At 40.0% G+C, this 273,580-nt stretch overlaps 2 protein-coding genes, 1 long non-coding RNA gene and 1 pseudogene across 4 annotated transcripts; 2 read left to right on the top strand and 2 right to left on the bottom strand.

The window, feature by feature from the left end:
- Positions 1-41,027: 41,027 nt before the first annotated feature.
- FBXL4 (F-box and leucine rich repeat protein 4) lies at positions 41,028-104,164 on the top strand. Its single transcript, XM_072965644.1, has 9 exons — positions 41,028-41,162; positions 55,211-55,331; positions 55,995-56,578; positions 64,379-64,724; positions 71,149-71,393; positions 78,555-78,768; positions 95,244-95,315; positions 98,754-99,066; positions 103,613-104,164. Exons 3-9 carry the CDS (start codon positions 56,067-56,069, stop codon positions 103,774-103,776), a joined length of 1,866 nt encoding a protein of 621 aa, XP_072821745.1. The 5' UTR covers positions 41,028-41,162; positions 55,211-55,331; positions 55,995-56,066; the 3' UTR covers positions 103,777-104,164.
- A 28,397-nt stretch (positions 104,165-132,561) lies between these two features.
- POU3F2 (POU class 3 homeobox 2) lies at positions 132,562-136,772 on the bottom strand. The gene has a single exon (XM_072966289.1). The coding sequence runs from the start codon at positions 136,472-136,474 to the stop codon at positions 135,143-135,145; it is 1,332 nt and encodes a 443-aa protein (XP_072822390.1). The 5' UTR covers positions 136,475-136,772; the 3' UTR covers positions 132,562-135,142.
- A 2,047-nt stretch (positions 136,773-138,819) lies between these two features.
- On the top strand, positions 138,820-142,113 carry LOC140697850 (uncharacterized). Of its 2 annotated transcripts, XR_012075222.1 has the most exons (3): positions 138,820-139,583; positions 140,194-140,781; positions 141,739-142,113. It is a non-coding gene; the product is annotated as an uncharacterized lncRNA (long non-coding RNA). The 2 variants fall into 2 exon arrangements; XR_012075223.1 differs by lacking the exon at positions 141,739-142,113 and having other exon boundaries at positions 140,194-140,796.
- Positions 142,114-250,195: 108,082 nt separating this feature from the next.
- Positions 250,196-250,399, bottom strand: LOC116281414 (stress-associated endoplasmic reticulum protein 1 pseudogene; annotated as a pseudogene).
- Between the last annotated feature and the right edge of the window lie 23,181 nt (positions 250,400-273,580).

Here is a 273,580-nt window from a genome sequence, read left to right as displayed (position 1 = left end):
CACTTCAGGGAAAACAGATCTGGATTGAAACGAATCATTGGCTCACGTTTAAGCCCTGTTGACATGATGACAAATAAATATTTAGGCAAGTTATAAACTGATGTGTGAAGGCCACAGCAGTATCTTAAGTTCCCCATCTCCTCTCCCTGCTTCACTCAGAAATGTTTTGTGAAAATGTTTCAGACTGCTGTAGTATACTGTCACATTAAAGGCAGGTTTCCAGGAAAAAAAAAAAAAAAGTGGCAGCAGCTTCTCTGCCACCGCAGAGATGAATGTTTTCCGGTTATTTATATGCCAGAGCATGTGACTTCATGGCATGCCTGAAGGTGTCAGAGCAGGAAAGAGGAGTGAAACACGTGAGAGGGGTACTGAAACATATGACTAGAAAAAGGAGACACGAAGGTGGAAGGAGATGAAATGTATGCGGTTTTTATTACGGGGTTCAATGAGGAGGCGTATTAATCAAATCAACCTCAGCGGCTAAACTGACATCCCATAGGTGATATGTCTTAAGGGCTGTTATCATGGGAGGCTGACTCTTCCTAAGCTTATAGTCATTCGTCAGTGAGTCTTTATTGACTCCCTTTGTCCTGCGTGGCACAGAGAGATTCAAAGGAACAGACATCCAATGAGGATGTGAGAATTTTCTTTTGACTCCACCTCTCTTGTTCCAACAGTGGTTGGGAGGAGTTACGGGCTGCTGGGTTGAGGGCACTGATGCCTTGGAAGATGCTCGGGGTCAGATCCCCTTTCCCTGTGGCTTCCCTAGTGCAATTCTGGGACCTCCTCATGTTGGCCAAACCCTAAGAGAGTTGAAAAGTCATTTTTTCAATGAGGCTGCAGATGCTATGATATGGGAACTTTTTTCTTTCTCCTGGGGGCTCATCTGGCCAAAAAGAAGTACTGGGAAAACATTTTATAGAATTGAAAGTGCATTTGGGCAACATTCCCAAACCTGGCTGTCCCTCAGAATCACTGTGGGAGCTTTTGAAAATATGCATTTGTGGCCCAGTACTGAACCTTCTGAGTGACTCAGAACCTTCAGAGTACCAGAATCCTATATTTTCAAAATCTTTCAGGGTGAGTCGTAGGTAACATGTCTTTGAACCTGCTGGGAGAAAACTAAGTAGTAACTCGTACCATGACTATGTTGTTTGACTCTAAACAGTTTCCCTTCTGAATTTTGATTCAATTCAACAATGCTAATGCAAATATCTACCAAATTTTCTTTGGGAGCCACTAATAAACATGATTAAAATTTATTTTTCTTAATGTAGGTTAACTATTATAATCATTTATCTGTGGAGCCCTTTACAACCACTGCCTTAATTAATGGTTACTGCAGACAGCCTTAGAAGGCAGGTACTATTATTATCCCATTTTATGGATGGAAACATTGAGGGTTAGGCAGCTTAAATATCTTGATGAGGTCACTTTAGGATTTGAATCCCAGGTCAGTGAAACTAAACAGTCTGAGTTTCTAACTGCTCAGCCTACTGACTCTTTCTGTGCATTTAATAGAGATGAGGCTTAGAAGGAAATACTGTTCAATGCTGTGCAGTGCATTGTTTAAACAACTGGAAAAAATGATTACTTTTCTGGGTAAAATGCTTTCAGTAGACGAATTGCCTAAAGATTTTTTTAAGTTAAATTAGTCAGTAAGCAATGTGTAAGCTCCATTCAAAGGTAAGGATCCAAATTTAAAATATTGCTGAATTAAATATTCATGAGTATGAGTAGACAGTTATTTACATAGGTAGATGTGAACACAGCCAAAAATAGACGTCTATATTTTTTCCCTCAATCAAACTTTTCCTAGAATTCCTACTTTGATATATTTTAAGTGATTTATATTTACATCAATGGTGTGGTGATTATGCAATTCAAGGCTGGCAGATTTTAAGGTATCTTCTAAATTTGCATGTGTCCAATAAAAGCGAATAACAAAACGACCTTGATGCAAATGACATGTTTTATTGAATTATGGGAGAAAACGTATGTGATCACAGAAGAGGTTCCCTTGATTACTTGATTGTACTTTTTAAAATGATCTATTTTCAGTACATAACTATATAAGATAAGTGTTTTCATCTAAGATGGTGTTGTTTGCTAACAATTCTTGTTTTGGCCAGAAAAGAGTGTGTTAAAAGATCAGAAAGCATTTACAAAAAACCCATCGGAAACCAGTAATATGTGTCATGATCTGGGAGCCTCCTTAACTTGTTTTCACCACTTTAATCACAGTGTGACTCTGAGCAAGTGACTTAACCTTTCTGTGCTTCAGCTCCCTTACATAAATTAGGGTTGATGGGAATGCCCTCTCCTTAGGGTGACTGAAGGAAGAAATGAAGTGATAAATGTAAAGCAGTTTCAAGAGTACTTGGCACATAGTGAACACCCCATACCATTGGCTCTTGTTATTAATTCAATTCAGCAAATATTTACTGAATGCTAATCTTGATAACAGCTGACCATCGTGGATAATATCTCTGTCAGGCCCTAAGCCACACGTTTCACATGTGGTATTACATTTGATCTTCACAGTAACCCTCTGGGGTCAATATCCTTTTTATCCTATTTTACAGATGAGGAGACTGAGGCTTAGAGAAGTGACATGGATGGAAGACGCTGAGACCAGTGTTCTAACGAGCAGTCCAACCCCAGAGCCGACCCTCCTGACCAGCAGGCCACAGCTCCACGCCAGGCACCGTGCCAGGCACTGGAAGGCAACAGTGAGCCCAAGAGCCAGGCCCCTTGTGCTTGGGAGGGCTGCAGTCTGGAGGGGAAGACAGCCATTAATCAAGCCTTATGAAAATAACTGTGGTCTGGTGCTTCTCTGAGGAGTTGACGTTTGGACTAAGAGCCAAGGGGAGTCAGCCTGGTGAAGGAAGGGTGGCAGTTCCCGGGAGAGTATTCCAGGCCAGGGACATGGCATAAGCAAAGGCCCTGAGGTAGGAAGGCTCATACTAGTGAGTGTTGTATTAGTCTGAAACAGCAGGATATCCAGGCAAGAGAACAGAACACCATAAAATCAGATGATACTGGGGAATTGTCCACAGAGAAAGAACTGAATAAGAGGAGAGTGTTTCATCCAAATCATGGTCAACCCAGAAAATATGTAAAATCTAAAGCCGAGAGAGTTAGAAATCTCCTCTCATCCTGGATACTACAGACGTTCATGGACAAGAAAAACTCAGACTCTAGCAAGAAGGAGACATTTTGTAGGAAGCATTTGCAAATGAATTTGCATATAAAGATCACATCCCTAGCCATAGGGGTCAGCAGATTATAGTTTGTGGGCCAGATCCGACCACCTACCTGTTCTTTTACAGCCCACAAGCTAAGGATGGTTTGCACCTTTTTTAATGGTTGAAAAATAAATCCAAAGCAGAACACTATTTCATGACACATGGAAACTCATGTGAGATTTACATTTCAGTGTCCATAAGTAGAATTTTAGTGGAACACACCACACCCAGTTCTTTATGTATTGTCTCTGGCTGCCCTCGTGCTATGTAGGCAGAACTGAGTGGTTGTGACAGGAACGGTATGGGCTAAGGTATTTACTATTTAGCCCTTCCCCGGAAAAGTTTACCGAACCCTACTCTACTCTGTCATCATTGGTGGAAAGTTGCAAGAAAGAATTTAAAAATAACATAGATGCCCTGATTCTTAGAAGGCAGAAGCTCTGTGTTTTAAAACCTGGACTTTGAACCATTGCAGACTTCAGGAGGGTGCGCTCGGTGCAAACAGTGTCTAATCTTCTGTCTGAGGGAACGACCAGCCCAGCATGTTCCAGTGTGGATTTGAGATGCAAAGCACAGACTGCGACTATCTTGCTCCTTTGTCTGTCGGGTGGCTGGCACAGGACCTGGTTCATAGTGGGATAGGTTCAATAAGTGTTTGTTGAATGAATCATTGAAATGTCAAACAGATGAAGGAGAATCAGGATAATGAAAGACAAGGCTATCTGGCCAGCATTAGAATAGCATCATCAACCTACCTTGTAGTTTGAGGATCTCCTGGATTCTCCAGTGAGGAAAGACCATGATTATACCTATAATCAATAGTCTGGTGTTGATGGAGTAGAAACATAATCTTTTTTCCCCCAAATCATAGCCTTTAACTATATTCTGCCAAGTCCTCCTTTTTCATCATAGCATAGCAACTTCTTCAGTAGTCACTTTCAGTTAAATAGAAAGTCCATTCTAATTAAAAGTTTCATATCCAAGTTAGTGTTCATCTGCTCTTTCCTCCCAGCACTGGCCTTTGATAGAGGGGTTTGGCTCCTTCTCCCACTGGATCTTGTCCTTCTCCCAAGGACTGGCACAGGGAGGGGGACGATGGAAAAGGACAAGCACCTCTGATTTACCATGGTCTTCTCATGGCTGCCTCTGCTTCAGCGGCCAAGAAGGACTGGCCATGAGGTCCTCTGGGTGGCAGGTATCCCCACGCCCTCTCTCTCCTGGGATGAAGGTGTTCCAGGTCTCCTCCATGGTGGGTCTTGCTGTTTGGGGAGGCCCTGCAAGGATGTCACCTCATCCCCTGCACAGTGCCCTGCCCTGGCAGCCCACTGGCCTCAATCTCCTTGAACCCTCCCACCTTCATCTCTAGGAAATGGCTCCACACCTCCTGCTTCTGGTGTCCTCTCAGTCTGGACTTCAGCTCAGCCGCCGGCTGTTCCTCTGTTTGATCCGTGGGGAGCTCAGCCATCCTTGTCACACCTTAAAAGTTGGGAGTCAGGCCACTTGTCTTTAGTCCTCTCCCTCCACTCTGCTGTCCCTTTCTTTTCATGTAGTAGGCTGCATGGTACATGTTCAGCCAGAGAATGAGAGGCCAGTCTCTTCATACAAACAACTTCGGGGTCTCTACAAGTCATTTTCTTAAAGCCTTCCTCCTAACTTAGCAGAGGAGTTGAGGGCTGGTAGGGAGGATGAAAGAGAAAGAAAACCCATAGAGCGCTCCCCACGGAGCTGATGCCCTTTGACTCCAGTGATCCCTGTGAATCCCCTCCCTGCAACAATAGAACCAAACTGGTCAACTCTTAATAAGCTCCAATGGGGTGTGTGTTTGTTTTCTGCTTTCTTTGTAATATAGGGTAATTGATTCTTCTTTAGTCCTGGGTACTCGATGCCAATTCCAGGATGATGAAAAATGTTTTTTGTAATTAATATCTTGTCTTCTACACATTTTTCACTGTTTACTATTTACAGATGTATGTATGCTACTAGCTGATATTGGGAGGGGGCATTTCCTCAAATCCCACCTTCTGGAACACAGGCCTCCCTGCTAGTTCTATAAATCATCCATCACATACTTTCATATATCCTTTCTGCTGATATTTTTTATGTGCTTCCTAGTGCCCTGTGCTCTTTGCAGGGCAATGAACAAAACAGACGAATTGGCTGCCTCCGTGGAACTTGCACTCTGGTGATGGAGCAAACATTCTGTATGTAGGTGGATTACTACAGATAAGAACCTGAGAGGAGTTAGGTCTCACTGAATGCCTTGAGTTGTTCCAGATTCTGATTCTTTTGTTAAGAAACTTCTGCCTCTCTCTTTCTCTCTCTCCCCCATGGATGAATCTTTAGTCTTTCTGAGCTATAATCCTTTAGCCACCGACAAGACCCTTTCTAAAACTGCCCTTTGCCTCTTGACCCAATGCAAGGGGCTTAATTTTGATCTCTTATATCCTGAGACGAGAACCACCGGGTTCCTCCTCATCTTCACCATCTGTTAGAGTGGACGTCTCCTGCCTCTTGGCTCCCACAGCCTATCTGTGCCTCCCTTAGAGCATTTCCACACTTGAGGGCAGGGACTACGTCAGTCCCCCTTGTAACTCTCTCCCCCTCACAAACACACACACACCATCGCCTCCACCTCCATCACCACCACCGCGGCTGCCCGTGCAGCAGCTCCCAACACTACCATCTTTGTGCTTGGTACAAAGTAGGAAGTCAATAGAAATTGTTTAAGCTGAATTGTTTATCCATTAGCAATTAACCTTTCACAATGCCGGTGTGGTCTTTTACTAACTCCGCCTGGCCTGGCCATTTAAGAGCTCCTCCACTTTCAAGCTGGCAATGGGGACAATTCACCACAGATAATTCTACAGGAAGTGACTGACCCTCGCCGCCCCACTGTTCGTTGGCTGTGGCTATTGTAAGAATAACCAGAGGCCTTCAAATTCCATGTCCTCTCATGATCCATGAACTCCCAGAAAGATAGATACATAAAGGAGAGGTCTGTTTCAAAAAGGTTTGCAGTGTTAGCCAGCCTTTAAAACCTTATTTATTGTGTTCATAATACGTCAATTTAGGACTCATGTTTGGTCAACTCTGCTGAAAATGTTAGAACTGCAATCTGAGTTTCCTTTGTTGGTTTGAATTTTCCATAAAAGAATTTCTCCAATAATGAAAATAACCAAAAGGGCTTTCATTCATGAAAATATTTGAGGCATTCGAAAGCCTAGTACATGTAGGAGTGCTTTTGTACTGGTCTTTTTGAAGCAAATTTCTTTTAACTCTTTTTTAACTGTATCAGAAATGTTATGACAGATCTCTCGGCAATTGCTTCTTCACAAACGACCATAAAATAGATACTAATTTTTTAAAAAGGTATCTTCATTGGGAGTGAACTAAAGTGGAGGGTAGATCAAGGTTAGTCTCAGTCAAAGAAAATCAAGATCAAAATGTCTCCTGGGGTAATGAGTTGGAAAAAAAAACAACAATGAATTTTCCAAGGCCAGTTTAGGGCAAATTTTCTGTGGCAATTGCTGATAAAACAAAAGAATAAATAGAGGCTTTGCATGTCATTTGTTCTCCATCTGGCCTGGAGAAATTGTGAACCACATTTTCCCTAATTTTATTCCTTGCTAACTTTGAAACTCAGCTAAAGACTTGGTCACTGTGTGAGAGCATTAGAAAAGCAATACCTTGAAGCTTTGGTCACTCAATAATTTCTAGGATGATGGTCTTTCAGGAGAGCTTGGAAGAAAGAGAGTAAATGGAAGAAAAAAAGTAAAATTTATCATTACAGAGGAGAATGTAAAGGGGGGTTGCACTGGGGCTAGGAATGGATAGGATTATAGGTATTAAAGTGGTTTAGAATAGAATTAGACTTCATTTGCTTCTATTTGAAACAAGAAAATAGTAGATGATTCCCCTCTTCATTCATTCAATTATCTAACAAATATTTATTTTGCTTGTACTATGTGCCGTAACGGAGAGTAAGAGTGGATAATTAATGCTCATAAGAGAAAACACCCAGATAATAAAAGTAAACTTACTTATTTTTGAAGATCCTAGTATCATATTACCAGCATATCATTTACCTTGAAGCATTTCATAATCCTTTGTATTAAGAATTCCTAGAAGTTTTTTTTTAAGGCTAATTCATATTTAAATTCTAGCTTTTATAAAACCTATAAAAATTCCATGTTTCTGTGGTTTTCTGAGAATTATGAAAGGCAAAGCAGTGAAATTGTGCAAATGGTGTTGGAAACTGCAGGACTGGTGATTATAGGAAGCATATTCTACATGTGATAAAGTGTATGTCATCAAACAAAGCATCCAAAATATTGAAAAATTAAGATTTTAATAATAAAGTTATTAACTGCAATAATATATGTGAAGAGAGACATTTCTTTTCTAACCCTAAAGAATAAACCCAAAATAAACATAATTCATTAGTTTAGTAATTAAGAATACCCATTAAAATAATGATGAGATATCTTTTTGCCTTCAAATCAACAAATATCCTTTAACAATGACTGACTATTTTAGGTGGAAGTTCCTGAAAATAGGCAACCTCAAATAACTGTCAATGGGAGTGTAATTTGATTGTGTTTCTGGAGGACATTTTAATACATATACCAAAAACTTTAAAAATATTTATTCTTTCTGATTAATTGTGTGTTGAGGAATGAAAGCTACACAAAAAGATAAATCTAGATATTAATTAGTGCATTACTTATAATAATAAAAAATGGAAAACCATCAAAATGTCCAACAATAGAGGATTGTTAAGTTTAGCTTGTGTCTATGTTTTGTCATATTTTAAAACCATTAAACATCACATTGTAGAATAGTTCATGCAGGGAGAAATGTTCATTCTACACTGGGTGGAAAAAGCACACAAATGATATCGCAGTGATTAGCACACATGTATATTAGTCTGTTCAGGCTAGCATGACAGAAAACCATGGACTGAGTGGCTTAAACAACAGAATTTATTTTCCACAGTTCTGGAGGCTGAGAAGTCCAAGATCAAGGTACCAGCCGATTTAGTTCCTGGGGAGAATTTTTTTCCCGGCTTGCAGAAGGCGATTGCCTTCTCTCTGTGTCCTAAAGAGGGAGAGAGAGAAAAAAGAGAGAAGAAACTCTCTGGTGCCTCTTATGAGAGTACTAATCCTATTAGATCAGGGCACCATCCTTATGACATCATTTAACCTCAGTTATCTCCTAAAGGCCCTATATCCAAAAACAGTCACACTGACAGTTAAGGTTTCAACATACGAATGGTGGGGGGAGGCGTTGAGGGGGGTCACAAACATCCAGTCCGTAGCCACATGGTTATTGACAAACACACATCATGTATTGCTTATACATGGAAAGGGGCCTGAAGGCTGTATCAAAATATTAGCAATGTTTGCGTTTAGGTAGTAGGGTAGGAGGTAATTTACAGTTTTTTTTCTTTGTGACTTCCTATCATTTCAAAATGTTCTATTAAGAATGTGCATTACTTTTGTAATTAGAAAAGCACTATAAATTGTGTATGTGTTTTTAATCTCATTACCATAGCGCCGATCCTCTTCGATCTGACCATGCGCGGAGCGGGCGGTCCAGCGCTAAGGCAGGTCCTGGAATGGCTCTGGGCAACGTATGCACAGCGCAGTGGGGAACAGACACTTGCTGAACTTCCAAGGGAACCCTTAAGAGAGAATACAAAGACAGAGCTTTCATGGGATTTCAAGAAACAGCTACTTTTCCGGGAGAGCCTTATTATAAGTGGGGTTTTCAAAGAATATGAAAGCCAAATAAGAATGACCAATGCTAGGGGGCACTTTTAACTTTTCCAAAGCACTCGCACATTTATTAGTTCATCTGATCCTCATAAAAACTATGCAGGCAGGGCAGCTGTTACTATTCCAGTTTCAACAATGAAGACACAAAGGGAGACAGCGATTAAGAGACAAACCCAAATCACACAATTGGCGCAGCAGGGCTGCACCTGGGACCCCGATCTCAGGCTCTGGAGCAGAACCCTCTCTCCCGCCCGTGCACCCTCACTCACAGGACTCTTTCCACAGCAGAGCCTTGTGGAAACTCTAGAATCTTTCTAGTATTATTAAAAGAAAAATCACTTATCTCTCTTGTGAAAAGACTGTAAGAAAAGAAAGTGAGGCTGTGAGAAATAATATAATTCAGAAGGCAAAATACAGCCTGCTTGCACCCAGGCTGGAGACTCTGCTCCTGCAATGTGTTACATGACTGTTTCTGGGCTTAAGAAGGGGTCACTTTTTCCACTGATTCTGTACTGTTTCTCATTTGCTCTGAGACCTGGATAGGTAACAACTCTTTAGAAATTAAATGTAGCGAATGTTCCCCTAGTAAAGTGCTTAGGGACAATGCTTATTTAATTCTAGGTTGAGCGACTAAATATAAAATTATACGGTCCTGACCTCTATCTTAATTAAGAAAGGATTCCCTATCTAAGGACACTATTTTGTATACCAGATGACTTCACAGTTCTACCCAAATGCAGTGTAAGAATATGATTTAATCATTTTTGCTTTAAACGCTCAAATATGGCAGTTTGGGAGATGGTTTACAACTCTATTTTTAATGAACTGATTTAACTATAGATATTATAACTGCAAATAAAACACATTTACAAAAAGCTGTTGTCTTTAGAATTGTAAATCTGGCAAGGTTTTTAGCAGTAGAGGCTCAGATAAATAAAAAAGTTGCATCTTTTTAAACTGCGGGTGTTAATTGGGCTTTTCTTATCGTCAAGAGGAGTAAAAGCAGATGTGGATCTGAAACAACCACTTACCGTGTGAAGTGGTCCTAAGAGATGGCATTTTCTTTGATGCCCTTATTTGTTCTGATTTATTATCAACCAGATTTACCTGCTGGTCACATACTTATTCTGACTTGGAAATATCAACCAACAATAAGTAATTCAGGAGACAGCTATTACTAGAGAGAAAGTAGGCACCAAGAATGTCACAAACCTGTTTTGTCTATGGACTATAGCCGTGTCAAGGTGAGATAAACTAATCGTTTCACCTTGACGTGCTAAATTAAGTAGTGTGAAGAAATCAGAAGACAATGGTGAATAAAATGAGCTGAGTGAATAACTTGCTATTTCTTTGCATAAATAAATTTTTTTTGTGATGATTAAAGCTGAGTGAATAAGTTCAGGGGTGGGAGTGGGAGAGGCAATTATTCTGCCTAAGAGGAGAAAGCGTCTGTAATTATTTCATGGTAACTATTTAGAGTCAAACAGGAGGAGTTATCAGAGGTTTGTGACTGAATATTTATCTAGTAAGCCAGGAAAGGCAGAATTTGTCATTCTTTTTTTAAATTTTTAATTGACATGTAGTTGATGTACAATGTTGTGTTGGTTTCTGGTGCACAGCATAGTGATTGGGTTATATATATATAAATATGTATATATATTCTTTTTCAGATTCTTTTCCATTACAGTTTATTACAGGGTGTTGAATGTACATCCCTGTGCTATACAGTTGGACACTGTTGTCTATCTATTCTGTGTATAGTAGTTTGTATCTGCTAAGAATTTGTCATTCGAACTCAGAAAACTTGGGTTCAAATCCATCCCTTTCAAAACAATGGAGAAATATAAATGTGGTTATTTACAAGAGGTTGGAGTATGAAAAGGATGAATGCAAATCCTGGAGGATGTTGGGTTTGAGTCAAGGTGCAGAGGGATGAGCAAGAATGAAAAAGTTGGCTCTCCAGTCCTGTCTCTCCCATCTTTGCTTTTTTTCTCTTTCACTTGGTTTCTTCCACTTCAAGGACAGTGTTTATTGGGCATTATTCAAAGTTCAGGTCCTGTGCCCATGGGCACTGAGGATGCCATGGAAGCATTCCTGCTCTGGAGGAACTTTAGGGAAGGGTGGTGGTTCCATTAGGTGAATTTCTTGCTTTAGTTAAGTGTCACCCAATCGGAAGACTTTCCACATCAGACTGGACATGAAAAGCAGCCTCATAGAAGCAAATAAAGGCTAAACAGGAAAAGTACACATTGTTAGGTAAAGTGTTAATGTGTTAATCCCCCACTTTCCTTCTGGGAATGTCCTGTTTGCCTCTCCCTGAAATGCATGTGCACATGTGTGTGTGCATGCACATGCATACATGTAGCCCAGGTGTGGAAGTGTGAGCACATGTGCATGCATAGGTGTGTGCCTATATGCACACGTGTGTCTCCAATAGACCAGTGGTCAACAAAGCACAGGATTTTGCACATCTGAGGGCCTAAGTCCGGGCTTTAACAGTCTTACTTCTACCTGACTATTCTATACTTCAAGTTGGTGATTTCCCTTCCGTAACACAACGCATTTTTCTATTAAAACTGGGCAAAGTAGTATCAAATGCCAAAATTAGTAGCCCTTGGCTGCTGCTTACAAGAATTCGAAGTCATGTGTCTTCCTTAGTGCCATCTGATGTGTCCTGATGCTCTACTGGACCTGAAAGAGGGGTGTGGACCAGGGCTGCAGAGAAGCAAGTCCTCCTGGAGGAGATTTTGTCTAAGCCAAGAACTGAAGGATGAGCAGGAGTTAGGCAGGGAAAAGACAGAAGGAAGGAAATGCATTTGGTAGAGGTGGAGGTCGAAGTAGAAGACGTGTTGAGGGCTATTTTAGAGGTTGAAGAAAATATACATTCAAGGAAGTTGCATTCGTTTGCTAGGGCTGCCATACCAAAATACTACAGATGAATATTACAACAGAAATGTATTTTCTCACAGTTCTGGAGGCTATAAGTCCAAGATCAAGGTGCTGGCAAGGTTGCCTTCCTCTGAGGCCTCTCTCCTTGACTTGCACATGGCTGCCTTCTTCCTGCCTCTTCAGGCGGTCTTTTCTCTGTATGGGCGCATCCCTCCTGTCTCTTTTTTTGCCCAAACTTCCTCTTCTTATAAGGATACCAGTCAGATTGGATTAGGACCGCCCTAAAAGCCTCATTTTAACATAATCACCTTGTCACGGCCCTATCTCCAAATACAATCCCACTCTGAGTTACTGAGGGTTAGGGCCTCAACATATGAATGTTGGGGCCACACAGCTCAGCCCAGCTTAAAGCAAAATTTAATATCATCAGAGCATTTATTAAAGAAGAAATACTTGCCTGAATTCTACAACCAAACCACAATGACAAATACTTCAGTATTTTGGGACAACTCAAGAGACTGCATTATTTGTCTCAAAAGGCCTTATGGGGCTTTCTCTTCTCTCCTCCAAATGGAACTCAAAACAATCCTTTGCTCACATGAGTTGGAGACCTGGGCTTAAAAACATCTCAGCAATTTGATAGTAGCAGTGTCAGGAAGATTTTGTTAAACAAACAAACGAAAATCCCATTTCAAAAAGAGCATCTTCCCCTTACTCTATCAGCACAATACCAGACAATCCTTCCTGTCACTGGGGGGCAGCTGACAACACCGGGGTGACTGATTCTCGTCCTGGCACCTGGAGTGACGTTATCACTGAAAGACTGGTTGACCACGGGTAGCGCTGTGTGGAATCATTGTTACTACCATGAAAGAAATTTCGTGCATGTTTAGGGCACGCGCTTCTGTAAATTTGTTGTGAGAAAGGTCCTCACAAGTAAAGTTCAAGACTTAGGGGTGCATCACGCTGGTCCAACTCTGAGAAGGACCTGTGCCTTTGCTGTCAAGAGCCCTGGATTCGAGGACAAGTCATGCTGCTTACTGGGCTTCAGACGTCCCTCCTGGCACTGACATTCTAAGACTCTACGGCCCTCCTAAATCAAGTCAGGTCTGAAAGGGGTCACCGCCCAAGAGTTAAGGCTGCACTTACTCTGTGTCCACATCTCCAATCGTAAATGATGAGCTGATGTCAGGAAGCTGTCTTCATGCGCCCCAGCCCTGCGATCGGGAGGATGGTGCTGTTAATGGGAGGATGCCCGCGTTTCTTCTCTGGGCCTCTAGGCACTCGGCAGTGAAACTTGGAAAGCTCTGTGGCTGCGTGATTTATGGCTCTGGCCAGTTCTTTATTCCCTCACTTTCATAAGCACCAAGTTCCGTTAGGAAACTTGGGGGGAAGTCTGCCAATCCTGGGCTATTTTGGGGTTTCTCCATCATCTCTTGACCTTTGATTTGACAAGCTAAATAACAAAATGAAAAATGGGCTCTGTCGTCTTGACCACGATCGCAACCAGCGCAGGCAGCACGAGGGAGGCGGAATAGAAAGCCACGCCATTTGGAGCAAAAGGCTCCGAGCTTGTGGCAGAGGAGAAACTTGAGAATTTGGACACAAAGTCCCAATAAAGTAAATTATTTTAAGTATGATGAATTATGCTTCTAATTTGCACCTATCTTTGTGGGATAGAAATGGAAGCTTAAGGAATTGCATGCTGCTTTAAGTGGCTGTCTATGTCAGGCACATCTCGAAGGATAATTTTGATGACCTTGACTTCTATGAAAGCGTGGCTATAGCATCTGTAAAATCCACTTGGTATTATTAATATGCTTAAGCTATTCTACAAAGCTAACATTAAAAAATTTTGCTTACCAATGTTCACAATTTTCCTGTATCGAGTTGTAATTTTGTATGAACATCAAGGTATTTCAGTATTGTTGACGGTTTTCCATTCTTGCTATACATAAAATGTCTAAATTTGAAAGTGAAAGCAAAGTAATGAGGAAATTTGCAAAGCACAGAAATATATTCCACTCGTTCCCTTCCTGACTTTTTTTTCTTGCAGGTAAGAAAGAAGGTGCAATGTGTAAGTTAATCTATTTAAATGAAACCATAGCTTTTTAAGCTTAGAGGGAAAATATTTTTCAGACATTTACATGCATAAACAATTGCACTATGAAAGCTAAACTTAGTCATACAATCTACCTAGATCTTGAGAACATGCGCATACATTAAACCAGCTCAAAATTAATAAAACTCTCTAAATTATGCATGGAGCAGAGGGTGAAAAAAGTTGATAACAGGAACTGCTGTCTGCCTGGTGCTATGAATTTGGTACCGCACCGAGAGGGACCCTATGGCTATGCACTGAAGAAGATCATAATAAGGTATAATTGTTGCTTGCTCATTTGTTTGAACTCCAAAACTATATCAAATAACACTTAATTATACGCAGAGAATACCATTACGGCGAAGAACTTGCACTTGACTGGCTCCCTGTAAGTGAGGACATTTCATATTATTTGGCTCCAATAGGTGCAAAAAAAGATACAGGGTAACAGCTGCTAATTAATCTGGAGTTCTAGGTTTGCAACCTCAAAAGAAAATCTAAAGAATATTTCCTGGAGTTTGAATATGTTAAGTTTTAACAGCTCCATCTGGTACATGCCCTCTGATTACCCAGAATGTTGGCTGGCAGTTGGAGGGACGCATTTGATAGCCGGCCAAGTTTAAAGGTCTATTGGAGGTAAAACAATGCCCACCCTTTAACAAGAGCGCCATTGTTCCTTAACAATGAAGCTCTCTGGCTTATTTGAATGTCAACAATTCAGAAAAGTTGATGTTTGGAGCCATCAAATAAAATGTTTTTGTGAAACAGTTTATTATTTCAGTGGTAATTATTTGAATCATTCATGGTAAAGGATGTTTGCTAATGAGAGCTTGGCTGCGGTAAATTCCAGAGAGACTGAATGCTCTTTGTGCTGACAAAGAGACCCAAATCACTGGAGAGCGACTGACTGGACAAATCATTCATCTATGCAAATGCCAGCCGAAATGGTCAGATGCATTTATTACCCTCCTCATTATAGTAAACAAGGCAGGAATCGTGACTGGCAGTTATCAACTTGCCCTGAAGTATGATTTGTTCTCCTACCACTATTTAAATGAGAGGAAAAAAGGCATGCCACCGGGGACTTTGTTGGTTTATAAAAGAGTAAATGTCACATAGCCCAGTGCTTAAAGACTTTTGATTGACAAATGTTTTATTTGACATATCAAACAATGATGGTTTTCATATCAAATAGTCCATATTTGTTAGCAAAAAACCTTAACCCCTTGAAGTTTGGCCAATGCTTTTAGCTCACTCCTGCCAAAGCTTGGAAACTAGAACACAGATGGCAAGTTACATTAAAGGCAATACCAAATATCTCTACACATAATGTGCAAAGACCTAAAAATACTCTGCATTGGGTGACAGAAATGACACAGTGTTTTATCACAACACGTATAGTGTAAAATGTTCTTCTGAACTGATAATGCAAATTAAAGTGATGTTGACCTACTTGCACTTACTAAGTATTCTTCTGCTGTTTAGTGCAAGATAAGCTAAACATTAAAGAATTTATACAGCATATGTCACAGTGAAATCTAAATTGTCTGGTGTAACTCTTCTTAAATGTCACAACAGTGTCACAACATGCTCAGGGTTTCAGGGCTTACAGTTAAAGCCGCAGTACCCTCATATAACCTCTCTTTCTCGTGTTCAAAACTTTTCCAGTCTTGTTTCCTGGGACTTAAAGTTTTGTGTGCATTTCAGCCCAATGGATATTTACAAGTATACCTCAAAATACAGAAGCCTGCCAGGCAGACGTGTGAGTTTATGGAATCTGTAGTTTTATTCAGGTGAGATGACATATTTTTAGGCACGTGTATTCGTATCCTAAAGATAAAAATAAATTTAGTCAGTTTCATTGATATAATTTGAGCATCCCAATGGGCATTTTATCCAAAGAGATCATAGTATTCCTCCTTGAAATGTATGATCATAAAAGTGATGGTTCTCAAGTAAAATCATTCATGTTATCGTGAATCAAAATTTTCTGTATAGAAACACTTCCACTTTTGTAAGCTGCAGTCACAACAGAGAACACGATGATCAGGGGAGAACACTTAACTCCCAGTGCTGCTGTTCCCTTCTATGTGGACGGCCATCCATGAAAAAAACTCTTGGGCTATATCTTCCCCATCACTCAGTGGTCTCTCTGGCTGATGCCCTGGGGGAAAAGCTGAGCTCCTTTCTGTCACTTTGGGGTGCATCTACCTGGCTGCCTGGAGGCTGCATGAGTTTTGATCTGCCCCTGGAGTGGGCAGGTTGGATCGCCAGCACCTCCTGAGACTGAGTGAGTAAATCTGCCCCCTGATTCTGGCTGCAGCATTAGGAAGTGCACTGCTGAATGTCATAGACTTCAGTAGTTTTACCAGAAGTTCAATCACCTTCCTCTGCCTCCTTGATTTCTCTGTCAGTTCAGAACTTGGGTAAGCAGGGGAAATACATTAATATTAATATAAATTAAATCTGTTTCATCAGTAAGATTTGGGGAACACATTTCTTCTGAAGGAAACAGTACAAACACATTAAGAAAGCCTGGGACTCAGCTGGCTCTGGTAAGTTCAGAGATGTCTCGGTTGAACAAAGACAGGGCCACGAGAGGCACTGACATTTACTGAGAGGTGGGTGCTTGGACAGGGTTTCGAGACAGGGAAGCTCCTCCCAGCAGGAGACCTTCCAGAGACAGCACCTAAAGGGGACGAGGGCCCAAGGGGAAGCCGGAAGGAGGCTTTGTGTGCAGATGCTGATGCTCAGCTGCAAGGTGGGGAGTTTCTGGGTCAGAGAGCTCTGAAGGGCAGCAGGGGTTTCATGTCTTTTATAGCCACGGACTTTGTCTTATCCATGGTTAGCAGGTACTGGGTGCCGTTTGTGGGGTGTGTAAAGTAGGTACGCGCCAAATAACTAAAAATACATTTATCTGGACTCTATTAAAAGCAATTGGACATGTGAGAATTTGAGTTTGGCACCGGCCAGCTTTGGGCTGATGGTCAGAGCCTGCTGAAGTCAGTGATGCTAGGGCATTTTAGGCAAATACACAGGGGCTGTCTCCAGCCGATTTACAGAAGTCCGGCGCAGTTAGTTTTTGCTTCTTTTAGGGGTAAAAAGTGTTGCTTTAGGACTAATGCACCAGGCTTTGTTCTCCAACGTACAGAAACATCTCGGGGAGTGGGAGTTTTGGGCTCAGGCAGGAGTGCATGGGAAAGGCCCAAAGTGAAGGCACTTTTCTGATCAAATGAAGACCTGCAGTCCTGAAATCACACTAAGTGTGGATCTCACTTCCCGCAGGGGCTCAGAAGCACGCTTCTTGATGGAAAGCTTCCTGAGGACGGGGAAGCCTTAGGGACGTCGAAACAGATACTCCCCTTCAGGGCTGTGATTTTTGCTTTGGCTTCGGTTAATGAATTTGGAGTTTTTCTTTGCCACTGTGATTTCCTGGGTGAATCTGTCTCATCAAACCCAGGTCAGTCAAACCCTGCTTTTTGCTCTGGGGCTATAGTTGCTGCTTGCGAGAAAGGCGTCCTTGCCACAGGCCTCCGCCCGGGAAACTATTCCGTCCTGCGTGGCAGTGGCTGCTGATGGCCTGGCGAGAAGTGCTGTGTGATGTTGAGGTTCCGGTTTGCTCCCCTAATACATCCATCGTCTTCTAGCTCCGAGCTTGTCTTCATCCAGCAGACGCTGCCTGTTAAAATTCTGCCCTCTGAAATGTCAGCATGCTCATCTCTAGATGGTAAGGTTATGGGCAGCGGGATTATTTACTTCTTTAGCCTTGTTTGTGCTGATTTTATGCTTTGCCGTGTTGGTTTTATAGTTAGAAGATTATTAAGTTATAAACAGAAAATTCTCAGATCCCAACGCAATCATCAGTTGCTTTCTGGTTTCCCTCTCCTTACTGCTGGACCATTTTTTATTTCTGTTGATCTTATTCTCCAGTTTGCACCCTTCTTGTGGTTGCAAGAAGGCTGCAAGCTGCCCTTGGGCTACAGGCTTTCTGACTCACGATCACCTGGAAAGTGTATGTGTTCCAGCATTCCCCTTTAAATCCAGATATTTATTTTGATTGGACTGGTTTAGGTCACAGGCCCATCTTTGAACCAATCACAGTGGTCATGAAATTTTACATGTTGATTGACTTACATCTGGGTCTACCCCTGAGGGCTAGGACAGCAGCCTCAGGTAACTGCTGACAGTGAGAGCTGGAGGTGGAGAAGGGGTGTATCACTAATTGAAAATTATCCAGGCAGGCAAACAACAAATGTCCACTCTGTCTTTCTGGCCACCTTCAAGGGAAGCGACCAGTTACTAAAGCCACAATGTTGATTGTAGTCTACAACCACTCTCTCAGCGTATATCGGAATTACCTTTGTTGTGTTGGCTGAAAAGATTTTTGTCATGGAGAGTTTTGAAACTCCAGAAGTTTCATATTGTTTAGTGTATAGTGCCTTGACTTCCAGTTATAGTCATTTATTTCTTGTTAACCTTTGAAGTATATGCACACATATGTGATCAGCCTAACTTTTTTCGAGGGCTCATTAACAATGATAATGGTAATAAACTCCTTAGAGTCGAGCAATGGCTATTCCACCCTACATATACTTTCTAATAAATCATGATAGAAATTTTAGCTCATATTTGGAATATTTAGCTAAAAGTTTTGACAAGAGAAGGAAGCACTCAACATATTACATATTGAATTTAATGAGATTAAGTCTTAGAAAAATTGGTACATGTATTCTAGGTGATTCTGGAACTCAATTTAAAAATAGCAATTTATTAAAACACATACAAAAGTTCTGTAAATCATAGAGGTCTGATAAATCAACTGTTGATAGATCTACAGTGAAAGACTGAATGTACAATAAGGCAATGGCCAGGTTACATATAAAAATAAAACTCTGACCCACAATTGCAGCAACCAGACCAGGAAACCAATCCGTTATCTGCAGTATCTCATCCAGGGAGCCATCCTGCTGTAAGCCAGAGCTGTAGTCAGACCCCTATCTCTAGCAACCGACCCATAAAGCGAAACAATAACCTCTAAAACAAAGGGCCGGGACTTGCTTAATATCGACAGGTTCCCTAATTGTAATCTCTGCTTCCAACTGGGGACCAATCAGAGAAAGCCAAATATATACTCTTAACCAATCACATTGGATGCCCCACTTCTAGGTAACCTGCCTACAGCTTCCCCAAGCTGACAGCCTGTAGTTAGAGCATACACGAAGGTTTCCTTTTTTCCTACTATAAAGCTTTCCCACTCCTCTGCCTGTCTTTGAGTTTCTTCCAAAATGTAAATGATGGTGGCTGACTCCCTTGCTATTCAGCAAGTTATGAATAAATATCCTCTGTTTGTTCTCATTTAAATGGTCTTAGTTCTCCCCACTCCCCCATAAGTTATTTGAGAAGTCACATAATTGTCTCAGGCATGCATCCTTTAATCTTTTTGCATGTGAGGAAACTTAAGTAACATTTTTTGGTTGCATAGTATCAGATGTTTTAAAAATATTAATTAATTCTACCAGGGTCCTTATCTTGGTATCTCTATTTTACAGGTGGAGTGGCCCAAAACGGCTAAATTGGGTAACCTATAATAAATAAAAGACAGTGTTAGAATTCATACTTGACATTTTCGTTTCACAACTGATCTTTAAACAAACATATAATAGGGATTGTAAGAGAAAAGTATAGCTAGAACTAGATTTCATTTTTTTTAAATCAAAGTCTGAGGAGAGACAAGATTGAAGTTTGTAAAATAAAGAGAAGTATGTTTGCCATGGCATCCTCTGATATTTGAGAGGCAACATAAGGCAAATGAAAGAAATCGCTATTTTATTTGGCTGGTATAAAACATATTTCTTAGTTGCTGTGTTCTTTGAACTGGTAGAGGATAATAGGTAAGTGGAAGAATTGCGTACTTCAATGAAAATCAGAGGCTTAGTTCCTGTCCCAGGACCGATCATATCTACCTGAGTAACCATGGGCAGGAAACTTCACCTCTCTGGACCTCAATTTCCTCATCTTCTAAAACGAGGTTTATAACCTTTATCCGCCAGACTACTGCAGGAATTAAGTGAGATAATGTGAGGCCTCTAATACATACCAGTTCCCCTTTCCCCCTCTGTTCAGAATCACAGCTGCACATTGATGGTCTAGTATCATCCTTATCGACTTGCCAGTCATTTTCTCTCCAGTTTTGAGCTCCTCCGGGATGGGGATGGAATCCTACTCGTCTCTGTACCCCCCAGTGCCAGACATGATATAAACCCTCTGCTAGTCAAGGGCTAGTCAAATATAGATGAAGTATGCCATATGATCAGGGGCTTCAGGAAGTATCTACTTTATAAGAAAAGAGTAACATGCATGATGTAATAAAGAAATGACACAAGACAGCAAATACTTCGGGGTAAAATGTGTGGCACTGAGTCAATGAAAAAAAAGGGTAAGTGAAGTTATAGAAAACATCACTGAGAATGAGTGAGCCATGTGGCAGACCTTAGCAAAGAAGAAGATTTTTTTGGGCCAGATTTAAAAAAATTGAAGTATAGTATTATGTGTTACAGATGTACAATGTAGTGATTCACAATTTTTAAAGGTTACACTCCATTTATAGTTATTATAAAATATTGGCTGTATTCCCCATGTTGTACAATACATCCTTGCAGCTTATTTTATATAAAGTAATTTGTACCTCTTATTCCCTATCCCTACCTCACCCTTCCTCCATCCCCTCTTCCCACAGGTAACCTTTAGTTTGTTCTCTGTATCTGTGAGTCTGCTTCTTTTTAAAATTTTTTTGTTGTTGTATTTTTTAGATTCCACATATAAGCAATATCATCCAGTATTTGTCTTTCTCTGTCTGACTTATTTCACTTAGCATAATGCCCTCCAAGTTTAACCCTGTTGCTGCAGAAAGAAGAGGACTTTTTTACTGAGAAAGGTACAAAATGTAGTGCAAGAGGAATGTGCACAGGCAGAGAGGTGGAAATAGACACAAATGCCTTGGTGGAGCGGTGAAAATACGAGCTTAACAAGCTGAAAATTCATTTGAGGCTGAAAAAAGGATTGCATACTACTGGCCAGATCCAATGAGGCCTTGAGTTTGTCACAAGTATTTCTGAGCACCTGTGCATGCCTATGCTTGCAACAGCCTACATCCTCGCTAACCCCCAAAACCCCTAGTTCCTTGCTGTTTCTCAAACATTCTAGGCACCGTCTCGCCTCTGGGTCTTTACTTGTGCTGTTTCCTCTGCCTGAAATGCTCTTTCCCCAGATATCTTTCTGGCTATTTCCCTCGCATCCTTCAGGTTTATGCTCCTGGAGGAGGTGATCTCTGTATCTGAAACAGCAGCTCCTCCACCCCACCTCCCTCACCTGCTCTACATTTTCTTGTTCTCAGAGCACTAATCACCTCCTCACACACATAGATTTACTTATTTATTATGCTTATTGTTTTGTATCCTTACTCAAATGTAAGCTTTATGAGTGAAAAATCCTCATTTTGTTCATGGATGTATCCCAAGTGTCTGGCACACAGTACACCCTCAATCAAGAGTTAGTGAAACAAGTAGAGAATATCCAATTTTACTAAAATGGAAACAAAACTGAGGATTCAAATTTAAGTAAATCCTCTGCCAGCCATTGTTAGGATTATTGATGTTTTTGTTTCCCAGTTCAGTACTCTGACCACCTTCGTAATACATACTCAGACCTAAATGGAATCTGGGCCTTACTGAGAGTCACTTGAACTTTATCGAGTTTAGGGGAAAAGAGAGAAAGTAATGGATGGAGAGCCACAGGTTTCACACTGACGTTAGGGGAAGCCAGGAAGACAAATGCAGAACAAAAAGCGCTCAATAAATGAACTTTGTTTCCAATGTGTACTAAGAAAGCCTGAAGTCTTCATTCTTTTTTTCTCAGAAATATAGAAAGGCCAGGAACCTCCTTGACAGAAATTTTTGATCTTCCAGGGGAAGTTTCCAAAGATTTTTCAGATGCTTGAATGTTAATTAAAAATCAAACATATCGAACTAAAATTTACAATCAGGCTTTAAAACTTGGTGTGTTAAACAGTTAAACTAAGTCACCATCATCAGGGAGCAAGAGTAACGAAGAAATCAGCACAAACGGTAATTTGGAAATCAGCTTAATTCTGGGCAAGAGAACTTCTTTTCCCAATGATAATGGTTGTAAGTATGACGAGACTTTTGTGCCAAATGGAAAAATAATTATGCATACAATAAAAACTGAATTATCCATACAGTATTAGAATGAATAATACTATTTATCCATGGTATTCTGGTCATATAACATTGGTACTTTAGCCAGGAATTAAAAGTTGGAAGACAGGAATCATCTTTACTTTTTCCCTGTCATACATTGTATTCTATTAACCAATCATCAGAGTTTACGATTTTTTCTGTTGTTTGTTTTTTTAGAATCCACATATAAGTGAGAGCATACAGTATTAGTCTTTCTCTGTCTGACTTATTTCGTTTGGTCCATCTGTGTTGTTGCAAATGGCAAGATTTCATTCTTGTTTATGGCTGAGTAGTATGCGTATTTATACTATACACACACACACTCACACACACATACATACACATATAAAATCACATTTGCTCTATTCATTCATCCATACCTGATGGACATTTAGTTTGATTCCGTGTCTTGGCTATTATATATAATGCTGCAGTGAACATGGTGGTGCAAATATTTTTTTCAAGTTAGTGTTTTTTCCTTCAGATAACCCAGAAGTTGAGTTGCTGGATCATATGGAAGTTCTATTTTTAAGTTTTGAGAAGCCTCCGTACTGTTTTCCATGGTGGCTCCACCAATTTGCATTTCCACCAACAGTGCATAAGGATTCCCTTTTATCCACATCCTCCCCAACACTTGTTCTTTGTAGACTTTTTGATAATATTCTAACAGGTGTGAGGTGATATCTCATTGTCATTTTGGTTAGCATTTCCCTGATCATTAGTGATGCTGAGCACCTACTCATGGACCTGTTGGCCATCTTGTACATTGTCTTCGGAAAAATGTCTATTGACACCATCTGCTCACTTTTTAATCACATTTTTTTTGCTATTAAGTTGTATGAGTACTTTATATATTTTGGATACTAACCCCTTACCAGATATATGATTTGCAAATAGTTTCTCCCATTGGGCAGGTTGCTTTTTGATTTTGTTGATGGTTTCCTTTGCTGTGCAGAAGCTTTTTAGTTTGATGTAGCCCCACTTGTTTATTTCTGCTTTTGTTGCCTTTGCTTTTGGTGTTAAATCCAAAAAATCACTGCCAAGACTGATACCAAGGAGCGTCCCACCAGTGTATTCTTCTAGGAGTCTTAGAGTTTCAAGTTACGGATTTTTCTTGTGAAAAGTCACTAATGCTTATTCCTTTCCTATTCTCACTGTCATACCCTAATTAAAGTCTCTCTGGCTCTTGTTTCTCCCTTAATCAGGGCCTGTGACTTACTGCTTTCAGAATGATTTTCCTAAAATTCCTCTTCCAACATGCAACTTAATAAAGCTGTATCAACCCCTTCTGAGTGAAGTCCGTGATGCTAGGTGTTACTCCTTCCTCTGTATTTCCTACTGGAGGTCCTGTACTAATGGGTTCTCCATCCTTCTCTCATCCAACCTAGAATAGGGCATCATGCCAGCATCTCTCCAGCACATGTCAGTTTTCTCTGAATATCTCTTTTCCAAAATCCTTTCCATTCTCACTGATACTGTCTTAATCCATTCAGTTTTGCCTTAATTAATGCACTAATCTCCTAAATTGGCATCCATTCTTGTTTCCCTCAGTCCTCATTGTGTTCAGAGCAATATTTAAAAATACAAATTTTAGTCTGCCCTGGCCCATGTAAATTCCTTCAATAGCTTTCCATTACCTCCAGGACAAATCAAGCGTTCTTAACATGCATGCATTATTTTTCTCAGTCTAGCCTTGTCTAACCCAAAATGTTGAGAGCGGGTCCTTAGGTGTCATTATGAGGAGCATCATCTCATCTCATTTTTGTGCCGGAGACCCAAACTTTCTGTCTATGAAAGAGATGGAACTTACCATTCCAGATCACATGCTTCATTATGTAGGGTCGCATCCCAGCCTTGGAAAGAATGGTCTCTACTGTAGTCAAGTTAAAGCTTACTATTTTGCTGAATTCCAAAGAAGGAACCGATAGCGGGTTCTTTTCCTTTAACCAGATGGATTCTTTCCCCAGAACTCGGACTCACCAGTTCCAGATCAAACCTAGGCAAGTGTCAGTGCTTCCTTCCAGCCTCCCTTGGACCACACTGGATAGGGAGGAGTTGCATTTGCAACCCAGAGTAGAGTAGAGGGCTTTGTTCCTCATCTCTCTAGGCAAGATACAGAGCTAGCTAGAAGTAAAGGTGAGAACTGGGGGTTGGAGTAGTATCACCCTAGGAATGATGAAAACAACCCAGTCTGAGCAGAGGATTGGCATTACAGCCAGTGAGTGTTTTCCGTTACCCCAGGCTGCCAGGGAGAAAATCAGAGTGTCCTCCCTCTCCTCCTGCTAACTGAGTGTAGACCAGGTTCTAATTAAGAGCAGCTGGGCTCTCAGGACCTCGGCTGTAGGGGCAGGAAAGTGTTAACTCAGCAGGCATTGGTTTTTCAACTTCAGCCCATTCCAAAGAAAGGTGTGTCTTTAGGTTCAGGCTTTGGCCAGTTCCTGGGAGATAACTTCTGAGACCTTGGAACATTCTGCCAGCTAAGAGTCTTTTGTTTGCCTGAGGTCTTGGGCCAGGGTACCCCTGTTTGACCAGATTGGCTTACCCTAAAAAAATGATTTATGTGTGGAGCAACAGAAACTCTCATTCACTGCCAGTGAGAATGGAAGATGGTGTGGCCATTTGGGGAGATAGCATGGTGGTTTCTTGCAAAACTAAACATACTCTTTATCATTCTATTTAGGAATAGTGCTCCTTGGTATTTACCCAAATGAGCTGAAAAGTTATGTCTATACAAAATCCTGCCAACGAATGTTTATAGCTGCTCTATTAATTTCCCAAACTTGGAAGCAACCAAGATGTCCTTCAGTAGGTGAATGGATAAATATATGTGGTATATCCAGGCAATGGAATATTATTTAGTGCTAAAAAGAACTGATTTCAGCACACATTCAGACCTTCCTGAGTGCCCTGCTTCTTGCCTCCAGCACTCTTGAACCTAATTACACGCACAACCCTGTAGGTAAGGACCCCAGAGGGGATGTGTGCTTTCTGTTAAAACTGCTCTGGTCCTCATCTTTTCTTACCAGATTCCAAACTTTGTTTTCAAGGGAAGGGTTTAAAAATGGGATCTGTAAACAAAAGTAGGCAGTTTCATCTTGGAATAGGTTGTCTGCATGTGTCCTAATGTTCTGTAGAACACTTGTGCCTGTTTAATTGTATTGATGTGGACACTATTAAATATCTTAATTATTTAAATAAAAAAATCAGGCCATGTCTAACAAGCCATGAAAAGACATGGAGGAAACTTAAATGCATATTACTAAGTGAAAAAGGCCAATCTGAAAGTCTACATACTGTAGGATTCCAACTATATGACGTCTGGAAGAGACAAAACTATGGAGACAGTATAAAGATGAGTGGTTTCCAAGAGTTAGGGGTGAGCGAAGGATGAATAGATTGAACACAGAAAACATTTATGGCAGTAAAGCTACTCTGTGTGATAATGGTGGATACATGTTATTATAAACTTATCCAAACCCATAGAATGTACGATACCAAGAATGAACCCTGATGTAAACTATGGAGTTTGGGTGATTATGATTTATCAATGTAGGTTCATCAATTATAGGAAATGTACCTACTCTGGTGGGTGATGTTGATAACAAGGAAACTGTGCATGTGCGGGGACAGGAAGTATATGGGAAATCTCTGTACCATCTGCTCAATATTGCTGTGAAACTAAAAATGCTCTGAAAATGACATATATTTTTAAAAAATAAAATGTGACGTATATTGAATGCCTGTTTTTGCTCTGGGCAGATGGGTACTCTCTGTGTACCTGAGGTCATTTATACAGACCTGCATGCCTGTATAACTGACCTCCAGTATAAATCATGGACACCAAGACTCAGTTGAGTTGCTTTTTTGGGGGAACACTTTGTAGGCGTTGTCAAATTCATCACTGGGAGAATTAGGTGTGTCCCTGTGCAATTCCACTGGAACGGGACACTTGGAAGTTTGTGCCTGGTGTTTCCTGGACTTCATCCTCTGTACCTTTACCCTTTCCTTATCTTCATCTGTATCTTGTTCCTTTACCCTTGTTCCTTATCTTATCTGTAATAAATCATACCCATGAGTCCAACAGCCTTCCTGAGTGCTGTGAGTCCTTTCAGCAGATCATTCAGCCTGATAGTGGTCTTGCAACCCTTGGCATAGCTGCCTATGCCTACAAACCACCAAAGTATATTTTAAAGAATTAATCATGTACTTAGAATTCAAACATCACCTTTTCACTTAAATTTAAATTTGTTGCATTGTAAGCAATTTTCACCATTTCTTGTTAGTTTAATGCCTAGTTTGTGGATTCCACTATAAGGCTGCCTTTGCTTCCTATACCAATCTCTTTCCCAGTCAGCAGTGGCTGTAGAGACAGGTTGTTTTCACTTGAAGCTGGAGGCATATCTCATTCCAGCTTTGAAAGGGAGGAAAAAAAACAAAGCAAAACAAAGCAATTTAAGAGACTCTTCTTAGAAAGGGGCAGGTCTTCATGGGCTTGTGTGAAATGATCAGTACATCCCTCTTTCTTCATCCTAAAAGTTGTATGATGAATTCAACTATAAATAAATATCCCAAACTATAACATAGCCCCAGTTTGGTTCCAGGTGTGACTAAGGTAACAGTTTCTATCTTGCCCAGTTTGGATGCTCTTCTTATATTGAGCTGGGTCACTGACTTTTTTTCTCTGTTCCCCACCGATCAGGTCTTTGATCATCTATGTTAAATGATCACTCCTCATACAGGATCTGTGATGTCGACTCCGGAGAACGAACAGCCTTTGCATTAGCAGTTGCTTCATCAGTTGTAGTTCTCCCTGACCACGTGCCATTGAAATGCCTGCAGTGACTGCTGCTTTTCTAGGAGTGGGGCTTCTGTACCCGTGCAGTGCTCTCTGCTCCCTGCCTTGTCTCCCTGTGCTCTGTCTATACCAGTCTGCTCCAGGGCAGTGCTGTGGGAAGCACTTTGCATTTCACCCTCCATTTCTGGAAGGAGAGAGCAGACAGAATTGGACTGAAACAGGCTCTTCCACTGCACAGAATGTATGGAGTTGATGATACCTTGTGCAATCTCAGGGTTTTATTGTTTAACCATTTTATATCCATTTTAAGAGTAGATGACAGTTATGCCAAAGATAGACTGTCTGCATTTTCCTAGTTCAAGTTTATCAAAATAAGTTAAATGTCTTTTTTTCTTTTGCACTACAGGATGGTAATATGGTTTTCCTCTTTTGGTCTATTAATACATTTTCCACAATTGAATTATCCTTGCATTTTTGAAATTAACTTTGCTAGGTCATTCTTTAACATTTAAAAATATTCAAAGTAAATGAGCTCATCTTTTACTTAAAGAGTTTTGTGTCAGTTCTTTTAAGGGCAATTGGTTTGAAGTTTGTATTCTCCTTGTTAGAATGGCTGCTAACTTCATATAAGGAAGAGAAACAGTTTCTTTCTTTATCTGTGTTCTGGACCAGTTTATATAACATAGAAACAATTTGTTCCTGGAAAGTTTGAAATAATTCATCTGTAAAACCATCTGGGTCCGGCACATTTTTGAGGAGTAGTTCTGTGACAACTTTATTTTTTCCATGAAAATTGATTTATTTAGATTTTCTACCTCTTCAAGGGCCAATTTTGGTAATTTATATTTTCTTAGACTACTGTTCATTTCTTTCTGATTTTATTATTATAGAGATGTGCAGAGCATTTTCTTAGAGTTCTTTTAATATCCTCTGTTCTCTTTTTCATTTCTATCTTTGGGTACAGGGCACTTCTGACAGCATAACTGCTTCTTGTATGATTGTTAAAAAGTCAAGTCATTATGAGACACGTTTTTAGACAAAGTCCTATAGATACAGTGTTACAAATTAGAGTTCTGGTCCTATTCATACTACAAAAATACGAATGTTTATCGTAACAGTAAAAGGCAAGGAAATTACAAAGAATAGTTAATTAATGGCAAATGTTTATAAATTCATAAAAAATATTTAAAATAAAATATAGATTGCAACTATCCCTTGTGGAGGATTTTTCTCTGTGGAATTACACTAGATAAGCATTCTTAAAATGAATTCAGAAAGTTTGAATTGAGATTATTTTCCCTGTTACTTGAAAGATTTCTTGAAGCGAATACAGAGTCTCTTCATTGATCAAAGTAGTATCTTCTGCCTTGAGAATTCCATTGTGCATTTTTTGAATGGCAAATTCTGGGAGGTGGGGTTATTTTTGTGATAATTCTATGTTCATCTAGAGGTTAATTCATCTAGAGATGAATCTGGAAAGAGAGGCACAGTGCAGATTACCATGCGTCCTGTATGTTACGTACCATCTATAGAATTTTGGGCCATAGAATTCTTCTCCATTCTTCTTGCCCCTTCCCTAGACCCCTAGTATCACCCACCTGGCAAAAGCCCCCAGACATAAAATGCTCTCATGTGAGATCACTGGGACCAATGGCTTGTCAGTGTTGTTTTTAAGTCTAAGCGGGGAATTATGAAAACTATGACACTCACATACCTTATGAACATATAAATGTACATTCATTCTTTCATCTTCTGATGTAGCCATAACAGTTGTCTATTGATCCATTTATTGCTGTTCCACATTGTCCTCTTAAAAACCATATCCATCGTGAATAAGAATAAGAATAAGAAAACAATAGTCCATCTTTAACACTTGCAATGTAATGTATACTTTTTTATGCACTTAAAAAAATTTAAACTGTACTAATCCTTACTGCAAACTATGAGGTAGGTCCTATTAGTAACCCCATTTTGCAGATAAGGAAACCGAGGCACATAAAGATTAGGTAAATTACTCAAAGTCACGTAGACAGCACATGGTCGACTTGAAACTGGGTTCATTAAGTTTAGCTCCATAGGCTCTTAACCGCTGTGCTACACTCTGAAAGTGCAAAAGTCTTAAAAAGTTCCCTGACTATAGAATCTTTCTAGATTTTCATGCCCCCCCATCCTTTACCCTTGTCTCACCCACCCTTCATCCCACAGCAACGATTAAACTCTTATTTAGCCATCCCCAAAGCAGGTAGTTTGGCTTTCACAGAAACAACCACCTTCTTTCCTTTTGTGCTCAATAACGAACTCTGTCTTCAAATATTTAATTAAATTATGCAATTGCAGCAAAAGTTCACATGCAGATTTGGGGACAAACATTCTGGCTGTTGGTCAGCAAGCAGCTCTTCTGGAAGGAGGAGGAGTCCACGGGAGTGGCAGAGTGGATCTTCCTGGTCTCAGCACCCAGAGATCGGAGAGGCAGCACTGAGAGCAGACGATAACGAGGCATTTCAGTTAAGAGGGGGTCGGTGAAGAGAACTGCTTTCTCTCAGTTTCCAGTCTCTTTCCATTCTGATCCATTCTGCCCAGAGCCTTCAGAGTGAGTCATTTTCCTAAATGATTATGTCACTCACCTGATCAAAACCACGCAGCCGATTTCTCCATTGCCAAAGAACAAAGTCCTGAGTCCAGCAGAAAATCCTAAATTCTCAGCATGCCTTTTCCAGTCCTTGCTGATTTATCCCAAACCACCCCTCTAAATACATTTTTCCTTCCCGTGCTCCAGGAAGATTAATCTATACTGAGTTGGAATTTTGAAAACCCATAAGAAACTTTATTAATAATTCCCTTAAGCAGAGCCCAGGCTTCTTGTTAAGTCCTCTGCTTCTCTTTTTATTCTAGAAACTGCAACAGCTACAAAGGGTATATAGGAAAGGGAAGGAGAGAAGCAGAAACAGAGCGAGCACAGGATTGTTCCATGAGTACCCTAAGGCCCGGTGACAGATTCAGCTGGTGTGGCTACAGCAATATTTCTGGATCAACATTTTTTTCAGAACCTTGCCATTCTTCCTGCCACAGTGGGGACTCTGTTTTCTAACCTTGATTTTGGGCAGGAGCTTGTAACCACTTCCACAAATAGAACATGACAGAAGTAATGTATCATTTCGAAAGCCAGGGCGTAGAAACTTATGGCCTGCATGTGGCTCTGTCCTTTAGGATGCTTGCCCTTTGAACTCTGCCGCCATGTTCTAATAAATTTAAACCAGCTTTTTGCCGAGAAGCCCAAGTGGAGAGGAAGTCCAGTCCCCAGGTGAGAGCCAGTGTTAACTGCTGGACATATGAGTGACTGAGCCTCCAGATGACTCCAGCTCTCAGCTTTGAAGCCCTCCAGCCGAGGCCCAGAAAGCATGGCACAGAGGCAAGCTGACCCCACTAGGCTCTGTTCAAAAACCTGACCCACAGAGTCTGTGAGCATAATACATTGTTGTTTTTCTTCACTAAGTTTTGGAGTAATTGGTTATGCAGTCAGAGTAAGTGGAACAGGCCCTTTGTGCAGATGAGTAGATGAGTAGTATGTTTAGGGGTCCTCTTCCCAGAATTTTGAAGTGGAAATAGCTGGAGAAGCCCTTCCATTTTAGGACTACTTGCTCAATGTTTTTATCCCCAACTCCAGCTCTCCTTTACGACCCGGGTTTCTGCTGGAGTAGGATGTGGTTCTGGGGCCTGGACTTGCAGTCGCAGCCGGCGGCCTCTCACCCCAGGAGCCGGCTGTGCGCATCCCTGCCATTTGCCCCGTGCGCTGGCTTGTCAGACGGTTGCCAATGCAGTCTCACTGGATGATTCTTTCCTCCTTTTGGGCACCCTTAAGCCCCTGGTCAGTGTTTACAGTGTCAGTTAAGGCCAACCTCAGTTATCCTGGGTGACGTGAAGCAGTGAAATTACTGTCTGTGTGCTCCCTAGAAAATCGCTTCCGTTTTAGAATTTCTTCACATATCAATTTGTGCTCAAAACCAGTATTTTCGCAGTGTTGGTGTAAGGGGGGTAAAATGATCACAATGTGCTGTGGGTAGAAGAAAGCTAGGAGAGAGACCTTGCTGCTCTTGGCAACTCTTTCCCATCACCAGTCCCAAAACTCTTCCTGCCTTTTGTCCCCTGCAGGCTTTTCTTCGTGGCCTTGCCTTTGCCTGGAAATCCCTGAAATTGTACCTGGAATTGTATCTTTTTAGCTCAGTTAAACATGTCAGCTCCTTTAAGCAGCCGTGCTTGGTGGCATCCTATCCAACTTCATGCCTTCGCAGAATTGTGTTTATAATACTTTTAAATCCTCTTTTTGTGATTAAGACATTTGTTCACATGGATTATGTCCTTGGCTAGACAGTGGTGTCTTTGTTAGTGTTCATTTCCTCCACATTTAGCAGAACGCCTTTCACATAAAAGATCCTCAATACAAGTTTGCTGAGTTAAATTTCCAAGTGATAAGAAATGGTGAAATATTATAATAAGGTTAGAATATTACAATAAGGCTTACATGATATATATTTATTATATAGTATAATACACTTTAGGAATTTAAAACTGGTTAGAGGCCTTGACTTGTGTCTGGTATATGTGTATGTGTGTGTATAGATATATACATATGTATAAATACATATATATATATATATTTCCATGCAGTGTAAATTAGTGTCTCATTTCCTTCAGCATTTCTATAAATTATTGTTCCCACTATTTGGGCTTAATTTTGCCATTAATTTCAGAAAAGGCTCCAAGGGACTTACCTGGGAGAATCAAGGAATTTTAGTGATGACAAGCTATCACACACACCTAGTGTTTAATCTGGATAGTTGGTAGAAGTGTACCCTAATTATTCAGTTCTGATTAAAAATGGACAAACTCTTACAGCAGCTGAATGTGAAAATCTGAACATGGAAAGCGATAGAAAATACGACAAGAAGGAGCAAGAAAAAATTTTCAGTGTTTTAACATAGCTTTACTTTAACTTAAAAAATGTCTGAGCATATTTCTATTTCAAAATATTTGCAAGATATATTGAATAGCTTCTACTTTGAAAGTGAGATAAACTACATAAAATAATTGTTTAGAACAAGTACACATGAATGAATTGTTCTTTAGTAACAATATAATATACATCTTCCATTCAAAGATATTAATATCAATCCTTTCATTATGCAAGATTTTTTTCCAGCAACGGCATTTCAATTAACATACTCATCTATTTCCATATGAACAGGGATCTGTGCTAATTTTATACTAATTCCTAAGATGAATAATTGAGATATTGGATGCAACACCTCAAAAAACTGAATCTTGTTTGGTGCTCAAAGTAACAAGTCCTGAGCCATGAGTTAATCAAGAAAACTATACATAGGTCTTCATTAACATACCAAGAATCAGCCCACCAATAACGAAATCACTGAGCATGCACATTTAATGGTGCAAAATTCAATCACACTTAACTCAGCCTGAAAATATCAGTATCTTAATAATTCCTTGTGTTTATATAGACTAGAACCTCTCCTGTGGAGAGAGCAACGTTCTTTTGCATATCTTTGATTAACCACATTTAGGAGCAGATGCCATTATCCACACTTGACAAAATATCAAAAAGGTGAAGTAACTTAGCCAAGGTCACACTGGCAGGGAGAGATCTAAATCAGCCCTAGACGTCTTGACGGCAATTAACACTCTCCTGAATCCAGAAATAAACAGGACAAAATATATTTCTATACTTGGATGCTTTTAAGATATTATAAGGTCTCAAATGGTGCTGTCACCAACCTCTGCCTCCCTCTCGATGCCATATGCAATGAATGAGGAAGTGTGAAAAGAGAGGGAGGTGCCTGACAGCGGTGTTGAGGCCTCGATCCTGGAAGAGGATATAAATGGAAGCCAGAGGCACATTTATGTACCCAACTATGATGAGCTGTGGCTTGGCCACATGCATTCTATAGTACCATTCAAGGGATGCTGTAACGTGATCATCTGTGACCATGGACTCAGATTCAAAGCACTCAGTCATAATATGGACCCCTTTAAAAATGCTAGAGGGAGAAGGTTGCCACGGATGTGGTTCTGGGGAGCTCCAGGTGTGGGTTAGTCATGGAATAAGGGGTAGAGGAAGTTTGAAGGGGAGATAAACTTGATGGAGTTGTCCTAGGTCCTTTGGTAAGTCCCTAACCCTTCCTCAGCTGTAATTTTGAGGACTGGTTGGTACGTGTATCTGGATAGAGGGTGTCAGATAATAAAAAGAGAGAGAGAGGGCAGGGGTAGAGAGAGAGAGAAAGGGAAGGAAAAGAAAGAAAAAAAGAAAAGAAAAGAAAAGATTAGAAGTTAGAGTTGATACTAAATCTGGATGGGAAAATAAAAGACACACCTGCCTTCATACCTCTGTCCTATGGCTCTGGAAGTAAAAACCTATTTGTCCTCCTGGACTAGATGCTCTTCAGAAATCCTTCTGGTTATATCATTATCTTATCCTGCTTAAGTAAAGAGCTTTGAAAATTATACAACAATAACATTTATTTCCCAAATGCTCTAGATTGTTAACTGTCTTCCCTGAATGCATGAAAATGTGGGTGTTTTTTTAAAGGGATAACTTAAGGCAAGTAAGGCACTACAAGGTCATCTCAACAGCAACAGGTAGAGAGCAAGATGTCCTCTGCTTAGATATGTCAACAGCAAAGCTCACCGAGAACGTGAACTGACTGATTCAACACATTTCCAGAAGACGAAGGTATATTGGAATCCTACAGAAAACAAGGCTGAGAAAACTTTGCCCATAAATCAGCAATTACTGGTAGTTAGTCAATATCCCCGGTTTGATAAAGTGCCAGAGCCCACTAATGGTATGAGAACATTAAGTCTTTGGTCACAAGGTCATAGCAAGACCTTGCTCAGATTCACTTGGGAGCTGTCTGGGCTTGGAGCTGGTGCTGTGAATAACAAATCTGATATTTTTCTCATGCCTTCATTTCTGTGCTGTACTCGCACTTGGTGAAAAACAAAAGCAGACCAGAGCAGAACAGCTGGGGACAGGGCATTGCTGGTTGAGAACTTTGACACACAGAAAGCTAAAGTCATCCAGCTCATGTAGTCTTGCACGTGCCTGAACTCTGTCTCCAAAACCTGCTAATACTGACTGTTGGCATCCTCAAGTACCTTGCAAGGTGGGCCAGCTGTAGTCTTCTGAGGCTAAAAGGATGCTCACTTGTGCCATCACCTCATAGATTTTTCTCTTGCACCTGCCTTTTCAATAAAATGACAATAGAATCTAGATTACCTCCCCTTATTCCCAAGGAAATTTAAAGACATCTAAAGGAGTCACATACATGTGTAGCAAGATTTTATCCATGGACTACCTTGTTCAAGACTCCAGTTAAAGTTGAGATACTGGTACTTGGCCATGCTAAATCTTCAGGATTCAGATACAATAGTCATGAGTGAAATGGAGCTTTCTACTCAAAGTGGGGTTCAAGGCTCAGTAGCACCCATATCCCCTGAGAGCTTGTTGTAAGTTCAGAACTCAAGCTCCACCCTAAATCAGAATCTGTATTTTAAGACGACTCCGAGGAGATTCATAGGCACATTAAAGTTTGGGAAGTTTTGGCATATGCAACTTTTACTGTTGTTACTACAAATGGCATTTGTCAGTCATTCCCTGTAAAAGAATGCCTGCTTAGATTCCTACTTACAGTCGGAGGCACAGACAAAACTGGAATAAAATAAACCACCAAACACGATTTGTATGTGAGGTCCAACTCTCAGTCTAAATGAACATAAATTCTGATTAGTGGGAGAATAAATACTGATATTGTCCTTACCGAAGAAGTGGCCCCTCCCATCCTCAAAATATGACCTTCACAGAAAGTAGCTCAAAAACCCACTCTTCTGAATTTCAAATGCTTGTGTTGTTTCCCTAAAGAGGTACTCTTGAGTGATTGCCTCGAGCTTGCTTTCTAGCCGCACTAAAGGCTATGGAAAAATATTCATTATTAGGGAAATAGGACATACAAATAAGAAATTAGCTCAAGACCTCTCATCCTATAAAATAGTCTAATGCTACACGAATAGCAATCTACTTAGGAAATAGTAAATAAAGTGCCTGGTTCCATAACAGATCAATTCCAGCTGACCATTGTTAAATCTTGTTTGGCGCATCTCCAAGATGTTGGTGCTGTCTGGGAAGCCGCAGGCGTTCTCAGGGGGCAGGAGGCCAAGAGGTGGGTGGAAGGGGGAATGCAGCCAGAGCCCATCCCAGCTTCTCACCCTCTTCTTTTAGTGACTTGCTTTGTGAGTCATTTGATTTGGAGGAAAGACCCCCCACCCCCACTTTAAAGCAATCAGTCACCGTTAAAGGCTGAAATGGTAAGCAAGAGGAAAAAAATAGCAAAAGGATAGTGTATAATAGGGAACTTTATCCTTGGTAACATTTTGAGAAATCCATTAAAGAGGAAAGTCAATTTCTCCTCAACACTTGGAAACCTTCTACCAATTCATAACCAGAAGAAAGAGAGAGAGAAAAAAGAAAGCTACTTTTAATTTTATTGTCTATATTTCTTTGACAGGGAGGAATTTTTTCCAATAAGGCATTGAGGAGTCTAAACAAAAAATCCCAAACAGTTACAATATCACAAATAATGATATTTAAAGATGCACTTTTAAGGAGCTTCTTGCCAGATTACCTTGGTCCTTTCATACACTATCCACGAGAAATACAAAACTGCGGGATGAAGGAAGTGCATCATCAAAGGGTACTGGGTTCAGAGGAAGCTTTGTTATAAAGGTTCATCGATTTCTGTAAATTTCATTTTAAGACACGCTTAAATTATTCTTGAGTCATTTGTATTTACTATGTATGTTACATTATTTATATGAACTAGATGGGGAAAATATGGCTCAATAACAAAAGTAGGATACACTTCTTTATGTTCCAGTGGATATAGGTATCCCAGGAAATCATATTTTCTTATTTTTCCTTTAAATAAATACACATATAATGTCACAGTGGGGATGGGATATTAACACTTGTGCAAGGGCACAAATAATGAATGAATACAGAGTATTTATCCCAATAATCCAGTCCCCTCAAGTCTTCCACTGAAGACAATAATTGTGAGGGATTAAAGGCTTTGAATTATATGAAACATAACTATTGAAACTCTCTGATAGTCACTTATCGCTTTTGCTTTACCTGTATGGACAGAGTATCTTTGCTTTTTTTTCTATCAATTACCATGCCACTCGGTGAATAGATCACAGGGATCTGCCTAATGCAGATACACAGGAGCTCTTTCAAAAGCATCTCTACTTAAAACAGGAAAAAGGAGGAAGGAGAAGGACGGTAGCCTCATTGGGCTGGCTGGAGGTCTTGCTCACAAGCTTCATTTTCCCAGCAGTGTGTTCCATCCATCACAGAGAACCCCAGGCGTGGAGTCACCTCAGGATTATTCTTGACCACTGACAATCTTTTTATTTTTTATTTATTTTTTTATTGAGGTTTAGTCAGTTTAAAATGTTGTATCAATTTCTGGTGTACAATACAATGCTTCAGTCATACATGAATATACATATATTCATTTTCATATTCTTTTTCACTGTGAGCTACTACAAGATATTGACTATATTTCTCTGTGCTATACAGTATAAACTTGTTTATCTATTTTATATATACCAGTCAGTATCTGCAAATCTCAAACTCCCAGTTTATTTCTTCCCACCCCCCTCCCTAGACAATCTCTTATTAATGCTAAATTTTTAAGGAAATGATCCATGCTAAGGAAGTAAGAATAGTACATGTCAAAACAGCACAAACAGTGAGTTAGGGAAGATGTTTTAAAAATATATTTTAAAAGTATTTCAAGATATCCCTTCTAGGCCTATTATAAATTGTCTAAAATTTTATCACGTTATTTTAGACCATCTTACCTGTTTGTAATTAGCATTCACTTAACCAAAGATATTAAAGTTGTAAGTTAGGGACCTATATTCAAATTTTGGCTTTGCCAGAAACTTACCATAAGTCTTTGGGTAAATTACCCACTTTTTCTAGGCTTTTCTTTCCTCTGGTGACAATGGAAAGGATTAGACTAGCATGAATTTGAAGGTTCTGTTCTGACATTTTGTGCTGAAAGGACTCAATTTCTGATATTCAAACACGTTTTAATAAATATTAATAATTTTAATACATTTGCATATTACTTTATAGCTCACAAAGTGCTTCCACAGATATGATTTCTTTTAAATCTCTCCAGCGCCTGTGAGTTAGGCATGCTTCACAGAAGTGAGAGCAAGCTCAGGGAGGTTGTAACTTACCCAAGATCATAGAGTCACTTACACAGCAGAGCGGGATAGAAAGGCTTCCTACTCCCAAGTTCAATCTTCCTTCTATTGTATTCAACTTCATCAAGGTTATGTTAATATAAAATCATGATTAGTTAAGTTTTTGTTAATCATAAAATGAAAATGTGCTATCACTAAAAAAAAACCTCTGGATTTAAAGTCAGAGAACTAGGTTTTACAGGGAGTTATGACACATTGATTTGGGGAAGTCACTTAACCTCTCTAAGCCTCAGTTTTCTCATCTGTAAAAAAAGGGGTTTAGACTACATGACTTTTGGGCTTACTTCTTGTTTTGAATTCTTATTTTCTTCTCATTGGCTGTGCCTATTTCTAGACTAATTTTGTGATAGATTAATATTAAAGTGAATCTTCTTATAGATTGTAAGAGGTTTAAACAAAGTACAAGATCACTCCTACTGCCTATTATTCATGCTCTTTGACCACTAGCATATTAAAAACCTTGGACTAATGTTACTGACCATATGCCACTTTCCACCAAATTAGTCAACTTAAGATTTTACAGGGGGGTAAATTACTGGAGCTGAGTTATATAGGAAATGTAAGGAGTTGCATCTTCTGAGAGGTCTTGACAGAAGAACTTATTTGGGAACCAATGACAAATAAGGGAGCTCATTGTAAAGACATTTTTGGGTCCTCTCAGCAGCGTGTGGAATGATGTCTCTGCCTCTCTGATATAGTATTTATTGCCTGCTTATTCCTTGCCTTGAAATTTTATGATTGGTAGACATTTCCTTTTAAGATAAAGAAACTGGGAGTTCAAGATTTGCAGATACTAACTAATATACATAAAACAGATAAACAACAAGTTTATACTGTATAGCACAGGGAACTATATTCAATATCTTGCAGTAAATTATGGTGAAAAATGAATATGAAAACGAATATATGTATGTTCCTATATGACTGAAGTATTGTGCTGTACAACAGAAATTGACACAACATTGTAAACTGAATATACTTCAATAAAAATATTTTAAAACTGTAAAAAAAAGAAAAATCACTTGAAAATAGCAGAGGGTATGATGGTGACTGTTTCCAGAGTTACAGACAAAGAAGAGTTTTGAACCTGTGGTTTCTCTATCCGCCTCCCTGTTTGAGTAGAACATTGTAACTTTTGAAGCTAACATAGAATGGGTCATAACCAGCTTGCTGAGCTGGTGACTTTATGCACAATTAAGCTTTGTTGGGACTTTCTTTATTTGTAATAGCGCTGTTATGGCGTGGGATGCTATTCAGCTCCAAACAACATTCCATTTAATAGCGAGGCATTAGTTCACCCATTAAATCAGCGCCGTCACAAACTGATAAGTATCACCCTTTTCCTTGGCCTCCCTTGGCTCTTCTGCCCAGCAAACAAAGCATGGCAAAGGCATGGCCCTTGAGAAGAGAAGGTTGGAAGAAGGATGGATTGAACAATGATCATCAAAATTTCATCTAGGCACAGAAAGGGAGCTTTGCCCTACTCTTCCTTTCCTTAAATATAAACTTATATACTTTCCATGCAGCCCTTCAAGTGTCTTTAAAAAATAAAACTAAACAAAAACACTGAATGAAACAAATAATGGCACCAACTACTACATCTCTTACACACCAAAAAGATGGAAAGTTATGGGAGGGCATGCAAAAGATAGGTACCAAAAGATATGAGTAAGAATGTTCACAGCAGCATCACTTGTAATAATCAAAAGAGCTCAATGTCCATCAGGAGCAGAATAGATAAATAAATTATGGATTGTTTATACAACAGAAACTCAAGAAACTACCCCTATACTCAATGACATGAATAACTATCCCAAACCAAATGTTGAGAGAAAGAAGCCAGATTCAAAAGAGTGTATGATGTATGAATCCATCTACATAAGGGCAAAAGTTAGCAAAATCCATGTCTGGTATTAGAAGTCAGGATAATAGTTACCTTTGGGGAGTAGTAAAGTGTAGATTTAGGAGAGCAAGTGGTAGGTTTCTGAGTGCTAGTAATTACTTTTTATCTGAGTGGTGAATACACGGGTGTGTTCATTTTTCATCAAACTCTGCACTCATATTTGGTGCCTTTTTCTGAATAAATGTTACACTGCAATGAATAGTTTATTTAGAAATTTTATTAGAAATGAGAAACTATTTTAGTAAGACTGAGTTTGAGTGCTCTACAGACATCAAGACAATTAAGTCTCACTGGCAACCATAGAAGAGTTTATTTACTTATTAATAAATTAATTCATTATTTATAATGCACTCTTTATTTTAGAATAGATTGAGATTGACAGAAAAGTCACAATGATGGTACAGAGAGTTCCCTTATACCACTCAACCGTTTTCCCTTTATTGTTAACATTTTATGTTACAACAGTACATTTATTACAACTAAGAAACCAACACTGATACATCACTATTAATTTATTCCACTCTTTATTCCAGTATCACTAGTCTTCCCACTAACGTCCTTTTCACGCTCCAGGATCCCATTCAAAACACCATGTTACATTTAGTGGTCCTGTCTTCTAAGGGAAGGGGCTCTGGTCTGTGACAATTTCTCAGTTTTTCCTTGTTTGTTTGTTTTTCTTTTCGTTAAGCTGGCAATTTCTTCAGGTTTTTTTTTCTTTTTTAATAGGATACTTGGGATTTCTAGTGTTTTCTCAAGGTTAGACTGTGTTTAAGGGTTTTGAGGAAGAATATCACAGAGATGAAGTACCCTTCTTATCACATCATATCATGCTATCAACTTGGCTTATCATTAATGGTGTTAACTTCCATCTGGCCAAGGTTGTGTTTCCCAGGTTTCTCCACAATAAAGCTACTTCTCCCTCCTTCCCATGTTCTTTGGAAGCAAGTCACCAAGTGCTGGCCACACTCAGGGGGAGTTGAGGGTGGGATGGGGATTAAGCTTCAATTCCTTTAAATTTTTTTCATTTTTGTATACAATTTATACTGCACATCATACATTAGCTCACTTCATGTAGGTAATTTATAATCACCCATATTATTTTGCTTTTTAGGCAATTAAATAGCAAGTAATGTGTAGTTCAACATTTCTTCATTATTGAATATTTTCCATCTTAATGAAAACCTTGTGATGAGATAACATGCAAACTAAAAAAAGGTAATATTGTTATCTACTGAAAATAATTAAAAAATGATTAAGGGAGACTGTGAGAGCATCTTCTTCAACAGAGGTAATGATCACGGGCTTCGGAATGTTGGGAGGGAGATGAACCTGCAGAAATATTTGTATCTGGGGCAGAAGAGGTTCGCAAACTCGGTAAATTAAGCCTTTAGAGCGCCTCTAACTTCTTTCACTTTTCCTCTGAGAATCTTACCACCCGTAATCCCTATGCATCCCCTGATCCATCAACTCTGACTGAAGAAGCCTAGCAGGACTACACTACAGATGGCAGGCCAAAGAGAGGCAGGGGTTATTTCCACAGTAGATTTGCAACCACTGCCGGCTGGGGAGTAACTGGCAATTTATAGGGTACGACTGGGGCTCGGAAGACAGCAGGAAGCCCCTCCCCTCGGCCTAGGAGAGGGCGGTCCAGACGCCGCCGTAGCCCCGCCCCAACCTTGGCCCCGCCCCGCCTCGCGGCCTGTGCGTCTTCCTTCCGGGTCGCGCTGGGCCGGGCTTGCCGCAGTCGCGCCGCAGCGCGGGAGCCTGGGATCCGCCCACGAGCCCCGGCGTCCCGGCGCCGCCTGGTCGCTGGTGAAGCCCACGGCGCGCGCCTCTCCTGCAGGGTACGGCCCTTCCTTTGCTTCTCCCTCCTGCGGGTCTCCGTCTTCCTTTTTCGGCGCTGGGGCTGGGCCAGGCCCGGGCGGGGCGCCGCGCTTCGGGGAGCCCGGGCGTCCGGCAGAGGCCCCCGCCCCGGCCTTCCCTTCCCCGCCGCCTGCGCTGCGCTTGTGGGGCTTGCTGGGGACCCTGCAGACAGTTCAGCTACCTCGGGCCCTGCTTCTCTGCGCCAGCCTGTCTGCGGGGCGTGAGACGTCGGCCCTTGCGCGCGGCGCAGGGTTGTTTACACCGCGGGGTTGGCGGGTAGTGCTGACCCTGCAGCTTTGAGTCGGCCACCTGCCCGCCTGTGTACTTGTTGCTCCTGCGCGTGCTGCCCTGATTTCTCTCTGGCACCCAATGGTTTTTGCCTAACCAGGCCCATGTCCTTATTCAGGACTGCCACAAGATAGCCGGCAGCAGCCCTGTGTCTATGTTTAGGCTATCCTTGGAGTACAGTGTGATGATGAGCATCCACTTGGCCTCCTTGTGAACATGTTTGCAGTGGGAGTGGTTTTGGGTTTCCTTGAGGTTTCCCAAAAGCTCATTGCCAGGAAGGCTCGGATGCATTCACTAATTAAAATATACAAATAATTAGAAAGTCAAGATGATAAAAACCTGTGATCAGGTTGTTGCGTTGGTAGGATACCCTGTCTGGCGTTATGCCCTGGAGGTCTCAGTCACACCGGTTGCGAGGATCTTGCTTCTGGTCTGTTAGAGGACACACACTGTCTTTACTGTTTATTGGCCTGCACTCCTCAGTTTCTTAAGTTCATAATATAGGTACATTTCTTTTTTTTTTCCTAAAAGATCACTCCATGCCTCTGTTGTCCTATATTACATATTGTACCTGATGGTTGAGTAGAGGGGGATTTTCCTGATACATCAACGCTTCCGTGGTCGTTTATTAGATACTAAGTTCTTGGGGGAAGGGACAGTGTTCTTGTCTTTCTAGTGACAGTATGCATCACCCCATAGTAGGCACTCTGTGTTCATTTGAATTGTTCGTTGAATTGGATTCTTTCCACAATTCTTTCTAAGTTCCATTGTTTTTCTTTTCTTTTCTTTTTTTTAACTGCAGTCCCAAATGTTACTTTTCTGAGCCCTGCATTTTCATGCTCGTCCCTTCTGTTATGGACTTGAAAATCAGAGAGGTCAGCTCAGTGTAAGATGTTTAGTCCTTTTTACTAACTCCATGGTCCAGTAATGCAATTTTACTCCTCTGTACAATGGCATCTTAAAATGTTGCTGTTTTTCTTTTATTTCTAAATGTGGCCAGTTAATAAAAACTGTCCCTTCTTTCTTTACTGGGTTAGTCTCATTGCCTCATCCTCTTAAATTCTGCTGTGATCAGCATGGATCCAACTCTGATATCCTCTTAAGAAAGACCTTTTGCCACATGAATTGTGTATAAATATCCACCTCTATTTTCTTCTAGTACTTTTAGTGATCTTATTCTTCATGTTTAAATATTTAACTGACCACAACTATATTTTAGTGTAAGAAAGGAAGTAAGACTCTTTTTATTCTCATAGTTGTTAGCCAGAGTCCCCATTTGTTGAATTCTGTTTTTCCCTGCTGATGACAAATACTATATTTATTTTAGGCCCTGCCTGATTTTTATATACTGTTGTTTTTCTAAACTGTTGTTTTCTAAACTACTGATCTCTAGCTTCCTATGCTGCTACCATGCTTCTCTTATTACTGTAGCTTTATAATGTGTTTTGATGTCTGGTAATTCAAATAGTGGGCATAAGTTGATTTTTTTTTTTTGCTCCTTCCTCCCCATGCCACCCTCACCTTGAAGTTTCTTGCCTCTTCTTGCAAGTATTATTTTAGCTTGCCTTTCTCTTGTTGCTTCTCCTTCCAGACATTGAAAATACATGTGTGTAAGTCTATGTGTGTTTCACAAGTGGTAGTGTACTATATATAATTTTCAGTAACTTCCAGTTAGTAATAATTGATGAACATCTTTCAGTGTCAGTGCATATAACCTTATCTCTTTAAAGTGTTTTTGATATTTCATTGTAGGAATAGTCCAGAATTTATTTAACCAATCCACTGTTGGTATTTAGGCCATTCCAAATTTATTTCTATTAGAAACAAAGTCTCAGGGGTCATTTTTTGTGTGTATTTGTGTGTGTGTGTGTGTGTGTGTGTATTATATATATATGTATATGTACATATGCACATTCGTTAATTCCTTAGTGTGAATGCTTAGACGTGGAATTGCTGGGTCAAAGGATAAATATGTTTTAAATTATGATAGATTGTTCTATGTTTCTCTTAAAAAGATTATTGTAAGAGTAAATTTATACAGTTTATCAGAAAGCTGCTGCTGTTGCTGTATCATTGCCAGGAATTGTCAAGGCTGAGTTTTACCCTACTTTCTAGCTAACAATCTCATGGATGGTGGCAGAAGACATGAGACTCCTGGTTCAGAGACAAAGCACAGCAGTAACAGTAGGCAGAGGATCATCCTTTTCTTGTGTTACTACCTTGAAGCCTGATTTCCATGGGGTGATGTGACGAGGGCCAGGTGATTCTAGCACATACAGTAGATTGCATTACAGGAGAGGAACCTTGAGCTTAAGGAACCTGACCCTTTCATAATAGGTTGCAGGTAGCCCTATCTAACCTTTGCCCTAGAAAGAGGCATTATCTTTATTATGTTGGATAGTAAACAAACCTGCCCTTTACTCCAGAGGGAGACCTCTCTATCTGCTAACCATGTTTGCTGTATAAATACCCTTGAAAAGATAGTCTGGAACAGAGATTATCAGTGCCCCTGCTTTTAAGATGTGCAGAAATGTGAGAGACCTATGGAGAATTGTCCCCAAATAATCTCTGCTAAGATGATCTGATCATTTTCTACATTTTAGTAATTTTATGGATAAAAGGTAATATTTTTTACTGTTTCAGTTTTGCATTTCTTTACTTATTGGAGTTGAATATCTAAATGTTTATTAGACATTTGTATTCTTTTGTTACTCACCTTTTCATATTCTTTGCTTAGTTTTCTAATGAAGTAATCTTTTTCTTATTGATTTGTAATAGCTCTTTATGTGTCGTGGCTATCAATGACTTGGTACACCATTTGCTAGTATTTTTTCATCTATTCTTTACATGCTGATTCTGGGAGCTTTTGCCATATAGAAATCTTTTAATATATATGTTGTCAGTTTTGTTTTCTCTTTCTTTACGGGATCTTGAGTTTCCACTCCAAGATCATTAAAGTACTCTGTATGTATTCTCTTATTGGCTATTTTCTGTTATATATTTTTATTGAAAAAAAATTGGTTGCTTTGATAATACATTTGACGCTTGAATAACATGGTTTTGAACTGTAAGAGTCCACATATATGTGGATTTTTTCCAACAGTAAATGCTCAGTACTGCACAATCCACTACTGATTGACTGCAGATGTGGAACTGAGGATAAGGAAGAACCATGTATATATGCAGGGCCAACTATAGGTTATACATGGATTTTCAACTGCACAGAGGGTCAGTGCTTCTAAACCCCATGTTGTTCAAGGACCAACTGTATTCTAAATTTACTGTTCTAAATGTATGGACATTTTCCCAAAGCATGTTTGGTAAACTATTCTTTCCTTGTTTTTTGGTGTGACACATTTATTGTACTAGACCCTTATTACTTTCTCAAAACTGCCAAATCATTAATCAAAATATGTTAGTCTCCTACTGTGTCTATGAATTTGATTGGATTCGTCCTTATAGATTGCTGTGTTTGTTCTTAGTGGATTTTAATCTTACAAAATATACAATTTTTTGCTCTGTTTAATTATTGCTGCCTTGAAGTCTATGTTGTCTGATACTACTGTTGCCATCTCTGACAGTTTTGTGTGCTCTAGATAGATCTTGATTGCCCATATATTTCAGTTATTCTATATCATTTTGCTTTACTTGTCTCTCTTATAAATATCAAACATCATTTAGCTAGTATTTTATTTTTCCTTCCGGCCATTCCCCACTCCCAATTTGCAAGTTTGCGTTTGTTTATTTATTTTTGGCATTGTTAAAAAACTTAAAAAAAAAGATAATTACAGATTAACATTATTTAAAAGAAATAAAACAAAGAAATCCTGTGTATACTTCACGCAGTTTCTTTGTGTGGCTACATCTTGCCTAACTATAGCACAATATTACACCCAGGATATTGACATTGCTACAGTCTACGCATATTACTCAGATTTCTTCAGTTTTACATGCATTTGTGTGTGTGTGTGTGTGTGTGTTTCCTGAAATTTTTATGTATATAGTCACCAGTCAAGATTCAGAATCACTCCATTACCAGGATCCCTGTGCAAAAGGGCTTATTTTTAAATTGGAAAATTTAACCTCTTCATATTTACTTTTTTCTCCCCTGCAAGTTTGGAAATTCTAAAACCATCTAGAATGGACTTTCTGTTGCCCTCATACCTCCTTGACTCCTTGCCTTCCTCATATTCTTGGTTCTGTTGATTTGATTTCCTTTTTACATCACTTGTCTTCTGTTTTTCTCCCTACCCATACTTTTCAACTTTACCAGTACTGCAACTATAAGGTCACTGGTTACTTGTATATTATGTCTTCCCCTTTTAAAAATTACTTACTTTAATTCATTTGTTTTTGACTGGAATACTTTCTTGAGTAATATTTTTAAGAAGAACTATGGGAACTATACTTGCGTGTCCTTCAGTCTCTTCTTGAATTCACTTTATGTAGATAGGTCTCTTGCGTCTGTGTTACAGGTTACTTATTCTTTTCATTTACGTTTTAAATTTATTTTGACCACCATGATTTTAATTTCCAATAACTTTAAAATTTTTTAAAAATTAGCTTTTACTTATTTTTGGGAACTATATCCTATTAATTCACATTGAAGAGAAAAGTTATTATTTTAAAACTGTTCTGTTTTTTGCATTAACTTTTATTGGCGACCATTTGCTCTAATTGCCCAAGTTGTTCCTCTGTCTTTAAAATGGCTAATTTGACTTGTATATATAAATGCAGATCTGTAATGACTAATTTGTTTCGGGTTGGGAATCTCTCTAAAGTCATGAAGGTCACTTCTGGACAGGTGGTTCCCTAAGGCCAGGTGAGTGGCTGGAGCTCTGAGATCTGGCTTTGCCCTGGGCATGATGAATGGGCAGGACATGCCAACTAGTAGATAATTGTCCTTTCAGGATTTGTTGGTCAAGAACAGACTAATAAGCTAGTATGCCCATAAACGGGCCAGTTCTGGGGTATCAAATCTCCAACTTGACTGTCTTGGTCCAAAACAAAGACTGATAACAGAAGCATATAGAACTGTTCCATTGCCCTAAGAATTCCTTTGTGTGGACCCTGTATAGCCATTGGAGTCAACCCCATCTTCTCCCCTAACTCCCTGGTAACCACTGATCTGTTTTCCTTACCTATGATGTTCCTCTTCCAGAATATCATATACATAAAGTTAAACAATATGTAGCCTTTGTGTCTTCTTTCACTTAGAAAATGCATAGTGAGAGTCGTCTCTACTAATGCCTGAATGAGTGATTTATTCCTTGTTATTACTGAGTAGTATTTCATTGGATAGATGCACCACTGTTTATCCATTTGCCTGTTGTAGGACATCTTGGATCCTTCCAGATTGGAATGACTATGAATAAATCTGTTACAAACATTTGTGTACAGGTTTTTGTTTGAATATAGGTTTTCAGTACACTTGGGTAAATACTAGGAGTGGTATTGCTGGATGGTTTGGTAAGGGTATGTTAAACTTTTTAATAAATTGCCAAACTATCCCAAAGTAGCTATACCATTTTGTATTCCCCCTGGAAGTATTTGTAGCATCCAATTTGACATCATCTTAAAATTTGATTAATCTGTATTAAACTGTTCCCAGATTTAAGATATTAAATACTATCTGTCTTAGGGTTTATTCTTTTGAAAGTACTGTTAAAATGTTTGCTAAGACACACAAAAGTATATCATGAAAGGAAAAAATAATAGATTGGTTTTAAAAATTGAAAACTTTTCTCTTTAAAAGATACTATCAAATAGATAAAAAGGCAAGTGACAGACTGGGAGAAAATATTTGCATATATAGAATAGATAAACAAGATTATACTGTATAGCACAGGGAAATATATATAAGATCTTGTGGTAGCTCACAGCGAAAAAAATGTAACAATGAATATATGTATATTCATGTATAACTGAAAAATTGTGCTCTACACTGGAAATTGACACAACATTGTAAAATGACTATAACTCAATAAAAAAAGTTTAAAAAAAAAAGCAAAGCATATCTCTGATAAAGATTGTGTCTAGAATGTTATAAAGAACTCTTACAACTCAATAAATAATAAGAAGGCAAAAAAATTATTTGGTTAAAAAAAGACGTTTCACTAAAGAAGATACAAATGGCAAATAATGACATGGAAAGATGCTCGTGTCATTACTAGTTAATTGAGAAATGCAAACTAAAACCATAGAATATCGCCACCTGCTCACTGGAACGGCTACATACTGACAATATTAACTATTGGTGAAGATGTGGAGCCACTAGAACTGTCATATATTGCTGGTGGAAATGTAAAATGCTATAGCTATTTTGGAAACATTTTGGCCCTAGAAATAACCCAGATGTCTATCAACAGGTGAATGAATATGTCCATTTAATACAGATGATTCAGCAATAAAGGAACAAATTACTGATACACATAACAACAGGAATAAATCTCAGTGATGCTAAGCAAAATAAATTAGACACAAAAGTAATACATATTTCGCTTATATGTAACTCTAGAATAAAGAACAGTATGATTTATAATGACAGCAAGCAGATCAGTTTTTCCCTGGTACAGGGAATGAGTGGGTGATTGGGAGGACAGAAATATTCTATATCTTGCTCCTGGTAGTGGTTGCATTGGTATGTCTTTGTGAAAACTCATTGAACGGTACACTTAAAATGGAGTACATATTTAGAAATGTAAAGCATACTCCAAAGTTAATTTAACAGTATTATGCCATTTTAGTTAATTGCTCTTTTAGCTTGAATGGCTAGCAGTGACATACCTATGATCTTGTACTTGGATTTTTGTTAGGAAAGCTAACTAAATTCAAAATATTTTTATTAGGTAAAATGGTCTTTATTTTAATGTACAAATGTATAGCTAGTATTTGGCTAAAATAAATTCACATTTACTTTATGGTTTTAATAGCTACAAAGAGATTTTTTTCTCTCTTCTATGAGTCCATTAAAATTATCCTCAACCAGATATTTCTAATTTTTAATACTCTTAAGTTTTAGTTAAATACACATTGTGTGTCTGTCTGCTAAAGGTTTAGGGTTATTCTAATTTATAGTTCTTCCCATTCACCATCTTTATTCTTCACCATCATTAAACAATTAAGAAAAACGTAAAATAGAGATAATACAGCATGTTTGGCATTTGTAAGTAAGGTACTTTGTAGTATCATACCTGTGTAATTAGAAACATGTCCTTCTTTGTCACTTGTGAGAGTATCTTGAGTAGGAAGTTTTCCAGATCTGCTGTGTCAGAAAGTCACCATTCACTTATCCTCTAGTTCCTACAGTTTTTTTTTTCAACATTGGCTCCTTAATTCTGTTTTCTTGCTACTAAAGATTGTTTATGCAATTTTTTATAAGTTTAGATATGCTTGTTAAAGTCCAGGAAAGAAAGAGAAGAAATAAAATGTTCTGCAGAATTAACCATTGTCAGTTCCTGGGTTAAATTGGTTCTAAATCTCATCCTTCATTTTCTGACAAGTTCATTCCTACTTTGACTTGTTAGGCACTTCTTGCTCAGTCCTCGCCATTTGCTCATTAACTCAGGAGATGTTTTGAACAGCCCGCCACTTTCCGTACTTTTTATATTTTTGAGGCCTACTTTGATTTCCAGAAGAGATAGGGGTCTGGTTTACCTCTTTGGTTTCAAAATTTTCCCCTGGACTTTAGGTTTTTCTTCCTGGTTGGTTCCCATACCTTTTCCTGCTTCATTTGCCTGGATTTTCCGAAAGCCTTGAGGCTGGAGAGGAGGCTCTGCTCTCCCTCTTCATGCACTTGGTTCAGTTAAGAACTCCACCTGTTTATTCTGTATTGGGGCCTCGTTGATTAAAATTTATAATCATTATAAAAATGTTTTAACTGGAGGAGAATTTATTTGAGGAGAGAGTGGCAGGTAAGTCATAATATTCCATCCCCAATAGTCTCTGTACTGACACTTACATTTTTTTCAATATAGTACATTGTGAATAATTATGAAGGAAAAGGGATGCTGTTGCTAAGACTCAGGCTCTGCTCCTCCCTAGCAGATCTAATACCAGAACAATATTAACCTGTCATTTTATCCTGACTCATATTATTGGCCTGTCTCTTCTCTTTTGCTCTGAGGTTATCCCCCGCCCTTTTCCTTTTCTTTTTTTTTAAAGAACTTCTTTTTCATCCACAGTTTTTCCAGTCCTTCATAGTCACTGTATGCTCTTAACACAGATTTGAAGTGTTAAAAAAAATCATCATATTTGAGAAAAGGGAGCTTTCTTTTACTTCTCCAGTCATCTCTTTCATGAGTTTTTCTTTAATTTCAATCAGAGTTTCTTTGTGGTCAAGGTCAGGTCTCTTTTATGTATTTAAGGCTGCTTTTGTACTAACAGAAGTTACCACTTTTTTACATTCTCTCTGAACAGTAAATTTCAATATGTGTACCAATATTCCTTATTGGCTGGCTTCAGGGAAGTTCATACATTTAATTCTTACCTATTGTGTTTCCATGATTATTTTCCATTTTTGTCCTCTTTTCCTTGATATCAAGATATAGAACTTTGTTTTGCTTTGTTTTTCAGTCTACATGTGCCTTATCTTGAAGGGTCACTGGTTTTATTTAATTCTCTTCTTGTCGTCTATTCTGCCCCAGACTCAAAAAAAGAAAAAAAAAAAGACCACATGTTTATTGAGCATATACTGGCATGTGCTAAGCACTAAGTACATAGTTACAATTAAGACATATTCTTTGAACTTGAGGAACTCGTCGTTGTCTCTTAGGGTAGAACAGTATCTCAGCATATAAGAAATGGCACACAAGATATAAGAGCAAAGAGAAAGTGGGTGGTGGATACGATCTGAGCCTTAAAGGTGAATAAGAGGATGCCAAGCATCCCAGAGGGGGTGGTCTTGGGGTCCCAGAGCCACCTGGCTTCGATGGGAGATGCTGAGGTGGGAAAGCACAAGTGCAGGTGAGGCCGCGGTGGATGTTCTGGTGAGTCTACAGGAAGGGTGGTGGGTGTGTGGAGCGGGAGGGACAGGTAGAAGACTGCTTCAAGGTGGGTGGAAGGTGCATCATGTGATCAAAGAGACAGCCTTCCTTTACTGGTGCCTCTGTTTTAGAAGAATGGGAAGGAAGAGGACCCAGGGAGGAGACTGAGAAGTTACGGTAGAGGTGGGAGGAGATACTGGAAGCCTATAGGAGGCAGGCCCGGAAAGAGGGCTGGTTCTAAGTGTCTCCTGCTGCAGCAAATTCAAATACAGTTCCATTCTTTTCTTGATTATTATTTTCCTCCTTTCCCCCATGTCTTGATTTCTAGACTCAATCAGAAAAGTCCTCTCCTCAAAGTAGTGTCCTTGATTAGTTTCGGTGGGATTCAGAAACAGCAGCATTTAAAGTTTGCCCTTTTTTTCTGGATTTGGTACCACATTACACCGTCTATGACATTCTGGTGACATGATGCAAAGCTGCTGAAACCCTTGTTTTTTCCTGTCACTTCATGGACATGTCTCTGTCATTTTGCAAGTAAGTTTTGCATCATGACTTGTCTTCAATGAGTACCTTACCTTTTGGCCTGGCCTTTTTATCTTTCCCATATCTTTTCACTTTAATATAAGTTGAGAACCCTCTTTTGAGTTTCCAACTTTTCTTCCGGGTTCTTCCATCACACTATGAACAGAGCCTTTGCGTTGTCCTGGCTTGAGCTCATCTGAATTGCCTCCTTTTGTTTATTTCGTGAAAAACGCTTTCCTTCCTCCCTGTCTGCCTACCGAAGCGCAGGCGGTCCTCTCCGCAGTTCCTGCCATCCTGCTTCTCTCCGCCTCATCGACTCCCCATCTCACTTCAAATCTCAGTAGGAAACATATGTTCTCCCTTGTCTGTACTTCTTAATTTCTCTTTTCCACTGTTATTGCTTTCTCTGTAATTGTATTATTTAACTTTGTTAAGCCTTTTATAATGTGAAAGATGTGGATGAAAATAAAGTTGTATTATAATAAAATCATGTCGTATAATGCAAGTTGTTTCCCAGGGAGTATGAAGGTCTCTTGATAACAAGTTAAAATGGCTGTTGTTCTGTATTCCTTGACTGTGCTAGTATGAAAGTTCAGTGTGTTGCGGAGAATTTCTTACTTCATAATCATTGTTGACAAGTGATTGGATTGAACAACATAAAATAAAGATCACCCTGTTTCTAGTTCATACTTTTTGTTATATGGAAAATAGTATTTTGATGTATTGTCCAAATCTTTAAAATTAATGTAGCTTTTTGAATGAACTGGAAAAGAAAATGTCTCCCAAAAGGTATATTTTAAAGCCACCCTCTTGGACAAATTTAATATAGCACACTACTGTTTATTTGCGCTAGGTGGGAAAAATCATTTTGTCTTTGAATTCCATCCTCCTCATAAAGGGGAATTATTGTATCTTTTGCATTTGGTTCATTGCCCATTGGGCTATTCGTTGGTTATCACAAAAATTGCCTCCATGTGTTGGCAGAAGTCCAGACAGTACATGGACAATTTGAACTATGCCCTGGTCATTGCTGCCCACGTGAGTCCTGAGACTGTGGGTCTGTTCCCTTCGCAGCTTCATTTCCCAGGGAACAGTAGCGTGAAGTAGCCTTTCTTCTCCATGTGCTTTTCCTGCCTCCCCGCACCAAACACTTTTACGTGTCATCTTTGTTGATCTGAAAGGAGTTTAGAATCAATGAAGAGTGTAAACAATGGGTTTACATGTTTCCCTTTTTTATTTCTATGCTGTATTTATTTTCAAAAAGAGGTTTTAACTTCATCACACTTTTCCAAATAGTATGGCTGGAAAAAGAATACCTGTATTTGCTTTTTCAGTGCTTTTTTTTTTTTTTTAACACTGCTTTTCCTTTTTTAAAAAATTTTTAGTCATTTTAGCTTTATCTCACAAAAAGTTAACTCTAAGGGTTGTTATCTATAGTTGGAAAGAATAAAGCATCTATTTACATTTTCCTTCTATGCTGAAGAAGTTTGAACATACAAAACATATATTTACAGTTTGTAACTCACTTTTACGTATGTTGCCTCAATGCAAAATTTTACTTAACAGCTTAAAAATGATATTGAGCATATTGACGGTCTTGCCGCTTTTGATATTATCCCATAATCTATGGTAGTAAAAGCTAGCTGGGAAATAGTTATAAAGTTTGTGGCTTTGCAGGTCAAGTAGAAATTGTCTTTCACAGTTTGTCTCAATTTTTTTTCTGTTTTTTTTTTTTTCGTCAAGAATGATTGTGAAAGTTCACTTGAATGATATCTTACTTTGCAGATGCTTCTTTGGTTTTATAAAACTATTACTTTCTGATAAACGCAGTCTTATAAAGAAAGTAAAAGGAGCTTAGTTGCAACAATTTATAGACTGTGGAGTGAGAAGTGGTGTCCATAGATTTAGATTATACAGTCAAACCCATCCATCCACCTTGACAGATGGTTTTCTGTCCTTCCTTTGAAGATTTCCGGGAGTAAAACATCCAGTCTTCCAAATTAGCTGATTTGTCAGTTGAGTTGGATACTTGCACATTTTCTTTATTTCCTACATTTCATTTTTGCAGTTTACATTTATTTCATTAATTCTTTTTCTTTTAAGAAGGAGAAGGGCCAAGTAACTTCCTTGGAAAATTACCCTTCATAATTTACCTCAGGGTCTATTTTGAAACAAAGTGTATTTGGTAAAAGAAAGAAGTGTATCATTTCAAGTTTTGGCATTAAAAATTTGATATTTGTGCATTTGTAAATTTTTTTTTATTTGACAGATTTATACCTGTGGTAGGTGAAACGTTTGAATAAAGAAGTGATATTCTAGATAACCGCTGTTTTTCCTACATTTATAACATGTCCTACACTTCAGCACTGGGTGTTACATGTCCTGAGGGGAATCTGATTCGTTGATTCATGATGTCTCAGCACTAAAGCATATGCTGCAGAAACACCTTATTTATTTTACTACATGCCTTGTTACTCTTTTCCAGAAAAAGTCTTGTTCAGAGTGTTCTATTCCTGTTCTTAGGGTGCAAGTTCCTCCATTTAGTGAGTGTACCTACTGACTGCCCATCCCTGCGGTTTGTTCTCTCTTGCGATCTGTAAGTTTTTACTGGGTTTAGTTAGTAAGGTTTAGTCAGTCCTGTGCTGTGGGAGCTTCCCTGCAATGAGGCTTTGCATCTGTCCCTGCCAGTTCAGGATTACTCTTTCTTTTTAGATTTTTTGGCTTGGGGATGGTGTAGGGATTCTTACCCATGAAGGCAGTGTGACTTCACACCCACACTCTGCATGGTACGTGCCTAACAGGGTGCTGATTTCCCTCTGGTGCCCTTCCCCCATCGTGTAGGTTGGTGTCAAGTAGGCTGGGCTTCCTGACCAGTGAGCCAAGTTTTCGTCTTCCTGGTTTCACAGACAGGGTGCTCTGTCCTGAATTTTGGCTTTATGAAGGTTCTTCCAGATATGACCTGTTGCTTGAAATGACCTCTCTGCAAGGGTGTTAGAAGGTCCTCTTGCTATAACCACTAAGGCCGTAACTGGTCCCTGGAGTCCTACTAGCTTCAGCTCCGCTCTCTGCTTTTTCACTTGCCTCTGTGCTTCTCACAACCGTGCTTTCCCTCCTTGTTTCAAACGCAGCTCTTTATTGACTGTTTTACTGGTCATATTTTGTCAAGTATTTCAGTGGGTTTTGATTGGGCTGAGATGGAGAGGCAGAGGATGCTGTTACAAAATTTTAAATTATTTTAGACTTCTGGAATTTTTTTTGTTTGCTTGTCACCTTTCTGTCAACATATCAGATATTTTGTGCCTACTTTGAACTGAGTATGTTGAGAAATGAAATCTTTGGCTAGATTCCTTCTTTCAAGAAACTTAGCCCTAATGTAGGGTGAACATGTGATACAAAGGTGGTCCCGGAGAGTAAGCCTATTTATGGGATTAAGTAGTTGGGTGAGGAATGGTGAGATTTAAAGTACAATATGAATCCTGTTTAGAAGTTGTCAGAGTTTCTTGCTTGGACAGAAAGAGATGGTTCTAGCTTGAGGAGAGCCTTGAAATGTAAAACCAGGGGATTTCGATTATATCTTGTGGTTAAGAACAAAAAAACCATTAGAAGTTTTGGGTGGGAAAGACATCTAATGTTTTATCATCTTAACATTCAAGTTTTGAAAGGCTAGCACATTGCTCTACTAAAGAAAAGTTGGTATGTTTTCCTTTTTTGACTTAGGAGAATTTAAACTCAAGACTTTACGGGTAGAAAAATGAGTATGTTTGATTTCCTTGTTTGTGTAGGCAAGAGATGAGCTAGTCTGTGCGGACAGGGGCCAGGCCTGTGTTGTAAACTGGTGGAGCTGGCGGGGAACAGTAGCAGCCACCACAGCAGCTCAGGCCTCTCCTCACAGGGGTCCTCTTGATAGTGAAAGGTGGCAGACTCCTCCAAATTTTACAAGTCACTGTTTGGTCCCAATACAATATATCTGCTGGCACAGTTTGACCCATAAGCTGTGAGTTTACTACCTCTATATGAAAAGGGTTCATTAATGTATTTTTATTATGTTCTGTCATAACATTTGAAAACTATATTAATTATTCAAAATTATCCACAAAATTCAGAAAAATGTGACCTGTTCAGTTTGAACGTTCAGTATCTAGTAAATAGCTGTTTATCTAAAATGATAATCTTGTTGGGATCTTTGACTTCCTAAGTTAGAAATAAAAATATTTTCTCAAACTCTTGTATTACAGGTGAGAGAATGGCATGTTTCAGCACCACTTGCACCTGAAATCGGTGTATAATTTTCAGGCCACATGGATGAGTGCCAGCCTTTGCATTTCCAGTGTGTATCCTGTGACCATTCTCTCTGGGGTGAGTGATTTCTAAGAGTAGCTGGCAGCAAACCAGATGCCAGCCAGCCATGGACTGCCCTACCAAATAATGCTAAGAGTTATAAATTAAACTCTGTCTGGTGATCTGTGATGTGTAAGGCAGTTAATTTAGTTGGTCTGGATTAACTGTCAGCTCCAGAAAACTATACTCTCATAATGTGAAATCTATACTGAGCATGTTTGGAAGTGAGTAATAATTAAAAGTAGGAAGTCATTTATTAAAATGTGAAGTTATACAATGCCGAAGATCCTTTTGGATTTACAGCAGTATTTTAGTGGTTCACCATATATTTTAAATAATTTTAATTTTGAAAGTTCAAGGACTTAATATTTCTTGAAGGATAGTTATAATTTTGTATAAAATAGGGTTTTTTTTTAGGGGGGGTCATACATCTTCCATTGCCTTATAATGTCAGTTTTGCTTCCCATATAGCATAAAATTGTATACAGTTCAATATTTAGATTTCTTAAAAGTACATAAAATAAGTTATATCAGAGATTCACATTTACAGTAAATGTTGGTTTTCTCAGTTTCACTCTGGGGAATTACCCAGAGTGAAAAAAAGTCTGTTTATTACCGTATCCATGCATTTTTCTGCTTATTTAAATTATTTTATTTCACCAAGCCATTCATTTCTTTTAGAACATCCTTCAAAGAGTTCATGCGTCTTACCGAGGACACCTGACCTTTTGAAGCTTCATAATTCACATCTAGATGTCACCGGTCTTTCCCATGTTAACAGTTCTGACTATGTTTTATTATATATGCCTTCGGCGCCGAGCCAGGACAGCTCCGAGAGGAGAAATGATGAACAGCCATAGAACTGTAGAACCACACAGCCGGACTTCCCCTCTCAATGCAGAGGTGATCCAGTATGCCAAAGAGGTAGTGGATTTCAGCTCCCATTATGGGAGTGAGAATAGCATGTCCTACACCATGTGGAACTTGGCAGGTGTACCAAACGTGTTCCCAAGTTCCGGTGACTTCACTCAGACAGCTGTGTTTCGAACTTACGGAACCTGGTGGGATCAGTGCCCTAGTGCTTCCGTGCCATTCAAGAGGACGCCACCTAATTTTCAGAGCCAGGACTATGTGGAACTTGCTTTTGAACAACAGGTGTACCCTACAGCTGTTCATGTTCTGGAAACTTATCATCCTGGAGCAGTCATTAGAATTCTAGCTTGTTCTGCAAATCCCTATTCCCCAAGTCCACCAGCGGAAGTCAGGTAAGACTCATTTTTTAATGACCGTGTTCTATGGCTGAAAGGTTTTGGTTGTTTTAATATTGAAAGTCCTTTTTTTGGGGAAGCATCCTCTTAAGTAGTTTAAACAACTTTGGTTTTTTATAATTTTTCTTAGGGAAAGAAAGATCACACATATGAAATTCAGTGCATTCTTTCTACCTATAAAACCTCACACTATAATTTTCATAGATTGTGAGATTTGTGTGTGTGAACTTACTATAAATGAAAAGCATGATTTGAGCTAATTGGGACATGGGCCAATCTGACAAGTTAGTTGGAAATATGATTTCTAACATATTTGCAAACAGGCATCATGCTATTGCTTTTAAATACTTTGAGTAACTCAAAGTCAGTGATACTTTAGAGGAGGTCTTTGGGGGATTAACTTTAGTGTTAGGTGGATGTTTTTGTAACCAGGATCTTCATTTAAAAATAAATGTTGCTTTAAGTATTCATGCATTCTCCCTAAAAGCCTATTTATTTACATCATTGATTTGCACAGCAGTGTCTCTCTCTCCCTCTCTCTCTTGTTTTTGTAGTTCAGCCTCCTGATTTTTTAAAATATAATTATTTGTCTAGGTAATATATTCACATGGTTCAATAATCTAAAAAGCACGTAACGCAGTCTTGCGTGTTCCCTGTTCTCCATGTGCCTGGGATCCACGCCTCCCTCAAAGAAACCGCTTTTATCCATTTCCTTTGCATTGGTTCAGTTTCTTTTTGCAGATATAAGCAAATACAAATATATTTTAATTTTCTTTATACACAGAAATAAGCACACTATTCACACTGTTCTGTACCTTATTTGTTCCACTTAGTAGTATACATTGGCTCTTTCCGTATAAGTGCAAAGAGGAGCTTCCTTACTCTTCTACAGTTGCAAGTAACGAAAAGTGTATGTGTACCCCAACTTATTAACCACTCCTGTATTGATGGGTGCTTGGTTGTTTTCATACTTTTGCTATTATTAATATTAATGCAGTGAATGATCTTGCCATGAGTCACTTCACATGTGTGGAAGCATATCTGTGGAGTAAGTTGCCAGAAGGTTTGCTGGGCCAAGGGTTCTTGTATTTGTAATTTTAATATTAGCGCCGAATTTCCCTCCAAAGAGGCTCTACCTATTTTGATTCCCACCAGCAGTGTAGTGCATGCATGTTTTGCCAAAGCCTCACCTATAGAATATATTAATAAATTTTAGCATTTTTGTCAATTTTAGGTGAAAAATTTTACCTTGGTTAAAATTCTTTTATTATCTCTGAGATTGAATATCTTTTCATGTTTAAGAGCCATTTATATTTCCATCTTGAACTGTCTGTTATGTTATTTGCCCATTTTTCTATTCCTTATTGATCTTATCAGTTTTTAGATTTTATATATTGCTTGATTCATTCATTCATTCATTAAATACTTGAGTGTCTGCCATGTGCTAAGCATTGTTCTAGGTGTTGGGGATACATCAGTAAACAAATGAACAAAATAGACAAAAATCTCTGCCCTTATGAGCTTATTCTAGCCTGAGGGCAGTTTATGGGCACCTGTTAAACTGTAGGACCACAGCTGCCAGTGGAGGAGGAGTAGGGGCAGGGATTAGGGGCCGCCCAACACACTACTTCCTTGAAGTCCCTGTCTCCTCAACTCCGAGGGAACCCCTCCCAGGCTGCCAGGAAGCAAATGCAGAGTACCACTCAACTCCAGCTGGAGACTGCTGGTGTCATCTTCACTTGTTTTTATCAGAATGATTTTGATAATTCATTGTGAACAATATTATTAATGAGTCAATTTTTTTAAAACAGAAAACCAGCACCCTTTAATATGTAGTTTTTTTTCTGAAAGCAAAAAAGTACTTTGGGTAAGATCTTTTCTTATGTGAGAATTGTTTTATTGAATTCTGTTATTCTTTGCCTCTTCCCTACAAAGTTATCTACTTTTTTTCTAAAAAAATGAACAAATAGGGGACAAGATCTATAAAACATGTAATGTCTCTCCTCTGATCTAAAACTTAATGTCTGCATAACTGATTTTGAGTATGAATCATGCTCTCAGATTCCTAGCTGAGAGTTGTAGTGTGTGATTGTGATTGAAGTGACAGGTTTATTTACAGATGAATCTCTGCTTTGCCTAACTGATCACTAACTTTATTCCACAAAAAATACCATTAACTTTTAAGAGAAAATGAATCTAACCAATATGTATTATTACAAAATAAAAAAGGGCCTTTTTAACTTTGCTAGTGATTAAACAATAGATGTCATTGTTTAGAAGAACTTGTTAGAAAATACTAAAAAAGAAAATATACAGGAAAAAAGCCCCTGAGAATTCTGCCCAGATTCAGTAACTGATGACATTTTGGTGAATTTCTTTAGATGGTCAGAAACATTGATTGAACACCTTCTCTGCTCACTGACTGCTGGGAACAAAACAGAGCAGGACAGACAGGGCTCTTGTTCTCAGTTTCACAGGCCCTCCTGAAAGGACCACGAGAGAGCAGGGCACAGGCAATGGCAGAGGGAAACACCTGAGACCTGTGGGTTGAGGGAGGTTTAGTTTGGGTGGGAAAGGTGGGGAGAGAAGAGCACATGCAATGGTGAAGTCATGAGGTGAGTTCTGCAGTGCTCCAAGAAGTGAGAAGAGGCCCAGAGTGGAGCGGACCAGGCACTGAAGGGCTGCACGCTCAGGAGGGCCATCCTTAAGTCTCCAGATGCTGGGATGTCATAGGGCTCTCGGATCCAGTTTCCCAGAAGCAGACCTTGAGAGGACTATTCCTCTGCCAGTGAGTTTCTTAAGAAAGTGCTCCTGGAGAAACCAGGAAGAGGGTGGGGAGGCTAAGGGAGTGAGGAAGTGCTGTAGGGACAGGAAGAAGTCAGGCAGGGATGCAACTTCCTGTGAAGTCCCAGTCAGCCCGGAGGCAGTCGCCAGGGAGCAGGGCTCTGACACTCCTGTCTGACTTGGGCTGTGGGCTGAGGGTTTGGGAGGGGGATGGAAGTCTTCCAGGCACCAGCCACTCTCTGGATGAAGAGGCTGCAGGAGCCCAGGTAGCTCTCTGTAGAAGGCTGTCGGTGGGAGCCCTTGGGAGCAAGCCAGCAGATCTGGGGGATGGACACCAGAAATGAGCGGGAGATCTAAGCAGAGCACAGGGAGGGAAAATCAGCACCAATAAACTAGGAAACATAATGGTATTGATAATAAAATTTAGAGAACTGATCTAGGGTTATCAGCTTACTTACTTTGCTAAATAAGCGCACATTGAAAAGACAAGTAAACGAAATACCAACATCATTTATCGTCACTATCATTTCATAGTTTATGCTGAGGAATTAGCATGATCAGAATCTGGAATAAAGAGTGGTTGGAAGTTTTACATGTTTATGTGTGCATGTCTTTATATATACTGATGTATTGCTTACTTTTCACATTTAATCATGGAAAGCTCTGTCACACACTGTTGTTTGGGAACCTCTGGACTGTACTGCTTACTGTTTTCATTAATAGCACATGATTTTATGCCCACCTTAGGGGTTAGCAAATAAGAGAGTGTGTTGGAGTAGCTTAGGCATTTGTTTATGGGAAATGAGCTTGTCCCAGAACATTTAGATTTTAAAAGCAGTCTTTCCCCGTTTTGTCTGGTGGCATTTCTTTGTTCAGTGAGTGAAGTAGGAAAGCTCCAGATAGTTCTATAAGATCTCAAAGTCTGCTGACTTCTTGCCTACTGCTCTATTAAGAGAAAAGAAAAAAAGGGAGTCTAAAGTGTCCTGGTCCTGAGGAGAAGCTCTTAATGGGGGCTTGTGTAGGAGTCAGGAAATAGGCTAGCGCAGGGATGCACACTGGAAGAGAGAGAACAGAACACAGGAGGAAGAAAATAGCACACTGAAGTCATGTTAGAGAAACTGATTGGAATAAAGCAATAAAATTTAGCGGTGTGTATTTTTTTTTTGAGTGTTGAAAACAGTTTTGCTATATAATATTGAAATTAAGAAAGCGGGGAGAAAGAAAGTGGCTGTCACAGAAAGAATTTGCTGCCAAAGGAAGTTGCTTAAGCAATGATTTCCATCAGTCACAGAGACAGCTTGGTTTGTTTCTGTGTTTCCAAGCACTAGACACATAGTAGGCATTCAGGACAATCAACAGCACATTCAGGACAGTCAACAGCAGGAGAAATAAGTAGGCTGGTGAAGAGAATGCTGACTACCATCCCAAAACTAAGTTCTCTAGCTGTGCAGAGGAAGCACAGCCTGACAGGGATTCCACACTGAATTTTGTGTGTGATACTGTAGATTCAGAATACTTTCATAGGACATAAGTGTTTCTCAGATTTGTCCAGTAGATGAATACAGTGTGGGGGCATATATAAAGTCAGCACATAAATGTACAGACTGCCGAGGCCAGGACTTAAAGTAGTTTAATCACATCAGCACTGCTCTGGGTCTAGAAGATTACAAGAGTTGGGGCTATCTCGCAGAAAAGTGTGTGTGTGTGTACATGTGTGCATATGTGCATTTGCTTGTATTTGCTTGCTTGTTTTCACTGACTAGTTTTTACAATTCTGGCTTTAGATTTCCAGAATAAAAAGTTATTGGCATAGGAAATAAAGCCATTATTTTGTAATAACTTTAAGTGAGGTATAACCTATAAAAATATTGAATCACTATGTTATAAACTAATATAATATTGTAAATCAACTAGACTATAACTTAAAAAAAAGATAATTGGCATATTCTCTTGTTAGGTAAAATAGGTATCTTTTTCTCCTAACTTTAAAATAATATATTCTAGTTCTATTAGGATTTTAAACAAAAATCTAAGCAAAAATCTACTTTAACACAGATACCTCAAAATCAATTTGTATTGGTCTCACAGTTAAAGTTTTTTTTTTATTGAGTTATTTTCTCATAGTTAATGTTAACTTAATTCAAAAGGCCATAAACCTTTAAAATAATTTTTCTGTCTTTTTATCATTTTTCTTTGTTGCTTCTTAGGTTATCAAAAAAAATGAAAATATAAATAAACTATGATACTTGAATGTTTTTTATATTTAGACATTTGAAAGTACTTTTAAAAACTGATAAGATACTGATATTGTCCTTTTTAAGTATGCTATTATATATAAACTTATGATATATATTTAACTAAATATATAATGTTCATGCTATGTAGAAAGAAGTCTGTAGGAAAAAATGATTCTAGAATAGCATTACCCATTATAGGTTTAAACATACTAGAAATGTTAAGGGGATCAATTTAAAGCATCATCTTAACCTTGTCCATTCTGCAAGGTAGAGAGAAGACTTTAGGAGATTAATACATTATTACAATAGAACATTTCTCCTCTAATCAATGCTAGTTTTTAAGCTTGTATTTGTAATTTTACAGTGTAATTTGCATTGTAATTCAAGGCAAGCTATACGTGAAGAACATGTTTTGTCGGTGTCTTTATTTATTGCAAAGGACCTGGCGGAGGTGATTTCTGTATTACATTTTCAGTGTTTCTGTTAAGCCTCATAAAAACTTCTCATTGAAGCTAAACAATAAAATAGGCTGGTTTAGTCCACATGTGTTATGAACCAGTACAGGCAGTTATTTCACAGGGCCCTGAGTGGTCCTTGTTTCTTGGACATGAGACATTCCTCCATCATCTGATGTCATTTTTCCAGTAGCAACAAAAGGATGAGCAAAACCGAAGTTTTGAGTTTTCTCATACAGTCCACCATTTTACCCCATGATTCTTGGAAACGTACTGTCCAAAATTAAGAATGCTTTTTCCCACTAACGTGGTTTAAAATGCTTCATACTTCTGTTCCCGAATGGCTGCCTCTGTTTAACTGTGTGGATTTTCAATAGAGTGTTCAAACCAATTCTGTTGTTGGGAACCCTCAAGGTTTTTGCATTTAAACTCTAGGAGCACTTCTTAGGTCTAGACTGGCATTCCAGATTTGCTTTTCTGCCTTGTCACAGGAGGTGAGAAGGTGCCCAGCCTGCTTTCCTTCCTCCTTAAGTCTGCCACGACCCACTCTGTTCCTTAGAACTCTCCCCTGCCTCCCGGGATTGGTTAGAGGGTGGGACCAGTCTCTCTATTCCTACTTTCACGTGGTCTCCTAATACAAATACTCATGGGCTCTTTATGTCTGATGTAGCTTTTTATTCCTAGTTTTGGGGAGAGAAGTAGCAAATCTAGCAAATGTGGGGTAACTGTAAGGGTTCCATTAACTGCAAATGCTTCTACTGTTAGGGTTAGTGATAAGTTTACTAGAATCCCCATTGAGTTGCTGCCTTATGTTTTTGTTCCTAAAGGTAGAAATGGCCATACTTCCCTTCTCCATTCTCCTGAGACTGGGGCTGTGTACCGTTCTTGCTCCCATGTTAGCCTAAAGACGGCTCTGGTACTTGTATGTTGATGACTTCTATGGTCTTGGCTCAGATTTCTCCCCTGAATTTCACACGCTGTTGTCTATTTCAGTTTCCTAAATGCCTTGCTGTAATCAGTTTTTATTTAGCTCTCAATAGGCCATTGGACCAAGGAAATGAACTGATAATATATCAGAGGGGAAAAAAAACAACCCTTGATATGATTAATAAGCACATGACAACACTTTAAGTGATGGTAGTCAGTGAATGATAAACTATGTCACACAGAGGAATGGCTCACCATGAGATTATAGAGATTATTTTTAAAAATAAAGAGTGCTTTCAGTGGTCTTTCTTATATACTATTGGCATAAGCGTCTTTGAAAAGTTTGTAGTATGTATTGGGAAACTCAAAAATGTCCTTAGTCTTTGACAGAAAATTTTTATTAAAAAATTCTGCTATCTAAAGTAAACAGAAATAGAGGAAAGATGTTTATTGAAGTATTTTTGTCTGATCTAATTTTCTCTGATATATTAGGAAACAATATTAGAGAAATGGTTATTTAAGCTACATAGGTGAGATATTATACATCTAATGATGCTGTGTTATGAAGAATTTTTTAATAGTTTTGGAAAATAATTTTATCTATATAGAGATGGAGTATAAGTTAGGCCTTGAAGAATAGGCGGGCAGATAATTGTAGGTTAGGCATTTCACTGCATGGACACAACGTAAGGAAGCACCCTGGTGTGGAAGTAAGTTTATTGTCTGGAAAGTAATGATTAACCTGATTGAAAAGTGGAAATTGACTTTGGAGGAATAGGAGAAAATGCTGTTCATCTGTTGTGTTAGGTACTGGCTAGGTGCGGAGGATACAGGGATGACTAAAGAGGACAATGCTGGAAATTTAGGAGGAGAGCATATAGGAGAGAATGTCATGAAAAATTTGATACAACTTAATGACTGGGTAAAAAAAAATCAAAGATAATGAAAGTTTTGAGTTTGTGTGATGCCAGTAACAGAAATGGAAGAGGAGACCTTCGGGAGGCAAGGTGATAATGTAGTTTCCACAGTTGGCTTAGGGCATGCACACAGGAGAGCTTTCTACTGTGTGCTTGAGTACTTCGGTTTACTTTTTCTGTAAAACTGAATGTTGTTCATGTACTTCTAAGTACCCATCCCAGTTCTTAACCAACCAGTGTGAAATCTGCCAAAAAGGACTTTCTAGGGAGTTGTAAAAATAATTTAAGTAATAAAAATATTTTAAGTAATAAGGTTTTTTTTTCATGTCCTGGAAACAATACTTGTGTTTGATTCTGTCCACTTTTAATTAATGCTTTCTCTTCATCCTGTAATGTTCTGGGCGAGGGCCCCACACCTTAAAGTAACAGTAAATCTCATTCTAAACGGTGTTATAGGAAAGTTTCTTTCTTTGGCAGATGGGAGACTCTTTGGTCAGAGAGACCTACGAAGGTGAATGGTTCCCAGGCTCGCCAGTTTAAACCTTGTATTAAGCAGATACATTTTCCCACAAACCTTATACGGCTGGAAGTGAATAGTTCTCTTCTGGATTATTACACTGAATTAGATGCAGTTGTGCTGCATGGTATGAAGGACAAGCCGGGGCTTTCTCTCAAGACTTCACTTATTGACATGAATGATCTGGAAGATGATGACTATGAAGAAAAGGATGGCTGTGGAATGGACACTCTTAACAAAAAGTTTAGCAGTACTGCCCTCAGGGACAGGCCAAGTAATGGATATTTTGACAAACTACCTTATGAGGTAAGCCAAAGGTATTCAGTAGCAATATTGGACATACTATAATTTTTAAATGTTTATATATTAATGTTTATTTTTCTAGATGTCAGAGAAATAGCATTAGCAAGATGTACATAATCTGATATATATTTTGATTTTGAAAAAAGTAGACAAAATTGTGTTAAATAGCCACCACTTCTGCTTTAGATTGACTTCAGTGATTCTGGATAAACTATTAAATATATGCTATTTGATCACTGATTAACAATAAACAAAATACATAAACCAATAATAAATTACACTCCACCTTAATTCATAATTACGCTGTGTAAATACGGGCAATGTGTGCTTAACTTGATACCAGTAATGTTGAAGGTGATTTGCTATTAAAAATAAGAGTGCTAATAATATTGTGACAGGAATGCTTATTCTGTTTAATAGTGCACAGTCTCTTCAAGTGTCATTTACTCTTCTGTAGTAACTCTATTCTATATACTTCTAACTAGCTGTGATTTTTGGTCTAGGCAGGTACAGAGTGCCTTTCCCTGAAGTCTGGTTTTCAGTGTGTTTCTACAGGGTGTTTCTAGGATATACTTAGCACCCTGGCTCCCAAGCATCAAATGCCAATAGCACACCCCCTGGGTGGGCCAGGCATTTCTGTCCCTGGCTGAGAAGAGTTGTGTGTGGTTAAAAATAATATAATCAGATCTTTAAAATAAGACTTTAGAAATTCAAAAATTTTAACCAATTCTACTATCTCCCTTCCAAATCGGTGGGATTTTCAGGTTTCACTGTAATAATACAAATAGCTTAACTTGCATGGAAATAGTAAGACAACGTCTTAAATGCCTCACAGTAACTATAATGTCTGTTTAACATTTCACAGTTCAAATGCTTTGGTACATCCTGTGAAGTAGCTAAAGCTGCCACATTAAGATGAATCTAAGGATCCATGGTAACTCAGTCAGTAAACCACAGGATCAGGATCCAACCCAGGCCTTCTAGGTCAAGTCTTGTGTTGTGGAAGGAAGCATCATAGATTGGGCAAGACCCTCTGGCCCTTAGTGGGAGGAGAAGGGGAGATGGAGGAGTTGAGCTGGGAGGAAGAGGAGCATGGGCTGCTGACTGCGTTGTCCCCAGGGCTCCAAGCAGGATCTGTTTTGGCAGCAGAGGGAGCAGATGATCTGGAGGAAATTAACTCACTTCTTTGATTCTTAACCCATTTCCTAAAACTACAATACAATCTAAATTCAGCAAGTAGATCTTAAACAGTTTGTTATGTTTTATCCAGACCTGATAAAATGCTTGACACATCACATTCAAGTGAATAACTAAGGGGAACCTCAGGCAGAGGGACATCCACAGGCAAGAAGTGAATCTCTGTGATCCATTTGAGAACTCCAGTATTTCAGTGTGGCTGGAATAGGATTTGATAGCAGAAGCTGCAAGAGGTGAAACTAGACAGAGGCTCAGGGCTGCCTCAAAGTGTTGTAGAGAATAGATTCTTGCTCTGTGCAGGAAAAGAATTCATAAGTGAGGCACAGTAAAGTGAAAGTAAGTTGATTTAGAGAGATACACACTCCACAGCAGAGTGTGGTTCATCTCACTCTGAGAGTGTAGGAGATACACACTCCATAGGCAGAATGCTGGCCATCTCAAAAGGGGATCGGGAGAGAGGCCAAGTTGTGTGGGAGTGTTTAGTTTAAAGTAAAGGTAGATACACACTCCATAGACAGAGTGAGGGCTGTCTCAGAAGGCAAGAGAGACAGCGATCACGAGGTGTGGGTGGTTAGTTTTTGTGGTCTGGGTAACTTCTCATGCTAGAAGTAGGAAGATTATTCCAGCTATTTTGGGGAAGGGGCAGGGTGTCAGGAATTGGGACCCTGCCCACTTTTTGAGCTTTTAAGGCCAACTTGGGAACTGTCATGGCGCCTGTGGGTGTGCCACGAGGCTCAAAGTCTACTGGAAGTTGAATCTTCTGCCATCTTGGTTCTAACCAGTTTATGGCCTGTCCTCAGTTGCTGTGTCCTTCCTTCAGTGGTTGTATCCTGCCCCTTTCCCTCCTGTCTCAAGAGCATCACTCCACAGGACACCATCCACCCAGATGTCAGTGATTGGGACATCCAGCATTGGCAGTGCACATATAAAAACATGTCTTGACAGATACTAGATACTAGATGAGTAGTGATTAATGGGTATTGTCTTGTAGGCCTAAAACCTGTTATCTTTTATTTAATCAAAATCCAAAAGTGCTTTTTCACATGTCAATGTCATTGTCTCAGTGATTTTTTTTATTCTTCTTTTTCTATTTTGGTATTTGCTTAAAGTATAATATTAAGTATCATAAAATGTTTCACACAGTATACATCTTTTAATATTGGTGACTTCTGTTTGAAATAATGCCAGAAATGCTGGGAGTTATTTAAATTACAAATCATCTGGGAAAAGTAAATTATTTATCCTCTGACACAGGGATATATTTAACTTTTAATGCCTCTTTGCACAAACTGCTTAAAAATTTTACTGAAATAACTTTTAATATTGTAGTTAAAACAACAGATTTTTTTAATTCATTCTACAAATATTTAAGGTCCTACTGCTGCCAGGCCCAGATGGCTCCTAGGTTCTTTCAGACATTTAAGAAATGGTCAAATCTTGTATTATTTAAACTTTTTCATAGCATAAAGAAAAAGGAAGATTTTCAACTTTTTAATGAAACCAATGTGACACTATAGCACATAAAAATAAAATTATAGACTAATTTTACTTCTGCAAATAAAAAATGATAAATACAATTATTTAAAGACATAATACAAAAAATCATTCAGGAAGTACTCCTAGAATTCAAGGGTGTTTAGGTATTAGAGAATTTATATAATAATATTACAATACTATAAAATAATAACAGTCAAGGGGGAAAAATCCTATGATCATCTTAATAGATGTGCAAAATTGGTTCACAAATGGCAGCTAGATATTCAAATTTTTATCAGTATCTGTTAAAAAGCAAATACCTTATTAAGCTATCTATGAATTATCTGCCAAATATTAGTAACCCAAAGCTAACATCATATCTAATTATCAAACACTAGAAATTCATTGTCCAGTATAGTAGCCACTAGCCACAGGTACTGTTGAGCACTATATGTCTAGTCTGACTTGAGATGTGCTGAAAGTATGAAATACACACTGAATTTCAAAAGACTTGATATGCAAAAAAGATTTAATATCTCTAATGATTTTTATATTGAACACATGAGATGATAATTTTAAAATATCTTATAAAATATATGATTTTGTTTTATTTTTTAAGTTCATTGAGGAATAATTGACAAATAGAATTGTATGTATTTAAAGTGTATATACTTTGATATATGTATAGATTGTGGAGTGATTACCAAGATCAGGATAGTTGGCATACATCCTCTCACACTGTTAACTCTTTTGTGTTTGTATAGTAAGAATGCTTGAGATCTATTCTCAGCAGCATTCAGGCATACAGTGCTGTATTATTAACGTTAGTCTTTTGACTTTTAAAAAAACTGTAGTTACTAAAAATTTTTAAATTCTATACGTGCCTCACATACAAATTAAAGTCAGGAATAAGACAACAATGTTACTTAACTTAACATTGTTCTGGAAGAACTATCCAGTGCTAGAAAATGCAGAAAAGAAATGAAGCATGATTTTTAGAAAGAAGGCTGTAAAATTATCATCATTTGCAGACAATGTGATTACGTATTAGAATACTCAGAAGAATAGACCCAAAACTGCTAAGAACGATAAGTAAGTTGGCAGGTTACAAAGTTAAGAGACAAAAATCAATAGCTCTAGGAACTCTAGCATCAAAAAAGATCATTAAATGACAAATCATGCCATGCCCTTGAGCAGGGAAACACAATGAAGTAAAGGTGTCAGTTCTCCTTACACTAACCTGTATATTCAATGAAGTCCCAGGTAAAATGCAAACAGAATTTGTTGTTTGTTTTTTAAATGGAAAAGTTCACCTAAAAAACATGCAAATACTCAGGAAGATTCCGGAAAAGAAGAATGGTGGAGGGAGAACTCGTCCCACCAGATAATAAAGCATCTTAGTAGTGGGTCTGATATTTGTGGGTCAACAATGAAGACAAATTCTCATTTGCAACCAGACAATCCAGTGCATTCCCACACATAAATTTGAAAAAAAAATTAAGGACAAAACTTATTTATTTAACCCAGAGGGCTGCAGATATGGGAGCAATAAATGGAACAGAATAGAAACCAGAAACATACCAACAGGAAAGAAGGAGACACTGGCAACTCCCTTGGCAAACAAAGGATTACATTTCTGTAGTTAAAAACAGAACAAACAAAACCCCAAAACGACAAATGCACACTATTTAAAAAAAATTTTTTTTCCTTGTCCTGCCTTTCAGAATGACAGCATTTAAAGTACTGATACCAGTGCTGTGTGGGATATGAGTGAATGGGTATTTTATACACTGTTTGTGGTAAATTGATGTAAACATTCTGAAGGGCAATTTTGTGTTTATATCAAAACTTTTCAAATGCATGAAATTTACCGTAAGATATGCTTGCAAAATTTGCCAAGCTATATATACATACATACACAGACTAATATTGCCGTGGTATTTGCAATAGGGAAAAAAGCAGGAAATACATCAATGAGAAATTAGTTGAATTAGTGTGCATGTATAGAGTGGAATGGGGTGGATTTGTATGTGCAGATACAGAAATATCTACATGATACATCATTCAATGAGAAAAACAAGGTGAAGACTAGTGTGCAAAGTACCATTCTTTCAGTGCAAATCCAAGAATAGTTTCCTACATACGTATCTGGAGGAGAACAGAAAAACTGTTAACACTGTTTATAAAGAGGAAGAGGGATAACTAGATTTGAGGATGGACAGAGAGGAACTTTTCATTTTCTACCTGCTTTCAACGTTTGGATTTTCTAATGTTTTACCTGAATTTTCTTCTGTTATTTGTATAATATTTTGTTTGTCAACAATTTGCATGTTATCTGGATGATGAAATTTTAGACTACTTTAAAATTTCCCTGTGTTTATAACACACACCCACATTCACACACCTTAATGTTATTTTTCAAAAGCCCAGAGCAAATGTTAAAATGAAATAGCAAAAACACTACAAGCCTTCTTATACTCAATATATGTATTAGTCAGTAATGTCCATATATTATATGTACTCTTTAAGCTTATTTTAAATATGTTGTTGTCACTCTTTACTTTGTCATATTTTGGCCTCAAACAGTAATATTCTGACCGGAAACTAATACTGGGCCTACATAGTTAAATAAGTTGATGAAGAGCATTTAGGTTAAAGGGCATGATTGCAAAACAAAGAGTATAGGCAGGTAAATACACTGTATTCAGTAAAAAACTTGACCGCCTCTCTCATCTAAAGAGTTTTACCATTTAGCAAAATACTTGATTTTTTTTTCTTTGTGTTTCTTGGTTCAGAATATGCTGTTTAGCAGTAATTCTTTGAAAATTAGTTTAGAAGCTTCCAACTGTTTACCATTAAGAAAAAGCAAATCTTGGACTAGTTTAAAACTATTTTAATTAGAAATAAAAATCTTTTTGATTCCTTCTTGGTACTCTTCTGTATCTGTTCGCTGCTCCGTTATCTCTGCCAGTTGCCTTAAGCAGACCCTGGTTCCTTTTCCCTGGAATTCTACAGTAGCCCCCTCCCTGGTTTCCCTTCCCGCCTCCCTGCCTCTAGTAGTGCCCCCTGCAATGATCTTTCTAACGCACAAATCTCATTCGGTCACTCTGCAGTTTACCTTTATTCAAGACTCCTCATTGCTTTCAGAATAAACCCAGGCTTCTCTGTGAGGCTCTTTGTGACCCTGTCCTTACCACCAACTGGACTTTGCTCTCTCCTATTTTGCTCTCCCTCTTTAAAGCTGAGCCTTCCTGGCACAAGTAGGCCTGAGCACAGCGAAGGGTCCCGTGTCAGGCTCTGGGAGCAGCCTCTGCTCCTAGCAGAGCTATTGAAACATGTCACTGTACTGACCAATCCCCCCTGGACTCCGAAAGCCCCGTAAGTGGGAGCTCTGCTCTCTATCACCAGTGTTGTTTGATGTCTCGTCGATGTTCAGTAGATGTTAAGTTTGTGAAAAGTCATACTATTCAATAGATTCCCAAAATAACTTTACACTGTAAAAAAAAAAAAGTGAGTAGTCAACATGAATTGAGTATACTTTGAACAGTCTTAAAATGTAATATAGATAGCCTTATGCATGTCTAGTTTCTACTGATTGGATAGTTCTGTTGAATGTTGATATATTTTGTATGTGAAAATGTTGTTATAAAATATATGATACTGTTGTTCTTTATGAGACCATATCATGTGCTTCATAAAGTGATACTATTTTTTTTTTCTGTCTTGACGATCTTGGTTTCTCTGTTTCATGTAGCTCATTCAGCTGATTCTGAATCATCTTACACTACCCGACCTGTGTAGATTAGCACAGACTTGCAAACTACTGAACCAGCATTGCTGCGATCCCCTGCAGTACCTGCACCTCAATCTGCAGCCGTACTGGGCAAAACTGAATGATACCTCTCTGGAATTTCTGCAGGCTCGCTGCACTCTTGTCCAGTGGCTTAACTTATCTTGGACCGGCAATAGGGGCTTCATCTCTGTTGCAGGATTTAGCAGGTTAGTGCCGAGCCTTGTTGAAGTTATTTCACCAGCAGGCTGTTCTTACTATGTAATAGTTTCTGTAATAAAGGTTTGAAACTCTATACTATGTACTTAACAGAAATAAAGGGAAACACCTTTTCTGCATCATGTTCAGAATGCTTCTGCTTATAAAGGTAGATGAGTTTCACCATGCTCATCAGCTAGACCTCATAATCTGGAGGGAAATTATGCCCTTTACCTCGTATTTTTTAAACATCAAGTAACTTTCAGCAGAGCTCCTTTTTTTTTTCCCTTTCTCATATTTTCAGCACAGATGATTAACACATTTTAAAAACTATTTCCAAATCAAAATCTACCTCTCTAATGTGATTTGTCAGAAATGGAAAACAATTTATTATAGAACATTTTTAATTAAATCTTAATTACATGTGCAATACATCACCCAAATTTAGAAGCTCATTTAAACTAATTATGTTGAAAATGCAATTGCATGTTAAATAGGCGACCACACTTGCAGACCTGCCCAGGTGTTTCTACTCCTTTCTATTTAAGCATTTAGTTTCCTTACTACTAAATGTCACCTGTTAAACATTTGAAAGCTTGCACAAGTGCATATTCATTTAGTAATGCCATAGTCATTTTTCTTGATACAAACAGGTGTTTTTCTCTTAACCTTGATGATGGTTATTCTCATTGTATGTTACAGTATAATCCCTTCATTTCATTAAGTTAAATAACAAAGAAGTAGACACTTTGGGGAAATTACCTGTTATTTTTGATTAACAAATAATCTATCCTGTTTTTAGAAGTTAAAAACAAACTACAGCTTTCCCTATACACATCCTCAGCGGATACATTCTTGAGCACCGGTTTATGAATTAGAAATTTGTATACTGAGCTTTCTTTCCCCTTGACTTATATTATAAAGATGCAGTTCCAGAAATAAATACTTGATACCATTAGATTCAGATGAAATCATTTTCAAAATAGTAACAATGCGTTCAAAATGTTAATACTGATAGTGTATGCATCAAAGAAAGAAACAAACACGAGCAGTCATGGCTTGTAGCACATGCTGAAACCATGGATGCACTGCCTTTCTTTTCTGCTAGAAATAGAGCCGGAGGAAGGGGTTCTTAGATAAAACATGATAGGATTGTAGGTCAGAGATTAAAGAGTTAAAGATTTTTTAACATGCTATGTATACAGAATTCTTTTTTATTTTGTAAATTTGCTTAAGAGGGGATATATATATATAGTGGAAAAATAAGGCATTTCTTTTTGGCAGTGTGATTTTGGTGAATTTTCACAGAATCCGCATTTTGAAAATTGCAAGACCTTTGACAGCTATCCAGTGGAACACAGCTTAGTTCTTTCTACTTCCTTTTGCTGCAAACACACACACTTCATTGGCAAATTTTCTTCTCTGCTAACAGGACCAAGAAGAACCAAAGCTAATGATGGCTGTGGGTATTCAGAGCATGCACGATGGATCATAAACCAAGACTAACTGACTCTGAGAGTAGATAGAACAATTGGCATCAATAAGCATTATTTCACATTATAAGGGCTTTGGGTTTATTTTAATTACCCTCACAGCTCTTTTTTTAGTGTTTCCCACTATTAGGAACTTATTAGATGTTTGTTTTCACCCTTGGTGTGTAAGGCATTGTGGAGAGTGTTGTGGACCATGTAAAGAGATATATAATACAGTTCCTGCTTCAGCAAAGATAAAGGTGTAAGGATAAACATTTAAACATATCCTTCCTATATTTTTATAAATAAAATAACAGGGAGGCAACTAATGTCTTTAATAGACATTAAAGAAAACATTGGTAATGAATGGCTGAAGTCCAGCTTCTTTGGCAAAGTATTGCATATAACCATGTTATAAGGGGTAAAATGTAAAGATAATATTTAAATCAGTTTTTTAAAACTCTCTGTAGCTTATTTTGGTGCATGAGCAGAAACATACATTGTGAGAAGAAAACTTAGCAATGCTCTTTTAAAAATCTTCAGCCTGTAATGGATAAAAAGATCTTTTGCAAGGTTAAAGCCCCTAGTCTACGTTCTCACCAGCAGTTTCTCTTCCACTTTCACTTCAGCCATTTAGTTACCATGGGGCTGTTCGAATAATCACCAAAGTACATACGTAAATTTAAGTTTTCCATATTTCACAGGAGTGTTTCAGCCAGTAAAACCATAAATCTTGATAGCATTCCTTTGAGCGTAGTCATTGTTCCCACTGAGAAAAGGTAAAGTTTAGATACCAAGGCGAGAGCATCTGTTTCTGGGTGGGAGGTACTGGAGTTTTGCCTCCTGATTGCTGTTGGCCCCCTTGACTTGACTTGTAGGCAGCATTCCCAGAGTAAACAATACATATTCATGGCTTGATTATTAATGAATAATCTATGAATACGTATGGTCTGTTTATGCTCATTACTGTGAAGAATAAAGACTTATTTATAATACTTTAAAGGAAAAAAAAGTACATTTTTAAACTAGAGACCGATGATGAGGAGCTGCTTTTTGAGCAAGTCTCGGGGAAAAGTTTGATATAGTTTATTTTTATTACCTAAAACCCTTATCCTCACAAGCTGGAAGTGTTTCACTGGATTTTAGAGAACTTAGGAATTTATGTTGTTCAAAATAGCAGGGAAATAGGTGAAACTGGAGTAACAAGAACTTAAAAATTTTAATCAGTTATTAAAATCCTATTCTATCTACAGATTTGTGATTTGCAACTTCAGGGACTGCTGATGCATGTCATTACTCATTAAAGCCACATCAATTCTGATTCTGCTTTTCTTTTATAATACACTTCCCTTGGATGTCTTGGGTATTCCTTTGCCTCCCTGGCTGTTTGTGCTCTGAGGCTTAACCATCCTTCTGATGTTCAGAAAGCCTTAGGTTCATTTTTCCACTATCGTTTTTCTTCAGGTGGTTGCTCAAACTCATCAGCTTGATCTCCACCTCGGTTATGCAGAAATTTCTACCCCTATCCCCTCCACTTACTCCCTTCCGAAACATTGTTGGGTGCTTTCTAGATTCAGGACTTCATGTTTTGATACAGAGCAGTAGTTTTAAGGAATAGAGAGCTTTTTGTCTATTCATATATTTGTTTATTCAGTTGCCATCTATGTTTTATACAGTTGTCTCTTTTAGTTGGTCAATTCCTAGAGATGAAAGACAACTTAAGACTTTCTCTCTTCTTCCTTCTGCCATTGCCAGATAGTACCGTACACAGTTAAGCAGGAAGTTTTGTTTTTAGTAGCTTTATTTTAGATCGGATATGGTAAATAATGTTCCAGCTATCTGGGATCAAAATTATCTTAAATACACTGTTCTATAAAACTCAGTGAGGGTCAGCTAACAAAACATGAGATTAGGAGTCAGAAGCCATGGATATTTACACGTAATTCTCCTCTTACCTTTATACTTCAGGCAGGTTGTAAGGATTAGTCCCTTTTATTTTGTGATGAGTAAACTCAGATTAAATCATTCATTCATATGATGTTAATTATTTTAAGGTGCAAGTTACCATTTAGTAAATGACTTCTTATGTACTTATATTACTCTGGACAAATTAATTCACCTCATGAAGGTAAGCAATTTATTTCTCTCTCCAGCGATTCCTTTTCTCCTAGCAGGAGGCCTAGTTTGGGATTGTTTATCTGAACTTGGGTCTTCTCTTAATACCCTCAGTGTCGAGAAATACTTGATGAGAATTCATGCATGGAATGTACAGGCTGCAGGAGATAAAGAAGCTGTAGTTCTTTTCAAGTGACCAGTATCACAATTGAGATGAATAAGTAGATGACCAAGACAAAAACATGTATGTAATTATGCATTAAAATAAAACTTTATGAGGAGCATTAAGGAAAGAAACAAGAGTTGCATTCAGCTAATTAATTGATTCTGCTGCTACTTCTGCCTTCTTGGAGTGGGGATATTATGAAAAAGTAGGTGGTGTAGATCTTGTTTAGGAAGAGAGACTGTGGGGATTTGACTACATAATCTACTCAGAGTCAAAATATGCAACACAGAAAAATAAGGAGAGTCATAAAGATAGTGTAAGCATGATCATTATCTTTATTGTGCTTCCATATTCTGTCAGTCATTAAATTCATTTGGGAAGTGTTCTAGTCTGTTAACTGCAGGCTTTCTGGTGATTGGCTTGACATCTTAAGAAGGGAAAAGTTCAATAATGAGAGCAAAGGGGAAAGGGATGTCAAAGTATTCCAAGTCCAGTACCAGAAAAAGTTGTGGAGCAGAGTGCTTTGTCGAATAATGAAGACCTTCGAGAGATAAGATGCCTAAAGATTTTAATTTTAAGAGTGTTAATATACTCATTTAACTTTTGTAATCTGCAAATAATTTTAGAAGTATTGGATCAAAATGGGATACTCTAGTTCTCTGACACCCTACATTCATTTCTAGATTGCTAGCTTATACATAACGAAGAGCTACTCATAACTGCTATGCATACTCAAAGTAAGGTAAAATGTTAATTTTGTCATATTTCTTGGGAATAGTTTGACCCTCTTAAGGGAAAAATACTCTGAGTCTGTAGAACTTAGTCTGTCCCAGAATAGAAGAAACTTAAATTTTTGAAATGAATTTTCATAATTGGAAGATTTGTTCAACCAACTCATCGAATGATTTTTACACACCTGATGTTGTTCAGTACTGGGTACACCAGGAATTCGTTTCAATTGCTGAGGGATTTGAGGCAGCTTATAAAACTCAATATAAACCAGTCAGTATGTAAGGAAATTGTGGTTAACAGAAAAATAGTGGTTGAGAAACAGATGAGCCTGAGTTCAGTTAGTATGTGGGAGGTAGTCATAACATAGGACACACTGCCTTCCTTTGAAATAGACCTGAGTCTGCACGTTGAGCACCACATACATTCAGTGCTACCACCTGATCCAGGGCACTATCCTCTCCTCCCTCAATGTTGCCATGGTGTCCTGACAGTCCTCTGTTCTACCCCTGTCCCCGTTCAGTCTGTTCTCCACACAGAGACCAGAGTGCTCCTGTTAAAAGGCAAGCAGGTTGTACCACACCTGTGCTCAAAACCCTTTGAGGATTGAGAATCCTGTCTCCCTCAAAGTAAAAGCCAGAGACTTTACAGGACACACACTCTAGAACTGCCCCTCACCTCTCTGATCTACTCCTCATCTCCCTTTCACTTGGTGCTTCCTTACTGTTCCACACTCTAGGTGTTACCCCTGATACCCTCCTCTGAGCTGTCACGCTTGCCCTTCCCTTTTCCTGGATTACTGTTCCTCAGATAACTCACCCCTTCACTTCCTTTGGGTCTTGATTTCCTTCTAAACGGGCCTTCTCTGATCATCCTATCAACCCTCGATACTTCCTGTTGCCCTTCCCTGCTTTTATTTTTTCCTTGACGCTTTTCACTCTCATATGCTATTCATTTTACTAGTTTAATCTATTTATGGTCTACCTCTTTACCAAAATGTAAGTAAGCTCTATGAGAGCAAGGACTTTGCTTTGCTCACTGCCAGCTCCTCAGTGCCCAGAGTAGTGCTTGGGTCATAGCCGGAGCTCAGTAAATATTTGTTGAATGAATGAATGAACATGCTTGAGGCAAACTGCCATTTGGCTACTACAGCTAGCAAAGGACACGGTAGTGAGACAGGTTGGAGGACATCAGGGAGGGGGAGAAGCTTGAGGAGTGTTGAGAATTTTAAGGAAGGGGTGGGTGGTTGTGTGAAATGCCACAATAAATCAAGTAATGTGAGGACTGAAAAGAAAGGCTATTGAATTTGGCATTTAAAAGGGAAGGATGAATTTAGGGAGAGCAGAACTTATGTTGCAGTGGATTAAGAATAAACAGACGTTCAAGTGTAAATAAGATGTGTGGACTACAGGGTAATTTGCAATACTTAATGTGTAGCAATGAAATTTTTAAATTGTTGTTTGAATATGAGTTGGCCAAGATTTAACTTTTATTTTAATGTTCATAGGTTGCTTTGGCCTTTGCAACCTGCTTTCTCATATTGTTGGATGTTCAAAACTGTGAGGTAGTGTGGTGAGGCAGTGTGCTGTTACCTATGGTCATCTGCCTTCGACAGCTGAGGAAATGCTGAGACTTCTGTCAATGCCTTTTCCAAGGTCACATGCTAGGAAGTAATGGAACAGGGCAGAACGTCCATCTTTTGACTGAGAAGTCCAGTGTTCCTTCGTTTATTTACATAAGTGATTGATTTATTCAGTTTTTATTTCGCGTGTGTATTTGTGAGCTAATTAATTCATGTAGAAAAAAGATGTGGCATAAATAAACTTGCAGCACATGACTGTTGTGCCACTGAGACGGGCAAGAAAATGTCAAGACCTGGACAGAGGTGAGTGGGGCACTTGTTAAAGGGTTTGCTTTGCTGAGTTGATAAAGTTTCAGGGATTCAAATACTCCTAGCCTCACATTTACTTTGATTATCAGATGGTGATTGTGGACAGGTCTGTTTCCCCCAGCCCCTGGAATGTAACAAAGATAAATATTGTCATTCCTACTCTGATAAGGGATTTCGTGTCCTCTACATTGAATTATTTCTGTGTATTTTATGTGAGGCTGCAACTGAGTATCTTGTAATAATTTCAACATCAGTCTAGGTGCTAAACAGTAACAGTTACAAGGACTATATCACAACAGTACAGTGAAACTAACCCCGAAACGTTCTGAGTTGAGAGGAGGCTAGTCTGATTTGTTTTGAGGTCATTTATTTAAAGCTGTCACTTTGTGTGCCATGTTCAAAATAAATTATCCAGTACTGAATGGGTGCTGTTTAGCGGGAAATATGTTCCAGGAGTTAAGAGTTTTGTTATGTTTTGTTTATTGGCTCTCCCAACTTGGATGTGAATTACAGGTAAATAGAAGAAATATACCCTCTGCTTTCTTAATTTTCCACTTAGCATTAGCTGACTTTTTATGTGATATGGATCCATTTTATCTTCTCAGGTTGATTTATTTTAGCGTAACCATGCCTATTTCAGCATGCAGTAAATGAGAATTTAAGTGAAACGAGGTTTATATTTTCCCTAATAGAAATCTATTCTTCGGAAGGTGTCTGCTTAGAGTTAATATAATTCCAAAGTACTTGCAAAAAATATCTTTGAATTTTATGAAATTCACACAGAACATTGTTTTTACAGGTTTCTGAAGGTTTGTGGATCTGAATTAGTGCGCCTTGAATTATCTTGCAGCCACTTCCTTAATGAAACTTGCTTGGAGATTATTTCTGAGATGTGTCCAAATCTCCAGGACTTAAATCTCTCATCCTGTGATAAACTGCCACCTCAGGCTTTCAACCACGTTGCCAAATTATGTGGCCTTAAACGACTCGTTCTCTATCGAACAAAAGTAGAGGTAAGATTTACACCTTTTGCTAGTGTAATAGCCAGCTGAATATTTAGTTGCCTATAACTTTTCCTAATAATGTGATTTCTGATTTCTAAATAGATGAAGTGTATCATGCCTGACTATTCTAAAATCATTAGATCTGATTCAGTCATTTCAGAATTAGTCTATTGTGGTTTTTTTTTTTTTCATTTTAAGAAAATGTTATTCTCTGCTCTTAAAATGTTTGTTAACACTGTTCATAGTTCTAGGGAAGGAAACAGGCAGTGGGCTGAGTGAGGTGTGCTGAAATGTTGGCGGAGAAGGAGTCAGAGAAGGAGGGATGAGGAAAACACGCAGGAGGACCTTTGCTGGGAGCGGGAGGAAGCAAAGTGGAATTTCTCCAGGACCAGGCTTGCGAGTTAAAATTCCTAACACCACAATTTAGGAGTCTCATTAAAGAAAAATGGAATCATGTAATATTTATTCATCTCCTTTTTGTCAGTCATCTCCAGGACATCTCACCAGGTCATTACATGTGCCACCTAACTCTTCATTAATTGTGTAGATTATGTTTTACCATAATCTACTCAATTGTTCTCCAGATGATCAACATTTAGGGTTTTTAGCAGTTTTTCTTTTACAGACAGTCAAGCAAAGCTTTCTTTTGCACAGTTGTACGTGTGCATGCTTTTACGGCTGTAGGACAGAGTTTGTAGGTGGTGCTGCTGGGCCAAGGAGTAGTGCCTGGGCGCCTGCAGTGCATGTCTACCTCTTGTCCCGTACCTGTCTCCTCTGCTCCAGCCGTGCTGGCCTTCTTTCTGTTCCTTGAACATTCTGATCCGGTCCCAGCTCACAGCTTTTTCACCTCTGCTTGTCTGGAATCTCCTGCCTGCTCCTTACATGGCTGCCCTCTTGTCAGCTCAACATCCAACTTAAATATTTCTTTTTTTCAGAGATGGCTTCTTAGACATTTATAAAAGGTAACCCCTGTTCTAGTTCGTTTCTGTCATATCACTCATTGTATTTTCTCAACAACTTTTGTTCCTTTGAAATCATCTTACTTGTTTTCTTGCTATCATCTGTCTCCTTACACTGGGATATGAATTTCATGAAGGTGGGAGCCTTGTCCATCTTTCTCATTGCCATGTTCCCAGTATCTAGTATAGTGCTTGGTAAAGACTGGCCATTCAATAAGTATTTGAATAAATGAATAAGATGGCCAAGTTACTTTTTCCAAATGGTGGACCAGTTGCTTCCCTACTTTAGTGAACCCTTGCCTGTTCTGAATGTTGCCTTGGTCAAGTATCCAACCTCCCAGTATTTCTGTCTCCTCATATCTAAAATGCAGATAATAAAAATACAGATCTCATAGGGTCATTGTGAGAATTAATTGCAAATGAAGTGCTTAGAGCGTGCCTAATTCATAGTAAACGCTCAATAAATGTTGGCTGCTAATAGCACTAGTGGTAGTAATAATATCATCATTGCAGGTTTGTGGTGTGTTTCACAATGTGATATGGAAGTCTCCCCTCTATTCTTTTTAAACTTAAAAAAAAAATCCTTGTGTATTACTCTTCCAGATGTACTTTTCAGCAAGGATTTTGTTGGAAGTGCCTTTATTATATTTAATTTTGCTCTTTAGTAAGGCTTCCCATCTATTCATGCAGGTCTTGTCTTACATCCCAAAGCATGTTATAATTTTCTTCACATAGGTTTTATATTTTTCTGGTTAAATTTATCCCTTGCATTTTATGGTCTCAAGTACTATATTCTTGTATTTAATTTTAATTGGTTACTGTTGGTATAAAGGAAAGTTAGGTTTTTGTATATTTATACTGTATCTGCTCACCTTACTGAATGCTTATAATTATTGTAATAATTTTGCTTATGTCTTTTGGGTTTGCTAATAATATAATTATTATGTAATCTGGAAATGAACATACTTTTTCATTTTTAATATTTAAAGTATTGCTATGTTAAGTAGAACTTCATAAATAATGTAGAATAAGAGAGTCACAATAGGCACACCAGGCTGATTTCTAACATAGAGGGGATGTTTTTAATGTTTCATTTGATAAATATTTATATGACATATATTTGCATGTGTATTATGTGCCAGGCTCTGTTCTAGGCAGTGGGGCTTCATTAGTGGACTAAACACACAGCTCGTCATGTTGTTTGATGTTTCTTTCTGGCAAGTAGTCTTTATCATTCTCATTTGGTTAAGAATATTTTATCAAAAATGTATATTGTATTTAAAAATTTTTAAACCTTCATTACCACACTGATCTTTTGTCTTCTTTTATTTATTAATATAATGACTTATGTTGAATTGTCCTTTCACTCCTGGGGTAATCCTTACATGTTTTAACTTAATACATAGCTAGGTTAATTTCCTAATATTTTGGAGCCAAATTGCCTGAATTTGGATTCTAGCTTTATGACTTACTAATTATGTTACCTTGAGGAAGTTTCTTGACCCCCTGTGCTTCACTTTTTCCTTATATCAATTGGAGATAATGATAGTTTGTTTTTCAAAGAGTAGTTGTGAGGATTAAATGATTTAATATACATAAAGTACCTACAACAGTGCCTGGTTCAAGTAAATATTCTTTAAGGCTTTATACTTATCAGTACTTTTTACATCTACTTTCTTAAATGAAATTGAACTACGTTTTTCTTTTTGATGCCATTGTATCAGGTTTGGGACTAGGATGATGACATTTTTGCAAAATGATTGGGAAATTCACATCTTTTTGTTTGATCTGAATTAACTTTAATATATGGGATTTATCTGTTGGATAGAATTTACCTATCAAACCATCTGGGTGAATAGCCTCTTTTTACTGATACATCACGGTAGATACCTTTTTCTCAATATAGCTTTTTTACTAATCTGTGGAAACCTGAACATAGTGTTCCTGATTTGGGGCAAAATTTTTAGCTAGAGTTTAACTGGTATCCTGCTTTGGTGGAAAGAAGACTTTGATTTTAGTTGTGGCCCTACCACTGACAAGCTTAGTGACCTAAGTTAAGTCACTCAAGTTTCCAGATTCTTTATTTGTAAAGTAAGAGGACTTGTGTCCCTGAATGCCAGTTTAAAGATAGTATTAGCCTGTGTTTTCATTGGTCTGTGGTGAAATGACTCATCACTTGTGTAGGTATAAAATTGTCAGCTCTCCTTTCTTGGGTAAACCTGCCCATTTCTGAGATTATGCCACACCTGCTTTTTACTGGTGTATTTACTGATTTATTTCCCTGTGTGCCATAAAGTCTAATGTCCTTTGTGCAAGGGATAAGGCCTCCTTAAAAATTTTTCTCATTGAATTTAAGAAGAAAGTTAGCGTAGTTAATAAGTGAACCTGTAGGAAGAAAAATAGGGTAAAAACCAAGAGATTATATTAACTCGGTGGGCATCTTACATCTGTGATGATTTGTAAAAATAGTTCCCATGGGATGCTTTTGAAATGTTATATCTTAACATGATCTAAGTGCCAGGGAATGATTAAATAGTCCACAATTTTCTTCAGTTTACCTCAAGAAACTGATAGAATATGACTGTATGTTTTGTAAAAAGTGTGATTTATAGAGATTGAGAGGTTTCATATCTTGAGCATAGACATCTGTGCATATGTCTCCAGGTTTGGATGGCATCAGCCTCAGCTTCCCTCAGTTACTTAAGTGTAAATGTAAAATCATTGATTGTAGTAAATAAAATTCGCTTTTTTTGGACTGTATCTTACTACCTATTAAAGTTTGTTTTTATTAGTCCATCTGCTAAAATACCATAAAATCATTTATACATTTATCCTACACAATGTTTCTGACATTTAGTACATAGAAAATACTATGAAATTGATTTTCATTGATCTACAGTGACTTACAACAAAATAAAAAATAATGTCATTTTAGTGATGCAAACGGCCAAATTCAAAATTGAGAAAAACCTGCCCAGGCAGTGTTTACTTTTACAGCTTCCCAACTCTGAATTCAGAGCTCTTGGCCTATACCTTATTCACTTCTGGTATCTTCTCATTCTCGGGATCTGCCTGAGACTCGCACATGAGCACTGAGTAACGCAGAGGAAGAAAGGGAGAAGGCAGCACACGCACCTGGTCTCTTTGAAGACAAACAGTACCCGTGTCAATCTGTGAACACCTCCCATCTCTCCTAAGCAAAGAATTGTCACTCTCTTCTCCCTTCCATACACGCACCGTTTCAGTCCTGCACTCGATGATGCTGGTGGATGAGAGAAAACAAAATAAGACAAGATTTAGTGGATTGGCTTCTGTCTAAACCTTCCACGTAATCACCAGCAGTACATTTGGATGTTATGAACTGTTTTGAACAGCAGTTGATTTCAGATGCCTCTGCCCTAAGGAAATACATGAGGAGGAAAAAAAAAGCTACAAATTTGAACTTCCTGGGAGAGGTTTTTCTTTTTTAAAGGAATACAGATTATTCAGTGCCCCTTTTACTCTCTGTTTTTCTAAGCTCTACAAAGTTCCAAAATAAGCAAACGTTAGTATTACAAAAATATTATCTCTCTTATAGCATATTATCTTCAGAAAGTTTAGATTAATGATATGATAGAGTTACATTTTAGGTGCCTGTATATAATTTACATTAATAAACATGATACACCTATGCCATTTTATAAGCGTTAACGCAAATCTGTGTAGAGAGTGAATAAAGCTTTAGAGGATATTGGAGACCTGGGTTTTCGTCCCAAAGTTTGGGAAAACTTACTGAATATATTGTTTGTTGTCCTAGACATTTTGCATATTATTTAATTCTTTATACTAATTCAGTGAGAGTAGGTCTTACTCTCACCTTAGAGATGTTGAAATGAAGGTCCCAAAAAGATTAATAAGTTTCCAAGTGGCACAGAGTGATAAATTAGAGTCAGAATTTGAACCCAGTTTTGGTGGCCTCCGTGTTATAGTGAAAATTGTAAGATATATAAGAGCTTAGAAAGGTAGTTATTCTAATAGCTTGGCTGGGCTGCCTCTATCTAAAATAGAGCTTTTTCTTTACCACTTAATCCTTTTCTAGTCTACAGTTGGTAAGGAAATATAACATTGTAACTAAGATACACAATATTTTCATCCAGTGTAAAAGATAAATTATTAAGTTATAGTCTGTAAATATTTTCTAGTCTCTAAAAGATCTATAGGGAAATGGGCTTTTGTCTTTTATTTTTATTACAAACAAACTTAGTTGAAGTCTTAGTTCTGAATTTGTAAGAACAGTTATTCAAATTACATTTAGAGACATTTAAGTAATAGTTTGTAGAATCAATATATAATGAAGTGCCTCAAGGGAAAGGATTATATAAACAGACCAGCTCTCAATATTGTACCATAATGGAGAGCAGCATTGGGACATATAATCCCCCAAATATTTTAGCACGTGAAGAGATATTGTTGATGTCTAGGTGGTGTGCTCTTGAGTGGTTAGGCATAGCCAGGCTTGTTGCAGGTCTGATAACTCAATAAGAATGAGAACCTAGGAGAGCGAAACTATAATAGGATCAGAATTGCCTGAAAGGCTGGAAGGTGGATCTTGGCATGCTGATATGGCACCTCCCTGAGCCAGTGGTGAAGCAGGCTGTGGGCCTAGGGCACTGGGCTTCCCTCTGCCTGGTAGATTGCACCAACAAGGCTTGTTGCATTGACCACTGAGCCTCATGAGTACCCTTGTCAGGACTGGTTCCCAGTGTATACCATTTGTATTGCTTGCTTGCTGCTTCGGTAGTCAACTAAAATGAGAGCAGCCTTAAAACAAGCCCCAGGTGTCATTGTCACCAATATTTGAGGCCAGTCTTTTATGATCTGGTCTAGCTCATTAAGATTTTTCTCCCCAGCTCCACTGCCATGGCTAATACTATGGCTGGCACCCTCCAGTGAGAGAAAGCAGCAGTAGGATCTTTCAGACTTTAGCTCTGGTTAAAACTGCTTGGCAGTGAGGTTTGGGTGTCTGATTCAGATATTATTTGATAATTTAAAAACTGGGAAGATACTTGTTATTTAGTCTGTATCAGAGAACCAAGTTATAAAACTCAGTCCTCCTCTTGGCTTTCTGACTTGAAAAATTTATGTGCCTGGGTAAGTCACTTACACGAAGCTAAAAGTTCATCTGTTTAAAAAAAAAAAACTTACCCTATCACATAGTCTATTGAGAAGGCCAAATCAGGTCACACATGTGAAAAACAACAACAACAACACACTTTATAAATTGGATGGACTTGTGTAAATGTGAAAATGATAGTATAGATTTACTCAGTAAAGTCCTACACAGTTATTCCCAACTTGTTGAAATATTCTTACAGATCTTCCTAAATAGGAATATCTTTTCTATCGTGTGCTAAGAGAGATTTAGGTTGAATTATTTCTCTCACCCTTATGTTTTGTTTCTGTAAAAAGGAATGTTGATTCCTAAATTGTAAATTTCCTAATGGAAGGGACCATATTTGACCATTTACTTCTTTATAATTAGTATGTAGAACAGTGTCTGGTATTCACTAGAGTGAACATATATAGTAGATATTCAGTAAACTTGTGTTGAATGAATGAGTGATAGCTCTCTCACTAGTTCAGTTTTTCATTATTAGGTAAGTTAGTAAGCATAAGGTAAGTTTGTCTTGCTACAGAATAACCACGTCCACCGAGTAGATGGATGGGTGGATCTCAACCTAAAGAATTCCTAAGAAAATGTTTGAACTCTATTTGTCCAGAATTTTTAGCTCTGAAAGATAGTGAAATATAATTCTATTTGTTTTGTTAACTTATTTCATGAGATCTTTTTCTTTCTTTAGATGTTTTTAGGATTGTGATGAGAAAATCGCTTTATCAGAGAGAAATAACAAATGTCTTCTTATAACATTAACCAAAAAATCACTAAATAATATTGGTTGAATTTCGGTAGATGCAGAGCCATAAATATATGCCTGTTTTTTGAGGAGCAGGAGAGCACTATGGGATGGAGAGACAGAGAGGACTGCTACTTCAGTAAGCCCACATGGGTGCTGACAATGTCGCATGTTTGTGCTTGGTTGGAGGATGGTCTATATGGGGAAACCTTTCTAGAAGAGATGACCCTCAAGCTGAAATTTAGACCTGTTTACTGCGTGATCCTGGAATAACTAGTGATATGAGCTGTTAAGTGAAGTAATTTTCTTTTTACTGAATTTGGTAGATCTTTCAGGGTTGTATAGGCAAAACTTTAGGCAAAAGATGGGAAATTAGAACAAACAGGAAGGAGACTTCAGTTGTACCTGGTGTCTTCTACTGCTTTTGACAAGGAAGTAATTATAATAGAGTGAGATATATGCCCTGATTGGAAAGACTGTTTCAATCCTTTTGGTCCTTTTTATCTCTATTCACAAGATTCTTATTATATATGATAAACATTAATTGCAAGCATTTCTTTAGCCATATGTGATGATGTATTTTCATGAGAGGAGGGCTGTAGAAATTTAACTCATTAAGTAGACTTTTAAATACTTACAAGGAGAAACCTTTTATTTTGAAGTAATTTTAGACTTATAGAAAAGTTGCATAAAAAGTAGATTCCCCTACTACATGCATGTTTTTTCCTGAACCATTTGAAAGTAAATAGAAGACATAATTCTCCTTTACCCACAAAGGGGCATATATCTGCAACCTACTCTTAAATACTGTCTCCCCAGAATTTATGTGTTGAAGTCCTAACCCCCAGTACCTCATAATGTGACTGAATTTGGAGATGGGGGTCTTTAAAGAGATAGCCAAGGTTACATGAGGTCATTAGGGTGGATCCTAATCCAGTGATTGGTGTCCTTGTACTAAGAGGAGATTAGGACACAGACACACAGAGGTAAGACCATATGAAAACACCAGAAGAAGATGGCCAGTTTCAAGCCAACAGGAGAGGTCTTAGAAGAAACCAACCCTGCTGACACCTTGCTCTCAGACTTCTGGCCTCCAGGGCTGTGAGACAGTGAATTTCTGTTGTTTAAGCCCCCTAGTGCCTGGTACTCAGTCATGGCAGTTCTGGCAAACTAACACAACTTACAAAGGATGGCATGAGGATAACTTTTTAACATATTACATAAAAGGTGGCTTTAAAAGAAGTTCCATGCATTGAGTAAAACAACCCGGATTTGTGTTAGAAGTTTGAATCTGTTTACCTTTTCTTTGGGAAAAAAATATCTGGAGTAGGGGGGTGCGTTGGGGCCTGGTAGGTAGTAGCTCAGTAAGAGTGTCATTCGGTTGCTTAGCAGCAGACCAGAAAACCAAGAGTGTTTTTTAAAAGTTGGAGTTATAAATGGAACACCTGCATCCAGTTTTGATTGCCTCACTTCAAGAATGATAGAGCATAAATTGAAAGAATCTGAAGAAGTGAAAAAACTGATTATAGGTATTGTAGGGGACTAGTATATGACAGTAATCTGTAAGCGTGGTTCGGCAACTGTTTGCTTGGCCTACTAGGCTGGGACGACAGTTTCAAGGACCCCACTGCCTTCAGCTTCGTGAAGCAGAAGACAGCAAAAGTGTTGATCTTTACTTCTGTCGGATATCAACACTGTCCTCCTATTTTTCTTTTTCCTGTGCCAGCTTATCCAGCAGAGTGGATATATATAAGTAAAAATGCATGCCACCCTGTCTGTTGATGAAAGCACCTGTGCTTTCCTACAAAAGATACATAAGCTGTCTTTTGAAAATAGTATGATTTGATTTAGTGCCATAAAGCTGCTTTCTGACAGAGATAATGGTGTTCCCCTGATGGCATTCTTGCTTGATTTAAAGAACACATTACTGTATATTGGTAAGTAGAAACAGGGATGGCCTTTCTCTTAGGGGAGTCAGTGTAGCCAACAAACTCAATGAAAGGGACAGTCTCTCACCAGACCCAGGGCTGATTACTAACTAAGACCAAGGAGAAAAATTGAAGTAGGAAGAACCTACTTTGGTCGCTTAAGTTGACTAATGCAGGCTGTGCTTAGCTGTCACCTAAAATGCAGTCCATTTCAGGCAGATTAATTTACCTGGATAACATATAAAAGATAATAATGACTTTGTTCTTAAACAGAATCAAGAGTAAAGATTTTAAGAACTTTTAATACATTAACTTATATACTAAAGCTAGCGAACTTTTAGAAGTCTTTAATATATATCTCCAGGCAAGAATATATCTGTACTTCTTTTGATCCTGAATGGTTTAATAGAAGTTCCAGTGGGAGTATGAGGCTTATGGCAGGTTAAGTGTGTGTAACCTGAGTGGAGGGCTATGGTTTAGTCACAGCTGAGAAGCCTCTTGGGGGTCAGTCTCGTTATCATTCACATTCATAACGGTAACCGGTATGCCAAGTATAAGAAATCTACCTGGAAAGGACAAATTCATTAGAGACAGCTGATAATACATTCTCTCACTGTTAGCATGTCACAAGGGAAACCAAATTACAGTTATAAGACCTATTTGGTGAGCTTAGAATGAGAGCAGTGAGCATTAGTTACATAACTTAAATGCTTCAAGGCATCAGCACAAAACAGATTGACACCATCTTAACAGGAAGGAAAGAAGTGCTTTTGGAAGAAGATAAAGGCTTTGGACCAGTGCACCCTCTTCAGCTGAACATCATTTAGATGAACAGTGTCAACCAACATATGCCTCAGACTCCTCTTACATGCTCTCTTAGTGGTCCAACCCTTACCCCTCTGATCAAAACATTCTTTTATATAGTCAGTAAAGTTTCAGTCAAGTGCAGCTGGTATGCAACTGCCATGACTTTTTGACTGCAGATCTCTGCTATCATCCATTATGGGTTGATATGGAAATTGATCAGTTTAGTCAACCATGAGCAGAGATGTATTCAACTGTATAATCATAGGATAGATCCACTACCATGGTAAAAACAGGTACTGAAATGAGACTAGAGGGTGAGGCAAATGTGTGGATTTAGCCTTAGGTTTTGTTCTTTCACACACATGGATTTTTGGAATTTAACACATTATTTGAACCTTATGCTAAAATTTCTGAATTTGTGTTCTAGGGTAGGTATACAGTTAAGTTTAGGGAACTTTCTTTTTTTTCCCTCAAAAGCATGTGTAAGAGCTTTATTAATTTATGTCATTTATGATCCTTACCATTCTCTTTTTAGAGCTCACTCAGAAGTCTAACTTTTCCACCACAATGCTGATCTTCAAGTTTAACCTATAAGGAAAATACTGTTTTCAAGCTGTGATTATGTATCAGTATATAAACTATACCCTGTTGTATATTTAAACTGTATGAAGGAGAACAATTTGTAGTAGATGGTTCATAGCAAATACCTATAAACTAATTGAATTTAAATTTTCTGGAATAATGATTGTTTATTTCTCAATATAGTAGTTTCAGTTACTTTAAATAGTTAAAATCCTTCAACTTTTACTCTATACTTCCCTTCCCCAAGTTTTTTGTTATTGAACGCTGGGGCAAAAAAAATAAAATTAGAGAAAAAATTTGTATGTATATGTGTATATTAAATTCCAATAATTCAGTGATTGTATTCTTAGGAATTTTTTTTGGTGATATTTGTTATGTAAAGTTGTAAATTTTCATTTAGTGAATATACTTTTATAAAATTCCATCTCATTACTTGTAGATGTTGCTCTGATGTTTTTGAAATGTATCATGATCAGTGAAAGTACATTTGTGATCAGGTGATGTCCCTAGTCTCTGTATTTTAGCTAGTGTATGTCTGGGGTGTATAAACTTGTTCTTTGTTTCCTTAATATGCTTTCTAGGAATCATGTTTTGGAGTAGAGAATATTGATTTTGAATCCTACCTTCCTATATTAACAGTGTGATAATTAAGGGTTATATTCTTTATTGAAGATAAACAATAATTTTTAACTGAAAAAATTTAATTGCAAAAATTATTAACTAGTTATAACAACTATAAACCTGTATTAATGTAAAATAGTAAACACAGTATTACATATGTTGATTGTATTACATCTCAATTATTAGATGTACATGGTATACATAAATGTAACTCTAAACTATAGATCTGGATTATCTAAAACTTATGTGAGTATACTAACCATCAGTTATCATTTTATTAAGTACTTTTGCTTAACACTTTAGAAATCTGGAGGACAGGAAATTATGAACTTTATGGATAGCATCTCTTAAAAAACTGTCAAAATTTGAATTCTTGCCATCTTTTACCTCTTAATAAATTTCTTTGTAACAAGTAGAGACCATATTAATCCTCTATAACTTATAGTTATCCATTGGATTTTGAAGCTGCTGAACAGGGTTAGTAGGTAGATTTTAGGTGGAATGCAAAAGGATTCTTTTTTAACATTTTTTTTATTGAGTTATAGGCAGTTTACAATGTTGTGTCAAATTCCAGTGTAGAGCACAATTTTTCAGTTATACATGAACATACATATATTTATTGTCACATTCTTTTTCACTGTGAGCTACCACAAGATCTTGTATATATTTCCCTGTGCTATGCAGTATAATCTTGTTTATCTGTTCTATATATGCCTGTCAGTATCTACAAATTTCAAACTCACAGTCTGTCCTTTCCCACCTCCCGCCCCCTTGGCAGCCACAAGTGTGTATTCTACATCTGTGAGTCTGTTTCTGTTTTGTATTTGTTTGTTTGTTTTTTAAGATTCCACATATGAGCTATCTCATAGGGTATTTTTCTTTCTCTTTCTGGCTTCACTTAGAATGACATTCTCCAGGGACATCCATGTTGCTGTAAATGGCGCTATGTTGTTGTTTTTATGGCTGAGTAGTATTCCATTGTATAAATGTACCACATCTTCTTTATCCAGTCATCTGTTGATGGACATTTAGGCTGTTTCCATGTCTTGGCTATTGTAAATAGTGCTGCTATGAACATTGGGGTGCAGGTGTCATTCTGAAGTAGGATTTCTTCTGGATATATGCCCAGGAGCAGGATTCCTGGGTCATATGGTAAGTCTATTCCTAGTGTTTTGAGGAATCTCCATACTGTTTTCCATAGTGGCTGCACCAACCTGCATTCCCATCAGCAGTGTAGGAGGGTTCCCTTTTCTCTACAGCCTCTCCAGTGTTTGTCATTTGTGAACTTTTGAATGATGGCCATTCTGGCTGGTGTGAGGTGATAACCTCATTGTAGTTTTGATTTACATTTCTCTGATAATTAGTGATATTGAGCATTTTTTCATGTGCCTATTGATCATTTGTATTTCTTCCTTGGAGAATTGCTTGTTTAGGTCTTATGCCCATTTTTGGATTGGGTAGTTTGTTTTTTTCTTATTAAGTCAAAAGGATTCTTTTTTTATGAACATGAATTCTACTCCCAGATGCCATCATTCACCTAGGGTATGTTTTGATAATTCTGGAAAAGAAATTAACATGAATCCAGTCACTCTTTAGTGAATCCCTTTCCACACAGCTTTAAATAAGGTTGACCTTTGTTTAAAAATTACAAACTCATTTGAAAATGAATCTGCTACCTTATATTATTAAAACTGCCAACTATTTCAATTGTGTTTTAATTTTATAGAGCTACTCTTGTGCCTCTATTGAATTTTGCAGGACTAACCAGCAGAATTTGTTGGGGAACGTAAACAGTATCTTCAGTCTTAAATAAGAAGTTAATTAAATTGTTCAGTTTTTATGTCCAAATACCTTTTCTGTAGTGCACTTAATGTAGCTTTAATCCATCTGTTTGTGTGTTCTATACTTGTCCTCTTAAGTAGGGGCAGGCAAATTCTTTCCATGAAGGGCAGGATAGTAAATATTTTTGGCTTTGTCCACATATGGTCTCTGTCATAACTGCTGAGCCCTGCTGCTGTAGTGTGAAAACAGCTATTGACAGTACATAAATGAACAGGTGTGCCTTTGTTCCAATAAAACTTTATTTACAAAAACAGCTAGTGGGCTGAATTTGGTCTGTGGGCAGTCTTTTGTCCACTCCTGCTCTAAATTGTCGAGTCTGCGGTCTCTCCAAAATCAGGTCATTTTATGTCTGTAAGTGAAGAATTAACTTTTTTTTGCTTTAGTATCAATAGTAGTACTTTGATTCTGAATAGTAACAGCATAGAGAAAGAGTATACTAAAGATGTTCTCAGAGGAAATTGGTTAACTGAATTTAGACTGCAAGCTGATCTATATAGATTTGTGCTCTAAGCCTGGGCACTCCCACAGTCTTTGCCTTATCAGGAGCTCTGCTGGAGAAAGTCAGGAAACTGTGAACTTGCACTTGCTCACCTCAGTGCTCCCCGTCAACCCCTTTATTTATCTCTATTTGAGTCCTTGTTACATTCCTCACAGCATCTCTTCCAAGGTCATTCTTGCCCCCTCATAGCATGGTCTCAGCATTTGATCTCACATCTCTTATTTAGCAAAGATGTGTGATGTTGTTCACAATGAATCTCTTACATTCTATGTTAGTTCCTTTTTTAAGGTGGGGATGAAAAATGATAATTCTTTCCACTATTAAATGAATTTTTAATTCTCCATTTAATGTGCAGACTGTGTAAGTTATTGTAAAATATTTGCCTGAGTAAGTTAAGTTGGCCATGGATTCCTCTTTATAACTTGAAATTCCTCCAGAATGCATCTACTCTGACACCAGTGTTTTCTAAATATATAATTATGAGAATGTTAATTCAAAAGTGAGTTAAGTCTGTCTTAAAGTTGTGATCTTTAAAATAGTAAGCAATAGACACAGCTCCTCTAAAGAACAGTCCAGTTTATTGTGGTGCTCTTGACAATAAGTATTTTCTGCCTTAGTATTGTTTTTAATTAGAAGAACTTACTCAACAGGGAGTTCATCTCAAACTATATCAAGAGAATCTTATTGTCCCAGCATGGAAGTCAGTTAAAGCTAGGTGATATCATGTTAGATGGCTGTCCAAGCCACCCAGGGGTTGGATGGAAATCTTTGAGAAAGGAGGAAATTGGGCCTGAGCAGATATACCATACAGTATACAGTGAGATGACATTGGCTGTGCCTCATGGTCAGAACAAGCCAAGCCTCCCCCTGGTTCTGAAATATCCCCAGGACCACTGCACTTTAAATAGAAGCCCTGGTTCTGGATGGGGGCAATCTGTAAGACCCTTAGACAGGGAAGAATGAAAGTGAGGTCAAGGAAATGGAAGATTAAAAAAGTAACGGAAAGCATCTTTTTAAATAGAACCAGAAATTATGGGACATGGATAGGCTAAAACAGCAAGAACAAGTAGTTGTGGGGAAAAAAAAGATTAGAAATCTAGGAAACAGACATATGAAAAGATCTTCAACCTCACTAGGAATCATACTAGTGCAAATGATACCATTCCATACTCATCCGATAGACAGACATTAAAAAGGATGAAAATACCTGTTGGCAAAGCAGTGGGACCCAACTCTTATACTGCTGGTGGGAGCATCAGTTGATACAAGCACTCAGGAGAGCTATTTAGCAAAATTCAATAAAATTGAGGCATACTCTGGTATGTGCTTTAGGGAAATATTCTTCTATAAATGCACATGGAAGCACATTTAAGAATGTTTATTATAACATTCTTTGTTATGGTAGAACTTGTAAACTAAATATTCATCAAATGGGATTGTATATTGCAGTAAACTTGTATAATGGAACAATACACAACAGTGAAAAAGTCGGTGAACTAAACTGTATCAGTGTGGACACATCTCTCACCTTGTTTAGGAAAATGCCGAGGTAGATGCACATTATAATAGCATTTATATAAAAACAATAATGGGCTATTTATGGTCCAGAATATGTAGAAAAATTATATAATTTTCAAGCGCATTTTAAACCCTGAGTCATGATAGAGATCACCTCTGAGAAGGGATGTGAATGGATGGAGGGATACACATATAGAACACAATGAGCCAAGAAGGCGAAATGTTGATTTGATAAATCTGAGTTGTGGCCACATGAGTATTCATTATCTTGGACTCTATACTTGTCTGCATATTTGAGATTCTTCATTGTAAGTAATTTAAAAATAAATTACCCAAACAAGTTCCATGAATCATGAATGAATGCATGAGTATGTGTATTTTTTTAAATTTAAAATGTATTATCTATAAGAATATACAAAAATTTTCTAAAATCTTCTGGATTTTGCTCTGGGAAAATCTTATAAAACAACCTTGTTATAAGATATGGTACTTTAATTTAAAAAAGAAAAAAACCTAATGTCATTTTTCCTATCAGTAAGTTAAAATAGCTAAGTATTATGGAGAATCTGAAAATCAACTTATCTTCATATACCTCTTCTGATATCAGCATTCTGAGATCTACATGGCATTGTCTAGTAAATGTTATTAAGTTGTGTTGAAACTTAAGCATAAAATCAATATGAACATTTTTTGCTTAAATTTTTAAAAATGCACAACAGTGAAGCAATTAGTCTTAAGTCTGGTATCACTCTAGCATCTATTATAACTATTATTTTATTTTTGCCTTCACTAAGTTTATTTTATTTGAAATACTTGGTTACTTTATTTTCTCAATGAGAATCTTATCGGGGGTTTGAATAAATGTTTTGTATTGTCACTGACGCATTCTTCATCTTCTCCCCAACTGCTTTTTTTCAATTTCTGAACACTTGGAATAGATTAAACAAAGGTTGTATAATATCATCTTAATTGTGATAGATAAGATTTAGCTAAAAAGTTAAGAAAGAAATTTTGCCACGTAAGTCTAAGTAGTATATTTTTTTCATTTATAAAAGAAAAACTAGAAATTTGAATGTCTTTACAGTTTTTCATGGCAGGCGTGTTGTCAAGTGACATTATGACTGTTTGGGAATAGTTTAGGAACCGTGATCAGGCAGCAGTCTAGGACACCTCTGGACTTCTTTAGTGGTGAAACCGTTTTCATTGCACAGGATAGGTGGGCTTAAATGGCAGGAACATGACTAGAAAGCACACACTATATACGTTTCAGTCAGCATGTTACCCATGACAGGTGCTCAATGGTTGTTGGTATCCTTGTCAGAAAAGAGAATCCTTTGACATTAAAGTCACCAGCTCAATCCTGATTTGGGGTGACTATTGGCAGTTCCATCAGGCTGCAGCTGATCAGTGAATGTCAGAGCCGCCGCTGTTCAATGAGTGTCACCGCCCTCTGTGGGTTTTTTTTTTTTTTTTTTTTGAGAGAGGGATTGTTTAACCTGTTTTGTTGTTCAGTATTAACCAGACTCCCGAACTGCTTACCTTTGGGAAATGAACCAGGGGGTCATAGGGAATGTAGGTATCTTTGGGGCCTGTGAAATCATATACAAAGCGATGACTTAACGTGGAGATGAGTAATGATTACCTTGACTCCAAGCTAGTCAATGGCGGGAGCACCTGGGGACTCATTAAATGGCATTTGTGGTTTCTGTAACCTAGATTTTGAGCTCTATTTCAGGAAAAGCAGTGACAGCCTTTAATGTCTAATTGACCCCTTCTCTTTGTTTCACTTCCTTTCACTTTCCTTATTTGCCTCTGATGTGGTTCCTGATGGCAGCAAACAGCCCTGCTCAGCATTTTGAACTTCTGTTCAGAGCTTCAGCACCTCAGCTTGGGTAGTTGTGTAATGGTAAGTATTTGAAAATTCTTTATGCTCAGTTATCTTCCCATGGGTGAATTTTATCCTGATCGACCTCACCCACAGCTTTTCAGATTTATGGTTAATTACTGTGTACCCCACTTTCAAATATTTTTCTTCAATCGGAGAGTTTGTCTTTGAAACACTGACATTATTTATCTGTGAGAACAAGGAAAGAAGTTATCGTGTGTTGGAAAGAGTTTGGTTCTGCCTCAAGCCAGGTGTTATCTCAGACCAGCTATTTACCTCTCTGGGCTGCTTTACAAAATAACATACCAATCATACCCAAGGGCCAGGAGTTTGGCAAGTTTTGCACAAAGCTAATTTTAGTTTTTGAATTCTGAGATGATTTTCTGGACATGCTGATAGGTTCATTTTGTTTTTGTGTTTGTTTTACTATCATTACTGGGTAAGGTAAAAAGATGGACACCCTATATTGGAACTCAAGATTTTTTGAAATGTTACTGGTTCATGAAATCCCAAAGCCTAGGGACTATTTAAATAATCTTTAATGTCCTTTCAGATTTAAAATTATAATTTCTTATGTTACTGAAAGAGCTCATGGGATAAATGAAATGGTTTTCAATTAAATTATGTGGTTTATAAATACTGAGATTAAAAGGACAATAGAGCTCTTGGTGTTTGTGTGTGCACTCCCAGAAAATGCATCTCCCACCCAGTATAACTGACCATGGAGCAGTCCTTTCCTCTTCACTGCTTTACCCTGCACCCACCCCTCCACCCAAAGCAGATTCAGGAGATCCTAGACCATTCCAGTTTAGCCTCCACTTGTTAGGAAAACCTGAATAGGCAGGATGGTTGCAAGATCAGAGAAGTTCGTTGGGCCTTATTAAACCCATGTGTGGGCTCAGGCCCATCCTAGTCTCTGGAAGCCATCTTGGGAGCCCACTAGCTCAGCATTAGGTTTTCTTTACTTCTAGTCAACTTTTTTCTTAGTAAGCTATTTCATGGACTTCTGTTGGGTCCTTCTAGTGGCTCTTCTAGATGGGTTCAGTAATATTCAATGGCACTTTCTGTGACAACACACCAGCCAGTTTCTTCCACTTGGATCTTTGCTTATTGCTAGACCGCCTTTAGATTGATAAGGACCCTGTTTTAACTTTGGCTCAAGGTACCTTATTCTGCCTGTCAATTACCTCCCCATAAACTAGAGCAGCATTCTCTAGAAAAGAAGGCCTCTGATCACAGACACTTTACAGTTGTAATTATGATGTATATTTATAGTCAGCATTTTCCAGGGTTGGCCCACGGAACATTAGTGCTAAAAGATACTCAATTTAAAAACATCTGTATTGTAGGGGGGAGGGAGGGGGAGTAGGAATTCTAGGTCAAAATTAGGAAACAGTATTATTATGTCCTTCTCCTGGAGTTTTCAGTGGCATGTCCAACAATAAAGAAGCAAGTTGCCTTTGCTTAAATCAATGTTTTCCAACTTCACCTGATGACTGAACCCATTTTTCTGTATTACATCTATTATTATGTGATATATTATGGGAAATGCTACTTTAGATAAATAGGCTATTTTTAAATTAAAGTTTGTAGTTACCAATATTGTTACCATTGATATTTGTTTGCCAGGAAATGAAGTTTCAGGGGCTTGACATTTGAAATTCAGAAATACTGCTGATATTGCTGATACCGCTGCTAACATGATGGTTGAAACCTTTCATACTTGTCATAGAAATGCTGTTCTTTCCTCCCAGCAGGTCTGGGTCCAGCAGGACAGTAACACAGACGGCTCTTGGTTGATATTTTAATAGCATGTTTATTTCATTTTCCTTCCTGTCAGTTGACCAAAAGGCAGGATGATCAAAGTATCATTTGATATTTTATTTTTGACTATCAAAATAAGAGCAATCAGAATCGTGAATTTTGGAAATATTTTAAACTGCTTCTTTCTAAAGAAGCTAATTGGCTGCACTAATGATCAAAGCTACACTTTTGTGTTGTTCAGGTCCACTCACTTAAGTAGATAATTATATTTCCCCACGTCAATTTTTCCTGATTCTGCCATATACAGTTACTAAGGACCTTCAGAAATTGTCACCACTGTATCTAATCTATCAGCTATTTGGTTCTGACTCAAAATACAATCCACTTCTCCGATTCCACACTCCACCTTAATCCAAGCCATCTCTCCTCTAGCCCAGTGCAGGCCTCTTCACTGGGCTTCCTACTCTTACACACCCAAGACCATCCTCCAGACAGAAGCCAGAGGGATTTTTATTTTTGTTTTAGTGTAAATCATATTTGCTTCAAACCCTCCATTGATTTCCTTAGCATTTAAAATAAAAATTCAAAGTCCTTCATGGCCTAACGGCCTGGCCCCTGCAGAGCTCTCTGGCTCCCCAGCCTGTCCTCTCCCCCACTCCCCTTGGGCCGTGCCCATTCTCACTTCTGTTCCTTGGAGGCACCAGTTTCTGTCCCAGGGATCCCAGTGGCCCCTCCTCCCTTCCTTGACCCCTCACCTTCTGATCATTCTCACATCTCTCAGTTTTGGTTTTATTATTTTCACTTAACACTTTCTGAATTTACTTTGCTCATTTAGTCACCTATATATCTTTCCCAAAAATGTGAACACAGTCTTTTTTTTTTTCTTTTTAATTCGTTGTTGTTCCTAGTATCTGGAGTGCCAGTGCTGGCACAAGGTAGATGAAACTATGAATGAACAAATGAGCAAAAGGAAGTAATCATTGCAAATGTTTGCTGTTTTGTTTCCCTTTGACTTCTAGTGGTAATTCTGATACCTGATCTTAACAAAATCAAATGAAGCTCTTAAAAGAATCTGTTTAAAGAAACAGTATTAAAGCAGGCAAAGCCCATGAACTAAAATGTTTAATCCTTGATTAGTAGAAGCTTATCTGGTGAACATGAGGTAAATCATTGGACACCTCCAGTAACTGACAACAGTGAATGTATCACAATCTAAATTATTTTTGTGTTGTATATTCAGTCCCCAAATGCCTTGTTTAACCCAAAACTAGTATCCTTATTAGTACTATCAGTTTATTCCCTTACTATTTTAGAGCCTGGCAAAGAGCACCCCTTTATCCAGAAGCTCTTATCGGAGTAGCAACAGTATGGTCAAAATGCAAGGTATACAAGAACAATACATCATCCTCAAATTCTTTATGAGAGACAGGATTTCAGACTGCTTTGGGATTTAACTCATTAACATCCTCTGTCTGGAATTCTGTTAAATGGATTTTTAAGTAAGTGATGACTCTTGCTGTTTTATGAAACAGTGGCAGATCTGTGAGATGAGTGGGCAGATTTGTATTAATCACAACGTGGGTATGTTTACATGGGAGGAAACAAGAGGAGATGATTAGGCATGTTTTAACGTGCTCAAAAGAGTTTGCATTTCTGAGCATCATATGGAAAAGATTGAAATGATTTGATTTCCAGATTGAAGACTATGATGTGATAGCGAGCATGATAGGAGCCAAGTGTAAAAAACTCCGTACCCTGGACCTGTGGCGATGTAAGAATATTACTGAGAATGGGATAGCAGAGCTGGCTTCTGGGTGCCCGCTTCTGGAGGAACTTGACCTCGGCTGGTGCCCTACTCTGCAGAGCAGCACCGGGTGCTTCGCCAGACTGGCACGCCAGCTTCCAAACTTGCAGAAACTCTTTCTAACAGCTAACAGGTCTGTGTGTGACACAGACATTGAGGAGCTGGCGGGTAATTGTACCAGATTACGCCAACTGGACATATTAGGTAAGGATACAATATATAAACTTCTTTTAAAGCCTTGACATAAAAGGTAGTCTCATACTTTTTGCACAGAAAAAAAAATTCTTGGATACAATAAAAAAAATTTTGTCCTGATAATTATAACTGTACTTAAAAAAGAGTGAGGGCAATAACAGAATTTTATAGTTGTACCTCTCAGAAAGCTCTAAGTAACCATTCATTCTTGATCTAGTATGAAGAGTGAGAATTTATATGAGCTATTTTCTCCATTTTTATTAAGGACAGATGAGAAATTAATCCATTTGTATAATGAATTCAAGATGCACACACACATATAGATGGCTTCTTGATGTTGAGCTCTTGCTTAAGGAATATTGTGACATCTCCATCCCTGGTAATTCTAGTCTTTAGAAATAGTTCTACCCTAAGGCAGAGCTACTGGAAAGCCTTTCCAGTTCCGGGGTTCCTTGTGTTCTTATTGCAATTTACAGCAAGGAACCCTGTGAAATTTTGTTATTTCTTACGTTGGCCACAGGTAAAATTGCCCCCACAGTTGTGAACTCCAATAGCATTTGCACTGTGTTGCTGGTAACCTGTTAATACTAACAGATTAGTCCTTAAAGTGCTAGTTATATTGTTTCCTATTTATTCAACATTCAGCAAAAGGAAAACCTGAAGATTTTCAACACCTGTGTTTGTCATTTCAGTTAAAATCTCTCCACAGTCCAGGTTTATGAGTCATTTGTAGATGTTGCCCATATAGTTGCATGTTACTTACTCAAGTTACTTTTAGGCAGAAATTCTTGCTTAAAAACAGGAAGGGAAAATTTAGGAGTATGAGATTAACGGATACCAACTACCACATATGAAACAGAGAAGCCACAAGGATATACCGTATAGCACAGGGAATCATATCCCGTATCTTATAATAACCTATAATGGAATACAACCTGCAAAAATTACTGAATCACTATGCTTTACACTTGAAATGAACACAATATTATAAATCAACTTTATTTCAATAAAAATAAATGAAAAATCAATACAAACAGTTGACTCAAAAAAAAAAAAAAACTTAGGGCAAAATTCTTGCCCGTTACATGCACACTTAGGGCTAGATACCTCATCTCTGCTATATTCTCCTTCCCATCTTCACAGCTGGGGAAGGTGGGTATCACTGTCTTTTCATAGATGAGGGAGGGCGCTGGAGCCAGCAGTTACTGTGTGGAAGAGCAAGGGTTCAAGCAAGGGGTTTGGCCCCACGGTCAGTACTTTTTTCAAAACAGCACACCCACTTACTTTGCTTGTTCCTTTTCAAAACTTCCTATCCAGCCTCCCCTTTGAATTAGCCTAGACATTTTGTGAGGGAAATATTTTGAAAAGTTTAAGAGAAAGTCATGGATTCACAGGGAGACTCAGGTAAGGAAGCCAAGGATCTGTTAAAATGAATCACACATTTCATCAGGCTTCTCGTCAGAGGATGGTGCTACTGTTGCCGAAAACCTGTTTTACAAGCCCCTAAAACATACACTGGAGATAGGGAGCCAGCATCTAGAAGAGATGCTACCGAACCGCAAAGGAGTCGGTATCGCAACACTGAGCCCAAAACAGCAGCACGGTTGTAATGAACGGTGGGGTCGGTTGTCAAGTGGCCTAAGTTTGGCCTTTAAATGTATGAATTACTTGACAGAGACATAAAAGAAAAACAGGTAAGAAGTATAATGACTTATTTTTTGAAAACATTTGTGACTTTCAGGAGTGTAGGAGCAAGGATGTTTTATTATCTCTTATGCCAAATCTAGGTATACGTAGAGACAGTCATCAGGCAAATATATGGGAATATCTTATTTCAAATATAAAGAGCACAGTAAAAAAATAATATCAATAATAGTCAGTAATAGCAACACGTAGTTTGTATCTTGTATGCTTTATACCGTTCTGAGCACGTATTAAGAGATTTGATCATCACACCAACCTTATGAGGTGGATATTATTATTAGCCACAGAGGAGGAAACCGGCTGAAACAGGTTACGTGATTTGCCCAGGGCTCATGGCTAGAAGGGAATCTGGATTTGAACCAGAGTCTCTGCTTCTAACTACTATGCTATGTTTTCTTTATTTTTACTGTTGTGTTTTGGTTCCCGTCATCCTTTACTGTTAGAATCCTTTTTTTTTAATTCTTAATTAAACCAAACCAATAGTGATTATTTTGTCACTTTGTGATTAGCATATGTGAATGTTAAGTGGCATATCTTCTTCACACTAAAAATACTTACTGATCAGTACAGAGCTGAGTGAGATACAGTCCCTAGCTTCAGAGAGTTGATGATCTAGCAGGAAGGCGTAAAACAGGCATGTAAATAACTGTAATGCAAGCCAGAAGCAAGTCCATTTTGATAGGGCTCCAAGAAAAGGGAGTATTAGGATCAGAGAAGTAAGGAAAAGCTTGATTTAAAAGGTTAATAGGTATCTGAAAAGTGAACAGGAAATAGGGGAAGGAGGGCATTTTATGCAGAGTTAATAGCGTGAAACAAAAGGATGGGCATTATAGGTACAGAGTGTCTTCAGAGAACAGGCAATCTTATTTGATTCAGAATGTTGGTATAATGGAGGGTATCGTGGAGAGTTTTGAACACCAGGATGAGGAATCTGCACAAAATTAAACAAGGAAGAGCTTTTCCTGGGTTTTAATTAGGGATATGAGTGAGATAGCTAGAGCTGTGTTTTAGGAATACTTATCTGGAAACGAGTAGTAGGTGAACTGGAGAAGGAAGAGCTCAAACTCAGAGCGATTAGCTGCAGTAATCCATCTAAGGAGGGTCTAAGCCAGGGTAACGATTGGGAAATTAACCACCATCCCTTCGTTCTTTCATCCATTACACACATAGCGAGCATACACTCTGTTTGGCATTGTTTTAAACCAGGGGGGTAATGACATAGATGTGGCTGTGCCCTGAAGGAGCAAGCTGACTGAAAACAAAACTATGTCCTAAACTGATAACAAAACAACACAGAGTGCCCTGGAGGCAGAGGATGGGGGTGGGGGAGCCCTAGACTAGTTAAATGTTCAGCCTCTGATTTCCTCCCCTGGCATTCTCTTGGGCTTTAGGAACTCCTACTTTATCAGGAAACTCAGTTTCTGTTGATCAAGACAGACAAATAGAAAGCAGTCACACCCTGGGTGAGAAGCACCAGGGAGCCGAGAGGCTTAGATGAGGTTCTCTGATCTTACATAACAGAGATCCACTCAAGATAAGTGAAGCATAAGGAAAAGACAGTCATGATGAATGAAGATGAAGGTGTCTCTCTCAGATCCTGTGGGTAAATGCTAGTTATGGTCAGACCTCAGGTGGGACTGGAAAACCATCAAAAAGGCAAGGAAGCTTTTCTCTTTTTCCTTATATTTCTTACGCTGTGTGCTCAGGCACCTGTCCTCGCCCTGCCCTCTGCCCCCATAACACTCACAGACTTACACTTCTGCTTCTCCCTTTGCTTTTGCTTGTTCTTTTCTTGTCACGCTGGCCATCTCTGCATCTCTGGGCACCCATGGCCAAGTATAGCAGCCCTGACCGCATTTCCCAGGTCTTCAGTTCAAGGGGTAGGTGCGCATTGGAGGCTTTACTGAATTCCACTTCTAAATGCCCGGGAGAATCTGCATGGATCTGTCGTGGGGCCAGTCACAGCCAGGGCAGCAGTACACTTACAGCTTCTGGAGCCCATGGCAGGAGGGGAGAAAGGATTTCTCAGAGGAAATGGCATAGACTAGTGTTTCAGGAACTTTAATCCCCATCCCAGTAGATATGTATATGCAATACAATTATAATTTTTCCCCTATAAAAGCTGTAGTTAAAACAAGGTATGTTTCACAGCAGGTGACATCCTAGAGCCTAGTGATATTGGTGTTTATTGAGTGCCTGCCACGTATCGGTGCTTTACAAAATTTATGTGATTTACATTCCATCAAAATATCCCATAATCACTTCAGATTTGTGGGCTACATAGTACTCACCATCCATCATTTGTCTTCCAGTAATGCCATTTTGTACCTACTGCTTACTGTAAAACTTATCAGATTGTATTGTGCTTATTTGCTTTCTGGTCAGTGGGTTCCTTGAGACACATGTCTTACTCATCTTTGCATCTCTAGTGCCTGAAACAGAAGTTTCTACAGAGTAGTTGCTCAGTAATTATACTGCATAGAATTAGAGGTTGAACCATTATTAAGTATTGCTGTCTGATTTGATTCATGGGTTTTGGAAAATGGGCAGTTTTGAACTGGGATGAACAGAAATAGGGAAGTCTGGAGGAACGCATTGGAAAGGGTGGGAAGTAGGAATGAAGACAGAATGGGTAGAGTATTGACAAAATTCAGGTCCTAGATGCCAAATTGGCTGGGAAAATTTATTTTGTATTTTTTTTTTTTACAGGACTATTTCAATACAAAGTCTTTTGTTTTGAGAAATGTTTTTAATTTTTAGGCTATTTTTTTAAGTGTATTTTAAATAACTAACAATAAAGGAACTTTTTATTGGGGAATGTATCTAATGTTTGTTTGTTTTTTTTAAACAGGAACAAGAATGGTAAGTCCGGCATCCTTAAGAAAACTCCTGGAATCATGTAAAGATCTTTCCTTACTTGATGTGTCCTTCTGTTCACAGATTGATAATAGAGCTGTGCTAGAACTCAATGTGAGCTTTCCGAAAGTGTTCATAAAAAAGAGCTTTACTCAGTGACTTAATATATGTTCTATAATAAAATTCATGTGTTTTTGTAGGGTTTTGTTCTGGGGTTGGTTTTGTTTCATTTTTATAATGGCAACAATGTCTTAATATCCCATTTAGACATTTGTGGATTTTAAAGAAAAATATGGAATTGTCCATTAAATCATTAAATCAATGACGTAAGAAATGTTTTCACAAAATGTTGTAAGCACTTTTCTTCAAGAATATGTGAATGGTTCATTTATTTTTATCTATGTTAATCAGTGATATTACGCTTTAGTGAATAATTATACATTTAATGAAAGAATAATATGGAAACATTTTAACTTATTTTGAAAGGAACACTTTGAACAATAAAGTATCATGATATTTATGCAAAAAATAAAATTAATTTTTCACACCTCCATGTAAGGATGCCTTATTAATAATAAACCTATGACCTGGCCAGTATTCTGTTTGATATGTACAAAATTGCCAGAGTTAGTTGGAGAAAGAATCTAATTTTTTTCAGCTGTTAAGATTATTTTGTAAGCTGATGTATTAGCTCTTCAGCTTAAACATTTTTTAGTTTTTCCACTTTTATTCTGATATATTTCTCTATTTTACTACTGGATAACAACAGTATAAAACTATGAGCGTGATCAAGAACAAGAGGTAAACTACTAAATGAAATAGCTTTCCAGCTGTTAAGCAGATGCCTTAAAAGTTTGCCAGAGGGGAAGGTTTAAGACTTCTGAGTTGTATGTGGATTTTGTTTATTTATTTATTTCTGTGCCCCAGCACTTTAAATATTTAGAAATTAGCTATAGTGGAGAAAACAGAGCAGACAAACATTGTCTTATTAAACAGTAAATTGATGTAGTTCTCCTGCTAAGATAGTAGACAGAAAATATTTTGTAGAATGAAAAGGCAGGGCTGTTTTGAATAGTAAACTAACATTAAATGTATAGTGTAACAAAATTTGTTTTCCCACACAGGGTAAACTGTTAACTTCCAATCCTGCACATCCTAGGGTGATCCTGTAGAACTCTGCTGTCCAGTACGGCAGCCACTAGCCCTATGTGGCTCTTTTATTTAATTTTAGTGAAATTTAGTGAAAATTCTGTCCCTCAGTTGTGCTGGCCACATTTTAAAGTGTTCAGTAGTGCTTTGAGGCTAGTGGTTATCATACTGGACAGCACTACTCTAGAATTTCTTGTGTTATAAGATGTAGTTATTTAAGAAAAAGCATAATTAGTTTCCGAATTAGCACAGTGAATATATGTCTCTAGGAAATTCTTGGGGATACTCTCAACAGGACATATCTGAAAGCATTTTCCCCACAAAGTTCTTAAGCTAGTGAATTTATATGTATGGAAAATAGTAGGCATTCAGTAAATAATTATTGATTGAATTAGAATATACCATTGAATTAAACCATAGAATATGTCAAATTTTTAAATTGTGTTATAAATTACTAGGAGTACTGCGTTTATCCTTTTATAGAATATGAAGAATGTAATAAGTGGCATTTAAAATATTAATGCAGTGTCCTGCATATAAGAAACCACTGTATGAGAGCTGCTGTCCTGTTGGCATGCCGCACAACAGCTTCTATTTAGTGGCAGAAGCAAGGGGCAGTTGGAAAGGGCTTGGTTGTGTGTCCTCCCTTATTATCTTCATGCACTTGGATGTTTTTTTTTTTCACTGAGGAATGTATGTAAACATCTTAAGTGGTTTATTCAGTTTACCTTTTGGGTGGGTGAGATTTATAATCTGACTACCAACTGTGTGAAGTAGTACTTTTATCTTGAGCTGAAAGCTGCCATTGAATTAATTCTTACTTTGTGCCAGGCAGTCTCTCCTGGGTTTTGCCTTTACTAACTCACTTAATCCTCATAACAACCCTGTAATACAGATACCATTACTTACTCCCATTCACAGATGAGGAAACTGAGGCAAAGAAAGATTGAAAACCTTTCTCATGATCACATAGCTGCTCGTGGCAGAGCCAGTGTACACACCCACACCATCAGGCTTTGGAGACAGTGTGTTCAGTCTGTGCTTAAAAGTGTCCAGGTGGCATCTGGTTCTAGAGCAGAGGGCAGCAAACATTTTCTGTAAAGGGCCAGATAGTAAATACTTTAGAGTTTGTGGGCTAAGGGTAAAAATTGAGATTATTTTGTAAGGTTAAGAGTGAAAATTGAGATTATTTTGTAAGTACTTATATAACTAAAGAGAAAATGAATTTCCACAATATTTTTATTGACAGAATTTGAAAGATAAGAATAATTGAGAGCAGTTTGTTTTGTAATACAATTCAAATGAGAATGTAATACGTTTTGGGGAGGATAACATCTCACTTAACTGAGATTCAAAATTAGTATTTCCTGTCATCAAAATTGATTGTAAGTATACATCTGTTAATGTTGATCTATAGTAAGATTTTATATATTTTGTCTTTCAAAATGTCTTTCTATACAGATAGGTATTGCCAAATACTTAGATTAATCCATGTTCCATGACTTTCATGGAGCACATTTATCACTTGGATGGCATTGATAGACTTCTATTAGGGTCTTCCTTCTCTTGATATTTTCCTCTTAAGATACTATAACATTGCAGATTACTCCCTTACAGCGGAAGGTTAGGTGGAAGTTCCTGAACTGCACAATTGAATGAATATCTCCTTTACACTTGTATCGAGATCCAAAAAACGCTGCTGGACCTGTTGTTTGAGCTCAGAAAATATATCTACTTTAAATTCGTGTGAGAATGGAGCTTTTGCTGCTTGTCTTACCTTTAGATCTCTCAGAAAGTATATAAAGCACCTTGACGTTAGTTTATGATTCACTGTTAGTTGCCATCAGAATTGTTTTACTGTGGTATGTTTCACATGTAAGCACTGTTTTGCAGGCTTCGCCTCCAGAGCTTCTGATTCACTAGAATTTGCATTTGTAATGATAGTCAGGTGATGCTGGTGCAGGAGTGAGGGCCACCCTTTGAGAAGTATTGCTTTACAGCTCTCCTTGAGTCTGGAGCTTTCCCGTGAATCCCAGTGAATGAATTCCACATACAGCAGGAATAACTATTTTCAATTTTCTGCATTGTTTCAATTTTGGGTTGAATTTCATTACAAAACCTTATCAAGCCTGCAACAAAAGTTAAATTCCAGAGCCATTCAGTACTCTGTAATAGTGATTGAGGGCATTTCTTCTCATTCAGAAAAATCTCAATATCAGCTTTGATCTCAAAAACTCACAATAAAACTACCACTGCTTAGCCAACAAACTGTTGTGTGAGAGGGCAAATCAGAATATTCACCTTCTATATCTGACAAAAAGGAACAGAACTGATGATGTTAGATGAAGTTCGCCCTTGACACTGCTAGTTCAATAACAGAAGATTGAATCATATGTATTCCACAAAGTACCTGCTGATGAATAATGCAGTAAATAACCATAGATTTTAAACACTTCATTTTCACAAGCTTTGTAAATTTGACTTTCTTTTTGCTCCACACATAGTTTTACCACCACCTGCTGTAATACATCTTAGCAGATTCTACTTCAGGTTTCCCTGAATTCATGTTTTCTTAACTTCTTAGAAAATAACCTTGTCTGTTCCATGCAGACTACTCATAGAAACCAACTCTTCAATCACTTCAACGTTGGCATTGACTCATCAAATAAATAACAATAACTAGGCAGTAACATCTGTTGACTCATCAAGAGCCAAGGAAAACCACTCAGAATCATTTGCCTTGGTTTTTTTATTGACTAATGATGTTGCTCCCAATATTCTCAATTCTTTGAGCAACTGTTCTTGCCAAAAAGCTAATATAATAGTCTTAAGCAAGTTTACTTTGGACACATTTCTTCAGCTGATGAGTCAAAAACAATTTAATTAACTCAACATTGGTAAAAGGCTTTCCTTGCTTGACTAACGAATGAGCCACTCAGAAACTTACTTTGGCTGCAGCTTTATTTTCATTTTTTTATTTCTGTAAAGAAATTCTGCTGTGATGAGATACTTTGTTTTAAATTTTCTCATTTTTCTGGCCACTTCATTCGTATGATTTGAGAATACTATGATGAATGCTTAGTCTGGTAATTCCAACATATGTAATATTCTTTCCGAGCAGTGATGGTGTCATTGCATGTTAAACTCAATGCTTCACCATTTAATTCAATAACAAAATAATCCATATGCCTCTGTACCTTAAACACATCACACTTGAAGTCCACTTTTCTCTTGTTTTGTTCCAACATTATGGATATGTAATGTACTGGTAATAATTTAAAAAGATTTTTAAAAAATAAATTTAAAAAATTTTTTAAATATTTTAAATATTTTAAAATATTGAGTATGACAACATGTGTGGCATTCAAAGTGCTGGTAGCAATAACTGTACCACTGCAATTTGTAATGTGCCAAGCAGCAGTGCAAAATGTGGAGAGCATCACGTAGGTCTTTGTTGCTACTATTCAACTCTTCCACTCGTGTCGAAGCCACCATAGGCATATAAGTGAATGTGTGTGGCCACATTCCAATAAAACTCTATTTCTGGACACTGAAATTTAAATTTGTAATTTTAAACATGTAATTTTCATGTGCCACAAAATATTCTTCTTTTGGTTTATTTATTATTGGCTGTTAGAAAATGTAAAAACCATTTTTAAGTTGCAGTTTGGATTTGGTTTGTGGACCGAATTTCAGTTCGTTAACCCAGGTTTGTTTATTCCTAATTTTGTAAGCCACATTCAAACTTGTTCTGAGCTTTAGTCTTTCTCATTTTACCATTTAGATGTTAAAAGTAAGAGCAGTATTTTATTGACTTAGAGAAAGCGAAACTTTTTACCGTAACAAGAATTTTAGATTTTTTTCTTTTTATTGACAATTAAGAATTGTATATATTTAAGGTACACAATTTGGTGATTTGATGTACATACACATTGTGAGAAAAATCACTACATCCAACCTAATTAGCATATCTGTCTCTTTGGAGAGTTAACATTTTTCTTTTGATGGTGACACTTAAGATCTACCCTCTTAGCAAATTTCAAGTATACAGGAGAGTATTGTTAATTACAGTCACATCGTTGTACGTTAGCTCTCCAGAACTTATTCATCATGCATAACTGAAACTTTGTACTTTTTGACAAACATCTCCCCATTCCCTGGTAACCACCATTATACTCTCTACTTCTATGAATTTGACTATTTTAGATTCCACCTAGAAGTGAAATCATGCAGTATTTGTGTTTCTGTGTGGTTTATTTCACTTAACACAATGTCCTCCAGGTTCACCCATATTGCAAATGGCAGGATTTCCTTCTTTTTAAGGCGGCTAAATAACATTCCATTTTACACACACGCACGCACGCACGCACACATTTTCTTTGTCCATTCATCTCTTGCATAGGTTCTTTCCATATCTTGGCTATTGGGAATTTTGAATAATGCTGAAATGAATGTGGGAGTGCAGATATCTCTATGAGATCCTGATTTCGTTTCCTTTGGATGTATAACCAGAAATGGGATTGCTGGATCATATGCTATTTCTATTTTTAACTTTTTGAGGAAACTCCATGCTGTTTTTCATAAAGACCATACCAATTTATATTCTTAACAGCAGCATACAAGGGTCCCCTTAATAAGGGAAAATATGTAGATTATCCATTAAAATTTGTAACCAAATGATCCGTTGTTACTAGCATTATCAACTGACTTAAATTTTTTAATAATTATTTATCTTAGAATTTTAGTAAGACAAATTATCTTCCCAGTGGCTAGTATTAAAGATATGTCCCTGACTCTGAGCATAATTAAAGGATCCTCTCTATTTATATTGCTCTGAAATAAGACCCTAAACAACAACACATTTAGCAACATATTTAGACGGTTAATATTCTTCCTTTCCTTTGGAGTGATGAATTTTGAGCTAATATGTAGCAAAGAAAAACTGGTTTCTTTGCAGAAATATTTTTTTAATTGAATACAATTCCCTGTGCTATACAGTAAGTCCTTGTTGTTTATCTGTTTCATATATAATGGTGTGTTTATGCTAATCCCTCCCCCCACCTTCCCCTTTGGTAACCATAAATTTGTTTTCTCTATCTGTGAGTCTATTTCTGTTTTGTATATAAGTTTATTTCTGTCATTTTTTTGGATTCCACATATAAGTGATATCATATGATATTTGTCTTTTTCTGTCTGACTTCACTTAATATGATAATATCTAGGTCCACCCATATTGCTGCAAAGGGCATAATTTCATTCTTTTTTTCTGGCTGAGTAATATTCCACTGTATATGTATATACCATAACTTCTTTATCCATTCATCTGTTGATGGACGTTTAGATTGCTCCCATGTCTTATTATTGTAAATAGTGCTGTTATGAACATTGGGGTGCATGTATCTTTTCAAATTACAGTTTTCTATGGGTATAGGCCCAGGAGTGGGATTGCTGGATCACATGGTAAGTCTATTTTTAGTTTTTTAAGGTACCTTCATACTGTTCTCCATAGTGGCTGCACCAGTTTACATTCCCACCAGCAGTGTAGGAGGGTTCCTTTTTTTCCATAACCTCTCCAGTATTTATTATTTGTAGACTTCTGAATGATGCCCATTCTGACTGGTGTGAAGTGATACCTCATTGTAGTTTCAACTTGTGTTACAGAAGGATTTTTATTTTGTGGTGTTTCCCAGGAATTAACTTAGGGACTGAAAACTCGTATTTGCAAGTGTAATAATACCAACCAAGGAGAGTCAATAATAATTACATTTGATTACCATGAATATTATTAATGAGTGTTTGCCTTTTCATTTTTCACTTTAAGGTATTAAAGGCTGCCTATTGCTGACAGAGTAATTTTCATTTTCAAAGTCATATATCACACATTTATCAGTGTTGCATCCTAGTTGCCCCCCATTTAGCACATTTAATATCAATACTTCAGAAGAACTTCTTTTCTTTTAGCGACTCCAAAAATTTTGTCAGTGACCCTTGGCAGAACATGTGCCTCTGCCAAAACACTGTTCTAGCAGCTCTGTTTTTATAGGTGCAGCCTGGTTCTCCAGTAGCACATTAATGTCAATAAGCAAATGAGGTGATGATTGGCAGCCATAGCTACAAGTCAGAAGAGAAGAGATAAATTACTTTAATCAGAGATGATTTATTATATATTTTTATATACCTTTTATAAATGTAGAGAGAGGCCAAGACTTTCCCTTTGGCACAGCACAGTGTACTTAACATTTTTGCCTTTAAGTCTGAATTTTGGCTTAAATTTTTGAGCATGTGTATACCATTGAGGGCTTATTTGATTTTGAACGGAACAAGGCTATTATGACAAAAACGACATTTTCAGAGGAAAGGACGATATTTTTATTAATGTATTTGGTAACGTAAATTCGTGCAGTCTTAAGTATAAAATTTTCAAGAAAAAAATTTTAAATCGAAGCAGTCTTGTATGATCAGATAAATTACCCCAAAGATAAAATAGCTCTGTTACAAATGAGAATCTGTACAGACAACTGACTGAGATGTTTTAAATTTTATTTGTATAAAAGTGCTATTCAATATCTAATGATTTTTATTGTTCATATTACTCTGCACTTTAGAATAATAAGATAAGCTTGAGTATCTCATTAGCTCACTTTCAAAACTGATCATTTCAGGACACTGCTGAATATAATGGAAGGTTTGGGTAAATAGGTTTGTGTCACAGTCTCTATGAAATTAGATGAGAATAAGCCTGGAAGATAAGCTGTCATCTACGTGCTGAACACTAACAAGCCATCCTCATGCTATGAAATGACATCACCTCGGGTGCATTTTAAACTCTGAAATTACATGAGTCTGCAATTAAACTGTAAATTGCATTCACACTGTTATTTACTTCCTTATACTTTCTCAGTAATTACCCCAAATAATATTTCTTTACTTAAGGTTTGTTTAGTTTATTTAAAACAAACCAAAGTCTGATACAGGATTCTCCTACTTTGATTAATAAGGTATCCTGGACTATGGTATTTGCTTTTTGCAGAAGCCAATTCCTTCATTACGAGTTAGCTCCGAAGTTGTCCCACAGTTCTTAGTCACACCTGAACTACTTTCAGTGAGCTAGAATGGAATGAAGGACACAGGATAAAACACATTCATCCATCCATTTAGTCAACAGTATTTACTGACAACAAAAATATATTGACATCTGTGTGCCAGGCAAAGACTGGGGAGGGGCACTGGCTTTACAGAATGTATATAAATAACCACAGGGTAGTCTTCAAAAATGGTTCTGTGCCAAGAAAAAATGTATGATGAACATAAGCATAGGATACAATGGATACAAAACTTCGGACGTTTAATAGCTAATGGACACTGTGAAGGTGGGATAGAGTTAAGGTTTGTAGTGGTTGCCAGTTTTCTGCAGAGTACCTGTGAATATTTCTTGGAAACTTTAGTTTTTCAGAGCACAGTTTGGAAAATGCTGCTAAGCAGCATTACATGGTGTATTATAAAAAGTATTCACATGGTGCGGGAGGGGATAGCTCCGGTGGTGGAGTGCATTTCCTGGGTTCAAGTCAGATTCAGCCATCTATTTTTTAATGTTTGGAACACTAAAGTACCAAATTTTAAAAAGGTGAAAATTTAAGCCTACATTGATAAATATTTAAACATCAACTCTCTAGTGGAAGGGGAAACGCCTTGATTTGTAGTGCTTTCCAATTTTCGTTTTGTAAATTCTCCCCCGTGACTGATCTCAGTCTATCAGTGTGAAGTCCCTCAGTGCTGAGTTGGGATGAGATGCACACACTGTGCTCTTCTGAGTTGATGTGAACCGGCTGCAGTTTACCACTGCAGGATGACATTATTAAACACTGATCTCATAATTTCTGAGAAATAGGCATTATAAGCTATAGCTAGTTTTCCCACAGAGGTGGTGTTACCTGTAGTCAAGTGGTCCTTCAAAATCTATGAAATTCTTCCTCAACATTGAATACATTGAAAGAATAAAATTTTAAAATACTTTTTGAAACTAATATCCAGTAATCATTAGTAGGAGAATTAAGGATATTAAGAAGAAAAACTTCGAAAAAACTCACAAGGAGAAGCAAGTTGCTTTTGTTAATGTAAAACCAACACTGGTCATGTAAATTGATAGAACGTTGTGTTTGTGGGATTATAATTTTAAAAAACATTCCTCTGTATTTCTATGGGCTTTGAAAATTATATCCCCAGATAAATTGTGACATTTCCTTTCTGCATGTTGGTGCAATTTTACATTACGAAATTGTCATGTAGATTAATTACACCTATTTTCCAAACACAAATGACCATAACTCAAGTGCCTACCTATCATATACTGACCTCTGAACTATGTGAAAAACATTCTGTCACTAATGTATATGCAGGCACATTGATAAGATATTTACACATTTTTTATAACAAAGATTCTTGGCTTGGGAACCTCAGAATTTTTACTTTTGATGTTTTTCTGCCTCAGGTACCAGATTTTTGTTCCGGATATGGAAGCATTTGTGTGCAAGCTTTTGTCAGGCTACAATGAATAACAACCTCAAAAATGTCGATGGCTTTCAGTAACAGATATTTCTTACTCATGTGGCAAGTTGGCCTCTGTGGGTTGGTTGCTGTGGCTGTCCTCCAGGATGCAGTTCATGTTCAGGTCTGCCCCACCAGGACCCAGGCTGAAAGAGAAGGCCCTGCCTGGGATATGCCCTTGTAGTGGCAGAGGGCACTGATGCAGGAGAACTGGCAGCAACATGAAGTGCATCCAAAAGTGTCTAAGTAGGGGAGGGTATGACTCAGTGGTAGAGTGCATGCCTAGCATGCACAAGGTCCTGGGTTCAATCCCCAGTACCTCCATTAAATAAATAAAAAATAAATAAACCTAATTACTCCCCCGCAAAAACAAACAAGCTAAAAGTGTGTAAGTAGATATACTGCTCATCAAATCTGTTCATATTCTGTTGGTCAAAGCAAGTCCTGTGGCCAAGCCCAGTCACTGGGCAACAAGGCTATTTATCCTGGAGGGAGCCATGATGAGTCATAGCCAACAGTGTTGGGAGCAAATAATTCTGAACAATGATACCACAATGTACCACAAATATTGGAGCTCACTGTGAGCAGCCAAAGTATGCCAAAGTCACATGAAAGGAAATAATATCTTGACTTTCAAAAAAGGAATTTATTACTGATTTCGCTGGTTTAGGGTCAGGATTTTTAGAAAGAGCCTCACAATTTGTATTTCATTTTTTTTTAATAAAAAGATTTTACCAAATACCATTATCACCTAATTCTGTAGGAAATAAAAAATAATTGTAAACTAATAGAAATGTTCCTAGATAAGTGATGGTGTAGTAACGGAAACAATAAAGGGGAAACAGGAGTCACGAGGAGTTCATGATCTGGACTGTGCTACTGTGAGGCTGTTAATGTAATTTTTCTGAGTCAATTTTCTCACCTGTAATGTAAGAAAGTTGTTCCACAAGCTTCCAAAGGTCATTCTTACTATAAAGCTCTCATTCTAATGCTATCTTATTGTCATCTCATTAACAAAGCATATCATTCTGAATTTTTATTATAGTTTGACTCATTGTTTTTCTTAGAATTATGACAGAGCAATGGAATTTTAATTTTCTTTTATTCATATAGAGCCCTATTTAAAGATGGATTTGAGATAAAGTAATAGAATGCAATCCTCCTTGTTTTTATCTTAATATTTAAACTAATACTATTCTGTTACTCTGAGATTTGCTGGTATAAATATCATATATAGAAGAATCATCTGGGAGCTTGTTTAAAATGTAAATTTCCAATCCCCAAACCCCTGGAGATTCTGAGACTAGAGAGAACCCAGAAAACTACATTTTTAACAAGCACCCCTGTTGTCCAAACCAGTCTAAGCAGTACAGACCTTATAAATTATTTTGGTAATAGTAATTTTTTAAAAACCCACATACTGGGATACTATATACTTAGCATAATAGTTTAAAATTAGTTCTTAATACCATACTTATGTTCTTTATTTGCTGTTTGTATTTTTGTCTTCGTGAATTTAATTTTTTTTTGTTACCACCTTTAGTGTGTGAGACTTCTGTAAGTGATAGAATTATATTCATACATAAATTTTAGAAATGCACAAACCAAAATATCTTAATATTCCTTTGAAGTAGAAGTGCTTTGATAAGCATGAGCCTTCTGCAAGTGCGTACAGGGTTGATCCAGCTCAGAAAGAAATAGTACCACAAAATGAAATACTCCAATATTAAGACTACTGGTGCATCTTTATATCCAGTCTCCCTGCTTCTTCCTGTTTCCTTTCAACCTAATCTCCACATCCATATACTTCTTTTAAAATGTACTCATGTCATGTCATTTCTCTGCTTAAAATCCTCCGGAATAAAACCCAAAGCCCTCATCCTATGGAATCTTTTCTCCTTAGCTGCCCGCCTCCCCCTCTCCCCCAGCATCTTGCTCCTTGATGCTCTTCCCTATATATCTCACTTTCCCGAGATCTCTGCTCAAATTTTGCCACAGTGAGGTCCTTACTGACCACCCAAAATAAAGCAGCACCTTCTCTCCCACCCGCCAGTCCCTAGCCTGTCTGCCTTGCTGTATGTTTGTTTATAGTCCTATTATGACTATAGCACTTCTGACTATTTGACAGACTGTGGAGTGACTTATATCCACCCCTCTATCATTCTTAGCTCTATAAGCACAAAGACTGCTTTGTTCACTGCTAAGTCTCCAGGGCTTAGAATAATACCTGACACACAGTAGGTCTTCAATAAATATTTGTTGCAAAAATATTGGAGATTATCCAGTTTGGCTGCTATCTAGTACAAGGCAAGACCATTAAGACCCAAGTTTTATAAAATAGGCAATGGTTTTAAAGGCAGTTTTATTTTCTCTTAATTTCCCATCTATTGTGAAAGTCATTTTAATTTATGACTTTCAGATTTATCATCTCTTTTGCAAACTCTCTTCTTTCCATCTTTTTCTAGTCTATTTTTTAATTATGTGTGATACTTTAGTTAGAATGGTAGCAATTTAAAGTTGATATTTCATTTCAACAAGTTTTAATTACTTAATTGAAATATGAAACTCCAACTATGAATTCAGTGTTGGTGAAAGGCACCCGATTTACATTCCCATAAAACTGAGCACTTAGCTTCCTGTGATGCATAACCAGGATAGGTATGTGAATGGGTAATAGCATTCAGAATTTCCTCTGAAAACTAGAAACCTTCTTGATTAAAAAACAAAGACGGTAATTTATTCTTCAGCATCTTCTGATACATGCCCTTTAAAACCAGCACGTATATTGGTAGAGGTTTTTATGCCATAAAAATAGGCTGATTGGAAAAGAAATGACATTACATAAACCATAGGTCCAAAGCACTTTGAACACTGACAGGAAAAAACATGTTGAAATGTTTACAGAATTGTAATTAATTAAATTTTTTACAACATTTTTAGTAAAGTAAGATTAAAACAGTCCACTTATTTGGATGTTGTCCCCCTCCCTGGCCTGGTCACTTACTGCCTGGTCTGGCACCCAGAAATGCCCTGTGTGCCAGGACACTGTCAGCTAGGAAGGTCTGGGTCACCTTACCAGCTAAAAGAACCTGGCGCAGCCAGAGGTGCATGCTAAAGGCTGAGGGAAGACAAAAGGGCGGTGGAAGGAAGTTGTCGTGACCACCCTCTGCAACCACGTGACCAGTTATAGAAACTAGGACTGAAGTTGTCATGCTTACTTTCTTCTTATTTTGTTACGAATGTGGTTGTGTGTGTGTCTGTATAGCAGATATCTTTGTTTTCTTTCTTCTCTTATCTCCTTGTCAGATAGTATAAGATGTCCTGTCTTTATATCATAGAAATATCACCAACTTTATATCACAGTGTTTAAGTTACAGGATATCAGGAAGAGTAAACATCGTCTAAGCACTTTGTGTTCTCTTCTGGAGAAAGGTTTAGTGCGTTTTTGGCTGTTTGCAGAATAGGTGTATCATATCAAGCGGAACTGTGACCTTCTTATTATCTTTTTTTGGAGATGAAGTATCATTTCAGGAGAATAAGTATGGATGCCAAGTTGACAAGCAGTGCACTTGTGTTGGTTAATTTTATGTCAGCTTGGCACTAGGGAGTGCCCAGATTTTTGGTCAAACGTTATTCCGAGTGTATTCTTTGTGTTTAGATAAGATTAACATTTAAATCAGTAGAGATCCAGTAAAGCATAATGCCCTCCCTAATGTAGGTGGGCCTTAGCCAGTCAGTTCGAGGTCTGAATAGAACAAAAATTTCTCCAGCACACTGCCTTCAGATTTTCTCTGCGGCGCCAGCTCTTCCGTGTTCTCCAGAAGACTGCCTTTGGGCTCGAACTGGAGCACTGGTTCTCCTGGGTCTCCAGCCTGTCAGCCCACCTTACAGATTTTGGACTTTCCTGCCTCCACAATCCTGTGAGCCAATTCCTTATAATATTGTATAAATACATACATACATATAGACATACATATCCTTCCTCTGGAGAACCCCGACTAATCTAAAAAAGCTTACAACCTACGTATTACATATAAGAAAATAGAGACTTTTTTAACTGGTTTCAAAACGTTGTGTATGTACTGATAAAATGTCATATGATCACTCAAAGCTAACAGAAGTTTGCATTACATATACTTTTCTATTACCATGTTCTTGCCTCCCGTACAAACATGTACTTTATTTTTTAATAAATATCATTTTGGTAGCACATTTGCTTCTTTATGAACTTGAGACCCAGAATATTTAAATTCCTTTCTCACAGACATTTTTTTATAAATTCTGTACATTAACATAACACTGATGCACAATTAAACCTATATTCAACTTTGTATGTTACCAATAATAGTAACATAATTTATTTCTTATAAAATAGTAGAAAATGTTTTTGTTGTATATGGTGCTACCTAATACCTGTAGACTGAACACAAGTTAGGAGGAAAAATAAAAATCAGATTTAAATATTTTGGCTTCTATAGACATTAAATCAATTGCATATGAAATTGGGCCACAGAAAAAAAGTACAAAATTATGAAATATATCTTCAGAATCATTTCAGAAACTTATGTGAATTATTGGGGCTTTGCAGAACAGTTTATAAAACAACATACAAGAAATTAGAGTATAGCATTAGTAGTCTTCTTATAAGGAAAAAAAAGCAATTTTTGAAGTTCCTTCAAGGACAAAAGATAATGGATGTTTTTATAGTTTGCATCTGGACTAAATCTATTAGCATCATTAGTAGTAATGTATTCCAGAAGCCATTTAATGTAATTATGCAGATAATATTTTTTCGTTAAGAATGTTGTGGAATTTCAAATAAGTACATTTTTTAGATGAAATCTTTTAATCTTCTAAGAGTAGTTTCCTAGAAAGGTCTATTACCTCTATAGTAAGAAATAGGGAAACTGTAGGGTGAGACAACCTTCTCTTCTGTAACTCACTTAAATATTGATATAACCTATTTCTTTAAGTTGCTAAGTCATGATAGAAGAGAAAAAGAGCTCTCCAAGTCGCCTTACTTTTAGGTCATAGCCAAGAGATTATTAAAATATAAGTATTACTGTACTCAAAATATACTGATTATAGTAGACATTTTTAATTTTATTTCTTTGGCTTATTCAAGCCACATTTTAACCCTTCCTAAACCACCACCTTGACTTTCTTTGGGAAAACTCGGACTTTCAGGACATATGATTTGGATGCAGCTCATTCCTTGGTTTTAGAAGTTGGCATATGAACTCAGAACTGACCGGAGCATTGCAACCCCTCCTTTATGCACACGCGCATGCACACAAACACCCCCCCACACACATACACACGGATACATTGTTTAAAAGATGGACAGTGAAACTAATTCTGGGCCTCAGGTGGAACTCTCCAAGCTGGGGCTCCTTGTAGTACAGAATACAAACATAACTTACATCATCAAGCCAGAACTTCCGGTCACCTGGCCAGGCTCAGTGCCAGGAGATGAAGAGAGCCCAACTCCATCCTGAGGATGCCTTCTGCCCTGCCCCGGAATTGAATCATTTCAGAGATGTTATGTTGCTTGATCCAATAAATTCCCTTTTCTTGGTTTATCTTTGTTTTTGTTATGATTTTGAGGCTGTTAAAAGCTGGTTAGTTAGTTGCAAATGGAACAGTCCTAATCATCCTATCCTACTATTTTGAAGAAAGTATTCTTATAAGCAACCCCTCCTCCCACCCATTTCCTATAAAGAGCAAGTTCCCTTTGTCTTTTCCATTTGTTCCCTCCGTAAAGTACCATCCCACTTCTTCCTGCCAGATCACATCTTCTCACTTTATTAAACACTGCTCAATCATTTTCTTATCTTACTCTTTCTAGCTTTGAATTCTCCTCCAACTTAGAATTCTAACTGAGCCAGCTTACACATACCATCCATCTGTTTTTGTTGTTCCGGAAATTGTATGTATTTCTGTACTTGGATTATAAACTCCTCATGGCAAATATAAATAATACTGATATCAGAGGAGTTCAGGGTCCCCCACATATTTAGCAGTAAGTACATGTCATTGGGACTAGCTGTGTGAAATTTTTCAGCAGTATGAAGTCTCCATTCACATTAGACTTACCTTGGAGGACTGTGAGTTGGGCAGGCATGGCACCCCAAGAACTTTCAAATATTTAGTTTTACTGTGATGCAGAACTGCGAAGACTTCCCTTTGTGGACATTTTCTAATGATTTCACCTTACTGTGCAAATGTGCCTGACCTATAGCACAAACCCATTCTCAGCTGACTTTCTTTCAGATATTTATTGCTGCCTTGTAACCACCCCAAAATGTCTGGCTTAAAACAACAATGATTTCTCATTTCTCGTGATTCTGTGGGTTGTTTGGGCAATTCTTCTGTTCTTGTGTGAGCTCACTTGTGGCTGCATTCCACTAACTAACTGGCGGGGCTTGAGTCCAGCCAGGACTTGACGAGAGGAGTGGCAAAACCTTATAGCAGAAAGGGTGCGGGATGGGGGCTCTTGTGTGACCATCTTTGGAAATAATCTACTTCACTCTTGTTTTTATTTATAATGGAGAAAGAAACCAGTGCACTTTTAATTTCCAAATCCTCTTGATATATTCAATAGACTCCTTCCTGAATCATGTTAACACTTATAAAAGTACTCAAAGTGAAAAATGATGCTTTTTATTGGGAAGAAAGTATTTCTGAAGGGGCAAGTACTAGGACACAGAATTATTTATAAGTACACATATATGCTAGTCTATTTTCTTTGGCTTATATATACAGCTAAGCTGACCATTTGTAAAATATGTAAGTTTTGCTCTTATTGAAAAAGGCAAAACATAAGTATTGTCATTACTACCCATTCTGCCTTTTACTGTCCTCTATAGAGCTTTATTTTTTGAAAACGTAACTGGTTTAGAAGAGCCATACAGGGCTTTGCACCAATATATTACAGTATGTAAGTCTGGGAAGTGTAGCAGTGTTACCTGAGATACCTTTTGCATTGGAGATATTTAATATTTTTCTATGAAATGTGATGTATTTAAAAGTTTTATATCATTTATACAAAGTTTTAAAACATGAAAAACTGAAAAATAAAAATACATGTGTAAAAATAAGTAGAAAAATATTTAAAAATTAAATGGATGGCAAAACTAAATTCAAGATGGCGGTTACCTCTGGTGGAGAAGCAAGGACGAAGCCATCAGGGAGCCGTAATGGAGGGGAGGGGAGAATAACATATTGGCAACGTTTTCTTCCTTAAGTGGTATGATGGGTTTAAAGGCATTTGTTATATTTTTCCTTAGATATTTCTATATGAAATACTGCAAAATAATAAAGAGAATGTTATCCTTTACAGTTATCATCTGATTAAGATAGTACTCAAATCTATGCTACTTGAAACTCTCTGAGAAATTTTTTAATTGGTTTCCGAAATGTTGCCTCTCTATACATGATTCAGATAATTCAGCTCCTGTGCATTATCACTTCATAATACCTTTTTCTCTTTTTTCCAAATTAATTACTAGCAGAGAGGAGATAGCACCCAGAAGCTCCTCCACTGTCCACATACATCTTCTGACTCAGAGCCAATAGCCTACCAGTCCACTTAGTTGCCCCTGAGAGGTTTTTTATATGGTATATTTTGTAAAATATTGCAGGGATTGAGGTGGGCTGTGAATAGTATGTCTGCATCTGAAAAAAAAAAAAAACAAATGGGAAAGGACTCCAGAAAACTTTAATTCTTGTAACATATTAGGGCTACATCTGATTCTGACAAACGTTGCATAAATAGCTTCTCATTCCCCCACCCCCACAAGATTCCCAAAATATTAATCTCTAACAAACATTTTGATGTGAAAAGTTCTTTTCGGAATACTACTTACGGAGCATCCAAGAAAAATCAAGGTCCTCTGGTGAGCTTGGTTTTAAATGAGAAGTGGAAAATAGAAGCATGGTAGGTTGACCGCGGTGCACAAAGACGAAGAGAAGTGGCATGGAAGGCAGTTCATACGCAGCCCTTTCAGCCAGGCAGTCTCAGTTCCTTTATACTATATTCAAGACAGTATCTATATATTTTATTCCAGTGGCCTCTATTCAAATTGCCTGCCTTTCCTCCTACCTCAAAGTCATCCGCTATACCATTCCTATCATTGGAAGCCTAGGAAATCTTACAAAGGGGTTTCTGCACTTTAATTGGGAAGCAGTATTAAATGTAAACAAATATATTATCCGAAATCTAACCTCCTATAGTTTCAGCTGACTTGACATGTTGAATAAGGAAAGTTTAATGTATCTCTAAATTTCTTTAAAATAGACTCCTTTCTTTAACTCCCTTGGAAGCAGATAAAGATGTGGATGAAAATACGTGGTAGAAGAGACATGAAAAAAAGAAGCGATATGGCCCAAGCTGGCCTCCTTCTGGAAAGTTACAGGAAGCCTGGCTGTGGTCCTTCTGTAAAGGTCTCTCAGCCAGTAGATGCCTCCTACTACGTATGAAAAATATGTGGCCTCTTATTCATGTTCATTCTCTCTTCTTTCCTAGTCTCTACAGCTCAGTTACAGAGACATCATTTAGGAAAGGGCCTTGCATATGGTAGGTGCTTATCTAAAAATGTCCTGAATTGATATTAAGTTGATTTTACTAGGGTCTGCCTTAGAGGTAGGTCCAACAAAAGATAAATGTTACTGAGAAACCTGCTATCCTGATATCTTCATTAGACTCTGTGTGTGTGTGTGTGTGTGTGTGTGTGTGTGTGAAAGAGAAAGGGAGAAACTAGCAAAACTAGCACACCTGCAACTGAACACAATTTCTGCAGTTCCCCTTGGTTCCCATTTCTCTATCCTTGTCCATCTGAGTCCCCTGATGTAATCATGGTTTCCCCATTCTTCCTCTCTGTTTTCCAGCACCATCAGATGCTATCTTTTTCAGACTTCTCTGACCACTTGGAGTCAGGACCCCTCCCGCAGACCCCCAGCTAACCTCCCTGCTTTCCGTCCTCCCTAACCTACTCAATGCATTTCCTTCCTGAAGCATGGTTTTCATCGGATCACTCCTCTACAGTGGCTCTTAATTGCCTTTTGAATCTAATTAAAACTTCTTCAAGATCCTCTACTAATTAACTCCATAGCAGGCTCCCTTAGCAGCCTTCTTAACCGGGTGCCGGCTCCTTCCTCCTGGCCCAGGGACCAAACCAGCTCATCCTCTGCCTTTTCCTTCTTCCCAGCCTCACCGGTTGCCTCCTACTTAAGAGGGTCCACTCCACTTCTTTCTTGCTTCTGCCAAAGCACTCCCTCTTTTTAACAAAAAAGAGCGCTAAATTACCTCTGCCTTCCAACTTTGATTATTCCAACTAAGAATCCTAATCGATGGAACTTGTGTTTATCGTTTGGGAAACGCGTGTGTGCTCATGTCACGACATGACCAGTGCCCACACAGCTTGGCTCAGGAACTCCACCCATTTGGTAGAAGTCCTGCTGTCCTTGGGCTAGTGGTCTGGCTTTTCCTGCAAGCAGGTGAAGGTGCATCTGGGGTGTAATCCTTGGCTCCCGCTGGTAACTGTCCTGGTGCCCTCCCGCTCCCCTTCCCCGTCTGCAAGGCGCACTGCCCTTGGGGACTTCGGCAGCCTCGGCAGCCCCTGAGCCCCACCCCGCGGCGCGCCGGGACTGGGGACGCCTCAGGGGTCTCCAGGAGTTCAGAAGTAAACCATCTAGGCAGGAGCCGTTGGAGCGCGGCTGGAGCCTGGCCGGGGAGCCCACCGCAGGCCGCAGGTCATTTCCCGGCCAGGCCCCCTCCTCGTTTGAGCAAGGAGGCTTCGCGGGGTTACGGGGGTGCGCGATGCTGGGACCCCGCTGCTGCGCTCCGCATGGCGGCTCTGGCCCCCGACCGATAGCCTATCGCCTACCCACTTGAACTCCTGGGGAGACAAAGTGTGTAAAACTTGGCCCTGATCCAGCCCCGGCCTCCCCTGCATTGCCAACAAGAAGAGGGAAGCAGCCCTGGAGCGGCGGGGGCCGGTTCCTCGCTCGCCTGCACTTCGGGCGCCCGGGGCCTGCCCGCACCTTCGGGTCTCCCGCGGGGACTCGCGCGCAGACTCCGTCTCCCCTGCGCGCGGGACCCACACCCGTCCCCGGCTCCCGAGCGGCGGGGCATTGCCCAGCTCCTCTGCCCCAACCCCTCTGCCCCAGCCCCTGCCCGGCTGCGCGCCCCAAGGGGTCTTCCTCCCACTGGCAAAGGGAGGGACTGGCCGGGCCGCTCCGGCTCCGCCAAAGTGGCGGAGGGTCCCCCCAGGTCGGTAGAAAGGACTTCAGGGTGGTGGGAGGACGCTCTGAGTGGGATGGGACCCCCTGAGCGGCTGAGGGTAGCCCAGAGTGGGGACCGTTTCTGTCACAGAACCTCTCCGGGCGACTCTGGGGTGTCGCAGAGCGCCTGTTGGATCCAAACCGTCTTTATTTCCAAGCCCAGGGAATGGATGCGGCCCTTCAGGGCTGGAGCTGTCCACAGGTGGGAAGCCTGTATCGATCCGCGATAAGCTGCTGGTGGTTAGTGCTCTTGTTGCTGCGGCTGCTTTCTGTGTGTGTGATTGGTTTTAAGTGTATGATCCCAGGATTACCTTCTTGACTAATGCAGGCTGCTATAAATGACACCCAGAGAAGGACGCTATAAACGTCAAGAGGTTGTAAGATGTTAAAGGCATGGAGTGGTTTGCAGGAGTACTGGGCTAGCCCTGGCATCACAGCAGAGGTACAATCGCTTTGGTTGCTGGTATGCGGCGCCAGAGGCCCTAATGATGGTTTTAGCTACAAGCCAGGGCCTGAACATATTAAATGCAAAAAAAAAAAAAAATCCCATGCAGCGACAGCCTGGTTCTAAAGCTAATCAGAATCAGTGGTGTCTTTCCTGGATAATGCAACTGAGACGGCCATCCCCGCATTTCTCTTTCCCCACACTGGTAGACATAAAGCTGCATCATTATTTTTAAGTTAAAAACATTTGCTGGATGGTCACAGCGGAGGCCTCCACTGGAGTTGGCAACAACACTTCACACTGGACTTACACTTTATATGCCTTCATGGACATTATTTCATGTGAACCTTACTTAAATCCTGCTGGAAAGAAAGAAGTGGTGTTAACCATATTCTGAACACGAAGAAACTGAGGTTTGGAGGCATCAGCTGACTCCACCAGGTTGCTCACATGGAAGTGCAGAGCTGGAACACAAATGGCAGGGGCTCTGACTGCAGGCCCAGTTCTAGCTCCATCAGCTTGGCCCTTATTCTCCTCTTCTACCTTCTTGTCATGTTACTTGGGAGAAGGCAGAGGGAGAAATCACCATTCATGATGAAAATGGCCTGTTGCTTGGGAAAGGGACTAACTCACTGGGCTCTGAGGGAAGCGAAGTTCAGCTCTACATGCTGAACTGGTATCTTTGGTAGGTACTGGCGTGGGGGTGGGGGGAATGTTTTCCCTGTTCTGGAAGGTTCTTCCATGGACGGGTCTCTATTCAAGTTACAGATGGAAACTCTCTTTTAAACCCTAAAACTGAACAAACCTACTAGTAGGAAGAAATCACAGGTGAAACTTTGGTTAAGTTATAAGAACATTCACTGGGCTCCCCTTTTCCTGATAGTAACCGTTGCTTCTAGCCTGGTATTCTGGTCTTGATGCCTCGGAAAAACTGGGGCTTCTCAGGGAGAGTGAAGACTTGCCCACCACAGTCCAAACGTGCAAGAGCCAAGGACTTGAAAGAGGGGAGCGATTCTTTTCTCTTACCTTTGGGAACTTCTTTGGTGTAGAATGTATGGTCTTTCAGGACTCAATTTTTCAACTCCTTACTTAGGAACTAAGTAGTTTAGTTTAGAACTGGGTGTTTAGAAACCTATGTATGAGTCAGATGCCTAGAGTCACCTTCAGAAGTGTTTGGCTAGGAGGAGTTGAGGGAAAGAACGTAAAGTGAGGAGGCAGAGGAAGAAGAGGGGGAAGGAGAACTGGATCTTCAACAAAATGTTTGAACAGGTTAGGAGGCGGTAAAATCAAGAGTAATTCTGAGCCGGTGCCACTGTGGGGCGCCAAAGTTCTACTCGGCTAAGGCCTGCAGCCGTCTTGGGTGCGAGGACAGAGTCCTGGAGAACAGATGCACTGGGGGAAGAGAGGGGGGAGGAAGGAGGGAAGGGAAAGGAAAGGAGGGGTGGGGCTGGGGTGTCCTTTATTCTCCAGTTAAACCCTCCTGGGAGACTTTGTTACATAACAAGCCTGTGCGTGGAGGAAGAAGACTTTGTTAGAAAGAAAAAAGGAGGGTGTGAAGGGGGAAAAGCTCTTAGAGAGAAGAAAACCTCGGACCACTGAGCTGACCGAGGAGCAGATGCTCCTTTTCGCTTCAGAAATTCTTGGGCTTCTTCTCAAACTGGGGCCACGACTTCTCTTAAAGGGGGCGAACGCGGAGGGGAGATCGATTTGGAGAGGTTCTGCTCCCTGCCATCACACCAGCTACCCCGCCCAACCTCCCCGTCTCCCATCCCCGTTTGGGGGCTGCCGCCTCCGGGAAGCCGGGCCCTTTCTCCTCCAGGACGCCACGGGGTTGCCCAACTCCATCTGCAGCCCCGGAGGACTCCTCAGCCGGGATAAAGGGCGGCCTCCCCCAGCCCGCGAGCGCCCAGGATGTTCAGCCGTCAGCTGCCGGGAGGCGCTGATTTCATTCCCGCGCGGCTTTCGCTGCGGGCGGCGAGGGGCGGAGGGCGGGGGCTGGAGGGGCGGGGTGGGGGCGGGAGGCGAGAGGCGGCGGCGGCGGCGACTAGGGGAGGCTGAACGCCCCGGCCCCGCCAAGGTTTATTGCAACCCCGCCACCGGCAAAGGTTAGGAACGCGCATTTAGAGACGGGATAATCCGAGTTTAAATATTAACAGTAAAAGCAGAAGCGGTGGAATATTTACCTAGAAACTGAGCAGATCTCCTTTTGCCAGGGAAGAGCAGAGCTGAGGAGGCCGGGTTCCCAGGCCTGAGGCTCTGGTGCGGCGCTTCCCCAGGCATCACCCGGGCCGGCCGAGACCCATCTCGGGAGCTTCCTCGGATTGTGTTTAAGCGGGGAGGGCCGCAGACCCCCTAGCTTTGCCGAGTGGATTGGAGTCTGCGGGGCTCGCTCCAAATCTTCTGCTTTGTCATATTCTCTTTTAAGGGCCTCCCGACCAACAAAAGGTGGCAGAAAGTACGTTGGATCAATAGCAAAGATTGTTATTTAGATAACGAATTAATCTCCCTGTTATAATACTTTTTATAGTGAACTTTGCACCCCTTCCATAAGAAAGAGGAATTTAAAGGAAAAAAGTCTCAAACAGGATTAAGGTTTTAATTACAATTCCCTATCGAAATAGTATGTTTGATGAGCTGATCTTATCAATTAATAGTAACATTAAAGCTCAAGAAACAGATTCACGGAAAATATGCTTAAGGGCGTCTTTTCAAAGTAACCGCACGCGGGGAACTAGCGGGGCAGCAGGCCAGCGAGGCAGCGTCCGAGCAGATTTCGGACCCGCGTCTGCTTGGACTCGGCCAGTGCCGGGCGCGCATCTGGGACTCAGGATGGGGCGGGGGCGGCGGGCCCAGCTCTGGGAGACGTGGCCGCGCGGGTGGGAGGGAAATAGTAAATAACAGACGCCTCTTCCAAGCCGAGGCCCACATCAAAGTTGGGGCCCCGCAAGGGCCGTGCAGTTCACTGCGTTTGGGTCAGCGTTATATTCCAGGGGCAAATAAAGTAATTTGAGCATGCACCAACAGTTTTCCATAAAATACGAGTTAAAAGAAGTAATAGAACTAATCACTGTCTCCTCAAATCAAGTAGAAAACATTTCAATGCACTAATTAGAGTAATTAGAATAATAAGCCTCTGCCTATATGTGGTAAGACAATGTGTACAAACAACTTTATTTAATGTATACTGGTAATCAGCGATGCGTGCCTGCTTGAATGCTTAGCGCAATAAAACTACCCTCCGTCCGCCCAAACAATCAAATACAAATTAGTTTAATGATTGTGCCTGCTGAATGTCTTAGAAATCCACAGGCAGAGGCGAGTAAATAGAAGCATCCTTGTTTGCGTGCGTCCCCGCCCGGGCTGGCCGCGGGGCCCGGTGAGTGGCCGCAGGCAGGCGCGGCAGGAGCGAGCAGGAGGCCCCGCGCGCTGGGCGGAGGCCGGGCCGGGCGCCAGCACAGACCTGCGCCCCGCCGGAGCCCCTGCTTCTGCCCTGGCTGCATTCCCACCCTACTCGGCCAGCTTCCCGCCTCGGTGGCCCCGCCGCGCACCCCAGGCCTCAAGAGCCCCCGTCCCCCGCTGGGCCGCACCTCCTCCGGAGGCGAAAGGCCTTGCTGGAACTCCCAGAGCCCGTCTACAAGGGTTTTTAGAACTGAGTGATTTCCTCCAGCCAGGCGACCCCTCCCCTTCCTGGGGCCTTGGAGGACCAAGGGGGTCGTCCGCCAGGACTGCGAGTACCCACACCGCGGAGGAGAACCTCAGGCCTCAGGTTTGGAGGCCGGCCCCGCCCTGGCTCGCCGCCCTCTGCTCGGACTTGGGATGATGGGGCTCCCAGGTTCCCTTCGCTGGGGAACTGACTTTCCTCCTGTGTAGACGGAAGAGTGACTTTAGGCCCAGCAGGGAGAGATCGGTGTCCGGGGGTTTAGAGGCCAGTTTTCCTCCCAGTTTCAGCGCTTGGAGAGTTGGTTCCTCTCCACTGGAGGCAAGGACTGAGGTCAGGAGCAGCCACAAGTTTGATGGGTGGGAGCTGAAGGGAACACGCTCCAGAACTTCCCCCACCAGCTCTAGGCTCCCTCGCTCCATTTCTTGGCCCTCCCCACCTCCCCACCTCCCCACCCCCTCTCCCCCTCAAACAAACAAACAAAACAAACAGGAAGAGGCCAAATTATCTACTTCACAGGCAGCTAGCTGATCCTTTTTCCTCCCTAGTTTTCCTCCAGTTGCCTCCTCTGCCCTCTTCTCTTGGGGCACCCTCTCCCACGATTGCCTCTCTCATGCAGAAAGCAATGTCCTGGGCCCAACTTTGCAGGGTCGAGCGGAAAATCCGTGCAGGCAGAAAGCCCGGAGATTCACTCACTCCTGGACCCTCGACCCTCAGTCACCTCTGTGCCCCATTGCGTCTCTGCCCCGGCCACGGCGCGCCCCTAGAGGACCTCCCTAGAGAGGTCCCGCCAACTCGCCGCGACAATAACCAACTTTCCCAGGGGCGGCGGCGCACCCAGGGCATCTGCCCTCCTCCTGACCACCAGCTCTATCCTCAGTCTCGGATGGGCGGACCCACCCATCGGAGAGGGGAGTCGATCCCCTCCCCGCCCCCAGCGTCTCCGTGGAGATGGAGAGTGCTGGAATGGGTGAGAAGGTGCGGGCTGTCCACCATCCCGGTAAGAGTTTGGGCCTCCGAGCGGAGCCGCGGGAGCCTGAGGGTCCCCATCCCTGGCAAACACTCAGGGGGCAGTTCTGCGTCCTGGAGCGAGTCAGGGAAAGCCGGGCTTCTCTCCCTTCTGCCCCGTCCCTGCTCGGGCAGGCGGAGCGCCTGAACCTTCCTTTCCGCCGCTGGGCTTCCTGAGGTGGGGAGCTCGCAGCGGGGCTGGAGCACCTCCTGTGCGCCCGGGCCGAGCTGATGCTGGCGCGCAGCACACTGGCCCAGGGGCTGTAACAACTTGGAAGGAATATTTTCTTAGGGGAGCAAACAAACAAACAAAGTTGTGCATGTCAAATCCTTCTCTCCAGAATCGTGTGCTGTCGAACATAAAAATCCTCTGACAGAAGGAAATTTCTTAATAAGAGGAGGGAAGAACTCCCAACACTTTCTACAAGGATTTGCCCAACCGTAAAGCCCAGTGATTTACAATGGCTAATTTGTGTTAACAGCCCGCAAGAAACTTTTTCTTTCTCCCACTCTGCTGCCAAACTTTGGTCATATTTAGTTGTGTGTGGCTTCTCCCTCTTTCTTTTTAAACAACAAACCCAGAGGAAACTCTGGTGGGAGGAAAAATATATGTCCTAAATCAAAATGGATGCAGATTCAAATTTACTCCTCAGCGAGGTTTCCTGCCGCCGTCGTTCTGCACACCGCGAGTTAATCGTATACAATTTATAACAATCAAAATACCCTCCGTATTGCTCAGATGGGGTCCTAGAGCTCCCCTGTCTTTCTAAAATCAGTGACAAGTGAGTCTTTGTGGGGCATCTATTTTCTTCTTTTTTTCTAGATGACAGCTCCCCATTCTGAGAACAGAGAGCTGTTTGCCGTCAGCTACAGACCACTCCAGAGTCCAGGCTCTCCACCCGCGAACCACATATGGAAGTACCCCCCCACCCCGCCCAAATCCCAGACAAAGAGCTATAAAAACTCAGAAAGACGTGTAAGAAATGAACTTTAAGATATAGATGCACTTTTACTGGTGTATTAAATAACATTTCAGACATTAAAAAAAAAGAAATACATTTTAATGTTATCAACAACCAGAATTCTAGGAACAATAAGAGAGGCCAGGGTTGTTTTGATGGGATATGATATTGTTTCTAAAACCTCTAATAACTAAGCCAAGCAGAGTTGTTATTAAGGTAAAGGGAAAGTACTACATGATAAAGTTAATTAACTTTTTTTCTTAAAAATAAAAGGAGGAAACAAAATTCCTAGCTTCCCACCAAACCCAAGAACAATGTGAAAATATTCTGATTGTTTCTTTATCTCCATAACCAAGCAAAGCCTTAAGGAAAACTAAAAGGCTATTTTCTGGCACTCCTGTACCCCATCTATGTAAGGGACATTGAAATAACTCTGGCCCAAGTTCTACAAAGGTAGGCAAGTTTATTCCATGATTTGCTAGCTAAGTGGCAAGCCCTCGCCACTTCTGCACTATTTTCCATCCAGATTCAAATGATGGGAATAGGTACTAGGAACCCTGGTTCTCTCCTACCACCATTTGCCCCCTGTTAAGAGATTACGCATCACTGAAAAAGTAAACTTTCCTAAATAGAGAAAACATTTGTATAAATTTCAGCTGTACATCCCACTTAGTCATATTGTCAAGGTTCATTCATAGGACTTCAAGATGCATCTTTTTTCTTTTCACTGTCCCATTCGCCTCACTGAAATATACAAGCAGACCCGAAGAAACACTTTTACCTTTGACCCTCACTTCACCATCCTTCTTCCTTTTTCTGTACAAGCTCCATTCTTTACCTCATTCTTTCACTTGTCTAGGAATTCAATAGAATCTAGAACAGAGTTCTATGAACTGATTGAAAAATCAACAAAGACAAATCACAGAGACCAGTGATAAAAAGATCATTTCTCTCACCCTGCAAGCCAGCACTACCCAAGCTGCTTCCACAGTAAGGCAAATGAAAGGCAAATGAACGCAGCATCTAGACACACATGCGCAGGTACCAATGCACTCACATGCCATTTCCTCCCATTGTTGCTGTTGCATCTCTTTATTAGTTGCTTTTGGAGAAAGAAGAAGATAGCAAGATGAGTTCCTTTATTAAAGCCATTGCATCAGAAAATTTTGCCAACCAGTGTGTGGCTCCTACTGGTAGGAGCGGGAGGAGAAGGAGAAGAGCGCTTTTGTTGTTTGCATCTGAAATATAAAGGAGGTAACTTCGTGGGAACCGAGAATGTTTAGAAGTGCCAAGCATAATATTATTTATGGCTGTTCCCTCCAACTGACCTTCACATAACTCTCCCACACGATCGTTGCTTCCCCATCTTACACCATCCATTTTAAAAGTGGCAGATTTTGAGGAAATACAGGAGCTCTTTCAGGATGGCCGTATTCTGCATTATTGTCTTTAGGGAAGTGAAAGGGTTTGTCATTGTGTCTAGTCAACGTTTTAGGGATGACCGCTCCACAAATTTCTCCCAGTGGCAGTGATGGAGTTTTTCACCTTGGCATGTGATACATTCCCCAAAGCAGCATTAAAACTGCCCGAGTAGCTCAGAGTCTGAACGGCAAGCCTGGGTCAAAACCATGGCGTGCCCGTTTAACACGTGATGGTTTCCAGTCAGTAGCCCCTGTGGCTAAGAACAAAAACGCCTTCTTGAGGTCCACTCAAATGCCCTGCAGAGGGCAGATGCTGCTTGTTTTCTGCCTACAATGGAGGGGGATATTGACCCAGAACTCAAATCTATAGCCAGCTTAAACATTTTACCCATCAGCATGTCTGCGGTCACAAAACACTTCTTCTTTCTGTCACTTCTCGGTTCAGACTATTGATAAGATCATTTGGCTGAATCTGTTTGGGACCTGTGTAATATTGACTAGGAGTTAGAAAAGATGATCAGATGTAATAAGCCCAGAAACTACCTTTCAAAATGGACATTTATACTTAAACCACTATTCCAAGGAGTACTTTAAATACACCAGCGAACTTGAAACTAACTCAACACTGCTTGGATTTCTCATTAACCTTAAAACTGATTTTGGTAAGTGTAATGTTCCAACTCAGACTACCTGAAACAATTTACTATCAGCATCTCGGTATTGAGTCTCTCCCATACGTTATTTACTTTTTTTTATTTCTTGTTTCAGATCCTGTTTGCTTCCCTGATAAGAAATAAAAACTATTGTATAAACCATTGCAAACCCCATGTATTTCTGTAAGCCTAACAGGATTAATATATGGAAACTAACTCTGATCACTTGGTAAATACATATAGTGCATACTGTCAAAAGATATTTGTTAATTATTAAAAAGAATAATCCTCTTAACTAAGCCTTGCTCTTCTGTAGGTCCCAAATTATCGGAGGACATGGGGGTAAAGACTAAAGTCCACCTAGTTCCATTGATGCTCTCCAAAAAACCACAATCAGCTAAGGTAAAACTAACCAGGAAAGAAGATGCAGAGACACCTGCAGATATTTCAGGGGACAAACATCTCTTTGTCAGACCATGAAATAGCAAACAAATTGAAGCTCAAACCCAATGACCACTTCAATTTAGTGCTACAGGCGTAGTGACTGCAAGGTTTGGGACTCATAGTTTTTGAAAGAAGTGACTCAGAAGAGTAGTCTCTCTTAAAAAAAAAAAAAAGCCCCTGAAAGTTATAAACATGAAACCTGGCAGTATATGCATAAAATTTATTCCAAAACTTTATGAAGTATAAAGGAAAGGAAGTGTTTTACACACAATTTAACTCAGTCAGTATAAGGTCTAGGGTTCCCCCCCCCTTAAAACTTGGCACTATTTAAAAAATAAAATAAAGATATTTCAATAATTAGAACAAACTATGAAGGTATTGTGCATTTCTGTTTTATGTAGATAATAAAATATTACTTTAACATAAATATATAAGGATCTCTGCGTTTTTATTTTCCCCACAAGCACAACCAAATGTACCAAAACAAAGTATTTTTAAAGAGACTGAACAAAAAAAAATTACATCCCATATAGATTTTGCTCACCTACTCATTTAAAGCTACAGAAAAACAGTTTCCAGAACCTTTTTGCTTTAAAAGAAATAAATATACATTGAGGCAGGCCACTTAAAAATGATATGAAAATATTTCCCTGGGTAGCATTAAAAAAAAGGAAAATAGACAAAGAAACATTTAAACTATTTCTGCATTTCAAAAGACAGATATTAAACATATATACATAGTGGTAAGGTTCAGTGGTAACTTTCATCTTAGTAAACCTATGAGAGTTAGAGGAGCTAGAGACACATCCCCTGAACTCCATCTTCTGACCTTACCCACTTGGTAATAAGAATCTGAAAATTCATTTCCTCCCTTTACCATTGGCTCTATGCCCTGCTCTGGATTGCCTCACTAAAGGCCAGTTCCCACACCTCAGGAACAGGCGGCGTGATGTACCCCAAAGCAGCTCCATGCCCATCTCCTTGTGACATTCATTGGGGGAAATGAAATACAGGCAAATAAATATGCCCATTATAAGCCATCATTTATCTTGCAAAAACACTGAAAATGAAACAATCACAGGTGTTTGAAAAGACAATATAAAGCATATTTCCTAAAACCTTAACTACTGATTGCAATACTAATCTGATGCTGAACCATAATTTTCTGGTAGTGAGAATTTAATTATTTAAAATAAAAATTTGTCTAATACCTAACCAGAAAAAAAGCCCCGAACTTCTATGATGAATAAAAAGTGTTTTCCCTTTTAGCGCCCTTTTGTGCTGATTATTATTTAATATTTTAACTGATCACAGTTTAATGGTATTTATTTTCAATACAATTACAAGTTTTTTTTTTTTCACCTACACTTCCCAGTAGAGTCTTTTGTTATGGGAGTTAACTGTTTTCCATCAAGATAAGGTCAAAAACGCACTTAAAACTTAACAAAGGGAGAAAAGGAAGGATTGAAAATAACATTTTTTTCCTACTTCATTTGGCTTCCTTAGTGAAAGAAGGGGGAAAACGCTGTCCAAGTCAAACTGCTATTTTCTGCAATGAATTACAGAAAAAGAGGGTGTGGGACCTTAAATATGATTTGATAAACAAATGAGCTAGTGAAGACAAAGTCAGCCTAGAGTGGAGATATTCTCTGTATGCATGTGGGTATTCGTGTGCCAAGAATCACAGTCTATGCATACACCATTAAGTTCCCAGATTATTTTCTTTATGTTAAAAAAAGAAAAGCTTTTAGAGGAACAAAGTTTAACTGCTGCTGTCAGTACAAATAATTCCTTATAATTAAGGTATTAAAACTGAAGGCAGAGAACTATATAGGGGTCTCTGAAGATACTATTTCTCTAGTTCTCTTCAAAGTGCCACTTTCCTTCTGTTGGACAACTCTGGAAATATATTTAACCTCCACATTTCCTCTGAGCTCTTTCACAATGGGCCCGCCTGATAAAATGAAGCAGTCAGTCACTCACTATCGATTTTTCTTTTTCTCCCCTCCACAACCTCCCCCAGAAACACTGCCTGAAAATGAAGTTTACTTTGTGGCTGGTAACAAAAACCAATGCTTCACTTTCATTTTTGTATTCCGAACAGGATTTTTGCCTTGGATAAAACGGGTAGACTATGCACATTCCCTGAAAGCAGAGAATTATTTATTTTGTATGAAACCAATTGTTTTGTTTTGGGAAAAGGATCAAATAAACGTTGAATCAATGTAAGAGGGGGTGGATTTGAAGGTAACCAAAGTTCACAAAGAGTAAGAGTAAGAAGAAGAGGGGCAACACAAGAACATTGGAAATGGAGAGGGGCCAAGAGCTGGCTTTAATTCTCTCTCCGATGAGTCAAACCAAACCAAAGCAAACCTGGCAATTTCAAAATGAACGGTGAGAGAACGCAAAACATGTTTGTGAATTTGTTCCTGTAAACTTCAATTTTCTTGCAGTGCAAATTAATGTGGTTAAATTTTGCCTGCACCAAAGAACGTGTGTATTTTTCCCTCTTTCCTGATGGGGATCCACATGAAATAAACACAGCAGCATGTGCCAACTCCAAGCATCAGGAGCTGTGTTCTGTGTTTATCACGGTTTGGTGGATTTTTTTTTCTCTTTTTGGTAAGTTATTTAGTTCTGCCAGGTATTTAACGCAGTGCTTGCCATCTCTCTATCACTCACTCTTGTCCTCACTCTCTCTGAGACACTCCACTCCATTGCCTGGGTACTAGCCTGTAAAGGTCAAAACACATCATTACACCTGCTACCGTTTAAAGGATAGTCCAGTGCCTTAGTTGTTTTCCTTATTTTTTTTTTCTTTTTAAGGGACGGGAAAATAATAATTAAAAATAAAAAGAACAATCAGAAGTTAGAGAGGGAACAAGGGGGCCGGGAAAAGGGCCATGGACCGAAGGGGAGGGGGAGACCCGCGCTCTGCCCCTCCCCCCCGCTCGAGTTCACTGGACGGGTGTCTGCACCCCGTGGTGTGGTGGCGTGTCCCTACTCCCCCCGTACACATCCTCGGCGCCCGGCAGAGTCCCTCCGGGAGGGGTCATCCTTTTCTCTTTCTGTCTCCTGTTACAAAACCAAACTCTCACCACCTCCTTCTCCAGCTGTAAGCTGTCCGCGAGGGAGGTGATCTCCTGGGCCGAGGGCTTGGGGCATTTGAGGAAATGGCTCTCCAGAGCCCCCTTGACGCTCACCTCGATGGAGGTCCGCTTTTTCCTCTTGCGCCCCTGCGCTGCAATCTTGTCTATGCTCGTGGGGCTGCCCGAGGATGAGTCCGCCTCCTCCAACCACTTGTTCAACAAAGGCTTCAGCTTGCACATGTTCTTGAAGCTTAGCTGCAGGGCCTCAAACCTGCATATGGTGGTCTGCGAGAACACGTTGCCGTACAGGGTGCCCAGTGCCAGCCCCACGTCCGCTTGGGTAAATCCCAGTTTGATCCGCCGCTGCTTGAACTGCTTGGCGAACTGCTCCAGGTCATCCGAGGTCGGCGTGTCCTCATCCGAGTGCGGGTCGTGGTGCGCGCCGGGGTGGCCTGGCGGGCCCTGCGGGGGTGGCGGGGGCGGTGGCTGCTGGTGCGGGTGCGAATGCGGGTGCGGGTGGTGGTCGGCGTGGTGCGACTCGTCGTGCGCGTCCCGCAGGCCGTGGTGGTGCAGCCCGGCCGGCTGCCCGCCGGCGCCCAGCATGCCGTTCACGGTGAAGCTGGGCTGCGAGTAGAGCAAGCCGCCGTTGGACGCTCCCATGGAGGGCGGGAGGTGCGCCGCAGCCGCCGCGCTCCGCCATGCCCCGGGCCCAGGGTGATGGTTGGCGGCGTGGTGCACCAGATGCGGCGGCCGCTGCTGCTGCTGCTGCTGTTGCTGCTGCTGCTGCTGCTGTTGCTGCTGCTGCTGCTGGTGCTGCTGCTGCTGCTGCAGGGAGCCCGGCCCGTGCAGCTCGTCGCCTCGGCCGCCCTGCTGGACCACCACCGAGGGCTTGATGTCCGGCTGGCCCAAGGGGCTGGTGGACCACGGGGAGCCGTCGCCGCCGCCCCCGCCGCCACCCCCGCCCCCGCCGCCGCCGCCACCGCCCCCGCCGCCGCCGCCGTGGGACAGCGCGGTGATCCACTGGTGAGCGTGGCTGAGCGGGTGCCCGTTGCTCTGCAGCGCGCCGTAGTCGCCCTGCACCAGGCTCTGCGCCTCACGGTAGCCCCCCGCGCCCTGCTGCATGCCGCCCGGCGGCTCGGCGTGCACGATGGAGGCGCTGGAGGTGAGCAGGCTGTAGTGGTTAGACGCTGCGGTCGCCATGACTCTCGGAGCCGGACTGAGCGCTCCGGTTAAAGGAGCCGCGCATTTGACAGTTACTTTTTCGCCTCGGGCTCCTCTGTTCGCTCGCTCTCTGTCTCCCTCTTCTCTCCCTCAGCGGGCAGCTCCGACGCCCGCTCCGACGCCTTCTGTTGCTGCTCCTGCTATTACTGCTGCTGCCGCCGCCGCCTCCCGCCCGCCCGCCCGCCCTCGCTCTCTTTCTCCTCCTCTCCCTTCTTGCTCTCGCTCACTCTCCGACTAGCTCCGCGCTCCCCCCTCTCCCTGCTCTCTCCAGCTCTCTCCCGCTCTCTTGGCAGCACCGGCTCGCAGCGGCACGCGCCTGGGCCCCGCCCCCTCCGCCCCCTCCCATTGGCTCCGCGCCCTTTGATTTACGTGGATACCGCTAGCAACCTCCTAGGCCGGCGCCACTGATTGGCGCACAGCTGCCCCCTCCTCCTCTCCCCGGGGCGCGGAGTCCTCTTAGCCCTCCTCCGGTCCCCCCTCTCCACCCAATTCAGATTCTCAGAGTTCTCACCTCCCCTTCTCCCCCACCCCCGGCCTCCTCCTCCCCTCTCGGAAGGGCCCGCCCCCCATCTGTCTCCCAAAAAGACGCGCGGGGCAGTCCGGAGGGAGGAGGGGGGCATCCCGGCCCTCTATCGACCACAGCCACTTGCAAGACTTAGGTGGTGGCGCGGGGGGCTGGCGGCGGTCCACTTTCTCCTCCAAATAGGGCGGGGGGGGGCATGAAGAAGGAGAAAGAGAAAGGCTGAATCCAGACAAGCCAAGGAGAGTCCTATTTTTATTCACCTTGGGACACGCGCGCGCGCGCGCATGGATGCGCACACACACACACACACACACACACGCACATCAACGTCTCTTATACCTAGAGCCAGGAGTCAGATTCATCCCCCTGTAGAAGTCTCCTTTCCCCCAGAGTTAGAATTTCAGTGCCCATGTGCTTTTTGCTCCAGAATGTCCGAACACTTTTGCCCCAATTAAGGTCCTCTTCTAACCCCCACAACTAGTGCAGACTTTTCCTTTTAGGTTCCAGGCCCAGGAGTCCTCCAGCCCCTAGGCGAGAGGATCCCACGAGAGGCAGGCTCAGCCCGCGCCTCGGCTTGTAAGAGACGCCTGTTAAGGCGCGATGTTGCCTGCTCTGACAGCGCAGCGGTCTGGACAGAAAACAAAACAAAACTCTAAAAGTCTCCGAGACATTCACACGCTGGGACGCGCGCAGTTTTTGGTCTAGAAAACTAGGAGCATTTTAGGGTAGACCTTCGCCTTGTTCAAGGCTACAGGAGTGCTGGCAAGGGGTGTTCGACCTCCAGGCGAGGGGGAGGCACCAAAGGCAGCTCCGGGAAGCCGCGACGCCGGGGCTGCGTGAGCTCTTCCCTATGCTCCTGGAGCTTTTGGGTGCAACTTTTCCGTTAGCTGCTTCTAAAGGGAGGAAGAGTATGTGAAGGAAAATGGGCTGTGCTAAGGGAACCTTCCTAATCAGTAACTTCGGCGGCGGACGCCACCGGGTGGGGTTGGTCTAACTCCCCTCTCAGGCGCTCACTTGCGAAGCTCCCTGCTTAGCTTTCAGCCATGAACTCCGGAGCAAGACGGTGGGACGTTGCACTGGCAGCACCGCTCTACCCAGCGCGAGCGCGTCGCGCCCTCAGTTGCGTAGCCGCCCGGAACAGGTGCCTGCCGCCGGTTTCGGAGCCTGCTAGCCAGGTAGGAGACCCGGGCGCGGCTCAGGCTGGCGCAGTGGGATCACCACGCAGGCCCAAGTGTACCGTGCGCTTGCTGGAAAGTGAGTGAAAAGTTGCTGCCCGGAAACGGGGTGAGGGAAAACAATCCCAGGAAACGTGAATCACGTCCCCACCTCTCACCCTCGACTCCATGCGTTGTGGCCCCGCACGTTGTAGCCCCGGCGCTGGCACTGCCGGCGGTCGTGAGTTTGTGAGGGAAGCCAAATTAAATGCTCAAGGGGGGCACTTTGGGGCCTCCGAGCATCTTAATCTAGACAGCAAAGTGGAGCGGGCCAGAGAATTCATCATGACTAAAGAGGAGCGGAGGTCTTTGGGGAGTGGCTGAGCTGTTTATAAATCACCACGTTGAGCATCCGCCCGGGTAAGGCGCTTTGGATGAGAATTTCCACGTGCCCTGTGTTTATGAGCGTGCTTGTGGGAGAGAGAGAGATGGTTAGGGGAGGGGCGAGCCCACAGGCCGCCAACGGGACGGACCTGTATCCCCCCACGCGCGCACCCGCGCGGCGAGGCGAGGACACACACCTTGTGGCGCTCGGTTCCCGCGCAAGCGCGGAGCCACTCTGGCCGCGCGCCTGGGGGCTGCCGGAATCCGGTAACTTTTCGGGTTTAGGAAAAAATGAGAAAGTCCGAGCCTCGGAGCGCGCAGACTCGGCGGCTGGCGCCCGCGGCTGCTTGACTGGAAGTGAAGGGGCTGGGCAGTGGGCAGGACTGCCTCCCTCGGCAGCGGCCTGGAGTCCCCAGCGCTGGGCGCCTGGCTCTCCCGGGGCTTTGGGAGCGCACAGGCCGCTTGCCAGCCGCGTCCCCGCCCGGCCCTCCGCGCCCCTCTTCACCCTCTGCCCCCTCGCTGCCCCTTTCTCCTGCCTCCTGGCTGGGAGAACTCAAAGCTCCCACAGATGGAAGGGTCCAGCCACTGGGAAGGGCCGCGTCGGGATCAGCTCATCCCCTCCCCCTTCCGGGGCAGGTGTCCGCTTTTCTTTGCATTTGATTTCTCATTTCTCAAGGGACAAGGCCCTTTGCAGCCAGTGGGGTGATACACTCGAGGGAAGAAAAAGGTTCCCAATCTCTGAGGGAACCAAGGTGACCAGACTCAGAGACAGTTTAGAAGTCTCCCCACCCTCCTCTCCTTCTGCCTCCCTCTCCACAATCTCGGGTTTAGGGCGCTGGGGGGTGTGTTGGGGGGTGGGGAGCAAAAATAGGCTGCACGTGTACAGCCAAACTTCCTGTCTACAATGGCACTTCACTGGCGATTATCGCGGAGATTCATCCCACGCTGACGTCCTGGGTTCTCCACTCCACCCCCACACCCGCCTCATTTTGCTGGCAGGCGACGGAGCCGAAACGTCCCCGACAGGGTAAGCCGGGTAGTTCTACCGGATTAATACACCCAATAAATCCCCTGGAGTACACAAAGCAATGTCCTACCCCTGGGCCTCAGCCTCACCCCACCCCCATCCCCGGAGCCGGGCCAATCGCCGGGCGGGCTGGGCTGGGCGCGCACTGTGGCCCTGGGTACCACCTCCTCCAGCGCCACCCCCGCCTCCCCGGCAGTCGCCGGAGGCCCGGTTGGTGCGAACGCCGGGTCCTGAGTAACCTCAGCTTCCTGTCTGCCTCCCGGCGCATCTCCTCCCTGGGGCTCCGGGAACCTGGGCTCTCCGAGGTTTAGCTCCAGATGGGGACTTCTCTGTCCTTCCTTCCCCACCTCCCACCCTTGCGGACGCCTTTCTTTGCGGCTGACCCTGACGGAGCCGAGGCCACACGTCTGCCTGCCTTTCTCCGCCCTCATAAAAGCACGCTGAAGGTGTCTCCGGGAGACACCTCCAGGTTTTGATTCAGCTCATTCCCTTTCACTGTTCAAAGCAGCTGTTCAAATACAGAGGCTGCTTACGTTGACGTGGAGAGGATTTCAAACAACCCTAAAATGCTTTGAACTGACAAGGTGTCTTGATGTCTCCCTCACTTCAGCACAACTCCCCGAGATCGCTGGCTAGGACAATGGCTGAGCCGGCGGTTCACGCGGGCCTCGCAGCCTCCGGGGCTTGACTGCGGGGTTCCCTGAGCCCCTTCTGCGAGAACAGGCTCCAGGCACCCAGAGAGGAGAGCCTGGCAACCGCACCAACCCATCCCCTTCCCCTGGGTCCCAGCACAGTCTCCACTCGGTGCGTATTCTGACCTGGGCTGGTCTGAAAAAGTGCTGCGGGCTTCTTCCCGAACCGCCTAAGGAGGAAACAACTCAGCGCATCCGAGCTAAACCAAAAAGACTGAGACTTATCTCCGCATTGTCAGACTCCTCGAACCGGGCCCGGGTCTTGGTAATGCCCAGCACCCTGACCCGAGATCCCCCGAAGTCTTCATCAGAGTAACAGTAATGGTATCAATCTACGCACTCTAACTTGAACTCAAATTTATTAACTGATTCATCTAGTAAACACACTCACACCACATGTAAAATATCGTTTATTTTATTTCTATATAACGAGGACTTTGCAAAAAAAAAATCACCATAATCACTCCCAGACATTGAGCTGAAAGGGCAGAGTTATTAAAATAGAGGTGAGATGGCATTCATTTGGTAGATCTTAATTCATTTCTTATTGATGCAAGTCTATGATAATAGAAATAAGGAAACAAAGGAAATTTTCTTAGGAGGTGGTAGCTGGTTTCAACTTGGGTAAAAGTGCCTATTGGGATTTTCTTTAAAATGTACCCACCTTGGAGGAGGATTCTGTGCCTCCCTTCTCTTCCTCCTCCACCTTCTCCTCCTCTTCCTCTTCCCCTTCTCCTCCCCCTCCCCCTCTTATTCCTCCCCCTCCCCTTCCTCCTTCCCCCCTCTTCCTCTTCCTCCTCCCTTGTCCCAGTCATTCTTTCCTGAGATCTGCTCTCCAGCTAGTCCCCAGAAGCTGTTTGATTTGGTGAAAACTCCCCTACATTTAAATGGAATTTTTTGCTAAGGGCCTACAGAATTTCAAAACTGAGGTTCCCACTTTAGAGCTGCAGCTTTAAGCAGCCAATCCACACAAAGAGGCAGCTGGCTGCTTTAATGAAAACCTCCTTAAAGCTTTAAGAACTGCAGACTTGGGGATGCATTTATAAGGAGCAAGAAAAATGCATTTCCAAGTTGTCAGTTCTTGTGAGAGACACAATAAACATTTACCTAAAAAAAAGGACAGAAATTAATATCTTTAATTATGTAGCAGCACAATGTCTCCTCGATTAAAAAACCCCACATAGATTTATATGTTACTATCTATACATACATTTTACAAGTTTCTAAATGTGCATCTGTCTCCATGTCATAAACGGTCTTGAAGAAGGAAAAGTTTTCTGAAAGTTGAAACTCCCATTCTTCATATTCTTGGCAACTCTGTGTTTGTCCATGCCTCACAGACGGCTGATTCTATTTTATCTTCACTACTGTGTAAACCAGTGAGATGTAATGTTCTAAGTTCAGTGTTTGAAATGAAATTATTTGAATTCATGGATATTAATCTCTTTCTCCTTTTCTTCCAGTTCGGAATCTCATCAGTAAAAGTGATCCCTCTTTGTAGTCCACAAGTGACTATTTTATAGACAGGCACGGCTTGAAGACTTCTAAAACCACATCACCCAGGCAGTCTAGCTGTTTCAGGGATTACTTTGAGTAATTTATCAAAGGAAGCCTGCTAAATTTTGAGTGGTGAATATAAGGCCTTACGGGGGAGAAAGCATAAAGGACACATTCCATCAGTGTGCAAGAAAAATTCTATTTGGAGTTAATACAGCTTGTTTATATTGAAAAATCAGGAACAAAACACAAGGAGATTGGTGGCTCCTGGTTCACTTTCTGAAATTTCGTTTTCAAAGGACTAACAGTTATGACTTCCTAACAATGAAGCCTGAAGGAGTTTGTCACTCCTATCCCTCCCCTCTGAAGCAGGTGGATGGCCACCAGGAGGAAATGATAACTCTTTGATAAATGAAAGTGATTTCAACAGAAACCTCCTTAGCTCTAAAGCTTTTGGAGATGTACTGAGATGAAGTTCTTGCCACAGTCTCTTCCCTTTCTTATCCTCTGGGGCAATCTGAGAAGCAGAAGGCGAGGGTCCAGAGCACCCGCACACACCTACGCACAGGCGCGGCGGGAGGGCGTCCTCAGCGCTTTCACTGGTGATGTGTCCAAGGTCTAGGGCTGGGTTTCCTTGGCTGGGGGAAACAAGACTGCATTTAGTTGAGGTTGGACTTCGTTTTTCTTATACTGGTGTTGCAGATCACGAATGCAAATCCCTGCTAAAGTGTACGGCTGCACTGAACAGTTGGGGTGTTAGTATCGGTGGGCAGCAGCCAGCGGGGGAGGAGTGGTGCAGCGGAGCAAACTTTTTCTTGAATACAGTTGACCGCAGTGGTAGTAGCTGTGGGCCAGGACCTTCTTCTAGATCTCTGAGTTTCAAAACTGTCATTCTAGGCACCTTTGGACTTAATGAAATCAGAGCTGACTGTTTCTTTTAAAGACAGATTTCCAGAATGCGGGTCCTGGGAATGTGGAGGCTGACATTGTCTAGAAGAAGACTCCGAAAGAGGAAGCCTTAGGCAGGCTGGAGCAATGAGACCAGCTCACTGCTCTAGTCTTTCCTGCGAGTCTTCAATGGTAATCTAGGGCAGCGGGGTCCCAGCATTAAATGCAAAATAGGAAAACAGGGACACGGCCGAGTCACAGGCCTGATCATATTAACGCCCTAGGTCAGAGAGAGAATAATGAATAGGCGCGGAGCTCAGTTCGTGGAAGGGAACTTAATTAACCTTGGGAGAGTGAAAGAAAGTCAGAGATCAAGCCTAGGACCCTGGTTTAGGATGCTTATATTTACATGAATGTGCGGGGGTGGGGGGAGTAGTCTGCCTTTGTGCATTATAGTAATCATTTTTCTAAACCCTGAAAAAAACTGGAGTTTGTGCTACTCAGGGTCATCCAACCACCCACACAATCCCGAAAAGAAATCGGCCCTGGGAGCCCGCGAGCTCCGCTGGGAGGCTCTCTGTCCTGGCCTCGGCCTACGTGGGGGATCGGCCCGGGGTAGGGAGAACGGGCGGCGGCGTCCGGGAGCCCTGGCCTGACCTCGGGACGGACTGTCAGGGATGCCGCGGGCTGGGGGTGGGGACGTTCCCTGCCACTGAGCCTCCGAGCTCCTAGGCAGGTCCTGGCTGCGATCCGGGGGAGGAAGACGAGGGTGAGAGGCGGGAGGCCGGGCCATTGTCCAGGGAGGGCGCATTTTTGTCCGGATGCTGCTGGTTGCTATAGCGAGGAGGGAAATCCAAACAGAAGGGCTCAGTTCGCCTCCCTCGGGCCTGGGAGCAGCGTTCCCTCCTCTCAGCCAAAATAAAAGTGCCGCCCGGGGCCTGGCACCCCTTCCCCGGAGAGCTGACTGCGGGCTCCAGAAGAGGGGCCTGGAGGATCTAGGCACCGAGCGAGGGGAGGGGGTATCCAGCCCCGCAGGGAACCGCCAAGCAGGTTACTGCTGGAGCGGGCGGGATGCACCAGCCACACGATTCACAGTCACTCTCTCCCTCCCTCTCTCTCTCTCTCTCTCTCTCTCTCTCTCTCTCTCTCTCTCTCTCTCTCTCGGCCCCTACACTTTTCCTGCCTTATTTTATTTAGCAAAAATCTCACAACCTTCTTAAACTCGAAAGATTTTCCGGTGGATGAAACCCCTTCTTTGCCGGGGCTGATGGCAGCGTCTCGGCGCTAGAAGCGCCGTCGGAGGACAGCGACCTGCGCGTGGTGCCGACGCTGTACCGGCAAGGAGCTATGACACCAGGGGCAGAATGACTTGTTCTGAGTTTAAAAATCACTCAAAGGGAAGTTGTACTAGAAAGGAGTATAGATACAAATTTCTCACATTTAAAAGAGACTCTTATTTTGCAATAGTGTTTTTTCTCTTTCTCTCTTTCAATATCTTGCTATTCAACTTTGAAAATAGTGTGTAAAGGGAAACTTACAATAAAGGCTCTTTACGGTTTATAATCTCTCCAACCATATAGCTCAGAATAGCTAGGGGAAAAAGCACTGTTTAGTTAATTTTGAGATGTTGGCTTTAGAAAATTTTGAGTTGGTATTTTTTAAAGGGGGGTACTATTCGTTTACACTAAGTCAGGTAGCAAGTTAAGATTTTATTTGTGGGGCCAAGTTATCTACACCAGAAGAGAGTTGGATAGTAAAAACTTTAAAAAATTAATTTCCTTACTTTACTGTGACTTTTAAAATCTCTCTCTCTCTTTTCTTACTCCTCCTTTCTTTGTCTCTCCTTCTCTCTTTCTCTCTCTCTTTTCTCCATGTCTGTCTCTTGCCTAGAAGCTGCCTGAAAAGCTAGACAGAAAACTTTGATTTGGCCAGAGGAAGCCATTTGAAAGGCATAATCAAAAGAATTTCTCTCTCTCCTCTATTTAAAATATATACTTTCCTTGCAAGTGACAAGTCTCTTAAAAAAAAGTTGACACAACTTTGTAAGAAGTTCCTTAATTCATACTAATATTCACATTTTAAAAAATGCTTGAAAGAAATCATGTTAATGAAGAGAACATTTGCAGTAATTTGGTGATAATTATCAGAATCACCACATATTCGCAGAGGCTTGAACAATTCGTGTTCAGAGAAAAGCAAAACACATTATTTTAATAGTCTGATATGCAAACTATGGACCGTTCAATTACGTGGCTTAATAATGCATACATGATGTGAGCTTGTTATTGGGATAGGAAAGTCTGTGGTGAGTCACTCCTAAGACCAAGTGTGCTCTCACATCCAGTAAAATCCATTGCCATGGATCAGGGGCCCCTGCCAAACTGCATTTAAGAGAATAAAAATTAATGACTGAGAATTTGAGCGTTAAATTAACATTAATTATATGACCTGCATGCTGGAAAGATTAAATTTCTTATGCCCTAATTAGATAACATCTCCTCATACATCAAACAATTTCCATTTCCATTTCCAGGTTTCAGTAATACAGTGCAAGGTGGGGATAGGCAATAGCTGAGGGTTTCTTTCTCTGAGGACAAAGTTTGGGGTGTCCAGCCACCATCTCCACTGCTTTCCTTTCCTCTCCCGTTGGCTTCATCAGGAAGAGCCCTCAGGTTGGAGGTCATATTATAAAGACTTAAGCTGTTCTCCAGTGAGTACGCACACGTGGTAGTTGGAGAGCTGGGAGCTTGGTGGGCGGTCCCCTAGTAGACCTGGAGCACCAGAAGGACCCATCACAGGTGTCCCAAAGAAGGCTGGGCTATCAGTGTCTCAGGCCAGGAAAACTAGAAGTTAAGATCCCTGCAGGGGGGCGGAAGGGAGGAAAATCCGGTCAAGACTCATCATCAACCCTTACGAGAAAAACGTCTAATTTAGAAGTGCAAGAATGCAAGTGATCCTCGATGTTGTGTCTGGAAAAGAAAAAAAGGTTTTCTTAGGTGGGGAACAACCAAAGGTCAAGGAAGCGGCACTCATTTCCTTCGTGAAGAGATGTGAGAAGAGGTTTGTCTGCCAGCAGCGCCTTGACATTTTGAAGTCGCACACCATGCTGGCCACAGGTGCCCACACCTGCGAGGCCAGTCCTTCCTCTGTCTGACCCTGTTTGGGGCAACACAGAGCCGACGTTGGCCAAAAGGTGGGGAGTGGACCAGGTGTGTGTGTGGGTCTCGGTATTTGAAAACCTGTTGCTGATGAAGGGAGGCAGGGAAAGGGCTGGATTAGGGCGAGCAGTACTCCCACCCTCCACCCCGAGGAGAGATGGTCGGTGGTGGCACGTCCGTTCTTTCGGTTCCTAAGACTTGACTTTGGGGTCCCAGGTTTCTAAAGAAAGCTGCCTTGTGCATTCGGCTTGGAAACAATGCACAGGACTTAAATTACTGGGATTAGAATTTGGAGTTTCCTCTTGGAGATTCTGAGTGGCCCCAGCCCTCACACGTTTTCTCCCCTCCCCCTCATTCTCCTCGCCTCACCTTCCTGGGGGACAGTAAAGTACGCTGGGACGTTTCGGACAGCTGCCCCGAGCGCTGGGCGGGACGAGCGGAGCAAGATTAAAACCTCAAGGAGGCGGATGCTAAGTCACTCAGAATAGAGTTTTCACGTGTCAGTGTTTCCATTCAGCCACTTTCAGGCTTCTGGGGAAAGGGCAGGCGTGCGTGAGCGAGTCTACGCTACTGTCAATGGTGTGTTACGTGGCAGGGGAAGTGGGGGTGCTGGGGCAGTTAGCAGATGCTAGCGGCAAGGGCTCAGCCTGCGGGGTCCACTTCCCGCCGGGCCGTCGGGGAGGGAGGGAGGGCGGCGGCGGAGTAGGGGTGGAGGGGGCCCGCGGAGAGAGGCCCGTCCCTTGGCCGGGCCGGGCGGATCGCTTCCCGAGGCTCCAGGCGGGGCGGCCCACTGCGCGCCGCCCCAAGCGCGCTCAGATTCTGCAGCTACTTCGCAAACCTGAGCCCCTGGTGCAGTACAATCTCAGGGTTGGAATGAAACTGAAAGTTAAGCCACCGCTTATCTGGGCCCCAGGATAGGGGCGGGGAGTCTGGGGAGGGGCCTGCACGGAGTCCGGTGAAAGTGCGGGGTGGTGATACTTCCGGAAAGTTTGGCCAAGTTTGAAACCCTGTGCGCGCGCTCCCCCTCCACTGACTCTGCCTGCCGGCTGCCCACCGACCGGGTTCGGAGGGGAGGGCGTAAGGATCCGGGTAATAAAGGTGAGGCGGAGGTGAAAACGGATGGAAGAGGTTTCATCCCACCTTCCCGAAAAATTTGAAGTCTCTCTCTTTTGGCAGAGAAACAGCTCTCTCTGCAGGTCCACAGAATAGAGTGTCGCAGCTGTTGTCAGAACTTCGCAGCCCCAATCTTGGGTAGAGAGAAGCCGTCGCTCGCTGCCCGCGGCTCCCTCTTCCCGGCTCCTCAGCGCTTTCGGTTTGAAGTGTATTTCTGCTTTACACAGACCACCCCTCTCCCCCGCCCCCCGCCCCCAGCGTGCCTTTGCTCGAAATGGTTGCTCCTTTTAGAAATTGGAAAATCAATACTAGTTTAGTCTCTTCCGTGAGATGATGCACTGTCTAACCTTCCAGGGAAGGAAACGGCCGAAGGCATGGCTCCAGCCCCTGGAGAATTTTACGTAGAAATTTACAATGAACGGTACTGAGGAGCGCTGCTGAACTACACTTTGGTTTAATAGCTTTACTATACACCCAAGACACACCTCTTACATAGTCTCTGGTTGTGGCTGAGGTTTGGTTAAACAGTTGATTAGGAGCTCGCACCGTGGGTGTTTATTCTTCCTTTTTTCTTGAACCAAATCTTGGATGGCTTCCTGATAGTTTTCAGATGCCATTTGCCGCACAAGACAGATTTCATATGCCTACTGCAGATTGTCTTCAAAGTTCTAGTTTAAAGAGCATTATGTAAGCCTCTCTCTATTTACATAAGAGCTTTGACTCAAACCTCTCAGAAAAACGTTTATTACCAACTGAAACCCATCCAGGGGAGCAGCATCACCGACCTGCCTCTTTGACACTCTCAAGAACAGCAGTAGTTTATTTTTTTCGAAAAAAAAAAAAAAGAGAGGAGTAGATGCAACAAAGAATTGGAGTATTTTACATTTTTACTCAGCTTGTTTTTATATAATCTGAACATCATCCTTAAGCTTCAATTCAGATAGTGGGGACGTTTATAGGATACACTTTTTCTCCATGTGGTTAGCATATCTAGGCCACAGAGCTGGCCCTGTCTCTGTCAAGTTCAATCCCAAACGTGAGAACAAATTATAGTTAATAGAATCAATGAAGTGCAAATTTAACTAAGTTCTAAATTATGAAGAGGATTCATGAATACATGATCACTGTAAACAAAAATTAAAAATATACAAAATTAAAGGTAGATTTTCTTTTTACTACCTTCAACTTCATCACACTTCCTGTCCCAAAGATAACCACTGCTGATAATTGGAGCTCTTTCTCTCTCTCTCTTTCTTTCCATCCACTTACTAAACTTTTAGGAAGATTTTTTATTATTATACATTGTTATAATTCCTTTTAGGAAGATAGGACCTGGTGAGATAAGAAACTTACTAACAAAAGTTCAAAACTGGGCCACTCTAAGGCAAGACAATATGTTGTCCCAAATCACATGGGAAGGTAGCTTTGGAGTATTGCCCTATCACTGCTACGCATTAGCTGGGAAAAAAGGTCACTTAGAAACTGGCACTTTCTTGTCAATAGAAAAGATCAACAAGCATTCTAGGAACATCATTGTTTAACTATTAGAAGCTAAAACTATTTCAAGAAAGTTCTCAGAGTCTGGGGTTCTTCCTAGTGAGCACCTGCTATTTAAACAATCTCTTCTCTCCTTGCAGACCCAGGAGAGATGCTGTTTTACAGCCTCGTCTCCAACATGGAACTTGTTAGGGGAAGGGACTAGATTCCCAGACATCCTTTCATAGGAGGCCCCTTGTAACACGTAATAGTGTTGTATGTGGTGTTGTTACCAAGAGAAACTAAGTCAAGAAAGGTTGTTTCTTGAATGTCCTGTCACCTGCCAGCCTTCTCACTTTGCCCTGTCACCCTGGTCACACAGCTCCAGGTCTGCCCTTTGTGATATTTTAGCCCATTTAGACTCTTTTCCTCTGAGGGACTCCTCACTCTTGCCTTCCCTGTCATCATCAATCTGATAAGGTGATCAGTATCAAGGTGTTAAAAGCTGATAAATGCTAAGAGATATTTACATGGTTTTCCAAAGCATTTTGGAGGGTCCATGTTATAGGCCCCAAACAATGAATCTCAGTAGTGGAACTGGAATTTAAGACTGTGGTTGGCAGATGGGGAAGATATTTTAGGCAAGAGGAGTTTGCAGCGTTCCTAAAATACAGCCACATGGCCGTGAGTCACCTTTTTTGTCCTCTCTTTAAAGACCAGCTCTACCTCTGTGATCTATGCAGACATGAAATTTCTACTGGAAAAACAGTGCCATTGTAGAATTCTTTGTTAGTAACTGAGCAGTGTTGGAAAGATTTTAATGGGATTGGTATTGTATTGAAGAATTTGCTTTTGAGTAACAGGTTCCATGGGACCCACCTACTACCTGGGGAGAATGACTTATGTTTGGCCAGTGAAAGTATTTGCACCCCATAGTGATTGGTTCAGGAAACACACATGACCTGAGAAGGCCAATCAAAGCCAGTGAACATTAGCCTCATACTTTTAGCTAGAATGATGGGGAAGAAAGAAGAAAAAAGTTAAAGCTCTGATTGTCTTAGATCCTAAGATAGAAGCATTTATCTTCTAGGAGCTCTGTTGTGAAGAGGGTGCTTGGAAGAAACCAAGACAGAGAAAAGGAAAAGAGGACAACTTAAAATGACATATTGAGCCCTTGGATTCAGCTGTATCTAAAGTCCACCCTCGGGTTTTTTTGTTATGTAAGCCAAGAAACCACTTTTTTCCCAGAAGTTAGTTTGAGTTTCTGTTGCTTGAAACGGAAACAGCTATGACTCTTTCACGATTTTCATGCTGTTAAGGGCAGAAGGTTAAGTTGATCATGTGTCTTGGTTCATGGCACATTACTGCTGGATGATGCAAAGCCCTTCTCATATCTATTTTCCTCCTTCCCTCCCTCCCTCTTCTCTTTTATCCTCATTACTCACTCTGATTCCTGTCTCTGTCATAGGCCACCATTCTCATATGTTTGTATGTATTCTTGAAAATACATATTGTTTTTCTGAAGAAATTATTCTTAATTTATGTAAGTAACAGTGTGTTGAAAATCTTGTTCTGCTTCTTGCATTTTCAGTCCGTATTGTGCATTTAATGTTTCCGTTGTTATGTGCACATCTAATCTGTTGCTTGTAACTGCTGCCTAGTTTTCTGTCCTGTGTGTATCTATAAAGTTCCAGTAAGCCAAAAATAAAAACAAAAACAAAACACACTAGGTATTTCAACAGAGAATTTAACAAATGGGGTTGATTACACAGGTGCTGGAGAATTGAAAATGCAAAAGGCAAAGATGAATGAGTAACAGAGGTAACAATTGCCACAAACAGTAGTGCTGGGGCAATAAATATGAATGATTGCATACTGACTATTCAGTACCTATGTTTATGGAGTGACCACACAACACACCTGGAAGTGGGACTCTTTGTTCTAGTCTTCCATTGGAAACATACAAGCAAAATCTAATCTTCTCTTTCTATCTTCTGCTACTTAAATTTTTTAAAAAATTTTTAAAAAATTTTTAAAAAAATTTTTTTAAAAAAATCCTTCTAATTTCATATTATATTATTTCAACCACACACTGAGCTCTGATATATGCCAAGGGATGGAAAGGTGAATGAGACAATGTGGTCCACTGTGTGTGCTATGACTCTGTGGTTTTCTTGATGAGCTCACAGCCTCGTAGGGGAGGATGGACGGGTAAGTAGTACAATGTGGTCTGTGATGTCTTCCACTCATTTACTGACTAAATTTACCTACTCATTCTATTTAACATGCCAGGTACTGTGCTAAGCCTCTAAAGTGGTGGTTCTCAAGTTTGGTCCACATTAGGAGAATCATGTGGGAAACTTCAGAAAGATGTCTTGGTCCACCCTCTGAGATAATGATTTCAGTGGGTGGAATGCAGCTTGGGCACTGGGACGGTGAACAGTGCTCCAGGGGATTCTAACTGCAGTCAAGACTGAGAACCACTGCTCTAAAGAGAGAAAGATATTCTCCCTTTCTTCAAGGAACTCACAGTCTTGTGGGAGAAACAGACAAGTAAGCAGGCAATTATATTCCAGTGTGGAAAGCGTTGTAACAGCAGTGAGTGTGGGGAATTCTGGCTCTTCTTCCCATTATATGGATGAAGAATCTGAGGGTTTCACATGTTAGTGGATTTTTCCAACATCATGGATTAAGTAGGTGTCAGAGTCAAAATATAAACCTGGATCAGTCAGATCAGATCACCACACTAACTCCCAGTCAAAGGAAACTATACCTTCCAATAGAAGGAAAAGATGAAAACTAGGACTGTTTATTTTTATTATTTTGTAAGGGAGTTTGCAATGTTTTTGCATGTTCTAATATGGATAAAATGCTAACATGAATTTCTAAAGGTTTGCAGGTAAAATACTATAACAATGATTAAAAAATACAGGCATGCAAATGAACTTATCTACAAATCAGAAATAGTCTCACAGACATAGAAAACAAACTTATGGTTAGCGGGGGAAATGGGGTGGGAAGGGATAAATTGGGAGTTTGAGATTTACAGATACTATTATATATAAAATAGATAAACAACAAGTTCCTACTGTATAGCACAGGGAACTATATTCAATATCTTATAGTAACCTATAATGAAAAAGAAAATGAAAAAGAATATATGTATGTATACGTATGACTGAAACATTATGCCAAACACCTGAAATTGACACAACATTGTAAACTGACTATACTTCAATTAGAAAAAATGGAAAAAAATACAGTCATGATTCCATGTTCTCAAAATATTTACCAAACTAGATATTTATAATGTAAGGCAATCATGCAAAGGCAATATTTCTGCATCATGATTCCTATGTCTCTCAGAATATCCACATAACACAATTGGGCAACGTTTATTTACTTATCATGCTCATGAAACTATGGTAATAGTGAATACAATTTGGACTTTAGGATGGAGACCTCCTTGATAATCTGACCCAAAATGATTACATCTTGAAATATACAATACTGTGTGCTTTGAACATCCCTCAGGCCTTCTCAAAAGTACCATTCTAGTTAGGCTTTTTTGCTTTCCCAGAGACTTCTCAGCATCCTCTTATTTTTATGCAGGAAAGTGTAAAAATCTGAATGCAAAGTTTCTGTTTATTCTATTTTAGGTTTTTATTTTTTATAGTTTTTCTTTAGGAAAACTTTTGCCTGTGGAGAAAATTCTCAGCTCATCATAAAAAGGGTATACGCAGGCAAAAAGCAAAAGAACTTTTCTACATTTTGTACTGATGTTTTATACATCAGTGAGGTTGTGCATTGCATGTCCAAATTGAAAAGAAAAAACTGAAGCAGCATCTCAGGGATGTCCATCTGGAGGTTTCCTGAGTAAGGGTTATTAGCTAAACTCTAGGAGAAACCCCTAGTTCTTGCTAAAACAAGGCTGGAGGTAGAGCTGACAAAAACAGAACAAAACAAAGCAAAAAACAAACAACATGAAATAAAGCAGACTTTTCTATCCTGATTACAGCAGCGACCCAGTCTAGGTAGAGAGTCAACTTCTAAAAGTGATTTTAAAAGGAAAAAAACCCAGTGAGGCAAATATTTTATAAGAATAAACATTTAAGCGTCATTGAGATATTTAATGGTTATAGTTGAGTGCTTTTGATTTGGAGATTTCAGAAAGTCTAAAACTTAAAAATATCACAATGATTCAAATTATGCATTTCTGTAGGGATTCTTTTAAATGTTATACAGTGATTTCATTTTTATCTGTGAGATTGTTGAAGTTCTATTGAGCTGATTGTACAAAAAGGTCCTACAAAGTTCAAGCTAAATTTTCTTCCCTGGAGCTCATCTTCTAATAATAATAATAAGCAAAGTTTACTGCTTTTGGCCATTATACATTAGAAAAAAACCCAACTAATTATTTCCATCTATTGATTTGTATCTCTAAACCAGCTTCTTTTTAGGACACACCCAGGAAGCAAATGACTGTTTTTTTGTTTGTTTGTTATCTCAAAGAGACTGGGGCCAGCACAAAGTTTACCATGGGTAACTCAGCATGAGATACTCCACAATGCGCATTCGATTCTGAGGAAGCAGAATATGGAGTTCGGAAAGGGCTCTTCCAGGATATAAGGTTTTACGTGTTATCTGAAGCCTAACTAGAATGGTACTTTTGAGAAGGCCTGAAGGATGTCCAAAGCACACAGTATTGTATATTTCAAGATGTAATCATTATGGGTCAGATTATCAAGGAGGTCTCCATCCTAAAGTCCAAATTGTATTCACTATTACCATAGTTTCATGAGCATGATAAGTAAATAAATGTTGCCCAATTGTGTTATGTGGATATTCTGAGAGACATAGGAATCATGATGCAGAAATATTGCCTTTGCATGATTGCCTTACATGTTTTGGGCACTTCCTTGAAATTTGCATCTGCAATGAATGCCTGGTTTGCCTTCCTCTACCTTCAGGGTAAGGTAGGGACAGAGGGTCGATCGGGTTCAGGAATACAGAGTCTGATGAGAGCTGGCTCAGTGGGTCTGTGAGGAAACGTGTAACAGGGAGGGTTCAAGAGGAAGTGGGAGGAGAAGAACTGAAGACAGTGAATCCAGACTGTTCTTCTAAGGAGCTTTAGTGAGGAGCAGAGAAATGGACATTAGCCATAGGGCACGTGGGTTCTAGCTCAGGTTTTATTTCATACAGAAAATACCACTGTATGTTTGTATGCAGGGAGAAGGCTAGAAAAGTTGCGGGGTGGATAATCTAGAAGAAGGGGCATGTGCTATCTGGGAACAGATGCCTGACACCCAGATAAGCAAATGTGTTGATGAGGGAGGTTGCCCGTGGCTTGGAGTGAAGAAAGGGGTGGATTTTCAGTCTTACTAGAAGCACTTCAAGTCAGCTTACAAGAGGATAAATAGAAGAAAAAATGAATTCTTAAAAGAGGAAAAGAGGTTTAAGAAGGAAAAAATAACACTAAAGTACAGTGGTTGTGATTGTGAGCATGGCCAGGGTGTACGTTTTCTGGTAGCAAAGACCATAGGGAGATGACATAAATTACCTAACTCATTATGGAGAGGAGGAAACACAGCAGCCCCTCAGTGGAGGTGATGTTCCTATAACCGACCCTTGTAACTATTGTATATATAACATATGTAATCGAAGGGGCAGACACCCTTATTTCCTCATACATACAGAAGTATGATCAGTGTGGATCAATTTTTTTAAATTGAGGTATAGTTGATTTACAATGTTGTGTTAGTTTCAGGTGTACAGCAGAGTGATTCAGTTATACACACACACACACACACACAGATATATATATATATATATATATATATTCTTTTTTCAGATTCTTTTCTATTATAGTTTATTACAAAATATTTAATATAGCTCCCTGTACTATACAGCAGGTCTTTGTTTATCTATTTTATATATATCAATGTGTATATGTTAATTCCAAATTCCCAATTTATCCCTCCCCCCTCCCCCTTTCCCCTTTGGTAATCATAGTTTGTTTTCAATGTCTGTGAGTCTATTTCTGGTTTGTAAATAAATTCATTTGTGTCATTTTTTGGATTCCACGTATAAGTAATATATATTTGTCATTCCCTGTCTGATTTACTTCACTTAATATGATAATCTTTAAGTCCATCCATGTTGCCGCAAATGACATTATTTTATTCTTTTTCATGGCTGAGTAGTATTCCTGTGTGTGTGTGTGTGTGTGTGTGTGTGTGTGTGTGTGTGTGTGTGTGTAGCACATCTTCTTTATCTAGTCATTTGTTGATGGACGTTGAGGTTGCTTCTGTGTCTTGGCTATTATAAACAGTGCTGCTATGAGCATTGGGGTTCATGTATCTTTTCAAGTTATAGTTTTGTCTGGATATAATGTGGATCATTCTTGCCACATGCTTTGAGAAAGGGCCATGTAGTATGCTATGAAGGGAAGTGGCCTTTGTATTTAACCTTTTGGTATTTAATATGATGTAACTCAAGAACCTAGACTTCAGAGGTGTAGGCAAAGGAGGATTCTTAAATTTACTTTGTCTAGTGGGTTTTCTTATTGGATCTCAATGTCAAACAAACACATCAAGGTGATTCTATCAAGCTTGGAGAATGTCAGCTATGCTCCACCTGGAGTTAAGGAGAGAACTTACCTCTTTGGGAACCAGGTGGTGGTATCCACACATTTAAGGAACTTAAGGAGGCTGTTCAGTGTTCCTGACCTCACATGAGTCCTCTGCACCTTCACATGGATGGTCATAGACAGACATGCCAGCAAAGCCAGGGTTTTCCTCAGAAGGCAGTTGAAACAGCGTTTTGATAAGACCACCCAAAGAGCATGACAGAGATAACTTTAGCTTTAATGTCTTTCAGAGAGGGTGTTGGCAGACATTCACAGTTGTAGAAAAATGTTAGGTTGTACAGTGGTTAGTTACCATCTCGGTGCCCTGAAGGGCCTCCCAGGGTTACAGAACACACCCCTCAGACGATAGACTGGATTGGACTCGTGTATGGAATTATTTGTTATTAATCTCTTAAAAGTTGAAGGATATCAGCCTGGAATTGTAATTTTCATTTAACAAATTTTTAAACTTGTTATTCCTAAAAGTCAGTGGCTACTAAGATCACCCGGCACTGAAGAAAATAGCCACTTGGTGTTTTGTTCAGTCAAATAAACAAATACCACGATTAAATTATTGTCAAACTGAGTGTTTTGTTTTGTATAAGTCAGATAAATGCGCACTGACTAAGTTTTTCAAGTTTCAGCTTGTGGAGTTAGTGACAAGTTAATCTGGCCAGGGCATGGGTCTTCAATGCCCTTTTCCTTTTCCTTTTTCTGCCTTTAGTGCAAAAACTCTGCTAGGAAAATGGGCTGAGGAAATGCAGTCAGTGTAACCGGGTGCCAGGCTGCCCAGGGGAGCCTGGGTGCATCAAAGAAGGTGGAAGGATGGAGTGAAGTCTCTGGGCTGTGCTGGGTGACGAGAAGGCAGATGGCGTGCCCAGGAGCCCAGAGAAGTGGCACAGGGGTCAACTAGTATAGACACTGCAGTTCCACTTGGGATGGACCACACACTGCTGTCCAAGGATTAAAGTGACAGAATCTTTATGAAATCACGAAGTCGCATCTTAAAAGGAGAAACTATTCAAGTCTCTTAGAGATGATGATTCATCTCTAAGTCATTTTATACTTTTGAAATTTGTCAATGATATAATGGGAGCAAAGTTTTTCCTGTAAGGAAGACACAGGCTGTTTGTTCCTTGCAAAGGAAGTGAAAAATGAGGAAACCATCTGGCATTTGCTCAAAATATCTAGATAATTGAGGCCAAAGTATCTTTTAGCTTAATTTTATATCAATGAACATCCTTCATGCCCCCTTCCTCATTTGCTGGGTAGAAAGCATCTTCAGGAAAGAGCCCAAAATTTTCTAAGAATTTTCAAATACAATGACTAATACCATTGGATTGTGTTCTTCTCTGTTCCTAGCAAGTCTGCTATTCTTGAATTTAATATATATGTGTATATATCTATTAATTAAAGAGATATTCTTTAAGAATCTTTATGGATTGAAAAGTCTTCCTTTATTGAAAATTTCATAGCATCAATCAGATAGTTTTCACAGACGATGTGATCTCTCTACTATCTCTCAAAATTTGCATTTCAAAGCTGCTTGATAGACTAAGTGAGATGAAGTTGATGTCCTTTCTGTACAATAGAGATGTAGGATGGCTCTCTGCTGGAGAAGCATTATTATTTACTGCCAAGGTTATTTAATAAATTTAGTTTTGCATTTCTAATTCAGGATCACATGTTTTGTACCACATACTAAAAACTTCACATTTCTTAGGAAAACAGAATTGTATTTAAAAGACATTTAATAGCTGTTTTTTCCTCCTGAGTATGTGTATATTGTTCTATTATTCATTAAGAAATATTATTGTGATATTATCTCATGCCAAAAGGTGAGTATCATCTTTCATTTCTAGTGTTAATCTAGATTTTTCATTCCTAGTTTTCATCTTCTACAAAGTGTAGACCACTTTTTGTTTTACTGGGAATACATTAAGGAAATTTGGGAAACACTGTAACTCCCTAGTTAAAGAAAAATGTTTATTTCATAGGAAAAATAATATTAATATCCAATCAAACTTGAAACCATTGCCATTAAACAGGTGCCAGTATATTTAGCTGGGTCTCTTAAATCTAACTGGTCAGTATCTGAAAGATGCTGTCTATTTTGCATCAAAACTTCCCCTGAATTCTATCACCCTAAATGATATGAAAAAATTATGTGTCATGTCCTTCAAAGTTTAGAAGTTGGATGATCTAATTAGGACCTAGATTTGAAGGAAGCGAATTTTCCCAGAGTATTGAAAATATAGAATTTTCTGGTTATGCTGGGAAATAAACAGCAAGAAGCATATGACAGGAATTCAGTGTTGGCCTTAGTGGTCTATGTTTTTAAAATACATCCCCACTCTTCAAGTTTCTTCTTCTTCCTCTCCTCCTGCCTCTCCTCCTCCTCTTTGGCTTTGGATTCAACTTGATTTTTCAACAGAAATGTTAAGCATCCCCTGGAGACTGCTATAGCTAATTAGCCAAACATGCGATGAGCAGTGGCTTTCCTTAGTTGGAGAATCAGCATGAGTCCTAATTTATATTTCTCCCCTTTTCCCTAGGCCACTTGTTAACTAGCCATCAGTTGAAAATAACTCCGGTCATTTTGGATGGAGTTGGCTTATTTTTTTCTGTATCTTAAAAACCTGGTTTAGAGGGATGAAGTTTACCCTCTTACCCTAAGCAACTACAAAACTGGAAAACAATATGTAAAATAACAGTTTGCAAGGCACTGACGTTATCCATTGAAGGACGGTGATTCCTAAGAGATGGGAAACTGAGGAGGTGATGAGCCCTTGGATTGCCCCAGCCTGCTGCCGGAGAGAATATTGAAGCCACAGTACAGGGAGGGGGAACCCAAGTGGATGATGGCAGCTTATATGAATTCTGTATCCAGTGAAAATATTTTTAAAAAGCATTGGTGAAATAAGGGCTTTTTCAGACATTCGAAAGCTGGAAGAATTCATCGCTAGCAGAATTGTACTGTGAGAAATGTTCATGGAAGACCTTCAGCAGAAGGAAAATGGTACCACCAGATGGAAATCTGGCTGTACAGAGAAAAATGAAAAGACTGGATTAGTAACTGTGTGGATAAATACAAGATATTTAAATCTCTTTAAAAGATAATTGACTGTTGAAAATAAAAATAATAATGTACCTTGGGGTTAATGATAAAAGTAGATGTACAATGTATAAAGAAAATAGAACAAAGTTCAGGGAAGAAAAATGAAAGCATTATTGTAAAATTCTTTTATTATACAGGAAGTGGTATAACATCACTTGAAGGTAGACTACGGGAAGTTATACTATGAACCTGAAAGCAACCACTAAAATAACATAGCAAAGAGCCTTATCTAATAAACCAACAAAAGAGATAAGACAAAATCATGAAAAATAATTAATTCAAAGGAAATCAGAAAAAAAGGAGGAAAAGGGGAACAAAAAACCCTAGATGGGACAAATAGCAAGCAGATAGAATGTGGGAGACTAAACCAAATTATATTACTAATGACATTAAATATAAATGGTCTCAATAGCCCACTTAAAAGGTAGAGATACTCAGATTGGATTTAAAAAACGACTCAAATATGTACTGTCTACAAGAAATATATTTTAAGTGTAAGACACAAATAGGTTACAAGTAAGAGGATGGGAAAAGATATACCACACTAATCAGACAAATGCTGGACTGGCTGTCTTAATATCAGACAAAATACCATCAAGAGTGAAATTACCTTCAATAGGGGTTTTAGAAAGTATTCATTCCTTTATACAGTCTGAAATAAGAATATTACAAAGACTAAACCTTGCCCTGATCTCATTCAGCAATGTGATTCTTCAGCCACAGTTTTGAAACCTGCAGATACAGAATGTTTATGCATATCTCTCTTTTAAAATGCTCTCTTTTCAAGGGGGAGAAAGAGACACAGAGAGACTGAGAGAGAGAGACAGAGAGGTTTGTGCTAAAACAAGAACACAGATTCGGACTGAATTCTTAGCTCTCTAGCTGAGTTTGAGTCAGAAGAAGGAACAGGAAAGTTTTCTTTCTTTCCTCATGAGAATCCCTCCTTTTTGCATTGTTTTCCTCTTTGAAGTTGTTACACAAATACCCTGAGTGTCCCCCCAAATGTATGCAGGCATCTTCGATCCACTGGATAGTAAGTTCACCTTTTCCAGGCTGAGAGACTTGAAATCATCCTTGAATCTTCTCTTTCACTCTCCAGATCTTCTCAGATACTCTGTTTATCTTCAAAATATACCCAGAATCTGATATCTTATCACCTTCATTGCTCTTAGTTCGTTCAAGCCACTACCCTCTTTCCCTAGTCACTGCAGTCGTCCTTTTTAAAACTGAAATATGGTCAGTTTCAATGTGTTAATTTCTGATGTAGAGCATATGTCCCAGTTATGCATATATATACCTATATTCATTTTCATATTCTTTTTCATTAAAAGTTATTGAATATAGTTCTTGAATTATTGAATTCAGATATTGAATATAGTTCCCTGTACTATACAGGAGAAATTTATTTTTTATCTGTTTTTATATATAGTAGTTAACCTTTGCAAATCTCAAACTCCCAAATTTATCCCTTCTCATCCTCTTTCCCCTGGTAACCATAAAATTATTTACTATTTCTGTAAGTCTGTTTCTGTTTTGTAGATGAGTTCATTAGTGTCCTCTTTTTCCTTTTCTTTTCTTTTTTAGATTCCACATATGAGCGATCTCATATGGTATTTTTCTTTCTCTTTCTGGATTACTTCAATTAGAATGACGATCTCCAGGTCCATCCACGTTGCTGCAAATGGCATTATCTTATTCTTTTTTATTGCTGAGTAGTATTCCATTGTATAAAGGATTTGTTCCTTCGCTCTTGCCCCTCAATAATATGGTATCCTTTGGTTAGAGTAATTAAAAGATGAGAGATGGATACCAAGCCTTCTCAATTGACTTCTGATAACTGACCATGGATAAGTACTTTAATGTATTGTGAAAATGATTCTGAACCCTTTAATAGTCTGTACTTTTTGCATGTCCCTCCCTCTACTAGGGGAAGAGTCAAAGCAAAATTTTCCAGTTTTCTATTGGTTCTTTCCCTAAAGGTTGTTATTTTTTCTTTCCACTATTATAGTTCAAATTTTATCCTAAAAAAATCCTAACAAGTTTCAGGACACTATTCAAATTTTTACTGAAATTTGGCTGCATTACATGATTTAGTTGGTCATTGTTGAAGTTTGAGGAACGTGCAGTTTGTTACACAGAGATTTTCACTGTGGTGTGGTTTGGAAAAAGTATAAGGAAAGCAGAATTCCTTCGGACTGAAAACAGAGTATCCCCAATCTCCCACACTGTTCTTTGGATTTGAAGTGAAAATTGACTTTTAATGAACTTTATAGTCACAATTTCCCTCCTATTTCCATTGTCATTGCTTTGCCTGAGTGTTTCATGCTCTACTGCTTGGATCAATCATTAACCCACTTATTCAACACTCATAGAGTATTTACTTTGGGTTAGGGTCTGTCCCTAGGACCTGAAGACACAACAGTGAATCAGAGTAGGGAGGGTATAGCTCAGTGGTAGAGTGTGTACTTAGCACTCAGGAGGTCCTGGGCTCAATCCTCAGTACCTCCATTAAGAAAAAATAATAAAAAATCAAAAAGTGAATTAGAAATGTCCTTCGTCTTTAAGGAACACTCTGACCATTATTAGGAAGAAATGGATATATGTATCAGTCATGATCCAGTCAGGAAATCAGATACTACCCTGGGTATTTCAATAGGGAATTTAATATTGGGAATTGGTTACAAAGGTGTTGGAGGGCTGAAAAAGCACCTAGGGTACGCTGACATATCCTGGAGAGAAAGCAACTGCAGAAAGCAGGCATCTTGTCTAAACTGGGGGAACACAAGAGAGGAGTGGTTATGATTACTAGGCTCCAGAATCTCACAAAGAGTCCCAAGAATTGCTGCTCGAGCCTGTGAGGGCTAGGAAGAGACTGGTTCTGTGGTCGCCAAGAGAAGCTGGGACCTGATGCTGCTCTGGGAAAGAACAGCTGCAAACAGAGCAAGTATTGTCTCCTTCCTCCCGCCTTCCTGTCTCCTTCTAGTCCCCTGATGGGCAGAGTGTAACAGGGAGACGCTGAGAAGGGAATCTGGGAGATGTAGTTTGCTGAGTCCCAGCCCCATCATCACAGAGAAGAGTTCAGAAGGGCGGAGAGAAAAATCTAAATAACTGGCATAACATTTTCAAGTGGAAATCAGCTGTTAATAGGCAGGTCAGCTGACTGAAACACACAGTGGCTATGGTGAGAAAACAGGTCTACCTTAGGACGCATCAGTGAGCCTTGAAAGACAGCAAGACAATGATGATAAATACCCACGCAGGTGTTCACTAGGCAGAAGGCAGAGCTAGCGCCAGGGCTGGAAACAAAAGACAGCTGTTTTGGGGGCTTTCCACATAATTCAGAATGACTCAAGATTAGGGTTTGGAAAAGATCATAAAAAAAGGATTCATTCATTCAGTTGATATTTTTAAAGAGCCTCTCATGTTCCATGTAGTATATACTCTGTGCTAAAGATCCATCACTGAAGAAGGTAGACAAGGTCCCTGCCATCATGGAACTTACATTCCTATAGCTGAGACAGACAATAATCCCATCTACTAAGAAAGTAAAATGGTTACAGAACGCAATACAGGCAGTAAATGGGGTGCTCTGACAGAGAATAAACAAGGGAACCTAGTTTAGTCCAGTTAGTCTGGAAAGTTCTACTAAAATTGACATTTAAAAGATGGAGAGGAACAAACCACTAGAAGTGCCTGGGGAGGAGGATTCGCGAACACTAAGCTAGTTCTTGAAGCCAACAGAAAGCCAAGGTGACTGGAAGACATTCGCATTTACACACACAGACACACGGACATGCATTCTTTGTTTATTGCAAAGAAAGAAGAAATGCATATCTCACTAGATACAACCAGGAAGGTGGCAGGGCCTCAGAGACCTCTGTCTGGGTCAAGCTGAACTTCAGAGAAGGGTCTGGAGATGCTCAGGTTGGGACTCTGTTATGTGGCAACGGAGAGCCTGTGTACAGGTTTAAGCTAAGGCCGTTGACATCTGTTTTGTGTGTTACAAGAGTAACGCTGGTAACAGTATGGAGAATTTTTGCTACAGGTAGGTACTGAAGACAATTTTAAATAATTGAAAGATGCTGACTTATACTTCATATATTGCATGAAAAACATCACATTTTCCTGTTTGGTTAAAGTAATTAAAGATCATAGCATTATAATTTGAACAGAACTTATGATTTTAAGTTTATCTTTTGCCCAAAACATGGTTTGATAAGCTAAGTAGGGTAGGAGACCAAAAACATGATGAGATGTAATTAATATAGTCTGTATTTAAACCTTAATTTTATTAATTCAAAGAGTTGTATACAAATGGCCAACAGGTATATGAAAAGATGCATCATTAATCATCAGGGAAATGCAAATCAAAACCACGATGGGAGATCACCTCACACCAGTTTTATGTCTATAGAAAACAAATGTTGGCAGTGATGTGGAGAAACTGGAACCCCTTTATACAACTGGTGGGAATTTAAATGGCACAGCCACTACGGAATTCCCTCAAAAAATTAAAAATAGAATTAGCATGTGATCCATCAATCCCACTTCAGGTTGTATAATCACAAGAGTTGAAACCAAGATCTCAAAGAGATATCTGCACACCCATGTTTATTGCAGCATTGTTCACAACAGTTCAGTGGTGGAAACAACCCATGCCTATCAATAGATAAATGGACCAAGAAAATGTGGTATATATACATATAATATACAATGGAACAAAGGGAAATATTGTTCTTAGAAAAGAAGGAAATCCTGCCATGTGCAACAGCATAGACGGACCTGAAGAGCATCATGCGAGGTGATATAAGCTAGTGAAAGGGGGACAGAATTACCTGATTCCACTTATGTGAGGGACCTAAACTATTTAAACTCAGAGTAGCAGAGAACTGAATGGGCTGGGGAGAGGAGGAAAAGGGGAGTTCTTTTTCAAACAGGATAAAGTTTCAGTTATGCAAGGTGAATTAATTCCAGAGATCTGTTGTCCAACATAGTGCGTATAGTCAACAAGACTCTACTATGCACTTAGAAATTTGTCAGGAGGGTAGGACTCATGTTAAGTGCTCTTAACACACACATACACACACACACAAAACCACAACAAAAACCCAAAGAGACGCAGGGACATTTTTGGAGGATATGACTCCTGCCTTGATTATAATGATGATTTCATGAGTGTTTTCCATATGTCCAAACTAATCAAATTTTATACATTAAATACGTAAAGGTTTCTATCAATTATATCTCAATGAAGCTGTTTAAATAAAAAAGCAATGCATCTAAGGAAAAAGATATTAAAATACCTGGTAAATACAAACAGTATACATAGTAGAACTCAGATACTGAGCTCAGTCATAAAACACACAGTTGTGAATGCACTACCATACTTCGTTGAGCAACGTCGCCAATAGCATTGTGTTTACCTGTGTACTTCCTACTTTTCTGAGAGATCCCTGCTAATCTGAATTTTGTGTCAATTTTCCCCTTGATTAAAACATTTGTTTCATCTCATATGTATGTATCCCTAAATGATACATTGTTCTGTATTTCTTATATTTGAAATTTCATTAAATTATTTTTTTGATGAGGGCGGTAATTAGGTTTATTCATTTATTTGTTTTTAAAGGAAGTACTGGGAATTGAACCCAGGACCTCATGCATGCTAAGCATGTGCTCTACCAACCCAGGACCTCATGCATGCTAAGCATGTGCTCTACCAACCCAGGACCTCATGCATGCTAAGCATGTGCTCTACCACTGAGCTATACCCTCCCCCTAGAACTTCATTAAAATGGCATTATATTGTACAGTCTTCTGTGACTTTCCTCTTTTTCTCTTCAATATTGTGGCTTCTATGCTGGATTCACATTGTGTATTTTTAATGCTGCCTAATATTCCGTGGAATATTATTTAAATAAACCACAGTTATTTCTAGTGTGACAGTGGAGATTTAGGCTGTTATGATTATTACTTGCTATTACGGACAACACTGCTCTGAATATTTTTGTGTGTGTCTCCTGTACAAGGTTGTTCTAACACTCACAGACACACACAGACAGACACACATATATACTTACGAGCAGAGCTGTCAGGTTTAGAGTATGTGAATGTTTAACTTGACAAGGTCATGCCATATTATTTTCTAATAAATGGTGCTAATTAAAAAAATTTTTTTAAACTACAGAATTATCCATGATTTATCCCCAACTCCTGCCTGATCATTGTATTCCTGATTCTTGGCTGCTTGTAGGAATTATTTTGATGCATTAATTTTTAACACCAACTAACCTCTCTTTATTGCTGTCTCTAATTATGAAGATCACCTTTAATTTATTCCAGTGAAAGGATCTCAGGCCCTGTGTTGTGTGACTCATAAGGTGAAGGAACATTGTAACTCCTAGCTTCTCCCAGGAGTGAATTTACTGTGAGACCAATGATGCTTAAATTTCAAGACCTCTTGTTTGCATGGGTTCATATTAGCATCATTTAAAAATATTCACTTTTGTTTGTATTTTTTACTTAGAATTTTAAATTCTTTCTCTTAAAAAACCCCAACTTGTGTAAGCCTAAGGTCCCAGAAACTTGCATGTGTCCCTAGTTTCTTTGATATTATACTCTCTTTGGGGTTTAATTTACATTTTGTAACCTTGGTCTTCCCAATCCTCTGCTGTAGCTTTTAAGAGACTTTTTAGAAGATTCAAAACATTTTTCCCCTGAATATTTAAAAATCACCTCAAACAATGGATTAGTCATTTAAACTCAGTAATGGGCTCTTCCTAAGGGACATCATCCCAGTTTTAGTGAAGTTACTTGGAAATGAGTCAGAATCCTAACAGTTTCAACACAGTGGATTAGTTTAATCAATTTAAGTCATTCTTCTTGGAACTACTTAGTTTCCTGTGGTTATGACTCGACTCTACCGGCCAAATCAGATTTAAGGGTCTAATGTATGGTATTAGTATTTCATAGACTTGTCCCAGGGTTTCGCTATAATCTCTGCTTGATTTCTCTGAACTAAAATCATGGACAACATTGGGTGCGATCAATTGATTGCGTAGTTATGAGAAAGTATTGTGCCCATGAATAGCTAACAATCTACTGAATGTTATTAATATTTTTGTTAGCTCATTTAAAGATAATCTTTATTAATTTCTAATCATTGACATTGAGAGATATGGCTACAAAAAATCACTCATTCAGAAAGTAGCCAGGTTGAATTGGAATATCATCATTGCCTTTCTAGGCTGATGATTTTTCACAGGTGTAGCTGTGTGTCAGAGCCCTTTGATTTTTTTTTTTCCCTCAGATCTACAGGGACAATCAGAAAATCTTTGGTTCCTAACTAAAGCCAAAGTCTTCTCCAGGGCTTCTATATCACGGCGCTTGTCCTGCACTGATAACCCGTGTTCCACGAGGGCACTGAAGCCTTCCAACCACTCAGCCGCTTCTCTCATTGGCTCCCTGCAGGCGGAGCGGGTCAGGCCAGACGTCCACTGTCTGTTGTGCCCTCTATGTACCAACATGACCAGACTTTATGCTTAACTTTCAAACCCCTTACATCTCTGGGCCCCATCTGGCTTCCTTAAAAATGACTCACTTTTGTATATAAATTTTGTTCATGGTTGTTTATTCTTTTCCATAAAAGGGCCCCCAAGATGCACACATTTCTTTTCAAGGAATTAAGCAACCTGAGAAGAGATTTTCGTGTACGACAGTAATTCTTGAATTCAAAAGCTCTTAGATTTCTCAGAATATACCCACAGACCTCAATTCAAGTCACATGAGTGTGTAAGGATAAAACTTAACATTTTAGTCAACTTTGATATTCTCAGACTCACAAGGTGAGGCCCCCTCCCATTCATGCCTCAGCTACAAGCATCTCCTGTGGATTCCCATCCCCCAGACCTGTCTTGCTCCCCTCCCCCAACTATAGCCTCTCTAGTATTTCTGCTGGTTACCCCACTCCTTCCCTAGAGAACCAGGCACCTTTGTGTTTCTTAAAAATGCCAGCAGCACCTCAGTCTCTGACAGGGCTTTGATGATCTCTCTCCGCATCTCTGAAAGTAGCACCAAGGTAATGGGCAGAGAATAGCAGAATAGCAGCCCCAGTTAATTTGCACAGAATATCTTATCCCTACGTCTCTCTTATGTAACACTTTCCTTCCGGTGAATCTAAGACTCCTTAAGCAATAACAACTTGCACTTATACAGCCTTCTGAACATGAACTCACATAAATCCCATTCATTAGTGCCTCCTTCCTTCAGAGGTCCCTTTCCCAGGTGACTAGTGCGTCTCCAGCCTGCCTCCCAACCTCGGCCTCGCCTCTATTACTGGTATAATTGTACTTGACTCTCCCAGGGGAAGCCCACCTGCCCAGTCCTTTTCCTCACTCGTTCTTGACCCTCACAACAATTTAGCTGAGGCCCAGGACTCCCCAACCCTGCTCTGACAAGCCCCCGTCACCTGCCCCTCCAGTCACCTAAGTGTCTCTCTAGGGTTGGAGTCACTTTCCTATTGGGCTGTGTCGAGAGGACTGAGGTCTCCTCTCTCGCATGAGCATTCATCTCTTTTACCTCTTCTCCAGCTCAAAAGTCTCCCCGTTTTTCTTCTCCCCACTCTCCCATCTTTCCCATAATACTGGCTATCACATCCAGTGAATATGTACAGCGTAACATAGTAATTAAGTACCGCCAGCTGGACCGCCAAAATTCTTAAAAAGTTCAAAACATCCTCTGCCCCTGAGTATTTTAACATGGGGGCTGTTTTACAGAATTCTCCAGGCTTCAGTTCTCCTATTTATAAAACAGAATGAATAAGAGTGCTTACTTCATAGAGAAGTTGTGAGGATTAAATGAGAAAATAAACAGAGTATTTATCACAGTGCTTAACACACGGTCCACAGACAACAAACGTTAGTTTTCATCATGTCTTATCCGACAGGAGTGCTGATCACCCTGTGCCAAGGGGAGTGAAATGTTCACGTTTTACCCAACACATCAAACATATTAAAATCTGAAATGTCATATTTTGTGCAACATGTTTGATTTACTTTTGATTCGGGCTTTTAGTATGACTGTTTTTAAGTGTTTGAAAAGATAACATTGTTGCCCCGACACTGCCTGGGCGGTATTTTTCTACATTGGCTGAAATTCTTCATAAATAAATACCCGTCTCATTTTACTGTAGGACAGGAACTATATTTTATTATTACCCTTCCCATTTCAAAGACGGGGAAATGAAGGCATTGAGAGAAAAGGGAACATGCTGAAGGTCGCAGAATGACTAAGCAGGAAAGATCAGGCATCACCCTAAAACTCCTTTGCTTTTTGTGCAATTTTGTATCAATATTTTTAAAAAATGCCCCCCAAAACCTAATCAGAATCTTCTGAATAGTAATCATGTGCTGAAAGATGGTGTATTCTTTTTGCATAAAAGATTTTCTGCATTACAGCAGGGGGCCCTACCCTGATGTGTCAGGAGGAAGAAGGAAATTCATTTCTTATACCAGCCTGTCAGCTGCCCTTTATGATTGAACCATATACCGTTAGACAATCACAAACAGTGACAAGAGCTTTGCTCTGTAGCGATTCTCATGTTTGAATTGGTTTGCTGAAATGCTGCACTCTGCTGTATTACTGGAAAAACACTACAAAGAACAGATGTGCAGGACCATGCAGTAGTTGTCATTTAGATGTTTAATCTGGGTGTTTCAAACACTATTTCGCTTTTTGTATAATGTATTTGATATTTGAAGTGTTTTTTTAAAGAGCAATGTTAAAAAGCACAAGAAATGGTATATTTTTATGGATTAAGTAAACCCTTCGTTGTTGATATCATCACATCCTGAAAGTGACTGGAAATAAAAATCTTCCAAATTTTCATATATGCATAATCTTGATGGTGTATTTGTAGCATTTTTACCAGAGTAAATTCATACCCTCTGCAGCTGGTATAATTCTCATACCTACCTTGGGGAAGACTTCTCTAGAAACACAGAAGATATGTGCTTTTATATTAACTCCCAGTAGATTACAAAAAGTTATCAGAAGCAAATGGAAGATATATTCTCCATCATATATTTTCAGACTTGAAGTAGTATTTTTTTTTCCTGCATATTAAAGCAAGTAGAGACCTTTTGCATTATCTCTGGTCTCTTTATAACTCTTTGAGTAACTGTATTGCAAATAAGCACATTTATCATTGAAGACTGTTAGTAAAGAATACGGTATTTATTCAGATGATTCAGAGACACAACATTTGAAGAGTTTTTAAATTGCTTATTTGGTTTAGAGCCATATTCACTTCTTGACCAATATATTATTAAGCGATGAAAGTTAGAAAGCTTATCATTTCACTGATCTCTGTCATAGCCAATGAAAACATTAATTTTAAAGAATTAAAATGTAGGAATGTGCTATATGAATTTTAATAGTGAGTTTCATGTTTAAATTAGTAGAGAATTTAATAGAACGTATATTCCTAAGGTTAATTTTAAACACACTGCATTTCTTGAGTCAACATGAACACTCTGAAGAGATTTCAGGATGAAAAATGAGTACAGAACAAAGCCGACTGTGGAGAATCACTGAGTACCAGCTATGAAAATAACGCATTACAAGGCCTCTGGTTATACCATGGATTTGCTCATGGAGATCAAATCCTGTTCTCTGTGTACATAGTGATGTGTGGGGAGTCTCTTCCCCTACAACTTGGAAAGCAGACAATAAAAGGGTTCTGTGTGTCCTCTGGCTCCTGAATTATAACAGGATTTTATGTAGAAAGGCCATTAAAACGTTTACGAATGCATCAATGGTGACTTGGCTGGGAGACTGCAAAGTGTTGGTGGATGGAAAATTCGTGCTTACATATTTATTTGTTCAGGATTTTATCCTTCCTACCAAATGGATATGGAGTGGCTTCCATACTTAGAGCAACGAAGTAAATATATTAAAACAAATGTTAGCCTTTTAGACAAACATTTTCTCATTATTCTTCTCTCTGTGAAGAGAACGAGGTTAAAAATGGTTTGAAGTTTCTTAAGTCATTATGTTCTGTGGCTTTTCTAAAATTAGAGTGTCACGTTTTCAGTTACCATGTTTGTATTTACATAATTTTATTAATTTTTATTACAGTTCAAAGCATACAACCATTTTACCAATTGCCTTTTTGTAATTAGAATGTTATATCTTCACTTTGTTTTGGCTCGCAGTGAACACAGTAGCATCACATTTCATTAGCAAACACAGAACAGTATTTCCTGATGTAATTAGACAAGTGTATTTGGTGTTTAACATGATTTTCATCTTCATTAGAGAGAGAGAGATGAAACTTAGGAGTCTCCTTTATCACTTTGAAAATTCTTCTGCCTTGAAAGAACGTCTCTGTGTAATTTTATTATTCCTGTTTGATTTGGTGAGGCAGCATGGTCACCTGGATCCACGGACGTAGCAAGTTATCTCAGTTTGTCTGATGGAAGACTATGAGGGTGTACGTATATGTGAGATACAGAGAGACTTTGTTTGGAAAGATAACGTAAGATGATTATTTCGCTCAATCTGAGAAAGTTTTCAGTGTTAGACCTGCACATTTGACTCGGACTTTAACCTTTTTCTCAAAACTGGACTACTCTTGGACACTGGCTACCTGGTGACCTAAGATAAAGCCCACTTCGTGGAGATCCGTGGTGGTTGAGGGTTGAATAAAATAACGTTATGTACTTGTGGACAAACTGTTGTTTAAGAACACTGGAGAAGCAGATTCAGCAATGGCCATTTGTCACTACATCTCCTTCTACTAAAAATAAGAATTACTTACTCACTCTCTTTTTGAGCTATAGAACAAACAATGGAAATAGGGTCTTGAAGCACTTTAAGCTTCCTTCCTTCCATCCTTCCTTCCTCACTCCCTCTCCCTCTCTCTCTTTCACAAAAAGTCACCTAATTACATTGATTATCCTCTTTCCCCTTTTATTGGCAAAATATGGGCAATTTATATATTTCTATTTATGTCACCACTATGTGGTCAGTTTTAATTTGGCTTCTTATTTCTAAGTGATACTGTCCATGGCAAAAATATCATCAGAAGTGGTGTTGACTTATAAACGGTATAGGATTAGGTATCAATTATAATAATATAAATTGGTACTTGAAATTCTATAGAGGTTAAATAATTGTGATTTTTTTATATAAAAATTGCTTATGATATGTGCTTAAATTTAGGGTAGTTCTTTTTTCTGAGGTCTTCCTCTGCAGTGGTTATGAGTGGAATTCTTAGATCATTGGAACAGACGGATAGCAAGGGACCTCTGTCCCTCTGCCTGAGAACTTTAGTATGGTGGGCTAAAATAACATGCTCTTTTCTTGTGTCAGGCTGTATTTGTCAATTGATGTCTTTGAAATTATATTTTGTTTATTTCCTCAAGAGGTTTGAATTAATTTACACACAGAATGGCAAAACACAAAACAGTAAGAATAGGATTAAGGAAAATAGAAATTAGAACAAGAGACAAGATCAGAAAGAAAATAGGGGGCATTTGAAATAGCTGTGCTCTGTATTAAGGTTTAAGCTCTCTGGTGACCTAAGTGAAAAGGGAAAATTGGAAAATTGTTCAAGATCGAGGAACAAACACTTTCTCTGGGGCACATAAAACTTTTCTTGCACACATCCCTAAAGGGAATTTCTCCCACAGACCTGCGTATGAGAAGGCTCTGAATGGTGTTCTCAGCAATGTTCCCGCAGCCAATGTAATAAAGGGTTCCCCCAAACAAGACTGTTTTCCTTCTCATTAATACAAATGTAAGCTAAGGGAAGACTATGAAAAGCGTAGTTCAGTGTAAGCAATTCCATAGGGGTCTAGAAAATATGGTCCAAGTGACAGCTTTTGATATCCACCTTGGTAGGGAGATGGTTAGCAGGCAAGTCCCTTAAATTCTCCTCTTTTGGATGGTAGGCAGTTTGAAGCTGACTCTCTAGTGAAGTGTTCTCTGTTGGGCATTGAGGTTGTGAGTGTGCGAGGTGTGAGTGTTCATCACACACCACAGTCCCCTTATGAACAAGTAGTTCCTTGTAATAACTGTTTCCTGCTTTGTCACGTGAACTTGTTCCTCTGGCCACGGCCAGAGCTGGGTCTGCCAGGATCATCTTCCAAATCAGCGCCTGAATGGCTAGGTAAGATAGCTACTCCTCCCACTATGGTTGCTCTAATTTGGATAAGGACTGACTACCCAAATGGTATCTTTGTTCTTAAAGAGCTTGACTTCATAATAAAGAGAAAGAGCTGAAGACCAAAAGGATGGCTCTGACGTGAAGAGAAGCCCTTAAAGGAGACAAGAAGAAGCCACGAGGTGGAAAGAGGAGTGGGGAACCAAGGCCCACCACGGCAGACGCCCCGCAGGCGTTGCAGTGGAATCTTGAGTGATGGTTAGCGTCTTCCTGTGTCTCGGTGAAGAAGGAATTTCTCCTTCTTTGTTACTCTTTTGGCCATCCTTACAATAAAGGCCGTTATATAAGGTAATCTGCATGCTTTTGTTCTTTGTAACCAAAAAGAGCCAGACACAGGGGTCGATCCATGTAGCCTAGGGATTAAGCAACAAGATAGTTTATTATCCTTTTATAGAAATTATGAGTTCTATTAAAATTCTTACCAGAATGAATCACTATGTATGTTTATGTCTTTTTGCCACTAGCGATAGAAAATAAAGCAACTAAAATTTCGTCCTGGTGTAATTACAAGCAACACCTACTGAGGTTTGTGTTTTTGTTAAGTTCATGAAAACATATAGGAATTCTACACAGAAATTTTGTAATGTATTTGTTTCAGTAATAACTCTTGGATTAAAAATCGTGATGTTTTAAAACATTAAAACAGCACAAGATCTCTAAACACAGTGGTTCAAATGTTAAAAGAGCACCATGGTTTGGAAGGTAAGGTCCTATCTGATGCACCAGGTCATGGGGCTGATATCTTTGATTATAATCAAAACAAATAGGGGGGCTGCTTTTACAGTGTCATGCCTGTGTTTGGGAGAAGCAATGTCATGGTATAATTACCCATCCATTTCCAACAAGAGGAGTACAGAATCTGGGACTTCCAAGCTGTCCTATTGTCTCTTCCTACTGTGAAATCAGAATATGAAGTTACAGTGAGATAAATTCTAATGAAGTGAAGTACATTCATCCTTTAGAACACTCTGCTAATGTGGTCTCTTTTATTTAATAATTCAGCCCAAATTGGTGATGACCTTTCTAATGAAACATAAAACCTACAATATGCAACCTTACTAATATATTCTAATGTACCTAGGTCACACAAAAGGCTTGTTAAGTTTGTAATGTCTGCTTTCCCCTTTACTAGAATTTCTGGTTAAACCCAAACTGTGTCATTCCTCACTGTATCACTGTAATTCTACTCCAAATAAATCGGAGTTTATTAAACAAAATTTCTAAAAGTTATCACTAGGTAAAATATATTAGAGTATTTGATGATTTAAAAATTATGATCTTGTAGTAACTTACAGTGAAAAAGAATATGAAAACGAATATATATATGTCCAGGTATGATTGAAGCATTATGCTGCACACCAGAAATTGACACAAAATTGTAAACTGACTATATTGAATAAAAAATATATATACAAAAAATTAAAAAATTATGAAAGATAGGTAAGAGTGACAAAAAGTTAAGTTTTACATCTTACAGACACATTATGTATCATTTTCATGTTTAAAAACTATTACATGTATTTGTAGAGAGATATGATTTTATAAACGTATTAAATAGTTCCAAATTTAATAGTGTTTCAAAGCTGTCCCCATTAGAGTTTCTTTATTGGGAATAATTGTGTATTTAGAGCTGCTGATGCTGGCAGGGACGTTGCCTTCCTAAACAAACATCCACGTTGATGCCCACGTCCTGCAATGGCCAAACTTGTGTGTTTGTTGAGCCGCTTGTTGAAAACTGACATTTCAGAGTTACACCCTGGTTCTTTTGGAAATGAATTAGCCATCTACCCTGTGTAGGATTGTGTCTCATTAAAAAAAAGTCACTGAACCAGCTTTTAATGTAGTTACAATTTTACATGAGTAAGTATGAGGAAAAGGAACTCAAAGCCCTTTGAACTGCCAGCATACCATTTCATTCTCTTCTCTGGCTACAGACGGCCACTCCTTCGTCCCAGTTTCTAGGGCTGCAGCCACTGCAGCAACCTTCCTGGCCAACGGTTCTCTAGAGATAGGAGATTGCTTACTTTCAGGGTGGAATTTCTGTAACACAGATAACTGTCTGCAGGAAACTACACTGAGCCCACAAAAGCGATAGAAGGTGTGCGATTAGATCCAGGCCTGGTGGCAGGGGATCGCAGAGCAGATCCCGGAGGGGATTCCGGGGCAGCGCGCTCCGCGGAGGCGGCACGCAGGGCCCGGCGCCCGCGGGCCAGTCTGGGCTGGCTTCACGGCAGTCAGCCGCCGCGGCGACGTGGCTGCAGGCACTACAGCATCTCTTAATGTGCCGAAGAAGAAAGGGGGCGAGGACAGCAGGGAAGGAAAACCGGGTTGGGGGGGGTATAAAAAATTCACCACATAAATTAGCTGGGCCTCTTGCCGCAAAAACTGGCAATTTCATCTGAAAGTGAATCCCGGGGCTCCTCCTCGAGCGCCTGGAGGACGTGCATCACGTAATCTACAAGGTAATTATTAAAAATGCATCGATGGTCGCGTAGGTACCAAAAAATAACTAAATAAAAAAGGGAACGTCTCCAGAAAAACATTAGAAGGTCCACATACGCCAGTGAATTAGAGTCTGTTTGCTTCTAACAGCTGCTATTTTGGGAATTCCTCAGAGGATGTTTAAAGAGCAAGTTTTGTATATTGAGGTGGCCGCCCCATTGTCGTGGACAGTTGAGACCAGAGTAAGCTATTGAGGGGAGCTAACGGTTTTGGCACTGGTTTTGGGTGTTAAGTATCAACTAACATGTTTATGCCCGCCCTTCAGATGTCCACACACAAAGACCCCTTTCTCTCCCTTCTGGCAAGAATCCAGGCCAATCTTGGAATGCGTAGGCCCCCGCCCATCATTAAGGGCACTGTGTTAATCGTGGGGCTTCATCTCAGAAGCACCCTGGAATGGAATGCTCACTGACCCACAACATCCACATTTCCGCTTCTGTGGAAATTGCATGCACATGAACATGAGGTTCTGAAGCAGAACTAAGAAACAATCAAGTTCAAGTTCACTTAAAACTACCTAGCGATTTAATATTTTAGGCATGCTAATGGATAGGTCATTGAAGTGCTACAATCATTTACAAAAATCTGTGCTCTACTAGAAATGTATGATATTTATGTCTATATTATATGTATGTATATATGAGATTCTCTCTCCCCTATTCCTTCTATGGAGAACATAGTTACCATGTATTTTATTAAGCAATCAGTAGACCAAGTCTTAGCCTGCTAAAAAGATGTTAGCTTGATCTGAAATAATATGCTCAAATTAAGTTTTGATAAATAGAATGGTGAGCAGGTAGGCAGAGAAAACATAACATCTCCCTGTAGCTTTAAGCTGAGTTCTGTAACTGTGCTGGTATAACTAAAACAAAAATTTCCTTCCTTTTGTGATCTATTTGGCATTAAAATGATCTCTATATTATTAGCTGAGACTGAAGATTTTAAAGAGCTGTCTGTTTATAAATTTATTAAAATAAAATCTACTCTCAATAGAGAAGAGAAATTTGAATCATTCTACTAGTAAACAATGTGCAGGGTAGTTTTGGGAAAATAAAACAATGAAGTAAAGAGTTTTGTGAATATTGCAGGTTGGGCATTTTCAACTTGTTATTTGGGAAGGAGTTAAAATAAACGTGGTCTTGCATCTAAATTATTAGGGGTTTTATATCATATACACGATTATTTCTTTATTTAAAATTGTGACTTATTTGGATTACATATGTAGCATTATGGTTCTTCTCATAGTCTTAATGTGTTTGTTCTTATGATTCAAGAATGAGTCTTGACAACCACCATTCTGTTCCATGTCGGGAGTTTTGTTTCGTTTGTTCATTTGTTTTGTTGTTTAGATTCCACATATAAGTTAAATCACATGATATTTATCTTTTTCTATCTGACTTATTTCACTTAGCATAATACACTCAAGAACCATCCATGTTGTTCCAAATGGCAAGATTTCATTCTTTTTAATGATTGAGTAGTACTCCATTGTGTGTGTGTGTGTGTGTGTGTGTGTGTGTGTGTGTATGTATGTAAATATACACACACATTACATCTTTACTCATTCATCCATCACAGATGGTAACTAGACTTATTTCACAGTGTATGCAAATATCAAATCATTATATGGTACACCTGAAACTAGTATAATGATGTCAATTATATCTCAATAAAAAAATGAGTCTTGAATCTTTAGAAAAGCAGAAAAGTTTTCCCCTACATGCCAACTATTTTGCATATTTATACTGTTTCATTTCCATTTTTTTCCTTCAAGGTATTCATCCAAGAAAATAATAGTGAGGACTGTGATAATTTGCTTACTTCTTAAAAAATCCTCACACATTAGCTTTATTTATTACTTCTCCAGTTACCTTGCCAGTGTGGTGTCTTTCTCAGGCCAGCACAGGCAGGGTTCTTCACCGTCCAGCTGGAACGGTGGTTTTAAAAATCCTTGGAGACAGGCCTGCATTGCTTGCTGGATGGGACATCTGTCCTGCTCTGTGCCGTATGCCTGGCACTTAGCTGGCATTCAAGAAATAATTTTCGAATGCATGACTGGATAAAGACCTTTATGATTTATACGAGTGTAGGGGGAAGCATTAGGCCCCTCCTCTTCCTTTCCTGTGCCTTATGCAGAAGCCACAGCGTTTAAGAGGCCGACAGACTGGATAAAGGTCACTCAGTTTTCATGGAATAGGCTATGATCACAGTGGCCTTTGGTTTCTTGGTTCTCTAGAGACTAGGCTGCTGTAGCCCTTTGTTGGGAGCAGTCAAACTCACCAAGCCTCCCAGCCCTGTCTGTCATTACTATGCAGAGGAAGTGATTTCTATTGGAGCAGGTGGGAGACCCTGGGTGGAGGAGGGGAGGGGCGGGTCTGGGAGGGGAGGGGAGGAGCCTGGGAGGGGATAGGGAAGGGCTGATGCACCCATCGTTTGTTTTCAGTACTCTCTGCCCCATTCACCCCTGACTCCTCTCTCTGACCAACAGCCTTTAAGGTAACCCCCCACCTCTCTTTGATATTTCCCTCCATTATACGTTGGTTACTCTGTAGCTCTCTGGTGTTACCATAAGTCTTGTTACGTCTTTGGCATTACTTTCAGTCTGTGTTCTATGGAACTGCTTCAACCCTGATATTTCAACATCCCATTTGCTGATCACAACCCATTATCTCTTCTCACTGCATCTCTTCCGCAGCCTGATAAGAACCTCCAGTCCCTTGAACCTCTTACCTTCTAACTTCTCTTTTCTTCCCTACTTAACTTAAATTTTTATATGTCATCCTTTTAATTATTCTCTTGCCGACAATCTCCACCCACTTGCCCCACTGCCCCACAGGCCTGCAGAAACCCAACCCTGGGTCAGTCCGGCTCTTTGCCTTCTTCAGTCCAACACAGGCTGCCATGCCCTGCTGGAAAAGACCACTTGGCAAACCAGAAACTCGGTAGTCAACCTGGGCAGCTCTTTTCCCCATCTCCTCTTCTGCCCAAGTTCTGTGTTTCTTTTATGCATTTCAGATATGATCAAGCAGCTCCACTTCTAACACCATTTATTGGCTCTTTTTTGGTTGAGAGCAGAATCCAAAGTTTTAATGGTGCTATGTTCCTAGGTGAGCCAGCTCCTGTCTGTATCTCTGTTTTCACCTCCCACATCTTGCCTCTCTTTCCCCCAACTCCAGAACCACCTCTTCTGTTCCACAAATGCTCCAAGAGCTCTCTTTGCTTTGGGCATTCTCTCTCTCTTGTCCTTCCTCTTCCCCCGCAACCCTCAACTTTATTGACTCCCTCACTCAGTTTTTCTTCACTGTTTCAAGGACTCCTTCCCTGAGATTCCCCCTCCCTCCAAACATGTCTGCATTGTGCTCCTCCCACGTGCTCCCACTGCAATGCTTATTTGATAGTGAATGGTAAGCAAATAGTTGTAGCAGAGAGTATAGAGTGATGGGAAAGTGACGGAGCAGGAAGCAAGCTGCCTGGGTTCCAATTCTGAGGCTGCCAATTACTTGGTATACAGTCTTGGGTAAGTTACTCAGATGCTCCGTGTCTAGCTTTCTTATCTCTAAGATGGGGATTATAATAGTACTCACCTGAGGTGGTGGTTGTGTGCACTGAATTAATACATGTTTAGAAGTAAAGTGTTTAGAACAATACTTGCCACAGAGTAAGCACCCAATTGACTACTATTATTTGTTAAAATGTTTAATTTGGCCATTTAAAAATAATGTGAATCTATCTATCATCTATCTACCTACCTACCTACCTACCTACCTACCTACCTACCTACCTATTTCAATAGATACATCTTCAGCTGGGAATGGCCATATCTTTGCACACCTTTATGAACTAGTTGTGCATGGTAAATTGAATCTCTAACTCAATTTGTTGAACATGTTCCCCCATTTAAATGATACAAATGTCAATCTAGATTTTCCATTTAGTGATGAAGAGAGCATGGCTGTGTGTTTCCTTCTGCACAATGACCTGTGTCACTTCATCTTTTTTCTGTCTGCTCTTACCATGACCTCACCCAGCAGCACCAGCAGTGGATTTAACTGTCAAGCTGACCATGTCTGCCTTTATATCCATTTTGAAAACCTGGAATGCTCAGGGGTACTGACTTTTCAAATTAGAGCATTCCTTAATTTCTAGTGGCTTGAAATGGTCCTTCATCTATTTAGGGTGACCGGAGGTGGAGACAGTCACACCCTTTTTTCCATAGAATAGAGATTTCCTACCATCTTTTATAGGTAAGAAAATAAAGCTTGCAAAGAGATATGCATAGCTTAATTCTGAAATCAGGAATAAAGCATCAGCATTCCATAGCTCTCTTGAATGCACAGTAAAACATTACTGAAAAATAGTATTAGGAAAGAAAAACTCAAGTATGAGAACATAAAATATGGTATTCTTTTTGAAAGAATAACCATGAATTTATGCTCCCCTGGCCCAATTTTCTCATAAGGTGAAGAGAATTGATAAAAAGAGGTCCTCAAGTGTGTGTAGTACATATACCCATATGTGTATGTTTATGTATACATGTATAGCCTATGTACATAAAATGAAGCTTTGGAAAAGCCATCAGACACTGTTGTTAGTTCTCGTAGTTGTTTTGGGGCCAGACTTGTTTAGCTTTTAGTTTCTCTCTTGGGAAGAGTTAGGTGAGTATCTTTCATCTATGTCCTTGATGGCCTTGACTCGTAAATATTAGGTCCTGCCAGGTGAGTTGCCCTGATTTCCTTCCCTCTATCTTTTCCCTGTCCAGCTTCTGCTGTGAGGTGTTCTTCATCCCAGGGGACATGGCTGCTTAACTGCTCTCTCACTATTAACCCTTGGCAATCTAGTTTCTGATCTTTTCACTCCATGTGAAAATGACAAAAGTCACCTGTGATCTTCTGACCTTTTCCTAGCTTTGATTCACCTTTGACTTTTCTTCTAGGTAATGATGTCCAGCAACTCTCCGTTGTTGGAGGACAGCCATGTTCTGGTGGCGTGACCCCGAGATTAGTCAGGTTGTTACCCTGATTCTCTCCTGTCCTGTCTCTGTTGGTTCCTCTTCACTTCTGCATGCTCAGCAAAGGATTCACCAAATTGAAGCCTCTTCTTTTTCTTCTTTAATTTCATCTGCCCTTTGAGCATTCTGTTCTCTTCCACAGTTTGCCCCAAGCTTTGTGAGAGGAGGAACTCTATGTGATTTTTATATCTCTTCCTAGTGCTTAGCGCAATACCTGGGTCATGGCAGGCGCTCCAAGAAGTCTGTTGCCTTGAACCTAAGCTGTGCAGATGATACCGAAATCCAAATTGATAACTCTGACTTTTCTCAGCTTCTAGGCCCAATAACATTATCCACTTTCTGTCCATTTCCAATAGTAATAAAAATGGCTACTGCTATTAAGCACCTGTTCTGGGCTGGCCAATCAGCTGGGAGATTTAAACACATTATTTGTACTCTAGACAACAACCCTCCAGGGTACACTTATCTTCAGTACTTAATGTCAGAGAAAATTAACATCCACTTGGATATCTGGTAAACATTTTAAATTTAACATGGCCCCCAAAGAACTCTTGCCCCAAACCTGCTCCTGTCAAGTCTTCCCCATCCACCCAGTTAACCTCCAGTCACTGCATTGCTCTCCCACATGTCCAGCTGACTACAAAGAATGCTCCTAATCTGTCTGTCTTCATTTCCACCTCCGGATCCCATCCAGGCCATCACCATCTTTTCCAGACCAGTACAAGAAGCTCCTAACCAGACTTTCCTTCCATCCACCTGCAGCCTGCCCTCCATCCCCCGCACGGCAGCCTGTGGTCCTTTAATCTCATTGCATCCCAGGAGTGAGTACATTCTGCGGTGGCTGCAGAAACTACCTACCAGTTTGATTTGTTGGTATCGGCAGTGTGGCTGTACTTGTGCTCTACTTTAAGGCAAATATCTGAAAAATTAAGTTCTTTAAAAGCATAAATTGAAGATTGACTCACTTAGGAAGGGATTAGCCTCCATAAGCAAACCTAAGAGATGATGATGTTATTAGAAAATTCTACACACTATGGAAACCTAACATTCCTTTAAGTGGCAGGCACTTAAAATATTAGCTCATTTGCTATGATTTATTTACACAACACTTTGAAGGAATATATTGATCACATAATGTGAGGAACGTTCTTACCCACATATGGATAATGTATGCTTCTTAAGTTTTATTATCCTATTCAAACAACAAGTGCAAAATAATCTCTCTTGTGGTATTTGTATTGCCTATAATTTTGATTTTCATTGAAATCTAACTACTGGAAGAACAAATAACCAAAGAGAGAAGTGAGGTAGCCAAGGGAGCTGTCATTCATGGTTCCATGGTTCTGGCTTGTAAACCGCCATTATGCATTTGAGATCAGTTTAGCCAGTGCTGGCTGTGAGATTCAGAGACGTCACCAGCTCTGGTTGTGTCTAGACTAGGTACACTTGTCCAGGAAGCACACACTTGGATACTAAATGTAAGTCCTGCTTATCTGGATACAGTGTTCCAGGATGTAAAAATTTCTCCTATAAGTAGATTCACATTCATGTCTTCGAAAAAATATTTCAAAAAAACCCCCACTCATTTTCATGTTAGAAAAATATGACTTTTGAAGATTATCAGTAATTTATCAGAAATGCAAATATTTATCTCTTTTTAAATTAGTGGTGACAAGTTGCAAGATGAAAATTATGTCAATGTTTGCTTAACTGGTGCAATTTTCACTTCACTGAAAAATATTTACGAATATTATTTGTTAAACGATCTGAAACTTGCTCTTATGGAAAAAACAAAAGTGGATAACGCCTAAACTCTTTCTACTGAAAGCGCTTTTCTGAGACCTTTTTTTTTCTCCTTTTTGGTAAGGTTTCTGGGTTTTTCCTGAAGTCTGTGACAAACCTCTGCAGGTTTAAGACATTATTGACTTTGGTGGAGAATTTACTGCTTAGAAAATCTCTTTGTTACTTATTTACAAATAATATAGTGCCTATTCAGCTATTAAAATAATTGTATTTTTAAGTACCATTAATAGGAGGGAAAATTAAACATGAGGAAATTACAACCCAAATCTCTATCAAGAGTAAGACTATATTTTAGAAATTTAAGATGGTCAGATTGTTTATTTTGCTTTAACTTTTCTTCTTTATTTCCCTTTTCCTTCCTTCCTTCCTTCCATCCTTCCGTCCTTCCATCCTTCCGTCCTTCCTTCCTTTCATCCTTCCGTCCTTCCTTCCTTCTGTCCTTCCTTCCTTCCATCCTTCGTTCCTTCCTTCCATCCTTCCTTCCTTCCATCCATCCTTCCTTCCTTCGTTCCTTCCATCCTTCGTTCCTTCCTTCCTTCCTTCCTTCCTTCCTTCCTTCCTTCCCTCCTTCCTTCCTTCCCTCCTTCTTTCTCTTCTCCCTCCATTCTTTGTCTGTGGACTTCTTGTCTTCATCTCAGCTCTTCCACCCAAGGGCCACATCCTAGGTGATCTCTTCTTTTACCTCTGCATGAAATTTATCGTCACTGCTAAGTTCACTCACTTCCATGGCTTCAGCCAAGCCCATTACAATGACAAGCAAATTTTTCTCTTAAGGCTTTACCGCTTCTCAACACTTGCAGCGTACTTCTAAAAGTACCTCAAATTCAACATGTCCCAGAGGGAACTTACAAACATCCATAATCAAACTTCCTTTCCTCACCTTTCCGCCTTGGTTAGTGCTTGACCAGGGGACGCAGCACCTCCTCAGTGGCTCAGGCTAGAAATTATGTCATGCTGGATTCGGATCTCTGTCTCCTGTTCCCAGGATCATCAGACCCTGGTCACGACACCGCTAAATATCTTTTCATTCTCTTTCTTCCTGTGCAGACCCATCATCATGGTGAAAATCCTCACCGTCTCTTGCCTGTGATTTTGCAACAAAGTCTTAACAGATTTTCTTGTTTCTAATTTCCTTGCCTTGCAGTCCATTCTTTATGCTGCCACTAGAGTAAGATTTTCAGAACCAAAATCTCATTGTGTTATTTCTCTGTCTTGAAACCTTTGATGGTCATATTCCATCAAGTTCAAACTCTATTGCAGGACATATGAAATTCTTCACAATTTATCTTTCCATCCTCATGGGCCGTGCTGTGTAATGGGTAGAACCTGTGTGACAGCATAGTGATTATAGACAACAATTCTGTGTTACAAATTTCAAAGTTGCTAAGAAACTAGATCTTACTTGTTCCTACCACAAAAAAGAAATGATAATTACATGACGTGATAGAAGTGTTAGCTTGTGCTACAGAGGTAATCAAGTTGCAGTACATAAATGTAGCAAATCAACATGTACACTTTAAATTTAACGCACTATTACGTGTCAATTCTATATTCATTATTAAAAAATGCCTGAGCTAGAATCCAGCTACCTGGGTTTGTATACTAGTTTTGTCCAAATAAGATCTTGGACACATTATTTAACTGATCTAAACCTCAGTTTTCTTATCTGGAAAATTTAGGTTATTTTGAAAGGTAGTTTGAAGATTAAATGAGAGAATTAGTATAAAGTCCTTTGAAGAGTAAATGTCAGCTACAAAATGTTACATAAATTAAAAACTCTTCCTCCACATGCATATGGAATTTTACAGTTTCCCCAAACAGGCCTCAGATCGTCTTGCCTCTGGAAATTTGCATGTGGGGTGTTCCCTTTGAGAAGCAACTTAAATGTCCTTTCTCTGGAATTTTTTTCCAGACAGCCAGACTGAACGCGTGACTTTCTTCTCTGTGTTCCAGCAGGGCCTCAGACAAACCTTTGTTCTGGCCCCAGTTGAATTGTTTTGCAATTGTTTATGTGTGTGTGTCCTCAAATAGACAATTGGGGTGGATGGTCCTATTCAAGTTTCTTTCCCTCACATGAGAAATATTGAAGAAACATTTGTTAAAGGGCTGGGTTAATTGTGGCACTCTCTTTTCTTGGCCTCAGGTTGTTTCAGCCCCAGAAAAGATTTTTTTTTTCTAGAAGATGATAGTATTCCAAAGAGAGATGTAATCATTTTTGTGACTTGAAAAAAAATCCACACTTTGTTTAGGATGAACATTTTTTCCTTCTCTGGGAACTCCCATCCTGCTGATGTGAGAAAATGAGTACAGTGTTACCCTGATGAACACTAGCCTAGATTAGGCTTTATTTGGTTTTTCTTTGGAAACTGGGAAATACCTAGACAAAAAATTTAAGAAAGAATTTTCTCTTCTCTTCTCTTCGTCCTCCCAGTGCATAACTGCCCTTTTACACTCAGTTTGTTGGTTACCAGGAAAGTCGTTCAGGACCACAGTTAGAGACCGGAAGTTTTTGAGTCTGGTCTTGCAAATGTCATCAGAATCGCTGAACCAAAACAGAATGTCTAAGCAGGTGGAGTTTGGGTTTGGAGCCTCCTCCCCCTTCTCCTGCCCCATCCCCTCCTCTCCCTCTGGGATCCTCTGTTCTCATGATGGCCACTGCTTTTACTGGTTTAAAGCATCAGCCACCCTCCTCAGGACTCCAGCTACGTGCCTTTCCTAGCCCCTCCTGTGGTGATTATTGTGCTCCATCCACGATGCAGCTGGGTTCCTGTGGTCCCGTCTCAGATAAACGATCTGCACTGTGGCATCTTGGGGATAAGCTTTAACCCAAAGGACAGATGGCAGTGCTGTCAGTAGCACAGCCCTCGCTCCTCGCCAGGCCCTGCAGGAGACGTTTTATTAACGAAGAGCCCCCTCCAAAGCAGCCTGCTGTGGGTAAAGGAGCAGCAGTGCTCTCAGCCGCCATCGGAAACCAGAATAAGAAAGCAATTACTCCTTCATTCATTGCAGTGTCATTAAAGGGGTCTAGACTGTGAGGTCAGGAAAACCTGGGTTTGGAGTTTCTCCCACAGGGTCCTGTCATGCTTGTTTTTGCATAGCTTCTCTCTGAGTTTCGGTTTCCAGCTATAAACTGGGAATGATGCCACCTGTATAGGAAGCTTTGTTGTGAAGGTTTAATGAGGTAACCTCAGTCAACTGCTTTGAAATGGGCCTGGTCCATAGAAGTAGATTATCAGTAAAAGACATAGCTATTCATATTTTTCACCCACTCAAGCTCAAGCTTCAATTGGTGGCTAACTGCATCCTGGGTATTGTGCCCACCGCTGAGGCGACAGGTAATCTCACATCTTTGTTTCAGCCTAACCTTTTGTGCTTTTCAGTGTTCAGACCTTTTAGACACTTTCCCCAAATAGTTTTTCGGTTTACGGTTGGGGTGAACTCCCTTTGGGAAGAGAGTAAAGGATGTGAATGGAAAAGGACAAGACTGTCACTGAAACACAAAACTGACAACCTGTCCCAGAGTGCAATGTGTCTCCATGAAAAGGATGTGGAGGCTGCAGAATCCACCCAAGTTAACCAAGGAGTGCTGACAGCCTGTTGAAATCCTTATATTTAAGTGGGGGTGGGCTGGGGTGGAGAGAAGAGACGGGAAAAAAGGAGGCCATTTAGTAGCTGAATGTTCAAAAGCAGAAGGGTGAAAGACGATCATGTTTACGATGGACTATCAGCTCCGAAATATTGTGTGTTGACTCTAAGTGTGATGCCAGTCTCTTTTCCTCTTTGAGTGGCTCATTTGAATTTTTCAAAAAATTAGTAACATTTCAAAGAGAAGACCAAGAATTCTCAACGTTGACTACAAACAGCTACTGTGTGACCACATGGGAGTGCCCACTCATCAGAAGATATAAAGTTGGAATTATTAACATTTAACCACCTTTAAGTGCTTTTTCCATAAATTAAGAATATTTGATAATGGAAATTCACTGGAAGAATATTTGCTCCTCTTCTTACCTAATTTCAGTGGCTTCTTCTGCTGTACATGTTAATGGTGTGTGGGTCTCGTGTCTCTCCAAGTAGAATCTTTTTGGGACCCTTTTGTAGACTTTGATTAGCTCTCAGGTGCTTGAAGCCTGTAAGTCAGGGATCGTTCAGGGACAAAGTCACCCTCCAAAGACTGAGCAGACTTCTCCAGGGGAAAGCTGCCAAGTTTCTATTTTGGATGAATTTCTTAAGCAAAGATTTCATTACTCATATTTATGGAAAATTGCTTTACCCGTTTCCATTTATTTCACTATTTAACCAATAAACATTTCTTCCTGAAATGGACTCTTTAGTATAACTTCTGCTACATCCTTTTGCCCTCCCAGTTGTGACGGTCAAGCTGGAACGTTACTGTCGATGGGATCAGACTAACTGTAAGTGCAATTTTTCATTTATCGTAATTACTTCATTTGAACTTAACTGTAATGGGAAAGTTGTGACAAAATGCTTAGTAGTGTTAAAAAAGCGCAAAATTTTCATATCCCTGCAAAACAGTATTTAGTGTGACAATGTAACAAAATAATGAATCAGTAATGTATATATCCAAAATTTCGAGTTGGATTTTAGCTTCAGTTTAAGCAGATGATTTTTACTACATAAAGTAAATTGTATATGGCTAGAATTAATTTTTTACTTATAAATTTTTTTTAAAATGGATGATATAGAGCAAGGCTTCTCAAACTTTCTCACTCTGGTGAGCATTAGACTCACTTGGAGGACTTGTTAAAACACTGCTGGTCCTCATTTCCTTCCCCTTCCCTTTAACTCCCACCCCTTGTCCCCCAGTTTTTGATTCAGTGGGTCTCGGGTGGGGCCCATCCAAGGCTCCTGCCGCTAGTTGAGAGCCACCTTCCAAGGACCACCGATCCACAGATGGTGGTGTAAGGGAAAAAGAAGAGTCTTAGGAAACGAATGCTAGCGCAGTCGGCTTCTCCACGTACAAGCTGTGTAATTCTAAATGAATTTTCTCTGGGGGAGGCTTTTATTTTCATTTATGAGACAGGGATGAGCATGCGTGTCCTGACTACCTCCCGCGGATGGGAGGATCAGAGACCACACTCTGTCATTATGGGACAGCATTAGCATTGACACGGAGTAGGACTGCTCAACGGAACCATCAGCGCTTCTCAGGCGATTATTTACAAAAGGATACTTGGAATTAATTGAGAAGACCTGCATTGTAGAATGGGAATTCACACCCCTCAGCGTTCTAAGAGTTGTCTTCATTTACATGCTGCATAAATAGTCATATTTGCAGAGAACCTCAGGACTCCAATACATAATCAGGTCAGAAGAGCTGATTACAGAGACAGTAAATTAATCTTCTTTTAGTACTAATTAGCATAGCAACTTGGTTCTGAGTCTGCATTTACTTAAGAAGACCTACATCTCCCACTTCCCATTCTTTTACTCACTCAGAAAGCATTGACTGAGGGCCAGCTGTGCATTGGGCACGGTGCTAAGAAGTGTGGTTACAGAGATGCGCTCACTGTCTGTAAAAACACTCACAGTTCCAAGTGATGACTGTTCTGTGGAGCGATGTGCTGAGCCGAGCAGAGCACGGAGGAGGGAAGACCTGCCTTTGCCTGAAGGGGTCAGGGAAGGCTTCTGTTAATGCTGTTGCTGTCCTGAAAAAGTGAACGTAGAGCTATCTTTGAGGCAGTTCTAAAGTTTCAGTCAAACATTTCACTCTCATAATCCAAAGGGAAGAGGAGAAATAACTAGAGGGGAAAAGTTGTATTTATTTAAGGATAACAAACATCTAACAGCAATGTGATTCTTTCCGTTTTAAAACCTCTTGCTCCTGAGAGTGAAGTAGGGTCATTCATTCACTCACTATCACTCACTCACTCAGTCTCTAAATTATCACCCAATCTCTATATTGAAACATTTCAGGGGCTTTTCACAGCACTTAAAATAAAATCCCAGGTGATTGTCATGGCTGATAAGGTCGTGCACAATATGGCCACTATAGGGCATGATGTGGTCTCTAGTGGTCCCTTCCCGCCCTGCCTCCTGCTGCTTCCTCCTTGCTCTCTTGAGCCCATGGAGCTCCCTTGATCCTCCCTGTCCTGTCCTGTCCTCCAAGCACCCTCTCTGCCCTCTCTCTGCCTTTGCATGTGTTGTTTCTTCCGCCTGGCTCTTTGTGGGGCTAGCACTTCTCCTCCCTCTGGTCTCAACGTGTCTGTCTCCTTCTCAAGATGTCCTTCTTGTTCATTAAATCTAAGATGCTCCCCCTCATTCCCGTAATCCTTCGTCAGATCAGATCTCTGTTCTGTTCCACCGCAGCCTCTCACAGGTTTAAATGATGTATTGGTTTGCTACTTGTTTGTTATCTGCCTTTCCTATTCTGTTTGGTCTCCACTGTCAATCAGAATGCTTCATACAAAAGTGGTTTTTCAGTACCCATTTGTGGAATGAATAAATACTTTTAGAGTATTTGCCAGGGTTAGAAAAGTGATTGTCGGTGTCAGGCTTGAGATGAAACTGAAGATTTTTTTTTTGTGGGGGAGGGTGGGGACCGAACTGCACAATTCCACGTGAGATAAATGGGGTCCACAGACAAGGGCTCAGTCTTCCGAATCATGAGACTGGGGCTTCGGGGCTTCTTCCCTGGGGCTTTGCTCTCAGCAGGAACAAAGGGGAGTCTGCCTGCTGGCAGCACACCCACAGCACCGGCTGCCAGCCTTTGCCGTACTAAGCAACCACTACCCCTCCTGCAAGGGTTTTTGCTGTAGATTTGGGCATATAGTTGGGAAGGATTCTGCCTAGACCGAGACTTTTCTCTTGGACTAGCCAATCAGCAAGAATTTATTGAGCATTCACAGGGCATAGCATTAGAAGAAGTAGGTAGACAGGTTATGTCACGTTTTTAACTCAAGAGATTTAAAAAAAAATATACAAAATGTCTTGTACTTAGTATTAACCTGGGACTCAGTGGAAGGAAATAAAGATTTTTGATATGTAATCGCTGTCTTTAAGAAATTTCCAAGCTTAGTTGGGAGGCAGGATGTATGATTAGGTAACTGTTAAATCAAAATGTGAAGCAATTTGTGATTGCAAAATGGAGTGAACAGATCGAACTTTGAGTGCGTTAGGTCTAAATGCTATATTCGTATAAAACTGCTTTATCTCTGTTGAAGAACAGTCATGGTCTCTGACGTGAGAGAGCTCATGGCCTAAGCCAAGGCAGTGTTATCCAGTTGAGCTGTTTGCAATAATGGAAATGTTTTCCAGTCCGTGCTGTTCAATAAGGTAGCCACTAACTGCATGTGGCTTTTGAGCACTTGAAAGGTGGCTAGTGCAGCTGAAGAACTGAATTTTTAATTTAATTTAAATGAAACTTAAATAGGCACGTATGGCTGGTGGTGACCGTATTGAACAGTGCAGGTCTCTGGGGAAGAACAGAATTTGTGTCCTCTGGCAGGTTCAGCAGAACCAATTCTAAACATGTCTATGTATAAAGCGATTTTTTGTTATTAGAAAGTAACTTATCAGGGATAGCATGGCGGCACAATATGCGTTTGTTATTATCATAAAATGATAATTCTGAATAATATATGTGGACCATCTGTATTACCTGTAAAGTGAAGTGGCTTAAAGGAGTGTTTGTTTCTATTTTTAAAGCATGTATTTTTGAAAATACTCTCTTTCTTGAGTTTGCAAACTTTGGTGCTGAGACTTCTATAATTTTCAAATGATTGTGATGACAGAAGGAAAAAAGTAATTGGAATTGTAGTTGAAGTGGGTACTCTGCAGAATTTTCTTTCACTAATTTAAATAAATCAACATCGCTCCTTGTATGTAAAATTTTGAAATAAATGCAAAATTGTCTTTAGAAAGGGCTCATAAATATCCATGTACTTTCTGGATATCATTTAGCTAAAGGGCACGAGACAGAGAAAAAGAAAGGAGGAAGGGAGCTGGAGAAAGCAAAGCTTTTTGGCTAAAATTTGGGAATAGTCTCTGAAGTGAGAGGACTGTCAAAGACATAATTTGCATAATCAATTTATCACAACTTATCCAACAAGTATAGCCCAGATCAATAACCCACCAGAATCCAATCAATGACCCAAAGGACACAGTCATTCACCAGTCCTGCCCACCTCACCCACCAATATCTCCTAACCAGTCTTGCACCAACTCCCCCGGTGGCCTGTGTGAGTGGGTTTTTACTGCTGGTAAGGGGGAGTATCAGCATGTGTTCAGAGAGAGGAAGGTACAGCTCAGTGGCAGAGTGAGAGCTTAGAATGCACGAGGTCCTGGGTTCAATCCCCAGTACCTCCTCCAAATACAGATAAATAAATAAACCTATTTACCTAATGAATAAACCTAATTACGCCCCCCACCAAAACAACAACAACAAACAAAAAATTGCTTAAAAAATTAAACAAAGGCCGCCTGGTAGCCATCAGCACAGAAATAAAGTCGGATGCCCCCTGCCTCACTCAGTGTGCCTAGTTACGTTCTGGGAGAATCAAAGGTTTCAACATAAACATGAAACCTTGAAAACATTAAAAAATAGAACATGGAAAGAAATTATATTTCTTCGAAGGAGATACAGCCTTTCTGGGCATGACCAAAAAACAAAACAAAACAAAACAAAAAACCAAAAAAGAATGTGTTCAGTAGCAATTTAGTGAAGGCTGTTTTCAGTTGGTGATGTTCCAGTGCCTTAGTAAGTATATCATGGACCAGTTTAGGTGTTTAATTGGGACCGCCGGACAGCTGTCACAATCCTGTCTGGAAAGAGGGAGAAAGAAGACATAAATAATGAAATTCACACAGAAAATTAAACTAACCTATATGCTGGGCATCATTACTTATATGAATCACAAGATAAATATTTTATGTTTGACAGCTCAATTGGTTAATTAAAAAGAAATAAAAGGTTGAAACCAGTTACGGAAGTGTACATTTCATCAATATCTTGTCCGGGAGCTTGTTAACACTTCTCACCCCAAATGCGTGCAACTCTCATATGTTCCAGAAACCCTAGGCTATTGATGAATCATAGATGGCCAACTAACTCAAACGTGGATTTTAACTCATCTCTTAGGTAATAAGTTCACTTTTTCTTCCTCTAGCCTGGATTGGTGTGCTGGAATAAAGAAGTTCTTCTGAAAAATTCTCAGATACTTTTGAAGTTCTTTGATTGTTAGATCAGACTCAGCACATGGAGGGGTGGTGGGAGTATTCGGACTCTGTCTCTTAGGAGACCTCGGGAGGGTGATGAGGTGAGTAGGCCTTTGGAGCACAGTGGCTGAGTGGGCCACCTGGCATCTTGTCAACACAGATCAGCTGGGTATCCCACCAGAGGGACAGAATTGTGTTTCCACGTACGGATGCCAGTGTCAATTTGTAATGGGGAGCAGGGGACAAGTTTCTTTCAACAGCTATTGATGTATTTTCAAAGTTTACATGGATGGGGGTGTCGACCAGATAAAGCAGACAAAAGCATTGTCCGGGATCCCTAGCAGGGTGGGCCAGAAACTTCAGACCAGCAGGGGGAGGGCAATTTAGATAAGTCTGAAAAGAAACACGTGAAGGATCATAACAGCCCACATTTTGGTCAACAGTGGTTTCATGGCATGAAGGGCTGTCGAGTGCTTCTACAGGACGTTGACACTGAAAATGTGAAGTGGCCCCGTCCGTCTGAGTCCGTGAGGGCAGTTCAGATAATCCCACCCATGGGAAAATTTGTTGGAGGTGTAGGTGGCGCGATCCCAAGGGCGTCAGTGGTCTAGAAGGTCCTGTGTGCTCATGACCATTCACGTTCGTCTTGGGTGAAGGGAGTATTTGGAAGGAGAAAGAGAGACATTCAGGTGGGGATGGTTAGAGCCACATGTCAGCTGAGGAGCGAGCAGAGTCTAGACTACAAAAGGGAAAGTTAGGGTGCACAGAGAGCAGTGCAATTGTTTATCCAGGAGACTTATATGAAATACTCCAGAACAGGATCTTTCAGACGAAGGGCAGGGCTAGACCCCGAAGCACACAAACTCCGGGGCTGATATCCACGCTGGAGTCTCTGCACAGCCACTGGGCCTGACTCAGCGTCTCTGTTATGGGAATCCTACCTGTACCTACCTCACTAGGTTACCATGAAGATTAAATGAACCATTATAGTAAGAAATGCTTTCAGCTGTCCCTGCACATAGCAAATACCATATATGCTCATGAAATAAATATGTACATACGTACTTGGGGTGACATGACATTCTTTACAGTTGGACTAGAGATGATGTTCAGGACAGAAGTGAAAAAGATGGATGAAAACTACTTTTGTCTTGTGTGCCCAGCATCGCATGAACATAGAGGTTTCTCCAAAGCACCTAGTTAAGTATAATCAGCTCCTTGTCCCTGGAGCTCCCCCAGGTGGGGGTTGTGGAGATAGAGGTCCTCAAAACCTGGGACAGGCTTCCAGAAGAAGCCACCTTTTGAAATCGAGAGAATAGAAGGCCCTCAGGTTTATCAGATAATCAAGGAACTAGCACAGCCCGAGAATAAGAACATTAGCTCTGGTCAGACGCGTAAAGCCAGGTTAAGCCATTTTCTCTCCCTCTGAAATGAAAGTCAATGCCGTTAAAACTGTCACCAATTTATTTTTAAGGATACACCCCAGCCCTGTTTCTGGAACACTGTGAGATGTATTGATGAGGCAAGTGCCATTTCTTCCTGATAAACTAGCCAAGTTTAATTCTCTTTTCGTAGGCTTGGTGACGGTAAATCACCAGCAGAACCAGTATATTTCAATGTTGAGATCTGTCTTTGCCCGAGCGAGAAGGCTTGGATTGGGAGAGCATCATTTTGACAAACTATGTAAAATATCTCTGATTCAGCAACGTTTTAGTGCCATGACACTAAAATAAAGATGAACTAAGGCAGACTTTTACCTTTCACTTTGTGAAAGTAATCCTGAAGTTGCACCTTCATTCGCAGACAAGTGGAAACCCTTAAGGAAAGAAGCCATACTGGGGGCACTGTGAGACGCAGGCAGAGCAAGGGTTAACAGGCTTGCGTGCTGTCCCAACGCTCTGTGGGGCTGGTGTCTGTGGGATGCATTGTGTTTCTTATGAAAGGTGATGTCTCTTCTGAGAAGGGCTCTTAAGCTTGCGAAGCGTCACGTGGAAGCACTGTTTTATAAAATGTCAGTGGTGGTGGGTGGGGCTCATGAATGCTGGGCTTAGTGAATAACTGGATTGGAAAGGAGTTGGTCTGCTGTGAGAAAATGAAGCCATAAAAATGGAAAAATAGGCTTCCCCTGGATCATTTGGAATAAGCAGACACAAAGAGCGGTAAATCAGAAATCCTGCCCCTAGAAATGATGTATGCTTTGAAGTTGGCCTTGTTACCTGCAGCTTAAGATGACTCCCCTAGACTTTTCAAAGTGCACTGAAGTAGCTTTGCCCGTGTACCACTGCACTGGCAGCTTTAACGGAGCCCCTTTCTCCTCCTCCATTTTCACTTTATAAGGATTGGAGATGTTCAGAACCAAAGTCTCACCTTGCTCTGTGTACGCAACAGTGGGAGAAAAAAATGGTTTTGGATCTTGGCAGAAACCCCTAAGAGGCTTGCCAGTTATCCTATAGTCTCTTTTTCCTCCCCGCTTGCTCTGATCCTTTCATTTGCCAGAGCAGAAACTGCATGGGTCTTCTATGCCGTGACATTCTAAGTTGTCTTCAAGAAGGGCTGCTCCTCTACTGGTGTGGACATCTCCTTTACCTTGAGGATGATCTACGATGCTTCGTATTTTCTGGTTCGTGGATCGCCACGCCAGTTTGAACTTCCTGTCCTTAACATCCTGTCTGAGGAGCATGGTGATGTGAAAGTATTTGGTGTTGCAGGTTTTTGAGGAGCTTTAGAAAGTGGCTCCCATTCCCCACCACTTTCATAAGTAACTGAGAGAAAGGCAAGAAATCAGGCAGATGAACATGAAAACTCCAGCTTTATTACTGATGTAGATGTTGTGGAGCACCGGTGAGGTGCGCTGGCAGTGAAGGACTTTCTAAAACCAAGCTCAGAGTGAGATAGTTACCTGCTCCATCCCGGGCTACACAGCAGAACCCCAGGCAGGATGGAGAGGTAGACCTGAAAGGAGAGTTCCCGGGATGAAGCCAGATCCCAAAGGGAGTGGAGCCAGTGGCCAAACCACGCATGCCCAGTTCTTTCTTCTTAGATTGGTGGTTCTCAAAGTATGGTCCCAGGTTCCCTGAGGTCAAGACTATTTTCATAATAATAGTAAGACATTGTTTGCATTTCCACTCTTTCTCTCTAGAGTGTAAAATGGAATTTTCCTGAGGCTACATACACATGCTATTGCAAAAGACAGATACGAGAATTCATTTACCTTCTCTTAAGTCAGACATTAAAGAGATTTGCAAAAGTATCAAGAAATGGTACTCTCCTCACTATAATTTTGTTTGGCAAATGTATTCTTTCATAAAATGCTTTTATGTTAACATATAGTGAATTTATTGTTGTTATTTTAAAATAAATAATCTTTAAAGTTCTCAGTTTTAATTTCTAATGCAGTAAGCATCAGTACATACAACACTCATAATTGAAAGCTCTTAGTGGTTGTGAATTTTAAGAGTGCACAGATATCCTGAGACCAAAAAGTCTGTGGATCACTGTTTTAAAATAACAATCCTGAATGAGGAGACAAGGAAAGACAGAAGGTGTTGGTGTGGTGCATTTCCTGCCATAGAAACGCCCCTGTCTGTCCCACCTTATCACTGGTAATCTGCTGATAACCAGAGTGGCAGCCGCTTAAGATAATTATCCTGATGTTTGTGAATAACGAAACCGGTAGAAAGGAGGGCGAAACCCTTTCAACTTCAAATGTAGTGATGCTACGTTCTTTGACTTTTCCATGAATGGGAAGTAGGTACCAGCTACTTTAAACTGGATTTCAAGACAGAGAATTGTCTTAAGAGTGTTGGAAACTCCTGCAGGCTAAGGGGAAGCTTAAGAAGGACTGTACATGCAAAATAGTGACCCAGGTGACACTCGGCACCTTATCTCCTGGCTCGGAGTAGCTCAGTCGCTCTCAAACGCATTGAGACTTTTTGCATATTTTCCTCTGTGGGGAAGAGGCCACTTCTGTGGATCCTGACGGAGAGCGTTCAATATCTCCTCTTACACCATTTGGAGAATATTTGTCCACACTGCCTTTCTCATCTCATTTGGTATTTCTTCTTTTTCATCTAAGGAGGGTTAAGATAGGGAAAGAACGTGCTTTCAACAGAGCAAACTAACGCATATGCTTTGATTAAATATAGATTGGGAGCTGAGACTCACTTGCTGGAGAGATGAAGAAAGGCCAAGTTTCATTCCGTCCCGATCGCCTGATCCTGGAGGTGGCAGCACCCAGATATTGTGAGGCCTCAGTATTTGCTGAATAAATCATACATTCTCCACATTTAAATATCTAAGTAATTTCAAAGTCTCATTCTCCTCAAACATGGATTTGTAAGTGGTGAATAATTGAATAAGAATGATTAATTAAATAAGTAACAAGGACGGAGGAAAATGTTTCAAATTACATTTTTCTTGCTCTCTCTGAGGTGGCAGGCACACAGGCCTGGTACCTGACACACCGACCACCTACGATGAGGCGAGACTGATTTTACGGATTGTACCTTGACATTTAATTCTTACAGCTACCCTTTCCACTCGGTAGTATTATTATGCCTGCTCTGTATATGAAGAATTTGAAAACCTCTGATGGTGAGAACAGGATCTGAACCCGGCAGTCTGGCTCCTGCACCCAACACGGGCCCCTCCGGGCCCCACAGACAACAGCTGAGCACGCTGGGAGCAGTTCCTACACTTGAGAAAGATGAAGTCATTTTGTTTCTTCTTTTCTAAATTAACGTTTAAAGGTTCTTTTCAGCAACCTAGAGATCTAGAAAATCTTGTCTCCGGTGGAAAACTGGGGGAAACTATTTTATATCTTACATTTTTGATATTGATTGAGTACATCTTTACTGTTATCAATTTATAGAATATGAATAATGCAAGATGATTTTATATAGTATTGCATCTGACAGAGGAAATCTTTCTCTTTGACTCCCCAAATCTGTACAGTTTACCTGGAAAGTTTTAGTAAAATTGTTTACTGGAATCCTTAAGAAATCACACAATTAGAAAAGGCACTTGAATAAAGAAATTATTGCATTGTTAAAAGAAAAAAGTGAGCAAACATCCAAGGGGCCAGTAGTGGCCAGCAGAATGAAATTTCTTATGAATAGACTGCGTTTTAGGCAGCAGACCAGAGAAGGCAGGCCACATGCTTGTATCTCTGATACAGGATTGCTTCTCATTCTTGGTGGGCAGGGGGTAGAGTGGGGTGGGGGGTGGCGGGGAGGGGCCGCAGTGAGGAGGAGAAACAATACCAGCCTGGGGATTGTGCGTGAGGCATGGGATCTGATCGCAAGCAGAATAGTTCAGAGGAATCTTGGAAACAGCGATCCCAATCTCACTGTGTTTGGGATCGAGATGAAAATGAAAGTGAAATGAGATAGAGCAGAAACAAGTGAACTTCTTGGAATGGCTGGTTTTAAGAGAATGCAGAAATTGTTTAGAATAGGTGAGGACCTGATAGGAGAAAGAGGACACAGCAGTACAATTTCTCTGAGAGTTATGACAATGCCTGAGTGGACTAGCCAACTACGAATTGAGAATTATAGTTGAAACAAGACAAAGGGTATAAAGAATAATGTATTAGAGAAAGTATGATAACAAGAAACCTAGTACAATTTAGCAGTGAAAGTCTGCTAAAGGGAGAAAATAAAAATAGAATGAAACAAAACCTATCTAGAAAGGAGTTTTAGCTGAATACTTCCCAGACATGAAAAGGCAGATGGTGACAGATAAGATGTGTCATTGAGAATCTCAGTTAGGTTTTTGCTGTCGAGTTTGAAGGGGTTGGTGAAGATTTTGGAAAATGAGATCTGTTTTCCCAAAGAAGAGAGGGAGCCAGGAAAATACCAAAGATGCTGAAATCATACCCAAGGAAAGTTACTGAGAGAGAGCAAGAGAAATGGGGAGAGACTGACTTTTTGGAAAATGAAGACAGAGTACATCTTATTCAGTGTTTCATCAAGAGTAACCTAGGTCTAACAGAAAAAAGAAATCTGAATCAAAACAAAGTCTCTGTTGATGGACATTTAGGTTGTTTCTCTATCTTGGCTATTGTGAATTGTGCTGCAACCACCACAGGTGTGCTCTTACCCCTTTGAGATCCAGATTTCAATCCTTTCGGATAAATATCCAAAAGCGGGGTTGCTGGATCATTTGGTGGTTCTATTTTTCATTTTTCAAGGAAACTCCTTACTATTTTCCATAATGGATGCACCATTTTGCATTCCCACCAATGCAGAAGGGTTTCCTTTCCCCAACGCCCTTGCCAACACTTCTTGTCTTTTTTTTTTTTAAGTTATTTTACTTATTTTTTGTCTGTGGATTTTTTTTTTTTTTGGTGGGTGCTAGTAATTAGGTTTGTTTGTTTGTTTGCTTGTTTATTTTGATGGAGGTCCTGGGGGAGCTGAACCCAGGACCTTGTGGTTTCTAAGCATGCACTCTGCCACTGACCTATCCCCTCCTCCTTTGTCTTTTGTTTTTCTGATAATAGCTTTACAGGTGTGAGGTGCTATCTCATGACAGTGGAATACTTTCTATTCAGCCTTAAAAAAGAAGGAAATTCTGCACTAGGATGCAATATGCAAATCTGAAGGGCATTTTGTTCAGTGAAATAAGCCACAGAAAAACAAAAAATGCATGACTCCACTTACATGATGTATCTAAAAGAGTCAAGCACGTTGAACCAAAGAGTAGAATGGTGGTCACTAGGGGCTGGAGGAAGGGGAAAAGAAGGAGTTACCAGTCAATGGACATAAACTTTCAGTCAAACAAGATGAACAAACTCTAGAAATCTGCTGTACAGCATTGTACCTCTAGTCAACAACAATATATTGTACACTTAAAACCTTGTCAAGAGGATAGATGTCATGTTAAGTGTTCCTTTCACAATAAAATGATAACAAAAAGAAAGCCTCAGTGTTGGAAGGAAAATTTTCTAAGGGTCTAGTTGAGCATTCCTTCAGACATCTAGAGTTTTGGACACAAAATTCTAAGTGCTTTATTTTTTTTTTCTTTTCCATTATGATTTATTATAGGATATTGAATATAGTTCCCTGTGCTACACAGTATCTAAGTGCTTTAAAGTAATGAATATCTAAAAATAGGCATGTCAGCTATGTCGATCTTGTTTTGCCAATTTTGAGGCCCCCAAATTAGCAAAGTTATCACTCAATATTTGGTGAAATATTTACTTTTAAAGTTATGGTGGCTACCTAGTGCAGATAAAGCAGTAACTACTGCAAAAGCTTAATTATAGTAACCTTAATTTGCAGTATAAAATTAGCTTTAATAAATTAAACTATAATGATTTTCACTTTGTGGAGTATTATGGCACTAGTTTCTTTAAAATGAAAAGATATAAACATTAAAAAATTTTAAATTGATGCAATACGGATATCTTAGACTCTCTGGTTTATGTTAAACAAAATAATTAAAGAAACGGAGAGCTCTAACCACATATATGAAATCCCACATTCATAGTCAGTTTTGTTTAACCTTGTATGAAATCTGCCTCTATTGCTGTTGAAAGTTGAGAATGGCCTTTAACAGTTTTTAAACCATTTTCGAAACAAGCAAACATGGGTATACATTTTAAATAGAAAACCTGAGGTAGCATTAAAGATGACAGTTGTAGAAAGAAAATGACATGGCTTTTGTGTAGATATTTTAGCATGTAATTTTCAGCATATAATTCATATAATCAAGGGGCTTGAGATGACCTTGAGAGGTTGTCAGGCTCATCCTTCTGCTGCTACAGGGAGCAGTTAACAGAAGGCACCGTGCAGTGATAGGCACAGGCAGGTGACGTGAGGACGGCGACTGCCTTATCTAAAAGTTACTTTATTTTCATTTAACTTTCAATAAAATGGATGGCCTTCTGGCAAATACACAGCTCTTTCTGAACTTATCTAAATCTCATATAGTCAATAATTTTGATCAAATTGCATTTAGTTTTATAAATAGTGGTTGCATCATCATGTGATACAAATAAATGGTTTAATGTAGCCACCAAGGAAATATATTGAAATAAAACCATTTTTAATGGGAAATATTTCAGAATTTGTGCTCTGGCTTAGAGAAACTTTGTATATAGCTTTTGGCTCTAAATTTGATTATCTTTTGCCTTAGGTTTCATTTTAGATTAGATTATGAGTCTGCTTTGCAATTTGGGACAACCATTCTTTGAACATATTTTCATAAGATAGTTTCATTCTGAATATAATCAGTTGGATTTTAGGGATATAGGTGGCAGAGTGGAGAAGGATCACAAAATTTCCCTCTTTCCAAAGCTTAAAAACATTGTAAAGAGTCTGGTCCCAAATCCCTAACAGCAGCCAAGTAAGGAAAAGGGGATGCTTTTTATTAATAAACTTTGAAAAGTGGTGGTGAAAGGAAAAAAAATGGAAGATGCCAGTGTAGAGAGGCATAACTCCTAACTGTGCTCTCAGCAGCACAAAGGAAGGAAGGTGACTGGAAAAAGAGAAAAAAGAGAAAAAGGAAAGAAGAAAAGAAAACCCCAAACAATTCTCCTTCTTATCTTATTTTGGAAAAAAGTAAACTGAGAGCAGTTTTCCTGGATAAGGAAAAACCCTCTAAAGCAGAAAACTTACATATCCAGGAGAGACAGAAGGGTAGGAAGCCAGCCTGCCATTTCCCAGGGCTTAGAGAGGGTTGAACACATTCATGACTAAACAGAGTTGACTGTGGTACTGGATATGTAATGGGATTCATCAAAAGAGCCCAGAATCCAAATTCCTCAGCAAAAGTTACACTCAATCCCAACAAATGTGGACCATCATGTTATGTGATGATTAATTTTATATCATCTTGGCTAAGCCATGATACCCAGATATTTGGTTAAAATTTATTCTAGATGTTTCAGTGAAGATATTTGCTTAGATGAGATTAATATTTAAATCAGCAGCCTTTGAGGAAAGCAGATTACTCTCCATAATCTGGGTGGGCCTCACCCAATCAGTTGAAAACCTGAATAGAAAAAAGATTTTCCTCCTTGGAGGAAAGGGAATTCTGCCAGCAGAGGGCCTTCAGAATCAAACTGCATCAACTCTTCCCTATGTTTTCAGCCTGCTGGCCTACCCGGCAGATTTTGACTTGTCAGCTTCCACAACTGTGTGAGCCAATTCCTTAAAATAAATCTCTTATTTCTATTTCTATCTCTATATCTATATAGATACACACACACATATCCTACTGTTTCTGTTTCTCTGGAGAACTCTGACCAATACAGCTTAGTAAGGAGAAATCTTATTCCTTGATCTTGCAAATGCAGGTAAAGATGTTTCTGCTTGCACATGACCTTCTACTTAGTTGATTAGGGATCCAAGAATCTTCTGTCTTATGGCTTTAACCAATTCTAGGGCCTTGGAGTTCTCTTCTTGAATTTCACGGTAGAACCTCCTGCACCTGATCAGCAGACATGAAAAGAGAGAATGATCATTTGGGGGAAGTTTTTCTGGGTTGGACCAAGACCAGCCCACATCATTTTGCTCACAGTCTATTAGGCTGAACTCAGTCATGGGCTCACCCAACTGCCAGGCAGGTGGCCAGGGAGGCTGGGAAAAGTTGTGTATCCTTGTGCCAAGAAGGAAAAGAAAATGGGCTTTCATAACCTCATAAGGGGTCTCTCTTAGACTAATTCATAGATTTGTTTAGAGTACCAAATGGGGAAGTGCTTGAAAACAATCAAGTCTTATACAAATATGTGCTATTATTATATTTATCACAAATATAAAGGTTCTGCAAAAAAGACAGATTTTCCAATTCCTTAGTGAGCTCTGTATACTTCCTGATACAAATAATCAAGAGATATAGTCCATGTAGGGCATTTGAATGGACTGCTTAACATGATATTTATTGTTTTTACTGATGATAATATATTGTTGAGATTATGCAAAACGGAGAGAAGCCTAAAAGGGAAATCCCAGGCATTCCCCATTTTTATACAGACAGTCTGTACAGTTAAAAATCTAAGTTGTAACATCTCTCATCCAAACCGGTTTCAGCAGAGAAGAGAATTTATCGGCTTGTGGAACTGCACGGAGGGCCGGGGGTGGGGGTGGGGGCGGGGTCTATCTCTGGCTGTGGGCGGTTTCATCCAGCAGGACCCTGACTCTGTTTCCCTGGGGTCCTCTCAGTGTGGCCTCCTCTTTGCCCTGGCTTTGGCCTCAGCTTGACTCTCTTAGAAGGCAGGATGGTTCTTTTAGTTGCTTTCTCTGTAGAGCTAGGACACAGTTTTCCTCTCCTTCCAGAAAAATCTGGTGTCTCATGGGCCTGAATTGTGTGCCCACCCCGATCCAGTTATGAAAGTGGGGATTTGCTCAGGTGGAACAAGACTCACCCCAGGTGCTGAGGGATCCCAGGAGTGGCTCTCTCTGAGCACGCAGTCTGCACAAAAAAAGCATGGACGCCTGATGAAAGTTGGAGAATGGTTATCAAAAAGAGTGGGGGATGGACACCGGTAGTCTACAGCAGCAAGTGCGTCTGCACATCCACACACTCGTGCTCACACGGCTGCAGCAGAATCAGTAGGACACTGTATATACTCTTCCTTTTATAGCATGTTTTATCTATTTCTTAATATCACCTAATATTATGATGACTTTTCTGGTGTGATGATGATGTTGAGGTCATGTGTGAAAAAAGAGAGTCCAGGCCTTACCTCTTAGTCCTACATATTCAAGTATTTATGAATGAAATGATATAAAACTCCAGGAGTGTGTGTGGGAAGCAGTACAGATGAAACAAATTTGCCCTTTTGTTGATAACTTCTGAAGCGAGGTGACAGGTGTATGAGGATTTATCATACTGTTGCCTCTGTTCTGAGTTTGTTTAAAAACTTTCAGTAAAAAAGTTAAAAATTCCTTGAGTCTAATTTAATAATTGAGACTGAAATTATTATGGAATAAGTTGGGATGGGAAAGATTTTCAGTCCAGTCCTATTCACTAAAACATGATACATCAAATGCTTATACTTTTATTTTCATAGACTATGTTACTATACATTTATTATACATTTAAATACATTTAATAAACACCAATATCTTTTTTATTTTTATTTTTTTATTTTTAAAATTTTATTTACATATTTTTAAAAATTTTATTTTATTGAGTTATAGCCACTTTACAATGTTGTGTCAAATTCCAGTGTAGAGCACAATTTTTCTGTTATACATGAACATGCATATATTCATTGTCACATTCTTTTTTTTTAACATTTTTTATTGACTTATAATCATTTTACAATGTTGTGTCAAATTCCAGTGTTCAGCACAATTTTTCAGTCATTCATGGACATATACACACTCATTGTCACATTTTTTTCTCTGTGATTTATCATAACATTTTGTGTATATTTCCCTGTGCTATACAGTGTAATCTTGTTTATCTATTCTACAATTTTGAAATCCCAGTCTATCCCTTCCCACCCTCTACCCCCCTGGTAACCACAAGTCTGTATTCTCTGTCCATGAGTCTTTAGATTCCACATATGAGCGATCTCATATGGTATTTTTCTTTCTCTTTCTGGCTTACTTCACTTAGAATGACATTCTCTAGGAGTATCCATGTTGCTGCAAATGGTGTTATGTTGTCGGTTTTTATGGCTGAGTAGTATTCCATTGTATAAATATACCACCTCTTCTTTATCCAGTCACCTATTGATGGACATTTAGGCTGTTTCCATGTTTTGGCTATTGTAAATAGTGCTGCTATGAACATTGGAGTGCAGGTGTCATCCTGAAGTAGATTTCCTTCTGGATACAAGCCCAGGAGTGGGATTCCTGGGTCATAGGGTAAGTCTATTCCTAGTCTTTTGAGGAATCTCCACACTGTTTTCCATAGTGGCTGCACCAAACTTCATTCCCACCAGCAGTGTAGGAGGGTTCCCCTTTCTCCACAGCCTCTCCAGCATTTGTCATTTTTGGATTGTTGAATGACGGCCATTCTGACTGGTGTGAGGTGATACCTCATTGTAGTTTTGATTTGCATTTCTCTGATAATTAGTGATATTGAGCATTTTTTCATGTGCTTTTTGATCATTTGTATGTCTTCCTTGGAGAGTTGCTTGTTTAGGTCTTCTGCCCATTTTTGGATTGGGTTGTTTATTTTTTTCTTATTGAGTCGTATGAGCTGCTTATATATTCTGGAGATCAAGCCTTTGTCGGTTTCACTTGCAAAAATTTTCTCCCATTCCGTAGGTTTTCTTCTTGTTTTATTTCTGGTTTCCTTTGCTCTGCAGAACCTTGTAAGTTTCATTAGGTCCCATTTGTTTATTCTTGCTTTTATTTCTTCTAGGAGAAAATTTTTGAAATGTATGTCAGATAATGTTTTGCCTATGTTTTCCTCTAGGAGGTTTATTGTATCTTGTCTTATGTTTAAGTCTTTGATCCATTTTGAGTTGATTTTTGTATATGGTGTAAGGGTGTGTTCTAGCTTCATTGTTTTACATGCTGCTGTCCAGTTTTCCCAACACCATTTGCTGAAGAGACTGTCTTTATTCCATTGTATATTCTTGGATAAACACCAGTATCTTTTATGAGGTCAGGTATCCTTCAGATAACTCTCACCTTTAACAAATTGACACGTAATTTATCAGAGGGGAAAAAACTAATTCAAATAAACCTTTAAAACATATTGAATTCTTTTCATAACACTGAGTCATTGTCCCTCTTCATTCTTTATATTTTTATAAGCTTTTGAAATAACACATTATTTAGTATTATGAGACCTACTGATACATTCACTATAGGTATATTTCAAAAAATATTTTTTGTCTTAAGTATTCTATCAGAATTATGTGGCAATTTGTATGGTGGCTTCTCAGTATACAAAGTCCAATCTGTGTGATAGCATTTTAGTGGGTACTGGTTTTAGATCTGAAAATCAGTCAATATGTCAACAAGGCAAGAAATTAGCCTGATAATTCTCCACTGGTAGGTATGCGCTACACAGTACCCTCGCTTGGCGTTGGACAGGGTCAGGTTTGAGACTAGACAATGTGTGTCTGCTTAGAGGATGTGCTCAGCACGAGGTGTGGAAGTTGAGCCTGTTCGCCGGAATGCTGCTGCCGCCACTGCCTTTTGAATGTCCACCCAGCATCGCTGGACTTGTGCGGCATCAGGCTTAGGGCCACAGTCATCAGCTTCCTCACAAAGTGAAAAATGGAAACCTAATTTTGGCGTTGTTAATAAGGAACAACTATCTGGAAATTACTGCATCAACAGCGCTGTGCCACGACTTCCTCTCTTCCCTAAGACAAAGGAGCGGGTGGGCCATTCTTGTCTGACGGCCACTTTCAGTAATGTCTGTGTGTCCAGAGATGAGTAGTAATATCTGCTACCTGTTTAAATACCTTCTGGAGTTTCAGATAGTATATATCTATAATATAATACTTAAACTTTTAATGAGTTAATTTTAACTGTATTTGCCATTCTAACTTTGTATGTGAAGTCAAGTTCATAACAGAGCTGTTACTATATGAAAAAAAAATCAGGGAGAATTGCTGACAAATACTCGTACTTGCCTTCTCCTCCTCCAATTCAGCCATTGACTCAGAGGTAGAAACTTGCATCTTGTCCTGGAGATGCCAGTTTCCACAAAGGGCTGACCCCGAGGGGCGTATTGAGAAGTCGCATAGAGCAATTTGAAAGAAAGCTGACTTACATTACATGCTTTCTTTCACTAAGAAATGAAACCATATTTATATTAATAGCAGCTCGTTAAACTTCTTCAGGCAGATGTAAATTTTAACATGTTCTTTTGCATCTGGGTGCATGGCATTAATGTGTAAATTTGTGTTTTACCCCAAGTAGTCCATTTTTAGAAATATTTCTTCAAAATTCAGATTTTAGGCTTAGTTTTCATGTTATCCGAATATACTGGAAGACAACACCATGAACGGTGTTTCCTTGTTTAATGGATAATCACAAATTGGAATTGTTAGTGAAACTGCATTATTAAATTCAGTCTCAAATTACTCTTAAAATATGCAGGACCAGAGGACTGAAAATATAAATAGCTTTGATTATAGGCCAAATTCTGCATAATGTTGTTATTTTGTAACTTGGTATCTTGAAGGGGAAAAATCTTAAGTTCAATGGACTAGACCAAAAGTAATGAGAGTGGTACTTTTTTTTTTACAAGCCCATGTAAGATTTTAAATGTTTACCTAAGTATTATTTTCCTTCTAAGACGCCATCTTTAGACGTTTATTTAGTAATGTTTGAAATGTGTGTGCAGGTCTTTCAGTTTTCTTATTTACAAGATTCAGCACTGAATACATTTTATTTCCAAAAAATCAAGTCCTCTCTTTAAGAAGAAAGATTTTCCAGTTAAAAATGCTCACACGAACGTACTACTAGCTTTTGAAGTCCAAATATTTGGGCCAGTGGCAGCAGCTCTGCAGTGCAGGACTACCTTAGAAGAGGACAGTAGATCCTTGGGTAGAAAACATTTGATGAGCTTGTTAGAATCTGCCGTGTATCTCTGAAGTCACATGTTCTTAGAATTTTATGTAAATTCGTTTTTATACCAAGTTCATTGACTTTTGTAGAGTATGTCACCCGTCTCTAGAATTCTAGGTTTTAGACTTGAAGGGGTCAGCCCTGCATTCACCTTTGTTTCCTTACACTAGTCCTTGTCTGCATTTCTGAAATAATTCCATGTACTTAGAGACAGAAGTGATATTTATTTATATGTCTTAGGAAGGAGTTTGTGGAGTCAAAAAGCACAGCCAATAGGAATACTTAAGCCTGTCACCGTGCGCATACAGGTACCAAGTGCCAGTAAGATGAATGATATTGGGAATTTGGATGTCATGCTGCAGTCACATCAACGCCAGGTTTATACAAGTTTGTTGAATTCATGGAAGAAGAAGAGAGGATATATACACCATTTCATTTAGGACTCTTGACTGCAAGTGACAGAGAATTGAGTCTAACCTGGTTTTCGGTTTAATCACTAGGAAGCTGTCTTAATGGCTCCTGTAACAAAACGGTCCAGGAATACTGCTTTTTAATCATGACTGAGAGAAAGTGATCAGGACTTGGTTTCTTCTCATGTCTTGGCTTTGCTTTCCTTCTTGGATTCCTGTGGAGTAAAGATGGCAGCAGCAGTTCTATTCATCTGGGAAGGATCCTTGCATCTGTCCCCAAAGTCCCAGTGAAGGTCTCATGGGTTCAGATTAGGTCACATTCCTGTCCCCAGTCACTTTGCAAGGAGTGAGATGTGTCTATTGGTTTAGGCGGTCAGGAGCTATGCTTGAAACTGGCAGTGGGTTAATCCTGCCCAAATACATGGGTTGAGAGTAGAGTCAAGGTGTTCCCAAGGCCAGTTTGGGGTGTAGACGTTCCCCACAGGCACAAGCAGCTGTTACATTTCTATTTAATGCTAGTGCTTTACATAAGTTACTCTGTGTAGCACATGAAGTGCTTTTCTTTTGGTATCTCTGTCTCACCTGAAGGCCAGTTCTGGAGTGTGTGTGCGGAATGAAGTAGGAAAGGCTACTCCTTCAGGTGGCCTGGATATGCAGCTCCCAGTACTTCTTGTTGATTCTTGATTGTGTTTTCCAATGGGAAAAAAATGCTTTATAATATGGTTGTGTGAATGAATGGCTCGTTGGATTAAAGAAACAAATAAAGGTAAGTAAGAATATTTGATGTTGGTGGAACTAGATAGCTGTCAACTTCTATACCCTGTCCCTTCCCATCAATTTCTTGGCACTGGCAGAGAACTGATGATACTATTTTGAAGCCATGTATATATAATATACTATTCAAATAGAAGTGAAAATTGTTTTGTAGCCCATCTACTGTCTAGCACAGAGTCGGGCACCAAAGGGAATGACAACTGCTGTTGGCCAATGTTTCAAAATCTAGTTGTACATTTTTCTGATTCATAAGCCATGTACAATTCCTGACTTCAAGCTGCTATTTAACCCCCTGAATGGAGCTTGTGGATAATAAAGAAAAGATGGTCTTCTGTGAAGATATGGTCGTTGGTGGCTGAATCAGACCAGGGAGTGGAGAGAGAGAACCAGTTACTGAGCAAAGTCCCTCTCCCTCATGGTGCTGACCTTGGCAAACCTGTACGTCTCCCCACGCCTTTATGAGGGGCTCCACAGGACAGTCAGAAGGAGGTGGGAGAGATGCAATATTGTCCTGGTATCTATAAAGAACTGACCAACGGGATAATTAAATCGTGGTTAAGGGAGAGTTATAACTGTTGGATTAAAAAAAACTCTATTCTATTAAAACCCCATTAGAGAACTTTATGATCATCTTGTAAGTGATATCTGCACTCAGATAAGCTACATGTTACAGAAATTAGTATAATTTTCACATTTCTACAGTTTTTAAAAAAGTTCCATGGTCTTGAAATTATTCTAATGATGTCCCTGCTGTGGTTGTGATGTGGCTTCTGTGAAATCAAGTCTTCTCTGCCCCTGGATACACATTCAATCCAAGAAGTAATCTCTGAGAGGGGTGAAGTTTTCTTTCAGGGCTATAAACCAGTCAAAATTCACAAAAAGGAAGCTTTAAATTTTCACATTGGGAAGCGAGTTGTTAAACTGGCTTTTAGAGGGATGAAGCTGCAATTTGGTATTCTGAATACATTCTCTGTTATCCCCTCCCCTCCCTCCACTCCCTCTGTCTGAGCACCCGCATTTAGACCCGTTGTCCATGTTAACATTGCCTCCTTTCTCCATTGATTTCTGTTGTGAATAGGCTTCCTTGAATTCCTGGTCATCTGCATCTTTAGGGCTCCCCTAAGGGATATTGGATTTCCTGCTTGGAGGACTAATCAGAACCATTAATCAGCCATGAATATAAGCACCGGCCGATCAGCCGAGGGCCTGAAGGAGATCAGGGCTGGCTTACTGAAAATTAGGCAGTAGGTATAGAAGAAATAGACTTAATTGTGACTACCCTGTCGTTTCATAAGGAATTTGAAGTGGCAAAAGAGAAAGATTTTTAATGTTTGTGTGGGTTAGGGGCTGAGGACTTTCTTCGGGGGTGAGTGGCGGCTGCAAGAGGGTGCTCACATCCCCCGCTCTGTGAACAGGGCCCCACAGCCTAGGGGACGGAACGTCAGGTGGAAGGAGTGGGAATCTGTGCTTTGCATGCCCTTGACCTGCTGAGCTCCACTGCCACATCTGTAATTAAATAAGGTACTATGTTATTCTAATCTCTACAATTATTCTTCCCAGAGAATTGTTGTAGAGATTAAATCATATAGAATATATCACAAAATAGGAGCTCTAAACTGCTACTTCTGGACTTAGTTTGGGCTTTCCTCGAAGTAAGTCCTGAGACATAGATCTGAGTGTAGGAAGATTATGTGGGAGGCATAGGGAATGCTGGTAGGGAAGTGGGGGCAGAAGAACAGGGAAGATGGGTAGCTCTCAAGCCAGCAGTCACTGTGAGCAACTGCAGCTGAATCACACAGGGAAACTCTGGGAAAGGGGAGAAAGCACTCATCTCAGAATTACTGCTTCCAAGGGCCGAGGGAGCCCAGGAATTGATACAACAGTCCTGAAGGTGATTGCTTAGGTGTGCAACTAGCAGGTGTCCATGCCTCAGCACTTCATGCATTTCCGGATTACTGGTGAGGACAGCGTAACTTTCTCTATTTTTCCAGTGTTCCAGGAAGAAGAGTTCTCAGGGCCAGAGTGCAGATCCCAATAGTTGGCAGGTAGCTGGAGCACTTGGGTGTGTGGGGTGATATGACGGGTTGCTGGGTTACTGACACCACCTGCAGCAGTGGTAGATGTGCTTATCCTGGAGAACAGAATAAATGCCCTTTTATTAAGGAGATATTTGAAGATGAACTCCAGCAAAATAAGGATGTAACCAATAAGATCCAAAAATAAGGATCTTAGTCAGTAAGAACAAGAATCCATGGGATGAAGGAAACAGTAGAACCAACCCAGGAAAACAGTGAAGGGGGTGCCCTGGGATGAGGGCAAAGTGACATGCCAGGGGAGCAACCAGTCTAGGTGAGAAATGAAAGAGCAAGTGTCCTAGGAGGGTGGCTTCTGGGTAAACTGGATGTACATAGAACACCCAATGAAATGGAGAATTCAAAAAATGAAAAAATAATAGAGACTATTAGTGGCTAGAAAGAAAAAACAAGGAGGAATTCCATGAAAAAAAATAAGCTGTATGTGAAAGCAAATGTTGTCATAGTTGATTACTTAAACTTTCCAATGGATTGACATGGTTACATAGTCAAATTTCCAACCTTTAAAATCCACCTGCAGAAAATGAAAAACACCTAATTATGATATCAGAAAGCAAAGATGTAAGTATTACCAGCAAAGTAAAGTTTGGAGAGCAAAGGAAAGCTAAAGAGAAGGGTAAAAGCATTAATAATGTCCTCTTCCAAAGTGAGGAGTCAAAAGATATCCACAGAGGTTGAAACAAAAAAAGTGAAGTTTGTAAATACAAACAGATGTATGTAATACATATGTGTATATATAATGAAGATCAAACAATACATTAGGTCTCAGTTGAGTTTTTGTGAAGTAAGTGACTTTTGAAAATGTTTTTGTGACTAGGTTAATAATTATTTTATATGATGTAAAGTATGAAATAGAGTCACGATATTTTAGTCCTATAGAGTCTTAGAGATGATCTAGTCCTGCCTTCTCACTTTGTAGCTATGGCAACCAAGATCCAGAGAGTTGAACTAACCTGTCCAAATCTGCATAACCAGCTAGTTGGAGGAAAGACAAGCCTGGGGCTCTGATCTCTTGTCTGAAATTTTTCTTTTCTTTCCCTGCTCTGCTATAGAGCTAGCATCTTGGATGAAGAGCTATTATGATGTTTAGCAACGAGAAATGACGAAAACCATTGTGGGAGACATTACCAGCACCCACCAATATCTTGTTCTTGTCTAGAAACACACAAAAAAGACATTTCTCAGCTCTCTTGCAGTTAAGTAGTGTCATAGGGACTAGTTTTTCCACTGGGATGAAGCGTTTCATTGCTAGTGAGCTGTTTCTCTGTCTTCCACTTTCCTTGCAAGTGACCAAGGAGGAGTTATTTTACATCTGTTACGGTTATGCCATTTGTCAGTCTCGGTCTTAGACTAAGTGACGTGTAGAGTAGACGTGCTGTTGCAATGCACTGGACGTGTAATCTGAACAAGAAACAAACCTTGTAATGTTAAGTCACTGAGAATTTGGGGTTGTTTGTTACCACAGCGAAGACTTTCCTATCTTAATATAGACATCAATATTCTTTTCACTGAAACTGATTTATAATATTACACAAAACTGAAATCTGCCTTGAAACAATTTTACGGTATGATGGTGTAGGCCATATATGAACAAGGCAAAAATTACATCTAATTTTACTTTAAAGTATTTGACATAGAGCATTCCATTCTAGAAAGAAAAGATACGTATTTTTCCAGTGGTCTCCATTAAATTACTATATAATCTCTAAAGTGGATTTCTTGCCCTAAATCTTCATTTTAAACCTAACTTTAAATTTTTGTATGTTTTAATTTAACAAAACTTTCCTTTAATATGTGTATTGCCAATGTCACTCTATTATTTCAATAATACATTTATAATTTTCAACCTTTAGCACAACATTAATAATTAAAAATGCTAAAGAAAAATAAAAATAAGTTTAAACCCATCACTAAGATGAGAAGGAATATATTTGTTACTTAGTACTTTAACATGTTTAGAATAGTAACAATGTAACATTTATAGTTCCACAACCTTAATTTTTGTATGTTATTAGGATTTATGAATTTTCCATTTTTCACCATATTTGTATAAATGTTGGTTTTCCTAAATATTAATGTCTTGCTCTCAGTGCTGTTTCTTATTTTGGACCTCCAATCATAGGCACAAATTTTTCTAAGATTATCAAATTAAGATAGATTTCATGGCACCATTTCCTTTTCCTTGAGAAAACCCTTGAAGTCATAGGATGAGAATCAAGACTAGAGCATATAGAATAGGAACTTGCCAACAAACCAGATTTTTAAGCCATTGTTTTTTACTTTTGGGGATTTTAGAGTCATGTATTGTTGAATAGTTTTCATTAGCTTTTTATGGGTAAAACATAACCAATATGCCTGCATGTGTCTGACCAAGTGAATTAAAGGAAATTCACAGGGCTACTTTTCATGAATAATTGACTGAGTCTCTGATATTAATATTTCTGTACATGAGGAAAAATGTAATCTGGCTTCAATTGTGTTTATAAGGGTGTGTGTGTGTGTGTGTGTGTGTGTGTGTGTGTATTTGCACAACTTTTTCTTCTTTAAGCCAACACAGCACATCTCTATCCTGCAAGAAATCGGTCCATCCACCATCCCTTCTTTGTTGTGACCTCCTGGAAAGCCAACATCACATCTTGTCTTAGCTTTGAGTGTAACTCTGAAATTACGGGGATCAACATATCTTTATGAATGAATATGAAATATATTTGCCTTAGACTACGTGTCATCATTTACGCCTCTCCTCTGTTGTCCAGGAGGTCCTACTTTATCTGCTCCAATTAATTTATAAACAGATGCTTCCCCCTCCCCCCACCGCAAGTCTATCTTTCTGACATGCTTTTCCATTTTCCTCCTCCTCATCCCAGACCCAGACTTCTCACCCCTGTGGCCAGTTCATGTGCCTTTTCGCTCTTCCTCCCTCTCCTCCCTGGTCTCTTGGCTCTCTTTTGCTTTCTGCCGATTTCCTCTGCCTGCTGTAGGTGACACCATGTGTCACTTATTCTGGTTCTTGGGGTTGGTGTTGATGGCCTTAATCTTCAGGGTTCTTTTACTGGACATGGTGTTTGTGTTTCTCATTTGGAGTTCACAACCTCTTGCTCTGTTCTGCTGTTGACGGCTCTCTCCTGCTCTCTCCTGAGGATACGTACCCCAGTCAGGGATGTATGCACCTTTCTCACCCTTTTCTCCCAATCCCTCCCCATATATCCCCTGCCATTGTCCTTAGTTTCATCTTCAGTTTTGTCCTTAACTATGTCCCTCCTCTTGTATGTCACTCTTTGGATTCCTCTGTCTCATAGTTTCTCTCTCTCCAAGTCTCTCCACTGTCCTCTGCCACTTGACATCAGCTACTTAGTGGCATATCCAACCTGAATCTTCAGATTCCAAGGCAGTGTTCCACCTCTGGGAAGATAACTTTAGTCTGGCAGATTGAATCTAAGCCTAGAAATTCAGGCTACCAAAAATAGAACTTTTCAGTTGTCTTCATTCCTGAACTTTTTTTCTACTTTAAATTCTCATTTCCTAGGTGGCAGAGCCTAATCTTGGTCAATTCAAGGCTCCCCTTTTCCCCCTGTTGCACCTAAATTCTGGGAAGGGAGCTCATCCTTATGCAGAATGATGGGGAAGATCTGGTCCTTGGTGCTAACCGTCAATGTTGTTTGGGATTGAATGTTCTTGCTTCTGTTTGACTCAGCAACCAGCCTAAGAGAGTTGCTGCTGTGCCAAGCTTTGCTCCCAATGGCAAATTCTCCCTGTCCCTGGTGTGTCTTGTTTCACCTGGCACTTCAGGATGCTCATGAGACTGTCTAAGCCCCTTTCTGCTTGGATCCAACCCACAGCCAATTCTTCCCCGTGGTCTTTTCATGTACTCAGAACTTTATCCCGAAAGGACTATGGCCTCTTCTCTCACATTTTCTAAACCCATCTGGGAATTAACTATTCCCACCCATCTTTCCCTAATCTAATTCCCCCTCAGCATTCCGCTCTCAGAGTAAGAACCTTTTAACTAGCCCCGAGGTTGGAAGAGCTTAGCTTGTTCTCATTAGATCCGGTCTTCACCCCCAATTCTGTCTTTCTGTCCTGAGTTCCATCAGAATGGGCTTTTGAAATGCAAAGCTGTCTTCTTATCCTTGTAAGGTAACTTTTCTTCCCTGATATAACGAATACAACAGAATTGTTTGTGTTGAATAGGGAAACATGAGAAGGAAAGAAAAAATTCCAGGAAGGAAAAAATTCCAGAAATGAAAAGGTTAGTTAATATTTTAAACATTTTGTTCACCACTCTAGCCTTCCTCTCTTTGATCACTGTTACCTCTCCTTTCATCCTTCCCTCTCCCACTCCTACCACCACACCCTGGCTGCCTGTTCTTGGCCTCCAGAGGGAACTGCAGTTGCTCATCCTTCCAACTGAGAGCTTCCATCTCCCAAGGCTACCTTGATTTCCCCAAGCCTTCCAGTCTTCACGGAGTCAGCTCCCTCAAGGCTGAGATGAGAGCGCAGGATTGGACTCAGAAGACCCATTCCAACTCTGGCTTCAGCTCTCACTAACCCTGTGATACTGGGATAATGGGCTTATCCCATAGTCTCGTTTATCATATCATTTTCTTATCTGTAAATTAGCAGTAATAGTATCCCTTTCATAGTATTATGGTGACAATTAAATGTTAACATGTATGCAGAAGTGCTTTATACATGGCAAATATTTATATGACTTATTCTTTTCCTGTCTTCTCGACTTTTTGCAACTCCCTGATACCTTCACCCCTGACTCTGAATCACGATATAAGCAGTCAAAAGTAAGTCTGGTAATGAAAAACATCTGATATTTTCCTAAAACAGATGCAAGAATTGAAGGCTTGAGACACCTTAGCCTCTGTTCCTCACCCTCAATCTTGAGCTGGTAGACATTCAGTTGAACAGGATACAGAATTGCAATGACTGGGTCTGTCCAAAGTTCCAATTATTACCTATCAAGATTTTTTTGTCTCCTCCCAATTTCGTGGTATAACCCCCCTGTTGTTTAACTAGATATTCATCTACTTAACTCTCTGATTCCTTTCCATTCCCAACTGATGGCTAACTCTACATAGCACCTGGCACAGGGTAGATGCATAAGTCTTATTGGTGAGTGAACATGTGACATAATTCACTTTCCTGATGGCCTGCCTCCTTTTCTGAACTACCTTGTCATCTTTCTTTCTCATTGCTAACTGTAGGTATCGCTTAGAGCTCTTTCTGGCTCTTTGATTTTATTCCTGTCCTTGCTCCAGTAGCAGACAACCCTTGGGTTTACATCATCAAGGTTAAGTCTTTCTCTTGAGCCCCCCTGATCTGTATTTCTACCTCTTTACTAATCATCTTGAATAGCTAGCCAACAACTCACCTTCAATTCATTTCAAATTGAAGTCATGACATTTTCCAGCTCAACCTCCAACCCAGTTGACTCTCCATTGAATTGGATCACCCTTGTACCCATGTTTAGTTAGATGCAAATAAGGTGATGACTTTAAACTATGTAGCACAGTGCCCAGGCATTGCACGTGCTCAATAAATATTTGCTATTATTGTTATTATGAAAGTGAGTTGAGGGGATCCTAAACACCTAGATTTGTAAGGTTAAAATTTGTTCCTTATAATTTATCTTTCATGATGATTCTTCAAAAAAACAATTGTTAATATAGCAGTTACTATCATTTAAAATGGAATGTTGCTATTTTAGAGAAGAAAAAAAAAGAAAAATATTTAGGCTAAAGCACAAACTACAAGTATACATTAGTTTTCTAAAGTTCACTACAAAAATTCAGATGTCTGCCTTAAGCAAGGCAGATTCTGGTGACTGATATACTAGATGAAAGGTGGAAAAAAGTCAGTCAGTCATCAAGGCATTCATGAGTATCTGAAAGTATAGGAGAAAAAAGAGATTTTTTTTTAGGTAGTATCAGTGATTCGTTGGCAATTAAAACTAGTTGATATCTTGAGATTAAATGAATGTAAAATATAAATGGGGGAACACCAAAAAATTAAGATGATTTTGGAAATAATACCAAGACCTCAAAGTTTTAGCTAAGTACTGGTTTGCAAAAGATGGCATCTATTTTGTTGTCTGTTCTAAACACCAAATCTGTCTTTCTCTCTCTATATTTTAAACTGGAAGTTTAAAAGGCTAAGTGGTATTGAATCATTCAGCATAATCATTATAATTATTTACTTATTCTAGCCTTGGCAGTTCAATCTATTTTAGTAAAAAAAAAAAATCCCAAAGCACCCCTTCAGTCAATATACAGTAGAGTAAATCCAGCATAGGGTAAAATTACCAACATTAATCTGAATTTTTAAAATAAAAATTAGAAGGAGGGAAAGCTGAAGCATTCTTTGAATCTTGCATTTGCGATTTGAATCTTGATCTTAAGTTTGCAGAGCGCAGAGAGCATTTTCTGGTGCTACCATCAAGGTCTCTCTTCTCAGTCAATTTTATTTATGTGGAATCTTTCATCAAAAGATCACAAAAAGCTGTCTAACCAGCTATAAAGAAACATAAATCAAAAAGAAAACGAAATGCTCAAACAATAAAATTATACATTAGAGGCCCATTTAAAGCAGAGCATTTTAAGATGAGAGAGAAGTCTTGGCTGGAGTATACAGAACATAAGATATAATGGGAAGCTATTTTATAATTCGGTGAAAAATGAAAAAGGCCCACTTCTAATGGTGGAGAGCCTATTATTAGGGCTGATCACTTGCATACCAGTGCAGTAATGCGAGGGGCAAGGAGCATAAAAACGTGAAGTGGGATTGACTAAGTCTGGAGACACTCTTCTGGCTGCTCCAGTGAGGTAAAAAAAATTTTTTTTTTTATTCCATACATGGGCATCGTGCCCAAGTATCTTGCTCTTTAGCATGCCTATTGCCCATTTCTACCGTACCTTTCTCTGAGGGCTCTATGCTAAAGCCCCAGTACATATGTAATATACATATCGTATTTTTGATATATACCTACTGCACAGGGTCTCAAGGAAGCCGAGGTGATCCTTCAATCTCTGTTGTCATCTTTACTTGCTTCTTCAGCACAGATTAATTCAGTGTCCCCCAAGTCTCAGGATTTCCAATTTATGGTAGGAAAATCTTCATTTTAATGTCCCCAAGCATAGGGAAGATATAAGAATCTTATAATTCTATGGCTCGAACAAAACCGAGCAGAAATCCTTTTAAGCTTGCTTATACAGAGAAGCTCAAGAAATCTGATCCATCAGTCTTTTGTTTTATTGGCATTAAAATAAGTATCAAGAAAATATTCTTTGGCATAAAGTTTATAACATTCAGATTAAAGCCTACATTCTGGTTGTTAGAATTTCGAATATCTCTGAGTTTCCAGTCTCCTTTTGTTCCAACCTGACTCTTCAGATAATTTATCTTATAGCTTGTGGTAAGAAAATTTACACAAAGTGTGATTTTTTTATACATTTGTTAACATTAAACTTCATGTTCAAAGCTGATGTACACTCTGCATGTAGTGTCTGTTGAGTGAAAATGGTAATGGTAGTAGATAGAGAATTTTAGCCTTTTTTTCATTTATGACCTAAGGAACATGTGGTTTTTTGTGCTTCCCAGCAATAAATAATCGGCAAGTAATGGACTAATATGCATGAGAAGGAAGAAGAAAGAGGAGAGAAAAGAAGGAAGCAACACGGGCATTGAATCATCTCTACCTCATGAGAACAGTCCCTCTGAATTAGTGACGTTTGAACCAAGACCCGGAAGAAGAAAGGAGCTAGCCATGTAAGGAAGGGAAAAAGAGCTCTCTGAGAGAGAACTGGACATGCAAAGGATGGAAAACAGATTCAAATGTTTGAGGAACTGAAAAAAGTCCAGTGAACCTGAATGCAGTCAACCCCAGGGAAAGTTTGGTAAGAGGGAGGATTCAGGTATCAGTCAGTAGTTGCAAACGGAAGGCATGATGGCTTTTCCAAGCAGAAAGGAATTTATTGTAATATAGTGGGGAGCATCCATCGTAAATGGGAAACCTGGAGAAATAGGCTTGGAAAATGAGCTGGAACCAAGGAAGTGTAAAAGGGGAAACTATCTCTTTAGGTGATGCTGGCGTTTCTGTCTCCACTGGATAGTTAGTGCTGCTAATTGATGCCAGTAAAGAAGAATTTCTCACCTATCTTTGTAGCTTTGTGGCTACGTATCAGGATTAAGAATCCTACCTGGAGGGGCCCACCTGGCCAAACACAGATCCTGACCGTGTGCCGTCACTGTCTGGGAATGGGGAAGGGGTGCTTGGGCCGTTGGCTTCACCAAGACTCACAAAATGGGGATCTCCCTCCACGTAGGAAGGGGATTTAGTTTCTGGGTAATCAAATGGCCACCAACCCATAGTAAGGAATTTAGGTTTTATTTAGGTGCCGTGGGAGGCCAATAACAGTTTTGGGCAAGGAGGTGGCATAGTTCTATGTTTTATATTAAGATCTCTTCCATTGCTGTTCTTGAAAGTGCCTTGGGATAAATGAAGGAACACTCTAATCTTTGGACTTTCAACCCCAGACAGTTGAAATATAATGTCTATAATAGGATAATCCCTTCTTTCATATGGTAACTAGAATTGAAAACCTGATCAACTATGGTATATAAGCTTTGAATGTTTTTGCTCTTACGTTTTAACTGCCTCTAGCTTCCTATGCTTTAAAGTCAGGAATGAGGAGGGTTTCGTTCCGACCTCCACTTTGACTCTGGAGGACTAAAGCGGGAGATCAAAGAACAAAACAAGGACTATATAAAGCACCGAAGCCTGTGCCAAAAACTTGGGAAGGTTTCAGTAAAACTCTGAAATTAAACTGGACAAAAACATTTTTTTTAAACAAAGAATACAAAGCACAAACAAAGCATTTGGCCCTGTGACGCTGGAATGTTAAAAATTGCTATTCTTTTCGTTGTGACTTCTTTGAAAGCAATTTTGGAAAAGTAGAAATAATTTGAAATACCATTTTTTTTCCCCTAGAGTCATAGATTTTCAAATCACCAGCAGACGTGTTACAAATTCTTAGCAGACGCGTAAAAGAAAATTCCAGCCTAGAGAGGACTAAAATTGCTGCCCACTAGTTTCTCAAAGTGAACAAGAAGGAAATCATTTGGAAGGGAAAAAGTCTTCAGTCTTCCTTGATAGTCAGTGCCATTGTAGTAAAATTCAGGTAGCTAATATATTTTCAAAGCACTGAGTTAGTAACCCTGACATAATCTAATGAATTTGCTAAATGATTAATAATTCATAAAACAGTCTTTTTGGAACAAAAAACGAAAATTTCCCTGAATTTACACTTGAGATAAAAATAAATGGAAGGCGGAGGGGAGGGATAGCTCAGTAGTAGAGCGCATGCTCAGAATGCATGAGGTCCTGGGTTCAATCCTCAGTACCTTCTCCATTCAAATAAACAAATAATAATAATAATAAAAATAACCTAATTACCTCTCCCCAAAAATATAAAATAAATTAAAAATATTAAAAAAACTTAATTACCCCCTCAAAAAAGAAAAAGGGACAACAAAGTAAATAAATAAATGGGAGGCACTTAATAAGATCAACTCTTGCTAGAAAGACGAATCGAGTTATAGTATGGCATGTAGCTCATCTAACACACACACGCGCATGCACACACACACACACACACCCCTGATTCATACAATAACTTAGAGATGTTTATTCAATCAATTTGTCAGTTGCCCTTTAGACTAGAGTTTTTAGAGCCAATTAGATTTCCATTTAGGAAAAAGAAGAAAGAAGAAAAATAAAATATCTGTTGAATGTCTTCTTGGTGCCAGGCAATGTGCTTGGTGTTTTATGTGTGTTTTTAAATTTATTCTCATGATAACCTTCCAACTAGTAATTTCTATATGATAGGTGAAGAAGTTAAGAGCACAGAGAAGTTCAGAGGTTTTTACAATATCACAGAGCTAGTATATGGGCAGAGCTGAGATTCAAAACTACATTTGACCAACTTCCCTATTCAGGTTCTTTCTGCTATACCATTCCACCTCCCAGAATTTACAAAATTTAGCTGCTGTAATTTAAGTCTAGAATACATGCTTGTATAAGATCAAACCATGTGAAATTCTAACATTGATTGCTTTGACCTACAAAAATTATAATTTATATGTTTTCATTGAATTATAAAAATGATGGTAAATGCTCCATGGTAAATCTTGGTGAAATTAATTTTGCCTTCAATCATTATCTGATGATAACCTGATCTTCATGCAAATAACTATAGTTTGTAAATTCTAAAAATATTAGAAAATTTTTATGCAAATGAGAGCATAAAAAGTGACATAGAAAGTCAAAGAAAAACAAGAATTTAAAAAAAACCAAAAAAGATAAAAAGCATATAAATTAAATCTCTCTGATTTGCCCATGGTAACGCAGCATTATTAAGCATTAAGTGTACTTGTGTGAAATTGGTAACTAAATTTCACTCCAATATAAAATATCAGACCCATTAAGTTATTAAAATGATTATTTTAAACACATTTCTCTGGAATCACAAAGGTTGAAAACAAAAAGTATTAGATACATTTTTTAAGGTGAAAATGATTGAAAATTCTCATATAAAAGTACCAGATGATAAACTGGTGAAGTACATTAACTTTTCTTATCAAGCATTAACTACGGCAGCTTTGAGTAAATCATTCATCACAGCAGAAATGCACTGTATAAAAATTGATGGACAACTAAAAATTTAAAATGCATGTTTTCAGATGTCTTAAAATCTTTGAAATAATGAACTATATGAGTTATTGGTATTAGATAGAAAATTAACATAATGGAGAAGAAATGGTTTGATTTGTGTATTAACTAACTCCCCAGCTGATCCGAAGGTATATGCCGTGGTTGTAAATTTCAGTGACTATAAATGAGAAATATTGAAATGTATTTCATCGGGCATTCAGTTGTGGAGGAGTTCAGAGCAGATAATTATATCAATTATTTAAAGAATTAACTTATCAAAAGCTTATTCAATACCTACTGTGTGTCATCAGGGATTCAGAGATGAGTAAGGCAACTCAAGGAAGTTTCAACCTGCTCAATCAAGAAAATGGGAATCTCCTTATCCTTTAAAAGACACTTGGTTTACAGCTTGGTGAGGAAGATGGAGAAACTGCTAGAGGCATTTTTCAGGCACTTAGTAAGAGCTCAGGAAGGGATGACTCTTTTTATCATTATGTTAATCATTTGTAATATAAGGAAAAATCCCTTTTGGCATTTGGACTCTAGCAAAAGTCTCAACATCACCTTTTCTCAAATGAAGTCCCATTATGACCAGAACTAGCATTTAAACTGTAAGGTGTGAAAAACAAAGCACTGTGATTGTCGTTTATAGCAAAGGACATTTTTGTCTAGCGGACTTGAGGCAGTAAATATTCCATTAACCACCTATTTTGTTGTGGGATGACTTGATGGAGGGCTAATTTAAGGAGACCTGAAACAAGTCAGAGCTGGACTTTGAACCAGTGCTGGAATGACTCTTGGATATCCAGTAAAAGGCTTTACTTTGTTATATAAGACCTAATCTTCACATTGATGTCTTCAAATGCACAACTATGGACACAATTTGTGTATCTGCTTTTTTTTTTAAAGTTTGACATCTGAGTAGCAAGAGAGCCACTGCCTGAACTAGTCTCTTCCGTGAGTGATTTGGGGACTCAGTCAAGGCTGGAGATGTGAGGACATGGCTCTCAACATGAGCATGGAGCTGCCAGTTCGCCTACCATTTTAAAGGCTGAGACAGTCAGACTTTTCCAGTCGCAGTGGAGTGAGCACAGAGTGTTCCCATGGGAATCACAACCAGGCTTGAAATCTGCTACTCTGAGGATGGAAAAGTGGGTCTCCACTGAGTCTCCCTTTGTCAGACACTGTCCATAAGTCTCGGTTCAGGAACCACTGGTAGAAAGTTTCAGATCAGTGCTTAAGAAATTCTGGCATCCTCTCTCTTCTCTCTTCTAGTGTGAGCCTCAGCCCTGTGAAAGATGTCTCAGAAACCTGGGTCAGAAGTTAATGGCCTTAATGTGGTGGAAAATTGGATAACTACATCCTTGCTTGCTCTGTTTCAACTTTAATAGAATAAGATCTCCTTTTTTGGATCATATTTCCTCTAGGAACTTTTGAGGGAGTGCTTTCCTGCTTTGTCACATTGTGTCACATGGAATAGTGATGATATTTGTACAAAACTTTGGGGTGAAGTATTGAGGCTGCTCTAGCAGGAGGTGCCTGAAGGCCGAGCCCAGCCTCTCCGAGGACTGAGAGGTCTTTATCCTCCGTTTGTCCATTTATAGCTCAGAGGCTTGTTTTAGGGGAACTGTGCCTTTTACGTAGTGAACTATGGTGTACCCTAGCTTGTCATTTTGATGGCCCTTGTTTACCATGTGCCAATCCCTGTCCTATGCACTCCATGTGTGGTAATTCATTTCGTGCTTACACAGCACATGAGATAGATATTATTGTTATTCCCCCAATCTACGAAAGGCCTGTGAAGACTAAGCAGTTGGCCAGAGGTCACACAGACCAGTCAACGTCGTTGACAGAGGCCCGTGCAGCTGGCTCCAGAACTGCACTCCTAGCCGCTGCATTAGACTGCCTGAGGGGAGCGGTTGCAAGAACGGTGAACAGAGCCGATAATCTATATAATATGGGCACCAAGCCTTTTAGGTCCCTAATGCCTTCAGAAGATTCTTGCAGCAGAAAAATCCCACACAAAGCAGGCATCAGATCGAGGCCAGCGTTGGGATCTGGAGACAATAAATTCTAGCTGCACAGAAAGTCATGAGTGACTTTAGGCAGTAGGAACCTGAAAATGGAATCCCTTGATGTTTGAGCATAAAACCAGTTACCTTCAGGAAGGGGATAGGGCTTGGTGCAGAACGTTTTTATATGTTGATTTCTATCTTTAGATAGGAAGGGATCCTCAGGTAATCAGGAGATCCAGACCCAGAAAGAGATGAAGCAGGAGGGTCCTTGACCATAGAGAGATGATTCTATCCCTATCATGGCAGAAGAGGTTGCTTAAATTCCGATTGACAGTCCAACACAGAAGAGTGTGGAGCAGGACCACTCAGGGAGGGGCAGGGCTGCGATTTGGGAGGTGGAGTAATTACATTGAGTCCTGGGGGCACTTCTTAGTACTGTGTGCAACTGCAAGTCAGCCTCAGAGGGCCAGGCCAGACTTGGTTTAGTGGCTCCTTTTTTGTACAATTCCCTATGCCAGAGACAATCAACCTGGAAATCTAAGGCTCCCCCTCCCTCCTCCCCAACCCAGAAATCATTCAACTAGAACTCTCATTGCTCCATGCTGATAAGGATAAAGAAAGGAGAAGGAGGACAGCTTAGGGCTGATAGGAGATAATATCAACCGTTGATAACTCAAAGTGAGTTAGTTAGTGTCTAAAGTGCTGTAGTCTTAAATTAGCCCTGAGGTTTGTTCAGGAGCAATTTCCCTTGAGGGTCATGAGGTGATTGTGGGAGAGACTACACTAAAAGATGACCACCAAAGCCTTCTGTCTCTTGGACACACAGCAAGACTTAAGCTCCCCTTCCACACTCAAGAGGTGTGGCCACTTGACTTGAATGCTGGCCAGTGGGATGAGCAAGGGGGTGGGGTATGCCTCTTCCAAGCCACACCCTTAAACACTGCCCTCACCATCCTCCTTCCTGCCTGCTCTCTCTCTTCCTTGATCTGGACCAGAGAATATCCAACAGAGGACTAGGGGTCGGCAGAGTCACAGGTCGGAAGATGCCCATGTCTTGAATCACCATGAGGAAGCAATCAATCCCACTGAACGGAGCACCCTATTGAACTTTGTGAGGGCAAGAAATGAAGTTTTTATTTTGTTAAACCACTGAGATGCCCGTGCTTGCCTGTTACAGCTGCTGGCATAGTCTAATTCAGTGTTGGTAATCACAGAAGCAACTGACCTACATATAGTGCTTTGGTCTGCTGAATACACTTTACATATGTGAACTCAGTTAATCCAAATAAAAACAGATGAGGTAAGTTCTCTTATTATCCTTATTTGAAGATGAGGCACAGTGCCTTGACTTGCTCAAGGTCACACACCTAAGGCTGTTTAGATAGCAACTGAAGCTAGGAGTATAGATCCAGGGAGCAGACTCTACTGTATTTTAGCATCTGAAGGATTCCCTCTGAAGTAAGGTTCTTTTAGAAGACACAGTATGTTCCCTTTAATCATGAGGTTGCAGTAATATTTTTGGCAAATGTATGAGTTTCCTGATTGCCATGGGTCTCTGAGCTGGGAACACAGATAAGAGAAAAGAGGAACTGGCCTGGGAAGGGGAGAGGAGGGTCATGGGATGGTTAAGAGACAAAATGAATTATGGTCTGAGCTTCTGGAGCTCAGAGCTGTGGGGTGGGGGACAGATGGGCTGAGTGAGCTGTGCCCAGTGCCCCAAATGGAGCCCACTGGAAATGGAGAGGAGGGGACTCTTGCCTTTATGGGGTAACCACAGTCCCAGGCTGATCCCTCAGAGACTGTCCTGTACAGAGAAGAGCAAGGTTCAGAGCAGAGGGAGGGCAGGGTTCGGGGCATTCATTTTATTCAGCTGTTCTGTGCCCCTACTGATCCTCGACCTTGAAAGTCCTGGTGTGAGGTGACCTCAGATCCCAGCTCACAAGGACCATTTCCGTGAAACCCACGTGGAGAAGGAAGTCTGTCCTGCTCCTTTCCTTTCCGGCACCTGTCAACCAGACAGTGACGCCAAGAATCCAGCCAGGATTGGCCCCTCATTCCAAGAGGATAGTATATGGCTGTGGCTACTGAGGGATGAAAGCTTTGGAGGAGGTTCCTGGGGCACTCACCAAAGATTGAAGGTGAAAGTTCTGCTTTTCATGCTGTTCCATCAAGACCGGCTTGCAGTGGATCCGGGGGAAGTCACAGAAATTTCAATGAGGGTTATCTGGCTGTTACTGACTAAGTGGGTTGTTGGAAAGGCTCACTTTTTCCATTAACATTCAACAAAAAAGGAAAATTCATCCTTGTAGTGATCTAGATGCAGGCTCTGTAAAACTAAAGATAGAAAATTTCACTTTGTTCCTTTTGATGTCTGTGCCCTGGAATAACTTTACAGCGTTTATTAGTCAGCTTACATTGAGAACCTGTTCCTGAGGTGCTGCTGGCTCAGTAGAACTTCGGTAGATGCTGTCAGTGGAGGCTACAAAAACAGCAGCCCTGGATCTCTCACGGGCCATTAATTTGGGGAGGAAGACATGTACACAAAGTCATGACCGATTAGGCAGTAGGAATATGAAAATGGAATCTCTTGATTTTTGAGCGTAAGACCAGGGACCTTCAGGAAGAGATAGGGTTTCATTTAAAATGACATGAATCACAGGAAAGTGAGGGCAGGGAAAATGCCGAGTGTGAGCTCGGTGTTAAAGCATTCACTCTTTGGTTGTTCAAAACTGATATTTAGGGTTCTTTGTGCGTGGGGAGGGGTTGGGGAACATGGGGATAGAGTGGAGGTGCTGAGTCATATGTAACCCCTACCCTGCAGCGATCAGTGGGTCTAGTAACCTGGCACCAAGTAAACTGAGTTAACTTTGGCAAAATCAATTTGCTCTGAGAAGTTCCTGCTCTGGTTGTTGGATCAATGCTATAAATAAGGAATTCTCACGTCCCTTAGGTGAAGTGTGAGTGGAGTTCTGTGACTGACAGCATGCTTCATACACAGACACTCTGTTTTGGGAAGGAACACGGGGAAGATATATACTTTTTGACATCTCAAGGAGGCCTCTGTGTGAGTTACTGCTGAGCACGCAACGGCTGCTCCGTGGGTTCACACCCTCCCTGCGCCGCCAGTGTCGAACTCGTTGTTTGTCAAGCTCTTTGGGATCATTTGTATATGAAGGATTCCATATAAAACCAGTGTTTATTCCTTTTCGTGTTATGCCTTTGGAGCCTGACACATAAGGGTGCTTTTCTATGCAGCAGGCAGGAAATTAAGCACTCCACGCCCATTAACGCCTCCAGGAATGGGGCTCCCGGAGTTCTGTCTAGGGGCAGTGGAAAGGGGCTCACAGGTAAGCAAGTCAATTGAAACAAAGACAGGGCAGAACCCAGATATTTATTCAGCTGTTGAAAGTTTTATGGGCAGCCAGGCTACAAATAATGTGAATTATTTTACTGAGAGTTTGCTAGAGCTTAAACTACCCCCTTCATTTTATTTGCTATGTTGTGTATATAGTGTGTGTGTGTGTGTGTGTGTGTGTGTGTGTGTGTGTGTATCAATAATAAAATGTCTATTATCAGCATCTTGTTATCTGGAAATTTCCATTAATTGACATAATTGTGGTTCACTGAGGGAATGACGCTATTAATCTGTATCATACGCCTGAGACAATGCAAAAGCCTTAAACTGCATCTTATTGAGTCTTGATGTTTATTGCTTTTGAATTCTTTGAGCAGAGATAATTTCTGCAACATGTACGGTGATTTCCTGAACAAAATATAAGATTATTCAAAAATATTCCACATTTAGATTATGTTGAATGAAGTGATTTACACTGAAAGGCACACAAACATATCTCATGATAAAAAGCATAGAAACTGCCCATGTTCTTTAGAGATATACAAACTAATAAATTGTTCTTGCCTTTGTGTATACATAATATAATATACTGTATAATATTTTATATAATATAATCCATATTATATATACATATATACACACACACATATACATGACAGTTTTGTGGCTCATTTGTGACACTCGGCAAATCAAAGGGGTGTTGGTTAAAGCTTGCAAAACTATACTAGGTCTTTCTTACTTGTAATCTAATTGTTAGAAAATTGTTTGGTTTTAATAAAAAATGATAGTACAGCAGCCAGGTGGTGTCAATGGACTGTGGATAGAAACCAAGAAAGATTTAAAGTTCTCACGTACATGTTGGGATCGCACAAAAGTCCTTCTGGGCACATTGTCCCCACTGCAGTGGATACTGATGTGTGCTTGTGTGCAGTCAGAGGTTCCCTTTTCTCCGTGACTTTAAGGCAATAGATGCTGATTTTCCCATGATGACCTTGGGAAAGGCTATTTAACTTTTATAACCCCAAAGCTCACAGCCTTCATCAGCATGCGGGGTGGAATGAGGTCCTTATTACTGGGGCTATCATCACAGTACTGGTGTGACTTTGGGCAGTCACTTAACCTTTTAAAAATCTGTTAGCTCATCTGTAAAATGAGGATAATCATGGGAGCAACATCATTTTGCCTGTGGATTAAAGAAGACACTCCATGTCAAGTCTTTAGCAGAGTACCCAGCAAAAGGGAACTTAAAAAGAAATATGACTAATAAAGGTATTATTCTATGAACTGATTGGTTTAATTATCTATTTTTAAAGGAGGATTTCCAGTGATAAACATCAAAGTAAAGCAGGGATTAAATATTAATTTTATTTATTTCCAGTGAAGTTTCTTTAGAACGAAATTTCTGAAAAGAAAACAGCAATCGTTTTAAGAGCAAGAGTTGTCGATATTTCAAATACTCAATTCAAATGCGTCTTCAAAAGTTGAGTCTTAAAAGGTGAACCATTTAATGCATCTTTAAAAAGTCAGTCAATTTTTATATTTTGAAGATAGATTCAGTTTCATAGTTCTTTCTTGCCCACAACACAACTAAAAAATAGAGTTTTCATTTTTTTTTTATCAGACTGAATTGCTATCAGATTTTTGTAAACCATTCACTCTGGAAGAATGCTTTGTTCTGGAAAAGACAAGTGCTGGGGAAAACTCAGCAAGACTGCATAGCTTATTCTTTGAAAACTAGCACTTGATAAGGGTGTTAACTCAACATGTAATTCCACTTAGTAAAGGGATCATTGAACAGAATGGATGCAATGATTAAACCGCAATTACACACTGTAGCTATAATTATTTGGCAAAGGAAAGGTACCCATAACAAATAAAGGAAATACTTAAGCATAGGCAGAGAGTAAAAGAAAAATCCATAATTTAGGGTGAGAAAGGGTAAATATGTGTGCAAATCAATGGAAATAAAAGCAGTTTGGAAATGTTTACATTGAAATAATTGAAAGAATAAGAAAAGATTCATTATGACTCATGAATCACAGCAAACCTCTCTTGGATAAGATATTTTATAGTACGAAAAATTCAGGAAATGGAAGGCATAAATGGTTTTTGAATGAATGAATCAATGAAAACCGAGTGAAATGAAGAAGTAGAGACTTTTAAAAAGAGGGAAGAGGGGAGGGACGAGATAGGGGTAAGGGATTAAGAGGTACAAACAGCTGTATATATCTTTATAGCTTATATATTTTATATATAGCAGTTTGTACCTCTTAACCCCCTATCAATATTTTATAATAATTTTAATCTATAATCTATGAAAATTTTGAGTCTGTATGTTATACACCGGAAACTAATATTGTAAGTGAGCTACACCTCAATAAAAAAATTAAATTAAAAAACAAACTGTGCTATCAAGAGAAAATGACCAAATCAAGACATGAAGTTTAGTATAAAGCTCATTTTACATTTGACCGTATTTAAGGTGTTGAGTTAATTGCTTACATCTTCTCATTAAGAACCAAAAATAAAGAAAATAGTAAGCAATATTGACATTTGGCAAATAACCTGCAATGAAGACTGTACAAAAGTAGCTATTAGTTGACAGTAAATAAGGGGGAAACAGTAGTGACGCACTTTTCTAGGGGTGTTGTAGTGCTTTGTCAGGCAAGAGGCTGGGGCAGCCTTATGAACCTGGAGGCCAGGCTGGCTATAGCGCCAGGGACGTGAGGGAGAGACGCAGGTGCCAACCGTGGGAACACAGTCTAGAGAAGAATTCAGAAGTAGGGTAGGTACAATACGGAATAGCGGGGAGTGGGTCCTTGGGGCTGGCACACTGCGTTTGCGGCAGTGTGTCGGGGAGGATAGACTGCCTCACAGACTGGTAAAAGAATAGTCTGATGTGAACAAGCAGGTCATAGGCTTTTAGAATTTCTAATGATCCATTTGTTTCATGACTATGACCAAGAAATCCCAAATCCCTTTCAAAAATCTGGGAGTTGGGGTGGGTCTCTATAGATCTACAAAGTATGTATAACATTTTGAGTACTTCCTAGTTTCATTATTAGGGTTTTATTTGCACTTAGTTTCATTTTAAAAAATAAAAAATATTTTTAAAACTTTAATTTACAATGTTGTATTAGCTTCTGGTGTACAGCATAGTGATTCAGTTATATATATATATGTATATTCTTATTCATATTTTTTTATTACAGGTTACTACAAGCCATTGGATATAGCAGGACTTTTAAACAGACAGAATTCTGGCCTATAAATGTCAAGGGGTGAGTTACCAATAGAGACCATTAGCTTCCAGATGCCTCCTAAGTCTTAACCCAACTGTGAAGGTCCTGTTCTTTAAATTGGCATCACTTTGCCTGATCCTTGGAATTTGTAACCTTGTATGAAGGGGAGCCACGCAGTCAACGGTGGAGGTCACTTCTGCAGACCTGGTTAACGTTCATAACATGCTGGGAGTTACCACCTTCAATAAAGCCAACAGGAATTTGTGTCCCTAAAGCAATGACAGAAATGAGTTTACAGATAGCTCACCTGCCCTGTGCTCTGTGGTCATTATCCTTTAACTTTCTCCGACCAAGACCACATAGCTAGCCTCCTGTATGTCATTATACAGGAAGTCTGCTCGCCCCTGGAAAGAAGCAAAGCGTTTCTGCTGCCGGCATCTCCTCCTTTTGCTGAGGCGGGAGAGCCGGCAAAATTAGAGCTTCACTGGGCTCCTTCTGGTCGTTTTACAATTTGCCAATTTCTTGCAGTGCTCCGGATTGCTACAATCTTATCATTTTCAAAAACTCATCATTACTTGTTCTCTCCGTGTAGATCATTTGCAGTTAGGAAGAAAACCTCCCTCTGCTTTTAATCTCACACCGGGGTAGGGTTTCACATTTTACTTTTCAAGTACACGTTCACAAAAGAGAAATAAATAGGCATTCTGATTCTCTCAAGACCAGAATACTATCATAACTTTTTATCTTTTACTGCTCCGCACTCAAAGGTGGGTAGAGAGAGGCGTTTTCTTTCTCTCACACTGAATTACTATTAAATGTAAGTGTTAAATCTGGATTGTCCAGGGAAAGAGGCAAAGGAGCTAAAAAAGAGCTCCTGGGTACTTTTAGTCATCAATGACTGCTTATACTGAGCAGAGAAATCATTCTGAAAATGTAAAGCTACATTTTCAAAAATCATGTATGTTGTGAATATATATATCATGTAATCATATCTATGTATATATTTGTGTTTATGTAAATATAATGTGTGTGTCTGTGTATATATTATTTTGCAAAGGAAAAAGTGTGTATTATCCTTATTAAACTGAAGGCTGCTTGAACAGACAGAGGTTGTGGACTAAGCTATCGCAGTTCAGGTAACAATGGCAGAGTACATAGTAATGGTAAAGCAGATCTGAGGGCCTTCAAATATTCGGCGCTCTGCTGGAAGTGTCTCACTCAAGCAAAGTGTAGCATCTAATCCGATGCATTCTTTAGTGGGCTTGCAAAAATTGGATTCTGTTTGTGAGGTTACAGCTGTTGGGAATCTGGAATGGCCCTTCTTTTTCATGACTGTGACTCCACAGTTTGGCCCCTCTTAAGAAAATTTGTCTGGGGGGAGCTTAGAGATATCACAGAACACAGAAATGTGTGTGTGTGTGTGTGTTTGTATGGGGGGAGTCTGGGGAGGGTAAACAGGTGGGCTTAAAGATAGCTCTTTTGGCCTGTTATTTGGATTAATAAGGAAGAATAGTTAAGAATGTGAAAATGCATGGAACTGTGGAAAAAATGTCTGTTCATCTTGGAATCTGAGTATGACAAAGGGCTAGAAAACTGGCCATTGTCAGATAAAATTTAACTTTGTTAAAGTAAATTTCTTAAAGCTCAGAGAAAACGTAGGTATGGTTCTCTGACCAAAGGCCGTAAAAGGGCAGCAACTTAGGTGAGATGAGAGGTTTTGTGAAGGAAAGTCTGATTTGACAGTAAAAAATTATTTCGATTGAATAAAGGATGAAGGCTAACACGATGGCGGTAGCTGCCCAGGACCTCTCAAATGAGCTCCAGATGTCCACTAAGGATGGAGAGAGGAACACGTTACCAATGTCACAGTGACACGGTCTTATAAACCAGAGCAGCGACTTGTGGAAAACGCAAAAGCAGCAACATGACATCTGTGAAAAATAATTGTTCACCTTTTAAAAAATCTTTGAAGGAAGAATTAACAAAGACAAAATTCTCTTTGCAACTTCTGCTTTGCCTCTCCACTTAGGAGAATAATTTTCAAAGTAGAAAGGGAATAATAAATATTATCCCGATGCGATGGAAAGTAGTGAAAAGCCAGTCCCTCAGGCTGAGATAAGTGGCCTGCAAGATTATTGAGATAACCTGTAGGTCTAGTTTGACTTAATGCCTATAGAATTTGACCACACTCTATACAAGACCCCTCAAGGCACAGTGAGATATTCAGAGGTATTCAAAAGGAACAAAGTTGTCCATGTTCTCCCGTAACGTGCCTCGCAGCCATGTGTTTGGGGTGTTGGTTGGAGGAGAAAACTGGGGTTGGGTAACAGCTGTTAGCCCTTGTGGGTGGTTGGTAACTGTGTTTCTAAGTCACGGGCTGACCGTTTTTGACGATGCAACTCCTCTCTCTTTCTGATAGTTAATTGTGTATGTCTTTGTATTTACACTATTTAGTACACTTCTTTCTATTTTTTGTCATCAGTAGCCATTATATTCAAGCATATTCTGAGATGAACGTGGTTTTGAAGATCCTGGTTTTCCTTCTGTTTTCATTTTGGTTTGGAAAGAAAAGTCTTAAGTTTCATCTTCTAGAATCTGAGATAAATGGCCCAGAATCATAGTTCGGTTATTCTGATTGTGGACTGGCCATTGAACTGATTTCTCCATTGCATGAGGATTACCCAAGAAGCAAATGAAACTTGGGAAATAATGCCAGTCTTCAGTTTTTCAGTCTGCAAGTTAACCAGCAAGGAAGCGCTCCATGTCCAGTTAGAATAAGGAGGGTTACATAAATATACAAAACAATGAACCAAAATGTCCAGAAAATCAGAGGCCATTGAACTTTATGTCCCTGCCCAGTTGCAGCATTATTCAGGATTTATGGTTATGCCAGCCTTTGCACCCTCCAAACATTTTCCCAAGTATTTTAGGATTCTCACATAAATATTGCTGCAGTAAGTATCATCAACATTTAGTAGCTGTTTTTCAAGAATAGCCAAGTGACATTATTATGGTCTACCATCAAACCAGCGGAGGTGTGGAGGAGGCCAAAGCTGATCATTGCAGATAAAGACGATGTTTATACAGACAGGCACAGCAGAGCTCATGCCAAAGAATCTGCAGTGTGTGTCAACATGCTAGCAGCATGTTTGAGTCTTCTGTCTGCTTTTCGTACAGCGCTCCTCGTGCATTTCCATCCAAAGACTTCTAATGAGACAGGAAAGTGAAGGTGTCTCTACCTCATAGATATATGTTTTAAAGCCTTGTATTTTTTAAAAAAAAACTTGTGCAAATTGTGTGTTCAGTGAAAATGATTCTAAAATAACATTTTGCTTTTGTCCATTTGTCAGCAATTCTCATACTTCAGTAAACACAAGGATCATGTGGAATGCTTGTAAAAAATACGACTTCCTGGTTTCTACATTCCTCACTCCTCACCTCCAGATTCTGATTAGGTGAGTGTAAGGTAGGACCTGAAAATAAGCACCCCAAGAGATTGATTCTGTATAAGTAACCCGAGTACCATGCTGTGAGATACTTGGCTCTAGGAAGCAGCCCTGGAGTGTCCTGTCACCTCACTTTGAGAAGCACTTCTAGGTGCTCTATGAGTATTCAGCACAGAAATGGATGATAACTCTCAACTATTTTGTCCACTCTGGCCCTTCACTCATCCAATGGTCAGTCAGTCTGAACGCCTAGGTTTCTTGCAAGACCCACATTTCTCTGTCTCCAGGACTTTCACTAGAGGTGTTCTCTCAGCCATACTTGATTGCTACATCTTCAAACGCTACTGGTCCTTCCAGGCTCTCAAATACTGTCTTCCCCACAAAGAGCCCATCCTTCCACACCCACTCAACTTGCCATGACTTTTCTCCTGAACTCTCTCTTCAATCCTTGTCTGGTTGTTTATGAATAAGTCTTATTTCTCCTAATTGAGACTCGGTTCCACAAAGGGAGTCCAGGTCAGGTAAATCTCTGGGTCTCCCGCAGTGCCCACCATGATATTTTGAAGGCAATAGCTTCTCAATAAATATTGATGAGTGGATGACTCTATGAGAAAAAGCTAATGTGTAGAGTTCAGAAGAACATGAAACTGGAAGAAACACTAGCTGCTCCTGAGTTCTAGTAATATGGTGACCAGTTGGAGCGTGTTCTTTTCTTTAGAAATAGTCCTCTTAATTAGGTGGAAAAGAAACACAAAAATAATTATAGCAGTGTTGATCCCCAGTACCTCTGTTAAATAAAAAGAAAATAATAAATAAACCTAGTTATCTCCCCCCCAAAAAACAAACAAACAAACAAACAAAAAAGAAGTCCTGCCAGAAATATAGTGGTGTTGCCATGGAAAATAGGTATTTAGACCTATAGAATGTACAATACCAAGAGCAAATACTAGTGTAAATTATGAAACTTAGCTAATAACTATGTATCACTATTACAAAAATTGTACTACACTAATGCAAGATGTTAGTAAGAGGGAGTGGGAGGGTATAGCTCAGTTGTAGAGTGTGTGCCTAGCATGCACAAGGTCCTGGGTTCAATCTGCCATTTAAAAATAAATAAATAAATAAATAAACCTGATTACCCCCCCCAAAAAATTAAAAAAAAAAAGATATTAGTAAGAGGGGAAACTAAGTGGGAGTAATTTAAATAGATACACAAGAAGTCTATACTTCCTGCTCCTTGTTTCTGTAACCTGAAATTGTCCTGCAAATAGAGTCTGTTAATTAAAACTATTAAGAAATGGGTATTTGGTAATAGAGTGAAAAAGGAAATGAGCAAATGAGATAGTAAGAAATAAATCTACTTAGTGCAGTTCACCCAATGCTCGTCATGAGTGGTATTTCAAGAGCAGGAAAGCAAGGCTTGGCTTGCTATGGTTGGGAACAGCCTTTCATGACTGTTTCTATGTGACGCTTCTAAAGAACTTTTTGAACTCGGCTTTTTCATTAGTGAAATGAGATTTTCACATTGAGAAACCTCTGCTAAAACACAAGTATCAATAAGTAAGCATGAACCTTACAATAAAGATTGCCCAAGAATTTGCCTTGTTACAGATGAGAGTGGAATTGGCAAAGTAAGTGTATTTAGCAGGGCAGGGGTGAAACAGAGCTGCAGGGAGGATGCAGTCTATCCAGGAGTTGAAAGAACACTTTCAGTGGAGTGAGGAGGCATGCTGTAGCACCAGCCATTCATGGTTTGACAACAAGAGCGATGAGAGAGAGAGAAAGGGAGGAGAAAGCAAGCCAGCTTTTTAGAGCTGGGCTCACACATATTCAGCAGTTCATTTCAGAGGAAGAAAAATATCAATTTTCAATGTATGTACAGGGTAAGTATCTAAATGATTCAATGTAGGGTAGCACATTGCAAATTCCTCCAGAATTACGCAGTCAGCACAACCTGAACATTTGAATTGCTGTGTTTTAACCTGTATCAGGACTCCCCAACCTCCTTTTAGTGTGATAGCCATCCAGGATCTGTCTCTGTTGCTAAGCCATTTTCATGTATATTAATATATATAAAATTATATCTACTTCATATACATATTATAAACAGAAAAGAGATGTTTGCACCTGGTAAGTGTTTCCATTTAGCTTTCTCTTCCTCTGTTGATATGACGAATACCGTTTATTGTTTATGAGGGTGCTTTGTACCTGCACCAGACAAGGTGGCTTTGTGTCCTCTCAGGACAAAAGTTCTAGATATAATTGACTCCAGCTAAATCTTTTCAGAAACTTGCACAGCACTGTGGTGCAGTGCAGGGCTTCCCAAACTTTCGTGTGTAAACAGACCAAAAGATCTTGTTAAAATGCAGATTCTGAGTTGGTAGCTCTGGGGAGGGGCCTGAGCTCCTGCATTTCTAAGACATTTCCTGGAGCTGCTGTTGTTGCAACGCAGGGGTGCCAAGGAGCTGCCTCTCATTGTGTGACGGTGATCTGATCTGATTTTTTTTTTTTAACACTTTCTAGTAAGCTGTGGACACTTCAGAGATAGGAAGTCTGATTTTCCTTTTTTCATTGATCCTCCCAGATGCTCTAAGGATTAACATTGTATTTATCTCCTTCCTTCCGTCTACCAGGAAGAGGGGTATAAGAAGTTTGCATGAATGCATCCGAAAACCGTCCACACTACAGCATGTGGCACGTGGCCACAGAGTAAACATAATCATCCAGGAGAAGGCTTCTTTCCTTTCTCAGAAAGGCAGATTTAGGGCAGCAAAAGGGCTTTTGGTTATTTTAGAAAGCAAAGGAAGTGGTCTCCATGATCTTTCAAAAACATGTAGAGATGATGAACTGGCAATTAACATTAGACATTTTCAGGAGCTTAGAGATGATTTCTCAGTGTCTCTTTCCTATGGGCTCTTCTGCCCTCTGCTTATTTTCACACGGTCTCATGACTAAGCTCTGTACAGACGATGTAGAACACTTTAGAGTGTTATTTCTTGTGTAAATACACTTAGCCCAAACAGATTGCTCAATGAACTCACCAAGATTGTCTGCAATTCCAAATGTTCCTGCCGGATGAATGCTCCAACCTGCAGAGAGCACTTTGCCGAGGAGCTGAAGTCCGGGGAGGGGAGAGGAAGGGAGGGAAGACTGAGAATAATGGGAAGGAAAAGACAGCTTCAGCTGAGGGAATTCACTCCAGCAGAGGAGAATGTGTCCTGCTCCCCAACCTTGCAGGTAGCATGTTTGGCTGCTGCAGGAGCACATTATTTGTTCTTTTTCCCTGACACTGAACTAAAGAATGCATTGTGGGAAAACCCATCGTGACATATGACACAGTGCAAAGGAAGATCACAGCGTGAGGCAGCATCAAGGGGTTGACATGGCCTTGATGCACTCGGGCACAGCACGGGGTCGCCGGCATGAGTGGCTCTTCCAACGGAAGCCCGGGTGCAATTTGCACAATTCTTCTGAGAGCTCCCAGTGAAGCCCCAAGCCCCTGTAAACTGGGCCAAAGAGGAGAGCAAAGACCCTGCCCCCTGCCTGGAGACACACAAAGGGAGACATTTCAAAAGGAGCTTAGTTAAAAGGAGGAAAAATTATACACAAATATTAGAGGAAAATTGGAGTGGATTTTAAAACAGAATCTAACAGTAAGAATGGGAGCAAAGAGGCTGGGAAGAAAACAGTGCAGGGAGCTGGGTGGCAAAGCACATATCAAAGTAATGTGTTAAACTTTCTTCTCCCCCGCCCCCTTTTTTTGAGAGAAAAACTCTTAGGAATCCTGCAAGTGAACCTGATTTGTTTTTGCTAAAGAGTCTTCCCTTCCCTCACTCTCTCAGACTTTCCAGCCCTGTCCACATCCAAATGAAAGTTTGCACTTAAAAAAAAAAAAAAAAAAGGGAAACCCTGTGAGTCCAACCAGCATTTCTTTCTATTCTGTCTCTAAGCAAAAGACTCCCCTCCTCCCATCCCCCCTTGTTGCTCCTGTTTATCATATGATGCCACTTTTTGTTCATGGGATTTACATCTCAAGATTTCTACATGGCTGCCATACATTAATTATTACTCTTCCACCAGCCCCTTTCTGTAGAAGCATCTTGGACTTTGATTTCACTTTCCAACCTGAGGAAAAGCTTTAACCATGACCCCTTGCTAGTGGGTATTTTCCTCTTCTCATCCTACGAAGTATTTACCCTGTGCATTGCTAGGTAAGTGCTCAGAAAGATCTCGTAGATTTTTTTTTTAAAGCAGTCTAAAACTTCTGGAGATTGAGAATGACTGTGTATTCCAGAGAAAGCTCTTTTGGTCAGTTCTGGGTTATTATTAGAAATAAGGACTTTGCTAAGATTTAATTAGGCTTAGGGTAGTAAAAAACTAACCAACTTTTTTTTGACTCAATTATCCAGCCTACTGTTCAAGTCAGCCCAAACTGTCGGCCAATTGTGTGGCCACTGCCTTTGATGGAGTCTTCTCTCTGCTTGTAAACTGAGAGGTTGTGTTTGTGGAGCTTTTTGGTTTCATTTCACATTTAATAAAAAAAAAAACAAAAACAAAAAAACCAAAAACAGATCAAATGTATCATTTCAAGTTATATTTCAATATGACTTCTTAATGGTTATGATTTTTTTCTAACTTGTTCCTGTCTCTAAAACTGGCCGTCTATAGTAGCTGTTTTTAATATTTTAGGAGGATCCTTTACCACTTTAAGAATATTAAAAAAGCTGTAAAGGTGAAGTGCCTATATATGTCTATGTGTGTGTGTGTCCACTTTCCTTACTTGAGAACATCTACTTTCCCATATATACTGTCTTGTATACACTTTGTATATACTTGTATATACTTTCTCCATAACATTTCAAGAGGTCCCTAGACCCTAAAAGATTATGCATGAACCTTTAAAGGACTTTAGATCAAGGATTCACGATAGTGATGTAGAAGTTCCTGAGTTCTACCACTCTACTTTCTGACCTCTACCCACATGAATCCCAGCTAAAGGCTGTGCTTAGTATCACATATAAATGGTCCCAAAGTGACATCTGTGTCAGCTGCACAGTACAGTGGTTGTGCAGAAGTTTGGATGCCAACTCTATTACTTTTTGGTGGTGGATTTACTTAGAACTATATTCTACTTGTGGTTCTCTTGGTTCATTTTTGTGGTTAAATGATGTGTTTAACTTTGCAAAATACAGTTGATGGATGACATCTCCTGGAGGAAAACCCACAAGACTAGGAGGCAAGTGAGATAGCTCCAGGGTTCCTCTTGCTGTGACATCATTGTGTGACCTTGAGCAAGTCACTTCGTCTTTCTGGGCTCCAGTTTCCTAGTAATAGCTAGCAGTTATAGAGTGCTTGCTATGTGCTGGCTAAGTGCTTTATAGATGTTATCACATTTAATCCTCATAAAGACCCTAAGAGACAACTTCTGTTAGCCTTATTTTAAAGTTAAAAGAACTGAGATTCAAAGAGGTGAAGAGGAAAGAGCCTGGATTTGAACCGAGTCAGACTGAAACAATAACCTGGAAAGAGTATGGAGAAAAGGGGACCTTCCTACACTGTTGATGGGAATGCAGTTTGGTGCAGCCATTATGGAAAACAATATGGAGATTCCTCAAAAAACTAAAAATACATTTATCATATGATCCAGCAATTCCACTCCTGGGCATATAGCCAGGGGGAACTCTAACTTGAAAAGATACATGCACCCCAATATTCATAGCAGCACTGTTTACAATAGCCAAGACATGGAAACAACCTAAATGTCCATCAACAGATGACTGGTTATAAAATCTATGATATATTTATATAATGGAATACTACTCAGCTATAAAAAAGAATAAAATAATGCCATTTGCAGCAATATGGATGGACTTGGAGATATTTGTTCTAAGTGAAGTAAGCCAGAAAGAGAGAGAAAGATACCATACGATATCACTTATATGTGGATTCTAAAAAACGAAAAAAGACACTAATGAACTCATCTACAAAACAGAAACAGACTCACAGACATAGTAAACAATCTTATGGTTACTGGGGGGAAAGGGGGTGGGAGGGACAAATTGAGAGTTTGAGATTTACAAATTTTAACTACTATACATAAAAATAGATAAAAAATAGATTTCATCTGTATAGCACAGGGAACTATATTTAATATCTTGTAGTGACCTATAATGAAAAAGAATATGAAAACAAATATATGTATGTATATATATGACTGAAGCATTAATGCTGATTACCAGAATTGGCATATTGTAACTGAGTGTACTTCAATTAAAAAAAAATGTCCAAGTGTAGTTATTTTTCTATTCTGTTCTATACAACTTACCATGTAAAATGAGGCAACAGGACTTGAAACCAACCCAAATGCTCTACAGTTCTAAAGAAGGTCACTGGGAGCCATACTGATTAGTAAATATTCTAATCATTTTTTAAAAGATTTTAGAAAACAGTTTGTTTTTTAATTTTTAAAGCATTAAAACACATGTAAAAACAGTTTCATTAAGATATAATTGACAAACAATAAACTTCCCATGCTCTAAAATGTATCTTATATTGAGTTTTGAACAATATATATATATATACATCTGCAAAACTATCATCACAATCAAGATAATGGACATATACCTATTACTCCCTAAAGTTTCCTCTTGCTCCTTGGTAATCTTTCCTTCCCCACCTTCCTTGCACCTCCTCCCAAGGCAATCACCAATCTACTTTCTGTCACTACAGATTAATTTCCATTTTCTAGAATTCTTTTTATTAATAGTAGTCTTTCATTGTCATTTAATTTTAATTTCCACAGTAAGTAATGATGCTCAACATATTTTTATGTGCTTATTTGCCATCCATATATCTTCTTTGGTGAAATATCTATTTTCCCATTTTTAAAAATTGAATTAATTGTATATTGAGCTTTGAGAGATCTTACATACTCTGGATATAAGTTCTTATCAGATATATGATTTGAAAATATTTTATCCCTGTCTCTGGTCTCTTGTAAAGCAAAAGTTTTAACTTTGATGAAGTCAATTTTATCTGTTCATTCTTTTATGAATTATATTATAGTTATATCTAAACTCTTTGCCTAACCTAAGATCACAAAGTTTTTCTTCTAGAAGCTTTATAGTTTTAGTTTTCACATGGAGGTCTCTGATCCATTTTGAGTTAATTTTTGTATATGGTGTGATGTATGAAAAGAAGCTAATTTTTCTTGCAAATGGATATCCAATTTTTCCAACAATATTTGTTGAAAAGTCTGTCAATTCTCTACAGAATTGCATTTTCACATTTGTGGGAAATCAGTTGTGTAATCCACCTGTAGTGGTCTATTTCTGGACTCTCTATTTTCTTCTATTAATCTGTTTGTTTATTTTTTTACCACACTACCTTGATGAATATAGCTATAAAATAAATCTTGAGATGAAGTAATGTTAGTCTTCTAACTTTTTTCAAAGTTGTTTTGGGTATTTTAAAGTCTATATAATTTCCATATGAATTTTGTGCCAATTTGTCAATTTCTACAAAAATGCATGCTGAGATTTTGATTGAGAATGTGTTGACTCTCTAGATCAATTTGGGGAAAATTGTCCTTTTAACCAACCTGAGCCTTCTGACTAGTGAACATCATCTATCTTTGCATTTACTTAGGTGTTCCTTAATGTTTCTCAGCAATGTTTTATACTTTTTTATGTATAACTGTTTCACGTCTTCTGTGAGATTTATTTCTAAGTATTCCAAAATTTTGTTGCTATTGATTTCTGATTTAAATTTCTGATTGTTCATTGCTGGCATATAGAAACATAATTGATTTTTGTATATTGATCTTGCATCTGCAGTCTTGCTAAACCAGCTTATTAGTTTTTATGCTTTTTGGTAAATTCCATTGCTTATATTGACATCCCTTATATAGACAATCATATTTTCTGTGAATAAAGACAGTTTTATGACTTTCTTTCCAATATGGATGCTTTTATTTATTTATTTTTTACTTTATTAACCTGGATAGACTCTAGTACAATTTTGAATAGAAGTCATGAGATCAGTCTTGCCTTGTTTCTGCCTTTGGTGGGCGGAAATTTGGTCTTTCATCACTAAGTATGATGTTACTAAAGTTTTTTTGTTGTTATTGGGGGAGGTAATTAAGTTTGTTTGTTTGTTTATTTAATGGAGGTACTGGGGATTGAACCTAGGACCTCGTGCATGCTAGTGCTCTACCACTGAGCTATACCCCCTTCCCCTGTAGTTTTTTTAGTTTTTTTTTTTAATGTACTCTTTATCAGATTGAGGAAGTCCCTCAACTGACTTCTAGATTGCTATACATTTTTATAAGGAATATATAGTGGGTGCTTTTGAACACTTTTTCTGCATTAAAAATATTTTTACTATTTTTTAATATTAAAATAAAATTATTAACAGTAAAGTATTTTAATAATATTATTTATTTTTAATTGGATTGATTGATTTTTAAATATTAAACCAACCTTGCATCCATCCCAAAGGAAATCACTTCTTGGTCACCATATATTGTCTTCATATATCATTGGATTTGTTTGTTAAAATTTTGTTTAAAATTCTTAAATCTATGTTCATGAAGGGTATTTTTTTTTTTTTAGTGATTTTTTGGCTTTGCTATCAATGTAATGCTGGCTTTATAGAATGAGTTGTAAAGTATTTGTTCCTGAGTTTGTACATTTTGACCAACATACCTCCCATCTCCCCTCACTCCCAAACCAATCTATACTCTGTTTCTATGGGTTCAGCTTCTTTAGATGCCATGCACAACTAATAACACACAGTATTTGCTTTTCTCTGTCTGACTTATCTTACTTAGTGTGACGCCACCAGGGTCCATCCATGTTGTAGCAAATGGCAGGATTCCTTTCTTTCTTATGGCTGAACAATATTCCATATATATATTCTATATCTATCTATCTATCTCATATCTTCTTTATCCATTCATCCCTGATGGGCACATATTGTTTCCATATCTTGACTATTGTCACTGATTTTGAGCAATTTGTTTATGATACTTATTGGTGAAGATATCTTTATGTTTCTTGTGTGTGTGGTTCTGTGAGTTTCCTTGATCTGTGGGTTTATAATTTTCATCAAATTGAGAAAAATTTTGGCTTTTATTTCTTTAAGTGTTTTTTTGCATTGTTTTCTAATTATATTCTTAATTTTGTGCCATAGCTAACTAGTGCTCTTTTCATTGTCTTGGTTCTCTTTTCTGTCTGCATTTCATTTTGGATAATTTAAATGATTATTTCTTCAGGTTCACCAGAGTTTTCTTCTGCAATGTCTAACCTGTCTAATGCTACTCCCAGTGTACTTTTCATTAAACATACTGTAATTTTATTTTCCACAGGTTCGAGTTAGGTTTTTAAATTTCTAAAGTCTTTGGATATTAATTTTAATATCTGTATTAGATTTATTGATTTTTTTCTGCTTCTTTGATTGGATGTGAGACATTGTGAATTTTAACCTATTCAAAGCTAAACATTCTTCTATTCTTGAAAATAGTCCTACTCGTTTCTGGGTTATAGTTTTATTATGTGGAAACTGTTTGATCCTTTTGTGTCTTGCTTTTTTCTTTTTATTTGTTAGACAGGTCTGGAGCAGTGTTCACTCCAGGGCTATGTATTCCCCACCACTGGGGAAGACCTTCCTGTATACTCTAAAGGCACTGTGAGTTGTGGGGTGTTCCGGGCTGGCTGTGGGAACAGGCATGGGTCCTTGCCTGTATGAGCTCTGGGCATTATTAAGTCTAATTCTTTCCCATGATTCCTCTCTGGACAGGGTGTAGTTTTCTTATACACATTTACGGATGAGTGCTCAGCTGCATACTGGAGCAGAGCCTTCTGCCAATCTTGGAAGCTCTTGCCCGGCTTTGATTCAGAAGTTGTGATTATGTAAGAAAGTGGGACTTGAAAGATGGATATGCTTTCTGTAAGTGGCGAGGAGACTGCAGGGTATCTAGGCAGGAGAATTCCCAGAAACCATGATGTCAATGTCAAAGAACCATCTAAAGGAAATCTTGAGATACAGTGAGAGGACTCATTCAATCTAAACTGAAGTTTATATATACACATATGCATGACTGAAATGTTATGCTGTGCACCAGAAACTGACACATTGTAAGTGACTATACATTAATTAAAAACAAAAACAAAACCATAACAAATAAAGGAAATTCTTGAGAGGAGAGTGAGAGGATTCATTCAATTTAAAGTGAAGTTTCTTGTGGCATGAAAGAGTGCAGTCCTTTTGAAAAGGCCGGCGAATGCCTCTTTTAAAGACATTTGGTCCAAATCAATGAAGGCTGGGGCCAGGCTTATCTATTTGACTCATATATCACAAGGGTTTAATTGTGCTACTGAGTGCTAGACTGTAGGTTGGCACAGGAACATGTGTTTCTGTTCTGAAGAGCTCATCTTTAGCGTGGGCACTATAAGGGGACAAAGTCCAGATTCTGGAGTTCTTACTTCATTCCTTAGAGACTAGGGATCTAGTAACTGCTTTTGCATAGGGCCTGATGAAGAGAAATTCGTGCTTTAGCAAGACTCTGGCAATTGTGTGTTGTACGTACACAACAGGGAAGAGCCTGGGAACAGCAGCAAAAGAACGTTTCAGGACTGGATGTGAAAAGCTTGGATGTAGGCAGTGGAGTTGGGAAAGGAAGGGGCAAGAGTCCCAAGAGAGGAGTCGCCTGGATGTGGAAACAGACCTCACACGCAGGTGACAGCAGGAGGCAGCCTGGGGTGACTTGAAGGCTTTGAGGAGGCTTGATTGACAGAATGCTGGTACCAGGAATAGAAATAGGGATGACAGAAATGGAGCTTGTTTCAGAGTGAAGATGACAAATTTATTTTTAGGTGCTTCAATTTTGAGGTGACAGTGGGATGCCACAGTAGATGTGTACAGCTGTTTGGTTGAAAATATGGGACTATTAGGAGAGTTCAGGGCTCAGGATGTAGCTTTGGGGGTCATCTGATGAAATTATACTTCAGTTCACTTATTTATTCATTTAAAAAATGATTGGCAGCAACAGTTTGTCAGATGCTGAGCTTGGCTTTGGGATGCAGACATGGAAGTGTGGTCCCCGTCCCTGTGGAGCAGCTGGAGAGATGGTGTAATGCAATCCGCTGAGGGCTAAGAGAGTCACGCCTGTGTCAGAAGAGTAGCACAGTGGAGTGACACCCAACTCAGGGTGGGGTGTGCTAGGAAAGCGTCCTGGAGGAGGTGTCCAGCAGAGGTTTATCAGGAAGAGAAGCAGGTAAAGGGTACTGAACGCTGATGGAACAGCATGTGAAAAGGTATAGGGGCAAGAGAGCTTGGGATATTTGGGATCGGGCTGAAGAAATGAATACATGTGACGAAAGAAAAAGGATAAAGCTGGAGAGGGAAGCAGAAGATAAGCTATAGGGGAGGCTTTCAGGGCATGTGATGACTTTGAGCTGCTTTGCAGAAGGTCCAGGTGGGGATGTCCAACAGCACTGGACTCCATCCTCTGGGTAATGGGTTTTTCCAACTAATTTAAACTTACAAGCAGTGTGATCAGATTAGCAATTTATGAGCCCCAGAGGACAGTATGCTAAGTGAAAAAGTCAGACACAGAAAGAAAAGCCTACATAATTTTACTTATGCACGGTATCTGAAAAAAGTCAAATAATAGAAGCAGAGAGCAGATCGGTGGTTACCATGTGAAGATGTGGGGGATTTTGGAGGTATTGGGTCCAAAGTGGCTATTGTATAGGATGAGTAAGTCTAGAGGTTTAATGTACAGAATAATGACTATAGTTAATAATACAGTATTGAGTACTGGAAATTTGCTAAGATAGTGGATTTAAGGTCTCTCATCACATATGAAAAGTGGTAACTATGTGGAAAGATATATTAATTAGCTTAACTGTAGTACCATTTCACTTTATATATGCATAGCAAATCATCATGTTGCACACCTTAAATGCCTACAATGATTTTAAATATTAAAAAAATAGAAAGACTTCCCTGGCAGCAGTCTGATGTTCGGAAGGATTAAAGGCTGAAGCTAGGGGGACTAGTGATGCTACTACTTTCGTTATGAAGGGAAAATGAAGAGGACCTGATTTAAGGCAGTGCCAGTGGGAAGGGAGAAATAGGGACAGGTAAAAAGATTAAAGAGTTATAATAGGCAGGAATTCATGACAGATTGGACATAAAGGATTTGAATATGGAGTTTATTAGTGCACAAGTGATGTTTGAGGCACTTGAAGGGAAGAACTGTCCCAAGGAGTGCAGTGATACAAAAATGGAGTGCAGCTATTTACAAAGGACACAACATGGCAACAACCTAAATGTCCACAAACACATGATTGGATAAAGGAGTTGTGCTATATATACACAGTGGAATACTACTCAGACATAAAAAATAATGAAATAATGCCATTTGCAGCAACATGGAGGGACCTAGAGATGACCATACTAAGTGAAGTAAATCAGACAGAGAAAGATGAATATCATATGATTTAAAAAATGATACAAATGAACTTATTTACAAAACAGAAACAGACTCACAGACGTAGAAAACAAAATTATGGTTACTGAAAGAGAAAGGGGAGGGATAAATTAAGAGTTTGGGATTAACAAATACACACTACTATATATAAAATAGATAAACAACAAGGACCTACTATATAACACAGGGAACTTGTGTTTCAGTATCTTGTAATAAACTATAATGAAAGATAATATGAACAAGAATATATATATATATATACACACACACACACACACACATAAAACTGAATCACTTTGCTGTATACCTGAAACTAACACAACACTGCAAATCAATTATACTTCAATTAAAAAAAGTAGAGTACAGGTTGGATCTTCAGATATCTCAAATCCTGGGATTCCTGTAACTTGATGGATTTTCTGGCAAAAGAGATGTGAAGAAAGCTCTGAAGATGGAGGAATGAAACTAGATGAATATCACCATTTGAAGGAGCAGGAAGAAGACAGGAATTCACAGAGTAAAGAACAGAAAGGAGGTAGGGATGGGATGGTGTCACAGAAGCCCAGTGAGAGCCTCAGCAGAGAAAGTGTGGTCAGCAGTGCTGTGGAGGAGGATGGGAAGGAAAGAATGGCACCTGGGGACATGAAGGGGTCCCAGGATATCTCCAACAAAGTGGTTTCCATAGAATAATGAGAGATCCAGCCAAGGAGGACTGAGACAATTTTGAGGAAGTGGATTCGGTAAGTGTAGATGGAACCGGTTTTAGGATGCTGGGCCTCCAGCCTGCCTAGTCATCCGAACTGAATTATAACAGAGTCTCACATTTTAAATTTAGTTCGGATAGTTTGTGAGAAATAGGCGAAACCCAAAATAGAACTAACTACGAATGCTGCAGTAGAACTCGAGCAGGATGGGGTTTCCTGAAGTAGGTATCTCCCTTAGTACCAAGCCTGTACGCCAAAAACGTTTTACGGAAGACAATCATTAAAAAAAACAGGGATCAGCTTCCTTAAGGGATTGAACGTAGTTTAAAGCAGACTACATCAGCAACCTTATTTTCGGAACCATTGATAGGCCACTGCCCCTAGTTTCTTTTGATAATGCATTAAAATGTAGTATCCTCTCATGGGTCTCCTGACAGAGATTTTCCTAAGCTGGGGGGCAGGGAAAGCCCTTCTGTGCTCTTTATCACGTTAGTCTATTTCCTGACTTGTTGGAGAGACTGTTTCTTCTGTGTGAGGCAGCAGATGGCAGAGTCCAAGGCTGGTGAGAGGCTGGTGAGAGGCAGGTGGGGTGGGCGGCTGTGTAGTTCAAGGCTGTGTCCCCAAGTTGTAACTGGGGGTCCCTGGCAGACACTCACAGCACCAGCCCAAATACCTGCAGAAGCTCTCTCTGTGCATCTCTAGGTCCAAGGTTTGTTTTTTTTTTCTGTGATCTACTTTCATGTAGATCTCTTTTTTTACCCCCATACTTTTATTTCTTCCTGCAAATCCCATGCTCTGAGATTTGCAGGGATATGAATTAGTGAATGATACTGATGAAAAATTATGTTAATAGGCCATTTTGCAATTTAAAATTGTCTTTTTACACACTTGATCTTATTTGATCCTTAAATAAAAATAGCTTGTAAAGAAATCACTTTATGTTGCATAATAAGTAGAAAATACAATAAGATCAAAAAAATTTATTTTTATATTGAAGTATAGTCAGTTTATAATGTGTTAATTTCTGGTGTTCAGCATAGCGTTTCAATCATACATATACATACATATATTTGTTTATATGTTCTTTTTTACTATAGGTTACTACAAGATACTGAATACAGTTCCCTGTGCTATATAGAAGAAACTTGTTCATCTATTTTATATTTACTATTTGACATTTGCAAATCTTGAACTCACAATTTATCCTTCTCCCCAGGAACCATTAGATTGTTTACTATGTCTGTGTGTCTGTTTCTGTTTTGTAGATAAGTTCGTTAGTGACTTCTGTTTTCTTTTTTTAGATTCTACATATGAGTGATATTAAATAGCATTTTTCTTTCTTTTCCTGGCTTACTTCACTTGGAATGATGATCTCCAGCTCCACCCATGTTGCTGCAAATGGCATTATTTTATTCTTTTTTATGGCTGAGTAGTATTCCATAAAAGTTATGGTTTTTATCAAGACTATTTAGTAAGAAATATCTAAAGTGCATTATTTGATTCTACTGTTAAGTGAAGTGAAGATTAGGGAAAAGTACATAAAAATTTATATACTGCCTGCTTCCAAGAAATTATTTTGGGGATATCAAGGCTGTGTAGCAGATGAACATATTATTGATGTTTCTTAAGAAATGTTTATATTGTAAAAATATTTAAGTATTTAGAAAATTAAACAAAAAAGCAAAAATTTAAAAACTTAATTTTCCTCACTCTAGTTTTTGGTTTAGAATTTAATATTTTAGTGGTGGTGACACATTTAGATATATGTGTTTCTCAAACCTTCTTGTAATCAGAACTAAATGTTCAGACCTAAAACAAATCAGGCTGTACGTCTGGCCAGCCCAGACATCTATGGGAGTTGGGGAACAGCTATTCAAAATTACGTTTAGAACATGACTCGAGTTAAGTGGGGTGTACGACTGAGCAACCTTTTTCTTTTTGGACAAAATGAGCATAATGAGAACTGGGGTCTTACTGATATGCTATTAATGAAAAGAAATTGTACTGAAGGTGTAAAATGGATTAAGGAATAGTGCTAAATCAAAAAATTAGAATCAATGCGTTGCGACCCACTAGAAATCATCAACCAGCAGAAAACCAGCGAAACCGAGTTAAGACTCATTGCTAGGTGCCATTTTTTGTTCCATCATCAAAATATCATCTGTCTTTTCCAAAAATGTTATCAAATCATTAGTTTGTCACTGTGGTAATTTTAACTTCTACCCAATGGAGATGAATTTATGTTAAATAAATATATTATTTTTTGAGGGGAATCCCAATTGTAGTCACAATTTGCAACTAGTTTGAGAAGAACACCAGATTCTAATTTGATGTTTACTCTTCTTTCTGATATTGATGCCTTTGCCTCTTTTTTTTTCCTATAGATTAAAAAAGAGAATGAGTTATTTTTGACACAAATTACAAACATACATAATATTCCTGGGATGTGTTTCAGTCTCTAGTTTATGTGCTCTTATAATTAACTAGATATCTTCAAAAGAAAGAATTCTAGTTCAGGGCTCAAATTAAGGGCAAATAACTATAAACAGAGTGCTTGATTCATAAAAATAAACAGCACGTATGGGCTTCTGCTGCAGATGTTACACCCTGGAGTGTGCCCTGATTTCTTTTTAGCTAAATAAGAATAGCAAACTCAGATAGGTGTCTTGTAATGTATGAGCATCAGCTACATTGGAATGCACTCCGCACATAAATAAGACAAGAGCATTCATAAGTAGACTTTCTGACCTCTGAAGCCAGAAAATGTTGGTCACCCTACTGTTGGCTTTATAGAGAGCAGTGGTCCTCAGACCTGCTCTTTCCCTGTCTCACCCATTACTCAGTCTCATGGTGCTTTGCGCTTGCCCATAGCATGCATGTGTGTATGCCCTTTCTGGAAGGAAAGATGAAGAATGGATGTTTTATGGAATACTTAATATGCGCTACTTTCTTTTACCTCCATTCAATTACAGAGTATAGTTTAAGAAAATCCCTAAACCCCAATATTTGCATCATTTTGATATAGACAACTCTGCTTTTTCCAGATTCTAGGGAATCATTTGCAAAGCTAATTTAATTCTGACTATAAGCGTTCCTTCTACAAACACCCAGTCTGTCTGTGCTTGGTGAGTGAGTATCATTACTCTCATTCCGGGGGAGCAGGCCCTGAGAGACGGTTCCTGTGCATGGAGGCACCGTGAGGTCTGTCTGACACCCAAGCCGAATCTCTTTCCTGAACACAAATTACATCATAACCAAATACACTCGGCAAAGTTTCCTAGCTGCTCCTCCTCCCATACTCGTCCAAAAAGTAGGAGGGAGATAAAAGGGGATCCTCAGGGAGTAAAGTGATGCAGGAGGGTCTGATCACAGATGCTGATTGTACAGTGTGGGTGCTTCATAGACCGAATTGTCCATAGAGGTATTTGTGTTTTGATAGAGGAACTTTGTTAGCTGTAAATGTGTAGGTGATACCCTTCCCCTTTAAAGTGTTTTGTTTGAAAGACCATCCAGGAGGCAGCAGGATGGGAGTGGGAGGCCTCACTGTGGATACACTGGGTCCAGAAAAATCAGGAGCCCCAGAAATACCCATCTAGCACTGGTACCCATGCACACAGCATCAACATTTTTTAGATGGTTCAGTTTTGCTGACGGGTTGTTAGAGCCTACTGAATTTATTAAACTTGGACTCTGTCCTGCTTTCAAAATGCTTGCGACTGAACCTGGTATAATGCTTCAGGACAAAATCAACTCTCTCAAGATGGGAAAAGGCATCAGGGGTTTCAGGTATTATATTGGCTCTGTTTTCTAGAAGCAAAAGGCACACAAAGACATTGATTTATAAAAGTCTCACTTTCTGACACCTCACAATGGACTCACTTTTTACAGAGATAATTAATGTATGAAAAATATTTTCTTTTCTACGGTTATATTTGAGCAGGAATTTATTGAGTCCTGTGTGCAGAGAACATGACAAAGATGCTGTTTAGAAATGGTATCTTTAATCACACACTCCTAGATCACTGCAGATCTCCTTTGACCTCCGAAAAACAAAGAAGGTATATTCAACAAGCTTTATAAGACACCTGCAGGGTTCACATCTTGACCCTCTACAAGGGCAGAAGGCACAACATGGTCAGATTTCTCAGAGGAACAGCTCTCATTCCATTCTTGCTGATGCCCTCAACAAGCAATCATATGTTCTAATGATGCAAATGAGATGCAAATGAGAGTTATAAACCTGGATTGAGAAAAATCTTAAGTATCATGAACTCTGTCTCTTGGCTTGTTTTTCTCAAATTTTTTGACTTAACTTTTTGATATTTTGATATATACCCTTTCTCAGGCTCCTGGTTTAGATATTGGCTAAAGAAATAAAGGGGCAAACCAGTGAGGCTGTATCTTGTAATCGCCCCCTTTTGGACCTTTTTCCCCCTTGTCATAGCAGAGTTCCATAGGGCTCTCCCTTAGCTCTCAGTGTGGACTTTGATATGCCCTGGATCTTTATGGGACTGAAAGGAAACCTTGGAACAGTCATTTCTGAGTCCAAGTTGGGGACTGGCTGTGGTGAAAGGCAGATGTTTTACTTGACGGTTTCTGTGTAACAACTTATCCCCAAACTTAGTAGCTTACAACGATGATTTATTATGATCTCTTGTGGTTCTTTGGACTGACTGGGCTCTGTGACTCATGTAGTTGCAGTCAGGCTGGGACAGAGCTGAGTAAAGGCTTCGGACGTCCAAGGTGGCATCTGCATTTCCAGCACCTCTGCTGGGAGTGCGGGAACAGCCAGAGCTGGTCGGGCATGCCCCTTTCTCTCTGTGTAGTCTCTCTACCTGGCTAGCTTGGGCTTAGCCAAAGTTTAGTCATTTCTTACCTAGTGGCTGGCTTTCCCGAGAGTAAGAATTCCAAGAGACCCAGATGGAGCTACAGATCTTTTTAAGGCTCAGTCTCTGAAGCTGTGTAGCATCACTTCTGCGGCATGCCACCAGCCAAAATGAGTCACAGGGGCCAGTCCAGATTTTTGCTCCTGAGGTCCTACACTGGGATAAATTCCTGTCCTCACAAATGCTATTACTTGGCATTAGATAATAAAACAAACCAAAATACAGAGGATCAAGGGCTAATTCTCTGCCCCCATGGTCCATTTGTGACATTCATTCATATCTCAGTGTAGAGGAGTTTCTTTATGAAATCAGCTCATTGACACTTTGGATCACACTGAGTGCTCTGAAAGTGTCGGGTGCCAGAAAGATGGGTTAAGTGTGGGACAGCTCAGAGTGAGAAAAGTAGAACTGTAAGGTGTTGTCCAAGAAACTCCAGTATCATTCGTGTCTTTCTCTTTTTTAAATAAACCTCCTTCTCATTTCCCATCTTTCTTCTAGATTTTAATAATAATAATAAAAGAAGAAAAATATTAAATTAACAACAAAAATAACAACAACAACAGTAGAAAAAGAGGGAACATAGCCACTTAGGAAGAATTCTAGGTGATAGCAAACCCACTTAAAAAACGGATAACCACACACCTGTGCAGTTTCTGGATACCTCCCTCTGATGAATTTCATGCCAGGAATGTAATTTTAAAATCAAAGCAACAAACAGCCTGGGATGGCCCAGGAGAGTGGGTAGCATAGAGATCAACTTAGTGAATGCATTGTGGATGTAGTCTCTGGGGCCCGTGATTTCAGGAGAGAAAGACAAGGGAGAGAACAAGGAACAGAGTGTGGTAGAGAGGGTAATGAAACGAGGAGAGTGGGTGGGAGCATCAGAGAAACGTCGCGAGGAATCCAGGAGGAGGCTGCTCTGGGGAGGGAAATACATCCCTACCAAGCACCTTCCTCTCCATTTATAGGCTGAACGTAAAACGATACGTAAAGTTCGCAAGTCGTTTTTCTGAGAGACAGAAGTAGAGAGAAGATGAAGGAGTCAGAGGAGGTGATTGTGGGATGAAGGTTCACAGTCATGGAGACGAAGGGACAGGGTTCAGGGCAACTTATTTCCTGTGGTAGCTTGAGAGCAAGAACGTATGGAGAGGTTCATCCCTGCACTTTCCTAGGATGATATTTTTGCTGATAGGATTGCAATAAAAATAAATGCTCCTCCTGGCGGAAGAATGTTTCACCAAGAGATGCATTTCAGAAAACACCCTTTGAATGAAGACTTAGCTGAGAAAATAATGGGTGGGGACTCACTGTGTGGCTTTGGAGTCAACTCCTAGCTCGGCCCCTCACCAGTGCTGTGAGCTGAGCCAGTGACTTATCCTCTTTCAACTTCAGTTTCCTCATCTGGAAGGTGAGGGACCAGCAGCCGGACATGCCTCATGCATTTTTTGTTTTTTATTGTAACTTAACAGTCAAATTTCCTTGCTTTATTCATGTGGTGCTGTTACAAGGCACTGTGGTATGGACTAGGAAACTTGGAATGACTTACGAAGAAACCTTGGAATGACACATGAAGGATGATGTGGAAAGTCATTCTGAGGCAGGATGCGTTACTGAATTGTTTTTAACCAGGGTATCAAACATCAGGAATGAGTCCAAGTTAACATTCACAGGAGAATGGAAACATCTTAAGGTCACTCACTTCACATGTCCATTCGGATACTTTGAGTAATTTGGAAAATTGCAGAACCACCGACGACAAAAATGAAGAGAGCCGATCACCAGGGTCCTACAGACGCCTTCTCTTTGGGAGCGTTTCTCGAGGTCTCGGCGACGTTGCTGTGCTGGGTCATGTGCTTGCTGTGCTTCTCGTTGGCCAGATGGATCCGCTGCTTGGCGACCTTCATGGCGCCACCACCTGCTCCGGCCACCCCTTGGTCTCACTGGCTCGCCTCCTGTCGGGACACCGATGCCCGCGCCGCCGCAGCGAGGAGGCTCTCAGGCGAGAGGGAGCTAGCAGAGAGGCTCAGGCAGCCGGTCTTATTATTACTCTCTTGCTGTTAGTGATAACAACACATTTCAACTGTCTCTCTTCTATATTCTTTGAAGTTCCTCCCCTTCCTCAAGGATGTACCCTCTGACTGTAAAATCCAAGCATATTTCTTTGCACGGTACACTGACGTTAAGGCCACAAATGAAAAGGTTTTGGCAGAGATACAGTGTTTACTCAGATATACTGGTTAAGCCACACACAACTTTTCCATTTTCCTGCCTCTCAATTAGCTCTAATTCTTGACTAACGGCTCCTGCTTTCAGAGTGAAAGAGCTCTCAATGGTCCACTGAGCTGCTGGATTAAGCTGGACTTAAGTTACTTATTTGCAGAAATAAACTTGTCTCCTTTTTTCTTGTCCTTCCTGTACAATGGCACATTCCTGCTAATTACATGATCCTCCGCGGTTCTCCGGGGTCCTCTGGATAACAGCAAGCAGCTAAGTCACAGGACACATGCTTTTACGCTTTATTGGCCATCATAATCCACGGACCAGCACTGAAGTTGAGCAAATAGTCCGGACCCAGACATGAAAACCCAACGATTGTCCATCGCGCGGTGTCTGAATTTGATTAGAGTGCCACATTCCTGCCCTGTCCTCTGTGCTCATAGACAAAGTAACAGCCCTGAAGTCCTTACGAGATGCTGCTTGATTTAAACCCTGTGAAATTCCAACCAAAAGGTAATAGCAAGGGGAAACCAAGCTGATCAAATTGTCCTTAGGAGCACTGGTCTGTTTCACCTCGGTAATTGGCCGAGTTCAGGCCTGCACTCCGACAAGCTACGGGAAGTTGCGAGAAAGAACCACTCATAAATAACCCAGTGCTTTGGAAAACAACCTTTTATGCTCTCTGGTATTGATTTAGATGAGGTCTGAGAAGAGAGTAGAAGTCCACAGGGCTTGTAAGTGAATTGGGGTGACTTTGTGGGGGAAGTAATAGTTATTGGTTAATTAGGAGAAGAATTTTGATCCTGAGAGGTTGTTAATTGGATGAAGGACACTGTGTGGAAGGAAAGTTGGTTTCTATTAAAGCAGAGTAATAGAGGAAGGAGCCAAAGAGTTAGCATTACCTCCTCCTTCAGATACAGATAATTTCGCCATTTTTTTTGGAGCATTTCATAAGAAACCAAGGCAAAAAAAAAAAAAAAAGACCCTCACAGGTGTCCTTTTAATTTAATCAGCGCGGTTGGTATTGTGACCAAAATTGCTCACGGCAGGGCCTTCTGCTCAAAGGCCGCTGCAGAGGAGCATCGCCTGAAAAGGTGTCAGGAGCTCAACTGGCTGAAGCGTAGATGGGGAGACGCATCTTAAACAGCTTGCTCTGAGCGCCTGACGTGAGAGCTGGGAGCAGCCGTCGGAGCGTTCCAGGCGGGTTTCACAGGCGCACCCGCGCGCACAGCGGCTTGGCCACGCCTGACGCTCACGCGCGCACAGCACGCCACTCGGGCTCGGTGGGCTCGGCTGAAGTTGGAAACGGGGGACAGAGTTGAGGGTAGCTCAGTTCATGGCGAGGACCAAGTGATCAAAGTCTTTCTGTCTTTAGCGCTGGGGTGGTGCGGGCGGAGAGGGGGCGCTTGGCTGCTCTTGAGGATGAAGCAGAGAGCACAGAGTGGGGGAGGGACGGGGAGGGCAGCAGGAGGCGCTCGCCAGGGAGCTTTGCTCACCGAGAACAGGGAACAAGACAGGATTCGCACTGGTTCCCGCCCTTCTGTCAAAGGGCCAATGTCAACTCAATTTTTCTTTTGATTTGGTCTGGTGTCTCAGATCAAAGCAAGAAAGAAATTCCAGAAGTGAGTTTCAGTTCAATGCTACCAAGAGTTATTGAGCACCTAAGGTGCCGTATCTGGGAGGGTCGGCAGAGAAGAGCTAAAAAGCAAAGCCCAAGAACGGGCCGCCGCTTTCCTCTGGCAGGGAAGACGCGCGTCCCAGGGAGCTCACTCCCAGGCGCGCTGTTTGAAGGCAGCCCTTGTGGCACCCTCGCGTGGGCTTCTCACTGGAAGCTGATTCTTCGGCTCCGGGTTAATTTAGGCACTGCCGAAATGCCTCTGTGATGGCATTTAGTGCACTATCTTGTCATTTTCCATCTCAGCGAATATTAGGAGAGAAATTTCCCTTTGTTGCAGACAGCAGTACTGTGACGAGCTGGGGGAATGGAAAAGCAGCAGACACGTTACCAGGACAGCCAGCCCCTCCTGCCGTCCCAGGCTAGATCCTGGCAAGGTCCAGCCTCCACAGCCAGGACTTCTGGCCGCAGTCAGCTGCAGCGACGCTACCCTTTGAGGCCTGGGAGAACGTGCCCAGGATGACAAACACACACGTGTAAGAAGCAGCCGCTGGGGTTCGCAGGGTTTTGCCAGTTCACCAGTGTCCATTTGTTGAATTCTGCGTTAGTGAAGCAGTAAGAACAGTCTCTGACCTTTTGTTATGAGCAAGAAGAACAACTGGGGGCCTGAAAAGTACATAGTGACAAAGTGGCAGGAATATTAACAATACAACTTTTGAGAAATGGGCTTTTTCCCCTGCTCCCTGGCCTGTTTCCCATCCCTAGCCTTGGCTCCTTGTTTAGAAAAGCCTGACTTTGAGTTTCCTCCCCTGTGCGAGCCACGTGGTTTGTGAGTCCCTGCCTCTGGCAGGATCGCCCATCTCTCTTCAGGTCCTCCCTGCAGCTCGCCTTGTAGATACAACTGTATATAAAATAGATCAACAACCAGGACCTACTGTATAGCACAGGGAACTCTATTCAATATCTTGTAATGATTTATAATGGAAAAAATCTGAAAAATAGTGGATTATAGTATAATATACGTAATTGAATAACTGCTGTACACCTGAAACCAACAACATTGTGAATCAACTCTACAATTTGGCTATACTATGCAGATTGTTTGGGAAGCGCCTTTATTTTTTCTATAACAAGGAACATAGATCTTAATAACTTTGATATGGCCTTACAGTTTTCCATAATGTAGGCAAACAATAACTGACTCAAGCTACCCATTGTTGGTGGGTCTTTGGGTTGTTTCTGGTTTTTAAAAATCTTTAGTCTTATAGCAGTGGACATCATTGCACAGACACCTTTTGCACTTGTAATATTTTCCCTTTGATAAACTCCTAGAAGTGTAATTTCTGAGTCAACGTGTATAAGCTCTTTAGAGGCTTAAATGTGTATTTCAGCCTCCAGAGAGGCTGTCCCAGTCTTTCTGATCAGAAACACAGGAGTGTCCATTTCCCAAGCCTCACCAGAACTCTATGCCTGTCTGTTTCCTATTCTGATGAAAACTAATATATTAACAATATTTTGATCTTTGCCAATGAATTTGTTGTTTCATTTTACATTCTTTGATTATCAGTGACATTGATAGTCTTGTCATTTGTTTATTAGCTTTTTTTTTTTTTAACTCATTTTCAGCTATCTCTTAAAGGGCTAGAATGTGCAGGTGCTGTGCTATGACCTGGGGAAGCAACAGTGAGGAGAGAAAGAGTTCTCACCTTCCTGGGGTTTAGAATCTGAGGGGCTGCTCTATTCACTTCCTCTGACTGCTGGGACAAACTGCCACAAACTGGGTAACTTAAAACAACAGAAATGGATCGTCTCAGTTCTGGAGAATAGAAATCTGAAATCCAGGTGTTGGCAGGGCCATGCTCCCTCTGAAATCTGTCAGAGTCCTTCCTCGTCTATTCCTAACTCCTGTTGGTTTGTTGGCAATCTTTGGCGTTCCTTAGCTTGAGGATGCGTTACCCCAGTCCTCCATTTTACATGATGTGTGCCCTGCGTCTCTTCACATGGATCTATTTTTGTAAGGAAACCCGTCATATTGGATTAGGGCCTCCCCCTAGTCCAGTATGACCCCACTTGAACTAATTACATCTGTAAGGGCTGTATTTCCAAGTAAGGTCATATTCCGAGGTGCTGGGATTTAGAACTTCAACATATCATTTTTTTTTTTTTTGTAGACACAATTCAACCTGTAACAGGGACCCAGACATTAATGAAGTAACTAAGTCAAATAAAACATCTCTTCTGGAGTTACTGCCGCGAAGGAGCGGTGCATGGGGCTGTGAGAGAACAGGGCTGAAGGAGAGGCAGCCCCTTCAAGGAGCTCAGTGCACGTGTCTCAGGAGTGGGTGATTTATTTGAGATGTTACGGAAGAGCTGACTTAGGCTGGCAGGGGGGAAGGTATGGAGGAAGAGCAGGCGGCAGGGCTCCCTGCAGGACAAGGGCATCTGGAGGGCGGCAGGGCAGGTAGACTGGGGACGGAGGAACCTGTGACCAGAGTGCGGGGAGCGAGGACCAGGAGGGTGAAGTGAGCCTGGAAAGGTAGGTGGGGCCAGTCATATGGACCAGAAGCTTGATTCTGAGTCAAAAGGAATGCACCAAAGGGATTTGTCTGGGGTGGGGAAGAGAATGACAGGGTCGGATTTGCACTGTTACATGGTCACTGTGGACCCAGTGTGGGAAACGGATTAGAAGGTGCTGAAGAGATGGCAGAGCCAGGTGGGAGCTGTTACAAGGTGTGGTGAGAGACAATGGTTCAGACAAAGCGCGATGACAGTGGAGAAGAGGCCAGAGGACGGACTTGAGGGAGGAGAGGGAGGCAAAAGGATCAGGATTTGCTCATGGATGAACTTGGGGAGGTGAGGGGAAGCAACATCTAGAATAAGCCCAAGGTTGCCAGTCTGTGTAGCAAGAGGTGGAGCCCTCGCAGAGAATTAGCAACACTTGAAGGAGATCCAGGGATCCAGGTTTTGGACATCTTAGTTCGAGGTGCCTTTGGGTTGTGTGGGTGGAAATGTTGAGCAGGCAACTGAAGAGCTGCGTTGGGGACTTAAAGAGAGCAGAGGGTGGAGGCAAAACTGAGAGAGCCAGCTCCGTGTTATATAACGTCACTGGTGCCTCCGGGAGCTGTGAGATGACCCAGGGAGAGACAGAACAGGGAGGATTTTTCACGTGGGTATTTATACATTTATTTTATCTTTTAATGAATTAATTTTTTAACTGAAGTGTAGTCTATTTGCAATGTTGTGTTAGTTTCTGGCACACCGCATAGTGAGTCAGTTATCCCTATATATATTTGTTTTCATATCCTTTTTCATTATAAGTTATTACAAGGTACTGAATATAGTTCCCTGTGCTGTACAGAGGACCTTGTTGTTTATCTATTTTATATACAGTAGTTAGTATCTGCAAACCCCAAACTTCCAGTTTATCCCTCCCCACTATACATTTATTTTAACTCTTTTGGGAGTTCCCTGTTACCATTTCTGCCTATCTCCTGTAGACAGGAGCTCTTGATTTGTTATAAGAGCCTTTTTTTTTTCATTTATAAGAGCTCATTATATGTTAACACAGAATTAGAAATATATATATATATATATAGCTTTTTTTTTCTTTTTTTGCTGTTTGTTGCCCGTCTTGTAACTTCATTTGTAGTGTTGCTGTTACTGTTTTCAGCCATTCGGACGGCTTTAGATATTTATGTAATTTTAGTTTTCAGTATTTTCCTTCAGATATAGGGCCATGTTTAAGTTTTCAGATCACACTGCCTAAGTTTGAATTCTGTCTCTGCCACTTACTGCTTGTGTGGTCTTGGACAGGTTATTTACTTTATTTGGGTGTCAGCTCCCTTTCCGGTATGGTGGGGATGACAGTGGCTCCTGCCTCATTATGGACATTAAATAGTACGCGAAAAGAACAGCGCCAGGCCCAATAAATGTATAAGTCGATAAGTATTAACAATTATTTTTGCTGTTACTGCAGAGTAAATATGACAAACAAAATTGCCAATAAAGTATATTTGTAAGTTCAAGTTCAAATAGTATTTTAGAAATAAGTCAAATTAACCATCTAGGGAAAAACAAATTGCATGAAATACCAGGAACCAAAAAAGTCCAAGGAGAGTGGAAAACAGAGAGGTCAGTTTCATACTATCTGTAAATTGTAGTAGAAAATAAACTCCAGGACTTTGAATATTCTAGTCACAGAAGCAACACATGGTTTACACACACATGGACCAAAACCAGCTAGCATTGTCATCCACGAGTAAGTGTCCAGACTTCAAATAAGAAAATCTGAGACATCAGAACATGCCCCATATTGTGATGAAAAGGTTACGCCCTTGAGACCCAATTTCCACCATGGGTGGAGGTGGTCCCCACACCAACAAACAAATCTCAGACACCAGCAGCATATCCAAGAGCTCAACTCCATTGTGACACTATCTACCAGAAGACGGCATCAGATTTTACAGGTTAAAGGTTCAGTCCTACAAGACGGCCTTCCCCCTGTTGGGGAAGGTTAGCTTCTTGCCTCCCACAGGAAAGAATTCAAGAACAAGGCGTGGTAAAGTGAGAGCAAGTTTATTTAGAGACATACACACTTCACAGAGTGTGGTCTGTCTCTCTCGGAGGGAAAACGGCTTAGGAGGTAACACACTCCATTGGCAGACTGTGGGCCATCTCAGGAAGGTGGGAGAGGAGAGAAGCTGAGAGGTGTGGGGTGTTTAGTTTAAAGTAAAAGCAGACACACACCCCACAGACAGAGTGCAGGCCGTCTCAGCAGGCAAGAGAGAGCGACCATGAGGTGCAGGTTGTTAGGTTTTACAGCTCAGTTATCTCATATGCTGATGTAGGAGGGCTATCCCAACTACTTCAGGGAAGGGGTGAGGATTTCCAGGAAATGCCCCCCTTACCCACTTTGTGACCTTTTAAGGCCAGCCTGGGAACTGCCATGGCACCCGTGGGCTTGCCATGAGACTCAAGGTCTGCTGGAAGTCACATCTTCTGCCATCTTGGTTCTACCCAGTTTGTCCTGTCCCCAGTGGCAGTGCCATTTCTTCAGTGGTTGTGCCCTGCCCCCGTTCCTCTCACTTCACCCCTACCCCGCAACATCCACACTTCAGACACCAGTCACAAGCCCAGGCTGTGACCCGTGCTTCTGACCATGACAGGTCATAAGTCAGAGGTTCCCACAAACCCCTCCTCAGGTATGAGTCATTTGCTAGAGGGGCTCAGAGAACTCAGAGAACCATTTTACATACTAGATCGTGAGTTTATTACAAAGAGATATAGCTCAGGAATAGTCCGACGGGAGAGGTGCACAGGGCAAGGTATGGGGGAGGCGGCAAAGGGGACAGAGCTTCTCAGGACCAGCCATTCTTCCAGCACCGCCACATGTTCACCCACCTGGAAGCTCTCCAAACCCTCTCCTTTTGGGTTTTTATGGCGGCTTCATTACATAGGCCTGATTGCTTGACTCTGGCCACTGGTGATTGAACTCAATTTCCAGCCCCATTCCCCTTCCAGCCTTGTAATCACTTGGTGATTGTTGGAATCACAGGGCTACATTGGAAACCAGGCCCATTCTTAGGTGCTTTCCAAAACTCACCTCATTTACATAACAAAAGATACCACAACAGCTCTCATCATTTAGGGAATTCCAAGGGTTTTAGGAGCTCTGTGCCAGAAACAAGGACAAAAACCAAACATGTATTTTTCAAACCACAAAATCAGTCATACATAGAGGTGATCGTATGAATCAGCTTGGGGCAGCCCAACCACGGCACTGAAGAACCGCCCAGGTTGGTCAAGGTTGCTACTCCAAGGTAGACGTGGCCTCGAGTCAAAAGTGAGAACAGAGTGGGTGGATCTGGTGTTGGATAAATGTGTAAATCAGCAGGTCTGGTTGACCATTTCTGGGCTGCTGTATACTCACGATTCCTCCTGCTCACCTTCACCCAGTTGTCATTACTGGGCCAGAAACCTCAGGCAGGACTTGGGTCATGGTGTTACCCAGATGCAGGGGGCCTTGGCTCAGGATTTAGGCGATTTAGACTTCTCTTTGTTTAGATCACACTCCTTACCTTTGCTATCACTGGAAGGGCTGTGCCTGCCCAGAGTGGGACTGGAACTGACCATCTACAGTTTTTATTATTGTCATAGTTGGTATACTGATTGTCATAAATATTATTAGTAATGGTTTCTGCCATTGGTGTCATGTCTAGAAAGACCTTCATCATCCTGAGACTGAAAAATGTTCATCTGTATGTCCTTTCTTGTTCCCTGCTTGCATTGCTTTACTTTAGAGCTTCAGTGTTAATCACTTTTACTCATGTGTTCTATCTTCCTAACTTCCTTTCTAAGCCCTTGGAGGTCAGGAAAAATGTCCTTGTCACTCTGTGGCTGGCCTGGCAGAGAGCTGATCCTAGTGGACCTTCAGTAAGTGTCTGTTGATAGTGAGAGTGATGTGACATTGATTAGGAGAGGCTGTTTTTCCTTTGTGATTTTATGTTCGGTGAGGTTTTGGTCTTAGTTTTGGGGTCGTCTTGCTATGGTTGAAGGAGCCCAGATTAGGCTTTCTTGGCTGATTAATTTTTCACTGACAACATCTCAGAGAAGTCAGGGACTAACAAATGATAAGGAACCATTGTTCTCTGTTCCAACTCGGGGTAGCTGACTGGGTTTTTTTGGACTCTGAGAACTCCATCCTCTTTGTCCTCCTTCCCTAGCTTGGCTGCTCTGGGGAGAGAGGAGACTCTGGCAGGAAGCTAAGGGGCTCTTTGCCCTGGGGCCCTGAGCAGAGCTACCATGGACCCTTAGTGGCTCCAAAGGCAGATAAAGTGCTCCAGCCTCATCCTTGCCTTCGTCTAATCCCACAGCCTCATGGGAGGAAAGAGAAAAAGAGAGAGCTCAGAGGCACCTCAGGATGGAGAACCAGAACCTCTTTTTTTTTTCCCTTCATTTCTCTTATCATTGCCTGATATAATGACTTATTTCTTGCTTACAGGTTTAAGTGTGCCTCCTTTTACTAGGTTGTGAATTATAGAAGAGCAGTGGCCTCAATCTGTCTTGTTCACTGTTTTATCCCCAGCAGGAAAACTAGTATCTGGCACATAGTAGGTCAATAAAGGCATGTTTTAATTAACAGGTGAACAAATTCATGTGGAATTATTTTTTTTGACGGCACTATGTTCCCTTAGCTAAAGTCTTTAAAAAGTGCTGAAAATCATCAAGGAAGTTCATGCTGACGTGTTCATTCACAACCACGTAGCATCTGGACACATGCAGAGAACAAACTGGGTGCCTGAAATTTAGAGGGTCTCTTCTGCACACTCCCAAAACAGTTTCCAGGGAAGTGCCATTCAATGCCTAGACATAGAATAAAAATATTCATCATTAACTGAAGTCTCAAGCACACGGTTTATGAGAATCTAATCATTCCTCAAGGTGGGATCTGCTTTTATGATTCGAAACATCACAAAGCGGCAATCGCGGTAACTCTTGTCCCACACTCAGCGCCCTCACTTGTTCGGAAGCCTCATCTCTGCTGGTGGGTTCAGATCTGTGCCACGTGGAAGGGAAGCCTCCTCCTCTTCCTTCTCCTCCCGTTGAAATCCTCCTGATGATTCATTCTTGCATATTTCAAGCTAAGTCCTGGAGCTCCGTTAGAGCATCTATTCTTGGGGGTAGAGGAATGAGGGGAAGAAAGGAAAAAATATTGACATTTGTTTATGGAAGAGATACTTACTACGTGCTTCTTCAGGTCAGAGACCGTGCTGGCTCCGCTCAGAAGACCAGATGCACGGGGGTCATTTACCGAGAGCAAAAGAGTTGAAGGAGGAAGTTAGCACCCTCTTCCAGTTCCATGGTGAGGAAGAGACTACACCCATCAGGTGGTGAGCAGCTTTCTTCATGTCAGCTCAGGATAAGGCCCCAAACCCAACAACTACCCAGCACCATTTGGGTTAGAAGTGACTGAAAACAGGACTGACGTAAGTACAGGGACCATATTTTCTGAACTCGAAATTGAGACACATGGTCTGACACATGATCTGACAGATGGATGGAATATTTTAGATTATGACTGTCCTAGAAAAAAATCGCTTACAGATGGCACAGGTGTCGTACGCAGCCACTGACATGTTGTGACTCGAAGGGCAGGGAGAAGACGCTGTGCCCTTCTTCAAAATATCTTTCCCATATCCCACCTTCCGCATATTCCACTGTTAGAGATTTATTTCTGCGTCCTGTGGAAGCTTTTAGATATTCCAGCTTGTCTTTTTAAAATGGAAACACTTCTAGTAGGTGAGATTTTGAACTCTTGTCAAGTTGTAGGTTAGATTTGGGGTGTTCAGTTTTGAAAGGTAGACAACAGCAGAAACCTGTGGGAGGGAGCGGTGACAGGAGGTAAGCTAAGGGTTCCTCTGTGCTGCCTAGAGCTGGCTTCATCTACAGGAGTTGCCAGACAGTGTCACAAGTAGCCAGGGAAGTTGTGAATCTCTTCCCTGAAGATCTGAAGGACGAGATGGCTGGCTGAGGGGCAGCCCTGCCTGGGGACCCCGAGCCCAGAGCCAGCGCCATTCAGCTCCAGCCTAGCAGGGACTGTGATGCATAAAGATGCAGGAGACCCTCCCATCCCCACCCCTCCACCCCCGCCCCAGGCACATCCAACTCTGTGAATCACGAAAGCAAGTTCACAGGGTGGTCATCTCAACACAGCCAGCTCTTGCCTTTAAACTGGCAATTTGTAGGGGGACAAAACTTTGGGTGAACTCATGACAGAATTTCACATTCTTGTTTGTACCCCATGCCTGCGATAGTTTTTAAATGTGAAAACGATCATGTCTTACAGACATAAAAAAGAAAACTGACCTCGAAAGATGTCAAGTTTAGAAATAATTATTTCATAAATACACTGGGGTGGGAAGTAGCTGAACAATCGGAATGTTCCAGGCCTGCCCCTTTCACACCTTGGCTACAGCTGCTCACATGGGCACAGCATCTCAGCAGACATTCTGCAAGGAGACATTTCTTAATGAGCTTTGTCTCGACTGTATGTCACTTTGTTATCATACAAAGGCACATGCATGGGAGAATCAAATAGTGCATTAAAGATATGGGTGTTAAGCTCTTCTGCTAGGAAAGAAGGTGCTGGAAGGCAGTGTTCAGGTCTTATTTCTTTTGGGTCCCACCCCTCCTCCAAACACAAAGTGATTTTAGCAAGGTAGGCTGTTATGTATTTCATGAATGAGGGGCTCAACTAGGCAGAAGAACTTTTTAATCAAGGGGTTTTCTTAACACCATTTCATGATTCAGCTGAGATTTTTCTTTACTTCTACCTACACTAACATAAGCCATGAAAAAAAAAATCCCCCAAATGGGCCAGAAGAGGCCAGATTTCAAAAAGAACCAAAGAGGAGACGGTCTCATGATGTTCTTACCATCTGTATAATTCCTTCTGTAGTTATCAGTGACTATTCAGTGTACTGCAGTTTCCAGTCCTGTGAACTTGTGGAAAAAATTATCCTGCAGTACAACTTCAGTTGGAGAAATAAAATAGAATAAAATCCTCACTGTCTTTGCCCTAGACTAGGAGCAGCTGGTGGATGGAAAATGTGTCCATTGTCTCTGTTTCCTGAGCACTCTGCTTGGTGCCTGGCGTTCAGGTGTCCAGTCTTTGTGAATTAAATAACAAAACAATACATTTCTAGAGGTTAAAACATGGGCTAAGAAATCCTTTGTTTAACTGCATTGAGAAAAACGTGGAATCAACCACGATACTTACTTTACATGCTTATCACTTTGGGTACCTCTGAAAAGCAGATCATGCAGGAGATGCTAGCGTGTGAGAAAATACAAGAGGAAACCATGTAGAACATCCCAGTGCTGGGGACACTGTCTTGCTCGTGGTAGGAGCTTAATAAATATGCTTTCAGATGTGTGTGTGTGTGTGTGTGTGTGTACGTCTGTGTATGGATATATGTGTCTATGTTTCTCCTCAGCTGGGATGTTCAAAATGCCCTCTGAAACTTTGAGCTTGGTAAGCACAAAGACAATGTTATTACTCTAAGTACTCAAATCTATGGGCTTGGCAACACATTTGAAAACTTACGGTTCTTTGGTTAGGCGTGCTTTCATTCAGAGAACTCTTGTGAAAGGGATGAGCTCTTGTCGGCTCCTCCAGGGGCAGAAGAGGTCTGCAGTGCTGGGAACGGTGAGCAGGCAGCCTTCGAGGCTCACAGCACTGTCTGGAGCAGGTGTGCTGGAGGGCACGTGACTGCTGAATGAAGCCACGCGATTGTGATGGAGAAGCCGGCAGGGCAGGTCCTCTGGCCTGGATGTCTAGCTCCTGCATGTCAGAGGGAGCCCCACAGGCCATTTCTCTTATTTTTCCTAATGTAGAAAACAAGGTAATGAGTGGATCAAAAGTCTTCAGGTAATAACTGCTCTGTTAGTAGTAAGAAACTGGGACTCTTTCGATGGCACTTCTGTTGGTCTGCGGAGGGGGCGGGTGTTGATACTTGCTGTGGCCTGTTCTTTATGGGGAAAAACCAACTGGTTCTATTATCAAGCCATGAGCTAGAAAGCAATACAAAAAAGGGTGACTGAGAGAGTGTGTGTGTGTGTGTGAGAGTATGTGTGTATGGGTGTGAGTGTGTGTTTATCCTCGGTCTGGAGGAAACGTGCAGAGTGATCTTCCTGGTTGTAGGTTAATCTTTCCCACATAAACAAAGGAGTTTGACGGGTGATATAAACACCTTCCTACCTTGAGAGAAAGCAGACTATGTACTGCAATGCACAAAGTATCCATGTGAAGGAAATTAAAGGTAAAATAAGGAAAGAGAATGGGAGAGACAGGAAAGTAGAGCATCAGAGCGTGTACTAGTCAGGATTCTCCAGAAAAGACAGGATGTATGTCATCTATCTATCATCGATCCATTGAGAAATCTATCTTAACATTTATCCTAAAGAATTGGCTCACATGATTGTGGAGGCTAAGTCCACGGTCTGCAGGGCAGGCCAGCAGGCTGGAGACCTACAGAAAAATGGATGCTGCAGTTCAAGTCTGAAGGCCGTCTGCTGGCAAAATTCCTTCTTCTCAGGGGAGGTCAGTCTTTTTTCTATCAGGCCTTTAACCTATTGCATGACGCTCACCCACACGATGGAAAGGAATCTGCTCCCCTCAAAGTCTACTGATTTAAATGTTAATCTCATCTATTACAAAGCTTCACAGAAATATCTAGAAGAATGTTTAATCGCATATTTGGATACCTTGGTCTAGCCACGTTGGCACATAAAATTAATCATCACAGAGGACATCTACATGCAGCTCATGTCAGGATTTCTTGGCAGCTGCAGCAGTGTGCATTTGTAAGCTCCCTGCAATACACATGGGGGAAGATTTTAAGATATTTCCACCTCTCCAGGAGAGGAACTGGAGGGGCTTTTCCAGCCTACAGGTAAGTATAAATCAGACCAAGGCCTAGGACAGCTCAGATACGGACCAGTAAAACTTACAGGTCCCAAATAAAACTTACAGATCTATTTAGCTACCTAATGTGATTGTGCTATATCAGACTTCAAGAGTTACTTTAGTTTAATTTATATTTCAAGTAAAATTTGCTTATAATGTTATCTAAAATGTGTATTATTAAGCTTCACATAATCTTCAATAAATTGTTGTACCTTTAGATTAAGAAACTCAGAGTGAATGGACTGTATCTAAGAGTTAAATGGGAGGAAATTACACCAACTCATTTGCTTCTAATCTCTGCTGAGGCAGAATCGGACTAACTCTGATTGGCAAAGTGGAGAGATAGGGTTTGAATGCAGGCTCCACATTACAGATGTGCTATTTAAATAATGTGCCCGTCAGTTAAACTTTCAGCAGCTCAGTGTTTCCATCTGTTAAATGGGGATTATGACATCTGCCTTGTAGGGTTATTGAGACTAAGAAATGAGATCGTGCAAACAAAACATCTAGTACAGTTCTTGAAAAAAGAGTTGGTGCTAAATCACTGTTGCTTACCTTCCTCCTGGATCAGGTCAGAGTTGGAGTATATGACAGACACTGTTAATTGCCTATCTAATTTCCTTTCTTTCCTTTTTTCTTGGTTCCGGCCAAATTATGAGTTAAAGAAACCTGTTTCCCAGCCTCTCCTGTGGTTACGAGTGCCACTTGACATATCCTGTCCAATGTGATGTAAGTGGAAACCATCTACTTTGCTGATAATGGTGCTACCTTTCCCTCTTTTTCACTTCCTTCTTCTCCCTACCTGGAATGCAAATTTGATGGTTGGAGCTGTGGTAATCATTTTGTGACCATGAGAAAATGGACAAGAAATCCAGAGGTCTCAGTGAAGATATCCTTGCATCAGTGAACCAATACTAGCAGCTATTTTATCACGACAAATTCTACCTGAGTGAAAATAAATTCTATTTTGCTTAATCCACTATTTACTCAGATTTTTAAAATCAGTAATAGTCTATTGTTATTCAACGAATTTGGGGGTTAACATAGTCAATATTAAATGTAATTTTAAAAAGTTCTCTTAGGAATATTATTGACTACCCAAATAAAACTGCCCTGTAAATACCTATTCCTAGTGTCAGTAAACTGTGCCATAGAATTCAAGGCACACCGCCCCCTATTCCCTGTGTCCTGCTACTTTAAATAGTTGCCAAAGTTCAGTGATTCCCTTTCTTACCTTTTGCCTCTTCCAAATCCCATGTACCTTAATTTTTATTCAGGTCACCTATACAGGATTATCTCCCAACCATGAACTACTATTCTTGCATGCCAGAAGGAAAAAAGATGGATATTTTTCTGTTTTCACAAAAATAAATTTAGGTATTTCTATCACATTTAACCCAGTTCTCTAAAAACAGAATTCTATGCCTTCCATTTGAGGAAGACTTAGAAGTTGCCTCGGAGGTACCAGGTACCGAGCCCTAAAGCAGCTCTACTGTTCCTGGGTTGCTGGTCTACAACGAGATGTCATAGACACTGAGAGCACACATTTAGAAACTTTCATAATCATCAGATGTGATGGCAACGTTTCTTTTTATTGTATTTTACAAAAGCGTTAGTCTTCCATGGATTGGAAACTTGAAAAAAAAAAAAGATCTTCTTTTTTCTTTTCTTTTTTTAAAACCCGTACTTCGTGTGAGAAGCACTGCCGTAATGGGTAAATATCTGGTGGTAAGAAAGTCATGATAGAGTTTACATTTATTTTCAAAATTAACCTTTTAAAAATGATAGTATTTTCATACTGTGAGAAATAAACCTACTGAATGTTTAGAAGAGTTATTTGAGGATTTGTGTTATTTGGTTCACACACATGCATGCACACACCTCTTATGTGGTTAGGGACCACAATGAATACTCACTAGAACAATAGCTTCTTATTTTTCTTAACTAAATGTGATTACCCCTTTGCTTATATAAATTAATACTTCAATACACAGAATGGTAATGAATTATTCTCAGAAGTAGGACATAATAGTATCTACAACACATCAAGAGAAATTTAGAAATAGGACTATCTAAGATAATGAGAGGCAACTGGGAATTTGGGGGAGAGGAGAATTTGACATATGGAAGTAATTGTTATGAATTTTAAATTATTTACTAAGTATAGCAACATCGAGATGCTTTTGTTAACCAACTTAGAAAAAAGTTTTTTAAAAAAGAGAATACCAAAATGTGGAACAACTGCAGGTATTCTGTATTCCAAAGAAAATAACAAATCAAAAATCTTCAGTGCTGTAAAGCCCTGGAGAAAATCTAGGACTAGTCCTGGGTGGATGCACTGGAGTCTGTTTTGCTGTTGCTTGATACAGTCATTGTTTCAAGAAAAACTGTGAACTGTGTCAGCTGGATGATATGGGGTATTTTGGTTTGCAACTTTTGGCCCAGTGCTTTCTTGTTTTCCTTAAAAAGGAAAAAAAAATCTGTGCGCTGCTTACAAAGACTTCAGGGTGCTGCTTACCATTTTAGCTACTAACACAAACAACCTTGACAATAATAATCCATTTTTTATCCCTTTTCACCAGACAAGTAAGCAGTCATCAATTATAAACCCTCACATGAAATACAAATTTAGCGCCATGGAGATGAAAACTAAAGCAATTTGTACCTTTACTATTCCAAGGGGAATCATTCTTGGTCTATTTACTATGAAATATTTCTTCTATCTTATACTCTTCTAAGTTATATCAATGTCATCGACCAGAACTTGAATCATAATGAGTAGATGATACCCTTGCATGACTGGAATCGTGTCATCATTATTAGATGACCTAGTTAGCATATGTGGTTAAAAATGCCATTGCCTTTTTATTTATTGACTTATTTCAGAATGGCATAGGTTACATCAGGACCGGGCTCCTGGTGTGTTCTTATGAAATGGCATAGTGTTTTGTTTATTTTTGTAACCCACATCCGCTAACCACATACACTGAGCCATCCACAGTATTTCAAAATATTTCTTTACAAACCATATATTTTTTCCCCTATGACTTTTATTATCAATGCCTCTGGAAAAAATGTAAAACATGGGCAAAGAAATGTGATAGCCTTGCTTTGGAAACACTGGTGGACTTTAGGAGGAATCCCAAATCAGGAAAGATGTCAGTAAGAGAAACAAACCTTCTGTCCTGAACCCATGGGGCTCCAGTCTGTGCCCACAGTGCCTGTTTTCCCCGCAGTCTGCATACATTTGGGGGGGAAGGAGTGGGAGGTTACTACCCGCTGAGGATGGTTCCTGAGAACACCACATCCAAGGTCAAAAATCTTGGCACCATTTCTGGCCTTGTGCTTACCAATAAGCATGCATAAAGGAAGAAAGAAGAATTTGCCTTGGAAATGATGCTAGAATTTATCCTCACTTGACTCTTCTGTGAATGAAAATGTATTTGGCCTTTAATCGTTACTTCCTGCTGTTGTGGTCCCCCTACCCCTAATCTTTCTAAGCCATTACTCAGAATTCTCTTCAGGGAGACCAAAATGCTCCAGACAGGTTATTTTCCCAGTTTGGAAGAACTCACTGTCTTATGTCCTCTGACTTTTTCTCTAGATTTTTGTTTCCTTCCAAATTCAAGTCTCATCTTCCGTTCCCTAAGCATTCTTTAGAACTCCTTATTAGTGTCTATGGGTCTGTTCACTTCCTTGCTAAATCCGCCTGCATTATTTCCCAGGATTTAAAAGAAAGTAGGGTAGGTTAAAAAAAAATTAGGCAGCATTCCAAATGAACAATGAAATGTGTGTGTATATATATATATATTCAACCTTTGTCCTCTTATAGATGGTTGTTAGAGAATTTGGGTTTGTAAGGAAACTGAGATTTTCTATGTGTGATATGATAATATTAGTGATTCCACAACATGTTTATTTTCTGATCTGCTTAATGATTATACTAGATTAGTTGCATGATGCCTAATTAATGATGTCATTGGAGTCTTACCAGATAATATAATGATAAATTTACTAGAAACTGGTCAAATTAGCTGAGTCATGCTCATATGGTTTGAGTTTTCTGTACAGACCCAAACTGTAGGTGGAAAGAAAAGATGAGAGCATTTAAATGAGTAGATTTCTAAAGGTGAGGAGACGATGCACATGCTGTAAGTTAAGGTAAATGAATCCACTTTTTATTTCTATTACGTAATTGAAAGGAAAAAACCTTACCCACTCTGAACCATTAGTTTCACTGTAATGCTCATTAGCCCATGATTAAGTCTTAATATAAAATGCCATGGCTTCTTTTTCAGACTAAAATCGTAGCTTACTGAAACATGACTTACTTTCAATCGACAATCATCTGGCTATTCTGATTAACTCTCCCTTCTTTCTCCTTTTCCCCACTAGCTTCTTCCTTCTTAAAAATAAAAATGTTTGAGAATTTGAATGTGATACTTAATCCAAAATCAAAATCAAAGATATTACTAAGGAAATCATATAACTTCAATTCCCAAACGTATGCTCTAATGACTGTGTATTTTATTGCCAAATTTGTTACATGTGTTAGTCACTGGTCTGGATTTGTGGTCCCTGTTTTTGAGCATGTGAGACAGTGAGTTGCAAAGATCTCTAAGGTAATTCTCACTATCCTGTGCAGAAGGACTTGCATTTCTAAATGGAACATACACCGGAAATAAAGGTCTGAATCGCAGTCTTAATATCAAAGCAGTATGTTTTAACTGACTAAGCAGGGCTCTAACAATTTAAGTAAAAGGATGCAATATAACAATTAATGAACTATTAAAAACCCCTCATCGATCATTAACCCTTGAGAGCACATGGGTATGTACGTGCATCATAAACATTTATTTCATTGGTAATATGATAGTTTTCAGGGCAGTGTTACTATTTAAATTTATGATTAGCTATTTATATATACATAGGTGGAAAATAAGAAGTCTGATTCTAAACTTCATGTCTCTGATCATGAAGGGTTCTTTGAAGGGCAAATTGGAATTGAGATAGAAACTGTAATACAGGCCAAGAGTCATTATATCAAATAGTAAATATTCAATAAATAGCTTCTTTGTGTATGGGCCTATGTCAGGTGTGGTGGAGGTGTTGAAAAGGGTTTGAGTCACGGCCCCATGCCTCAGAAATTACAGTCACAGAAGTTAAAGCTGGTAGTCATGAAGCAACTTAAGAGTTAATGGTCTGACTCTGACTGAAAGCATGGACTGAGCTCAGAGCAGGGAGGGAAAGCATCGTTGTATGGGACTGATGGTCCTTGATCTGGACTTTAAAGGAAAGGCTGGATTTGGATCAAGGGAGACAAAACTGCAGCAGAGGCCCGGGAAGGGGAATAAACATGGTGGGTTCATAGGCACAGGGTGGGACCAACTGGGCTGGAGCTGGAGAATCAAGGCAAAGGAATGTAGAACCAACTGATGTAGTGCCCTGAGATGGGTAACTAGCCAGAGGCTGAGTGACAAGCTCTGACTCTGTTGCTGATGATCTGGAGGGACTGATGGGCCCATGTGGCCAAGCAGGTTGGGAGCCACTGGCGTCACAGAGGTGGAGTCCACCCTCATGATCTTGAGTGTTGGAGAGAATGTCAGGTATGTGGAGGCAAAGACATATTTTTGGACCCAAGGGGCTGGCTGTAAACAAATTAGTGAAAATGGACGTTTATCTTTGGCATCTCTCCTGTGTCACCCTCTGCGTCTCTCCCATAGTTTGGGTATCTTGCTCTGGCTTCAATTGTGCATGGCTTCTCTGTGCTTTGCCTTATTTCAAATTAGCTATAGTTTCATTTTCCTTAGTCTCACACCCTGAAAATTAGAACCTCTGGGGTTCTGCCGACTGTTCGGGTTACATGAAGGAAGGACAGCATCCTGGACCTTGGGGACAATATATCTTCCTCTTTTGGGGGAATATTTTAATGTTGCTTGGTTAAATAAGTGTTTTAGTATCCCTAAAAATCAAATAAATTCTTCCCCACTTCATAGTCTTGTATAGCACTCATAAACTGTTTTTTAAAATTTTTATTTTTTTTTAATGGAAATACTGGGGATTGAACCTAGGGCCTTGTGCATTCTAAGCACACACTCTATCACTGAGCATACCCCCCTCATAAACTGTGTTTTATTTAATTAAAAGTTACCAAACCCTTATTAATGATACTACTTTTTTTTTTGGTGTTGGCTGGCTAATTCAGTTATTTAAATCAGATAATCGAGACTTCTTGTATAGCCCATTTTATCTCCTGCAGAGATAAAAATGTAGTTCTGTGCACACAGGTTTTATTCCTAGCCTTATGTAAATCCCTCAGAGGGCCTTATACAGGGGTTCTGGGTGGTTTACTGCAGCAGCCCTCATCCCTACTTAAAGCTGGTTTTCTGGTGATGTCTCTCAGGAGTGGTGGAAGAGAATGGTGGCCAGTAGCATCTAGTGTGTTATGTGTAAAACCACCTTTTTTGGGGGGAAACTAGACTTTAAGGCTTTTGTCACAGAAAATAATTTGCAGCCCACAAAGCTGCTCCTTGAGTTCCACATCAGTTATTTTTTAAAATGGCACAGCAGGTTGCTAATCTGATTGATTATTGCCAGATTTCAGAGTTGATCTTTCCTTTAAGATGTGTCTTTTGGGAAAGAAACTGAAGGGAAAGGAGCATAAGAAATAAAGCTTTGTGAGGACAGGATCGTAACAAGAAAATAGCAACTAAATTTGGTTCCACAACTCAATTCATTTGAATTTCTCAATTAAACATTGGTATTAATGATTAAAAAATATTAATGAGCCACTTTAAACACAAATGCTGCTGTGAGTTGCCCAGTGCCAAACCCTGGCGTGGTGACGTTCATCATCGCATCGTCCTATGGCCCAAACAGTGTTTTGTAAGAGTGGTACCTAGTAAAGACTGGTCTACTGAATAACTGAACAATGGAAAAGCAAGATTGTGCTGGCTGGTGACTCGGCATGTATCATTATTTGACATTTGACACAGAGGAACTTGAAAGCAAGGCAAATGAAATATAAATTCAAATGCTAACCACCAGCAACCTGTTTCCTTTTATGTCACCAAACGATAAAAGACGTTTCCCATGATAAACTAGAGTTAGTATTTTACTATTTTTTATAGTTGAAAAGTGTATATAAAACTATATTTGATGCTTTGAAATGAGGCAATTTATATTTTATTAATTAACCCCTCATTTATTTTAAAAGGATTTATAACTGGTCCATGTTAAATGCAACATTGTCCAAGTGTTTTATATTCTATTAGTAAAGGCACTTAGTTTAGAAGACTCTGTAGATATGGTTTCATCTTACTTAAATGACTTTCTCTAAAATGTGTGACTATGTGCTCTGTACAGAAGTCTGATCAGTTACTTTTTTACTTATATAAAGCCTGGTCATTTCTGCAAGACATTTATTGCAGAAGTTTGGTCAGTTCATGCCTTGAAGGATTATTTTCAAGTCATGATGCATGACATTGCCGACACCATAAGAGGTGAGCATAAAAGTGCAACTCTCCTCTATCATTTTAAGGCTTCTTACTAGACTCTATGGTAAATTTATTAAAAAACCCACCCTCTTAAACATTATACATAAACATTATATAGGGAAAAAATCATTAAAATTCTGAATTTTGAAAAAATTCCCCCTCCACCTTGATTGATATTTTATAATAAAATGTCTCCAGACCACATCGGCTGTCATGATCTAAGGCTAATGCCATCTGACTATTCTTGTCCAGTAAAACAGGTTCCTATGACTCACAGTATAAAAGATCATTCTGCACCATCTTATGTTCTCCTCAGTGGAGGTGGCACCCTTCTAGTACATTGGGAGCAATTTTTACATAATGTGGTTTAAGTATGAATTTCAGAAAATGGCAGACAAAAAAACCCATCCAAAAAATGTAGTCTCATATTTCATATTTAGCTCTTTTTGAAATCAGAACTAACATTCTTTTTTGGAGGGGACAGGGTTAGCACTATTCTTATCCAACACAATGAAGATTGACTCCCCTTATGAAATTTCCTATTGTAGTAGATGGTTATAATAATGGCCTCTAACGAATCATGCCACCCTGTGTCCACGCTGCTTTGTAGTGTAATGCTGCTGCTCATACTACTGAGAGGTAGAGTCTATTTCTCCACCCTGTTGAATCTGGGCTGGCCTTGTAACTTGCTTTGACCAACAGAATGTAGCAAAAGTGACAACTGTGTGAGTTTTGGAGCCTAGATCTCAAGATATTTTGAAGAGTCTGTCTTCATCTCATGGGAACCTTGAAATCACCAGGCTGTGTAGACCCCTGGAATGAAGGATCATACGGTGATAGAGTTTTGGTCATTCCAGCCAACAGTTGGCACTGACTGTTACATGTGGGAGTGAGGCCACTTTGGAATTCCAACCTAGAACACCTGTCACCACAGTGAGCCCAGCCGAAATCAGCAGAAGTGCTACTCAATCAACCCACAGACTGATGAGAAATGACAAACTGTTCTGGTTTTAAGCTGTTGAGTGTTGGGGTTAGATTGACACCTGAAACACCAATGAAATACTAAAATCTGTCACGTCAGAAACATCCTAACTCTGTAGCAGCCTAAAGAACAATCTTCATTTTTTTTTTAAACAACTCATGCTAATCTTTGGCAGAATCATCTGGCTGACTAGAAACCTTCAACACTTCATAAAGAATCCTTGAGGTTTAATTTGCTATACGGACTATCCCAGGACTCTGTATTTCTTGGGTTGGCTGCACAGTGGAGTGCTTTTCATAGCCAAGGGAACCTGTTACTTCACAAAGGAATGTCCTGGAGGGTAGTGTCTCTGCCAGCTGTAGAAGGACAATTATGTAATAGCTTATAGACCACTCGGGATTTTAGAACTCGTCTTACTGAGGGGAAGTGTGAAGAAAAGGGAAAATAATGACTGAATGTTAGACCACAAGCATAGAGAGGAAGTAAAATATTAATTACAACGGCACCCAAACTTTCCTTGCTATCTTTATATTTTTGCAATTCATTTTTAATTGACATCAATGAAATACCAGTTAAGTAAGTCGTAACTCAGTTCTGGAAGTGTCCTGTGTAATTACATACATTCTTTATTTCCATGTAACAGACAAATATATAAAATCATATGTAACTTATTTTAAATTAATTCATGCTACATATCCTTTGATTTCTTTAATTTATAGTGAAATTTACCTACATTCAAACTACTTTCTGATACAGTCTACGTATTTGGGCCCATAGGAAATATAGCCATCTGAGTCATGAATACATATAATTCATATTGCAATAAAAGCACACAAATGTGATTAGTGGATTATATTTCCCCCCTGTTACCACTCTGCTAAATAAATTCTGTTGAAAATATAGAGAAACAAGGTTATATAAAGTCTCATAACTGAAGAGGAGAAGGGTCGCTGTAACAAGCGCTCTAGCTGCCTGCTGACATCCCGGGAACCAAGGAAGGAGAGAGACTATTTCACGGGATCCAGCTTGTTGTCACCTCTGGCGCAAAGCGTTAGGTCTACATTAGATGAATTAGTTTGGGGTCAAGGTTTCCTTTTTTAGAGTTCAGCTCATGCTTTTCCTCCTCTGTGCTTAAGAAATGCTCGTACTAAACAGGTATGGATTCCCTAACGTCACTTTTCAGTTTGCCATGCCTGTGTGTGAATGGTCTAGGTTACCCGCGAGCCCTGTGTTTAAGCTCCGACTGGAACGTTGGGGAAAAAACCTACATCACACAGCCCAGGGATTCAGTAGATAGCCCATGCCCTG

This window comes from Vicugna pacos, chromosome 8 (genome assembly GCF_048564905.1).
Source record: "Vicugna pacos chromosome 8, VicPac4, whole genome shotgun sequence".
Taxonomy (NCBI): Eukaryota; Metazoa; Chordata; class Mammalia; order Artiodactyla; family Camelidae; genus Vicugna; species Vicugna pacos.
Note: the sequence above shows the minus strand (reverse complement) of the source record. Positions and strands in the feature narration are given on the sequence as shown.

Bases quoted from the DNA above. Each gene is read 5' to 3' on its own strand.
- FBXL4 (XM_072965644.1), top strand. From the start codon at position 56,067: ATGTCACCGGTCTTTCCCATGTTAACAGTTCTGACTATGTTTTATTAT. The intron at 56,579-64,378 runs GTAAGACTCATT...TTTCTTTGGCAG, and splicing joins AGTCCACCAGCGGAAGTCAG to ATGGGAGACTCTTTGGTCAG. The intron at 78,769-95,243 runs GTAAGATTTACA...TCCTGATGGCAG, and splicing joins TCTATCGAACAAAAGTAGAG to CAAACAGCCCTGCTCAGCAT.
- POU3F2 (XM_072966289.1), bottom strand. From the start codon at position 136,474: ATGGCGACCGCAGCGTCTAACCACTACAGCCTGCTCACCTCCAGCGCC.